This window comes from Lissotriton helveticus, chromosome 1_1, assembly GCF_964261635.1.
Source record: "Lissotriton helveticus chromosome 1_1, aLisHel1.1, whole genome shotgun sequence".
NCBI classification, from domain to species: domain Eukaryota; kingdom Metazoa; phylum Chordata; class Amphibia; order Caudata; family Salamandridae; genus Lissotriton; species Lissotriton helveticus.
The window spans coordinates 975,417,312-975,705,669 of NC_136057.1; the positions used below are offsets into that span (position 1 = coordinate 975,417,312).

Genomic DNA, 288,358 nt, shown 5'->3' on the forward strand with positions numbered 1-288,358 from the left:
TTCTTGGCAAAACTAAACTATAGCTAAGACAGCACCTACATCATCCCTCGTACTAAACCTAGGTTAGGTACACTGGGGTAAGCGTATTTTAGAAGCACCAGTTGAGTATTTTAGCCTTTGTTATTTATGTTTGTATTTTTATATATGTCATAGCAACCGACAATGCTATTACAGTATTATTTCATATTACTGTTTCCCTGTACGCATTATACTTTGCATTCTGTCTAATGATTGAAGCAGTTCATATCTCTTGCATGAGAAATAAGACTGTTCAATAAACCCATTTATTGAAACGCCCGTCTCTCTATTTCTATGAAACTCTGTAGAAACGAAGCATGCACGATTGACTGAGTGAAATAGTTATCTATTGTTTTCACGACTCTGAAGATATTGTTCCGGTTCTAGGGGAAACAAAGTTGTCATGTTTATGCGGTTGTCAGAGACTAATTCCTTCTTGTTTATTCAAGGAAGTTTCTAGTGACCTTTGGGTTAGCTGGCACACACAATTAAGTTTAAAATACTCGATAGAGACATACTGACCTCAGTACTATGTCAAATCTATAGTGTATGTTATTCCAATGCGCAGAGCCTATTAGGTATATAGGAACTAAGCTACAACACACCTACTCACCATAAAATCTCTGAAAACAATACTATTTGCAACAACGAGTTAAAGGCAATCATAAATACAAACAGGTGTCTTCTTCTTTCCAAGAAGTACACAATTTGTTATTCATAAAAAGTTCCAATAAGGAAGGCAAAGGGATTCTTTGAGGCAACTGCCAAAAACAATTAGAGTTCCGGATAGTCGATAACAAAAAAGGCACATCTTCATCAGTGCACTGACCTTTGCTCTAGATGTGACGTTAGGGACCGTTTGGAACCGGTTACCAGAAGGGAGGAGAATACCATGTGAAGGGAAAAAAGGAAACTAATTACTGCCACTTTGTTTCCTTTAAAGGCAAGCGGCAAGACCAGCATGCCCAACTTATCTTGCAAGGAAACTCTTTGTCGAGTGTAGCAGAGTCAACCGACTCAAACGTTACACTCCGGAACAAGGAAGCGGAAGCAAAAACAGAATGCTGCAGCCTGCAACAAGACCGCTAGGAGAAAAGCCGGAAGCAGAGACGGGGAACAGGTTAGACAAAAAGGGGGCGTGGTCCATATCCCGATGGGAACGTTGAAACCAAGCACCATTTCATGGCTGAGGTGCTGCTTTTATACTGCCATCACTGGACTCATAATTGAGCACCAGGAATCACACAGGAGGGTATGGTGAGGACCTGGCTGAAACACAGAGCAAATGTATACAATAATAAAGGGTACTGAAAAAGAAACTGAGAGAAAAAAAAGAGACTACTCTATACTTGTGTGTCTCTTACCCATAAGACCAGGCATGATGCCCAATGTGTAACAGAGTTTTACAGGCTCACTCATTTACAGTTCCACTGCTTTGTGCTTAACTCACCCTTGGCCTACATTGGTTTGGTGTGTACTGCTGAGCAATATGAGGTGTTATACGAGTGCTGGGTGTATATGTGCCTGTGAAAGGTACAGTACAGGGATGCTGCAGTGCTATGCAGTGTGTGTGTGTGTGTGTGTGTGTGTGTGTTGTATAAATGTGCCAGGTGGATGTGTGCCTATAAATAGTACAATGCATTGAAGATTCTGGATGCCATTGTGATAGACTGAGGGATAACTAGAGGAGCATGAGAAGGTAAAGGAATCCTTCCAGACAGATTTTTGGATTGATGCCAACCTTTGACTTGAGTGGAACATACTGGAGGAAGTGAAAGCCAGTCTCTTCAATAGACATCAAATTATGCTCTTTGATTCAGGAAGAGGTCACTGGGAAAGGGCTTAGGTATATTTCAGAAAGATGGGGCTGATCAGAGAATCATAAAGAGTAGGTTAAAGGAATGGGGCTGAGGCACTGAGGTAACATTTTGATATACATAGCACACACTGACCCGCCATCTTGGTCGGCGGTCTAGTTGTCGTGCTGTTCAAAAGCCATAAATTTGCTGCTGGCCTCGTCCGTTATGCTTGATTTTCAGCTTATTGCCTGCTGCTTTTAGAAGGGAACAGAGCACTTCTCAGTGTGCAAAGTACTATTTGGGTGGGTGGAGGGCTCTTCTGTGTTTTTAGAGAAACGTTGTGGTTGCTTTTAAAATCGCGCCCTGAACACCTACCTGCTTAACTTTACACCCCAGCATTGTTACGCTCTAGGCCCCGTTCCACCGCAGTCTTGTGGCTGTTTGATGTGGAGGGCCGTTTCAGAGCAAGGACCGGAAAGAGCTACTTCTGGTAGCACACACTGACCCGCCATCTTGGTCGGCGGTCTAGTTGTCCGACGTCCCCCGACGTCCTATTTAGGTCGAGCATGACGCGAGAGCGCAGCAGACGGGCGCAGCGGGCGTGCCGATGGCGAGCCGAATATGCGCCAAAGGTAAGCCCGTCTTCACCCGTCCGCGCCAGTCCGCGCCAGTCCTTCGCCTCTCGCCAGGGATGCTGCACCTACCAATTTGGATGGACGTACCTACACAAGAGACGTCCTGTTGAGTGTGCGCCAGCAAGTCCATCAGTGCGAACGCCCTCCCCTCCATCCGCTGTGTGGCCCGTCCAAGTGCCCATGCGGGGATTTTTCACTTGACCAGCCTACCTCTATCAATGCACTCTCTGAGTCCCCGGCCATACGGTATCTTAAGATCTTACAACTTAATGTCAGATCGTTTGTCAAACATCATGCCGAAGTTTATGACCTCATCTTAGATGATTCCAAAAGGGGGTGGTGATGGACAGAGTATCTGAGTTAATCAGAACACTCCTACCCAGTCAACAGATCAGGGCTTGATCCATCACCGTTTTTTAGCTCACTGCACCATCCCAGTTCAGAACCTGGCTATATGCAAATTAGTCTGTCCCTGGCCCAGTGCATCATGGGAACAGGGCAGACCAAACTACCAAGCCAATTCTTCACTGGAAAGGAAACAAGCTTCCGGGGACCGGTTTCTGGCATTACAGCCGTCTTCGGCCCGGCTTGCTTGAATCCTGATGGTGCAGTGAGCAAGGGACTCACGTCTGAGCATACCCTTCCACACTCATGGTGGCCAAAATAATTCCAAAAGGGGGTGGTGATGGACAGAGTATCTGAGTTAATCAGAACACTCCTACCCAGTCAACAGATCAGGGCTTGATCCATCACCGTTTTTTAGCTCACTGCACCATCCCAGTTCAGAACCTGGCTATATGCAAATTAGTCTGTCCCTGGCCCAGTGCATCATGGGAACAGGGCAGACCAAACTACCAAGCCAATTCTTCACTGGAAAGGAAACAAGCTTCCGGGGACCGGTTTCTGGCATTACAGCCGTCTTCGGCCCGGCTTGCTTGAATCCTGATGGTGCAGTGAGCAAGGGACTCACGTCTGAGCATACCCTTCCACACTCATGGTGGCCAAAATAATTCCAAAAGGGGGTGGTGATGGACAGAGTATCTGAGTTAATCAGAACACTCCTACCCAGTCAACAGATCAGGGCTTGATCCATCACCGTTTTTTAGCTCACTGCACCATCCCAGTTCAGAACCTGGCTATATGCAAATTAGTCTGTCCCTGGCCCAGTGCATCATGGGAACAGGGCAGACCAAACTACCAAGCCAATTCTTCACTGGAAAGGAAACAAGCTTCCGGGGACCGGTTTCTGGCATTACAGCCATCTTCGGCCCGGCTTGCTTGAATCCTGATGGTGCAGTGAGCAAGGGACTCACGTCTGAGCATACCCTTCCACACTCATGGTTGCCAAAATAATTCCAAAAGGGGGTGGTGATGGACAGAGTATCTGAGTTAATCAGAACACTCCTACCCAGTCAACAGATCAGGGCTTGATCCATCACCGTTTTTTAGCTCACTGCACCATCCCAGTTCAGAACCTGGCTATATGCAAATTAGTCTGTCCCTGGCCCAGTGCATCATGGGAACAGGGCAGACCAAACTACCAAGCCAATTCTTCACTGGAAAGGAAACAAGCTTCCGGGGACCGGTTTCTGGCATTACAGCCGTCTTCGGCCCGGCTTGCTTGAATCCTGATGGTGCAGTGAGCAAGGGACTCACGTCTGAGCATACCCTTCCACACTCATGGTGGCCAAAATAATTCCAAAAGGGGGTGGTGAGGGACAGAGTATCTGAGTTAATCAGAACACTCCTACCCAGTCAACAGATCAGGGCTTGATCCATCACCGTTGTTTAGCTCACTGCACCATCCCAGTTCAGAACCTGGCTATATGCAAATTAGTCTGTCCCTGGCCCAGTGCATCATGGGAACAGGGCAGACCAAACTACCAAGCCAATTCTTCACTGGAAAGGAAACAAGCTTCCGGGGACTGGTTTCTGGCATTACAGCCGTCTTCGGCCCGGCTTGCTTGAATCCTGATGGTGCAGTGAGCAAGGGACTCACGTCTGAGCATACCCTTCCACACTCATGGTGGCCAAAATAATTCCAAAAGGGGGTGGTGATGGACAGAGTATCTGAGTTAATCAGAACACTCCTACCCAGTCAACAGATCAGGGCTTGATCCATCACCGTTTTTTAGCTCACTGCACCATCCCAGTTCAGAACCTGGCTATATGCAAATTAGTCTGTCCCTGGCCCAGTGCATCATGGGAACAGGGCAGACCAAACTACCAAGCCAATTCTTCACTGGAAAGGAAACAAGCTTCCGGGGACCGGTTTCTGGCATTACAGCCGTCTTCGGCCCGGCTTGCTTGAATCCTGATGGTGCAGTGAGCAAGGGACGGTGATGGATTAAAACCATGATCTCTTGACTTGGTAAGAGTATTCTGCATCATTCAGAAACTCTGTCCATCACCACCCCCCTTTTCCAAAATCGGTTTATCCACACTGTGTGGGAGGGTATGCTCAGACGTGAGTCCCTTGCTCATTGCACCATCAGGATTCAAGCAAGCCGGGCCGAAGAAGGCTGTGATGCCAGAAACCGGTCCCCGGAAGCTTGTTTCCTTACCAGTATAAGAATTGGCTTGGTAGTTTGGTTTGCCCTGTTCCCATCATGCACTGGGACAGGAACAGACTAATTTGCATATAGCCAGGTTCTGAGCTGGGATGGTGCATTGAGCTAAAAAACAGTGATGGATTAAAACCATGATCTCTTGACTTGGTAAGAGTATTCTGCATCATTCAGAAACTCTGTCCATCACCACCCCCCTTTTCCAAACTCATCTTAGATGAGGCACCTGATATTTTCTTCATGACAGAAACCTGGCTCCACGATGAGGTGACGGCTGAGCTTCATTTAGCTCCCCCCAGAGTACTCTATCTACACGAGTAATCGAAACACCAGGGGAGGGGGTATAGCTGTAGTTGTAAAATCCTGTTATCCGTGTGTGTGGAAGAAGATGGTGATAGATGGCTGTGAAAGTGAGCACTTTCGCATCTCGGTAAACCATCACTTCACCTTCTCTGGGCTATTGATCTACAGACCCCCAGGGAATGATGTCACATTCAGGAAAGCCCTTCCAGAGACAGTCGGCTCTCTTGCGATGGGAGCAGCTAACTTTAGTATCTTCGGCGATCTAAACCTTCATTTTGACCTATCCCAGACCTCGACCATCGGCAGCTTGCTCGCCGACTTAGCGGCGTTCCAGCTTTACCAGATGGTCACTAACCCTACTCATGTGGGTGGTCATATACTGGACCCTATATTCACCAACTTAGCAACGGCTAATGTCCAGTTGCCGACCCCGGTGGTATGGTCTGATCATCTACTGGTGGAGCTATCCCTCCCAGTCTCGGATCCACCATTTAAAATATAGACAGAGTCATTCTTAATTGTCCCTGGAGAAAGCTGAAGCTCGAGGACTTCCATCGCCTCCCTAGGGAAAACCCCCCTGGTCCATTCAACGAAGTAGAGTCTGGCTATGACCTTGTGATGTATTTCCTATGGGTACTGTATCGATCCCCCTATTCCTGACCCTTGTCTGGTTAATAAGTAACTAGCAGCCATCTAACGGCGCAAACACCCGTTATCTGATTAAGCCACACCATGGCACAGAAGCGCGTTATCTGATTAAGTCATAACGCATGCCATCTAATTAGGCAAGCGATATTCCTCCAGCCCCCTGATAGGCATACGGAGTTCTCAAAACAAATCAAACCTACAGCGACCTGGGAAATCCCCGCAGCCATTATTTTGATTTCACCGAGAACTTCAGTAAAGAATGTGCTAACGATCAGTTCGTATGACATCCTTATTGACGTATTTATGTCCATCCTTACGTCAATCTCGGCACCTTTCAGGTATAAATATTACCGACATTGCCTTAAGCAAACACACGTGGTGGTGATGAGATTGGAGCAGCGAGGCTTGCCGAGGAGCCCAGCTGAGAGCGAAGCCCACAGACGCTGCCACTCCTTCCTGACGCGCTGAGAGAGAGACGCTGCTTTTCTCCTGCCGAGAAATCCAGCTCCGGCGCTTCCAAGCCGCCCTCGCAGGCAGCTGGAATATCAAGACCTGGGATAAGAGATACCAGCCCTCAAACCTTCTACTTCCCAGGTACTGAACTGAATACCCCCTTGCAGAGAATTCTTGAGTCAGACCCTTGGCAAAACAAACTTAACTTAAACTGCTACTTATCTACTCCCGCCCACGTATTAGGCTTAGGTCAGGTACACTGGGGTAGGCGTGGTTAGAAGCACCAGTTGAGTACGATTAGTCAAATGTATATATGTATGTATCTATTTTATCCATTTTAAAGTATCATATGGCTCAGAAACCATATCAATGCTTTTACAGTATTATTTTATAATTCTGTCTTTACTGTATGCACTTTACTTGACTATAAGTATTGCAATAATAGCGATTCATTTCTCTTGTACGAGAAAAGAGACTGATCAATAAATAACATCTTTTATTGAACACGCCCATCTCTTCCTTTCTCTACAAACTGGTGAAACTAAGAATGCACTGAACTGACTGAGTAAAATAAGTTGTCTTTTGTTTTCACACGACTCTAGAGATACACTCTTGATTAGGGGAGAGCAAAGTTGTCATGTTCTATGGTTGTCAGAAACTAAATCCCTTCTTGTCTATCCAGGGAGGTTCAGATCCTCCTTGCCTATTCGAGAAAGTTTCTAGTGAACTCTGAGCTAGCTGGCAAACACAAAACTTTAAGTCTAATATCGTCAGTAGAAGACCTAGTTAACCTCTGCCCTAGGTCTATACTATTGAAGGTATTATTCCAATGCGCAGAGCCTATTGGGATAATAGGAACTACACTACATGGCGCCCAACCGTTTGGATAGGCGATAAAACTAACGCAAGACACTAGAGTAACTCAGTCGTGCTTTTTCACACAGACCCCCTTTTTCCCCATAATACTCCAAAGACGTCTGGAGTGGGTGAAAGGTCATATCCGCCAAACTTCGCAGGAGGAGACTCCTATGTATGGTTCTTGGTTTATTCAACGTTGAAGGATACACTGTTCCAAAATATTGTGCATCTAATCTTTGTTTCCATAGAAACCTGATCTGCAAACAAACAAAATAACCTTCCTAACAGTAAAATGTCAGACACTGAAGAAGGAAGAGAGACAGCTAGAATAGCAGCTGAACTCCTAGCAGCTGACAATAGTCTCCTACAACAAGACCCGGATGCAATTCTCATCCCGGTCAGCATAAGAAAATCTATAACCTTAAAACTTATAGAAAATGGACTGACACCAAGAGGTGGTACAGTCATATTCGTAATTGAGGCACACGAATATCGGCAGACAGAGGTATTCTATTCATGGATAAACTTTCCAGCAGCAAATGCTGTGACGAAGGAGTTCCACTATTACAAAACAGAGGAACCCCCGAATGAGTACACCCCTTTCGAGGAGGTGGAAATACCACTTAAATTCCAAGAGCACCTGCTCTTGTTTAATGGCGCCCTAAAACATAATAATCACATCACCAGGCTCGGTCCACTAGGTAGACCAGGAGCAACGTGGCCGGTCCTAGCTGGATACACACCACATCCAGATATTGAAGAAATGCCTGCACCAGATCTTTTAACACAGCTAAAACAGCTAATTAAAATACATAGACAATTAGTCCAATATGTAATGCGGACTTCAACAGTCCAACCAGCAATTAAAATTCCACAGCTGACCCCTCATCAGGGGAACACAAATAAAATTACACCACAGAACATACAGTCCTGTCTAGGTAAAGTACCCACAAAACGGGAACAAATTCCATTCTGGTTAGCACAAAAAATCACTCAAATTGAGGCGGTGTTTCCAGATACCACCCCTATTGAGAAACACAGGATTCTGACTATCTGTCTTCCAATGGGAATCGCACCACATGTGGAGGACTGTGACACTTGGGGAACAGTCTTTGCTTCCATTTACACAAAAACACATGGTGTACCATCCATGTCAGTAATACCAGATGTGCTAAAACAAATTCAAGATGAATACGGTCCAGAACCCGCTTTAACTCTCGGTATGAAATTACTGAAAGACATTAAGCAGGTCTCGGCAATATTATTAGCCAACATAAAGGGAGAAGCAGCAAATGTGGCGATCCGCCAGAGGTTAAAAGAGACAAATATAGCAGACCAACCATCTGAAATTGCCAAAATTATAGAAAAATCCTATGAAGAACTAGGAAGAGATAGTTTGGGTGGAATACCAGTGAAACCCCAACTAGTTGAAAGTCCTGAAAAGGTATTTATCAAAAATAATCTGAACACTCAAAAAAAGAGCTGGGATGGAAATAAACAATCCAATCCTAAAGAAAAAAGATTCCAGTCCAGAGGAAGGTCTCCTCGGCGGAGAGAAAAATCTGCTGACCAAGGACGCAAATCTCCCCAAAGGGAGCACTCTGTGAAAAGATACAACCTTAGAAATAGGGATAATATAAAAAAACCTGATAAATATCAAGATATTGATACACGTCCCTCTCAATCTTTTCAGACTTCCTCGCAGAAATCGGAAAGAAGAGGACGATCAGAACACAGGGAAGAGCACGTCAAGTCCAAAGACAAGGAACCTGCTCATCAAAATAAAAAATTACAATTTCCAAAGAAGAAGGTAGCCAGTATTAAAGTAATAAATCATGCCGAGAATACTGAGGACACAGCTGAAAAACGGAGAATGGGCTCAGACAATGCTAGACAGCGCAGCAGAAGTGAGCATAGCTCGCAAAGTCCTTATGAATCATCTGGAGACAGTGGACACGAATGAATACATTCAAGTGGAAACTGCAGATACCAGAGTTAGCAAACCTCATAAAATATATGAAATAACATTGCGTATAGAGGGGGATAAGACTAGAAAAATAAGGGGTCTATTTTGGGATAATCTCTCCAAGGGCTATGACATCCTTCTAGCTGAACGAGACTGGCCACCCGAGTTTGTCAGGGAGTGCCCACATGGCGAAGAAATAATTATGCCTGCCTTCTCAAATCATATTCCAATTCATAAAAAATATACACTTGCAAGAAAGTGGGCAGTAGCTCAAGCCCCTGCCTTATATAAAAATCATGTGGGATTGGATGAGGACTCTCCTCCTCACAAAATCCAGTTAAAATCACAACCTACTGCACAGAGGCAGTACCCAATTAAGCAAGAAGCTAAAAAACAGGTAAAAGAGATCCTAGATCAACTTGAATACCAGGGGGTGATTGAATCTTGCACCTCACAAATGAATAATCCTTTGTTTCCTGTCTCCAAACCAGACAATTCATATCGTCTTGTTTTGGATTACAGACATCTTAACTTATGTTGCAAAACCTTTGCAGTACAAAACTCGCATAGTGCTGCACTAATGAATAACATAGTGCGCAAAAAGTACAAAACAACGTTAGACATCTCTAATGGATTCTTTTGTCAAAATATAGCACCAGAGAGCAGATATTTGACGGCGTTCTCAGTAAATGGCTCGCAAAAAAATTTCTGTCGTTTGCCCCAGGGGTTCAAGAACAGCCCAGGATTATTCTCAGCGAGAGTAACAGAATTACTACAAACATATGATGACGAGGCATTATCTTATGTCGACGACATCTATCTAACAGATGATGACTTGGATACTCACTTGAAGCGAGTGAACACCATAATACTTGGGTTCGCAACAGAGGGTTACAAATTCAACTTCAAAAAGTCAAGAATTGCCCATCTAACAGTCCTGTTTTTAGGATATGAACTATCAAGTGAAGGCAAAAGCCTGGCTGACAATTTCCTAGAGAAATGTGCAGTAATCCAAGCACCTAAAACATTAAAAAACTTACAATCAATTCTAGGCTTCCTGAATTTCGGAAGAACTTACATTATAAATTATGCAGAGAGAGTTAAACCTCTCTATGATCTAATAAAACCAGATTTTAAAAGAATCAACTGGACTCAAAAACACACAGAAATTTTGAGATCTTTACAAACAGACATGTTAGTTAAAACAAAATTACAAACACGTGATAACACACGCAACCTTGTGATTCGAGTCATCCCAGGAAGATGCGGATTCACATACCTTACCTCTAATGAGGGAGAAAAGATACCAATTGCATACAAATCACACTTGTACACAGAAGCTGAAAAGAAGTTCAGTGTTAAAGAAAACATTGTTCTTGCAGTTCAAACAGCTATAGCAAGAGAAAAAGACAAAGCTGACGGTAGACGTATCACAGTCAGAACAGCCGAATCAGCCTTTGAGGCATTAACAACCCCATGTAATTTACCAACCACAGCATTGAATCCAGAGTGGATACAATGGGTAAACTCAATTACTACAGAGAAAGTATACTACTATTTTGATCCAGAATTGAAAGAATTAAAATATCTAGATTATGAAAAAACATACCCTCTGCCAATCGACATTCTGCCCTTACGACAGTACGCCTGTATAATTTATACAGACGGCCATGCTCAACCCTCAGTTTGGGGAGAACAAGCATACAACTCCACATGTGAAGTTACAAAAGAAGTGTGGCGCGGAGGTAAACTAAGACCTCTATTGACAAAAACACACTCAGTGGAGAATAATTCAGAACAACAAACTGAAATTATAGCGTTAAAAATGGCGCTAGATAATGACGATCGCGAATTCCCGACACTTATAGTGTGCGATTCGCATTACTGCGTCAAATCATACAATAACGATTTACAGAAATGGATTCAGAATGGTTACAAAGATGACACAGGTGCCACAATAAAGCAGAAAGCGCTTTGGGAACAAGTAGTTCTTTTAAAGAAAGAACTACCAAAAACTCACGTGATACATTCAGTGAGTCATCGGCGTGATGGCGTTCACGTTGCAGGGAATTCATTGGCTGAGACAGCCACAGCGGTTGCAACTAAATCGGCTTCCGTAGCTACAAAAAAGCGTACAGTAAAATACATTGACGGTGAAACAGTGCTGGCGGTGATAACATCATCAAAAGGCGACTGCTCAGCGCTACCGATCAATTACCCACTCAACTATACATACATAATCGATGCAAACTCCGTCCCTTTTGCTCGAATCCCTGGAGTGGGGGACAGAGTAATTCCAAACATGGACAGGAGAGGCTTATTAATCGCAGACGCACATATGGGCGAGGGTCTTAGACACCTCAAGCTAAAAGATTCCCTAGAAGAATTACAATCAGTGTACTGGTGGCCAGGCATGAGTCTGCATCATCACATTTTTGCAAAAAACTGCCCAGACTGTAACAGAGATCGCAGTGGCGAGCGAGGAGGACTATTGCCATGGCATTTCGCTCCAGATAAACAACAACAATAAGAAAGTACCCATCATGAAAAAAGCGTCATATTAACATAAAAAGACTAATTTTCACTTATAATATAGACGCCAGCGCTCGGCTGACGTCTGGACTGTTATAAAAAGATTTGCGAGTCTATAATGGCATATACGCTAGGAGCATGCTACGTTTTGACTAATATTTTCCCTTTAGCCCTGAAGCTTATGGGGAAGCATGGCCAAATGAGCATTGCATAGCGGGACTCTTCTCACTTCCTTCCCGACGGATACGGGATCGTGTAAAGAAAAACCAAGGCATAAAACTATCTATAACGGAAAAGGTATTAGGTTCGGGAGCTGGGTGGGTCAAACATTTAATAAGTGTCCAACGTAGTCTAAATAACCTGCCAAGAAATTCTCTGAAAGGATTCAGTCCGTACGAACTATTGTTCGGGACTAGAATGATGATCTAAGATCTTGATAGTCAGACTTCAGTGGTTAAAGATAAATGCTTTGATATCAAAGATCGTTTGGCTATTTTACAGGACTTAAATGAAACAAGGAAAGACCTGAGCAACATAAAGTTGAAACAGCAGCCAACAACCACTGAAGAGAAACCACCTGTCCCAGCAAGGCCTGTCTGGATTCCAAAAGTCGGGGATCTAGTCAGAGAGAAGATCGCGGTAAAGAAGGAATTTGGGCCTTCTTACAGAAAAGCAGTTCCTGTCTTGTCTGTCAACGGGACAAGATCAGTAGTACTACCGCCCCTTGCTGGTAAAAAGGAGAACCGAGTTGTATCAATCGACCTGGTAAAACCACAATCATGTGGCCGATAACAAACAGTAGGCCAAGTGGACTCCCAAGAAGTAGTAGAACACCAAAGTTTGCTACGAATACAGAGGTTCAAACTGAGAGACTAATCACATTCGAAAACTCTACAGAACATCAACAAGGACTATGCAACAAAGCAATGGAACTTAAACCTCTTAAAACCCAAATAAAAACATTTAGCCAAGACACACCGATCTACAATGAAGTAACAAATGACTATGCTGATGAAACAAAGCAAACTCCAAAAGCAAAAAGTAATCCAGAAGCAATTGGAACAATTGACAGAACAGCATCCGGCTACTTCATCAACTTCGATGATTTCTCTGAAGATCTGAGTGAATCTGAGAAACAGCCATCAACAAAATCTTTTAAAGATAAAGCTAAGGAACTTTTTCAACAACTGAAAGAAACCTATCTGATTTCTCCATGGATTGAAGTTTGGGTGGCATTAGGTGCATTTATCCTCCTACTTTGGCTCATCATGGTACTATGCTTGGGACATTTCATTGAGGGAGAATATGCAACAATGGACACAGCAAGCCAGAAAATCAACTTGGTCCTTAAACCACACACATCTTCACACGTCGAGAAAAGAGAACTTTCTTCAGTCAACTTCACAGCCAACCCTATACCCGGCGGGGTAGCATGGGACAATACTGATTATGAAATCTATGGTCCGGTTGAAATCCTGAAGTATCCACACCAATTCAAGATCTCATTGAGTGACTTTGTAAAACCAAGCACATTTGCTGATGATTGGGACTTTGAAAGTATTAATGATATGATGTCTGACCTAGTGATGTCTGCTAAATTTACAGAACATGATTATTTGCAGGGTTCATCTACTTATGATCAGATGTTTTGCTACAACCACTATGGTAACCATTATCTACATAAATCTGCACAACCTAGAAATGTTTTAAATTATAACCAATGGGAACATTGTGCTACTCCTCCAAAAGGTAGCTCGAAAACATTTTATGATAAATATTCATACTTTTCAGGTTTTAACACAAGTCAAGCGGAAACATTTTATTTCAAATTGTCAAATAAGACAGGTATGAAGACCATGCTTACAAACACTAAATTGATATATTCAGATTCGTTTTTTGAGCAAATGAATACATTTGGTTTTGATTTCTGAAACAATAATATTGAAGCAAAAACTGTTTGGGGTACAAGAGATTGGCAAGTACAAGGTATAGAATCATTGTTTAGAGCCTGCATGATCCCAGAACAAATTATATTTTTGAATGACACTATTCAACAAACTATATATAGTGTAAATAACAAGGACCCCCTGTGAGAGAAATCAATTCATATTCCAGGGAACAACACAGTGTAAAAAACTTTTTGGTATAATATCAACACAATGGAAAGGAGAAACTGCACAAAGGAACTAGAACTCAATAAATGTAAAAAGCCAAGTATCATTTAATAAATGTGTCAAAATTCGTATTAAAAACAATTAGTGAAAAACATAAATACAGCTCAATAATACAAAAAACAGGCTAAATAATATTTATATAGTACATACAAAATACATCTATTAAAAAGACTGTTGTGACGGTGGCAATCTATATTATTCAACAAACTACCTGTCTTGGCTTAGCCAAAATCAAAGATTTAAACAAACCGTCTATTCCAAAGCCAACAATGAACAGTAATAGCTCTATAGATGTTGAGATAGACGTAAACCATATATTAAACCAAAACAGAACACATCCTGAATGGAAACAATGGTTGATCTGGCCCACAGATACAAATAACTGTCAAGACAGATTCCTGAACAAAATACAGGGGTTCACATTGACCAGGCCAGACCCTAGATATTCCCAAAGACAACATCCAGGGATAGTAACCACCTACAGTGTGGGCAAGCTCTGCCTTCAATGGCTACAAACATCCACACTGGCAGAAATTAAGCAACACCTAACTTTACTTACAGAAGGTGCTGACTTGCGTGATTTCATTATGGGACCACGCAAACAGCGTCAAAAACGTTTCATAGCGGCCTCTATATATGCAGCATATAACGAAGCCTGGAAAGAAGCTCAAATTGAGACAGCAGAGAATATACGGGAAATTGACCGTATTAATTTGGAAAAATCACTTTCTGTTGTGGACAATGGGTTAATGACTCTGTCTTCCAGAATATATTCTTTGGACAGCATTGTGTCTTCAGCAATCGATATAATATCGCAAGACTTACTGATGTTACAACACGGTCAGTCCCAATTGCGTTCTATTGTACAGCTTGGCTGGACGTTACAAAATCTGCGTTCAGGCTATGTGCCTTGGCGTTTAATCAACACAACGTCATTATTTAATATCTTTAACCTTACTGATAAACAAATCAGTATGGCACAGAAGGGTGCTGATTATACAATTCTGAGCATTGAGAAACTCGAGAGATTACCATTAACAATGTCAGAACGACCTGTCATTGAATGGATAATACATGGGATAATTAATATTCCGATATCAACTTTCAGGTTTCATTACTGCCAAAAATATATACAGGCAGGCCAGTATGAAAGGTTGGGTAAAGGGTACATTAAGTCAACATGGAACTTGCCCTATACACACGCATGTGTCAGTAATAAAGGCCAGAAAGTGTTTCTTAGTGGCAATAATTGTGCAAGGTCACTAAGCGGTACACTTCTGTGTCAGGGTATTAGTTTGCATGGAGCCTGTGAAGGGACTTCAAATAACCTTTCATGTTACCAGCAAGGCACACCTGCAACACAAATAGAACCATTCTTTAGGAGGCTCTCGAACGGGAGTTACATTCTAATAGTAGATCGCAGATGTTGTAGTTTGCTGCCCGGAAAACCTTAACTCATAACCGTGACTAGGAAGGTCATGTGCTGTGAACGAGTATTGTTCCCTAACGATTCTCCAGACAGGGAGGCAAGGTTATGGCCCAGCCTGAAAATTGCTTCTATTCGAATTGATACTTTAAGCAGAATGAAGACAGTGCTCCTACAGACGCCGACCAGGCTAACGTCATCAAAAGAAACGTATGATCTCCAAGTTGCAAGGACAACGGCAGAGATTCATTCACTGTTATCAACTAATTCCCCCATACATTTCGCAGAAATACTGAACGAAATCTTAAATATTTCTGATACCAGTGGTGTCTCAAGTGTATTTAAGACAGTGTTTTCAGGAGCTTTAACACCATTCAAAGCCATCCTGGGTATTTTTCCTGATTTTGTCCATTCCATTTTTGGCGGACTTCCTCTCCTATTGGGACTAGTGCCAGGCATCCTATTTTTGATCCTGTTGCTTCGCTATGGCAAACCGTGTCACAGACAAGACACCAGCGATGATGGAAGAAACGATACTAGCCATGCGCTACAGGGACCGCATAACTAAAGTCCTTGGACTAGCCCGGCTGAGAGACCTCAACATGACCTGGTTTCTTTCATTTAGACCCTTGTGGCAACGTTGTGTTATGCCTGTATTAAGGTGCTTGCTATGTGGCGAAGAATGCGTGTTGGACACCTGTCTGGCACTACAATCGGATGTGCCAATGGACGCGGATACATTGTTGGGTCCGGTAACGGCTCATGCATTGTGCTGTCCCCAGCGGCTACCAATCCTGATGACGGCATTCGTGGAGGCTTCACCACTACGATTAAGGGGTAGTGAAGTACAAGATGAAAGCAGCATCGATCAGGTACAACCTTCTGTCAGCTATGCTGGTCATAACATCAATGAAGGCAATCATGCTCAAGAATGCATGGTAACAACTTTTTCCGAGTTAGTGGAACTTTCGCAAGAAACTGTTGACAGTTTTTTCAACAGTCTAAATGATATGATGTTTTCACCCGAGCAGGAAGAATGACTTTGAGCAAGCTAGCACACGGCGTTCCTCACATCCTGAATTTGGCCTTCAAACTTTAGAAAGCGATATGGGAATTTTTTCTCATCAGTTTTCAGACAGCGGGAACAATTTTTTTTTCCAATCCAAAATATTTACAACATTTGTGGGACACTTATCTTCTGCTTGAAGTAGAACTATTCTTAGAGAACTAAATTTCTATTCTTAGGTGCTCTCGAGACTTTAGTTACCCTCTAGCATGTTCATGAGTATTTTATGCTTTGTGATGGAATTTTATTTCAAATTGTCAAATAAGACAGGTATGAAGACCATGCTTACAAACACTAAATTGATATATTCAGATTCGTTTTTTGAGCAAATGAATACATTTGGTTTTGATTTCTGGAACAATAATATTGAAGCAAAAACTGTTTGGGGTACAAGAGATTGGCAAGTACAAGGTATAGAATCATTGTTTAGAGCCTGCATGATCCCAGAACAAATTATATTTTTGAATGACACTATTCAACAAACTATATATAGTGTAAATAACAAGGACCCCCTGTGAGAGAAATCAATTCATATTTCAGGGAACAACACAGTGTAAAAAACTTTTTGGTATAATATCAACACAATGGAAAGGAGAAACTGCACAAAGGAACTAGAACTCAATAAATGTAAAAAGCCAAGTATCATTTAATAAATGTGTCAAAATTCGTATTAAAAACAATTAGTGAAAAACATAAATACAGCTCAATAATACAAAAAACAGGCTAAATAATATTTATATAGTACATACAAAATACATCTATTAAAAAGACTGTTGTGACGGTGGCAATCTATATTATTCAACAAACTACCTGTCTTGGCTTAGCCAAAATCAAAGATTTAAACAAACCGTCTATTCCAAAGCCAACAATGAACAGTAATAGCTCTATAGATGTTGAGATAGACGTAAACCATATATTAAACCAAAACAGAACACATCCTGAATGGAAACAATGGTTGATCTGGCCCACAGATACAAATAACTGTCAAGACAGATTCCTGAACAAAATACAGGGGTTCACATTGACCAGGCCAGACCCTAGATATTCCCAAAGACAACATCCAGGGATAGTAACCACCTACAGTGTGGGCAAGCTCTGCCTTCAATGGCTACAAACATCCACACTGGCAGAAATTAAGCAACACCTAACTTTACTTACAGAAGGTGCTGACTTGCGTGATTTCATTATGGGACCACGCAAACAGCGTCAAAAACGTTTCATAGCGGCCTCTATATATGCAGCATATAACGAAGCCTGGAAAGAAGCTCAAATTGAGACAGCAGAGAAAATACGGGAAATTGACCGTATTAATTTGGAAAAATCACTTTCTGTTGTGGACAATGGGTTAATGGCTCTGTCTTCCAGAATATATTCTTTGGAAGCATTGTGTCTTCAGCAATCGATATAATATCGCAAGACTTACTGATGTTACAACACGGTCAGTCCCAATTGCGTTCTATTGTACAGCTTGGCTGGACGTTACAAAATCTGCGTTCAGGCTATGTGCCTTGGCGTTTAATCAACACAACGTCATTATTTAATATCTTTAACCTTACTGATAAACAAATCAGTATGGCACAGAAGGGTGCTGATTTTACAATTCTGAGCATTGAGAAACTCGAGAGATTACCATTAACAATGTCAGAACGACCTGTCATTGAATGGATAATACATGGGATAATTAATATTCCGATATCAACTTTCAGGTTTCATTACTGCCAAAAATATATACAGGCAGGCCAGTATGAAAGGTTGGGTAAAGGGTACATTAAGTCAACATGGAACTTGCCCTATACACACGCATGTGTCAGTAATAAAGGCCAGAAAGTGTTTCTTAGTGGCAATAATTGTGCAAGGTCACTAAGCGGTACACTTCTGTGTCAGGGTATTAGTTTGCATGGAGCCTGTGAAGGGACTTCAAATAACCTTTCATGTTACCAGCTAGGCACACCTGCAACACAAATAGAACCATTCTTTAGGAGGCTCTCGAACGGGAGTTACATTCTAATAGTAGATCGCAGATGTTGTAGTTTGCTGCCCGGAAAACCTTATCTCATAACCGTGACTAGGAAGGTCATGTGCTGTGAACGAGTATTGTTCCATAACGATTCTCCAGACAGGGAGGCAAGGTTATGGCCCAGCCTGAAAATTGCTTCTATTCGAATTGATACTTTAAGCAGAATGAAGACAGTGCTCCTACAGACGCCGACCAGGCTAACGTCATCAAAAGAAACGTATGATCTCCAAGTTGCAAGGACAACAGCAGAGATTCATTCACTGTTATCAACTTATCCCCCATACATTTCGCAGAAATACTGAACGAAATCTTAAATATTTCTGATACCAGTGGTGTCTCAAGTGTATTTAAGACAGTGTTTTCAGGAGCTTTAACACCATTCAAAGCCATCCTGGGTATTTTTCCTGATTTTGTCCATTCCATTTTTGGCGGACTTCCTCTCCTATTGGGACTAGTGCCAGGCATCCTATTTTTGATCCTGTTGCTTCGCTATGGCAAACCGTGTCACAGACAAGACACCAGCGATGATGGAAGAAACGATACTAGCCATGCGCTACAGGGACCGCATAACTAAAGTCCTTGGACTAGCCCGGCTGAGAGACCTCAACATGACCTGGTTTCTTTCATTTAGACCCTTGTGGCAACGTTGTGTTATGCCTGTATTAAGGTGCTTGCTATGTGGCGAAGAATGCGTGTTGGACACCTGTCTGGCACTACAATCGGATGTGCCAATGGACACGGATACATTGTTGGGTCCGGTAACGGCTCATGCATTGTGCTGTCCCCAGCGGCTACCAATCCTGATGACGGCATTCGTGGAGGCTTCACCACTACGATTAAGGGGTAGTGAAGTACAAGATGAAAGCAGCATCAATCAGGTACAACCTTCTGTCAGCTATGCTGGTCATAACATCAATGAAGGCAATCATGCTCAAGAATGCATGGTAACAACTTTTTCCGAGTTAGTGGAACTTTCGCAAGAAACTGTTGACAGTTTTTTCAACAGTCTAAATGATATGATGTTTTCACCCGAGCAGGAAGAATGACTTTGAGCAAGCTAGCACACGGCGTTCCCCACATCCTGAATTTGGCCTTCAAACTTTAGAAAGCGATATGGGAATTTTTTCTCATCAGTTTTCAGACAGCGGGAACAATTTTTTTTTCCAATCCAAAATATTTACAACATTTTTGGGACACTTATCTTCTGCTTAAAGTAGAACTATTCTTAGAGAACTAAATTTCTATTCTTAGGTGCTCTAGAGACTTTAGTTACCCTCTAGCATGTTCATGAGTATTTTATGCTTTGTGATGGAATTTTATTTCAAATTGTCAAATAAGACAGGTATGAAGACCATGCTTACAAACACTAAATTGATATATTCAGATTCGTTTTTTGAGCAAATGAATACATTTGGTTTTGATTTCTGGAACAATAATATTGAAGCAAAAACTGTTTGGGGTACAAGAGATTGGCAAGTACAAGGTATAGAATCATTGTTTAGAGCCTGCATGATCCCAGAACAAATTATATTTTTGAATGACACTATTCAACAAACTATATATAGTGTAAATAACAAGGACCCCCTGTGAGAGAAATCAATTCATATTCCAGGGAACAACACAGTGTAAAAAACGTTTTGGTATAATATCAACACAATGGAAAGGAGAAACTGCACAAAGGAACTAGAACTCAATAAATGTAAAAAGCCAAGTATCATTTAATAAATGTGTCAAAATTTGTATTAAAAACAATTAGTGAAAAACATAAATACAGCTCAATAATACAAAAAACAGGCTAAATAATATTTATATAGTACATACAAAATACATCTATTAAAAAGACTGTTGTGACGGTGGCAATCTATATTATTCAACAAACTACCTGTCTTGGCTTAGCCAAAATCAAAGATTTAAACAAACCGTCTATTCCAAAGCCAACAATGAACAGTAATAGCTCTATAGATGTTGAGATAGACGTAAACCATATATTAAACCAAAACAGAACACATCCTGAATGGAAACAATGGTTGATCTGGCCCACAGATACAAATAACTGTCAAGACAGATTCCTGAACAAAATACAGGGGTTCACATTGACCAGGCCAGACCCTAGATATTCCCAAAGACAACATCCAGGGATAGTAACCACCTACAGTGTGGGCAAGCTCTGCCTTCAATGGCTACAAACATCCACACTGGCAGAAATTAAGCAACACCTAACTTTACTTACAGAAGGTGCTGACTTGCGTGATTTCATTATGGGACCACGCAAACAGCGTCAAAAACGTTTCATAGCGGCCTCTATATATGCAGCATATAACGAAGCCTGGAAAGAAGCTCAAATTGAGACAGCAGAGAATATACGGGAAATTGACCGTATTAATTTGGAAAAATCACTTTCTGTTGTGGACAATGGGTTAATGACTCTGTCTTCCAGAATATATTCTTTGGACAGCATTGTGTCTTCAGCAATCGATATAATATCGCAAGACTTACTGATGTTACAACACGGTCAGTCCCAATTGCGTTCTATTGTACAGCTTGGCTGGACGTTACAAAATCTGCGTTCAGGCTATGTGCCTTGGCGTTTAATCAACACAACGTCATTATTTAATATCTTTAACCTTACTGATAAACAAATCAGTATGGCACAGAAGGGTGCTGATTATACAATTCTGAGCATTGAGAAACTCGAGAGATTACCATTAACAATGTCAGAACGACCTGTCATTGAATGGATAATACATGGGATAATTAATATTCCGATATCAACTTTCAGGTTTCATTACTGCCAAAAATATATACAGGCAGGCCAGTATGAAAGGTTGGGTAAAGGGTACATTAAGTCAACATGGAACTTGCCCTATACACACGCATGTGTCAGTAATAAAGGCCAGAAAGTGTTTCTTAGTGGCAATAATTGTGCAAGGTCACTAAGCGGTACACTTCTGTGTCAGGGTATTAGTTTGCATGGAGCCTGTGAAGGGACTTCAAATAACCTTTCATGTTACCAGCAAGGCACACCTGCAACACAAATAGAACCATTCTTTAGGAGGCTCTCGAACGGGAGTTACATTCTAATAGTAGATCGCAGATGTTGTAGTTTGCTGCCCGGAAAACCTTAACTCATAACCGTGACTAGGAAGGTCATGTGCTGTGAACGAGTATTGTTCCCTAACGATTCTCCAGACAGGGAGGCAAGGTTATGGCCCAGCCTGAAAATTGCTTCTATTCGAATTGATACTTTAAGCAGAATGAAGACAGTGCTCCTACAGACGCCGACCAGGCTAACGTCATCAAAAGAAACGTATGATCTCCAAGTTGCAAGGACAACGGCAGAGATTCATTCACTGTTATCAACTAATTCCCCCATACATTTCGCAGAAATACTGAACGAAATCTTAAATATTTCTGATACCAGTGGTGTCTCAAGTGTATTTAAGACAGTGTTTTCAGGAGCTTTAACACCATTCAAAGCCATCCTGGGTATTTTTCCTGATTTTGTCCATTCCATTTTTGGCGGACTTCCTCTCCTATTGGGACTAGTGCCAGGCATCCTATTTTTGATCCTGTTGCTTCGCTATGGCAAACCGTGTCACAGACAAGACACCAGCGATGATGGAAGAAACGATACTAGCCATGCGCTACAGGGACCGCATAACTAAAGTCCTTGGACTAGCCCGGCTGAGAGACCTCAACATGACCTGGTTTCTTTCATTTAGACCCTTGTGGCAACGTTGTGTTATGCCTGTATTAAGGTGCTTGCTATGTGGCGAAGAATGCGTGTTGGACACCTGTCTGGCACTACAATCGGATGTGCCAATGGACGCGGATACATTGTTGGGTCCGGTAACGGCTCATGCATTGTGCTGTCCCCAGCGGCTACCAATCCTGATGACGGCATTCGTGGAGGCTTCACCACTACGATTAAGGGGTAGTGAAGTACAAGATGAAAGCAGCATCGATCAGGTACAACCTTCTGTCAGCTATGCTGGTCATAACATCAATGAAGGCAATCATGCTCAAGAATGCATGGTAACAACTTTTTCCGAGTTAGTGGAACTTTCGCAAGAAACTGTTGACAGTTTTTTCAACAGTCTAAATGATATGATGTTTTCACCCGAGCAGGAAGAATGACTTTGAGCAAGCTAGCACACGGCGTTCCTCACATCCTGAATTTGGCCTTCAAACTTTAGAAAGCGATATGGGAATTTTTTCTCATCAGTTTTCAGACAGCGGGAACAATTTTTTTTTCCAATCCAAAATATTTACAACATTTGTGGGACACTTATCTTCTGCTTGAAGTAGAACTATTCTTAGAGAACTAAATTTCTATTCTTAGGTGCTCTCGAGACTTTAGTTACCCTCTAGCATGTTCATGAGTATTTTATGCTTTGTGATGGAATTTTATTTCAAATTGTCAAATAAGACAGGTATGAAGACCATGCTTACAAACACTAAATTGATATATTCAGATTCGTTTTTTGAGCAAATGAATACATTTGGTTTTGATTTCTGGAACAATAATATTGAAGCAAAAACTGTTTGGGGTACAAGAGATTGGCAAGTACAAGGTATAGAATCATTGTTTAGAGCCTGCATGATCCCAGAACAAATTATATTTTTGAATGACACTATTCAACAAACTATATATAGTGTAAATAACAAGGACCCCCTGTGAGAGAAATCAATTCATATTTCAGGGAACAACACAGTGTAAAAAACTTTTTGGTATAATATCAACACAATGGAAAGGAGAAACTGCACAAAGGAACTAGAACTCAATAAATGTAAAAAGCCAAGTATCATTTAATAAATGTGTCAAAATTCGTATTAAAAACAATTAGTGAAAAACATAAATACAGCTCAATAATACAAAAAACAGGCTAAATAATATTTATATAGTACATACAAAATACATCTATTAAAAAGACTGTTGTGACGGTGGCAATCTATATTATTCAACAAACTACCTGTCTTGGCTTAGCCAAAATCAAAGATTTAAACAAACCGTCTATTCCAAAGCCAACAATGAACAGTAATAGCTCTATAGATGTTGAGATAGACGTAAACCATATATTAAACCAAAACAGAACACATCCTGAATGGAAACAATGGTTGATCTGGCCCACAGATACAAATAACTGTCAAGACAGATTCCTGAACAAAATACAGGGGTTCACATTGACCAGGCCAGACCCTAGATATTCCCAAAGACAACATCCAGGGATAGTAACCACCTACAGTGTGGGCAAGCTCTGCCTTCAATGGCTACAAACATCCACACTGGCAGAAATTAAGCAACACCTAACTTTACTTACAGAAGGTGCTGACTTGCGTGATTTCATTATGGGACCACGCAAACAGCGTCAAAAACGTTTCATAGCGGCCTCTATATATGCAGCATATAACGAAGCCTGGAAAGAAGCTCAAATTGAGACAGCAGAGAAAATACGGGAAATTGACCGTATTAATTTGGAAAAATCACTTTCTGTTGTGGACAATGGGTTAATGGCTCTGTCTTCCAGAATATATTCTTTGGAAGCATTGTGTCTTCAGCAATCGATATAATATCGCAAGACTTACTGATGTTACAACACGGTCAGTCCCAATTGCGTTCTATTGTACAGCTTGGCTGGACGTTACAAAATCTGCGTTCAGGCTATGTGCCTTGGCGTTTAATCAACACAACGTCATTATTTAATATCTTTAACCTTACTGATAAACAAATCAGTATGGCACAGAAGGGTGCTGATTTTACAATTCTGAGCATTGAGAAACTCGAGAGATTACCATTAACAATGTCAGAACGACCTGTCATTGAATGGATAATACATGGGATAATTAATATTCCGATATCAACTTTCAGGTTTCATTACTGCCAAAAATATATACAGGCAGGCCAGTATGAAAGGTTGGGTAAAGGGTACATTAAGTCAACATGGAACTTGCCCTATACACACGCATGTGTCAGTAATAAAGGCCAGAAAGTGTTTCTTAGTGGCAATAATTGTGCAAGGTCACTAAGCGGTACACTTCTGTGTCAGGGTATTAGTTTGCATGGAGCCTGTGAAGGGACTTCAAATAACCTTTCATGTTACCAGCTAGGCACACCTGCAACACAAATAGAACCATTCTTTAGGAGGCTCTCGAACGGGAGTTACATTCTAATAGTAGATCGCAGATGTTGTAGTTTGCTGCCCGGAAAACCTTATCTCATAACCGTGACTAGGAAGGTCATGTGCTGTGAACGAGTATTGTTCCATAACGATTCTCCAGACAGGGAGGCAAGGTTATGGCCCAGCCTGAAAATTGCTTCTATTCGAATTGATACTTTAAGCAGAATGAAGACAGTGCTCCTACAGACGCCGACCAGGCTAACGTCATCAAAAGAAACGTATGATCTCCAAGTTGCAAGGACAACAGCAGAGATTCATTCACTGTTATCAACTTATCCCCCATACATTTCGCAGAAATACTGAACGAAATCTTAAATATTTCTGATACCAGTGGTGTCTCAAGTGTATTTAAGACAGTGTTTTCAGGAGCTTTAACACCATTCAAAGCCATCCTGGGTATTTTTCCTGATTTTGTCCATTCCATTTTTGGCGGACTTCCTCTCCTATTGGGACTAGTGCCAGGCATCCTATTTTTGATCCTGTTGCTTCGCTATGGCAAACCGTGTCACAGACAAGACACCAGCGATGATGGAAGAAACGATACTAGCCATGCGCTACAGGGACCGCATAACTAAAGTCCTTGGACTAGCCCGGCTGAGAGACCTCAACATGACCTGGTTTCTTTCATTTAGACCCTTGTGGCAACGTTGTGTTATGCCTGTATTAAGGTGCTTGCTATGTGGCGAAGAATGCGTGTTGGACACCTGTCTGGCACTACAATCGGATGTGCCAATGGACACGGATACATTGTTGGGTCCGGTAACGGCTCATGCATTGTGCTGTCCCCAGCGGCTACCAATCCTGATGACGGCATTCGTGGAGGCTTCACCACTACGATTAAGGGGTAGTGAAGTACAAGATGAAAGCAGCATCAATCAGGTACAACCTTCTGTCAGCTATGCTGGTCATAACATCAATGAAGGCAATCATGCTCAAGAATGCATGGTAACAACTTTTTCCGAGTTAGTGGAACTTTCGCAAGAAACTGTTGACAGTTTTTTCAACAGTCTAAATGATATGATGTTTTCACCCGAGCAGGAAGAATGACTTTGAGCAAGCTAGCACACGGCGTTCCCCACATCCTGAATTTGGCCTTCAAACTTTAGAAAGCGATATGGGAATTTTTTCTCATCAGTTTTCAGACAGCGGGAACAATTTTTTTTTCCAATCCAAAATATTTACAACATTTTTGGGACACTTATCTTCTGCTTAAAGTAGAACTATTCTTAGAGAACTAAATTTCTATTCTTAGGTGCTCTAGAGACTTTAGTTACCCTCTAGCATGTTCATGAGTATTTTATGCTTTGTGATGGAATTTTATTTCAAATTGTCAAATAAGACAGGTATGAAGACCATGCTTACAAACACTAAATTGATATATTCAGATTCGTTTTTTGAGCAAATGAATACATTTGGTTTTGATTTCTGGAACAATAATATTGAAGCAAAAACTGTTTGGGGTACAAGAGATTGGCAAGTACAAGGTATAGAATCATTGTTTAGAGCCTGCATGATCCCAGAACAAATTATATTTTTGAATGACACTATTCAACAAACTATATATAGTGTAAATAACAAGGACCCCCTGTGAGAGAAATCAATTCATATTCCAGGGAACAACACAGTGTAAAAAACGTTTTGGTATAATATCAACACAATGGAAAGGAGAAACTGCACAAAGGAACTAGAACTCAATAAATGTAAAAAGCCAAGTATCATTTAATAAATGTGTCAAAATTTGTATTAAAAACAATTAGTGAAAAACATAAATACAGCTCAATAATACAAAAAACAGGCTAAATAATATTTATATAGTACATACAAAATACATCTATTAAAAAGACTGTTGTGACGGTGGCAATCTATATTATTCAACAAACTACCTGTCTTGGCTTAGCCAAAATCAAAGATTTAAACAAACCGTCTATTCCAAAGCCAACAATGAACAGTAATAGCTCTATAGATGTTGAGATAGACGTAAACCATATATTAAACCAAAACAGAACACATCCTGAATGGAAACAATGGTTGATCTGGCCCACAGATACAAATAACTGTCAAGACAGATTCCTGAACAAAATACAGGGGTTCACATTGACCAGGCCACACCCTAGATATTCCCAAAGACAACATCCAGGGATAGTAACCACCTACAGTGTGGGCAAGCTCTGCCTTCAATGGCTACAAACATCCACACTGGCAGAAATTAAGCAACACCTAACTTTACTTACAGAAGGTGCTGACTTGCGTGATTTCATTATGGGACCACGCAAACAGCGTCAAAAACGTTTCATAGCGGCCTCTATATATGCAGCATATAACGAAGCCTGGAAAGAAGCTCAAATTGAGACAGCAGAGAAAATACGGGAAATTGACCGTATTAATTTGGAAAAATCACTTTCTGTTGTGGACAATGGGTTAATGACTCTGTCTTCCAGAATATATTCTTTGGAAGCATTGTGTCTTCAGCAATCGATATAATATCGCAAGACTTACTGATGTTACAACACGGTCAGTCCCAATTGCGTTCTATTGTACAGCTTGGCTGGACGTTACAAAATCTGCGTTCAGGCTATGTGCCTTGGCGTTTAATCAACACAACGTCATTATTTAATATCTTTAACCTTACTGATAAATAAATCAGTATGGCACAGAAGGGTGCTGATTATACAATTCTGAGCATTGAGAAACTCGAGAGATTACCATTAACAATGTCAGAACGACCTGTCATTGAATGGATAATACATGGGATAATTAATATTCCGATATCAACTTTCAGGTTTCATTACTGCCAAAAATATATACAGGCAGGCCAGTATGAAAGGTTGGGTAAAGGGTACATTAAGTCAACATGGAACTTGCCCTATACACACGCATGTGTCAGTAATAAAGGCCAGAAAGTGTTTCTTAGTGGCAATAATTGTGCAAGGTCACTAAGCGGTACACTTCTGTGTCAGGGTATTAGTTTGCATGGAGCCTGTGAAGGGACTTCAAATAACCTTTCATGTTACCAGCTAGGCACACCTGCAACACAAATAGAACCATTCTTTAGGAGGCTCTCGAACGGGAGTTACATTCTAATAGTAGATCGCAGATGTTGTAGTTTGCTGCCCGGAAAACCTTATCTCATAACCGTGACTAGGAAGGTCATGTGCTGTGAACGAGTATTGTTCCCTAACGATTCTCCAGACAGGGAGGCAAGGTTATGGCCCAGCCTGAAAATTGCTTCTATTCGAATTGATACTTTAAGCAGAATGAAGACAGTGCTCCTACAGACGCCGACCAGGCTAACGTCATCAAAAGAAACGTATGATCTCCAAGTTGCAAGGACAACAGCAGAGATTCATTCACTGTTATCAACTAATTCCCCCATACATTTCGCAGAAATACTGAACGAAATCTTAAATATTTCTGATACCAGTGGTGTCTCAAGTGTATTTAAGACAGTGTTTTCAGGAGCTTTAACACCATTCAAAGCCATCCTGGGTATTTTTCCTGATTTTGTCCATTCCATTTTTGGCGGACTTCCTCTCCTATTGGGACTAGTGCCAGGCATCCTATTTTTGATCCTGTTGCTTCGCTATGGCAAACCGTGTCACAGACAAGACACCAGCGATGATGGAAGAAACGATACTAGCCATGCGCTACAGGGACCGCATAACTAAAGTCCTTGGACTAGCCCGGCTGAGAGACCTCAACATGACCTGGTTTCTTTCATTTAGACCCTTGTGGCAACGTTGTGTTATGCCTGTATTAAGGTGCTTGCTATGTGGCGAAGAATGCGTGTTGGACACCTGTCTGGCACTACAATCGGATGTGCCAATGGACGCGGATACATTGTTGGGTCCGGTAACGGCTCATGCATTGTGCTGTCCCCAGCGGCTACCAATCCTGATGACGGCATTCGTGGAGGCTTCACCACTACGATTAAGGGGTAGTGAAGTACAAGATGAAAGCAGCATCAATCAGGTACAACCTTCTGTCAGCTATGCTGGTCATAACATCAATGAAGGCAATCATGCTCAAGAATGCATGGTAACAACTTTTTCTGAGTTAGTGGAACTTTCGCAAGAAACTGTTGACAGTTTTTTCAACAGTCTAAATGATATGATGTTTTCACCAGAGCAGGAAGAATGACTTTGAGCAAGCTAGCACACGGCGTTCCTCACATCCTGAATTTGGCCTTCAAACTTTAGAAAGCGATATGGGAATTTTTTCTCATCAGTTTTCAGACAGCGGGAACAAATTATTTTTCCAATCCAAAATATTTACAACATTTTTGGGACACTTATCTTCTGCTTAAAGTAGAACTATTCTTAGAGAACTAAATTTCTATTCTTAGGTGCTCTAGAGACTTTAGTTACCCTCTAGCATGTTCATGAGTATTTTATGCTTTGTGATGGAATGGTCTCGCAATTTTTTTCTTCTGTATTAAGAGCCATTTCATGTGTAAATTTCTCGTTTTCATTTATGCTGATTTAGAAATATGCGTCATTTATTATACTGCATGAGTGCATATAGTAACTATTCACATCTTTTCGTGTATTTCACATTTCCAGTTTTCGAAATACATGTAATTGTATTTTGGGGTGGTACGGTATACACATGCACTACTAGTTCTTTTTTTCTATGCCTAGATTTGTAAATATGGACATAGATTACGTGGAGTGGGTGTGATGTATTTCCTATGGGTACTGTATCGATCCCCCTATTCCTGACCCTTGTCTGGTTAATAAGTAACTAGCAGCCATCTAACGGCGCAAACACCCGTTATCTGATTAAGCCACACCACGGCACAGAAGCGCGTTATCTGATTAAGTCATAACGCATGCCATCTAATTAGGCAAGCGATATTCCTCCAGCCCCCTGATAGGCATACGGAGTTCTCAAAACAAATCAAACCTACAGCGACCTGGGAAATCCCCGCAGCCATTGTTTTGATTTCACCGAGAACTTCAGTAAAGAATGTGCTAACGATCAGTTCGTATGACATCCTTATTGACGTATTTATGTCCATCCTTACGTCAATCTCGGCACCTTTCAGGTATAAATATTACCGACATTGCCTTAAGCAAACACACGCGGTGGTGACGAGATTGGAGCAGCGAGACTTGCCGAGGAGCCCAGCTGAGAGCGAAGCCCACAGACGCTGCCCCTCCTTCCTGACGCGCTGAGAGAGAGACGCTGCTTTTCTCCTGCCGAGAAATCCAGCTCCGGCGCTTCCAAGCCGCCCTCGCAGGCAGCTGAAATATCAAGACCTGGGATAAGAGATACCAGCCCTCAAACCTTCTACTTCCCAGGTACTGAACTGAATACCCCCTTGCAGAGAATTCTTGAGTCAGACCCTTGGCAAAACAAACTTAACTTAAAATGCTACTTATCTACTCCCGCCCACGTATTAGGCTTAGGTCAGGTACACTGGGGTAGGCGTGGTTAGAAGCACCAGTTGAGTACGATTAGTCAAATGTATATATGTATGTATCTATTTTATCCATTTTAAAGTATCATATGGCTCAGAAACCATATCAATGCTTTTACATTATTCTTTTATAATTCTGTCTTTACTGTATGCACTTTACTTAACTATAAGTATTGCAATAATAGCGATTCATTTCTCTTGTACGAGAAAAGAGACTGATCAATAAATAACATCTTTTATTGAACACGCCCATCTCTTCCTTTCTCTACAAACTGGTGAAACTAAGAATGCACTGAACTGACTGAGTAAAATAAGTTGTCTATTGTTTTCACACAACTCTAGAGATACACTCTTGATTAGGGGAGAGCAAAGTTGTCATGTTCTATGGTTGTCAGAAACTAAATCCCTTCTTGTCTATCCAGGGAGGTTCAGATCCTCCTTGCCTATTCGAGAAAGTTTCTAGTGAACTCTGAGCTAGCTGGCAAACACAAAACTTTAAGTCTAATATCGTCAGTAGAACACCTAGTTAACCTCTGCCCTAGGTCTATACTATTGAAGGTATTATTCCAATGCGCAGAGCCTATTGGGATAATAGGAACTACACTACAACCTCTTCTGTGATTGGATCACCCAGGCTCTTGACTCCTTGATTCCAGTTACCTGGAGCAAATGCCGCACCCTTGAACCTAGTCCGTGGTATGATGACGCCTTAATGCTCTTGAAGAAATCCTGCAAAAAGGCGGAGAGAGACTGGCGAAAAAACTATGACTCTGGGAAGAAAACACTGTACCCAGCCAAAGTAAAAATCTATCATAGAGCCATTTGCAGGGCACGTGCTGCATACTACTCCAGTGAGATTAAACCTAGTTCTAATCCGACCAAGCTGGTCTTTAAGATCCTTAAAGATCTTACCGCTAAGAGAGTCCCAGTGTCAGAGGTTTCTTCAGAATCGCACTCTGAAGACCTCGCTGCCTTTTTCTTGGAAAAGGTACGCACCATCTATCGCTCATTTCCGAGCACAAGTCCCTCGAATGTATGGTCGATGCCTAGCCCCAGCACTAACTCCGATCTTACCATCCTCCCTGGTGTGTCGGAGGTTGAATTCGACAAACTAGCGGTTAAAGTTAAATCTGGTTCCCCCGCCGATCCGCTTAGGCCGGCACAGTTTTGAGACTCTGCCGCGCTGTGCCTGCCTCCTTTACGCCAACTTATCAATGTTTCATTTGCCTCGGGTACAGTACCAACTAAATGGAAGCAAGCTTCTGTAACCCCGATCCTTAAGAAACCTACATTGGACCTGAGCAAGCCCGAGGATTACCGGCTGATCTCTCTCCTCCCCTGGGCTGCTAAGGTGGCCGAAACACATGCCAACAGCATACTCACCAAACACATCCAGACTAACAACATTCTGGATACCTCCCAGAATGGGTTCCGGGCTGGCCATAGCACCGAGACCGCCCTCCTTGCGATGACGGAACATCTGCGATCCGTGCTTGACTCCGGTCAAACGGCGGCACTGGTTCTCCTCGATCTCAGTGGACACGGTCTTGCACGTGGTATTGCTTCATCGCCTGGAAGAGGCAGGGATCACTGGCCTGGCCCTCGAATGGTTCAGATCGTTCCTCTCTGGAAGATCGTTTCGGGTAGCCACTCCTCCTTTCCAATCCCAAGTCCATCCTATTGAGCAGGGAGTTCCTCAGGGGTCGGCATTGAGCCCTACCCTATTTAACCTTTATGTGCAGCCGCTAGCTGCTGTCGCCAAGCAGTGGGGCATGGTTATGGTATCATATGCTGACGACACGCAGCTGGCGGTGGCACTCTCAGAGGACTCAGACCACGAGGCCTCCAGGTTCAGGGATGGTCTGGCGGCAGTGGCAGGCTGGATGACAGCTAACTATCTCCAGCTGAATGCCAATAAAACGGAGGTCCTGATCGTCTGTAAGAACAGCGATCTGTGGGGCGATCAGTGGTGGCCTACGGTCCGGGGTAAGACACCCATACCGGTGACTGAGGTAAAAAATCTGGGGGTCTAGCTAGACCCCTCCCTCAGCTTCTCTGGCCACACCAAAAAAGTTGCAGCCACGTGTTTTGGCATTCTACGTGGTATCAGACCAATCCTGAAATTTTTTGATGCTCCCATCAGGCAACTTATAATTCAGGCCACCATACTGTCCCGGCTGGACTACGCCAGCTCTCTCCTGCTGGGGGCAAACCAGGCGGAAATCATCCGGATGCAGCGCATACAGAACGCTGCGGCTAGGGCCTTGGTTGGCCTACCTAGGTTTTGTTCAGCGAAGGAAACCATCCGGAAGCTGCACTGGCTCCCAATGGCCCAAAGGATACAATTCAAGACACTGTGCCTGTCCTTTAAAATCCTCAAACAGGACACTCCTAAAATCCTTGTGAACCTGTTGACCCCCTATGTCCCTTCACGCTCTTTAAGGTCTAAAGGACAAGGCCTGGTCACGGTACCGCGTTTTAAACGTTGTAGAGCTGGAGGGCGCTCCTTCCGCTATTTAGCGGCAAAACTCTGGAACTCATTACCAGTCCATATCCGTGCTCTTAATGACCTTCTGTTGTTTAGGAGGGTGCTCAAGACGCACCTTTTAACATCCAGGATCTAACTTCTGCTACTGCCCTTGCTACTGTTTTTTGCTGCCCTTTACCTTCGCTGGTAGCTGGCTTCTCTGCTGGTCAAATCGCCGGGACGCCCCTTTGCTGGGGCAGCTGCGCGCTATAGAAGTTTAATTAACATAACATAACATAACATATCACTGCGGCTGACATCCAGGTGTGAACATCTAGTCGCTCCCTTGACCTGTGTTGTGGGGCTATCAGATTTGTGACAGACTGCTTTCTGGAGGAAGTTCAGAGGAGAATGCATTTCAAGAGGAAGCAGACCCCTAACAAAGACTCAGACTCTAAATCACATTTGTTGGCTGGAAAACGACTACATGAAGGGGAGCTTGAGGCCCCCAAAATTGTCAACTGTCAAGCAGCACTAGTGTCTGTCTGCTTTCCAAGACCAGCGTGCCCAGTGATGATGACAAGAGCTTGGAGGGAGAAAGGTCCAGTGGGATATCCTGGCAATTGTATCCCTGTAATGGGGTGTGAGGAGATGGCTGTTGCACTGATCGGTTTGTTGCCCATGTGCAGATTAAAGTCAGAGACCCCCTTATGCCAGAGGATGGCTGCTGTGTAGTGAGCTGTGAACTTTGCTGCACCAATCGGGCCATTTCCCATGTGCAGGTTTGAGTCAGCAATCCTATATGCCAGATGGGGGCACCGTGAAGATTACTGCTATGCCAATCAGGCAATAGCCTGTGTGCAAAGTGCAGCTTCAACACTTGCGAATGGGTGCACTCGGAGATTCCGGTCATGCAGGTCCCATTGTTGGGGGTAAAACTAATTTACAGGCCAGACAGCTCCGGGGGAACTTGCCTGCCATGTAGCCCTTCTGTGCTGGACCACATTTGATTTTAATAAGAGTCGGAGTGGGACTCCTGAGACTCAGACTAGTAGTGGGGCATAATCTAAATGTTACCTCTAGTGAATGGAGAATAACCACCAGCGCTAGTGTGTGGGAGTGGGCACACAAGAGCCCTAGAGCCCTGACCTCATGTGACTGTGCATATTGTTTGTAAATGCCATATTTTAGTTTGTGCTGGTATACAAATACTCCTTTTTTCATACAGGCAAGTATTTAACTGGATCAATCAATCAATCATAACACTTGTATAGCGCACTACTCACCCGGAAGGGTCTCAAGGCGCTTGGGGGAAAGGGTCCGCTACTGCTCGAACAGCCAGGTCTTGAGTTGTCTCCTGAAGGCGAGATGGTCCTGGGTCAGCCGAAGGTGGATGGGGAGGGAGTTCCATGTCTTGGCCGCCAGGTAGGAGAAGGATCTTCCTCCGGCGGTGGCTCTTCGGATGCGTGGTATGGCGGCGAGGGCGAGGCTAGTAGACTGTAGCTGGTGGGTGGGCGTGTAGAAGGTCAGGTGGTCATTGAGGTACTTGGGGCCCAGGTCGTGGAGAGACTTGTGTGCGTGGGTGAGGAGCCGGAACGTGATCCTCTTGTTGACGGGGAGCCAGTGCAGGTCTCTCAGGTGGCCGGAGATGTGGCTGCGTCGGGGGATGTCCAGGATGAGTCGGGCGGAGGCGTTCTGGATGCGTTGGAGTCTTTTCTGTAGCTTGGCTGTGGTTCCGGCGTAGAGGGTGATTCCGTAGTCCAGTCGGCTGGTGACGAGTGCTTGGGTGACCGTCTTCCTGGTTTCGGTCGGGATCCATCGGAAGATCTTGCGAAGCATGCGTAGGGTGTGAAAGCATGATGAGGAGACGGCGTTGACTTGTCTGGTCATCGAGAGTGAGGCGTCCAGGATGAAGCCAGGTTGCGTGCGTGGTCTGTTGGCTTGGGAGTGGTTCCCAGGGCGGGGGGCCACCAGGAGTCGTCCCAGGCGGAGGGCGATGGTCCCAGGATGAGGACTTCCGTCTTGTCCGAGTTCAGTTTCAGGCGGCTGTTCTTCATCCACTCGGCGACGTCTTTCATCCCTTCGTGTAGGCTGGTTCTGGCGGTGTCGGGGTCTCTGGTCAGGGAGAGGATCAGCTGGGTGTCGTCGGCGTAGGAGATGATGTTGAGGTTGTGTTGGCGTGCGATGGCTGCAAGAGGTCTCATGTAGACGTTGAAGAGGGTGGGGCTGAGTGATGATCCTTGCGGTACACCGCAGATGACTTCGGTGGCCTCGGATCGAAACGGGGGGAGGCGGACTCTCTGTGTTCTTCCGGCGAGGAACGAGATGATCCACTCCAGTGCCTTCTCTTGGATGCCGATGTTGCTGAGGCGTTGAACTAGGGTGCGGTGGCAGACAGTGTCGAACGCTGCAGAGAGGTCCAGGAGGATGAGTGCCGCTGTTTCCCCGTTGTCGAGCAGGGCTCGGATGTCGTCGGTGGCTGCGATGAGGGCGGTCTCGGTGCTGTGGTTGGCTCTGAAACCGGACTGCGAGGGGTCGAGGGATCCGTTCGTCTCGATGAAGGCGGCAAGCTGTCTGTTGACGATATTCTCGATGACTTTAGCAGGAAAAGGGAGGAGCGAGATGGGGCGGAAGTTTTTGAGGTCGGTGGGGTCCGCTGTTGGTTTCTTCAGTAGGGCGCTGAGCTCGGCATGCTTCCAGCTCTCCGGCATGCTTCCAGCTCTCCGGGAAGGTGGTGGTGTTGAAGGAGGTGTTGATGATGTTCCGGAGTTGGGGTGCGATGGTGGAGTCGGCCTTGTTGAAGACGTGGTGGGGGCAGGGGTCGGTTGGAGATCCGGAGTGGATGGTGTTCATCGTGCGGGCTGTGTCTTCGGTGGTCACCGTGGTCCAGGTGCGGAGGGTGGTGGTGGGGGGCGTTGGTTCGACGGTTGGGTGCGTGGATGGTGCGCCGAAGCTGTTGTGGATGTCGGCGATCTTGTGTGGAAGAACGAGGTGAGGGAGTCGCAGAGATCTTGTGACGGAGTGATGTCGTTGTTGCCGGTGCTGGGGTTGGAGAACTCCTTGACGATGCTGAAGAGTTCCTTGCTGCCGTGGGCGTTGTTGTCCAGTCGTTCCTTCAGTGATTTCTTCTTGGTGGTGCGGATAAGCTGGTGGTGCTTGCGGGCATGGACAATCATTTGTTTGCTGCTGTTGAATGTACTTTGAGTTGGAAGCCTGTATTATTTGCCCCCCAGCCCGTCCACCACCCCCCAAGAAGCCTTGGACTGCCCGAACCACTGTAACACTGAGAGTCAAATACTGATGAGGTACTTGGCCAACTTGTTCGGGTTACATAGTAGGTCGGGCCTCACGACAACAGGAGTAAAAGGCCTATACCCCCATGGTTGGGCCCAGTACTTCAGTAATTCTTGCTTGTCCCGTGGCCCTCTGAACGGGGTTCGGACCGCACCATTATTTCATAATAATGGTAGTTAAATGGCATGGAAATGCCAAGTATATATATATATCATGAAATAATACATAGAGGCGCAAATTATATTCTGAAATGGGTTCCTTGTTGGAACCTGTTACTCTATAATTTGCTTAGCAGTCATCTTGGCTCCATGTCCCGAGGGTGAATTTTAGCTGGCAGTACAGCCAACTGCACTAAGCATCCCGTGATTCGTGCTTGCTTGTTTTTCATGCTTTTGATTGTTGAGTATGAGATACCATGCAGTGTGCTGATGTCTAAAAATCTAAGACTGGCTGAAAGTGACCTCGTGGTAAGGGAAGAGTTCCTCAACTATGGAGAAACAGAAGTTCCTGATCTCTCTTTTGTCACTGAAAGTAAAATGTGAGTACATTTCAATTCTGAACCGTCCCGGTACCCGCAGATGTCTCTTGCGATGTTCAGATATGCCGAGACCTCCGGTGGACCTGGATGGTGTAAAGGGAGTGGGCCCTATCCCTACTTTACAAATGCCACCTAAAAGGGCCAGTCTTGCAGAAATAGACACATGCATGGCTTGTCGCTGCAGAGAAATAATCATCATTGGTACTTTGTCGGTGGCCAAAGTATTCCAATATTTCATGAGTTTCCCTTCAAAATTCCCTGTAAAACCTATGGCTGGTTAGCCAATATATGTGGAGATTGTGCTGTAAAATGAATTTCTTAGCTCCTATTAAAATAATTGGGTCTGCCACAGGGACATTCTTGTCACCAGCTCTCCCCTCGCCCCATAAATCCGTCATTTCCAAACCTTCCTCTGTAGGACAGTCGTGATAGCTTAGTGCAATAAGGCTCTGGTACATTTCCCAGACAGGGGCGATTCTACAGCACTGCAGTTCTCAGGGCTCCCTCTCAGCCAGATGTGCGTGTAGCTCACCCAGTCCAGTTTTTTCCAGTGTATGTTGGGACCTGTAGTCCAGTTTAACCCACTTTAAAATCATGACCACGAGTCACAGAAGTGAAAGGAAATTCTTTAACTAGACGAACTAGTCGGCATGGAACTGTGAATACCGCTGGGGACCGAGGAGCCAGAATGTCCCTACAAACAGATAATGTGGTCGCCTTTCCGAGGAAGTGCTGAGAGGGGTGGAACAACAGAGACCCTAGAGGCCGGAGTTGCAGGAACGATTGTTGCAAGCTAAGGAGGGAGTGGCGACTGAGACGGAGAGATTGAGGTGTTTTGATTATAAATTGTATGCTGTCAGAGTGCATGAGGAGCGGGATAAAGTGGGTACGCTCCTTGCAAAGCTGGCTGATCCGAACCCTAGAGGGTGCCCGATCATGAGTGTGCGACAGGAGGACGGGGTAGTGGTCTACTCGCAGTCAGCGGTCCTGGGGCGCTTTCAGTCCTACTATACGGGACTGTATGCCAGCCACCTCGAAGCAGCTGCTACGGAGATAGATGATTACTTAGATCAGATCCCTTTACCGTTACTGGATGTGGAGGACGCCCGGGACCTGGGAGGCCCCATTACCCTAGCGGAAATAAGAGGGGCAATTAGTCATATGGCGCGGAATAAAACCCCAGGGGTGGATGGACTACCGATAGAGTTCTACGCTAAATTTATGGAAGAGTTAGCACCCAGGCTGCAGATTGTGTACGCGGAAGCGAGCCGATTGGGGCGATTGGGGCGGTTGCCTGACTCTATGAGGGAGGCGCTGGTAGTGCCGCTGCTGAAGCCGAGCAGGGATGTGTTGGATGTCTCTTCTTACCGTCCATTGTCTATGCTAACTGTAGACTACAAGATCTTGAGTCGTATCCTAGCTACCAGGCTCCTACCGCTGATGACCTCCTTGGTGCATAGGGATCAAGCGGGATTCATCCCCTCTAGGAGCACATCGATGAATATCCGTCGGTTGATCGGGGTCATTGATGATGCTGCTACGGCGGAACAGGGCCCGGTAGTGTTGACGGTTGATATCGAAAAGGCGTTTGACAGCTTAGAGTGGGATTATCTGGATGGCGTGCTGCTGAAGTTCAGAGTTGGGGAAGGGTTCCGGGGTTGGACGAGAGTGCTTTATTCCTCGGCTACGGCGCGGGTGCAGCTGGGGACCATGGTCTCTCCGGCTTATCCGGTTTGTAGGGACACGAGGCAGGGCTGTTCACTGTCCCCTCTGCTCTTTGCCTTAGCAATGGAGCCGCTAGCGGCGCAGGCAAGATCGGGCATTGTCTACGACGGTATTGCACAGGGACCTGAATCGCACTATATATCGTTATATGCCGACGACCTGTTATTGTACCTGGCGGATTCTGGGAGGGCTTTGGAAGGCGCGGTGGACATGTTGGGCAGGTTCGGTAGGCTATCAGGCCTCAGGGTGAACTGGTCTAAGACATGTGTGTTTCCGTTGCGGAAGACCACGCTCTGCCCACAACTCACGAGACCGGTAGTTTGGGAACCCTCTTGTTTTGTTTACCTAGGAGTGCGCTTCTACCACGACGCAGCGGACCTCCTTGAGGGGAATGTGGGGCGCTGCATCCGAGAGCTGAGGGGCAGTATGGACTTCTGGGCCTCTCTCCCACTGTCCGTGCTGGGTCGAGTAGCACTGTTGAAAATGGTGGCACTCCCGCGGCTACTTTATTATTTTAGAACGTTGCCGGTATGGATCCCGCAGGGAATCTTTAGGGAGCTGAGGACATTGGTGACTGGCTTTCTCTGGGGCCAGGGTCGCCGAAGGGTGGCATTGACCACCTTGACAAGACCCAAGTGTGAGGGGGGGATGGCAGTCCCCGACTTTGAATTATATTATCTGGCGGCGCAGCTCCAGGTCCTGACACAGAACGTGGCCAGAGAATTTAGGGGGCCTGATAACGCCCGAGGGGTCGGCGTTCGGAGACATGTCGTCTATCGTGATGCAACAGAGACTGGCGGGAAGGGATCTTACGATGGAGGAAAGGACACTGAGATTGTGTTGGAATAGGAACCTGAAGAGGGCTGGGAAGCGCCGGCCGTATGCGCCGGAGATTCCGCTGGGAATGCTGACCGCCTTGCCACACGGGGGGGATTGGTCCCCATTATTAACGTGGGAAGAACTGGGCTTGCAGATGGTGGGAGACCTCTATATGGACGGGACGCTGGCCCCATACCAGACTTTACAGGAACGATTCGGCCTGCCGGGTGGCACCTTCCTGTTGCATGCGGCGGTCGTAACGGCGATGCAGCGGCATTGGGGGGGTGGACTGGTGGAACCGGAGGTGACGATGGTGTGCCAATATGTGATGATGGCCGCGGGCACCGTCAATGCGGTGACGTGCCTCCACAACAGAATGTTACATGAAGGACTGGTGCCTTTGGTTGAGTTGAAATCGCGATGGGAGGCCAGTATAGGCAAACCAATCCCGGACACCGTGTGGGGTCAGGTGTTACACAGGACCTGGAAGGGAACGAGGAATGCAAGGTTTCAGCAGGTGCATTTTTTCGTTCTCCATCGTGCGTATCTGACCCCGGAGAGATTACGTCGACACTTCCAGGTGCTTGATGCCATGTGCCCGAGATGTCTAGAGCCTGAGGTAGATCTAGACCACATGCTGTGGGGGTGCCCGAAGTTAGGGGACTACTGGCCGGAGGTGGGAGAACTCCTGAACGCTGTCACGGATAGGGAGGTAGACTTTGACATGGCTGCATGTCTGCTTCTTTGGTTCCCGCACACTAAGAAGACCAAGGTGACGAGCAAATTCATTGGGATGGGATTAATACTGGCACAGCGCGAAATCACTTGGCATTGGAAATCTAAAGAGGGGCCGTCTGTGCGGAGATGGAGGAATGAATTGTTGAAGTGGTCGGGCTGTGAGAGTGTGCTTAGGATGCGTCAAGCGACCAGAACTGGCAACGAGAAAAGTTTGGAACTGGCGCGGTCCTGGGAGCTGGTAGTGCAGGCGTTAAGGGACTACATAACTGAAGGCGAGGAGCTCGATCAGGTATAGGAAGGGATTCAATGGGGACTACTTGTTTGTCTGAATCTCCTGGTAGATGTCCATCCTTAGAGCAGGAAGGGAATATTGGAACCCGCGTTAGCAGCAGTTGGTGGGGGGGGGTTATGGGAAGAAATCGACGGTGGGGGTGGTTGCCGCCATGCGGCAGCCTCCCGGAATCGGGTGGCCCTGGGAGGTTATCATAGCGAATGGTGAGAAGTGACAGTGGAGTGGCCTAGGGATAGATGGAGAGGGATGGGTTGGTTGTTATGGGGTAAAAGCAGATATGATGTGTTATAACTGACCTATGGCCCGAACAGGGCAGGCACTGAGGTACCTCCAGCGAACTGGTCAATTGAAGCGCCGCCCAGCCTCCGAGATGTGGGCTAATCGGCTGTGTATTGGTTTGCTGTCATACTGCATGTTGGGGGCCCTCAGTGTATAGGTTGGCCTATTGAACAGGTTTATTTCTGTTTCTGCAATAAAAAAATATTTCAAAAAATGTGGTCGCCTTTCCAGGAGAGAAGGTGGAAATACTGGTTTTGAAAAGTCTCTGGCTTAGCCACTATTTATTTTGCGTGTGTACTTAATACACACCTATACTTCTACTCATTGCGTACGAGCGTGGCAAGCTAGATAGAGCACATCCTTACCTACTCTGCATCATTGGGGACAAAATGTTTAATCGAGCAACATACCATGTAAATTAAGTTTTCTTTTTTAAAAGTTAACTTTGGTCTAAATCCACCTGCTTACCTGGTCTGAGATCTTGGAGTCTTTCTCTAATACACATGCTTTTAGGGAAATGTTTTTGGGAGTACTGTTGCTTTAACAGCAAGCAGTCAAAGAACTGCGCCTTTAAAACACAGCGGCTGCCTCTACTGTGAACAGCTGTGTCTGCGAGCTCTCATTCTGCTGAGCTGAAAACCCAGGGAAGGTCCTTTGCTTTCGAGGCCAGCTTCAAGCTCTTTCCCAACATGGTAAGAGTTCAAGGGGAAGTTTGTTCGGTAAACCGGGGCTGGGTGATTACAATTCTATTGAAGAAGTAAATACGTTATATCCGTGCTCTCTGTGCCAATCGGTCGCAATTTCATGTTAAAATGACCTTATTCGCAATTTTCAGCGGTCTGTGTTCCCTTGGTGCTGACTAGATTCGTCTTTTGGGGGGTATTTTGGCATTTGAGCTACTCTAAAGGGCGGAACGTGGGGCTGTTATCAACGCTTATCAGGATTGCATTGTGTGGGTGTCTGTATAGGACACATTTAAGGTAAAAAATGCATCTATTGCGTGTGTTTTTTTTTATTTTAATGAACGGTCGAAAATGTAATTTAACTACACGAGATGAGACGCTTTCAACTGAAATTTCGACAGTTAAAAGTGGGCATTTTGTGGTGAATAGAGGGCATTGTTTTTTGGGGGGACGTGGTGAGACCCTGACGCGGATGTTGACTGATTGAAGTCCGGTCTCTCTGATGCTCGTGAACCGCTGCGCATGAGACTGCAAAATGCCCGGCCCGGCCTCGAAAACCAGACTGGTAGCCGCTGTTCTCTCGATGAAATTAATAATTCATCTTTTCACCCGTAAAACGTGCCCTCTTCGTCTCTCTGGCGGCGGTTCCCGCTATTTTAAATTCACTTAAATCTGATCTCCAAAACTTTATTTTAGCAGGTAAATGCATTCAGAGGCGTCGACGTTTTTTGGTGGGAGGGTGCTTTAAGGGGCGGATTCTGTCGATTGTTTGAGGGCTCCTCACAGGTGTCTGTCTGGGTGTTGGTTCAACTGTTTGGGGCTTGCCGCGCCCCTGGTGTGTTGTAGAAACTCTACACTTGCGGAATTTGAACTATCTTCATATCTGGCACCGGGGGTTGGGGAGGGGCAACTCGTGTAGGCTTAGACGCGCGAATTCACAAGCATTGGCTAACGCCTGGTTTTTGCCCTCAAGTTTCCCTGTCTCTCTTTCGTTGCCTTTTAATTTAAACATCTCTGCCTTACTTACATGGGCGAAACTGCTCGCTTTGTGCTTCACCGTCTTATTTATTTTTGTTTTCAGGAAATGGTGTGGGGGGGTGGGGTGTATATGTATATTATGTGTATGTATATTGTGTGTGTGTGTGTGTGTGTGTGTATATATATATATATATATATATATATATATATATATATATATATATATATTTCTTTCTGTTCTCCTTCAAATAAAGCTATACTAATCGTGCATTTTAAAGGGGAGCTTGAAATTCCTGTCCCTCACATACGTATACCTCATGTTTCCCATGTTTGAGGAGTTTAGCTAATCCAGTGTTTAACCTTGCATTCTGGGACTTGTACTGCTTGTCAGATTTCTATAGCGCTTACTACCCCAGAAGAAGGTATAGAAGCGCTGCACAACACGTTACTCGGAACCCAAGGTTGGTGATTAATCCAGTGGTTGATTATTGTTGGCTATTATGATTAATCTTGTGCTCCAAAGGAAATCAATCAATGCTTCTTATCCTGTTTCTTTGTGTAACAATTAGTAGGGGCTATGTGAGGTCGTGCAAAAGGTGGGTGAGAGGAGCTTAGGTGTTTGGTTATGCCTTTAAAGAAGGGGTGGTTCTGATCTATGAAATGCGGTTAGGCAATTTGCAGAAGTACAATAACGACAAAACCACGCAACTCATTTTAGGCAACTTCAGCCTAGGCAGGCACTTGGAGAGGCATGCCCTCATAGTGGCCTGAGAATTTCTGTCCGGCTTCACTCAAAAGGTGATGGTGGCAGTATATCATGTTTACTAATCTCATATAATTTACCAAACATTATCTGAGTAGGTGAGTGTTCCTTACGGGCCCCTCTCGTGTATAGTTCCTGTGATGTGAAAATCCAGGATTTTGAACTGACATTCTGTGTGTTTGTGGAGTTCATATTTGTGTAGTAGGGCTCTGTGTCTCTGATACTGAAACCAGTGGGAGCCATTTTGGATGCCCATGGTTTGCCATTGCACAAGCTGCAGGAGGATGACCGCTTTCCAGACAGTTGAAGTCAGTTGAAGTGTATAGCCTGCGTTCCCGTAACTGGAGGGTGGCGGTCCAGAATCAGGAGTATTGTTTACACATTTATTAAATGAGGACTCTAATAGGCTGCAGAGAACAAATATGGACTTGTGAGATCTGCCTTAAGTTTATTTAAACCAAATACTGTTCTTTTTACCTTTTTAATACTGGAGGGTGCCTGTTTGATGATACAGACCCTTTATTTTCACACTTGTTGAACACTGGATTCATGGGTATAGGCTGGAGGGAGAGAACCTGTGGAGGAAGGTAATGTAATTCTAGTTACTTTTTAGTGGCCCTTGGTAAACTGTTATTTTCATGCCAGTTACGTTGTTTTGTGTGTGTTTCATCACATGCCCCTGTAAAACCCAATATATTGCCATGACCAGCAGGAAAGTGATGACCCGCATAATGGAACATAGAAGTACCATTAGGTGTCTAAAATGAAATACGAAACCGACTGCACGTTACCTGGAGAAACCTAGCATGGACGGTGTAGGAGAGTAGGGTCTGCTTCCTATGGTCACCCCCACTTTTTGCTGTTATTTTCTGGTTTTTTGACTTTAGTGTGGCTGTGGGCCTGCTAATCAGACCCACAGCCCAGCTGTTCTCTCTCTAAATTGATACCATGTACTTTAGGTACATACCTGATTGGGTACTGGGTCACCTTTTGTGAGCCCCTGTATAGTGCACCATAGGTACCCAGGGCATAGGTGCATCCAAGGCCTACCAGGGGCTGCAGCATGTATTATGCCACCCAAACTGACACCACAGGCTGATCACTCAGCTTGGGTAAGGTGGTGTAATCACCCCTTACTTAGATATAGTATATCTACCTTGTATATAGACACATAGTAACCTTGTATATAGACACATAGTAACCTATAAGTCACTCCTATGGCAGGCCTTAACAATCCTGGAGGCAGTGTGCTTGGTTTTATGTGAGATGGTGCTCTAGCATGAGCTGAGCCTGTCTGTAGAGGTCGGAACCATTTCCTTACTGTTGTTCCAGGGTATAGCCATACCATATACTCTTAAGTGCATTATAATCCTCGCGGTTAATGCTAACTTTGGTTTGGCTTTATCAAAACATGTCGTGTAAGGTGTCCAACACTTTGGAATACTACCTCCCCCCCCCCCCTGCCAATTCTGGCAGTGGGGGTAGCATTCCACCCTTCTAGAGGGAGAAGACATGTTGGTTACTGCTTTACCCGGTTAAAGTTAAACAGAGCCTCAGCATCACAAAATGGATGCTGCTGCCACAGACACGAGTCTGTCCTCCTGCTGCTGGACGAAACTCCGGCAGGGAAGGCCTGGAGAATAGGTTTTCTGCCTTGGGAGGTGCTAGCACCTCCCCAGACAGGCTTTTAGTGTATTGGGGCTGCAAAATGAGAGACTGCCTGGGGCACACAAGGTGCTCCATGCATAGCCCGGTTGAAACCAGTTTCTGGGGACTCCAACCCCTCTCTGGCGCAAAACTGGACAAAGAGAAAGGCATTTAACCACCCCCTTCTCAGTGTCCACCCATAGGAGGGACCTAGCAGGTAATCCAGCCCCTTAGATTAGTATAAAGATAGGAGCTGTGTCTAGAGACACTAGGTTATCCTGGACTGAAACTCTGAAACGAACTCTTGGACCTTTGACTTTCTACATCAACTAGAAGACTGAAGACATCTACCTTGTGGTCAAGGAGTGACCACCCTGTTCAAACAGGCACCACCAGTAACTTGCCGGTTTGCTTTGTCGACGCTCCCGACGGAACCCGAAGACTCAGCTACTCAGGACTTGACTTCCAGGCTTCTTGGATTCCGACCCACATTCACAGCAAAGCTGAGACCCGTGGCGGACACGAGAGACGTGGGACCAGACTCCCTGGACATCCTGCAAATTGCTAACTGCATAGACTCCTGAGATAACTCGCAGTTGTGCATTGGGGTACGAGAAGCCCCAGACCTGAGCACCATTTGCACCGAAGCTTAGCCCTCCACATTCCACGAGTGCCGCCTGGGGCCTGCTCCTGCATTTCAGCTCGACGCGTCTTCCTGGTTGTTAGCTCGTTGGCTAGTGAGCCCCCTGAAGGAGAACCTTTAAAATCATCTTGCTCTCCTGCTTGCTCCAGCTTCCCTGCAAAGAAGAAGCCCCTCTGACCTTGCTGGTCTGACCTGAAGCCAACCTTCACTTCCTGCGTGGGTTGCGATTGCCAAGGCTTGTTGGGTCCAATCCGGATACAGACACTGCAGTCAACTAGATCCTTTGTGGGACAGCTCGAATCCAGCTCCTGGTTGTCAACGCCTCCTGGTCCTCGTGGCTGCAGAGACCAGCTTCACCTGTTTGCATCGCGACATCACCTGGTTCCATCCTGGATCCTTCCTGGTCACTGGCTAGTAACCCAGACTCTGTCCCCTCTGCTTTCAGGTTTTTCAGGTTCTTCAGCTCCTCGATCCACCCGGACACTCTTCCTTCGGCCGCCTGCAGCACTTCTTTTGCAGGTCTCCATTGAAAGCATCGACGAAACCAGACCCGAAAAGACACCTATGCACCCGGCTTCCCTGGGTGAGGTAACTCGAGTACTCAGTGCTCCCGTGCGTATTGACTATCAAAGTGTCCTAGTTTAAAGGGGTTTCACCGTAGTCCACCCGGAAGTGTCCTTAATCAGTAACTTTGTGACTTCTTCGTTCTCCATTGTAAGTCAGTGGTAACTTGTGTCTGTGTTCCCACACTGCACGCTTCTTCCACGGGTCTTCTACTTCCAAACCTTTGGTGCTGTAGGGTAACCCCAGCGATTCCCTAGGCCTATTCACTATTACTGAAGTGGTTCTTATACCACTTACTTAGTATATGGTTCGTGAGGCCCCTAGGGCAGAATTGTATTTGTGTAACTTATAGTATGCTTAATGATAACTTGTAACGTATCTCAAACTCTGACCTCATAAAGAGTGCAGAGGGGTTGTGTTAGTAATAAATACATATATATTTGAGATATACCTTGTGTGGTGTCCTTTCATTTGGTATTCAAGGGATTATATATGGTAAAACAGCTGGCTTCACATGCTCTGAAGTTTTAGCCTAAGACTGCTGGTCCATGCTACCACTAGGATAGCTTGTCTATAAGGTTGACTTTACAACCACCATCTATAAGGGTCGTTTAGACTGGTGCAAGGTGCCCACTAGAATAGTGGACCTCATATGCCAGGCTAACTTCTCACATTGGTGGCAGCGGTGGGATAAGAGCTTGCTATCTTAAGATATCATTTGAAAGATCACATTAAGGTACCTAGAGTTACATATAAATCAAGTCTTATAATACTTAAGTTCTACTGAACTTAGTTGTTGTAGAGGAAAGGGCTTAGCACACCCTGACTACAACTCCTAGAGAGGTTCTAGTAGGTAACACTTAGGACTTACACACCACACCTCCACTAGAGAATGTCCTTGAGAGGAGAGCCTAGTGTGTCTCTCCCCAGGGTCCCTTCTAACTATGACACATTTACTTTTAATGAGCTTAGAAGTTTGTGTTCACTCAGGAGACTGAGACCAGACAGAGTCCAACCCGGAGACACCTGATAGATCTATTAGTGGAGTATGATGTAGAAAAGGCAGCAACCCCAGATCAGACAGGTAGTGGAAGGGGGGGCATCCCTCAACAGAGGACTCCCAGGGGGTTCTGATGATGAAGAGGATGATGATCAGGTCCAAGTTGGAGAACTGAACCAGGTCAACCTAGGACTACTTGGGACTGGACAGGAGAGAATCCAATCCAGGCCCCCAAGTAGGCCTAACACTGAGCACAGAAGGAGGTCACTTTCCAGTGACTCCCACCATTCTGGTGACTCAGTGGGGTCAGATACCTCAGCAATGGGGAGAGTGACTCCCCCCCCCCCCCCCCCCCCCCCTTCAGAGAAGAGAGCATAAGGCTAGAATGAGGGAAGTCAAGCTTAGGATCAAGAGGCAATAAATTGCCCTTGCCAAAGAGGCCCTGGCTCTCGCTAGAGAGCAAAAGGTGAGTGGATTAGATTCCACTGGTGGCGGCAACATCCCTAGAGATAGGGAAAGATCAAATGACCATAGAAACCGAAGTAAGATTGTCCTTCCCTACCAGAGTGGGGATGACATCCACAAGTGGATAACTGCTTTGGAGAGGGCTTGCAAAGTACAGCAGGTACCCCAAAGTCAGTGGGCAGCAATCTTATGGCTCTCCTTATCCGAAAAAGGTAGAGACAAGCTCCTCCCAGTTAGTGATGAGGATGCTAACAAATACACTGTCCTGAAGAGTACTCTGATAGATGGGTTTGGCTTAACCACTGAACAGTATAGGTTGTTGTTCAGAGACACCCAGAAGACACAGACTCAGGACTGGACTGACTTTGTAGATTGTGCCACTAAGGCTCTGGAAGGCTGGTTACTGGGCAGTAAGGTCAAAGACTGTACCGAATTGTATAATTTGATTATGAGAGAACCAATTCTTAATAATTGTCAGAACCAGTTATTGCATCAACACCTGATTGACTCTGATCTCTCCCCAAGAATTGGGAAAGAAGGCAGACAAGTGGGTCAGAACCAGGGTGAAGCAGAAGGTCCAGAACCAAGGTGGTGATCAGAAGAAGCAAGACCAAAAGGGTGGGGAGAGAGCAAAAGACCAGAAGTCTTCACAAGGTCCCCAAAAAGCTTCTAATGGTGGGGGTTCCCAACAATCTAAGAAAAAGGAAGGCCCAATGAAACCCTGGTGCAAAAAAATTGTAAGGTTAATACTCACTGATTGCACCAAAAAGGAGACCGCTCCAACCACTATTGCCTCTAAGGCACCTGCACCCCCTAGTACAGTTAATAGTGGTGGTGCTCAACCCAAGGCTATAGTGGGGTTAACCCTGAATACTGAGATGGATACTGGCCTATTCAGAATACCAACTCAAGCTGTTCTTGTCTGTGATGTGGACATGGCTATGTCCTCTACTGTGAGCCCCAATAACTTGGGCAAGTACAGACAGACACCTTTTAGTTAATAACAAAGTGGCTCAGGCCTACAGGGACACATGTGCCATTGTCACCATGGTGACACCGAACTTTGTGGACCCTGGTCAGATAATACTAGGTGACAATTACCTAGTGACCATGCAAGCAATGTCACTACCACCCATAGTATGGCAATTGGTAATTTCTCCTGGGGAGGGGTAACTGGCCTCAAAAAGAGTTGTTGTTAGTTCAGACCTCCCTGTAGAATGTCTGCTTGGCAATGATCTGGAATCTTCAGTCTGGTCTGAAGTAGAGTAAAGGACTCATGCAGAGATGTTCGGTATATCAGCACATATCCTTGCTGTGACCAGGTCACAGGCCAAAAAGTGCAAAACTGAACAGGCCCTGGATCCTGAAACTATGGACCAGTTGCCTACCAAGAGAAATAGCAGTAGGGTTAAGGCAGTGCCATCCCCCCTGCCTCAGAATGAGGATCAGCCTTCTGAGGAATTTGATTGTGAGACCCAAGAAGGAACTGTCCTAGAAGAGCTTGAGCCTGATCAGGTTGAGTTTCTTGGGACAGGAGGACCTTCAAGGGCAGATCTGAGGCAGGCGCAGTTGGACTGCCCCTCTCTTGAACCCCCTCAGACAGCAAGCTGCTGCTAAGAATGGTACAGGTACCCATAGAGTGTATTGGGATGAAGGGCTCCTTTAGTCAGAGGCTAGAGACCCCAAGCCTGGTGCTTCTAGGAGATTGGTCATACCTTTGGTATTCAGGGGCTTCCATCTTACCTTAGCCCATGATATTCCTTTAGCAGGACATCTTGGCCAGACCAAGACTTGGGACAGGCTTGTCCCTCACTTTCACTGGCCACACATGTCAGAAGATGCCAAGGAGTTTTGTCGCTCCTGTGTCACCTGCCAAGCCAGTGGCAAATCAGGTGGCACCACAAAGGCCCCCCTAATACCACTACCTGTGGTGGGGGTTCTCTTTGAAAGAGTTGGGATAGACATTGTTGGAACAATGGATCCCCAAACAGCATCTGGGCACAGGTTTAGTCTGGTGATAGTGGATCATGCCACCTGATACCCAGAAGCTATTCCCGTAAGGACCACAACAGCACCTGTTGTGGCAAGAGCCTTCCTGGGAGTTTTCTCAAGAGTGGGCTTTCCGGAAGAGATTGTCTCAGACAGAGGTGCAAACTTTCTGGATATTTGACTGCTATGTGGAAGGAGTGTGGAGTGAACTTTAAGTTCACCACACCCTATCATCCACAATGCGATGGTCTGGTGGAGAGATTCAACAAAACCTTAAAGGGCATGATCAAGGGTTTACCTGAAAAGCTTAGGCGAAGATGGGACATCCTTCTGCCCTGCCTTTTGTTTGCTTATAGAGAGGTCCCACAGAAGGGGCATGGCTACAGCCCTTTTGACCTTCTGTTTGGGCATCCTGTAAGAGGACCCCTGTGTCTGATGAAGGAAGGATGGGAGTTACCTCTCAAAAAGCCTAAGCCAGACATTGTGGACCATGTACTTGGTCTCCGCTCCAGGTTGGCTGAGTACATGAAAAAGGCATCCAAAAACCTTGAGGCCAGCCTTGAACCTCAAAAAGGCTGGCATGACCAAAAGGCTGTGCTGACTGTTAACCAGCCAGGACAGAAAGTGTGGGTGTTGGAGCCAGTGGCCCCAGCAGCACTCCAAGACAAATGGTCTGCACCCCACACTATTGTTGAGCAAAAGGGAGAGGTAACCTACTTGGTTGACCTTGGAACTCCCAGGAGCCCCCACAGGGTGCTTCATGTCAACAGATTGAAGGCATATGTTGACAGGGCAGACATGGGCTTGCTCATGGCTACAGATGAGGGACAGGAGGAGGAGAGTGACCCTCTACCAGACCTGCTTTCTCAGAACCCTGACGATGGGTCAGTTGATGGTGTAGCCTTGGCAGGCAGCCTCACTGATCAGCAACAGAGGGACTGCAGACAAGTTCTCCAGTCCTACAGACATGTTTTCACTGACTTCAAGTCAGACAAGTTGGTGCACCCATGAGGTGGACACTGGTGACAGTCTGCCTGTGAAGAGTAAAATCTACAGGCAATCTGACCATGTCCGGGACTGTATCAGGACAGAGGTCCAAAAGATGTTGGGAGTTATTGAGCCCTCAGAGAGCCCTTGGGCTAGTCCTGTAGTCCTAGTGCCTAAACCTCACACCCAAGATGGTAAGAGAGAGATGAGGTTTTGTGTGGACTACAGAGGTCTCAATGCTGTCACTAGGACAGATGCCCACCCAATACCAAGGGCAGATGAGCTCATTGACAGATTGGCTTCTGCCACGTTTTTGAGCACATTTGACTTGACAGCTGGCTACTGGCAAATCAGACTAGCTGAGGATGCAAAAGCCAAAACAGCATTTTCAACCCCAGGAGGACATTCTCAATTTGTGGTAATGGCCTTTGGTCTGAAGAATGCACCTGCCACATTCCAAAGGTTGGTGAACCAAGTCCTCTCAGGTCTGGATGACTACTGTGCAGCCTATCTTGATGATATTGCTGTCTTTAGCTCCACTTGGGAAGATCACCTGATAACCTGAAGAATGTTTTGGAGGCCCTGCAGAAGGCAGGCCTAACTATCAAGGCTACCAAGTGCCAGATTGGGCAGAGTAAGGTTGTGTACCTGGGCCACCTTGTAGGTGGAGGTCAGGTTCAACCACTGGAGAGGAAGATACAGACCATAAAGGACTGGACTCCTCCAACCACCCAGACACAGGTCAGAGCTTTCTTGGGCCTGTCTGGTTACTACAGGAAGTTTGTTAAGAACTATAGGTCCATTGTAACTCCTCCTAATGACCTCACCTCAAAGAAAATGCCAAAGAAAGTTCAGTGGACAGTAAGCTGTCAAAAGGCATTTGATGACCTGAAGCAGGCCATGTGCACTGCACCTATTCTGTAAAGTCCAGATTACTCCAAAGAATTCATTGTACAAACAGATGCTTCTGAGTTGGGTGTGGGAGCTGTTCTTTCACAATTTAATAAAGATGATCAAGACCAGCCAATAGCTTTTATTAGCAGAAGGCTGACCCCTAGAGAGAAACGTTGGTCAGCTATTGAGAGGGAGGCCTTTGCCGTGGTTTGGGCCCTGAAGAAGCGGAGGCCATACTTGTTTGGTACTCATTTCAAGATTCAGACAGACCATAAGCCCCTCTTGTGGCTAAATCAGATGAAGGGTGAAAATCCCAAACTGCTTAGGTGGTCCATTTCCCTACAGGGGATGGACTTTACAGTGGAACATAGACCTGGGACTGACCATGCCAATGCAGATGGACTCTCCAGATATTTCCACTTAGAACAGGAAGACTCAACTGGTCAAGGTTAGTTTAATGTCCCTGCGTTTGGGGGGGGGGTGTAGGAGAGTAGGGGTCTGCTTCCTATGGGCACCTCCACTTTTTGCTGTGATTTTCTGGTTTTTCGAATAGTGTGGCTGTGGGCCTGCTAATCAGACCCACAGCCCATCTGTTATCTCTCTAAATTGATACCATGTACTTAAGGTACATACCTGATTGGGCACTGGGTCACCTTTGTGAGCCCCTGTATAGTGCACCATAGGTACCCAGGGCATAGGTGCATCCAAGGCCTACCAGGGACTGCAGCATGTATTATGCCACTCCTGGCTGGCCATCCAAACTGACACCACAGACTGATCACTCAGCTTGGGTAAGGTGGTATAATCACCCCTTACTTAGATATAGTATATCTATATCTACCTTATATATAGACACATAGTAAGCTTTAAGTCACTCCTATGGCAGGCCTTAACAATCCTGGAGGCAGAGTGCATTTTTTAAAAATTCTTTTTATTGGGTTTCAGAATGAACATATAGGCAATAGCAACAAGATAAACCAATATGAACCATTACACTACTGCATTCATCATCCGAGTGATACAATCGATAGTTGCACTTAAGCATAAGGTCGCACCAATATACATGTTACATCAATGGGACAACAAGCAACAGCTGATGAGTACCATTATATATTAGTATGCTCACGTAAATAGTCCGTTAAATACACCCAGTAATCTTTCGGTCTTGATCGGGCAGGTAGTTCTTCCTCATAAGTGCGCAGTGTGTCTTGACAATGCGACATATCACAGATCCATTGCTTAGCATCCGGTACATTTTTGCTGTCCCAGCACATTAAAATTCGTCGTTTGGCTAATAGTAGAGCTATCACGCAAAACTTACCTTTCAGACCTCGTATATTGGGCAGTAGTCCCAACAAACACACTTTAATGCTGCAATCAATGTCCACTCCAATCATCGCTGCCAATATGGATGTGACCTTTTCCCAGTATGTATGTAATTTCTCACAATGCCATGCTAGGTGAATAAAATCAGCCTGGTCAAGCTTGCAGCTCGTGCAATGTGTCTCTCTGCGGAGACCACATCTGTAGAGTTTCTTTGGCCTGTAATATGCTTGGTGTAGATATTTAAAGTGGATAAGTCTGAGATTGCCATTAGGTGTCAGCATTTGAATCCGAGTGCATGACGTTTGCCATTCCACTTCTGTAATTGGATTGTCTAAAACAGCATTCCATCTTTCCATGGCCTTGTGGCTGTGACCGCCTATTTCATCCTATACCACGGCATAGTCTGCAAACCAAATGTGTGGTGTTAGCAGATGTCAAAATGAGTTGTAAAGTGTTTAATTGCGTTGGTTCCTTGGGATAACATGGATATAGCTTTTTAATTGCCCCTTGTAATCTACAGTAATTGAAGCGAAACAGTAACGTCTGGTTTTAGATGTAGGACAGGTCTTGTGGTGTTTTAAATGTCCCGTTCGCATATAAATCCCCTAAGGTATCTATTCCCGCCTGCCTCAACATCCCCATGCCCACCTCTTCATTGGTGACAGATATGTCCGGGTGATGGTGCAGAGGTAACGCCGGAGCGTACAGAGGGAGTTTATTAGCCATTCGGCCCAGTCGTTGCCATGCCATATTTGTAGTGTCAATGGTATTGATATCTCTGTCATGTAATGGTGGTCGGTGGTGTGTAATAATCGCGTTTAAAGGGATGGGTAGTGCGTCTCCCTCCTCCACCGCTGTGTGTGTCAGATAAGGAATCTCGTGATACCAGTATGCAGCATACTGTGCTTGAGCACATAGATAATATAATAGAAAATCGGGCACACAAAGCCCACCTCTTGAATATGGGAGGGTAAGAGTATGTAGGTTTACACGCGCCTGTTTACCCACCCATGTTGGCTTTAGGACTACCATTGAGATCCGTTTGAAGACCTCCCTAGTGGGAAAAATCGGACTATTGTTGAATGAATAAATAAAGTAGTTTTGGTAGTATTACCATTTTGACAATGGCTATGCGGTCAGCGAGGGACAGTGGCAGTTGTATCCATCTGTGTACTTTATCCTCTAATGAGGTGATCACCTTACCATAATTAGTTATGACTATTTCGGGGTCCCTATGGTACCATATGCCCAGATATTTTATAGGGTCAGTTTGCCATTCCAGTGGGAATTCAGTATCCTGCTTAGTGGTGAAATCAGTGAGTGGTATAGTGGAGAATTTTTCCCAATTAATGTGCAATCCAGATTTACCCCCAAACTTAATATATTCCCGCAGTAGAGGGGCAATATGTAGGTCAGGGTCACGGACATACAATAACATATCGTCCGCATATAACAAGCTATGTAGTGGTCTATTTGGGAATTGCAATGCCGATGGATGATGGAGCTGCCGGACCTTACAAGCGAGGGGTTCAAGGGCAAGAGCGGATAGTAAAGGGGACAACTGACATCCCTGTCGTGTCCCGCGCTCAATAGGTATTGCTTCAGACACATACCCATTAATTCGAACTGTAGCAACCGGGTCAGTATAAAAGTGTTTAATCCAGTGGACAAACATTGGAGGGAAGCCCATCCTATTAAGGACCGTTAGTAAGTATGACCACTCGATGGAGTCAAAGGCCTTGGAGGCATCTAACATGACCGCCACTGCCTTAGTATTGGGAATTAGATAATGGGAGAGGGCAAATAGCGTTCTAGTATTGTGCGTGGTGGCTCTTGAGGGTATAAAGCCTGATTGATCTGGGAGGACTAAGTTGGCCATAAGGGGCTGTAATGGTACTGCCAGTAGTTTAGCTAAAGTTTTAGAGTCTACATTAATCAGTGACAAGGGTCTATAAGAGTCGCATGTCTCGGGGTCCTTGCCAGGTTTTAGGAGCGTGATCACCACTGCTTTAACGTTGGTGGAAGGATGTTTCTCTCAAACGCATCCCCAAACATTGTGACCAGTCTGGGTGCCAGTAAATCTACGTGCGCTTTGTAAAATTCATATGTGAACCCATCAGGTCCCGGGGCTTTACCATTCGGTAAGGATTTAATAATTTCTGTGACCTCTTCTACAGTTATTGGAAGGGATAAGTAAGCTCTCTGCGTGTCAGAGCCATGCGATGGCTACATCCTCCAGATAGTCGAGTATTTCAGCAGGTGTCGCCACTGGCTGTGACCTATATAGCTTGCTGTAAGTTTTTACGAAACCGTGCAAAATTCCAAGTGAGTCAGTGCGTAAGGAGCCATCATCTTCACGTATTTGTATCACATTTTGCGTTTTGCGCCCTTCACAAATTTTGGACGCAAGTGTTTTTCCTGGTCTGCCCCCTTCCCCAAACTTCCTGGCTGTAGGACGTTTATGAATGTATTTGACCTCATCGTTAGCATAAGTTTGATATTCTGTTTGAGTCTGTCATATGTCTTCTAGTACAGTTGTGTCTTGTGTCCGTTCATATTTGGTTTCTAACATTTTCAGTCGTGTTTCACAACGCGTTAATTGTGCTCGTATATCCCGCAAGATCCCAACTGTGGTGCTCATGCAGACCCCACGTAAAGTGGCTTTGAAGGCTTCCCAAAGAAGGCATGGATCATCTGTGGACTCTACATTTAATAAAAAATATTCTTTGATGGCCTTTGTGATTGTGTCTGCAAAAATGGTATCTGTAAGTGCAGAGGCATTAAATCTCCAACTGTATGGAGGTGGTATATAGTGCGGTATTGCAAGACTGTATGATGGGGTTATGGTCGGAGAGCGTTTTAGGTAAATGCTGAATTCCCGTTGCCCACAGCAAAGCTGTCTCTGAACCTATCCAGTAATCCATACGGGACCAGCTGCCGTGTGCAGCCGAAGTGTGCGTTTCCTCCCTTACTCTCTGAACCTATCCAGTAATCCATACGGGACCAGCTGCCATGTGCAGCCGAAGTGTGCGTTGCCTCCCTTACTCCTGCATTGCGTGCTCTCCATATGTCGTGTAAATGCAGTTGAGTCCTAATATCTAATACCTTCGCTCGTGCCTTCCTATGAGGTTCCGTGGTCGTCCCCGATCTATCCATTTGGTCGTGTAACGCTAGATTCAGATCCCCTCACCATAGCAAAGTACTATCACTAACCCCATGTAGGTGCTGCCATACTTCATGGTAATACTCCGGTGCATCAGTGTTTGGACCATATGTGTTAATTATCGTCATCTGTTGCCCTCGTATTGTCCCTGTGACTATCACAAAGCGCCCTTGCCTATCCGTGATAGCATTTCCCACCTTGAAGTTCGTACCCTTTTTTACCAGTATCGAAACCCCTCAGAGTAAGAGTATGTGGAACTATGCATAGATTCGGCCAATATTAGTAGGGGTGTGTGGGGCCACATGTGTTTCCTGCAGCAAAATAATGTCAATTGGCCACCTGTCTACATGCGAACATTTGTCTTATTTTCTTGGGATTTGTGAAGCCTCTTATGTTCGAGGTGAGCAAATTTAACGTTGATTTACCAGGTATTCTGTTAGCCATTATCAATCATTACATGTACATAGGAGCCCATCGACCTCAAGTATTTGCAGCGTTTGGCTAAAGTGTAGTGCATACACAGAAAGATTACAGCATATGGATAGGTAACCCCTCGGCTTTCAGCAATGCGTCTCAAATGCAGTGGTTCATTAAACAGAACATTTCCCACTCCCTCGTCCCCCCCACCCACATAAGCAGCCCAAACTCGCTGAAGCCATTCCCTTACTTTTAACCCCCTATAACACAACCTGTGTGGGGTGTACCCATGTGGAGGGCCGCCTGGGGTACACATCACCATTCAATCTAATGGATGTGGACGGATCGTATCTTGCTCGTAGGCATCAACAAAATTAAACCTATGTAATCTCATTAGAGCAATAGTGGCATATGTATAATTGTAATGCACAATATATCAAAACCATATGGGTGGCACAGTGTCACAGTCCCAGACATAAAAGGAGTGCAGTTCATCCATCGCTATTCAGTCCACCGGTTCACTGTCTGTGGTCAGCAATATAACGTGTAAGCCTCCACCCTCTCTCATGGACAAGTCGGCACCTCTTATACATATAGATGTAGTCTGGCACAGAACCATATCAGGAGCCCAGGTTTAGTGTCTCTGTGCCCCCGTGGCTTGAATCACCCAAGCCGGTAAAGACATTTGGTATTATGCGTGTACTTTATCTTTGATATACATCCAGCCATTAATCATGTATGAGCATAGTCCGCAACACAATATATCACAACCTCAAGAACACTCCTCACAACCAGGAGAGCACTGTAACTTAAAGCGTTCGCATTGTCTCCATGTAACTGAGATAGACTTTGCACTCCCCATCATCCGAAGTTAGGGGCTTAATGTACAGCACAGCCCCAATTTACGATTATACGGCATCAGTCCACAGATCTATCGTCCGCCTAGCACGGCTGTGTGTTTTCAGTTCGTAGGACTATGCCAGTCAGCAGTTTATTTCAGTGCGTAATCTGTAGATAAATAATCAACTTACCACTGGATCAATAGCCGACATCCAACACGGGCAATGTACCTGCATGTGGTTTGATCGCGTTATGTCGTACAGTAGTACCTTTTGTAGACAGTGGCGTCAGAAGTGGCTGTGCAGTTGCAGATTGTCATTCTGAGTCAGGAGAGTGATTGGCCTGTCGCTGCTCTGTCCGACGGCTATGGATCTTCTTTATGAATTCTTGTGCTGCCTTGGGCGTGGATAGTATTGTTTTCCAGTCCCATGTCACTTTCAGTCTCGCTGGATACAGCATCGCATACTCCACCTGCATGCGTCGCAGTTTTTCTTTTGCGCTTGCAAATTCTTTACGGGCCTGTTGTACCGCCATTGTGAAGTTCGAGCGATTCTAGTCAGTTACCTTGGTATGATATATCCTTCTTGTCCCTTGCCATCCGCAATATACTATCCCGTCTCGATAGTTTAGAATGCGAGCCACTATGGGTCAGGGTGGAGTACCTGGCGGCGGTCGGGGTGCCAAAGAACGGTGGGCACGTTCAACGATGAAGATCGATGATAGCTGGTCAGCTCCAAAGATCTCCCGACAAAGGTCTTCTACATACGTCTCCAAGCGACCCACGTTGGTTGATTCCGAAACTCCCTCAATTCGGACGTTATTTCTCCGCGACCTGGCCTCCAAATCTTCGGCTTTATTCCTGAGCACCTCCATAACTTTCTCCATCCCGCTACATTTACCAGTGCGGTTATGTGCCTCGTCTTCTACGGCTTATATTAGAGTCTCCGTGTCATCCAGCCTTTCACCTTGTTTTTTTCCATCCTCGCTGCCATAGTATCCATTCGACAGGTAAGGTTATCGAGCTTACCATTGATGTCCTGAAGGCTGGTTTGAATTGCCTTCAGGATGCTTTCCATGCCAGTTTCCGCAGCCCCCTCCGTCTCCACGTCTGTTTCTGCCTGACTCATGGGGCCTCGAGTTGGAACGTCGTGTTTCAAACGTCAGCTTTGGCTGTTGCTTGTCCGGTTTCCCCATCGCATAGACGTGGGTTATCTTGATAAGAGCGCTGTAATGGAGTGTCTCTAGCTCGCAGGTGGTGTTCGCTAACCAGATCCTGTGATCCTCCCAGTTCTTTGATGAGTATGTCAGTTATGACGCTATAAGCTGTACTTGGGACATGCGCATTAAAACCACATGTGTAGCGGAACAAATGCAGCGATCTGTACGCTTTGAGCACAGCAGTCTAATGTACTATCATTCTTGTCTTCAGCGATAGAGCGTGGTAGTTGCAACGCGTCGTGCACCTGGTTGCGTTGCATAAGCGGGTGTGCCGCAGAGGTCTGCCTCTGTGGATATGCGGGAGTTCTCCTATGCCCTCAACATCTCAGAGAGCATCGCGGAGTGATCATAGCTCCAGTTCAGGCGGTGCAGTACAGCCGCACTAGTCTGTACTAGGCCTCGAAGAATACTAGCACTCCAGCACAAAATGGCCACTTGCAGCTCTCATCAGGCCGCCATCAGCTGGGGTAGCATTGCTGTGATATGGTTATATGTAGATCTCCAGGCAGTGTAATTAGCGGGGTGGGCCAGTGTTCACATTTGCTGCCGGGTACATGCCCCCTCAGTGTGGTGATAGACACCTTCTTTGATTACCCGCAGTGCAGCAGTATATGCGGGCTGGATATCCGTCTCACAGGGTTGGCGACTTTCATTCATGGACATCAGCGTTATATTAGTGGGCGAGTTCTCACTCATAATTGGGGAAGTAGTCTATGCATTGCGCAGGGTTCGCACTGTTGAGGTCCTAAGTAGAGCCTATATTGCGCGCTTTATAGTGGGAGTTATGCGCTGATGTAATGAGAGCCGCCATTTTGGGTTGTCTGTTTGTCCGAAGCTTAGTTGAGCATTATAGTGACATTGCAATTACACCAGTGTTTAATATCGTCCATACTGACACCCATGTTCAGGAGATTAACTCCGCATGATCAGTGGCGCTAGCGGTCGTGATCTCTGCTGAGGGCGCCTTGGTGTCGGATCGTCTATGACCGCATCGCGGGAGCCGCCATCTTACCGGACTTCTGCCGCTTCCCCAGTCCGTCTTGTATTAAAAGTTTTGCCGTGATTTTGCAGCAGATCAAGGTGCAGGTAACGTCCGCTGCTGCCTGGCATCCTCCAGTCACATATTCTGCCAATTTCGGGTGTAGTTGATGCCTATAATGCGAAGATTTAGTTAGCGCATCGATCCGTCCGGTGGAGCTGCCGTTTTAGCCAGCCATTCCACAGTGCACCCTCTAGCGCCTCCCTGGAGGCAGAGTGCTTGGTTTTATGTGAGAGGGTGCCCTAGCATGAGCTGAGCCCCTCTGCAGCTTTCGGAACCATGTCCTTATAGCTGTTCTATGATATAGCCATACCATATACTCTTAAGTACATTATAATCCTCGCGATTAATGCGAACTTTGGTTTGGCTTTATCAAAACATGTTGTGTAAGGTATCAATCGCTTTGGAATACTACCCCCCCCCCTGCCAATTCTGGCAGTGGGGGTAGCATTCCACCCTTCTAGAGGGAGAAGACATGTTGGTTACTGCTTTACCCGGTTAAAGTTAAACACAGCCTCAGCATCCCAAAATGGACGCTGCTGCCACAGACACGAGTCTGACCTCCTGCTGCTGGACGAAACTCCGGCAGGGGAGGCCTCGACAATAAGTTTCCTGCCTTGGGAGGTGCTAGCACCTCCCAGACAGGCTTTTAGTGTATTGGGGCAGGGAGGGCTGCAAAATGAGACTGCCTGGGGCACACAAGGTGCTCCATGCATAGCCAGGTTCAAACCAGTTGCTGGGGCACTCCAGCCCTGCTCTGGCGTGAAACTGGACAAAGAGAAAGGGGTGTAACCACCCACTTCTCAGGGTCCACCCATAGGAGGGACCTAGCAGGTAATCCAGCCCCTTAGATTAGTATAAAGATAGGAGCTGTGTCTAGAGACATTAGGTTATCCTGGACTGAAACTCTGAAACGAACTCTTGGACCTTCGACTTTCTACATCAAGTAGAAGACGGAAGACCTCTCCCTTGTGGACAAGGAGTGACCACCCTGTTCAAACAGGCACCACCAGTAACTTACCGGTTTGCTTGGGCGACGCTCCCGACGGAACCCGAAGACTCAGCTACTCAGGACTGGACTTCTTGGACTCCGACCCACAGCAAAGCTGAGACCCGTGGCGGACACGAGAGACGTGGGACCAGACTCCCTGGACATCCTGCAAATTGCTAACTGCATCGACTCCTGAGGTAACTCGCAGTTGTGCATTGGGGTACGAGAAGCCCCAGACCCGAGCGCCATTTGCACCGAAGCTCAGCCCTCCACACGTGCCGCGTGGGGCCTGCTCCTGCATTTCAGCTCGACGCGTCTTCCCGGTTGCTAGCCCGTTGGCTAGTGAGCCCCCTGAAGGCGCACCTTTGAAATCCTCTTGCTTTCCTTGTTACTCCAGGCTTGCTCCAGCTTCCCTGCAAAGGAGAAGCCCATGAGACCTTGCTGGTCTGACCTGAAGCCAATCTTCACTTCCTGTGTGGGTTGTGGTTGCCAAGGCTTGCTGGGTCCAATCCAGATACCGACACCGCAGTCAACTAGATCCTTTGTGGGACAGCTCGAATCCAGCTTCTGGTCATCGTCGACGCTTCCTGGTCCTCGTGGCTGCAGAGACAAGCTTCACCTCTTCACTTGTTTGTATCGAGACATCACCTGGTTCCTTCCTGGTCACTGGCTAGTGACCCCGACTCTGTCCCCTCTGCTTTCATGTTCTTCAGCTCCTCGATCCACCCGGACACTCTTCCTTCGGCCGCCTACAGCACTTCTTTTGCAGATCTCCATTGAAGGCATCGACTAAACCCGACACGAAAAGACACCTATGCACCCGGCTTCCCTGTGTGAGGTAACTCGAGTACTCTGGTGCTCCCGTGCATATTGACTATCCAAGTGTCCTGGTTTAAAGCGGTTTCACCGTAGTCCACCCGGAAGTGTCCTTAATCAGTAACTTTGTGACTTCTTCGTTCTCCATTGTAAGTCAGTGGTAACTTGCGTCTGTGTTCCCACACTGCACGCGTCTCCCGCGTGTCTCTTAATTCCAAACCTTTGGTTCTGTAGTGTAGCCCCAGCGATGCCCTAGGCCTATTCACTATTCCTGAAGTGGTTCTTATACCTCTTACTTAGTATATGGTTTGTGAGGCCCCTAGGGCAGAATTGTATTTGTGTAACTTATAGTATGCTTAATGAGTAACTTGTAACGTATCTCGAACTCTGACCTCATAAAGAGTGCAAAGGGGTTGTGTTAGTAATAAATACATATATATTTGATTATATACCTTGTGTGGTGTCCTTTCATTTGGTATTCAAGGGATTATATATGGTAAAACAGCTGGCTTCACATGCTCTCTGAAGTTTTAGCCTAAGACTGCTGGTCCATGCTACCACTAGGATGGCTTATCTATAAGGTTGACTTTACAGCCACCATCAATAAGGGTCGTTTAGACTGGTGCAAGGTGCCCACTAGAATAGTGGACCTCATATGCCAGGCTAACTTCTCACAGACGGTAGTGGAAAAACAACCAAGACTGAACCCCCAACGCAGGAGACAGAAAGAGGGACCTACTTCTGAGGGAAAAGAAATGGGTCTACAGACTCAAAATTCAGTTGGTGGTCCTAAATGATGATATTCCGTGGCAAACACTCAATAGGTAGGCATGCACACACGTGGGTATGTAACTTGTGGTATTATCCATAGGCATACCAACTGTTCTACACCAAGTCCATGTTCATACTATGATGTACACATCCTGTAATAGGATGTACATATTCTCCGTGAGTCAGATGATACCATCTACCTAGGCTGTTATATACCATTACAATATTGTAAAAAATCCCATCCATACCTATTCTGAGGTATTTACTAGACTAGTTCCTACATACTCCTTGCAACATGCTTTACTCCGCCTACTAAAAGGACAGACACGCCATGACTAGGCCCCTATTTAGCACCATGGCAATTCATTTTTATAGTAAATGTGGAGTGTTCAACTGCACATTTTCTCAGGCCGGAAGTGACCGCACTGTTTTTTTTTTTTTATAAAAGAGATCGTGATTCTATATCAGTATTTTTAATTCGGACGACAATGCAGTTTAACTATTACAGGCAGTACCTTATTTAAGGGCATTGCCCACGAAGAGGCAAATAGACCTGCGCTTATTAATGCGGCCATGTATGCAGTTTTATACTGGCAGCACACTTACAATGAGAGCCACAACTGTGTTTGTATAAAGTTCGAACAACAGTAAAAAAAAAGTACAGAACCGTCTGTAGCAACGCAGTGTAACCGTCTGTAGCAACGCAGTGTAAGCGTTCTTACGGACGCAATGCTGATAAACAGCATCGCGACTCCCACGTGACATGGAGCGGGGATGCAGCTTAAGAGTTCCGGCACATCAGATCCGTTCACCTTCACGGCGGGATTGGATAAGTGCCGAAAGGGAGGTGCACCCCCCTTGATGCAGTAAGGAGTGGGGGCGGTTGGGCCTGAGACTAACTGGAGCAATCTGAGCACAATGCAATGTTCGAAAGGAACAGGGGGCATACTTTTTAACCATTGCTATGTCCTATGTTAATTTATCTTTCCCCCCAGAGTGTGACTACAGGGGGGTCTCTCCTTGTCTCTCTCCAGTTATAACATTACTCTTTCGGAAACTCGGTGAGTTTTTAAGGTGCTATTTTAACAGTTTGAATGAGTTGTTATAAGCGGGAATTACATACATGTATCTGCGCATATACATTGATGAGGTGATTTTTCACCATTATGCCATATCTCGGTGTAGGTATGTAGACCAAAATGGAATGGCCATATCTGGGCATTATACCTATGGTGTGGTGGTTAAATAATGAGTGGTGAAGCATAGTGTGCTAAACGACGAAAGGGGACACATGCATCGGGCCCTTTCATGTTTGTTGTTTCTCTTTCCCCTTTAGTACTTCGGCATAGTGTTACTAGGGGATCCCTCGGTGCAGGAACAAGTTGTTCCTGGCCAACCTTTATTTCAGGTAACGAGGGTATTTTAACAATCTGGACCAGAGAGGTCCTGACGAATGCCGGTGTGACCCTATATTCCGGGCACAATTACGAAGGCAGAAACATTGCGAAATATTGGCAGTAAGGAGGGGTGAATTACTTTCTTCCTGTCACCACCATCCTTCCCGTTTTTATTCCTGGCTGGAGGGTCCAGGAATAAACTTACGCACAGACACCTCCGAGCTAGTTTTAATCTTCACTGCACTTTTTCTTTCGGTGATCCCAATATATTTTGACTTATTATTTCTGTATATTTCATGTTATGTCTTGCCTTCCCCGCCCTATTGCTGCACCCTAGGCATTGTCTGCGCAGAGGTGTACTGAAACAGCCCACTAAGTTTTCACCACTCTCTACTCCTGTGTTTGAGGTTTTTTTTCCTGCCTTTTTACAAAAGGCCGTAAAATCTTGAGTATTTTACAAGGCAAACAGTTTTGATCCACACATGGCAGACCCATTCTGAATGTGACATTTTTCTGCCTATGGCTTTCAAATATGCCAAAGGTGATTGTAAGAGTAGGGGATATTGCTTGCAAATGGTCTAACTAATGGCATAACTCTGGGTAGCATTTCAACCCATCGTTCTCCACTCACTTTACCACCAGTGGCGTAACAGAGGGCCCTCACACCACGGGGGCCTATCTCTAGGGAACCCATTAGTACAGTACCCTGACCACAGAGCTCCTGTTTAAGTCCGGAGGAATGCCCTATGTACCCTGCAGGGGTAAGGACCCTCAAGTTTCTTTATGCCACTGTTTACCACTCTGGGCAGAGGCATGCCTTAGGCAAATTCGTACGGACCCTGCTCCTCATAGGAACAGTCTATCCTTGACTGCCAGATGAGGCCCCCTCCAGAAGCGATCACAAGCAACTTCAGACTGGTTTCGGCATGTGGATGGCTTATTGCCTGATTTGGAATGATGCTTCACTTGTGTAGAAGGCCCAGCATTCTTCCTTTATCTTCCAGTATATGTTATTTTTGAGTTTGTTTCCCCTCTACTTTTTACAGGTATACTAAAATGTAAAAGATCTACTGGGGCCTTTTTTTCTGGTTTCTGGATACTATCATTTACCACAGAGGCCTAATCACTCTTGGTGACTTAACACTTCAATTTGATAACCAAGTTACACTCTTTAACATCTGGGTTTACTTTGCAAGTGTCCGCAAGACCTGTTGCTTAAAATATTTGATCTTTAGGTTAGCCTCTTTCATAGATTGGCTTATTCTGATCAGCATCTTTAGGCCACCTGCTTCAGCCTTGGTCTGTAGAATCTTGGGTTATCTGTCACCATCATCTTACAGCCTGTTTGCATCGTTCAGTCTTCTTGCTTTGTATTTATGCTGCTTATTTTTAAAAGGACTGTTGATTTTATGTATTAACATTTCCAGAATCGCAGTAAAAGAATGATCAAGGTTCTACATCACAGGAGATTGACATTGACAATGTCGGTACATTCCTTTCGAAAATATGACGTATTCTCAATATCAGGCTTGGATTATTGGAGTACATTACTGGTTCCGGACATAAACAGCATTTTTCTGAGTGCATAGATCATAACACTTAACATATTTCACCCCCCTTTTCTCCCCCCCCCCCCCCCCCCCATGCCACCAAGGTTGTGTTGGGTATACCCCACCCATACCGGGTACCAAGTCGGACTACTTCTTATGAGTGTTGTGTGTCTACTGCATTCCCGGGCCCCAGGAGACTCCTGTGTGCTGTTACCCCTGAACCAACTTTACCTGCCTGTGATCCCCGCCGTCTCCTCCGAGGGAAGGTCCCCTCTCATGGGTATGTCTGTTATCATGGCTTTCCAGGCCCTCGTGTCTTCTAGCTTTTCATCTCTACTAACACTCTTTATTCGGATTAGCTCCGCTGTTGCCCATTCCCTCAAATCTTTGGCCCAAATTTCCACCGTGGGGGGCGTCGGGCTCTTCCACCTAATTGCTATTCTTTGTTTGGCTAGTACTAACCCTAGCGGGAGAAATTTCCTTGTGTTTTTTTTTTTTTTTTCTTTCCCCTTTAGGTCTAGGGAGGAGGAGTCCCAATAATATCGCCTTAACAGAATAAGGTATCGTCCATCCTGTAACGTTTTGTAAGCAGTCTGTCACCTTCCCCCAATAAGATGTGAATTCTGGGCAATCCCAAGTCATGTGTATAAAATTGGTGTCAGTATAACCACATTTGGGTTAGTGGGCAGGGCAGTCCAGGTATATTTTGTGTAGCATCCGCGGGGTCAGATAGGTTTGATGTACAATATTATATTTTGATTTTGAAAGTAGTGTTGGAGCTAATTTGTTTGACCCCCCTCTTGCACTTATTTATGCTTCTTTGTAATACTTGAAGGACTATTACATTGGGAAGGTACGCTCATCAACCCCACTATCACAATTAGGGACTGTTGTACTATTCCTCTTCGTAAACCAGGAAAGTGCAGAGTGCATGGTAACTGGTTTAGTAAAAAGAAATGCAATTGTGTAACACCACCAATACCGCTTGTATTACCTTCACTGATACTTGCACTAGTTACACTCTACCAATACTCTCACAACTATGAAAGACTATTAATATTACAACCACAGATACCATAGAAACAATACAACTGTTATCAGTACAACTAACTATAACCCAAATACTACCACCATTAAACCTACCATCAGCCCCTTTACCGCCAAAGCCAATAGATCACACTAAACTGTGCTACACTTGTCAACATAATTTCTGATTGCCAGAGTTTGCATGCCTTATTTCATTAAACTGACCCCTATTGGAATTGCCAATGTGTGTTATTACACTTGCCTCTGCAAGTGTTGGGAGGTTGAGCATAAATAGCTTACTTCAGTAGGTGGTATTCGGTTTGAACATGGATTCTGTAAAAGCACACACTCTCACTGAATATTTAAAAGAAGCAAATTATATTTCCATATTGCATTTAAAATTACAAACAAAACAACCATCCAGAAGCTTCTGCGATCTTCTTGAGCTGAAATAACCCCAAAAGTTGTGTGTGTGTGTTTGTGTTTTTTTAAAAAAAAAAATTTTATTGAAAAAAAAAAGTTATCCTCTCATCATGAGGTGGCACATGGTCTTTTGTAGACAGTTCTGCTTTGGAGACCTGTTGCCTATCCTAAGTTATGTTCGAGTCTGTCTTCTTACTATGGGATTGTACATTTTGTCTGAAATTAAAAGTACAGGACCTAGTTCTGCAGAATAGCAAGTATACTAGAAGGTCTGTCTTTTTTTCCCGAAGATTCTGTGTCCCTGGTTCAAGGGCGGGGGGGCGGTGGCGGTTAGCAGTGGGCAGAGCAACTAATCGTGTTTGAGTATAGGCCCCTGAAAATCTAGCAAATCATGTCACAGTAGTCCAATAAGCAGACACCAGCACACCTTAGTGAATGGAAATTCCCTCCCAGAGAATAATGGTGTGTTTTTAGGTTTCGGCTACCGTCCCACTGCGTGAGCCGAAATCTTTTGTGTGTAGTATGGGGGCCTGAACACGCCCCTCTTCTCCATTGGCTGGCCTCGTAAATGCTGGCCAGCCATTGGAAGAGAGGAGCGCCACTGAGTTCAGGGCCCGCCTTGACGCGATTCGGGGGCGTTTCTGGGTCTTTTTTTAAGTCCCGCCCTCTCCTCTTCCCATTGGCTGGAATTTTACCTTCCAGCCAATGGGAAGGGGAGAGCACGCCCCCGAATCCCTACAGGACGCTGTGCTTTCCAAGCAGCGTCTACCGAGAGCCTCTGCCCCCCTGTTTGTTGTTTCTTGTTTCTTTTGTCTTATTCAGTCCGGGTGATAAGTAGCCATGATCGTGCCATGACTCTATCTCTCAATGGGAGTGGAGGTTTCTGCGTCAAGCAGGTTTATATAAATATATTTAAATGAGTGCTTTCTCTTTGCACTCTATTGTCACGCTTTAGTGCGGCAGCAGGAGTTCGCAGATGATTGTCTGGCACAATTGTTGCTACCGCTCAGAATGCGCCTTTCTAATATGCGCTTCTTTATGTATACTGGATGTTTTTAGGACGTTCCCCACATACGTATTGGACCTTTAGGAAAGGACCGTTCACACGCGACTCTCTGTTAAATGGGATTTCGAGGGCATAATGTATGGGGTATTTTTAATATGACATTTGTTCCCCCTTTTTTCACAGTCTCTTTTTCAAATTCTGTTTTCTCAGTTTTTTTCTTGTGATCGATCCTTTGATTGACAATTCGTTTTAGCCAGGTTAATATGGCCGCCGGGTCCTCGATAGTAGGAGGAGCTCCTTTGTTGAAATTTCGTTCTTCATTTATGTTCACGGTCACATTCTGTCTTGTCCCTTCCGCTTACGGAGTTGGACGTCGACGCGGGAAAAAAATGGCCTTTAAAAATGGGTTTGCATTCGGGTTCTTCGTTTGGACCCACCAACCCGTGTTACCATGCCGGGAGGTCGTTATCATTGACCGGGGTAAGTTCTATATGCACACCGCTACTTACGCTCGAGTAACGTCTAATTTAGAGTGTGGGGTCATCCTGTTTGTAACTTTCTGTAACTCCCAGCTTGTTTAAATTTAATTTCCGCCGTAAGGATAGCTTTGGGAACCACGGTTATTTGCCGTTGCATATAAGATAAGGATGCTTGTACTATATATTGCTGCAATAATTTCTTTTACGGCACCCCGTGTTTCTATGCCTAATATTTACAGGCTCATATGCTCTCCTCTGTGAGTGGCGCACAACATGCAATTACCTCTGACTGGGGCCATTGCATTAGTTTTAAATTAGCATTTACGACAATTTGGTTTTGTATGTTGTGCACGGACAGTATGCACACTTCAATCCAGTGTGTGGCTTGTATGTACAGCTGCTTGTTTTCCTGGCATATTATCCTATCGACATATCGGATTGCCTTCTTGACACCTATATGTATTTTAAATTCTCTAATAGAACTTTAAAGGTCCGCGTGGCTGCTGTTTGTATTTAGACGCAGGCCAAGGTCAGTGCTAGTTTAATGTGGGGGATAGGATATATGTCTCGACACTATCGGGGCTAACTAATACTGAAATGAGCTTGGGCAGAGGTGATTATCTAAAACTTTCATTGCACTATTAACTCGCAGCTGTCTTTTCTTTCAATCGCGTAATATTTGGTATTAGCAACACATGTTGGCTGCTTCTATTATAAATATAGATCAATTTAGGGTAGTAATGTTATCATCATGGCATATGTATTTCAGATGCCATATTTATGGGGCTTCTCTTTCCCCTGCAGCATCCTCTTTTATAGATAGGAGGCAATACATACTGATCAAAAACTTCACTTCGCAATCAATTATCTTGGCGTATATCGGAAGGGCCAGGTAAGACATTGGGGGCTTTTTATCTTCTATTGATGCACTCTGTTTTTGGCGTTTTTTTGTCGTCTGGCATTAAGTTTTTCTTTTCAATATAGGAGGTGATATATATCTCTAAGAAGTCACTTTTCATTGTTTGACTCAGAGTTCTTCTGTCTCAGGTAAAGTATCACGCTATTGCTATCGTTATGATCCTTTAAGCTCTATACATCTAGTGATTTGTGTTTTTGAATTCTGCTCGTTGATACAACTTGAGATGATACGCCGATCAAGCTGGCCTTCTTTGTGATTTAGATAATAGCTGCAACTAGAATATTATAATACGGCCCGCTTACTAATTTCACTATTTACTTTATATTACGTGTTTCACATTGTGGTCACAACCAAGAGCTCAGCCTGCCATGTTCTGTATTGTTCTTAATGTATTTCTTTTTGAACTTTGGATTTTTTGGATTTCAGTGCTTCCTTCATTGGTAGTGGACTGGGTTTTCTCCTCCTTCTTGCTCTCTCTCCTGCCATCCCTCTCTTTTCTGCCTTCTTACTCCCTCCTGCCCTCCCTTTCCACCTCTCTCTTCTGCTCTTTCACCTTCTTGTCCTCCATCTCTCTCCTGTTCCCTTTCCTGTCCTCTCCTCCTCTAGCCCTCCTTCTCCTTCTCGCCCTCCCTCTCCTACCTGCCGCCCTCTCCTTTCTGCCCTCTCTCACACACTCCTACCTTCCCTCCTGTCCTCTCACTCCTTCTTGCCCTCGCTCTCCCTTCTGCCTATTTTCCTTCTTGCCTTCCCTCTCTCCTGCCCTCTCTTCCTTTTGACCTCTCTTCCTTCTTACTCCTGCCCTCCCTTTCCCTTCTGTCCGCTCTCTTGCTCTCCCACTATTTTCTGACCTCCCACTCCTCCTTGCATTTTCGCCTTCCTACCCTACCTCTGTATCCTCCCCACTCTTCTTTGCATATGCCTTCTCAACATGCGCTATCACTGCACACAGCCTCTCAACACACGGCCTCTCTGCACATGCCTCTCTCCATATGATCTCTCTGCACAGGGCCGTGTGTAGAGAGGGCAAGTGAAGATAAGGCATGTGTAGAGAGGGCGTGTGCAGAGAGGGTGTTTTCCATAGAGGCACTCCATATTTCTGTGTAAAGTAAAACACATCAACGTTTTACACATAATTCAAAGAAGTTAGAAAAGACCATTTGTCAAAAGCAATACCAAAAGCACAAACTTTAACAAAGGCGAAACCATTGCATTGTAAATGCTTGTTTTATTTGGGTCTTATAAAAAACAAGGTGCAAGTTCCAGTATTACGACAATGGCTGTTGGGCTCCTGTGGTAGGTGATGAAGGGGCACTCACCAAAGGTCTGTAGTTTCCAATGTAATTGCCAAAGAGCGATATTACTAGTGCTGGCCAAGTACCTGCACTCATAGCAGCCCTTTTGCCTGTTAACATCCATGGGATACCCGTTTGGAATTACATAGTTAGTTAGTCAAGGGAAAAATGATCTGGTAGGGGCATCCAGAGTGTCCACTGGCCAATGTACATTTTCAAACCGTGAGATCTAGGGGGCAGTAATGGCTAGATAGTTCAAATGGTCAACACCGAAGACACCACCCGCACGATGAACACCATCCACTCCGGATCCCCAACCGACCCCTGCCCCCACCACGTCTTCAACAAGGCCGACACCATCATCGCACCCCAGCTTCGGGACATCATCAACACCTCCTTCCGCACCGCCACCTTCCCGGATAGCTGGAAGCACGCCGAGCTCAGCGCCCTCCTGAAAAAGCCAACAGCGGACCCCACGAACTTCCGCCCCATCTCGCTCCTCCCTTTTCCTGCCAAAGTCATCGAAGACCGTCCACAAACAGCTCGCCGCCTTCCTCGAGACGAACGGATTCTTCGACCCCTCGCAGTCCGGTTTCCGAGCCAACCACAGCACCGAGACCGCCCTGATCGCAGCCACCGATGACATCAGATCCCTGCTCGACAACGGGGAAACAGCGGCCCTCATCCTCCTGGACCTCTCTGCAGCGTTCAACACTGTCTGCCACCGCACCCTAGTGCAGCGCCTCAGCAACATCGGAGTCCAAGAGAAGACACTGGAGTGGATCATCTCTTTCCTCACCGGAAGAACCCAGAGAGTCCGCCTCCCCCCGTTCAGATCCGAGGCCACCGAAGTCATCTGCGGCGTACCGCAAGGATCATCACTCGGCCCAACCCTCTTCAACGTCTACATGAGCCCCCTTGCAGCCATCGCACGCCAGCACAACCTCAACATCATCTCCTACGCGGACAATACCCAGCTGATCCTCTCCCTCACCAGCGACCCCGCCACCGCCAGAGCCAGCCTACACGAAGGGATGAAAGACGTCGCCGAGTGGATGAAGAACAGCCGCCTGAAACTGAACTCAGACAAGACGGAAGTCCTCATCCTGGGATCATCGGCCTCCGCCTGGGACGACTCCTGGTGGCCCCCTGCCCTGGGCACCACTCCCAAGCCAACGGACCACGCACGCAACCTGGGCTAAATCCTGGACTCCTCCCTCGATGACCAGACAAGTCAACGCCGTCTCCTCATCGTGCTTCAACACCCTGCGCATGCTCTGCAAGATCTTCCGATGGATCCCCACCGAAACCAGGAAGACCGTCACCCAGGCACTCGTCACCAGCCGACTGGACTACGGGAACACCCTCTACGCCGGAACCACAGCCAAACTTCAAAAAAGACTCCCAACGCATCCGCCCGACTCATCCTGGACATCTCCCGACTCATCCTGGACATCTCCCGACTCATCCTGGACATCTCCCGACTCATCCTGGACATCTCCCGACTCATCCTGGACATCTCCCGACTCATCCTGGACATCTCCCGACTCATCCTGGACATCTCCCGACTCATCCTGGACATCTCCCGCCACCTAAGAGACCTGCACTGGCTCCCCGTCAGCAAGAGAATCACGTTCAGGCTCCTCACCCACGCACACAAGGCTCTCCACGACCTGGGCCCCAAGTACCTCAACGACCGCTTGACCTTCTACACACCCACCCGCCAGCTACGATCGACCAGCCACTCCCTCGCCGCCGTACCACGCATCCGCCGAGCCACTGCCGGAGGAAGATCCTTCTCCTACCTGGCAGCAAAGACTTGAAACTCCCTCCCCATCCACCTTTGGCTGACCCAAGACCATCTCTCCTTCAGGAAGCAGCTCCAGACCTGGCTGTTCGAGCAGTGACGCACCCCCCCCCCCCCCCCCCCCGCCAGCGCCTTGAGACCCTTCCGGGTGAGTAGCGCGCTATACAAATGCCTTGATTGATTTCATGGTGACTAGCCATGGACACCAGCCTTGGGCCAAAGAGGAAAATAACGTGCTTTTTTTTTTTTTTCTCCTCCTAAACTGTAAAATAATCAATTGTGGCACCCATAATTCATTGCATGGGTGTGCTGAGGCAGGGTGATGCAGGGTCAGCACACTTGTCCAGTAGGTCCTTTTTTACAAAGCTAATTTAAGTATTCTTCTGTGTGTCTTGGGTTGCTTCTCTGAGATGACTATTTCCGGGCATGCTGCATGTCCTTCAGTTAATGGATTATTCCTCATAAAGCATCGAACCCTATTGTTTCCTCTTCAAAGTCAGTCCCTATGTTAATTCAGCCTACTGTTTTAAGAGGCAGTGTCAATGAAAGGGGGCCGTCTATTTGAAATGCCAGTTCAATGCTTCTTAGCTCAGCCAGGTTGTGGGAAACCTCTTTGTAGGCTTTCATAGGGCAGGACTGGCACAAACTGGCTAAACAAATTTGCGATCCCAGGGCGACAATTAGGGCTCGTGGTATAGAGTTTGTCTTTTATAGCCAGTCCTTAATGGAGTACAAAGGAGTTTTCCCTGGCGGCCTAAGGTATGTAGCTGGAACTCCACAGAAGTCAAATACCAAAAATAGACCTAAACTCTATGCCGACAGATCGGAAAATTGGTCTGCTGAAGAGGTAATGCTGGTAGGACCGCATGCTAGAATGAAATCCAACATTTCTGACCTTCTGTCCAGAGGTTGCTCCATTGCAAGTAATCAATTTCAATAACCTGTGCAGGAAGCCACCATCTTCTGCCGAATGCAAAACGTCCTCGTAGAGGACCCGCTTCATAATGCACATGGTTTCCAAGAGCACCATGTGCAAGCTCCAACTCCCAGCAAACGTCCATAGGAAGGAGGATACCAGTTAAGGGTGGCAGACTTTCGTTCTAAGGGCCCTGGCAAAAGACCGGCATACATGCCAAATATATATAATTTTATTTTTCTGTGTGGGGTTCCATCCCTAGATTAACATAAGAGCATCTTCTCCCCCCCCCCCCCCCCCCCCCCCCCCCCCCCCAGGAACAGTTTGCGTACTCTAATGACTGGGATGCTTTTTCTAAACCTCATAGCTGACATCGGCTCGTCATGACCCCAGGTGGGCAGGAATCTTGCTTAGTGTAGTGGTTTCAAGGTATCCGGCCCACCGCCATCATATTGGTTCTTCACTGGATGACCATGTGAAGAGCCCATTTCCTGTTACTCATAGTAGCACCATGTGAGCTGCAGGTCTGGACATGGGATCTTCACTAGGATGGCAACTGCTGCCAACCCTGAGCCTCTCCGTTACCTGCTGAGGGGGTCAGTGGCAGCTCTTCAATATGGGGGAACAAAGCGCCAATTCAGGACAGCCTTGTGCTCAGCTGGTGAAGCCCGGAGCATCTCCAATGGAGGGGAGTGCAAGAGATGCAGAGGCAGAAAGATGGACCAAAGGGCGGGACCACACAACTGTCTGCACCGTGCAGACTTTTGGCCTTACTGCTACTCGCAACTAGCCGGGGATGGTTTGTTTCTGGCGGCTGTGAGGATAGTTGTTTACCTTTTTTTTGTTATAAAAAAAGTTTTTATTCAGCTGTTCATTATCTTATTAACAGTATTCAGTCCACAGCACTACTACGTTGCCTGTGGTTGAGCTCCCACAGAACTAACATTTAAATGTAAATATTAGAGAAACTGTAAACCTGCATTGCAGGATATTTTTCTACTTATTTCTTGACATTACTGATAAAAGCCCACAATATTTTGTAGCAAAACACGAGTTACTCCTTCACAAAAGATAATTTGTGTGACGCATTTGGTGTCGTGTGGTTCTGTGCAGACAAGAAAAGAAGACCTGAGCTTGTTCCAAAAGTTTCTGTTCGAAACTGAGCACCATATTTGGGGGTGTATGGGAGGCCAGATCACAAGGCGCAGCGTGATGGACGACCTGGGCTCGCGCCGCGTGAAGGGGCCGCGCGTGCCGCTTCTTCAATGAGCAGCTCTGAGGGGGAGGGAGGCCTTTCCAGTAAAACGTTAATCTGTCTAGCTTTCTTTGCACTGGCATTCACGCAAAGGGAACGCGTAGCTTCTAAAAAGATCCAGGGAATGTGTGTTCTACTGCACATTACAGGTCGTTTTGTTCCCCACGTCTCACTACATGTAATCACTTAAGACAAATTTATACAAAGGAAAACATCACTTTTTTTTAAGTCAGTCCGTCATTTGCTGTATACTCAGGCTCAGCTTGACGTCGATTTGGAAGGGAATTCAAGGCGCATGAGCATATAGCCTTCTAACCGTTGCTGTTTCCTGGGGGTGAAGCCTTTTCTGGGTCCCCCCTGCCATATTCGGATACATGAGGATTTCACTGGGGTACTCTCCGGAGGCACGAGGGTGTCACTGGGGCACATCACCTGCTAATATTGTTGAAGCCAATTTCTCTCTAACTAAAACAGCAAGGCCAGACCTTACATTGCCTGGGCAAATGGCGCCTGTGATTCTGGGGGTAGTTCTGTTGATGTCCTGTGATGGTCTACCCACGGCTGTCGTGGCCCTGTATATCCAAATCTTCCACTTCTTGCTGGGCGTATCTACACCATGTAAAATGATGGTCTTTTTAAGTCTAAGAACGTGTATCTCTTTAACATGTGTAAGCTTTGACATTATTAGTAGACATTATAGCACTGCAATGAAAAGTACTTATAAGTGGTAATTTTGTACAACTGATGGTCAGAACTCACATATTCGAAAGTGCTTTCATACACTATAATGAAGTTTTGGTTAAATTCAAATATTTGCCGGAGATCACACAATTTAATCCGAGACGCCCACGATTTATCAATGTTTCCTGGTTTCACTCCATACAAATCAGCTAGTAAATGGACATCTATTTGTCTTTTGTTATGTTAAGGCTTTCTTTTGACCTCTTAGCGCATTCTTCTGCAGCTTTTTAAATATAGCGCAAACTTGACCAGAAGGTATTGGAGCGCTTTACATGAGCACCTGTTACATCACACAAGCTCGCATGCATTGTTTATAGGCCTGGGGAGATTAAGTGATTTGCCCAGAATCCCATGATGTTGAGCCGAGTCCATATTCAGAAGTACTGACCATAACCTACTAGGTAGAGTGAGGGAGGCAGAAGCCACATGAAAGCTCGGTTCGAGTTTTCAACAGGACCTTGAGCGGAGTTAGAACCAGATCTCAGACTTGATCCTGGCTTGCACTTTTAGTGACTCTCCCTCCTCTAGATAGTTTAATAGACACGTATGGTAAGTGGGTATGGCAGATAAGGAGCTACAGTAACTAGGTATGCAAGGTTAGATATGTTGGGTTCAGTACAGTAGGTATGTGGGAAGGTGCATCTGAATATAACAAAATGATTACTTGATGTAACCAACCTCATGACCTTTATGTACAACCTATCTAAGTAATGGAAAAACATGGCTGAAGAGGGCCGACCCAAAACTGGGGGTTGATGGAACTCGTGGAATTGCACTCCGCTGAGTTGCATGAAAACTGAGTTTCTGTGGGAGGAGTCGGTACGTCCTGCTGATTTTTAGTGCTAGGAACTTGGTCTGCGCTGCATAATCAGTGTGAACAGCACCATGTGGTGCGCAAGAGGGCACAGCTTCTTTGCTGCCCCTTGAGTGGATTTTCTACTCGAGCTACAGCTTTCTTGCCACCAAAGGTTGTCACCTTACATGCTGAGAATCTCACCAGGTGCTGTCCTAGAACCTGAAAATTGCGCTAGGGGACACCAATTTTCCTCTCCAACTTACCGGTGGTGAGCCATGTGTGAGGAAATGAACTCCACCACATGGCGGAGTTTTGCTGGAACTCCAGTGGGCAGAACTCCACCTGTGGAGCTGAATATATCACCCACCCCTACCCAAAACCCACTGTATTCATCTTTACACGGATGTATGACGTTACAACGCATACTTTTACCACGCATACCTTTACAACGAATACTGTTACAACGCATAGTGCTTTGAGGTGCTGGATAGTGGTAAGTATAATTTTCTATTCCAACTCCAGTCCCCGTGGACACTAGGTGTTGGATAGAAAATTAAACTTATTCCCTATCCTAGAGCGCCCCCCAGTGCAATGCGTTGTAATGGTATGCGTGGTAATGCCTGCGTTGTAATGGTAGTGCGTTGTAAAAATTTCGTTGTAAACTTTACATACCTCTTTACACCTTTTGGAGCAGTTGCAACAGATCTCTAATGCTATCCGTCATGAGACCTAAAAACGATGTTTTGAGGAAGACTTTAACTGGCTGATTTTGTTTTTGTAGAAAGCGCGTGGCATACGTATGCATATACATATGATCCAAGGACAATCCACGTTATCCTTTGATTGTGAGTCCCTGTAATGAAGACCAGAGGTAGATAATTGCACAGACTTGTTTAGTTTGCTTGGTCAACAGGTAAGGTTTATTTCAGAGCTAGTTTTTGGTCCATGTGTATTGTTGCTCTGGGTTAGACACTGAATGCATGTCAGAAAGAAGCCCTTCCTGCACACCATTTTCAGAACAAACTATTTTGATTACCTGGTCAAAGATTTGAGGCCTAATGTACAATTTAGCAGATGGAGTGAAGGCAGTCGCGGTGGTTTAAGACTTTACATCTGCCATCCTATTTTCCTCATCTCACCAAATTTAGTGTTCCCTGCGGTGAACTCTAAGGGTCTATGTGAACCACCATCGCAGCAGTTCATACAAAGTCATTTAAAAGTTTCGTGGGTGTGTGTCGCCAATTACTAACGCACACCAAACTTAAGTGTTCTCCCCCCCCTCCCCCAAATACAACTGCACTAACGCCACGAGTTTTTCCATGTTGTGGCGGTTTATTTTTTGGGGGGAAAAAATACAAAAAAAAGCCACCCATTCTAATGAGGGCAGATGGTCTGATGGCCCATACTCTGTGCAGGTGAACCAAGGTTTACACAGATGGAGTAAATTTGTTTTCCAGCGTCTACATGGTGGATAGAGTAAGTTTTAGGGTCAGGGTACTCTGTCACTGAGGGAACAGAGTACCCTGTCCTCCAAACTCTAAATTGGGACCTTGGTGCCCCCAAATATGCACTTATTTTCTATTTATTTTCGTGGGAAGTCTTGTCCAAAGACATCTTGGATACCACTCTTCTGAGATCCCTTATGCGCACTTTCATAAACTGAAGGCAAAACACGGATTCAAAATGTAGCAAATCCACATAGTCAACTGCTTCTTCCTCTTCCGTAAATCATTTCAGCAGTTATGACTACGCTGGCCACAAGGTGCTTCCCCTTTGGTAGGAGGCCGAACTGACATTTGCATAATGCCTGATGGAAGCTTGTGACAGATGCTTGGGTAGACGTCTGTAGGAAGTTGGATCTGTATATGATATTGCCACTAGGTGGTAATACAGAGCAGAGAGTCCAGGGTTCCCTAAAAGTGTACGAGGCTCAATGCAAAATCCGAAGTGCTCTATTAGTGGTAGTGCGGGCGAGCAGCCTTGGGCCTAACACAGAGTCTTGTAAGACATTTATTGCACACACATGATCAATAATGGACACACGACTCAAAGAGATCCAGACCAGTTTTTATAAAATTATACTTTGTTTGTACTTGATTTTAAGACCCAGCCCTTGGTAATAAGGTAAGTTTTTAATTAAAAATACTTTTCACTTTCAAGAATCGACACTTAGAAACTTTTTCCAACTGCTCAATGTTTTCCTATGGGGAAAACCTTATTGTGGTTAAACAGGTAAGTATTGAACCTAAAGTTTCAGCCTTCAGAGCCAAAAGTCGGCAAGGGTCCATGGGTCAAGTAAGTACCAAAACTGCACCACACGCGGTACAGGGGCTGCTGTGTTCAGAGGTCAAAATTGGAGTTTGACCCAATGCTTTCCAGTGGAGTCAGGGGTTGCAGGGACCCTGTGCACTACATTTGAAACTACATCCAAGTCAGGCAAAAAGTGGGTGATGGGCTAACCATGCAAAAAAAGGCACTTTCTCACAACGTCTGCATGCCAAAGCGGGTACTGGATAAAATTAACCTCTCAACTGTTGTCTACAGACTTATTGATAAACCTATGACTGAGTAGGAGAGAGTTAAGACTGGGATTGAGCAAATAAGCATTTGTATCAGTCCCAAGCCTGTATAAGGTAGTGCGTTTTTTAACTCCTCAATCTTAGTGGTTGAAAAGTCATCAGTTTCTCCTTTCTGTTGTACTGGAAAATAAACACACGTCGACAAGAGACTGATCTGATTTCATGGAGTCCTTGAAGCTGAGAATTTCTTTAGATTGATCATAAGCAGTTACTTTGGTTCAACCAGGGCTAGTCTTCTCTTTTTTTTTTTTTTTTTGTACACTGCCATCGAGTCATTCTTCCAACCACCAACAGTACTGCCGGTTTGCCAGGTTTCCCGTTCATAGTTTACCCATCTGCTTTGAACAACCGCCAGGGTCTTTAAGACAGTCATGGCTCAACAGGCCAGCCTCCTGCACGAATTTGATATTCTTCTGTGCCCTACTCAAAGGTAGATAATTTATGCCATCTCTTCTAGCGAGTGTTTACCTCTATATCTTCTTTGTTCTAATAATTCATTTTGATGATGGATCAATTCTTTTAAATATGTCCAAGCTAAAAATGCAAGTGTCACTGCCAACTGGAGATTCTTTGAAGACACCAGCATTCAGTTTCCTCGCACCTTTTATTTCTGGTCTTCTATCATTGGCCTTAAGGGCACAAAACCTAACTCTCAGAATTATAACACTCCACTTCTGGCTCTTGGATTATTTGTAGGTGACATTGTAGTCGTGTAGACCTGAAACTCCCAAGTTCTTGAGAGGCCTCAATGTTTTACCAAATGGAGGCAAACAAAACCAAATGCAACTAACGTAACTTGCCCAATTACCTGCACCCTTGGGAAATCATGGCACCTTTTACTTTCTGGTCTGTAACATAGGCTGAGCTTTTCCTCTCCCTGTTTGTTGCTATGACGCTTCTCCTATGGGACGTGAGCTGAGCTGTGCAGGACTTTATGTGCACGCCAATCTTTTGTTGATGTTTACTGCAGCAAGATGTTTTGGGTGTACTCCTGTAAAAGTGCCCCTCCTTGATGATGCGGTTTATGGCATGAGCATGACTCCTTCTTTGGATGGCTATGAAAATCTCTTTTGGAAAAGTAAACAGGAAATCGATTTGTGATCTTTATCATTAACCCATTACTGCAAACAGGTGGAATTATGGTGAGTCTGTGACTCTCAAGGTGGCTGTTGAGCCCCTACACAATAAGGGATGATGCTGGATCCTTCTGTCTCATTCCTCTGCCTCGCAGTGGCTTTCGGTGTGATGAAGCAGGGAAGAGGAGCAGCACTGTGTATGCGTTCAAAAGATAACTTGTCTTGGGAAGGAATTGTTGCCATGTGTTTTTGGTATAAAAAGCAGTACCATGTTCTTACAGTTTGTCTATCCATCCGACATTATGAGAGATGCCTCCTACCCAGAAATACAGAGCTCCTAGGAGGGTTAAGGTGCCTTGATGTATGGACTACAGGTACTGATTTTAATCAGTATTGGCCGTTCTGCTAATGTTCTGTCCCCCTTCATTAAATGTAAAGAACATTTCAATGCCGTTCAAGTGCTTCTAGTATGATTTTTTTTCTTCTTCTTCATTTATCATCCTAGACTGGACCAGCCTGGCGACCTCACAACCAGGATATACCGTGCCACATGCTATAAAATCCACCCCTCGCACAATAGTGGGTTGGGGTAGAAAGATTGTAGTGCATTACAATACTGTGCATATTACATTAAAAACATGGTTTTGCTAATTGTGGTGAAAATAATTCCCTTAAAACTACATAATCACCATAGGTCTAAAATTGGGAGTGAGGGGCTCTTCTGGACTTGAAAGTACTGGTTGCCAGTTCTTAAGGTGGTTTAGATTATCCCTTGTGTGTTCTTTGTGGTGAGCCTGCCTTGATGGCCTGTGTTTTTCACTTCCTATAATAGATCGGCTCAGGTACTTGGTGATGAGATTGAGCAGGACCGGTCACACCACCACCAGGATTTGCTTCACTCTTCAAACATACAGTGCTGCATGTATATCTTTTGAGTTATGGTGTTCCTAGTATACGCAATCCGTCTTGTCTTTATATTTACCGGCAAAAACGTATATGGTATTAGGTTATGTCTCTATTGAAAGCAGTTGGGTGATGTAACCAAATGAAAACCGGCATTGTAACATACTCCAAGGAATAGTTAAAATGCTTGCGCAAACTTCACTCCAACTCCTATTATGCACTGTTAATGACTTCAAGTATGATGTAATCTGTCACCCATTTAAAGTTGTGATGGAGAAAGTGGAGCGAGCAAGAAGTCTGGATGATGGCCAGACCCATACATCAGTGTCTACTGGGTATAGGAAAGGGCCTCCTAAGTGAACTCTAACTGAAAACGAGCCACAACACCTTGCTGTTCACGCCCAGTCCATTGATCACATACCCTAACCACTTGGGAAAGGCTGAAGCCAGTGCCCTGTGGAATATGTATATCCTGATGAGTTTATGAAACCTTTCAATTCACATAGGATTCCTCTACTTCTATTGTGAATGCTTTTGCACATAGTTTAAGCTGCATTGCACCATTTTGCAAGTTTTCCCGAAATCGGATTGAATAGAAAGGAAAGCATTTACCTAATGTTGCCCTGGGGGGGCTTTCTTCGCAAGTGTATCAGTGCTCAAGGGTATTCTTCTGGGAAGGTTGTCTTCCTGGCCATATTCGATGGAAATTAGACTCCGTTAAGCCCCAGTCAGATTATGTTGGCCTTGAGACCAGCTAGCTCAGTGCCACCATAAGTCCCCCAACCCTACCCAGGGAGCGAATGGTTTCTGGCAACAACTGAACATGTCGACCCTCACCCCTTGGATCATAACAGATCCGAACCTCTCACTCAGTCACTTGTGCTCTCGGAGGAATATGCAGAGAATACACAGTGGGAAGTTTTCAATATAGTTATTGAACCAACGTTATTCTTTTATAAAATACATGTGCTGCGATGAGCCGAAAGTAATTACATGCACCAAAAGAGTAAATAGTAGATCTCGTTCTACCTTGGTGCTAAAAGTGTATATATGCAGGCATATGAACAAGGTAGTATTGGGTGTACTCCTACTATGCAACCTTGCTCTGTGTGTACCTAGAGTGTAGGTGTGAAGCCATGAATTCCTCCCTGCACCCCCCCCACCAACGTATGATCTAACCCCATTACCTGGTGGGAGAGAATGTAGGACCCTGTCCTGGTCACAAACTGGACACCCCTCGCAGAGATAAGTAGCGGGACAAGCGGGAGACATAAAAAAAAACGCTTCCCAACACGGAGTATATGAAAGATGTATAACTCCGAAAAATCATCGACTGACTGGTGCTAACCAGTTCAGAGCTAATATATTAAAAAAAGGAACTATTCTGTTCGTATCAGACCTGTTAAAGATGTGGTGGACCAGCTCCCCAAAATGTAGCGGGAAGTTAGTATGGAGTAGTGTCTCTCTTTTGAATGAGTACCTTGCAACCTGGACATCAAACATCTGAGGTTAAAGGCCACATCTTTTTGAAAAAACATAGCTTTCTGATTGCTCAGATAATCAAAGCATATGTTGGAAACATTTATTGAAGGCCATAGCGTTGCCTCCCTAACTGTGCAGGCAGCTGTAAACAGTACTTGTGTGCCACAAGTGGCTATGGAATTAACCATTACCAGATAAGCAATGCCTGGTTCCATTGCACAGCCACCTTGATCATTCAGCATCACATGGCTCCCCGTAGAGAGCAGCTTGAAAACTGGAGGAATCGCAGTAGCCGGAGAACCCTTTAAATAACAAGTTCACAACTGAAGCATTGCATGCCCCTTGACGTGAAATGTCCTTGTATACTAAGGACCCGCTCAAAGCATCCTCTCATGGAACCACTCAGGAAAACATCTGTGTCCCCATTCATGCATCTAAACCTCAATGATGATTCCCAATATTCTTGCACATAACCTTCCCCTAGTGCTTCATATCTGCCTTCTTGGTGGTATTGTGGAACTGGAAAGTCGTGACCGGTAGGGTAATGTAACCAAGGATTATCCAATATGTGGATGGTGTCTGAGCTACAGTGAAAGGTAATTGGTCTAATTTTGCAATGTGCAACATGGTATAATTTGCATCTCTTCGTGCCATATCTGTCTTTCAGTCAGCTCGAATGCAGAAAACAGACTCGTGCTGTTGATATAATGCCACGGCACGTGACCAGGACGAAATGTTTGCAGTGTCCAGCTTAATAATACAATGGACCTATCCCGTTGTATTATATCAATTGCAGAAGATACTTTTTTGCCCAGTGAATATATTCTGAATGTTAATGTGGTCATACAGCTGTCAGCCAAAGCCTTTTCAAAGTATCCCTATTTTGTGCAGTCTCTCAGCAGCTTCCTGTTGAGAAACTTTCCATAGCTCATTGTATATTGCATACAAGAAGTGCTTTTGATGTGGGTTTCGGGGACCTAACCAGAACTCCCTGAGATCCATTTCGCCAGAAAAAGGGGCAAGTGTTTCACCTGAGAAAGTGTTGAGGTTTTTAGCCAAACAAGGCCCAACTTCCCAACACTATATGATGTCACCACCCGATTGTTCTGATTGTACATATCGCTAGTTGGGTCTATTTATTTTAAACCCCTTGGCAGTGCCCAGGAATCTAAATTGACGCCCATTTGTGTCCACAGACCAAACCCGCCATCCATTCCAACTGGGGTCTAATGAATTGTAAGGCTCATTGTGTATCATGGCATCTTGTGTATCCTCGCTGTATTGTGTAAAATGCTGCCAGCTCTCAAAATGTGAGAAAGCGGGAATATGCGATGTGTTCAAATCCTTCATCTTGGCCATTCCAAAATAGGAAGTTTGTTGCACTGTTTTATTCAGGAAAATAATTTGTGGTGTGAGGCATGCTCTAAACCAGGCCTTAGTTCCCTGAACCGGACAGTCTTTTGTCCCACAGACCGATTTTGTCTATAGTGTCTTTGCAAAAGTCGAAACCCTGTACAGACACCTGGTAAAGACCGGAATCAAAGTATATCAGTTTGGTGTTTGTTAGCATATTTTTCTTTGCAGGTGTAGGTGCAAGCCTATTGTAGTAAAAGGCTTAGTCTGACTTGTCAAAACTAGAAAAATAAGCAAACGTTTGTGCAAATGTTTTTGAACTACCTTTCGGTGATGTTGGGCAGTGTTGCCATTGGGTGAAATTATAAACCGTATGTGAGATACTAGCTCTGTGTAAACAAAAAAAAACAATGTTGATTACCAAACATAATCGCCAAAACTGGATTTACCATCCCCCAATTCATCAGAAGAAAATGCAGCCGATTGTTCTAAATCTGCAAGCAAATTATGAATAATTTCAATGTTACAAACATCAGAGAAAGTCCTACAGGTGATATCATCATTTTTAAGGAAATCTTAAACAAATACAGTATTTGTAAAAGTTCGGTAGGGCCATTCATATCATGATACCTTGTCCCATACTGTTCCTTCCAGAACTGCAACTGCTGTAATGGTCGCCAGGGACAGGCCCCTTTGTTCACGGTGCCATGATGCACGTAGTTTTAGTACCAAGTTGCATTGCAGAGAGTTCTGAGAGATGGTGTCTATTCAGAAGCAGAAAAAAAAACTGTGTCCAAACCAATCCAACGGGCCAGGAATAGTAATCCAGTTATAATCCAGGAGTAACACAATGTCTTTTTCAGCCAAAGCTAGAGAACATGCATTTGTAGCTTGAAAGGAAGAGGCGGTGGCGATGGTATGTCACGTTCAGTTAAATCTACTAAAAAGTCGTCATAGCCAGACACCGTTCGGTCTGTGTTTGGCAGCTCGGCAGTTTTTGTAGAACTAGGAGAGAACTCAATCTGTGCCCTGTTTACATAGACCACGTCAATTTTTTTTTAATTGAAATTTATGATTCTGTACTCCACCGTAGAGTTGTAGTTTCCACAGGAAGGAGAAACACTTCATAGTTTACTGTGTTCTCTTTGAAGAGCAGAATATTCTTTAGTTAAAGCTTCCATCTGAACTTCCTGAACGGTAGCGAGAGGAGTGCGGTGGCTACCCAGGAGCCAATGAGGCCTACTGTGAGAATCGGCCACATAGTGTGGTTTGATCAGATCATTTTAGACAAACTTTTTGCCTTGGTAGCTGGCAAGAGGCGGGAGAAGTACAGTTCTGGTACCTTCGACAGACGGGTACAGGCCTCTGCAAGGTGGCCCAAATTCTTTCTTGTCCCCCCCCCCCCCCCTTTTTTTTTTTTTTTTTTTAATTCCCTTCCCTGACCAGATTCCTCAATTTTCGGAACCCAGCCAGAGCAACATTCACTTCTCCAGTGGTGATGTTTTACTTGGACGTTGCTTTGTATGCCCTCGAATTCATTTAGGTCCTGTAAAAGATTCAAACGTTCATGATGTCAAATGGTGTTTCCGATGGCACTGTTGCGACATTGAGGTCTGGGACCCAAATTCTTACTACAAGCAGGATGTCATATGGAGTATGACCACCCAGGGATTTTTGCCATGTTGTTGAGTGCCCTCTGGATCCCACATAGGTGATTGCAGTTGTTAATCAGAGCCTAATACCCTTGCTGTTAAGGACTGCTTTAAGTCACGGTTTTTATTCTCCACTATCGAATCTCCCTTTGGATGATAGGAGTACCGCAAGGCCACACCCAAACTTCCCATGGCTTCTTTTTAAGCCCGAGAGCTAAACGCCGGACCCTGGTTGCAATGCAGTATGCCAATTGCGTTCTCTCCCGATGAAGACTTGCAAATCCTTTAACAGTTCAGGCGTCAGCCGACCGCTGTGGCCAAACCCACCGGAATCTAGAGCATGAATCCACTGCCACCAAGATGTACTTGTAAGCCCCTCATGAGTGTAAAAGGCCACAGTGATCTACATAAACTGCCAGAGGCTTGTCTGAAATCAACAGAAGTGTCTGTGGAGGAAGTGCTATGGTGGAACCCTTCATCTGCTGGCAGATGTCGCATTGGAGGACGGAGTCCTTAGTATGTTTAGTTAGACCACGCACCAATAGCGCTGCTTCAATAATGAAATTGTAGTAGTAACCTTGTGTTGGCTGAATCCAGACCCTCGTTCAGCTAGTATTAAACCCAGTCTGCGATCAGTGTTTGGTCAACTATATCCCCCATTACTTGAATCGGAGTATACAGAATGCTTTGTGCATCTAACTTGTAGTAGTACTTGAATGGACAACCTTTCGGCAAGTATGTGTAGTTGCGAGCAGCATTGACAGCCACCATGATGTCTCGGTCTAATCTTGTACTAGAATGAGTTCAGCAGTGTGAACAGTTGTCATAGCGGCTTCATCAGTGCTGGAATTCCCTGCAACGTGAACGCCAACACGTTGATGACTCGATGGGTGGATAGCATGAGCTAGTGTCAAGCATTCATACAGCTCTGCCACCTGTTCCAGAAGCAGCTTGTGCTTGATTGTGTAAGCCTTTCGAATTTCACAATCCATTCTTGCCCCAATAATGAAGGCATTCGTTATAGGACTGGGCGCAGTTATACAAATCATACACTAAAATTGTGGGGAATCCATGATCTGTATTTTGTAGTGTCAGTATTAGGAATTTGAGTTCTGCCGGCTGTGCTGTCCGTCCCCTAGGGACGGAGTATGTGTTTTTCCAGGACCAAAATTTCCATTGTGCATGTGTCCATTATGCATGCCATGGAATATTTGTGTTTTGTCCCTACAGCAGGCTGAGCAGACCCATCAGTATAGATGATACATTCATATCAAACTAGAAGCCTTATTTCATTCAGCAGGGGATATTCTTGGTCATATTGCAAAAATGCTATTTCGTAATATAGAATCAAATCGTAATCTAAATCTGTTGGTGAGTTAGCCCACTGAATCCATTGTGGATATAATGCTTTGGCATTTGGAAAGCTGTTTTGTAATTGCCTTGATGGTCGGTACTAGGGTACCCCATTTATGCGTTTCTCCAGTCCTAGTGCTCTCTCGCAACAGCAGTCTGTACCGCTGTGAATTTTCTCCGTGGGTCCAAAACACATTCCAGCTTTTGTGTACAAATGTGATTTGTTTGCTGTAGGTACTGCATCACCTTCGTTGAAAGTGATATAGGTATACCCAGATGGTCCAGCAACTACATGGATCGCCAGGTGTGTAGATGTTTGGATGCTTTCATATCCGCTTGTACAGAACGTAAAATGTTAGTATGTTCCTGTGTTCATTGATTGAAAAATCAGGTCTAATTAAATCGTAGAAGGGTTTTACCCGTTCTGCGTCATACAAAATGTATGCTCTGCCAAAATTAAAAAAAAAAAATCCTAAAATGGATTGTAGTATTTCTGTCGTCGGAGCAATGCAAGTTTTTTTTTTCTAAAAAAATGTTTTTTTTTAAATGGCTTGCCAGGCTTTTGCCTTCACTTGACAACTTGAATCCCAGAAACAGAACATTGAGATGGCAATTTTTCAAATGTTTTTTTTTTGTTTTTTTTTAGTTTTTTTTTTATTTGCAGCGCAGGTGAGCAAACCCTAGAATTATACGGTCTACTCTGTCTAGGTGATCCATTAATTCATAGTCCGTCGGTTAGATATCATCTACATAGGACAATACCTCATCAAGATTTTGACTAACTGTCACTCTGGCTAAGGCTATTCTTATAACTTTTGAGGGAAACAGCAAATTTGTTTCTGTGACCTTAGCGCTGAAAATGCTGTTGTATATCTGCTTTCAGGTTCTATGTTCTGGCAGAAGAATTCATTTGAAGGAGCTAGTGGTGTTTTGTATTTCTTCTGCTCAGTGTTGTTCATTAGTGCGGTACTGTGAGCATTTTGTACTGCCAAAGTGTGAGTAGATGTGTTTTTCATGCTGGTAGTCTAAAACTAGACGCATGAATTGTCCGGTTTTATAACAGGAAATAAGGGATTCTTCATTGAGGGGCAATTTTCTATTACACTCTGGTATTCAAGATATTCTAGGATTTCCCTAATTTATTTTTAAGCTTCATGTTTTATTGGGTATTGTCTCTGGGGTTGAGGAATATATTTTAATGGGACCTCATGATGTGACATCATCCCACCCAACATGATTGCGATAGAATGCAGGAGCTCATGTTAACCCCCACTCCTTGGTGTAAGAATATTTAACTGATTCTGGGATGAAGTCCGAAAGCAGGTAAAATGACAGTTTCCCCATTTGGGCATTCCATTATGAACTCAGGTGGCCAGTCTTTTTCAGCAAAAAACACCATAGCCATATGTCAAGTTCTCGCAAAAGAGAACTTTGATGTACCTGGGTATGTACCACTCCGTATAAAAGATGGGGAACACTTACCCTAGTATCTGGTGTTTCCACCCTGATATGTTATGCTCACTTGGCGCTACTGCCACCAGAGTATCCAACAGCGAGCTATTTACTTCTGCTGCGCTGTCCAGCATCATCACTGCCCATTCAGAAGCGGAGTTCTCAGCAGCCTGGGAATGCCTTATTTTAATCCCAGCTACCTTCTTTTTAAATTTGAGGTTTAGGAGTCTTTTGTTTTGTTGTCTTTTTTTTAATGATGTAATCTGAGCGTTGGGATTCCTTCTTTGGTTTCACAAACTCTTCTGATCTGCGCTCTGAACGTCCACCTTTCTCCAAATGTGTATCAGTAGCCTGATACCGGTCAGGCTCTCTAATATCACGGTTTCACATATTCTATTTCTTTTCAGTGGTCGCCTGTTGAGACCCACCCCGTGATTGTGGGTGGGTGGGTGTTTTCTTTTTTTTTTTTTTGATTTATTTACTATTCCACCTCTTCGAAGAATCGGGTGCTTGCTTAGTTATCCCTTTCAGAATTACTCTTTAGTTGTGTTTTCCCAGGTGTGGCTCCCCAATTATCTCTACCTAGCGTAGCATAGTCTTCTTCACTCCTTTTAGTCACTTCTCACTCATGCGGTGCAGGATTGAACTTCCTTAGTCATTGGTGTATTGCCAAGACTGCTGCCTCCCCCTTATGCTACTTAACATAATGGCTGATACTGCAGCATGTTTGGCCTACTTGGGAGGCTTTGGGTGAGGTGCTTGAGTTCCAAAAATCTGCTTCAAGCATGCTGAGGCTAATATAGATGGGTTTGAGAATTAAGTGTTGCAGTGAGTGTAAGAATACATAGTTGTGCATACTGTTTTGGTGCTCTCAGAATTTTGTTAATTCTTATTCTTGCAGATGTCCATTCCCAGAGATTAGTCGCCTGAATAAAGCACGAGCATCTGATAGTTCGGCAAAATATAGCAGCGTGGATGGCCAAAAGATGGGTCCACCTAGAGTATATTGGTCTGCTTTTTTAGATTTCGCCTGCACAGCACTTGCGCTGTGCTTGTGAAATCAACTGTGTTTAATAAAGCGTTCTTATCACTTCCTGTTGTTGAAGTCCTGTGTTCATCCACTTTTGGGTCGACTTTTTTTTTTTTTTTTAATGCGAGACTGCTAGTCTGTTGCATGTTTTTCTCATCTCCTTCACCCCAGCCCTCCCCTTGCTGTTACTCCTACTGTGAGCCCTGCTGTAGCTTTAACTTGGGTGAGGTCTTCTAGTTTAATTACCTACTGCTTCTGACATAAACTTGGCAGCACAGTGAGATTATTAGGTAAAGGCTGGGATACGACTGACTTTACAGAATGGTCGCGTACTTTCGTCATTTTTTTAAAATGTTGTCTTTACTTAACTTTCTCTGGCTGCACACATTTGTCCATGGGGATCAGCTTTCAGAATCTCTGCTTCTGTGTTTTTTTTTTTTTCTTTGCGCTTTTTAAAAACTTTTAATTTGCATTTTGTTTTCTTTTCATACATTTACAGCTCACATAATATTGATCATTAGCAGTCATTGTTCATTACACCCGACTATACCTTCCCTTCATTAAGAAAAGAACAAGGAGGATTTTCTGATGAACCATATTGTGTGTAGCCAAAGTCTACGAAGGTGGTTGCGCGTTTAGCGCCCAGGACGGTCTCACATTTCAAGTATTTATAATGTAGCTTTCATCATCCACATCTTGATTTTATACAAAAATTTGGTTCTTAACATTACAACAAATCTACAACATTGTAAAGCGCTGCGTTTGAGACTATTGCGATGACTTGCCCTGGGTTCGCGCCCCCCGTCCTGCCAACAAGACCTTATTTTGTTTGTAAATCTTGCCTACACAAATGTGCCTCTACACCTTGCTCATTCCACCGGTGCCCCCACCCACCTCACTCTTGGTGTATTCGAGCTTGGCTGATTGCATGTGTCCATTACTATGGACTTAATCTCCAGTATGTTTCCTATACAGGAGTTTGTATTTCTTTCTTAGCACATCATTTTCAATATAGTTGGAAGAGAGCGTAAGTGGAGTGTGGCAGGATAAGATTTTCATTGCTTTATAATTTCTCAGAGAAGTCCCCACCTTAACATTGGTTTCTGCCCACAAAAATGCCGGTGGTAACAACATACAGTAAAAGTGAAATTGCCTACAATAACGGAGTTACCTCATTTTTTCTCTGTAACCAAGGGAGGCGAGGCGGAGTACTAATATTAACCCGCTTCTAGCTTTAGCGCACTAGTCTCACAAACCCCCTACTGTTTTCATTGCATTACTTTGTTACCGCTTCGCCAGCTGCTGCCATTTGGTCACGTAATGCACCATTACTTTTCCGTATATTGCCGGAGTTTGTCACTATGAAGCTTCTCCCAGTGGCACCAGTAACATCCGGGGGGAAAAAACTGCTGAAAAAGTTGCAGACCTATTGGCATTCATGATATGTTCTTGTAGGACCTTGTTCACTGTACTGTACTTTATTTCTCTTTAACAATTTTAGGACCGCTAATTTTAATTGTTTGCACACTGCACAGCCGTTTTCATCAGGCCAGTCCTTCTGTGCTAGGTAGTTAGTTTACATTTTGTTGGGAGCCTTCAGAACTCTTATTTACATAATCCACAAAGCAAGTCCTAAGTTAAAAAAGTAAAAGAACGAAGCACAAATTTTCCGTTGCACCTATGTTTTCTTCTGCGTAATGTTAGAAAACTTGAAATGAGTTGTCTTGGCGTGGAATGTACGAATTTCAGTCAAAATATTTTTCACACTTGTGCCTTTTTAGGTGGAGCCTAGAGCCAGCACGCATGCCCTACTCTGCAAGACTTGTGGTGGAGTAGCAAATAGAAGCCCCACCCACTCTCAGCCCTTATTTGCTATTGGCCTGTGTCATTGTCTGTCCTAAATGCTGGCTTCTGATTCGAAAATAGGTTTGTTAGCCCCTCCTTAATACCGCCTCCTCTTCATTTGTTACCTCCCTGGCAACTGGCCCCTTTACTTCGGTTGTTGCATGGTACTGTTCTTTAGACTGTCAGCACTATTTTCTTTATTCACTTTCTTTAACTGCAGGAACCACGTGCTTTGGTATCTTCTTAACCCCCCACTCCTTCTGTTGTCTGTGCCTTCGCGCCGCCCCAACCCTCCATCGTCTTTGATGCCTTGCATTTGCAATGCACTAGGTCCCACATTTACATGAGTTTGAGCTATTGGGTTTGTAAATGACAATTCCTTTTAATTGTATGTTTAAAACCTAAATAAAACGCATTTTCATTTACAATGCCAATAGCTTAAACTCCCATAAATGCAAGACCTATTCCATTGCAAATGCTTGTTATACTTTGTGTTGACTAGGTGCTTTCCCGGGCACGTTGTGCTACTTTCTGGATGTAAAGACGTTCTCAATGCAGTGAGCTCAGACCAGTGCAGCAACCTTCACAGGAGGTGCAAGTGGTTCTGCTTTGAAGATCTCATGTAAAATGAGTAACAGACGCAGCATGTTTCTTTCTTGGCAGGATAATTTACCATTAACTGGCTACAGAGCCGGCAAGCCTAGGAGTTAAAAAGGAACGCAGCATGCCCAAGACAAAATGGGAAGGCCATTGTGAGACTTGATGGTTTCTTTGTGCCTGCTATTCCAAATAAACCTGAACACATGACTTGGTGCGTAATAGTTGGCCAGTCGGCCAATCTAGATCGAAGATTAATCTGCACATTAGGTCGCCTCTCCTGGGAATCACATAAGGGCAAACTACTTTACAACAGAAAGGTGGCACAAAGGCAGGACTGGGGAGAGTAAAGTCCATCCCTTCATTATATGACCAGTTAAAAGGGTTAGGAAAATGTTACTTTTGTTCTTTAACTTCCTTCCTTTTTTCACTTTTTAGCACAGCACTTGCACTGTGCTTGTGAAATCATTTGTATTTTAAATCTTAAAAGTGGTTTCAGTAACTTAAATTGCACAACTGCTCACCAAGCTACAATAAAAAATTATAATTGTAGGCTTAATCTATTGCATTTACCAATGCTTGTTTTGGTTTACCAATGCTTGTTTTGGATAAGTACAGAGTTTACATTGAAACAAGAGTAGTCCAGTTTCACAGATTGATAAATGTGCTATGTACATTCTTTTAAAGATGATATAAGTGACCAACAGTGAGTGCAGGGGTATGAGGGCTGATTGATAAGACCCCCACTGGGTAGATTGTAAGAGCTGTCTGGGGACTTCGTTCTGTTGAAAACTTGAGCTGTGTGTTAAAGATTTCAAGTTCATACTCTGCCCTAACTTCCTGACTTGCGCTGAATGGACTGGTGGCCCAAGTTCTTTGTGGGCAGATAGTTCAAGCATGGTATTTAGGCAGTTTGCAGTGTTTTAATTTGAGGTAGTTCATTAGCATCCTGTTCAGTTTAAAAAAACATTGATTTCAAGTCCTGCACCACTGAACTCCAGTTTGATGTGCATGTAACCAACGTAGTAACATTTTATACAATTTGAGGAAAAGGAGTGCAGAGCCAACGCTGAACAGGAAATAGGCAACAGGTGAGCTTTGATTGGAAACGACCATGGAGTTTAAATGTGCAGATGCGAGAGTGAAATTCTGGGTCAGCCTGTGGGGAAAGAGGCAATATAGATCAAGACCGTTCCTTCGTTCCCATGTTATGAAGTCTCTTAACAACATAGGGTGGTGATTGATTGGTACCAGAGGTAAAGTTAAGTAAGGGAAATCGCGTTACACTATTGAAGTTAATCGCAGTTTTAATATACTTCTCAAGCTGTGGTGCTTCAGTGCAGTGGCCAGGACGGAATAGTTTAGTAGTACCACATTAGGCTAATTTCTCATGAATACTGATCTTTCAATAGGTTTACCAAGAAAGAGCTGTTGGCTAATCACTGATAGTTGGTCCATGTGCTCATGGTTATAGGTGTAGGTAACCATTTCTTTGTCCCATTTGAAAAGATTTAGAGTTTACTTGTGAACGTTTGTTGCTATGGCGTGGTTAATGATATAGCTCTGGCCAGGGAAGCTGCACAGCATTTATGGAACATGTTTTTGACTATATGAACCCGACACCGGGTTGCACGTGATCTTGCTGAGCCACAAGCTTTTGTAGTGTTGGTGAAAGTGTTGGAGGTTAGTGGATTTAAAAAGTGTAGCCTCGTAGTTTTCCTGTGTGTGGGGGGGTGTTAATTTGTTTGTCTTGTCTGCGAAGGCTTGGATTTCCCTCCTCGGATATTTATCACAAATGTGACCATGAGAGTTGCACAAGTAAAGTCTCATTCTGGTGCAGTTTATTCTTGGACCTATTTTGTTGGGGTAGTTTGTTGACCATGGCAAAATCTTCTCCAATCTTAGATATGTCACATAGAAGTAGTCAATGACTTGGGCTTCTTGCAGCTTACTTGGGTCTTTATGCCAAGAGGGGGAGACGCTTGGAAGATTTGGGTGCAATTCGGGCCACTATCTCTTCCATCCTTCCATAGTTAATGGGCATCACACGTGTTTGCTACAGAATGGGAAATAACAAGCCACACTCAAAAATACCAGGTGCCTTTGTCTGAAGTTTCTGATTCTGGGCCTTTTTCCAGGGTTATTTTCCTCTTGCTAGTAATTATACGTTTGGTAGTACTGGGTGTGTTCATTTTCGTCCACAGCCCCAGCAATACCCCTCTGCCTCACTTTTACTGAGGGACTGAGTCTAGATAGTTTTAAAGAATTAACTTTTTCCATACGTTCATGATAACGTCCAAAGATTGAATTTCCTTATCCTTCCATTTGAACTGTAAATGCTCATATTCTAATTTATTCTAGAAATGGGCATTTGGCAGGACTGGGGTCAAGTGATCAGGTATTTTGAATTATTTCCAAATTGATAGGCTAATGTTGGAAGCGTATATTCAAACAGTACTTAATCTCTTAACTACTGTCTTTTTGAAGACTTTCTCCACCACCCTTGACCACTGCTCTACCTCCGTGCCTATCTTTTCTCTAGGGTGACTATGCATAATTGCTCCTTTACACTGGACAATTTGTATTTGCCAACAAACCTATAATTTCAAGGTGGGAAAAGTGACATAATGTTGTTTTTTCCTCCTGTAATTCTAGTAATGTGTTGAATCGTTTAAGCTCCCAGCTCCCACAATTGCATCAGGTAAGCAATCTGTGCACAGGATGATAGAAAATAGTAAATATTTGCTCAATCACAAAGTGTGGCCAAGTATGTGAAGATCTTCTCTGGTCTTGTAGTTCAAGTCGCCAACTTGAACATCAAACCACATCAACTCTATCTTGACCTGCTTCCTGTTCAACATACTGTAAAAATTGCTCAGATCTGCTCATTGAACTGAACGGATGATCAAAATTTGCAATACTTTTTCTCTTTGATGTTCCAGAGAGAATGCATATCTATCCATGTTGGCCAAGCTGGAGTGCAGATGGGAAATGCCTGCTGGGAACTGTACTGTTTGGAGCATGGAATCAGTCCTGCTGGAGTTATTGATTCCGACAAAGGGACGGACCAGGGCGATAGCTCGTTTCAGACCTTTTTCAGTGACACCGGCACAGGGAGGCATGTTCCAAGAGCACTCTTCATAGACCTGGAACCAACAGTCATTGGTAATGTATGTTTGAACGCTCAAGTGTTGTCTATTCACATTTGTGGTGTTCTCTTGCATGTAATGAATAACAGATTCCAATCATATAACCCATTTTGAATTATTTTTTTGACATTTGATACTGCTTTGAAGTTGTCCTTTCTGTGTGAGTGAGCTGTACAGATTTTTTTTGCTGATCTTTAGAACGAATGCAATTTCCAAAGCTAACTAGATGGGAGCCAGTGAGCTGCTCTACTGGTGGGCATCAGTGTGTAGTTCTCACCAGTAGCATGATTAGGTAGAAATAAGGTCTTATGGTTCACTCTTATCTGTTTAATGTGTCCATCTTTCCCACCACCTCCCCGCGTGTTGGTCTTAAGTGGTCGTCCTCCCACACTGAGCTGTGCAGCTGTTTCTATATGTTGCAGAGCCTTAAGTGTGATTGTGCACACAATGCCAAACTGGTGGGTGCATAGCTACTGTATGAACGCCTTGTGAGTTGCATGGTCGTTCAGCCCAGGAAGAAGAGGGGTTGTCACCTGCTGGTTGCTCTGATGCGAGTTGGAGAGGTTCTACACCTGCTAGTCTGTAAACAGAGTAGTTCTGTTGGGTCTGAACTAATAGTACAGATCACAAAATTGGAGGGAGGAAGAAGCAGAGGTTCATTCGGCTTCCAAGAGGTACTGGTTATCTATCAGAAAGGGGACAATGAACCATATAAGTCTCAGTACCAGAGTCTCAGAGCTTTTTGTCTCTGAGACCCTCAACCACACGTTCAGACTGTGGTGCACATGAACTCTGCTTAGTGTAGTTTGGTGGATAGCATCATCAAGTCTGGTCACTTGAGTGTCCTGTTCTACAAGTGACATCAAAACCTCCACCAGGAGGGAGTGTCTGGATGTTGACATTGGTAAGTGGATTAAAATGATATCCTATCCTTTAGGTAAATCATTATTGGGGTAAATGATTAGGATAGTGACCAGTCTTAAAAACAAAGCGGTGTTTAGTGGATGAGTCACTGGTCCGTGACACCTAGTGGTTGGGTCGACATGTATTGGCCTGGAACAGCCCATACGGGTCGATGGCAATATATATGGAGGCATAATACTTCAGGGCTTCCCAGATAGTGTTATAAGTGAGTGGAAGCACTCGCCTGTCTTCGTCAGTGAGCACACTTTGCTCCAGACAGAACATGGTTATAGGTACAGTCTTTAGACCTATAATTTAAATATCCATTTCTTTTGCAACATGGTGTGGAAAAATGTAGGACAGGGGGTTCAAACTTGGCTTTAGACTCTGCTGCGCAGTGCTTCTGCATGCATCTCTCCCCAACATTCGGTTGGCTCACTGACTTAAGATGGGCAAGTGCTTCCACTTGCTTATAACCTACTATCCGGGAAGTCCTGAAGTATATGGCCTCCATTTTGAGGCACTACTTTGAGCACATCATTCCAAATATTAGGTAACTCAATAAGGGCTATCCAGTACCTTCCATGCATCCAAGAAAGGTCTCAGCTGCTGAACACTATTCAGACCCTCCAGCTTATCGCGATTTCGCGATTTGCAAAAAAATCGCGAAATCGGCCGATCTCGGGAAATGCCGCGATATTTGGCATAAAGCCCGCGAAATTTGCCGTTTCCGCCCGTCGCCCGTTTCCGCCTTAAAAGAAGGCGCGAGGCACCCATTTTCCCATTCCCCCCCAGGATTCATTTGCGGCGAGAGAAAGGACGGCGGCCGAGTGAAGGGAGAAGACCAGCACCACACCAAGAGGGGGAGAGAGCACACGAAGCGGCAGCGACACGAAGACTCTTCCTCAGAGACCGAGACCGGGGCTCGGAGCAGGAGGAAAGCCGGCCGGCAAACAGAAGACCGGTACGTCCGTCCTATGCTGGTGGGGGCCCGCCGCACACATAGGGGAGAGCGCTGCCCTGGTGGGAGGGGGGCAGTGGAGATGTGGCCGACCGGCCCCCGGCCTGGGCTGCGTGTTTGTGGGAGAGCGCTGGCCGGGTGGGAGGGGGGCAGTGGAGATGTGGCCGACCGGCCCCCGGCCTGGGCTGTAAGCACCTCCTTGATGGAGGGAAGGCAAAGCATAAAATAACACATACAAACCAAAACACTGTCAACACCCACAATACTATGATTCCTTGAGTTTGTAACCAAGTGCACTACTGGAGTGCATGTGTAGGTATCAGGGTTGCGAAGGGATTTTCTTGCCAGGGAAAGCTCGGAGCATTTGCGATTTTCACCCTTTCAATGATTAGCAATTACTTACCGGTTTACCTCTGCCTTCCCCCAAACAAGGTTTTTACTCAAATTGCAAGGTAATTCACAATGCAAAATGAGAATTTTCACTCTCAGCAATCCCTGCCATGCTAGGAAAGATACCAAGAATATTTCTCTGTAATTTTACGTGTGGGAAATTTTGTATGCACCTGGGAAAATGTTTGCGGATTTTTTAAATTTTCGTTTATCTTTATTGGCTGAGCTCTTCTGTGCACACTGCCAGAAGAACACCTTGGCCCGATCACAAAATAGCAAAAAATCCCGATTTGGGGAAAACTCCTTTTTGCGTTGTAAAGGCACTCCAGGGTCCAGGGGAGACACAAATATTGGGAGGAAAGAATGATGCGCTATTTGTGCACCCTGGTATACTCTACAATACCTGCTTGTTTATCCCCATTCCAAACTGTACAGCCCCACATTGTGATGTATGTCATTCCATTATTTGTTGTAACTGTTCTCTATGCAGGGGATGGTGTTGGGGTGGGGGAGTGTATGTGTGTGTTTGCGCGCGCACCCTGCTGCTGCCTGTGCTGTACCGGTTATGCAAGGGATGCTTGCACTGATGCTGCCTGTGCTATATCTGTGCGTGTGCGTGTGTGTGTGTGTGTGTGTGTGTAGAAACAAGTAGAACTTCTGTCTGAGCTTTACATGTTTTATATGTGAGGGAAGCTTGCACTGCTGCGGCCTGTGCTGTACCTGTTCCATGTGTGAGGGAAGCTTGCACTGCTGCTGCTTGTGCTGTACCTGCTGTGTGTGAGGGAAGCTTGCACTGCTCCTCCCTGTGCTGTAACTGCTCTGTGTGTGAGGGAAGCTTGCACTGCTGCTGCCTGTGCTGTACGTGTTCTATGTGTGAGGGAAGCTTGCACTGCTGCTGCCTGTGTTCTATGTGTGAGGGAAGCTTGCACTGCTGCTGCCTGTGCTCTACCTACTCTGTGTGTGAGGGAAGCTTGCACTGCTCCTCCCTGTGCTGTAACTGCTCTGTGTGTGAGGGAAGCTTGCACTGCTGTTCCCTGTGCTGTACCTGTTCTATGTGTGAGGGAAGCTTGCACTGTTGCTGCCTGTGCTGTACCTGTTCTATGTGTGTTGGAAGCTTGCACTGCTGCTGCCTGTGCTGTACCTGCTCTGTGTGTGAGGGAAGCTTGCACTGCTGCTGCCTGTGCTGTACGTGTTCTATGTGTGAGGGAAGCTTGCACTGCTGTTCCCTGTGCTGTACCTGCTCTGTGTGTGAGGGAAGCTTGCACTGCTGCTGCCTGTGCTGTACCTGTTCTATGTGTGAGGGAAGCTTGCACTGCTGTTCCCTGTGCTGTACCTGCTCCCTGGGGGCAGAGCCTTTCTCTGGGGTCAAGAATGTAATAGTGCAGGTTTTCCTCTCTCCAGGATATTATGACTCTTTCATTGCCTTTAAATTGCCACAGAATGCCTGGATAGCTTGATTCCAGTGCCATGGAGAGCACGGAACTCACGTCTGAGCATACCCGTCCCACTCGCTCAGAGACCTGTCTCTGCCTCCAGCATGCCTAGTCTGAAACCTGTGGGGGCCGGGGGGGCCGTACATAGTTTTGTTTAATGCTTTTTGTCACAGGGTTGACCACAGATGAATGCACTATTTTACCTGTGCAGGTTTTATCTGCATTCTCCACCACTTGGAAAGTCTTGTCCTGAATCTTGACCCTTTTTCCTGATTTTTTTACTTGCGCTGTACTTCAGTTTCAAGAGCCATTTGGCCCAGCTGCCGCAGCGCACTGGTAAGTTTGGTGTCCTGGGCACCTGGCGAGTATCCTAACTCTTTACTTGGTTTCTTTTACAGAGCATCACTGGGAAGAATCTGCTGTTGCAAGAGCCAGAATTGGGTCAGCTGCCGCAGCGCACTGGTAAGTTTGGGGTTGTGGGCACCTCTGGGGAATTTCATAATTGTTTGTTTTGGTTCTGGGGAATTGTTGTGTTCTCTGGACTGTACTGCATTTTTGTCCTGAATCCTGACCCTTTGGCATTAATTTTTACTTGCTATTGGGCCAGATGCCGCTGCGCACTGGTACGTTTGGGGTTGTGGGCACCTGGTGAGTTTCCTAACTCTTTACTTGGTTTCTTTTACAGAGCATCACAGGGGAGAATCCGCTGTTGCAAGAGCCAGAATTGGGTCAGCTGCCGCAGCGCACTGGTAAGTTTGGGGTTGTGGGCACCTCTGGGGAATTTCATAATTGTTTGTTTTGGTTTGGGGCAATGGGGAATTTCATATTTGTTTATTTTGGGGCAATTCTTTCACTTTCTTTGCACGTGGCTTTGACATTTTACATTTTCAGGCACTTGGAGCTTTTCAACAATTTGCATGGCTTTTTCCCCCTGCGCTTTTCTCTCTGTCTGTTTGCTCAACACCGTTCGGGGACTGGCATTTACCATTGCAGTTATGGCCCAACACGTTTGTCACTTTACTTGTGCTTCAGGGTTGCATGCATTTCTGATCGTTGAGCATCGGCGCTTTATGAACTTTCCATTCAACAATTGCCTTTCCCCCCTTCCCTATCTTTGTAGGTGAGGTAACTGACAGCGCCACAACAGCGAGATCTTCTGTCTTACAAGGGAGCAACAAGCCACCACAAGAAAAGCAGAATGGATAAGTTTGTGCTGCACCCTGCAAAGGGTGTGAAGCACAGAGCACATCTGCCCACCCAGATAACCGCAGCAGACCGGGCCAGAGACTACAGCACCGTGATGCACGCTGACGGTGGGGTGCTGTTTTGCAGTGTGTGCAATGTGGCGGTGGACCACATCCGGAAACACACTGTGGATATGCATGTGCGGTCCCAAAAACATTTGAAGCGCTGTTCAGATGATCCTGACCTTCAATCGTCTCCAAAACGTGCACGGCAGATGACAGTGAACTCGCTATTCACAAAGAGTACAGCTGCCGGTGCCGCAAACCATGAAATGATAAGTGAGTGGGTTAACGTCTGCACTGCGTTGAACATTCCGCTCAGCAAAACCGACCACCCTGTGTTACGCAAGTTCCTACACGAGCGAGTACGGAATGGTGGAGCGATACCTGGGAGTCATCAGCTGCAAGAACGTTATCTCCCTGAGAGATATAAAAGTGCCAAGAACGAGCTGAAAGAGCTATTGAAAGATCAGAAGATCAGCGTTATCTTTGACGAAACACCAGATGTCGAAGGGCGGTGTGTTTTGAATGTGCTAGTTGCAGTAGTCTCTCCGCAGGGTGCCCGTCAGATCCATATCTACCTGGTGGACACAGTCTTCCTATCCCAGTGCAACCATGGGACTGTTGCGCAAGCTGTTGTAAAGGTGCTCACAGAGTACAGCATAGACTTCCAGAACGTTGTTTCCTTCAACACTGACAACGCGGCATACATGCTCAAGGCATTCAACACAGTGTTGAGGAATCTGTACCCAAACTCCATCCACATCACCTGCTTGGCACACATCATGAATCTTGTTGGAGAGTCATTTAGGAAGCCTTTTGTGGAGCTGAATGCTTTCCTGCTGTACTTCTCCCGCATCTTTTATATGGCTGGCAGCAGAAAGAGAAGGTACCTGCACCATCTTGCAGAGAACCATGGGATGAAGGCACGGGTGGCACCTGACCCTTGCAGTACCCGCTGGAATTCTTGGTTTGCCGCAGTCCAGTACCACTGCAAGCACTTTGAGGCCTATGCTGGGTTTGTGGAGTCAGAGATGCAACTCAGCAAGTCTCCCCCAGATTCCCTTGAAAATCTACAGAAGATTTTTAACACCGACCAAAGGGAGTGCATTAAAGTCCAATTGGACATTGTGGCAGAAAAATGCCAAAGCATTTTAAACCTGATGGAGCTATTCCAGAGTCAGACACCAGTGACCATGAAGGTATACGATTATTTGGAGGACCTCCACATGAACTTAACCAACAATTCAGTCCTCACTGTGGAGTCACTACAGCCGTTTGTACAGACCACTGCAGGGGCAAAATTAAGCCTGGCACAGAAAAAAAAAATTACAGCCCAGCTTAATGAAGCTTTTGAACATTGACTATAAAAGGTGGCCAAATACATGGGGGAGGCCCAGCCAGGCATACAATTCTTGAAACCAGTGCGCCTCTTCAACCCTGCGCGACTCAGCATCCTGCCTAATGAGAAGAGTGCCTATTCAGCAATCCCTGGTTTCAGCGAAGTTCCCGATCAGGAGCTTCGCCTCTACTTTGACAATGTAGGGCCAGAAGCAGTGCAGGCGTCTGTTTCTGGACTTATTGACACCAACCTCTTTTGGCGTGGGCTGGCTGACCGCATTCCAGCTCTTTCCCAACTTGCAGCTGTGTATAAGGACTGCGTCACAAGCTCTGCAGATGCTGAAAGGAGCAACAGTATATACAAAATTATTCTCTCTTCCAGACGACGGTCCCTTTCTGAGCAATCAATCCGGGCATTATTGTTTTTACATTACAACCAGCAGCACAATACTGGTCTTGATTTGGAGTGCTCGGAAGAACTTACCGTACGTGGCCAAGACTAACATGCCTTTTAACTAAAACAAATGGGCTGAATTGTAAATAAACAAAATGTACATAGCTTCATGTTGTCAAATAACTCAAACAGTAAGATATCGGTGTTTGGTGTTGCAAAAACCACAAAATAAAATGCCGCTAAATTTCCATTTTTGTGCTGCTAAATTGTCATTTTTGTGCCGCTAAATTTGCCAATCCATGCCGCTATATCCTGGGGGGGTCTGACTATTGAACGAGACACACTTAACTATTCCTGTACATTATGTGGCTCCTATCTCCACAGAGCGAAGGGTGAGGGGTATAAATAGGATATACACATTAAATACAACCAGCAAGAGCTTGACCCTTCTCCTCACCCCCAACTTGTTGCATCACCGCTTGGCTGGCTTTTATCTGCAAGGGACTTCATTTTTGTATAAAATCATTCTACCAATCGGAACGGTTTAAGCCATAGCAACAAATGGCCTGAAATTGTCCAACAATGATTGAAGAACATGGTCACTGCTGCCTCTGTAGACCTTGGTTGTGTTACCAGATAGTTTGAGTAGTTATCCAGCATTAGGGTATCTTTCATAGATTCACATGCCTGAATCATTCCCCGTCGTCGTGATGGAGTCCCTGGTACATAAATAAAGTAATGTCACAGTAGACATCTAGAGTAATGGGCCAAAGGCCTCAGATTGGTAACCTATCCAGGTCCTTTTGTAATAAGGACCAAACTTTAGAGCAACCAATCACCCCCCCCCCACCCCCCCCCCTCTGGAACCTTCCTGGAAGGAGCTCTAGTCCCTCAGATTTTCTACCGCACGTCGTGCTAAGGTAGTCTCCACTGAGCTCTGCTCAGGGTTTTTTCCTTATCTTTGGATTTCAGGTATTTTTCTCGGATATTTCTCCATCTGAGTGAAGACTTAACTGTCTTCATGTCGGATACTCCTAAGAAAGGACTTGCAAAAAGAAGAGATTGCATGTTTATAACCAGCATAAAGACTGCCTCTACTGTCTTTATCCAGACTATACTCCTAAAGTCTGCAAGGTATGTCGTACCTTTTCTACTAAGAATTTAAAAGATCGTGAGGGAAGGCTTTTAACTTGGCTGCAGAGACTTGAGGACAAAGACTCCTCCTTGTCCTCTGAGGGGAGTGAAACTTCATCGAAATCCTCTTCAGAAACTCCTCAGAAAAGGCCCAGAGATGTTCCTCCAGGTCGTTCTATGCAGCAACCTCAAAAGAAGACGCAGGAGAAGTCTTCAGAGCCTCCAAAGAGTCTTCTCCCCTTCAAGGGTTGAAGAAACCAGCTCCAGACCCTCTAACTCCACCGCCGAGGGTGAAACACACTTTCAAAAAGTCTTCCTCAGCCCAGTTGACGACCAACTCGTTGACAACTAAATCTCCTCAGATTGCCATTGGAGTGACTTTGCCAATGACTACAATTTCAACACTCTCATCGGCATCTCTTTCGTCGACGACGTCTTCGTCGACAGCAGGTACCTCTTTGACGTAGACTATCGAGAAATCCTCGGCGACGACTCGCTCAACGACCACCTAGATGATCCGCACATCGACGAAGAGTGTACAGTCCACCATCCCATCAACTACTAGGTCCCTCGTCGACGGTAGTGTCTGTTATGATCGACGATTCCTCGTCAACGGTAGTGTCTGTTACGATCGATTCAACGTCTATACCGACCACTGCCTCATCGTGTCGACTACACCTACGTCAGGAATGAAAATGACATATTTTCATCACAAAATTACAAAACAGATGCGGTCACCCTCTTACATCACCCAGTAGGGTTCAACCATTACTTCCCTCGTACCTTTTGGATTAGGATGAGGACAGTATGTTTAGGGCAGCAATAAGTCCCTCTAAATTTAATGAATCCGGAAGACTCGGATTATGACGATCAAGACCTGGATGAGCAGGCGTACTATCATGACGACTGTAGGAAGGTGGAATCTTTCTGCATGGTTGCCCCATTTTTTTCCTGGTGTTTTGATGTTTTTTTACTTAGTTGGCTGGGATCCTGCTAATCAGATCCTCAGCCTAATCTGCTTTCCTCTCTAAATGAATTGATTGCTTGTACATTAGGTGCACTCCAGATTGGTTACTGGGTTACCCTTGTGAGTCCCTAGTATTATGCTACCCATAGGAAACCTTCCAAAATTGCACCACAGGTCTGCTACTGCAGCCTGGGTAAGGTGGTGCATGCACCCCTTACTAAGATATGTTACCTATATCTACCTTATATCACTGACCCATATAAACCTATGTCATTCCTATGGCAGGCCTTAACAATCATGAAGGCAGAGTGCTTGGTTTTGTGTGAGAGGGTGCCCATGCATGAGCAGGACCCCTCTGCAGATTTCCGAATCACTTCTCTCTAGCTGTTCTGTGATGCAGCCAGACCATGTACTCTTAAGAGCATTATAACCTCGCGGTTAATGTTAACTTTGGAAAGGCTGCATGGAAACATGTCGTGTTTGGTATCAAACACTTTGGAATCCTACCCCCCCCTGCCAGTCCTAGCGGCGGGGGTAGAATTTCTCCCTTCTAGAGGGAGAGACATGTACACACTGGTCTGACTGGTAATAGTTTTAAAGAGCCCTGGCATCACAAAATGGATGCCACATACACGGGTCTGACCTCCTGCTGATGAACGATACTCCGGCAGGGGAGGCCTGGACAATAGGTTTACTGTCACAGGGAGGTGTAGCCACCTCCCAGACAGACTTTAATGTATTGGGGCCGGGTGGGTGCATTCATAGGATGCTTTTTCAGACAGTGCTGGGGGCACACTTGGGTGTCCCTGTGCATACCCCAGTTCAAACCGGTTGCAGGGGCACTCAGCCCCTGCTCTGGCGTGAAACAGGACAAAGGGGTTTAACCACCCCCACCCTGGGTCCTCCCATAGGTGGGGACCCTAGAGTAAGTCCAACCCCTTAACTTAGTATAAGTATAGGAACCCAGTCCTTAGGACTGAAGATTACCCTGGACGAAACTCTGCAACATACATCCTTGAACTTCGACATTCTATTTCGATTAGAAGACTGAAGAATCTCCCTTGGGGTCAAGGAGTGACTCCCCTGTTTAAACAGGCACCAAAGAAGCATCTTGCCGGTCTACATTTCCAAGGCTCTCGCCAGATCCAGATGGATTTGCGACACAGGACCCAGACTTCCAGACTTCTCCGAGGCAGACACGAGATCCTAGCAAAGCTCAGACCCGCAGCCCTCACGAGTGACGTAGAACCGGGACCCCTGGACACCTTGCACATTTGCTAGTGCATCAACTTCCCGAGCTTTCCCGAAGTTGTGCATTGGGCTACTTGTAGTCCAAGCCCCGAGCATCATTTGCACTGAAGATTGTGGGCCTACACTCCACGAGTATTCCGGGGGCCCGCTTCTAGCATTTCTGCTCGAGGTTTTTTCGCGATCCCCGGTCCGTCGACTGGTGGGTCCACATGAAGGTAACTTCTGTTTCTTGGGCTTTCCTGGTTGCTCTTGACGTGCCCTGACTCTCCTCTAAAGGGTGAGTCCCTCAGACCTTGCTGGTCTGGACCGAAGCCAATCTGTACTTTCTGCGTGGGTTGCTGTTGCCAAAGCTTGTTTGGTCCAATCTGGAAACCGACACCACAACACTACATCCTTTGTGGGACAGCTCAAATCCAGCTCCTGGTTGTCCTCCACTCCTCCTGGTCCTCATGGCTGAAGAGTCCAGCTTCACCTTCTTCACCTGAAATCACCCGACATTGGTTGGCATCTTCTCATCGCCTTCCTGGTCCCTGGCTAGTGACCCAGACTTTGTCCCCTCTGCTTTCAGGTTCAGATCTTCAATCCACCCTTGGATCCCCCGGACGCTTTCAACTTGGTCGCCAGCAGCACTTTGCAGTGGATCAACATTTGAAAACTATGATGAAACCAGACACCAAAAGACACCTATGCACCCGGCTTCCCTGGGTGAGGTAACTCGAGTACTCCAGTGCTCCCGTGTGTATTGACTCTAGAACTGCCTAGTTCTAAAGGGGTTTGCTCCAAGTCCTCTAAGTGTCCTTTATCTGTAATTTTCCAACGCGACTTTCCCCATAGAAGTTAATGGTGATTCACGGATGTGCTTAGACACTGCCCTCGTCCCCTGAGGGTTCCCTGTGTCACTACCTTGGGTGGTTCCTGGTGTCCCCAGCTGTTCTAATGGCTCTAGGCCTTGTATCTCAGTCGTGGTTCTTATACCACTTTTCTTAGTATATGGTTTGTGACTCCCCTAGGGCTAATCATATATTGTGCAAATTTACTGTGTGCTAAATCCGTTTACTGAATGTACTTTTGCCTCTAGCCTCATAAAGAGACTAGAGGGATGTGTTTAGAAAAAATACATATTTTGTATATATACCTGGTGTGGTTCTCCTTTCATTTGGTTATTCATGAGATTATAGACTAGTAAAACAAGCTGCTTTACATTCCTTCAAGACTTAGCGTGAAGGCTGCTCTCCACAGCTACCACTAGGATAGCTTTCTATATAGGTTGTCTTTAAACCTACCATCAATAGGGGTCATTTGGACTGGTGCAAGGTGCCCACTAGAATAGTGACCGCATATGCAAGGCCAACTTCTCACAAAGACAGTCATCGGCAACAGCCACAAATGGTTTGTCTTCCTTCAGCCTTTGTCTCTGACCTGCAATTTATGATCTGACTACAAGAAGAGGCTTCCTACCTCTGCGCCATCTATTGCTCCAGTTTTATCGCCGCCACAGAGCGCAAGTCCCACCTCCGACATCACCTATTACCATTGAGGTGCCGGTGCCACCTCTTCCATCTACGGACGATGACGAACAACAAGGAGAGGGAGATTCAGGATACGTAGTCACACCATGACGAATAGAACGACTATGTTATCCCTCTTCCAGCATCTCCTTTGCTGCCTCAGGCGGACTTGCCTCCTGAAGATATAGGATGTTTCCATATTCTCCAGTATTAGGGTGTCTTTCATAGATTCACATGCCTGAATCATTCCCTGTCGTCGGAGTGGGAGTCCCACGGTATATAAAAAGCAGTAATATGCAATAATATCCTTAGAAAAACATGGTAATAACCAACCAGGAAGTAAAGTAGCCCAAGCTACAAGAGTAAAAACTTCCACACATGACTATCCTAGTCATTTTGTATAGACCAAACTGCAGCCAATCAGGCGACAGCACCCACCAGAATGTTCTCCCCAGAGGCTCAGGCTCTCAGATTTTCTACCGCACGTCGTGTGAAGTCTCCCTGAGCTCTGCTCAGTTTTCTTCAGTTTTCTTAAATTTTTTCCTCATAATATCACAGTTTTGTAATGTCTTCTTACATGAAGTCTACCTTCAGACCCTGCGTCACTTGTGGGGAGCTGAGACCTTTTCCTGTGAACCCTCATGAAGAGTATATGGACCAGCACTCTGCCTGTCTCTGACATGGTAGGAGGAGAAGGGGTTGTTCTTGTGCTTAGACTATACCCCCCTTCTGATGTGGGTGGATTTTTTTTGTTTGTCCTGCACATTAAGGCTTTAAGTGATGCTTCTCTACTTCACCAGCTGAAGTAACATCACAATTAAGGGGTCTCTGGCCTTCCTTGAGTCTGCCTCCCACATCTACACCCACGCGACTTACTCTCAGGCGTCTAGACTCACTCTGCGCACTTTTCTACGTGAAAATGTGCCAGCTTGTTGACGATATGGTCGATGTACTCTCTGACGACAATCTCTGCCGTCACTGGTGCTCTGCAATGACAACGCCTCCAGGCATTCGTTGACGACAGTGAGGACAGTTCCCTCTTGTCGACTGCAGGCTCGTCGACCACTGGGAGTTTCATTGATGGTAAATTTCTTTGACAGGTGGGCTCGTCGACAGGTGGGCTCGTCGACAGGTGGGCTCGATCAACATTCAGCTTAGACGCCAGTTGGCTTCGTTGACAGATAACCCTGTCAACTGTTGGATTCGTCGACGGTTGAGCCCGTTGACGGATGACCCTGTCAACTGTTGACTTTTATGCACAGTGCTTTTGTAGACTATTTATTTCGTCGACTGCAGCTTTCCGCTACATCCACATGATGGCGTGATGGCTTTTTACTTCCGCCATTATTCTTCTTGGGCAGCACATAGCCGTATGAGCATGTTTTTTCTTCAGATCAGAATTATGTATTTCTGACAGCAAGTCTGTCACGGCCTGTACCATGGCGGGATTACGTCTTCTCCTACAACTGGAGTTCTATTGCATTCACCTCTGGTGAATATTGGAGGTTTTCCCCTCCTTATGAAGAGAGCGGCGAATCGTTTTCCCCTTTCCCCTCGTCCTGGGGAAGCCATAGAAACAAGTTCGTTCAGTTCCTATCAGACTTTATTTAGCAAGAAGGTGTTAAACTCATGCAGAGGCCAAACTCTGTGACGGCGGTTTTTTTCCACGCCTCGACAAATGTGAAGCTCCCCACTATTCACCTGCTTTTCTAGTCTCTCAGCCTACCCGGACTCAGTCATTACTCAGGCTGCACAGCGATTATCTTGCAAGCCAGTTAGGCAGGTATGCCGCCAGATGTGCTCTGACATGTTGGCGCTAGTAGAACTTATTCCAGAATCCTCCAAGCCTCACGCTTTGAAGATCCTGCAAGAGAGAGAGAGAGAGACACATAGGAAAGTACCAACAGGTCCTACATAGAAAATCATCGTTCAGCCGAGGCAACTCTTCTAAGAAACAATGGATTACCTTGACCCCACCTTTATTCCCTCCAAAAACGTCGGGGGTCTAAGATCTCACTTTTATTCCAATTGGTCAAAGGTGACAGAGGACCGTTGGGTTTTTAAACGTCGTGCCCAAGGGTACACTCTAGAATTTGTCAAATTTCTCTTTCTACACCTCCAAAGGGACCTCCACCTTCTCATCTACGGGAGTCGTTTGCACAAGTGTCTATAGGGATACAAACCGGGACCGTCGGAGTGGTTCTGAATCTCCAACAGTGTTAGGGTTTACTCTCAGTTCCTCATCAACAAGCAAATCAGGAAAGTAGCGCATGATTTTAGATCTTTGTGCAAACTTTACAAATGTTTTACCTCCAAGTCCTAAAGTTCTTATGCCAGAACGACTTTATAACTACACTCAACCTCCAGGATATCTATTTTCATGTGCCAATCCTTCCTAAGCACAGGAAGTGGCCACGCTTTACAATAGGTACAAAACATTTTCAATTAGTCCTACCTTTTGCACTTGGGTCCGCTTCACGTGTCTTTACGTCGATCCTGGCATCAGTGGCAGCCTATCTACGTCTGCAAGGCATACAAATTCATCATTACTGAGACAACTGTATAATAAGGGCTCGCTCTTATTTACAAGCAGTCCAGCACACCCAGACTCGTCAGTCACTGTTTCAAAACCTGGTTTTCAATAAATCATGACAAGTCCCAACTAGTACTAGCTCCAATATGAACGTTTCTCGGAGCATCAATCCATACAAACCTAGCAAAGGTGTTTGTCTCTCACGAACGACGGGCCTGCAGCTCCCACTTGGTGGTTCTTCTTTGTACAAAAAAGTCAGTTTCAGTAGATCCTCAGTCATTCCTGGTCTCGGCCTCCACCTGCATCCCGTTGGTTCCCAACTACAGATTACACATGAGAAAATTGCTAGAGGAGCTAGACAAGCAGTGGTTGCAGGTCTCCAGTTCATTCGAAGATCTCATTCAAATCACTCCTCGGATGCAAGAGGCCTTTTTGTTTGGTGGGTCCAAGAAAGAAATTTGTAGGAGGGGTGTGCGTTTCCTTCAAGAAGCGCCACATTACACAATCACCACACACTCATCCCTCGAGGGTTGGGGAGCATATCTTCAAGGACTGAAGGTCAGCGGGAAATGGAACCCTCAACAAAAGGCTTGGCACATCAATCTGCTAGAGCTAAGTGCCATCTTCTTAGCCCTCAAATCCTTTTGTGCAATCATTCAAGGGGCCTGTGATGGTGGGTGGTCGGCTGGCCGGAAAAGCAGGCAAGGAGGCCGGATATAACGTGCAATTGTGAGGTTTATTGATGTGCAAAGAGTCCTGCGCAACAGAGTTCAAAGGGGGGGGGGGGGGGGAGTCCGAAGGGGAATTAGTGTTCTGAGAAGCTGGGGTGGTTCTTGGGATGTAGATCCGGGTCTTGGGTGTAGGGCCGGGTCTTCAGGATGTAGATCCGGGTCTTGGGTGTAGGGCCGGGTCTTCAGGATGTAGATCCGGGTCTTGGGTCGGGGAGTCCACCGGAGGGCAATGAGAGAAAAACAGGAAAAGGAGCCGTTAGTCCCACTGAATCGGACTCTAAGCGTCTCCACCAACACCGGGTCGTGAGGAGTGGAAGGGTATTGTGAGGGAAGGAGGGTATGGGGTTTCAGGATACGGTTACAAAGGCTAAGGACTGTGGAGGAGACGTGTTGGAAGGGGGGGGGCATCCACTCCAAGGGGGCATGGTCTGTATACAAGAGAAATTCACGGCCTTCCAGGTAATAGCGTAGACTTTCAATGGCCCACTTAATGGCAAGAGCCTCCTTCTCCACCACGGCATAGTTCTTCTCTCGTGGAAAAAGTTTCCTGCTGAGGTAGAGTATTGGCTTTTCCTCTCCCTGTCTGTCCGTCTGGGATAATACTGCTCCCAGACCCTGGTCGGAAGCGTCCGTTTGGAGGAGAAACGGCTGGGTATAGTCCGGGCTCACCAATACCGGACCGGACGTAAGGGCGTTCTTTAAGTCCGTGAAGGCCTGTTGCAGTGGGGGAGTGGGGTCTCTGAGGGCGGCCTCTGTTTTGGTGGTCTTCTTGAGGAGATCAGTAAGGGAGGCTGCTCTTTGGGAGAAGTTGGGTACGAACCGTCTATAGTAACCCAAGAATCCCAAAAAGGCTCTAAGGTCTTTCCGGGGAAAGGGAATAGACTGAATTGCGTCGATCTTGTTCCTCTGGGGTCTTATCAGGCCTTCGCCTAAGAGATAGCCTAGATATTTCACCGTTTGTGCGGCCAGGGTGGTCTTGGCGGGGTTAATGGTGAATCCGAAAGACCCTAGAGAGGTGACAACTTTCTGTAGGTGTTCCAAGTGTTGGGGCCAGCTGTTACTGTAGATGATAATGTCGTCCAAGTAGGCGCCCGCGTATTGGGAATGTGGCGTTAGGACGTGATTCATGGCTCGTTGAAACGTGGCGGGTGCTCTGTGTAATCCGAACGGTAGTACTAGGAACTGGAACAGCCCATCAGGGGTGGCGAAGGCGGTCTTTTTTCGATCTGCCGGTCGGAGGGGTATTTGCCAATACCCTTTGCAGAGGTCCAATGTGGAGATGTATTTCGCCTTCCCGATCCTCTCCACCATTTCGTCGACGCGGGGTAGCGGGTAGGTATCGAAGGTAGAGATTTTGTTGATCTCACGAAAGTAGATACAAAATCTGACCGACCCGTCAGGCTTCGGCACCAAGACGATAGGCGAGTTCCAGTCGCTTACTGACGGTTCAATGATACCCATTTTCAGCATCTGTTCCGTTTCCTTCCGTATCACCTCCCTACGGGCATCGGGTGCTCGGTAGGGTCGCTGACGAACAGTCTTTCCTGGTTCGGTTTGAATGACGTGTTCAGTGACAGTGGTCCTTCCGGGTGAAGAGGAGAACACCTGTCGTAGAGGGTATAGAACGTTTTAGATTTCTTGTCTTTGGGTACTGGTCAGGTCTGTGTCAAGGCAGGGGTCAAAGGAGAGAGAGAGAGAGAGAGAGACGAGGCAGAACCGGACATGACGAGGCCCTTCCCACTTTTTGAGAAGGTTTACGTGGTAAATCTGTGTCGTACCTCGAGTGGGATCCAATTCTAGTTCGTACGTGACTGGGGTCACCTGCTGCAGGATGGTATACAGCCCTTGCCATTGACCCAACAGCTTCTGGTCCGAAGATGGCATCATCAGGAGAACCTGATCGCCTACAAGGAACTCCCGGAGTTTCGTGCCCTTGTCGTATTGTCCTTTCTGCGCGAGTTGTGCGTTCTCCAGATTTTGTCGCACGATATCGCGTATTACCGACAGATGGGTTTTCAAGTTCTCGACGTATTCAGGAAGGGGACGGGTCCGATCTGGTTCCGCTTCCCAGGCCTCTTGAGCCATGTCCAACAAGGTGCGGGGGTGGGCGTCCGTACAAGAGCTCAAAAGGGGAATATCCTGTGCTACTTTGCGGTTTGCATCGGATGGCGAACAAGGCAAGCGGTAACATCTCCCATCTTCGAGCTTCAAGCCCCAACAACTTTTTCAACGTCTGCTTAAGGGTGGCATTGTACCTCTCGACTAAGCCGTCGGTTTGAGGGTGGTAAGCCGAGGTTCGGATTTGTTTAATGCCCAGCTGGGCGCAGACCTGTTTCATTAATGCAGAGACGAATGGAGTGCCCTGGTCTGTCAGGATTTCTCGTGGAAACCCTACCCTGGAAAATACAGACAGGAGTGCTTTAGCGATGTTATGTGTAGTAGGTTGACGCAGGGGTAGGGCTTCGGGAAAGCGCGTGGCATAGTCCACTATCACTAGTGCGTAACGGCAGCCGCTTTTCGACGGTAACAGAGGTCCGATTATGTCCATCCCTACGCGGCTGAAGGGGACGTCTATCACAGGGAGAGGGCGTAGTGGTACTCAGGGGGGTCGGTATCTACTGTTTTTCTGACAGACTGGACACTCTCGACAGAACGTTTTGATGTGCTGGTGGACGCCAGGCCAATAAAACTTCTCCAGAACCGATTGGCTGGTCTTCTCATCACCGAAATGGCCCCCCAGGAGGTGACTATGGGCCAGGTAGAGAACATTATCCTGGAAGGGTCCGGGGACCAGGAGTTGGGGATGTTGCCGGGCCCCTCCCTTACGGTACAATAACCCTTTTGTGTTTAAAAAAAAATAGGGACCTACTTGAAGGGGGTCCTCGCTCTCCAGGGCTCTGCCCCACGCCTCCTGCAGCTGGGGTTCCTCCTGTTGTGCCACCCTGAATTCCCTGTCCGTCTGCCAGGGGTGTTCTTCAGTAGTGGTGAGGTGGACCTCGGTGTAGTCCCTTTTTTCCTCCTTTTCTGGGACCGGGATTTGTGCACCTTGGATGCAAGAACAGGTGGGGTTTGTCCGTGTGGATACGGTGCTTTTCCCCACCACCAGGAAAGGGAATCGGTGGGGTCTTGGAGAAGCCGGGGTAGGCCGGAATAGTCTCTTCCGAGGATGGCTTGTTCGGGAAGAGCGGGAATAAGACCCACTTTGAGAGTGGAACCGGGATCCTTTGGGTGTTGTACATGTACCCGGGATCCTTTGGGTGTTGTACATGTACCCGGGTGGTGGGATAGCTCTTGGTGTCCCCGTGTACGCACTGTATGGCAACCATGCCCGAAGGGGTTTCCATTGCAGTGGTCACGTCTTGTGGTCTGAGTACGCTCTGACGGCACCCAGTGTCGGCTAGGGCGAGGACCTTCTGTCCGTTGATGGTCACTGGACATCGAAACGGGGCCGGTGCTGGGTCTGGTGGAGCACAAACGTAGTTATGCACTAAGCCGACTTCCATGGGCTCGTCCTTCTGTGGACAGTGACGTGCTATATGGCCAAATCCCCCGCAACTGTAGCACTGGGATCCTGGATTGGTTGGCCTAACCAGGAGCGGGGTTGGTACAAAGGGGGGCAGGTCATGGCGTCGTGGCAACGAGGGCCGTTGAGGGCGAGTGCCAGTAGGGACGTGGGGTTTACACGGGTGTTCATCCTTGTGCCGCTGTGGTTCCTGGGCTCGGCTGTAGGCACTCGCGATTTCGACGGCGGTCTCTAGGGCGAGTCGGGTGCTGTCTTACCCACCGCTGGGTCCCAGGGTGTAGGGAGGCCAGGAACTGCTCGAGTTATAGCTTCTCGAGAATATCTTCCTTGGTCGAGGTCTCAGGTCTAAGCCATCGGTTGGTTAAGTCTTTCACACGGAAAGATGGGGCTCTAGGTGTTTCCTGGGGTCCTTCCCTGATCTGCCTTAGTTTGACCCTGTAACGTTCGTCATCTATGCCGAGACGTTCCAGGATACACTTCTTAATGTCTGGGTAAGGTGTGTTGCCCTGAATGTTTGCCTGTTGGTAAGCCGCCTGGAGATCGCCTGTCAACAAGGGTCCCAGGTATTGACCCCAGCGGTCGTTCGGCCATGCTGCGGCCTGGGCCAACCTCTTGAAATTCGTAAAAAAGTAATCTGGGTCTTCCCCCGGTACATACTTTTGTAGAACAACTGAGGGGAGGGAGGTCATCGGTCTTTGTTGACCCAGAACGTCGGTGAGTTTGCCCATTGCTTGCTCATGTGAATCCCCTTGCCCCTTTAGGACGTCGTGTAGTTGGCCACGGTCATCTTCAGCGGTCTTCAGGAACTGCTCCATAAGCTTCCCTAGTTGTTCTTGGGACTCTGCCTTCTTCTTCACCGCGGCCTCCATGCTTCCAGGCAATCCCACTTCTGACACCAAATGTGATGGTGGGTGGTCGGCTGGCCGGAAAAGCAGGCAAGGAGGCCGCATATAACGTGCAATTGTGAGGTTTATTGATGTGCAAAGAGTCCTGCGCAACAGAGTTCAAAGGGGGGGGGGGGGGGAATCCGAAGGGGAATTAGTGTTCTGAGAAGCTGGGGTGATTCTTGGGATGTAGATCCGGGTCTTGGGTGTAGGGCCGGGTCTTCAGGATGTAGATCTGGGTCTTGGGTGTAGGGCCGGGTCTTCAGGATGTAGATCCGCGTCTTGGGTCGGGGAGTCCACCGGAGGGCAATGAGAGAAAACCAGGAAAAGGAGCCGTTAGTCCCACTGAATCGGACTCTAAGCGTCTCCACCAACACCGGGTCGTGAGGAGTGGAAGGGTATTGTGAGGGAAGGAGGGTATGGGGTTTCAGGATACGGTTACAAAGGCTAAGGACTGTGGAGGAGACGTGTTGGAAGGGGGGGGTCGATTAGTACACAAGGGCTATTTACATACAAGGTGCTATACAGGTATATACAGTGACCTGACAGGGTTAGAGTGCCTAAGTTGTGCTACTACTAGAAGAAAACACTACTCTAATTATTTACAAGCACCTAAGGTGCAACAGAGAAGCGAGGGGTTACTCACGGGCTCCGCCGCAACTCTCCAGGTGAGTTGCGGCCGCTCTTCAGCTTCCACCCGGGGGACTCCACCAGTCCTCGCACCACTCGTCTTCTTCTCCACAGTATTCTCCGCTCGATTCCTCCTCTCCGGTCACAAGCTCCTGCCACGATCTTCCGACGCCTTCAGTCTCTCTGCTTCCGTCTTTTCTTTCTCCGTCCGGCGTCGGGGAGTCTGGACTTCCGGGGTCAGAGGGTTGCACTTCCGGTTCCTGATTGGTCCCTGCAATACAGAGAGGGGAGGAGTTCTGGGTGTCAGGGACGCCGTGATGGTCGGATCCGATGTACAAGGTGAGAGCTTTAACGGGGGCATCTCTGATGGTGTACGGGACGGGGTCCTGGGGGTCGTCTCCCGAGGGGCCATTTCACAGGGCCATAGTATTGGTTCGCACAGACAATACTTCAAGTATGCATTACTTAAACAAACCGGGGGGAACGAGGTCGGTTCTTCTATCTCCGGAAGCCCATGAGATATGGGCTTGGGCGATACGACACAGGATCAATCTCTTGGCTGTTCATGTGCCGTGAGTTGCAAATGTGCTGGCGGACACCCTCAGCAGGTCAACAGTGTCCAACCACTAATAGGAACTGCATCCGCCAACGGCGGATCGAATCTTCAGCAGTAGGGTCATCCCGATCTGGACCTCTTTGCGACAAAAAAGAACAGTAAATGCCGGTTTCTTTGCAAGGTGGCATCCACACAGGGACTCGCAGGGGAAGGCGTTTTCGATAAACTGGTCTCAAATATATGCTTACGCCTTTCCTCCGATACCGTTGGTTCCGAGAGTTCTCCGTAAGATCAAGAAAGAGCCGTGTCGCTTGATTCTCATTGCCCCCAGGTGGCCTCGCCAATACTGGTTCACCAAACTTCTCCTCTCAGAGTGCGATCCAATACAGTTTCGACCAATACCGAATCTCCTCTCCATTCAGAATGGTCAAATTTGCCATCCGGCTTCTCTAAAATTAGCAGCTTGGCGCCTGAGCACCTTAAATTAGCTCATCTGAATATCTCGGCGGATTGTAAGGAGGTACTGGCTTACGCGAGAGCACCTACTAAAATAAAGACCTACAGACTTTAATGGAAAAGAATCTGCATTTGGTGTTAATCTGCTGGGGTTCACCCATTTCATGCAACGCAGGACCAGATATTACTTTTTTTTCTTGCACTTGGCAAGATCAGGCTTATCTCATGCAACGTTGAAGGTCTTTTTGGCAGCCATTTCAAGGTAACGTCAGGATGGGTCCACCTCTTTATTCTCCAAAAATACAACAGTTCTTTAAGGGACTATTCAGAATGTTTCCTCCTGTACGTCGTCCGCTTCCCATCATGGCATTTTAATGTAGTATTAGCGCAGCTCATGCGCCACCCATTTTAGCCAATTCTGAGGATGTATTTCAAATTCCTTACATGGAACGTTTCTCTCTTGCTAGCATTAACTTCATCAAGAAGAGTCTGTGATGTTCAAGCTTTCAGTCAATTCACCTTTCTTGCAATTCGCGTCCAATTCTGTGGTGCTATGTACAAACCCAAGGTTTATGTCTAAGGTGACTTCGGATTTTCACCCGAACGAACCAGTCATCTTAAATACGTTTTTTCCTAATCCGCAATCCCCTGCGGAGAGGGCATTACATACCCTTGACATCAGAAAATGTTTAAAATTCTATTTGCAAAGGACCTCTGCCATTCGCAAATCCAATCAACTGTTTATTGCCTATGGAAAGATATGGCAAGGACAAGCAGTGTCTAAACAAACCATAGCTAGATGGATTTCTGCAGCAATTTACTTTTGCCATCTTCAAGCTGGAAGACCTTTACAGACCATTCCAAGAGCTCACTCTGCAAAAGCTGTTTCTTCCTGGACTGCTCTTTTCGCTGGAGTTCCTCGTCCGCAAATCTGCAGAGCAGCGACTTGGTCCAGCAGACATACTTTCACCAGGCATTATTGTTTGGATGCTGCCAGCGAGGCCGATATCAGTGGGTCAAGCGGTTCTAATCAATCTTTTCAGATAAGATGAGCCTCTGTTTTCCCTCCTCCTCTGTACTGCTGTCTAGACGCTTATTCCATGCCTAATTTTGGGTGCATTCTCATGTGATTGCAAGTTTTTTCATGCATATATGAATGTTGGCATTTTATTATGTGAATGTATATACTTGCTATGTACAAACGTATGTTACAAATAGCGTCTTCCAAGCATTATTTCGGTACTGCTATCTACTCTGATTCAGGCATGTGAATCTATGAAATACACCCTAATACTGGAGAAGAACAATAGTTACTAACCTGTAATCTGTGGTTCTCCAGTATTGGTGTCTTTCATAGATTCACATGCAACCCGCCCACCTCCCCTCTGAGGCTCTTCAGGCTAGGATGTTTTTAGCTTCACTCCTGTGCGAGAAAATCTGAGAGCCTGAGCCTCTGGGGAGAACATTCTGGTGGGTGCTGTCGCCTGATTACTGCAGTTTGGTCTATACAAAATGACTAGGATAGTCATGAGTGTGGAAGTTTTTACTCTTGTAGCTTGGGCTACTTTACTTCCTGGTTGGTTATTACCAAGTTTTTCTAAGCATATTATTGCATATTACTGCTTTTTATATACTGTGGGACTCCCACTCCGACGACGGAGAATGATTCAGGCATGTGAATCTATGAAAGACACCAATACTGGAGAACCACAGATTACAGGGAAGTAACTATTGTTCATCTCCTGGAGAGAGCAGCACAACTGTTCGAATTACCAATGCCTTCTCACCAACTAGACTTTCCGTTACGATTTCAAGGAACCCTTCAAAAAATCTGGTAGGTCTATGCCTATCCTAGACTATATTTGGGATCAAGGCATCAAGATAATGCAAAATCGTTCTACAGTTACCCCAGTCCTGCCAAGATTGGACAAGAAATACAGGGCTCCAGACGATGCTCCAGCCTGCCTCGTTGGGCATCCACAGCCTGATTCAGTGATTACTTGTGCAGCTCAACGCAGATCAAAAAACCCTTCTGCCCCACTTTCAGCACCCCCGGATAAAGAGGGCAGACGCCTGTCCACGCTAACAGTACGAGCGTCTAACTCATTAGCGCTATTGGGGCGCTACAGGCAAATGTGTTCAGATATTGCACCATACTTGGAGTCCTTGCCGCAAGAATCTAAAGATGAAGCAAGAAAGTTGCTTCTGGAAGACGAAAGGTCGGCTTTTGAAATTATAGACTGTGCTATGGACATCGCATCCACTGGTTTCCGCCAACGGGCTGGAGCAGCAATCCTGCGGTGCCAAGGGTGGCTTAAGGCAATTACATTCCTGCCTGAAATTCAAACCAAAATCCTTGATATGCCTTATTATGGACAACTCTTTTTTGGTACCCATATTGATGAGGCCCTCCAAGGTATCAAAGATACGGATACGGCCAGAGCCCTGGCTACCCTTCAATATAAAAGCACCCCTTTTCGTGGCTCATGGGGTAGAGGGTAGTATTCTAATAGAGGAGGCTACCAACAATATAGGTCTTCATATTCCTCCTCTAACCAGCAATACAGACCGCAGTTTCTGCAGAGACAACAAGCGCAGACTTCGTGCAACAAGTCTTCTTTTTGCAGAAGAGCCAGACGGCAGAAGGATTCAGCGCAACGTCAATGACTTCTCTCTACCGCCAGTATCCGGTTCTTTTCCACCTTCCAGAGTGGGAGGAAAAATTTCCCACTATCTTCACAATTGGAGTCAAATCACAACGGATCGTTGGGTTCTTCCGCTGGTGCAGTTCGGACATTCTCTGGTATTTGTGCAAACCCCAACGCCTCCAACATATGAATCTCAAACATTTACACCTCTTACTCCTGGAAATATCATCAATGCTCCAGAAGGGTGCTATAGAGCGGGGTACCTGTCTGTCAAAGAAGACAAGGTTTTTACTCCCGATTCTTCTTGATGTACAAAAAGGAAAAGAAATGGAGACCGATCCTAGATTTAAGAAGTCTAAACAAATACTTGAAGAAAACAATCCTTTTGCATGGTCACTATCCAGGAAGTCCTACTGCTTTTCAATGCGAACGACTACATGGTATCCTTGGACTGCCAAGATGCCTACTTTCATATTCCTATCCATAGAAGGTACAAGAAGTTTCTGAGGTCATGCCTTTCGGGCTCAAATCAGCCCCACGCATCTTCCCAAAATTCCTTTCTCCAGTAGCTGCATACCTCAGACCCAAACATCACCAAATCTTTCCCTATCTTAACGACTGGCTCGTCAAGGCACCCTCTCTCGACAGCACAAGGTCTTCCGAAGCCTGTCTGCAGCTTTTCAGAAGATTAGGTATTACCCTCAACCCGGGCAAGTCAGTCCTACAGCCTTCTCAGCGGATAACATTTCTGGGTGCTGTCCTAGATACGGTCCTGAAAAAAGCTTGCCCATTGCTGGAGCGACAACAAACTCCTACGTTTGGCAGAACGCATGCGCAAAAGAAAGTCTCAGTGCTCCTATTCAAATCCCTCTACGGAATGATGTCTTCCTGCATCCTTCTAGTTCCATACTGTCTTCTCCGCATGCGTCCACTTCAATAGGCTCTCTGCTCAGTGGATTCAAATCAGCGGAACCTTCGACCTCATACAGGTGACTCCTCGGATGCTTGCCGCTCTCACTCAACTAGTGGATTCAGCCACAAAATCTCTCGGGCCTATCCTTCCTAACTCAATCCTCCCCTCAAGTTATAACCACTGATGCACCTCTGGTAGGTTGGGGAGCCTTCCTTCAGGAGCTTCAGATCAGATGGAAGTGGTTGTCTTCCGAGGAAACTGCACATAGACCTCCTAGAACTCAGAGCGGTCTACCTAGCCCTCCTGGCTTTCCTTCCCTGAATAAAAGGTTCACAAGTGCTTATCAGAACGGACAATACGACTATGCACTACCTGAACATCAGGGAGGGACTCGTTCACTCTCAATCTAAAAAAAAAATCGGGAACTGCTCTCTTCAGAACAAAGTTTCCCTGCGAGCTGAGTATGTTTCAGGAAAAGACAATGCGTTGAGACTCGCTGAGCAGAATGCAGACCACCTGCCACGAGTGGGAGTTAACCCAAGATACTCTCAACAGCATCTTCTCTCTGTGGGGCGAACCACTGTTGGGATCTCTTTGCCACGCGACAGAATGCCAAATGCCAACACTTCACAAGCGGACATCCCCAACAGATATCTCTGGGGAATGCATTTTCAATAGCGTCGTTCGGCGTATTCGCCTAAGTTTTTCCGCCGATTCCCTTGATTCCCAGGCTCGTCAGGAAGATTAAGGCAGAGCCTTGCACGCTGATTCTAATAGCCCCAGCATGGCCTCACCAACATTGGTTCACGGAACTTCATCTCCTCTCCCTGCAAACTCCAATTCCATTGCCACAGTTTCCATCCCTCCTCACAATGAACCAGGACCCAGCATCTCTCAAATTATCAGCCTGAGTTCCACGAGTTTCACAATTTGAACGTTCCTCCGGAATGCAGAGCTGTCCTATCGCGCGCCCAAGCGGATAGTAGAAACAGGACATACTCCTTTAAATGGAAAATATTCTGTATCTGGTGCAGGTCGGCTAAGGTGCATCCTTTCACATCCTCTCCAGAAGAAATATTGACATACCTCCTTCATTTAGATACTTCGGGCCTCGCCCACGCTTCCAAAAGTTCACCTGGTAGTAATATCCCGTTTCAGAAGACTTTCCCTCCAACATGGCAACTAAACACAGTACTTGCTCAGCTTATGAAGCACCCTTTTGAGCCAATGCACAGAGCTGACCTCCAGTTCCTTTCCTGGAAAACTGCGCTCCTTCTAGCCCTTGCATCCGCCAGACGAGTTAACCACCTTCACGCTTTCATGATACAAGATCCCTTTCTTCAATTCAAGAATGATAGGGTAATTCTTCAGACTAATCCAAAATGTATTCCAAAAATACCATCGACTTCCACCTAAATGAGCCTATTGTCTTAAAAACTTTCTTTCCAAGTCTCCAACAGCAGCTGAAAGAGCTCTACATTCACTGGATTTGAAACGCTGCCTTATTTTCTACCTTGACAGAACAAACTTTCCGCAAATCCAACCAACTTTTTGTGGCCTAAAGTTTACCCAGGAAGGGTTTCCGTGTCACAAAATAATGCATTTCCAGATGGATCTCTGGTGCTATTGTCACCTGTCACCAGCAGGCTTGTCAGCCTTTACAATCAAGAATTTGTGCCCATTCCACTAGGGCAGTTTCTACTTCTACAGCACTGTTTACAGGTGTGACCATCACAGAAATTTGCAGAGCGGCAACACGGAAGACTCCGCATACATTTACCAAACATTACTGTTTGGATACAGAACTAACGAAGGATGCTGCAATGGGGCAGGCGGTGTTGCGTCATCTGTTTCGATGGGTGAGCCTTCCTTTCTTCCCACCAACCTTTCTCTTATTTTTCCACGCACATTTGTCACTATTATACCTTTTGCCAGACTTGCAACGTATTGCTTTTCATTTTAATGTTGTGATATATGCATGTGTGTATGTGTGTGTATGTGTGTGTGTGTGTGTGTGTGTGTGTGTGTATAAGTATATGTATTATGCAAAAAGAAATGTGCTCATCATTGCTTTCTACTCTGATTCAGGCATGTGAATCTGAGAGATGTCCTAATACTGGATAAGAAATGAGTCACTAACCTTTAACTGCAGTTATCCAGTATTTGTATTTTTCATAGATTCACATGCAACCCACCCGCCTCCCTATGAAGGGCTCACCTAGTACTCTAAGTTATACCTCTATATAGCACTGTGCTTACGAAAATCTGAGGGACTAGAGCTCCTGCCAGGAAGGTTCCAGAGGGTGTTGGCAGCTGATTGGTCGCTCTCAAGTTTGGTCCTTAACACAAAATGACCTGGATATGTTACTAATGAGGCCTTTGGCCTATTACTCTATATGTCTAATGGGACATTACTTTATTTATGTACCGGGGACTCTCATCCCGACGAATGGGGATGATTCAGGCATGTGAATCTATGAAAGATAACAATACTGGATAACTGCAGTTACAGGTAAGTAACACATTTCTTCTAGTGAGTGCTTTCGGACACCTGTGAGTTAAGGTGTGTTCTAATGGTTGGAGAGTGGTAGGGAATGTTAATAGTTTTGGGCCTTTAAGCCTGGTTATCTTCCCCTTTGTTTTGGTCTTTTAACTCTAGAAGACAGACTTCCTCATTGTGTCTGCTTAGTTTGTGACACAATATCTGACCAGTTTCTGAAAATGTCATCCCCCCCCCCCCCCCACACCCCCTTAATCCGGATCCCATTGTGCTTCATGAATACATTTAAGCCTTATTGCCTGTGGTAGCTTGGCTTATTTTCCTCAGAGTTTACTTAAGGTTGCAAGGTATTTATGAAAAACTCCTAGCTTTTTACCTTTTGATGCTGTTCCAATATTTGGAGGCCAAGTAAACGAGATGGTGTATTTTTAGACAGTTACTACAATTTTGGTTAATCCGTGACAGATGGTGTTTGTGTTCGATGGTGTTGATCTGGACCCTAACTTCATTGAAGTCGTCGACCTCGTTAAAGCCTGTGCTATTCTGACAGACCAGAGAGTGGAGGCACTCAGGAGTCGGGCTCGAACAGAAGATAGTTCAGTGCACCAAAATAAAAGTGGACTACATTATTGAATTAGATGGGCCAAAAAGTGGCCTATCTTTGCAAATTGCGTCAGTTTTGTACTTGTACCTACATACTGTATAAGTGTTTTACAAGGGATACAAGACTGCATGGATGTGAGCTTGCTGCAGGCAATGTTTGCAGGGAACAAAACATCTAATAAAATGGGCCCACAAAGGACCAGATCGCCAGGATCTGCCTGATTGCCCTAAAGTCAAAACCGAACCTGGAGGCAATGCGAATCCTGCCAAATGTGACTGATCGCCATTTAAAACTAATTCACAAATGTAAACCTCTACTTAAATTGCTAAAACGTTGACCTTAAATATTCATGGCATTATGCAATAAACTGAACACATTGCACTCCCTCATATTACTGCATGTTTAAGCAGGCATATCAAAGAGGCATGTTCTCCAATGCCTTCTCTTCAGACTCATTATGTAAGATCTTTGTGGTTTTTTTTATTAACTTTATATTGGGTCTGCAGGTAGGATCTTTGCACGTAAATCTTGTTAGCTTCCTTTCAAACTACATTGCAATCTTTACCAGTCTCTGTCCTTGCATACATACCTGCTGCATTGATCAAATGTGCAGATGGCCACAAGGACATAGCCCTAGCTTTCTTCTATTGCCTATGATGGGGCAAGTGGCTGGCTGCTGTGGGCAGCGATTTATCTAAACATTTAAAGTGCAGGGGTCCACTGCCAGGCCACCCTTGTGGCTCACTAAGCTGACCTCATTGAATTAGTGTACCAAGCCAAAACCTAATCCATCTAAAATGGGTCAGGAACTACTCACCATGAAGTCCTAATGAACAGATTATTATAACTACTAATCGGAACCAACAACTCTGGAACCAGATTTTGGCTGTTCGAAGGAATCTTTCTTTAAGTGCCTTGCAAGACTGAGGTAGCACTGCTGGCAATTCCCCACACAGCAAAAGCCTGTGTATTGGTTTCATCCTGCAAGGTACCAACCTAGCCCAGCAGTGTATGCAGCACTTGGAAGAGGTCCTCCCATGGAAAACTGCTTATTGTATGCGGTTACAACTTTTTAAAAATATAATATTGTTGCACATCACAGGGCAGAAGGCGGTGATCAACATCCTGTCCACTCAATCCAATAAATTATTGAGAGATGGATAAAAATAGCACCCTTATTTAAAAAGGGGGAGGAGCCGCGCCAGCGACCAAGATGGCCGCTTGAGCATCAGTTCCGCCGGCCGCCACATCCTGCCTTGCCATCCGGCACAATATCCTGCGCCCCGTCCCTACTATCGGGTGGGGGACCTACACCTGAGACACTCTGTGAAATTCTGAACACTTTGGGCGATCTGATGACTTATATCGTCGCCTGGAAGTTTTGGGCCTACTGGAAACACCGGGTCCCCGCGTGTGGCACTGCCCGCTCTGGAGTTCAACAACAACGGCGAGTGGGACCGGAAGTGCTCGGTGGCACTCGACCCACGGAAGTCACGTTGTGTCGGTGATGTCTTCGGGTTCCCCCATTGTACTTGTTCCCACTGTGATCCCCCACCCCCCGGCTGAGATGGAGAAATCAGCGATCGACCGGTTTTGATCGACTTGGTGGCACATTGCCCTGACCGGTTCGATCGGAGGGGATATCCTGACAGGGGTCGAGAATGGCGGCGAAGTGGGACTCCGGGAGACCGCCGCCGAAAACATCTAGGACTACCAGACTGGTTCAGTCCAACAGACTGGAGAAATGCAGCTTTTCCAAGGGCTCCCCGGTGGACGAGGAGCACGCCCAGGCGGGCAGCCAAGAGGGCGAACCCTCCGGAGAGGACCCGCCGATGAAAGACCTGATGGCTGCGATCACCGGGATCCAGTCTTCCCTTGGTAGGATGGACACTAAACTGGACAGTGACGATTGAGGTGGGCCTCATTCGTGCGGCTCTAACAAAAACCACGGAAAAGGTTAAGTCACTGGAGATCAAAACGTCGAGCCTCGGTGATGTCTCGGAACTTCAGCGGGAGGTGAGAGACTTGAGGGCGTCGCGTACTATATCTGACCGAAAGCTGGATGAATATGAAGGCCTGGCGAGGCGCAATAATGTCCGCATCCTGGGCATACCGGAGGGATCAGAGGGCAGGCACCGGATCTCTTTGTGGAAGACCTTCTCCTGAACCACCTGAAACCCAAGGGCCTCAGTAACTTTCTTACAGTGGAGAGAGACCACAGAGTTCCCGGCAGACGGCCGAAGATAGGGACGCTTCCTCGTCCCATGATCGCATGCATATCGAATTTTTGAGACCGAGATGTCATCCTGTAGTCGGCGAGATCTTCCGGTCCTTTGGCATTTGAGAGTGCCTCCTTGCTCTTCTTCCCTGACTTCACCCAGACAGTCCAGAAACAATGGCAGGGTTTTATGGCAATTAAAAGACGGCTACGAGCTGCGGAAATCAAATACTCCATGTGGTTCCCAGCCAGCCTATGGATCGAGCGCGACGGAAAGACTTGTTTTTTTTTTGTGCATCCTGAGGCAGCTGTGGACTGGCTGGACCGTGTTTAGGTGCCGGATGCGGAGGGAGACACCCGGGCGGAAAATGAGGAACAGTGACTTTTTTCCTTCTTCTCGTGTCGGTTTCAGTGGTGGTGGGGTGCTGGTCTGATTGGGGCGACTTCTTTTTCCCCATCGACTTAATTACAATTCTGGTTATTGCTGAACATTCTTGATGGGTTTTGTATGCGGGTTGGGATTGTGGAGGATGGTGGCCTGTTGTAAGGTCCTCCTCAGTTTTCTACGTTTAGATTCAGTAGTTAGTATTGGGGAGACCGGCACACTGCTAGTTGGGGATGTGCATATGTTACATGCAGGGGTGCAGGGAGGGGGGTTGGCGAGTTGGGATTTGGGTTTTATTGTTTGTTGGTTTGTGTTCTGTTCATGACCTGTGTCTGCTATGGGTGTCAAGGAATGCATCAGAATTCTTGGGGGATGAGTATGCCGTCCAATAAGTCTGGCTTCGGCATATCCGTCCTCAGCTGGAATGTGAACGGCTGGGAGATAAGATCAAACGTGCTATGGTGGGACAGTTAATCAGACGACGTTCGCCAGGTGTGGTTTTGCTACAGGAGACCCATCTCATGGGTAATAGATGCATGGTGTTTCACCCGGGAGGGTACAAGCTGGTGGCTCACACTGGTTTTACCACAGGTTCTAGAGGGGTAGGGATCTTAATTAAGAACTCCTTCCCGTTCACTAAGCAAGCAACTTGTCTGATAATCGAGGCCGATATGTCGGCGTCTCGGGACTCTGGGAGGGTAGGACTGTTACGTTCCTCTCAATATGTCTCCCCTGCACTACAGACACTTTTCACGACTTGAGCAGGGTGTTTTTGACTTTGCCCATTGGTATCATGGTGTTGGGGGGCGTGGTGGACGGTGAGCTGGACAGGCACCCCTCCCGAGTGTTGTTGCCCTCTCGTAGATGGTTGTCGGATTTTGTCTCCACAACCGGCATGGCGGATGTGTGGAGGCTTCGTCATCCCGGCGGCTCGGAGTACACGCATGTGTCTGCGGCACATCATTCTTTCTCCAGGATTGATTATGTGTTGGTGCCTTCGTCGCAGGCAGTGTTTGTTCAGGAAGTGAGTCATTTAGCTAGAGGTATATCTGATCACTCGCCGATTTGGCTTCGTCTGAATATTGAGCAAAGCGATGTGGCCAGGATAGCTCCTATTAGCGCTTGGCGACTAAGATCCCACTACCAAAAAGGAGATTGTACGAGCTACATATAGTTACTTTCTAGAGAACGTGGGGACGGTTGACTCGGGTTGCTCTCTCTGGCAGGCCTATAAAACTGTTGTTAGGGGGGAGGCGCTCTCCCTAATCTCTGGGCAGAAAAAGAGGAGCAGAGCGGAAGTTGACAGGATTGAGGCGGAGCGGTCGGCCTTGGAAAGAGAGGTCTCTACTGAAGGGGATCCGGGGGCGGTACACTGTCTCGGTCTCCTTAGAGACGAGTATAAGCACCTGGCGCGTGATAGGGCAAAGGAACAGCATGCCAACACGCAGAGTAGAATTTATGAACATGGTGACAAGGCTGGGAAATTGATTGCGTGGCTGGAGAAGGGTGATTGGGGTTCGCGTCTGGTACCGGAGCTGCTGCTTGCGGGCTCGGGTGTCACGACGGATCCACAAAGTATAGTGGATGAGTTTGCCTGCTAATATGAAGAGGTCTATACTTCGATGGGGTCAATATACAGTTGAAGAGAACGCGGAGGTTATCAGGGATATTCCAATGCCCGTCCTGTCGTCTGAGAATAGGGAGTTTCTAGATTCCGCCATCTCGAATGATGAGGTCGCGATGGCTTTACGAGGGGTCCACTCCGGGAAAGCCTCGGGCCCGAATGGTATGCCCATAGAGCTGTATAAATTGCATGCAGACCGTCTGGCCCCGTTCCTGAAGGATATGTTTATTGAAAGTAGAGCATCCGGTGTTCTACCTTATGATCAACGCATCGCCAATATCATTGTAATTTATAATAATGGCACGCCTCGGTTGGAATGCTCCTCTTATCGACCAATTTCTCTCCTGAATGCTGAGCCTAAAGTCTTAGCCAAGTTACTTGCCAACCGACTGGTGAAAGTTGTTTCGGAACTGGTACATCCGGACCAGACCGGCTTCATGCCGTGCCGTAATACTGCACTTAACCTTTGTAGACTCCATGGAGTGTTGGCGAGTGCTTCCCACATTCACGAACCGGCGGTGCTCCTGTCGCTAGATGCTACTATGGCATTCGACAGGGTGGAATGGTCTTACTTGTTCGCGGTTTGGAAAAGCTAGGGTTCGGACCGGAATTTATCAGTTGGATCTGTCTTCTGTACTCGGCTCCATTGGCCCGAGTGGTGGTGAATAACCATAAATCCCGCGATTTTCAGCTGGGGAGGGGCACCCGCCAGGGGTGTCTCCTCTCTCCACTGTTGTTCGCCCTGGCCCTGGAGCCACTCTCGGCTTGGGTACGATGGGACAGGTCAATCAAGGGGCTGAGATGGACCCTGGAGTGGGAAGATAAAATCTCGCTTTATGCGGACGATATTCTTATGTACCTGACCTCCCCCCGCCAGTCCCTGATTGTTTTTCTGGACATCTTAGCAATTTATGGGAGGTACTATGGTTTCGCTATCAATTGGGCGAAGTCGGTCCTTTTTGTGTTGAGCGGTGACCCCCCCCCCCCCCCCTAGAGTGCCAGCATACTGTCCGGTAAAGGTCGAGCTGGTTGGCTTCCGCTACCTTGGAATTCACATCTCGACAGACCCTAAGGTGCGCTTTAGTGCTAATCTGGGTCCCCCCTTGGCTAGACTTCGCTGTGACATTGCAAAATGGAAGGAGTTGCCGCTTTCCCTGTTGGGTCGGGCGGTCTTGTTTAAAATGATGGCGCTGCCGCGGTTTCTATATGCTTTGCAGAACTCCTTTGACCCTGTCCCCCCCCCCCCCCCTCTTATTTTAATGAGAGAGAATCATTGCAGCGTCAACTTCTCTGGGCCGGAAAGCCATGAATCGCCCTACTCCAATTGATGCTACCCTGGTATGATGGTGGGATTGGATTGCCCAATATCAGGAAATAATATGGGCTTCCCAATTAGCCCCTATCAATCATGCGGTCTATGGCCCCCCGGCAGACCCCAGGTTTGCCATGGATCGTGGTCAGCTGCCCGGGGGTGAGTTTACCAGGGTCCTTAAACGCCAGATGCGGCAGGTTTCCTCTGCTGGGCCCGACGACTGTTTCGGTGCGGGTGTGGCATGAGGCCAATCGAGCCCTCAAGTGGGATGGGAAGATAACAATGGCCACTCCACTGTGGACTCGGAAGCTTTGGGTGCTCTGTGGAGATCAAAGGGTTTCGATCGCTGGGGCCTGATAGGTATCTCGCAGGTCCGAGACATGTGGGGGTAAGAAGGGGATCTTTACTTTTGAGGAACTGCAAGCCAGTCACCAACTGAATGAGAATGAGCGCTATCGCTATTTACAAATTAAGCATGCACTAGCGGCGGCGATCCCTCGTGATGTAAAGCCGCCGGTGGCCTCTCTGCTGGAGGATTGCATTTTGGATGGGTATTTCCCCACTAAGGCGATTTCTCTTACTTACAAGACATTGGTCAATCATACGGAGGATCCCCTGGTGAGGGTCCGGGAACAATGGGTTGCGGATGGCTTGGTTTTGAACGACGAAGACTGGAGGGAGGCTCTGTCCTCCCCTCAGGAAGGAGCGATTTCCATGAGACTCCGCTTGGTACAGCTCGGGATCCTTCACCGGTCCTACACCTCGGTTCCAGGGTTGTCGCATGGGGTTGGCCTCGAGTGCGGACTGTCGTAGAGGATGTGGTGTGGTATGGTTGGAACATTTATGCATATCTTGTGGGAATGTCCGGAGATACATACTTATTGGCTTAGGATTCACGAGAGGATGAGTGAGGTCTGGGGAGTACAGATTGCGCTAGAGGCAAGCCGCTGCCCATTCAATGTATGGGAGCCCTCCGACCTCTCTAGCCCTGGTAAACTTTGGGTTACTCTTGCATGCATGGTTGCCAAGCGTAACGTTGCACAATTATGGCGTGCAGGACGAGCTCCTCAGATTGGGAAGTGGGAGGAGGACCTTGATTGGTGTATGTTTCGAGAGAGATCCGTGTATGTGGCCAGAGGGAGACCACGCAAATGGGGGAAGATATGGGGGGCTTGGAATGCTTATCGTGGTGAGAGCTGTACACCGCCAGAAGTCGATTCAGTACGGGAGGATGTTGATGTAACCTGAGCCCATTTTTCACACCTGCATAATCCTGTAATGTTGGAATGTACATGCTCTGATCATGATTTGCGGACATCGATGGCACAAAGGTCATGTTATTTGTTATTGTTTGTTTAATAAAAAGATTAAACAAAAAAATATGTGTATATATATAAAGTTATGAATAACAGACTGATTATCAATGGCAAGTACACCCGACCTGCCCATTCTGGTCTATATCTGTGTCATGCAACTAGTTTGGGGGTGGTAAGTGTCACTCCTGGGCGTATCCCAGAGGATAAAACTGGAAATGCTGACACCAGGTTGAGAATTGGGTAATGCCAGTTTGTAAGCATTTCCCTGCATCCTTGAAGTCCCAAATCTGAGAATGTTTGTGGGCAACCCTGTACACCTCCCTCTCCAGGACTGCGCAAGGATCCATCTTCATCAAGATCTAGTGTCTTGCTTCGTGATTAGGCAGCACAGCCCAATCAGTGTCTAAGTGTATCTAGGCGCCATTAGCTCCTCCTATATTCCAAGACCAGCAATCTTGGGTGTGAGAATTATGGGGCATCCACTTGTAGCTGATAAGTTGTGCTGCACATAACTCAAAAACGTTTGGATGTGGGTGCACTCCCTTATGATGTGTAGCAATGTGTCAGTGAATGTACATTGCATGCAAGAGGGAGAGTCCCTCGACCCAATCCTCCATAACCTTTCAGGGGTATAAGTTCAATGGATGTATTCATGCTTGATTAAATAGTCTGCTGAATAAATATAAAGTGTCCCTCAATGATGTCTGGGTAATGGACAGCTCCCCTGCCTCCTCAGAAGTGTTTCAGCTTGGTCATCCATGTAGTGTATATGCCATGTGACCTATTTGCTTATACCATGGTGAAGGCTCCAGATGTGTTCCACGGCTTAGGGAAGTTCAAAGTCACCATAGATGTAGACTACTGTATAGAACTATACAGTACCCAGTCACCCAGAAATAGAAGGTTGAGGGAAAATTGAATAATCTTCTTGAACAATGCATCTTCGAACGTGTCCGAAGTCCAACGTCCCTAATATTTTTATTTTTTAAACTTTATTTATGGAAGCGACAATCAGTAGATACACAGTATATTCATAATGCATCAGTATTCTTCAATTATATACACTGAACAAACAGCCGCATTTCATACATAGAGATGATAAAAATTTGATAAAATACCACATACAGTAATCCATTCATAAAGAGGGGTGGCAGAATAATCAAGACCGAGGAGTATAACGATTCATTCAACTAGAGGAGACATCAGAGCAATCCATAACCAATGCTCACACATCAATATAGCGGGACTGCCACATCAAGTGCTCACTCCGGTACTTGTTCCGTTTGCGACCATAAATACTCTCTGAAAGGGCCCCATATGTCTTTGGGTCGAGAGGAGGATGGCAGTTCCTCAGCATACACCTCTAATTGTTCCTTGCAATAGGCCACGTCTTTAAGCCACAGATGTACATTTGGCTTCAATTTACTGTCCCACGTGAACAATGTTAGTCTTTTGGCTAACAGCAAGGCCACTCGTACGAACCTACCTTGGAGAGATTTATATTGAGGGGTATAGTTCAGTAAGCATTCCAATGGGGTGCAGGACAGCGTCTGATTAGTCATATTCTGTAATAAGGTAGTGACTTGTTCCCAATACCGAAGCACCGCCCCGCATTGCCATGCCAGGTGTACAAAGTCAGCCTCGGCCCATCCACACCGCCTACAGCAGGGCGAGTCACGAAGACCCATATTATACAGCTTCAAGGGAGTGATAAATCTGATGTATGTATTTAATGTGAATAATACGAAGGTTGCTGTTAGACGTCAATCTGCCCGTCAATGTGCAGATGTGTTCCCATACTTCGTCTGTTATGGGAGATGCCAATATAGTATTTCATCGATAACCAACAGAAGTACCATTTTCCCTCCTGAGGCGGAAAGCCGGGAGGTCTCTCTCTCTCACTTTTCCTTGGCACCCTAGAATTTGTGATTTTACTCTGCTTGTGTTTGTGCTTGACTAATAAGCACTTTTAAACTGTATAATTCGTTAGTGTTGTTCGTGCTTGATTAAAAAGCACTCTTAAACTGTGCATTTCCCTAGCGTGCCTGACAGCGCTTGACTAATAAGCGCTTCAGATTAGAGACCCCTTCAGCGCTCCTAAGAGCTCTGTGACCTCCCCTACCCCGGACCGCCCTCGGCTGAGCATTGACGCCGAGGGCTGGGATTAGATCTTGGCGGCCATATTGGGTGTGGGCCAGGCGAATCGCGCGCTCTAGCAGCGCTATAAAAAGAACGGTCATGACTCCGCGCGCCGGATCTGCGCCGGATCTGCGCCGGAGTCGTGCCAGAGTCATGCCCGTTTGCGCCCGTTCGCGACCAGTCGGGTCCACGGGCCAGGACCCCTGACATATCATCCCCATGCCCCCTATTATATTCCCGCTCGACACTCCTTTCGCTTAAAGGGGAACTTCCATTCCACTGTAGCCACTCGGTTAACATTGGACATGGCTGCCTCTCCTGCAAACATTGTTCCTTTAGGGCAACTGAGGCTACCATCAGCACCACACAAAGTATTAAAAACAGTAAAGTAGAGGTTGTTCTAAAGATGGCATTGGTCAATTGCCGTTCTTTACCAAAGCATGCCACTGAAATCGCTCTATTAATTGAAAACTCGAACTTGGACATTCTTTTTCTAACAAACGTGGCTCGGATTGTCACCCGGCCCCGATATTGTCCGAGCCCTACCATCTGGATATTTGATCCAACATAGGGACCGAGGACCTAAGGTTGGTGGAGGGATCGCCATTCTATATAGGGAACATTTAGTCTGTCGCTTGATCGACAGTACTATCCCAGATTGCGAGAGTACACAATTTTCCATTGCACAATCTTCAGAAGTATCACTCTCTGGTCTCTTAATCTATCGTCCACCTGGCCCGATAGGTCAATTTGTAGAAGGGCTAATTGAAACCACCCTGGAATTGGCCAGTAAGGTCTCTAATTTTATTGTGTTAGGAGACATGAACCTCCACTTTAACAATCCTTTGGACACCATCGCACAGGAATTAACCAAAGATCTAGCCACCTGCCAACTTAATCTGACTGTTCGGCATCCCACCCAGTCCAAAGGGAATCTTTTAGATCCTATATTTTCCAACGTTGCAGAACTGTCCACAGATGAACCATATCCAATCCCTTGGTCAGACCATATGGTCATTCCTTTCTCATGGAAAATAATCAGACCCAGCTCTATAAAATCCTCTCATAAAATCCTAAATAGGCGCTGGACAAAATTAGAACCTAGTGACTGGATAGAATCATTGAAGCAGAACGAACCTCTGGCCAATCAGACTATCGAGAGGGCTAATACAGATTTCAATCGTTGGATTGAGCAACCATTGGATAGTGTGCTCCCAAAAAAAAGCATTATAAACCAAAAAAACACCAATAAACAGCCCTGGTTCAACTCAGACCTAAGGTCACTTAAGCAGGAATGTAAACGAGACAAAAGGCTATGGCAAACACTTTGATGAGGAGAAGAAAATTAAGTATAGATCTTCCATAAAAAAATATAAATCTGCCCTCAACACAGCCAAATCCATCTTTTATGCTGAAAAAATTGAAAAATCCGCCAATGCCCCTAGAGAGATGTTCAGAATAGTAAAAACTCTGGTAAAAGCCCCTGATCCACCCTCTTCTGAACTATCACCAGAGTAATCTGGCGCTCGCTGCAATGAACTCGCAAGCTTCTTTGCCACAAAAATTGAAACAATTCTCCTCTCTCTTCCTCCTCTTCCCGTAACCGAATCGAACCTGCCGCTGATGGATGCTACCAACTCTATTCCACCCTGTCTTGCATTCTTCCATCCGCTCAATGCTGAACTTTTTCCTTCTCTTTTCAATTCCATAAAAAGCGGCTCCCCACTCGACCCTGCACCCATGACCGTCTTGAAACTGGCCCTACCCTAAGCTAGCAAACACATCATTAATCTTGTTAACACCTCACTGGAATCTGGTATAGTACCACAAGACTGGAAACTAGCCATGGTAAAGGCCCTGTTGAAAAAACCAAACCTCAATCCTGATGATTTCTCAAACTATCGTCCAATCTCCCTCCTTCCTGGCATCAGTAAGCTTACTGAAAAGTGGGTGAATAAACAGCTAGCATCGTATTTGGAGACCTATGATTTGCTACACCCCACTCAAACAGGATTCCGGAAGGGACAGGGGACAGAGACAGCCTTGCTGAGAGTGGTTGAGGCCTCCAGGAGGATTTTGGAGGCAGGTGGCAGCGCGGCCATCATCCTCCTGGACCTCAGCGCCGCATTTGACACGGTTAACCACCGTGTCCTTCTAGCTCGCCTCGAGAGGATCTGAGTCACAGGCAAGGCCCTCGAATGGCTCCGGTCCTTTCTTAGTGACAGAGTCTTTAAGGTTTTCTCTGAAACCAACTGCTCCCTCCCTGTGCCATTGCAGTGTGGGGTACCACAGGGTTCTTCCCTTAGCCCCACACTGTTTAATGTGTACATGGCACCTTTAACAGAGGTTGTAGCCCCCTTTGGAATCCAGCTGATAAGCTATGCTGACGACACTCAGCTAGTAGTCTCCCTAAACAGGGTGGAACCCCTTCCGACTAATCTTTGCAGCTGCCTGGAGGCGGTTGCGGAATGGATGGATGCGTCCCACCTGAAGTTGAACGGGGGAAAACTGAGCTGATGTTGCTGGGAAGGAAGGCCACCTTTAATAACACCATCATGTGGCCCCCCTGTATGGGTCCTGGGCCCATTCCAAAATCCGAGATAAAAAGCCTCGGCTTCTGGCTTGACATGGAATTGTCTTTCAAAATCCAGGCAAAGACAGTGGCTACCTGCTTCGGCCTAACCAAAACAATTCGAAAAATTCCCCCCCAGTTACCCGAAACCGCTAAGAAAACCATAGTCCAGTCTTATTCTATCAAGGCTGGACTATGGGAACGCACTCTATCTAGGCGCCCCCGTCTCAGTCACCCGACAACTTCAGATCGCCCAGAACTCCGCAGCAAGGCTACTCACTGGTACTCGTCACCGTATATCAGCCGCACCATCACTTAGGATCTTGCATTGGCTCCCTATAAAGGAGCGGGTACACTTTAAAACTCTGTTTGGTTCATAAAACTCTTCATGGGAATGGCCCTCCCATCCTAAACGATATGGTCAGACCATATACATCATCTAGGGACCTTCGTTCAAAACAGCAAAACCTTCTCATAATCCCTAGGACCAACAGCCCGAACAGGGGACCGCCTCTTCTCGCGAAATGCGGCCAGGCTGTGGAATGCTCTTCCTCTTCCACTCCGTCAAGAGCCCAGCCTGCTCGCCTTTCGGAAAAAGTTAAAAACTGCTCTGTTCCCTAAGATATAGATAAGCTGGTTCAGGATATTCTAGGTTTTTCATTTCTATTCCTTCTGTTTAATTATCAAGCGCTGGGATGCTTCCGAGTAGCCATGCGCTATAGAAGAACCTCTTCAATTCAATCGGGCTAAGCTTTTGTTGGGTCCCGCGTCCATGTCCTTTTGTATGACTCTGTATAGTTTCGTAATGAGTTTCCTACAGTTAGGAGCGACTATCAGGGTTTGTAATGCCTGGGACACCTGAGGCTCATTAGGGAATGTAGGGTAGTGAGCTTTCATTGCCTGACGTAAGCGGAAGCAGGTAAACTGAAAGTGGCGTTGGGTGTTGTCTATATATGCAAAATCATCAGCAGTCGCATATTGGCTGTCTACGTACAGGTCCCCCAGCTGTGTGATGCCCACCTCCTGTAGTGAGCCACGCTCTTGTGCTACTGAGAGGGCTGCATGTCCATGCAGCGGCAAAGCAGGGGCGTACAGTGGGAGAGTTGGTTTTCTTGCCAATCTCCTGCCAGGCTCTCACGGTTATATCAATCGTGTTAATCTCGTGTTTTGGCGTGTGTCGCTGTGTATGTGTGAGTATACCCTTGAGCGGCACAGGGTAGGCATTGCCCTCCTCTACAGCAACATGGGGAGAAAGTCCTGTGGCTTAAACCAGTAAAAGGTGTATTGAGCTTGACTGCACAGATCATACAAGTAGAAGTATGGGGTGCCAACTGAGTCTGGGCTGTTTATTACCCCATACTAGACGCAGTAGCTGGCCCCGGAGCTGCTTGAAGAAATGGGTCGTTAATCGAATGGGAACATTGTTGAATAAATATAAAAATTTCGGGAGAACGATCATCCTAAGGAGAGCTATACGGTCCGATAAAGAAAAAGGCATTCCCACCCATTTATCAAGCTGCTCCGTGAGAGTGGTGTTAGCCCGGCCAAAGTTTTCACTATCTACCACTCCCGGATCACGGTGGACCCACACCCCAAGATACTTCACGGGGTCAGCCGACCAGATGAGCGGATACTCCAACTGCAGTGGAGCGGTGAGCTGAGTCGGGGGGATTATGACGGACTTTTCCCAGTTGATTTGAAGGCCAAGGAAGAAACCAAATTTTACGTACTCCCGTATCAACAGGGCCTGCCGCCTTAACCGTAGGCATGAGCTACATGTCATTTGGAGAGGTATTTAATTTCGGCTTCAGCCAATTTGTTATATTCTTCCGACGACTCACGGAGCTGTGCTAATATCTCTACGTGGGGATCTCGATTGTATTGGGCCTCTAAGTCTCGCAGCCGATTTTCTTAGTGTGATAGTTGTGTTCTAAGGTCCTTAAGTATCCCTGCTGTCCCGATGCACACCCCCCGAATCGTCGCCTTAAAAGGCTTCCCACAGTGTACCCTGACTGCTTACAAAGCCTGCATTCGTCTCAAAGAATTGTATAATGTTAGTACGGATTGTCTGCATATACCGGGTCTAGCAGTGCCGATGCGCAAAATCTCCATGTGAAGGGCTGATGTGGAGTGTCGGGTATTTTCAATTCTAGTGTCACAGGGCTATGATCAGAAAGCGTTTGGGGAAGGATATCCGTGTATGTCACCCAGGCGTCCACTTCCTCACTAAGGAGCCAGTAATCTAAACGTGACCAGCTATTGAAGGCAGGTGCCACGTGCGTGCCAGCCAGCACCGCCGTATGGTGCAGCCTCCAAGAATCCACCAATCCCAGTTCCGACATCGCCCCCCTGATGCATTGGGCATCTAATCATGCGAGCGCCTGTCGGGTCAGATTTGTCCAGCGTCTGGTCCAGCTGAGTTTTGAAGTCCCCCCCCCCCCCCCCCCCCCACCCCCCCCCCCCATAGAATAACCGATTCTGGCCAGGAGGGTGTGGCGTCATCCACCACAGGGCCGTACATGTTGACAATCGTCACGACACGTGTGCCCAGCTTCCCCTGCACTGCGGCCCACCTACCCTCCGGGTCCGTACTAGTGCGAAGGGCCTCAAAGGGAGTACCTTTTTTGATACCAGAGAGTACCCCTCTGGCGTAAGTGGAGTATGAGGCAGCCAGTTTAACAGCGGCCCATCTACCCGCAATGTTACCCTCTGACCGCTTACTAAGGTGAGTCTCCTGCAATAGTGCGATTTTTTTTTTTTTTTTTTTTTTTTTTTTTTAAACATTTTAAAAAAAAAATTTTGGGGGGGTGTTCAAACCTCAGACGTTCCAAGTTATACATTTAATCGTGCTACCCTTCATTGGAAAGAATGGAACTCGACACAGCTACTATTCGTAAAGCGGAAGTGTATGTGGAATTGTAGTGATGTCGCATGGTTACCTCCATTGTATCAGCCACTATTGATGCAGCATTTAACTTTTGAACTATCCCCCCCTCTCCTCACCCACTTCGGCTGCCCCAAGTAGCCAAATATACCATCCCCCTATAACCCCAAGTGCCCTTACACCACCCGTTAACATATAACCATGGACACCATTGGGTGATGTCTAACCAAGGCAATAGTAGAAAACAAAACATAAGGGGAACTCCATGGGGGACGTGGCTGCGCAAATGCCTCCCAATCTCCACGGGAGGGGCCGCAGGGTCAGTGTAATAACCTCCAACCTACCATTATGTCAATATACCAGCTGGTATGAGATGGGGCATCACCACATCAATCAGCTATAATGTATACACTCAGAGTCTGCACACGTTGTCATGAACCTCAGATGTGCGCAGCATGGTGCCCACGATACCATACCAAACCAACATTGCATGAGACCGCATGTGACAGGGTAGGACAGACATAGAACATATCGAATAGGAGGACAGGAAGGGTCACACTGCCCACAGAGCATAGAGCAAGCATGAGAGAGCAAACGGCTGTCAGCGCCGTACAACTCGCAATCCTTTAGGAAATACCACTGCAGAGATGCGAGCCAGGAGAGGAAAAGAGAAAAGAGAGCATTAGACGACCATCAGAGTAGTGTCAGTCCACCATCTGAGTCATTGTCCTCCAACCTGTGCGCTGGAGACTCCCGGCGACGGCTGAGGGATTTGGCGTGATCCATGGCTAGCTTAGGGTTGGTGAATATCTTCGCCTTGTTCCCTTCTCCAATGCGCAACCGCGCAGAATAAAGCATAGCGTAGGGAACATGTTCCTGAATTATTAGCCGCTTTACCCCTAGAAATTCTTTCCTTGCAGCTTGGACGTTGCCCTGATGAGTGATACTACCTTTTTGGCGTGTGATACGTAACACTGTGTCACTGTCTCTATAATTAAGGAGTCTAGCAATTATCTGCCGCGCCGGGGGAGGACGCGCAGCAAGTGAACGGTGAACACGTTCCACAGCGAACATGGCTGACAGATTATCAGTGCCACAAATCTCGCGCAGGTGGTTTTCCACACAGTCCTCAAGCCTACCAACATTTGTAGATTCCGGAAGGCCGGGTATGCGCACATTATTGCGCCTCGAGCGCGCTTCCATGTCCTTGTTTTTAGCCTGTATGACAGCCAGAAGTTTAGCCATATCAGAGGTCTTAGAGGTGATTTGCTGTATACCATCCTCCGCGTCCGAAATACGTTCCGCCTCCCCCAGGCGCACAGCCTGCTTGTCAAGTTTAGAAGAAAAAAGGTCCATTCAGTGCTTCTATCTTGCCGTCAATGGCTTGCAGACTAGCCTGTATGGCTGCGAGAGATTTTTCCAGAGCCGTGGCCGATGGCGCTGCGACGTCTAATTCAAAATCAGACGCCACATTCTGCGTTGATTTTGGGGTTCTCAAGTCAGCCGTGGCCGAGAGGTCGGAGGTCCGACTCTGGGTCGCAGTTCCAGGTCTACGAAGAGACCGCAGCACAGTCCACAATGCTAGTCACAGCAGGAAGATCAGGCTCCGCTCACTGTTGCGCCGGCACAAAGGCCCACCGCTCACGCGGCCGCCATGTCGTCAAGGCTAGCTCCGCCAACTCTCCCGCACCTGGAGCCACCCTGACGGCGTAACAGGCAATTTCAGGGAGCGCTATGTGTCGGCAATGTGCTTGCCTCCGCCTCTTCTTTGGATGGCAATGGTTGGAGGAGGATTCTGTAAGGATAGTCGCTGCGGCCGGCGGGGCTACACTACCGTGCGGCCATCTTGCTCAGCACCAAGCCACGCCCCCCAATGTCTCTAATATTAAATCTATTGTTGGTGCACAAGAAACACCAAGCCAAATTTCCATGTAGGGATTTGTCTGCCCAAGAGAGCCAGTCCGTATGAAAGCTTCCAGGCTGCACATGGATATGATCAGGCTCGTGAATAAAGCATGTTCTCCAAACAGGATTTCTATAAAGCCATTACTAGAACTTGGACTTTGTTCATGATTTATCACCAATATATAGCAAGCGTGGCTTTATCTCAATACAAGCACCTGAACTTTGCCGTCCCAGTCGCCAAGGTTTTGCAGGAAATACTTCAGAGAGCAATTTGTTTAGTATACAAATATCTCCATAACCTAGAAGGTTTTTTGTTTGGCAAGTCAACTGAGGTGCATGACACAGCCCTGCACTTCATTGGTTAGGCTCCAGAGTGTTTCACCTGCACTTAACTAAACCAGTGGATCCATAATGACCCTCCGCTTGAATTGTTTGACCATGTGCTAAACATCCTTGGTCTTTCAAAGAATCCAGGAAAAATTGCACCAGATTTAGTTCAACCCAACCATATGCTACAAACTCACTGGATGGTATCCAGGGAAACTGAGCCATTGTTCTGTAGCAAAGGTCAGCTAGGCCCTTTACCAGGCATGTTGTGCCCTAGTCCAACAGCCGTATGAAAGGGAGAGAGCCCAGTTGTTTACAACCAATGAAAGCTTGACAGTAACATGGGCCTGTGAATACATTGCAGATTACTGTGCAGCAAACCCTTCTGGGGTTATAGTGATGGATCATGAAGCTCAACACCTGATCTATGGTAATCCCATGGCTACAAAACCTCGCTTGAGTGGCAGATGGTGTATACAACATCTGTAATAGGAGTTCACAATAACTAGGAAAGAAAAAAACAAATGTTTAGGTTCCAGGTCAAGACAAAGATGGTTGTGGAGGAATACATCCGCTCCATGATGAACCTTTCTGCACCAAACACATGCTCTACGCACCAAGACCTGTATAGGAATAACATGAACCTGTCAAATACACTAGTACCGAGCTATGGAAAAATTGAGGGCCTAATTCTTTAGGAGACGCACATTGTCCTACCAAAGAGCCTACAACAACACATTTTAGCTTTAGCTTGTGAGCCAGAGGTATAGTAATAACTCTCTAGGGCAGAAGGTGTAGTTCCAATCACTGGATGCAATGGCTGTAATCACGCTGAAGACATGGCGCTTCTCAGGTAAACTAGCACATGTGACACTTGAACTACCCGATTCCATATGTTTTCCTTTGGAGGAGGTTTCTTGTTACTTTACTTTCCCCATCCCTTGCTGGCTTCAGGAATCTAACTGCTGGTCATCAAGGTAACTCATTGGCACAGATGGCCTACTCTGCCCTGCCAGCTCCTCCTGGCCATCTCATGTATATAAAATGACTTTTTTTTTCCACAGGCTGCCACATTTTCTCTAAGTGATGATGTTTCTTTATTAACTCTATCCTTTGGTTGTGTCACTCATTATAACTGACATTTTCTAATGAGTTTGCCTTGTTGCTCTTGTTACCAAAGCTCAGCAATGAAACCATTAGGGAAACTTCTTTACCTTTGTGCACAGTATGATTAGATGTAGCAGGCTTGCTTTCCCAGTGGGTGTTGCACCGACTAATGCTACAAATTTCAGATGCTGCTGGTAGTAAGTAGTTTTGCTCACCTTGTGACTTGCCGTAGGCAACCTATTCGTATGTGTGATTTTTGCAGACCAATTAATTTATGTAGTTTAAGCCAAACTCTAGAAGCTACAACATTTCTTGCATTTGCTCCTCCACAGATGAGATTAAAACTGGGATTTACCGCTCACTGTTTCATCCAGAGCAGCTCATAAGTGGCAAGGAAGACGCTGCCAATAACTATGCACGAGGTCACTACACCATTGGGAAGGAGATTATTGATTCTGTGGTTGACCGGATCCGAAAAATGGCAAGTCTGCTTCTTCCTCCGTATCAAGGTTGTTTGATCCAAAGTGTTCGTCAGTGGGTGCAAGATGTACGAGTATATGTTGACTCCCTCCACTCAGCCATTTGAAAAATATTGATTATTTAGCTTGGAACCTGTATATATGAAGCCTGTTCAGTACACTGTCTTGTTCTTGCATGCATTTAATACCCACTCATATTTTTCAATAGAACAATAGTTGTACTCTTCTGTTACTAACAAGATGACGTTTTCACTAAGCTAAGAATGGTGTACTTCACCTGAAGCCTGGGGTACCTAAGCCATCATCAGATTTAAACAAATTGTGCCAGGCTCAATCCCCGCAGGAAGTAGTTTGTTCCTAAGCGCGGTGAAAAGATCTCCTTACTTTATTTACATGGAGCCCTGGGGAATGCAGAACTGGGCCTGAGTTACCGGAGGCCAGGAATTATCGAGGAAGCTGCTGTAACACCGGTACCTTGAGGAGGACAATTGGTGGCTGGCACGTGCAGTGAGGATGGAGAATTTGACCATTGCCTTATCGAGATGCAAGTTATCGTGGACCCACTTGACACTGGGACTGCTGATTAAGGAAGGTCTACTGTTGCTACCAAGTGGAGGTCTTGGCCCAGATTATTTGCCCAGGGACTCCATGGTCCTGATGAATTGCCTGGAGACTGGCTGCTGGCAGTGGGCCAGACTTCTCCGCGCCATCTACTGGGGTAATCTGCGGCAGCAAGAACCAATGTGACTGAATTCAAGACTGTGGTTCAGTGCACTGTAAGTGGCAGAGATTTGTAGGTGTATGTCTCTACTGCAAGGCATTGCAAAAAGCCCTAGGTAAACCCAAAGCTCTGATCTGAATGGGGTCGGAGCGCACTTTGATACTGGCTACTGAATTGCTTGTAAATAATTCAGGATACCAGTTGGAAAGAGACCCACTTGGCATATGTAGAGAAATCCGTGACTCCCCAGAGATGTACGGAGGATCACTACCAAATGATGTATGCGTCATCCTCTTTAGGTGCCTATTAGAAAATAAAAATTACCAACTACACACTTCTCTAGATCCTCAAATTTAAGGAGAACAAACCGGTAATACTCCTAGGTTTGTTGGGTATATTACATTCGTACCCTTTTATTCCATTGTTTTCATCTTTTTCAATATTTCATGTGTGAAAAGAACACTAAACATTTTGACAGTTAACACATACAATACATTTCTGCAACATATATAATATACAAAATTTTACCATTATATACAAAAAGCAATTCGTATTTGTACAGTGTATTTACTACTCACACTCCCTTCAAGACAGTCACGTTTGGACTAAAGGTTTAAATAAACAACAACTGAATCTCAGAAAAGTTTTTCGATAGACCATAAATCAATTCCTTGGTCAATTAAGCATTAGAGGTCTATTCCCTTTATGTGCCGAAGTGTTTCGAACCTGATGATGTCACTTCTCAGGTTCTCCTCAGGGCTCGCTTTTAAATTTGTCTAAAAATGTATATAAAGCAAAAATATTATTTGTTTTAGTTGACTATACTTAATTCTCTCTCCTCCATTGAATCATACTGTCGCTATTTTTACCTGTTTTCCAGCTGTCGCCGGTCTGCAGGTTTGTTTTTCACTCAACTAATTGTCTTGGCCTTTGTTCCTATAATCAAAATGGGACATATTGTCATCTCTGTGGCTCATGACAGTCAGCCCGCATCCAAGCGCGAGCTACATCTGGACATACCTTGGTGTGTCTCTTTCTCTGTCCTGACACTCTTCCCTTTTTCCTATTTTTTAAAAGGCACTCGTCCTTGCATGTTCGTATTCACGACCTGAAAATGATAAAACACTCCTGTAGTTCTCATGTGTATTTACCTCTAACTCTATTCCTAGCGTTCACCATACGGAAGGCATAACTGTTTAATTCTGATTCTCCCTCGTGTGCAGCAAAAACTATGCGTTCCTGATTCCAAAGCAGATCTATGCTTTTGAGCAGATTATGCTGTCATCAATAGACAAATTGGAAAAGAACAAAAAATACATTCAACAAAACCTAAGTAAAGGACAAAGAACCGCGTTAAAAAACCTGAAAAAAGATCACTCAATAGTCACCAAGCAGGCCGATAAAGGTGGTGCGGTTGTCCTCTGGCCAAGAGACCAATATTTAGCTGAAGCACGGTCACAGGTCGACAATCAAGTTTGGTATAGAATACTCCACGAAGATCCTGTAAAAAGCATACAAGGAACAATAGCAGATATTGTTCAACTAGGGATAGAGAGTGGCTTTGTGGGCCCAAAAGAAGGCGAATATTTAATCAAAAAATTCCCAAGGACCCCGATCCTATATTTCCTCCCAAAAAATTCATAAAAATCTGAACGAACCCCCAGGACGGCCCATCGTCTCTGGGTGTCATTCCTGCTTGGAACCGCTCGCCAAGTACGTAGATTTTTTTTCTAAAACCATTTGTGAGCACAGTGAAATCTTACTTGAAAGACACTATGGACTTTCTGGTAAAAGTAGAGGGAACTGAATTCAATCCAACCTCGCAACTACTAGTGACAATGGACGTTACGTCCTTGTATACCCAGATCCCCCACAACGAGGCACTGGAGGTAATAGAACTGTATCTGGAAGCTCGAGAGCGACCACACAGAGTTCCCACAGTATTCATTTTAAAGCTAGCAGATGTTGCCCTGAAGAATTATTTCAGATTTACTGAGCAATTCTTTATGCAAACAAAAGGTACAGCTATGGGATGTCCTTATGCCCCAGAGATGGCCATACTGTACATGGCCGAGTATGAAAGAAGGTTTATTGATAACAACAACCCATACAGTGAGCACATAACAGTGGCTACGCTACATCGACGTGTGGCTCCTGTGGCAGGAGAGCCACACTGAGTTGATGGAGTTTCATTTATGGCTCCATGCAAAACATCAAGATATAAAATTTTCCATGGAATCTAGTGATGCTAAAATGACGTTCCTAGATGTGGAAATTACGTGTATAGAGGGGCGGCTAAAATCTTCCCTCTACAGGAAAAAGACTGATAAGAATACGATGTTGCACCATCAAAGTGCCCACCCAAGAAACCTCCAGGCCAATTTACCATATGGCCACTGCTCTGTATAAGAAGAAATTGTGCGGAGGTGTCTGACTACAAGCAACATGCTGAAGCATTCTGTGAAGAAATGAAAGATAGAGGGTATCCCCGTAAACTGTTAAAACACTCATACAAGAGGGCACTCATACCGGAGGGCTTGATTGTGAGACTGCTTATACGTGCCTGAAGAATTGTGTCCAAACTGCCCTAGATAAGACTGCTCCGATTCGTAGGTCACGTGTCAACAAAAAAATGAGAAAATCCTCCCCTTGGTTCACGTCAGAACTTCAGACTACTAAGACAGTCTGTAAAAAATTGGAACGCGAATGGCGCACCAAATTCTGCCCTATAGCTAAAAATCACTATAAAGAAGCCCAAGCGCGCTACTACAAACTCATTCGCTCCGCTAAAGCCCTCCACTATAAAATCCGTATTGGAGAAGCGGAAAACTCTTCAAAGGAGCTCTTTAAAATTTTTAAGGAAATATCTGTGGTATCCAACGAGAGTACTGCTCTGAATGACTCAGTTGATACGTGTAATAACATCGCCAAATACTTTGCCAGTAAAATTACCAACATCTACGCCAACTTCTCAACTGAGCCACCCTCTGGTTCTGACTTCATGGAGGACGTTGAGATTACCCATGCTAGAACTTGCCTAAACTGCTTCTCGGTCCCTCCGACTCCTAATTTAACCAGTATCTGCAAAAGCATTAATTCTGGCTCTCCCAGGGACCCTGCCCCCCCGAAGATTCTGGCAGCCAGCCTTGAAGTCTTAGAACCTCATTTCAGGCATATCCTTCAGTTATCCTTTGCCTCGGCCACTCTCCCTGTGGAATGGAAGAAAGCTATTGTTCTTCCAATAAAGAAAAAACCTAAAATCAGTCAAGACACCCTCGAGAACCTACGGCCCATCTCGCTGCTACCTTACCTGGCGAAAGTAGCCGAGAAAATAGCGAATAAACAACTTATGGCTCACCTTGAGTCTAATGACGCCTTCCATATTTCTCAATCTGGTTTTAGGGCTGGATACTCCACAGAAACTGCCCTGCTGAGAGCAACAGAAACCCTACGGGCGGGTGCTGATCAGGGCCAGACTATGGCACTAATTATGCTGGACCTCAGTGCCGCGTTCGACACTGTAGCACATTCCATCTTGCTGCAGTGTCTGAACAAAGCCGGGGTCACCCAGGAAGCACTGGGCTGGTTGAAAGCATTCCTCAACGGCCGCTGCTTCCAGGTTCAGAGAGGCGTACACCTCTCTGATAGCATACCTCTGGAACAGGGGGTTCCTCAGGGCTCTGCCCTGAGCCCTACCCTGTTCAATCTTTACTTGGCTCCTCTGGCTGCTGTGGTCCAATCGTTCGGCATTGAACTAGTTTCATATGCCGACGATACCCAACTTCTCATCTCCTTGACCCAATCATCCTGCAGGGCAGCCGACAACTTTAAAACTTGCATGCAGGCATTGGCAGGCTGGATGAACCAACACTGCCTGAAACTTAATGGCTCCAAAACGGAGGTTCTGGTGATTGGTGGCAGGGACACGAGTTGGACCAAGGAGTGGTGGCCATCTTGTCTAGGGCCATTACCCACCCCATGCCAATCAGCCAAAAATCTGGGGATCTGGATTGATCCCAGACTTTCCTTCGACAGCCATGTGCACAAAATGGTGGGGAAGTGCTTTGGTGTTATGAAGACCTTAAATCGCACCCTTGACCTCCTTCCTCTTGAAGCAAGGCGCACTATGACCCAAGCTCTTGTGACCTCGAGGATGGACTATGGCAATGTGCTTCTGCTCGGAACAACGCAGAAAAACATCAGGAGACTTCAAGTGCTCCAGAATACCGCTGCACGCCTAGTCCTTAGACTTCCTAGAAGAGCGGCATCTAAACCTGCCCTTGCCACCTTGCACTGGCTGTCTATAAAGAAGAGAGTCCTATTTAAAGCCCTCCTTATGTGCTATAGGATCCTCGCACACTCTGCCCCTCCCTACATGACCGACCTAGCTATCCCCTATGAACCCACTAGAACTCTCCGGTCTGGGGGAACAGGTCTGCTGAAAATTCCCCGTGTAAAAAAAGCCAGAATGGGAGGCCGCTCCTTTCGTGTAATGGCAGCCAAAGAGTGGAACCAGCTCCCGATGAGCATCAGACTAGCTGACTCTGAAGCCACCTTTAGAAAGCTTCTGAAAACTCATCTGTTTTCCCTGTAATCTCCTTCCGGTTTCTTGACTCTTTTCCACAGCGCGGGGACACGCCGGGATGGCGTCACCAGGCGCTTTACAAGCCCCTTTATTATTATTATTACGATTTACACCTCGGGAATGCCTACGGCAGACTAAAACAAAACCTGAATTAGACAGACTAGTTTGTGTGACCACATTTGAGCCAGATACTAATAAGATCAGGCAGGCGGTCCTAAAAAACTGGCACCTACTAGGAAATCTGGACTGTCCATTTCCTCGTCCGCATTTTGCATACAAAAAAAATAGAAGCATAGGCCAACAAATTGTGCGGGCAGACATAGCATTACCAAAGCCTAAAAGTGATTTATTGTCCCAGTGGGGGATGAAACCCATTGAGGGACATCACAAATGTGGCAGTTGTGCGGCATGTGGAAATACAATGGAAGGAAATTAATTTCAACACGGAACTGTGAGGTGGAAACATTCGTGTTTTTCAAATTGTAAAACACGTAATGTCGTGTAAGTGATTGTTTGTCCATGCTCCAAAATTTATATTGGTAAAACAACTCCGCAAGCCAACATACGCATAACCCAACACAAATCGGTGATAAAGAACAAAGTCTTAACTGCCCCTATGGTAGAATACTTTGTTGAAAACAGCCACAACGAAAATGACTTTAAGTGGTCTATTTTGTTCAGTCTGTAACCATCAAAAACTAGGATGGACCCCGACAAGACCCTGCTACAGAAAGAGGCGTACTTGATTTTAAAATTTAACAGTGCGCTCACTGGTCTAAATTCGCGATCTGAAATATCAAGGCTGTAAAATTACACTAACTGAGAATCTACACACAAACTCAGAGGGGTAGCGATTACATAAGGCAACAGGAACACACTAAAAGATGGCCACCACAGCCCCAGAGTGATTGATCACACACACACACACACACACACAACAGTTCGAGAATTAATTTGTGTGTAACCGGTTTTTCACCAAATGGACTCCAAAAAGAGAATTACGAGTATAATACTGTTAAATCCCGGAAAAAATGCTTAATCGAATACAGGATGAAACCCTCTTAATAATTATCCACTAAAAGATGGAAGCCATAGATCGCGCATGTGAGGGCTACGCGCGGCGTAGTTTAAAAACACATCACAAGATGGCTGAGGCATCCATGGATTGATGCAGCAGCCACCGGATCGCCGCAGAAGCAGGTACGATGCGGCACGAGTGGGGAAGTAAAAAGATTACCATGCTTAATCTTTAAAACCTTTAAACTAAAAACGATCTTCCACACACAGGAAAACTCAGACGGCTTGAAGCATATACAGCCGCTCGAGGACAGAAACGCATAGTTTTTGCTGCACACGAGGGAGAATCAGAATTAAACAGGTATGCCTTCCGTATGGTGAACGCTAGGAATAGTTAGAGGTAAATACACCTGAGAACTACAGGAGTGTTTTATCATTTTCAGGTCGTGAATACGAACAACATGCATGGACGAGTGCCTTTAAAAAAAAAAAAAAAAAAAAAAAAATAGGAAAAAGGGAAGCGTGGCAGGACAGAGAGAGAGAGGCACACCAAGGTATGTCCAGATGTAGCTTGCGCTTGGATGCTGTCTGTCATGAGCCACAGATGACTATGTCCCATTTTTGTTATAGGAACAAAGGTCAAGACAATTAGTTGAGTGAAAAACAAACCTGCAGACCGGCGACAGCTGGAAAACAGGTAAAAATAGCGACAGTATGATTCAATGGAGGAGAGAGAATAAAGTATAGTCAACTAAAACAAAAATTCTTTTTGCGTTATATACATTTTTAGACAAATTTAAAAGACAGAGCCCTGAGGAGAACCTGAGAAGTGACATCATCGGGTTCGAAACGCGCCGGCACATAAAGGGAATAGACCTCTAATGCTTAATAGACCAAGGAATTGATGTATGGTCTATCGAAAAACTTTTCTGAGATTCAGTTGTTTATTTAAACCTTTAGTCCAAACGTGACTTTGTCTTTAAGGGAGTGTGAGTAGTAAATACACTGTACAAATACGAATTGCTTTTTGTATATAATGGTAAAATTTTGTATATTATATATGTTGTAGAAATGTATTGTATGTATGTGTAAACTGTCAAAATGTTTAATGTTTAATGTTCTTTTCACACATGAAATACTGAAAAAGATGAAAACAGAATAAAAGGGTACAAATGAAATATACCCAACAAACCTAGGAGTATTACTGGTTTGTTCTCCTTAAATTTGAGGATCTAGAGAAGTGTGTGTTGGTAATTTTCATTTTCTAATAGTTACCCACGGTCCAACCGACTACATGTCCCAGGACCTGACTCCTTGTTTTTCCAAATCCTCTTTAGGTGAGGCACACATACCAGCACTGTGGACTGCTGAACTATGTACTGGCCCTTTTAACTCCAGTAGAAGTCTTTGGTGGGCTTTTTGAAATATTTCAACCAGTGGCACGTGTTTATTTCTGTAAACCAGGAGGAGACATAGCACTCCTGTTAGTCCACCCCTTTTGAGGGCTACCCCAAGAGTGGTGATTTTCAAACTTATCACATGAATGGATAGGGAAGCCATTCTGTTGGCCAGCAGGAGACTGAGCCCCATTAAGTTAGGAAGTGCTAATATGCTGCGGTTTCCTGATTGCACGAAAACTGGGACCCTTCAATACACGTAGTTCTAACGAAGGGATATCAAACTTCAACATGCTGCTATTCTGTGATTAATTAAGAATGGTCCATGGAAATTTCTTGTGCTTTTCAGAGTGGAAAAGAATGTAACAAGGCTCAAATAAATGAGTGACCGGAGTAGAAAGGACGGTAACAGATTCCATACCAGAAGCTTGCTGGCTCGAAGCACATGTTCTGATTTTATTTCTTTTCCCCGCATCCTCGTTTCGTTAGTCCTTTCCGGCACTAATAGTGTCCAAGATGACTGCATGCAGACACAGTATGATTGTCAATGATCACAGAAGATAATATGCTCTTTGCTGAGCTAAGGTTTCTGATGTACTCTGTGGAGGCATCGCAACTCTACGTTGCGACTGATCTTGACTCCTACATGAACCCAGCTATTCGCATCAAGTGCCCAATTAGTTTCCAGCCGGTTGGGCAATAGTAAATACTTAATTTGCAACCCAATCATGGGTTTGGATACTTTCACACCTTTTCTTGTGAAGTTGGCGGGGTGACCGGAAGAGTGCAATCAGGGTGACCTTTGAATGACCACTCTGAGAATTGAACTGCCTGATCCATTGGCCCTCACTTGAACACGGTTTTCATGCTCTTTCCTGACGAGACTTGATGCGTCACTGTCTCTGTAGGTGTTTGGGAAGTCTGTGAGTAGAAAAGTCACCTGGCTCTACTGAAATGTTCCCATTTTGTTAATAGATTGCAGCATGTTAGTAGTTTGTTACGATACAGATTAAGCGAAGTTAGTTTATAGGAGTAGGGGTATACATTTAGGTTTCCTTTTAGTCACCAAGAAGTGGAGGTTGAGAGTGAGCGCCCAGCAGGGGCTTAACCAGATTGCTTTAAGGGCTAGCTGTAGTGCTGCCATCTGCCTGATGCCCAGACTGAATCCTGGTTATGATACTTTTCCCAACTTTGGCCTGCTCTTTGGCTCCTGATACTTTGGTCTGCAGTCGTCCAGGGTATGTGAATGTTGCAGGACTGCCCAGTGGTGTAACGTTGCAAAGCTGGGGAAGGTGCAGTCCTTGAGCAGCACTAGGACGGGTTGGTTGAACAAGTCTTTTGTATTGGAAGTAAGGGTGGTTTGTGTAGTCCTTCAGGGATGCTGCAGTACCTGATATCACGCTCTAAAGCGAGGGCTGGCCTGTGTCATACCTGCATTTTTTTTTTTTTATTGATTTTCGCAATATTACAAATTGTCGGATATACCATCATAAAAGTTGCATCCTTGCATGAACAAAGAAATCGAAAAACACCAGCCCACCCACCACCACACCCTAGGGCTCAAACCAGCAGTTTCATACAGGTCTTGTGTTCATCCCTCATGGTGTCACTGTGGGACATATCGTCACATATAACGTGTATGACATGAGCAATAACACAGATAGGTAGACTGTTCCGTACCTTTACGACCTGACAAAACTTGCATCCATAGGCTATACACTCCATTTCTATATTTGTAAGTTCTTTGCTACAAATTCCTCCAACAGGCATTCCAGTCTAGCGAGATGGGTATCTTTCGCCTCCTTTTCTGTTCCTCTCTTTGAAGTTCAGCTCCCTCTGCCCTTTCCCAATTGAACCACCTCATTATACCAATCTAATAATGGGGGCGGTCTGGTAGCTTTCCACCTCCATAGTTCTATTTCTTTTTGCCAATATCAGTACAAGGTTTATAAACTTGTGGGCCCGGCTACCCCTCTTCCCTTTGGGACCAGGCCTAGTATGCAACATTCCAATGACCAAATGTTTCTAGTCGGTGCTACACTACTCACCAGGTCCTGTACTGATGACCAATAATGAATGAGTCTCGGGCAGTCCCGTAACATGTGCAGTAAACCGGCATTTGGGGAGATGTCCTACCTGCATTATGGTCTATTAAAGTATTCTAATGGTGATCACAACTGTTGGTCCCCATCAGTTGCCCGATATTGAAAGCCTGATGGGCCGTCTCAAGCTTTTATTTTTCCTCTGCAGTTCAGCACCCCCTGCCCGGCCCCATCTAACCATTTAGCTGTGCCATTCCTGTAGTGATGGCGGTTTAGCGGTCTTCCACTTCATGGGAATATTCCACTTTGCTAGTATTAATGCCAGATTAGCACATTTATTGATAGGGGTTCCCTTCTTCCCTCTTGGACCCAGCCCCTCTCGTGCCCAGCAGGCAGTGCTCCAGCGAGTCATTATTCCGTACCGGGGGGACAACTTTCATTATCTTACATAATGATGCCCAATACTGTCTTAATCTTGGGCAACTCCACGGCATATGTATTCCGCTTCCGCTGAGGGACTGCATGGACAGCTATTCACTGTGTCTGGAAACATAGAATTCCACCTGTGCGGAGTCAAATGGGCCCCATGTACGATCATGAGCTGGATAAATTCAGGGTTCCTGGATACTTTCTTTGGATATTCCAGAATAGTGTCCTATTCTTTGTCAGAGTGCATGGCCCACATCCCCTTCCCATTTGATATAGAGGGACTGGAGCGACACTGCCGCTACCGTGCGAATCCCTCGATAAAGCCTTTCGTCAAATGGCTTACCTTTCCCATCAAATACTACATAGTAAGTAGTGTGTGGTGTGCCCGTTCTATCCCCTCCGGTGCCCAAGTGGTGCGTATGTAGCGAGAAATGTCAGTATGCAGGAGAAACAATGTATTTGGTACCTCATGTTCTCGGACGAAGGCGTAATTTGGCATCCGGGCACCGTCTGAGAAGAACATGCCCACCGTGTTTCCTCCCGCATCCCCCCCAGACTAATATTCTCCAACCAGTAACAGTTCCCATCTGCGAGGGGATTCCTAAGAGGGATAGTAGGGGCGTATGGAGCTACTGCCTTCGTGTATCTCAAAGCACTCTTCCAGTATAGTAACACAACTCACATTAAGTGGGGCGCCGTTTGAGGAATCTTGCTAGTGGGTAATGAGTGTATGTATGTCCCCTCTTTCCCATGACTGACGAGTCATATCCATCTCCTGTAGATTCCGGCCACCCACCCAGTAAGTATGCCAGCTATTGTAGCTGGCTCGCATAGCAATAAGCTTTCAGATCTGGTGCCCCCATTCCTCCATGTTTTGTGTCGAATTGTAGCTTCGCTAGTCCAATTCGCCTGCGGCCTGTGCCCCATATCAGGTCAATTAATAGGGATTTTAATAACTTAAATACCTGCACTGGGGGGGCATGGCTTAGCCGCCGATCATGGCGGTCGTTTAGAGCGCGAGCTCCGGCCAGCCTGAATATATCCGGTCTCACTATCCTGGCCATGGGCATCAGAGGGGGCTTCCTGCGGGCGGAATCGGCAGCTGAGACATTGAGCTAAGATCGGTGGTGATTTTATCCTGATAGCTGCCCTGGAGACGACGAGGGGACCCGAAGAAGTTGCGAGTTCTAGAGGGTCCGGTGGGGCCTAATCAGCCGGGACCTTGATTTTTGAGACGACCCGGTCCGGACGTCCTGCAGGAGCCGGCAAAGAGTGGAAAGCGTCGCCTCTACCTTGTGCTGGGCTGTAGTCTACTGCGGCGCGGACAGGGAGGCGGCCCTGGTGACTGCGATCCGACTGGGCGGCACGATTGGTCCTGCGGGAAGCGGCGGGGCCTACGACGCCGGGACCTCTATTTTGGTGCCGCCCGGACAGTGACCCTGCCGGTCCTGATGGTTCCGGGGTCGTGGCGCCCATATCCTCTGAGGGGGAATCGAGTGGTTGGTGACCCCCTGCGCCTCATTACACCCCTGCCATTGGCCACAGAGGCGGCGCCTGGCTGGGGGACCCGAGGAGGGACATCGGAGGAGGCCGCGGCGGGTGAGGGCCGCCATCTTGCGTTCACCTGCGCCTGAGAGACGGCCGGACAATAGCTGCGGGCTGAGTGGGACACCAACTGACGAAGAGAGAGCGGCTGTCCCGTATTAGTCTTCCGGAGTTGGGACTCCGGCCTTGGCCGTGTGGTGGCGACCCCCATGGTGAAGCTGCAGGGTCCCCTGCGGAGCACGAAGTGAGCGGCACAGATCCTGGCAGTTGCGGTGAGTGCTCGGGGGCTAGATCGGGCCCCGGTGGGGTGGACCAGTGGTGCCGGGAACAGTTCACGGCGGGGGGAGGACTGATAGTGCCCGGAGCGGCTGGCAGCTGCAGACGAGGGGTCCTAGAGGAAATATTGCTTGGTATAACCCCGGAAGATGCGGTATGGTCCGACGGACCGCTGCCTTGACTAAAAGAGCGTTGGTGGCTTGGTGTGTGTCTGCTTCCATTGAGGATCTGCTGTGCTGACTTCACCATTATACCCCAAGCCGATCTCATTACCCTTGCTAAGAAGTAGGTCACATACCGGCCTAAAGGGATTCTGGATCTTGAGGCATTCCTGAGAGCCATGACGCGAGGTGGAGCCGGTGGGGGCCAGGGCAAGCAGGGGCCTATGGATAAATATACGGAATCAACGGGCGCTGGCGGCTCCAATCATCGGCGCCCGACAACGCTACACTACTGGCTGCGATCACGCAGTCGCGGGACATGTTGGATGCCAAAATAGTCGCTTTGGGGGCCGATGTTACCCTTATCAGACAAGACCTGCGGAACGCGGTTGAACGTATTACGGGAGCAGATACCCGCATCTCTGAAGTAGAGGATGATGTCGTGGTCTTGAAAAAGAAAGTTGCGGCCATGGAAAAGATTCAGAAAGGCCTGGCTATGAGGGTGGATGATGCGGAAGGGCGCGCTCTAAGAAATAACCTTCGCTTTGTGGGATTTCCGGAGGGTTGCGAAAAGGACAACACAGAACTTTTCTTCACCCGGTGGCTGGAGGACTGGATCCCGGCGGACACACTGTCTCGCTGTTTTGTGGTTGAAAGGGCCCACCGGGCGCTAGTGCAGAAACCCCCGGAGGGAGCGCGCCCGAGGCCGATCATAGCAAAATTCTTGAATTATTCGGATCGAGACACCATCCTGAGGCAAGCACGACTCAAGGGCGCACTCGCATACGACAATTCCAATATCCTCATATTTCCGGACTACACGAAGATGGTGCAACAGCGCCAGTCGTTTCAGGTGGCCAAGGCCCGACTTCGGGGCCTCAAGCTTCAGTATGCCCTGCTCTACCCGGCGTGGCTGCGGGTGGTCTTTCAGTCCCGCACCCTGTTCTTTGACACTCCGGAGGAGGTTTTCCAATGGACAGACGAAACAGTAAAGCTTCGGGTCAACGGAGCCAGGGATGGGGAATCCGACTCCGCCGGCGGTGCCGCCCGGGGGGGCCCTCAGGGGTCCGCACGGGCGCAGCAGAGGATCGCGCTCGGGCAGGAGCTCGCGTGCCGGGTCTGTCGCCCGGCAGGAGGATCCCATACAGATACCGCAGACAGATGCCCCTGAATAATGTGGGACTTTGACTACAATGCTGTGCAGAAGCCGTGAATGGATGCTCAGGTTCTCTGCTAGAACGGGCTGGGACCTTGCCCCAGACAGGGTGGGAGGGAGGGAGTGACCGACTAGTTCCTATGGGTGGTCACAAAGGGATTTGTTGGAGGATGCGGCTCGGGCTCTCTGTTGGAAGCCAGGCTGGGTTCCGACCGCGACAGGTGCTTCCATGTTTAGGAGGTACGGGGTGGGGGGTGGATGGGGGAGTTGGGGGCTTGGGAGTTTGGGGGGGAAGATTTGCTGGAGATGGGGTACGAAATCCTGGGGTTGGGGGGGGTCCGTTGCAATGCATAGTGTTGCAGACATTGTTTACTCAGGTGTGTGCTTGCCTACCGGTCGCGTCTCTAAGCCACAATGTGTGTTTGCGGTTGGATGGCGGTTAAGAGTCCGGAATCTCGGCCGTCTGTGACCTGCACGCGGGTTGTGTGCTGGAATGTACGGGGCATGCTAGACAAAATTAAGAGAGGAGCAGTGATGCGCTTTGGGAAAAGGGAGGGAGCAGACATCTTATTGCTGCAAGAGACACACTTATTGGGCACCAAAGTGCTTAGTTTGAGAAGATATTGGTATGACCAGGTTTATCACGCTGGGTTTGTGCGGGGCTCCAGGGGAGTGGCCATCCTAGTGCACCGAAGGCTGTCCTATGTTCATGAATCACAGTGGGCTGATCCACAGGGTAGGTACTTATTTATTAAGGGTACGATTGGTGCTGAATCGTGGGTGATCGGAAGTGTCTATGCTATCGCTGTGCGCTTGCGCTTTATCTAATTCAAATATTTACATAGAGCTTATTACACCCGGGAGAGACTATGGAAGGCAGGTTTGATTGCGTCTCCTGAATGCCTGAGATGTGGTCAAGCGGTTGGCGATTTCCTGCACACTGTATGGAGCTGTGACCGGTTGACACAATGGTGGATGGGTATATAGGACTGCCTGTCGGAGGGGCTGGGGTGGGAACTTCCGCGCACCCCCAAATTAGGGCTTCTTCAGGTTCTTGAGGGAGTGGGGGGCAATAGTTACAAGAGACATTTGTTGTTGCTGGGCCTAACGATTGCGAAGAGGGATGTAGCTCAAGCTTGGAAAGACCCTCGGGCTCCCAGAGTGACAGTATGGAAACAGGGCCTTGACTTTTGCATGGGTCTGCAACAACCGATTTATGAAGCCAGAGCATGCCCTAAGAAACAATACAAAATATGGAAACGATGGGCAGATTACCGGGGGATATGGCTGGAGCCGCCGTCAATACCTAGAGACAATGAGGGGCCAGCATGATGGGGGGGGGGGGGGGCAAAATAGCACACAGTTTTGTGTATGTATACTACTTCTGCATTATACGAGGACATGGCAACACTGTGTGGGGGGGGGGAGGACCCAGGGCCGGGGGGATTGTTGGGTGGAGGGATGTTGGAGGACTGGGGGGTATAATTTTATGCTTTACAGATCATAATTGATGGAATGACTTGATTGCAGTGCCTCCGGGGCTCGGAGTGCTGCGGTGATATTGTGATCTTTCAATAAAAAGTTGTTAAAAAAAAAAAGGCCTGCACTGGGACAATGATGGGCAAATTAGTGACGTACTATAACAACCTGGGGAGCATCACCATTTTGGAAATAGCCACTCTACCCGCTACCGATAGGGGCAGGGAAGTCCAGAATTTTATTTGGGGTTTGAGCGCAGCTATAGTACGGTTTAAGTTCCCGTCTAGGATATCCACTGTGTCCCTGTATACCGGAATTCCTAGATATTTGAAGGTAATAGGTGCTGTCTGAAATGTCCACCTCCCAAAGCATATGGGACAGTTGCGTGTTAGGTCAGTGAAAAAATATACATAGGACTTGGTCTCGTTTATAGAGAGACCTGAGAAGAAAGTATCAAAGATAGTAGGCATGGGTTCATAGTCCTCGTCCAGATGTTTGAGATGTAAAATTAAATCATCTGCATGTGCAGAGATATGTATATTGGTTCCCATTTTGATCCTTCTGTGACAAGTCATAGTTTGAGGTTTATTCAAGAGATGCTCTAAAGCCAAAATAAATAATACGGGTGACAGTGGGCAACCATGTCTGGTACTCGGCGCTGCACTGTATTCCTGTGAAATATGTTGTCCCGTACGTGCGCCCGCTGTGAGGTTCATGTATAGCAGCCTCACCCAATTTATATATTCCTCTAGTATGCCTAATCTCGAGAGGGTATAGAACATATATTGTCAGTGTAGGGAATCAAAGGCTTGACGGAGATCGAGCGAAATGCATCCCATTGCAGTAACAGCTGCCGGCGTAGAAGTCATTATTTGGTGCACTCTCCTGATATTGCGCACCCTGCTTCTGCCCGGGACCAAGCTGCATTGATCAATGTGTATCAACTGCGGGATAAACTGACAGTCTATTCGGCAATAACATACTCAGTATTTTATAGTCCGTATTTAGAAATGAGAGGGGTTTGTTTATACCCTGCCAAATCCACACTATCTCAGCCCAGTTTCAGGAGCGAGACCACTGTTGCTTGTAACGTGGTAAGGGGAAGTGTACCAGTATCTAATGAGGCCTGATACAACCGTTGTGAGGTACCAATAAGTCAGAGTATGCTGTATAAAATTCAGCGGGCTGTCCATCACTCCCTGGTGCTTTTATTATGAGGAAGAGCTACAATCGTCTGTTTCATTTCCATGCTAGTCACCGGCTGTCTCAGCTCCTTCTTGTGGTTATGTAATTGTCGGAGCTGAAGACCTTCAAAGAAGGGCTCAAAGTCTGTCGGTTTCTCATATACCTGCTCATAATTTTTAAAGTCCGTGTTTATTTCTAGGTTGATATAGACTGGGTCGCCTTCCATATTTCGGCTCTCAAGAATAGGGGAGACCGACAGGGCGTCTTTAATAATTCTAGCGAAGTGGGCCTGCTCTATCCGCTGTTGTGGGTTTCGGAGTATAAAGCCGATAGTCTAAAATGTGCAGGTCTTCCAAAGTTCCGCTTGTTTTATATGTGCTCCTGTTGTGGTACGTTCAGTATGGCATCCTGCTCTAACTTACCCAGGTGATTTTCGACCTCCGTAAGCAGTTCGATGAGAGCTCGCAGTGCACCCACCTTCGTGCTAATTGCTACCCCCCGTATCACGGTTTTAAAGGCGTCCCATTCAATTTGACGCGTGCTCGCTGTATCTGCATTAATAAAATAATTGTGTATTGCCGTGGATAGTGCACTGTGAAAGTCAGGGTCTCTAATAGCATGGGCTATAATTTCCAAGTCTGTATCGGTGCAGGAACCCTGCCCCACTGGAGTGAGTTATATGGGATTATGGTCTGATAAGGTTTTGCCCAAATGTGTCGTATCCCTGACGAGGCCTAGTATGTTCATGTAGCAAAATATTTTGTCAATGCGGGTATGTAACCCATGTGTTGGTGAGTAGGAGTATTCCCTGCTAGCTGGGTGTGTCATTCCCCATCCGTTGCCTTTCCCCCACCCATCGCCTTTCCCCCACCCATCTGCCCATCCCTTGAATGCTTCCGCCAACTTTCTACATCTTGTCTTGCTACCGGTCCAGATCAACATCTAACACCGTGTTAAAATCGCCCCCCAACACCCAGGGGTATTCTTCCCATCCCACCACTACCATGCTAAGAATCTCCAGGAATTTGTCTGGATCTGTGTTCGGAGCGTATATGCTTCCTACCACAATGTGTTCCCCATCTAGCAAACCATGTACTTAGACATATCTACCATTCGAATCACTCTTCTGCTCTAATAACTTGAATGGAGTACCACTCCTTATCCATATCGCAGCCCCACGTGCAAATGCCGAGTAGGACGTAAAGAACAGTTGACCCCCGCCATTTCTTTTGCATCTTTACTGCTTCATCATGCTTCATCATGCTTCTAGTGGGTTTCTTGGAGAAGGGCTATATTCGTTTTCAGTCTGTTTTAGCTGCGCCAGTAACCTATGCCCTTTTATGGATGGAGCCCAGCCCCTTGCACTCCAAGAGCTGTACTTATATTTGCTAGGAAGTGTCATAAGGTCTCGAGTAGGGCGATCTGCCTATAACTTAGAGAACAAAAGGGCAATCTGGTACAACATAACCTGTAGCGGCGTCTGTGCATCTATAAAAACTCCCCAATACTAGGTTCCCTCATCGAACATTAGAGGACCAAACCATGAACAAAAGTTCAACAGGAACTTCGAGTAAGAGATAACATAGTGCAGTCACCAAAGGGAGGGGGGGGCAACCACCACATTCCTGACATACATTACCCTGTATGCAATTACATTGTTCCCCTCGCTCCAGCACAAGCCCCATCATCGTAAAATAAATATGGATAATAGGACTATCAAGTATCATTGTATACAGCGATTCATACTTACCTATACAGTATATGACACCAACGTCTGGAGGGCCCTGCATACAATTTTAGTAGTCATTTGCAGTCTGCAGAGTAACTAATGGAAACCATACCACACTGGTTTCAGAGTCTGAGTGACAAGTGTCATAGTCCGAAGAGTGGACAGACACAGCGGGGGACTTGGCATCATGCTACGCCAGTGCTGCCACAGTCAGGATAGCGTCTTTTTGGCTTTCCGAGATCTGCTCCAGTTCTAAGACTCCGATTTTTATCCCCCTGTCTTCATCCTCCCGCTGTGACCAGGATCGCATAGATTGACTCGGCGGGAGCGAGTTCTGGGACACAGGAGGTCTTAAAGGGATTTCCATCCAGTCCGCTACTTCCCAGGGTTGTAAAAAAAAAAATGAGTTTTTAGCGAGTTGGGAAGTGTAGAACATATTTCAAATTGTGCGCCTGTAGTTTCTTTTTAACGTCCTGGAAGGTGGCTCTCACTTTCTTAACCACCAGTGTAAAATCCAAGTACAGGACATGGATGGATATATATATATATAATATATATATATATATATATATATATATATATATATATATATATATATATATATATATATATAATCACAAATTGGATGGGAGCGTTCTCCCTCGCAGCACTAAGTATCGTGTCCCGGTCTCTATAGTTCAGCATACGTGTTTGGGCGGAACCCCCAGAGGGGCAGGTCTAGGTGGCACCCTGTGCGCCCTCTCTACACTATAGAGCTCTGTGAGCCCTTCCCTTGCCACATGCTCTTGCAGCCATTTTCCCACAAATTAAGTGGGATTAGATCCCTCACTTCTCTCCGGTATACCCAGTATTCAGACCTTATTTCAGCAGGATATCCCTTTGGCATTATCCACCCTCTCTTGCAATCCTTGTAGCTGTCGTTGTAGTTCCACTTGGGAAGTGTGCATTGTTTGCTGCGGTATCCAATCATCTAGGGCAATTTTATTCGATCTTACTTTGTCCGCCAACTTTTTATGATCCGCTTGCAACAGGTTGAGGCTAGTAGATAGCATACCTATTTGGGTTTCAATCACCACTCTAGTTTCTGATTTTCTTTCAAAATCTGGTCCAGTTTAGCCGCGTGGTGTTCATACCCCGTGGGGGTCACAACGTCCATTTCAGGACTTTGCAAGAAGTCCCTTACACGTTGCAGTATGCGTGTCATCAAAGGCAGGGGGGGTCGGCTGCCGAGCCTTGGTGCGACCCATTATGCAGAGGAGTGGAGTCCCAGCACCACAATCCTTTCCAAGATATTTGGGTTAAAGAAAACTAACCAACCCGCCCTCGCGCTATTCGCTGTAGATTTTGACTGGGTACAATCAGGCTAAATCCGCCCTCTTAGGAGCGCACGCAGCAGGACAGGCTGTTGTAGCCGTATCTTCTGGGCCAGCGTGCCAGGGAGGCGCCAGAGGTTCCGTGGTAGTGTGTGTGTAGAGTTCGTGCCACGTCTCTGCACATACACACAGCTCAATATAGCTTCCTCAGTGTCACTACCGTGGCAGGCACTCAGAACGACAGGGCAGTCCATCGCTCTCCAATCAGCTATGTCTATCCACTCTTGTTACCTGCAGGCTCACTAGGTCACCTCTGCTACCGTTGAGCAGGCGCCTTACTTCGTCTTTTAAGGAAACACTAGTTGCGAGTCATGCCTAGATAGTAATGCGGTGGTAGTCTCCCCTTAGATCTCCAACTTAGGGGTCCGTGGCATATGTCCTTGATCTCTCCACCCCACTGAGTCACGCTTATCCCAGCTGTCCAGCAGCATACCACGCAGCCGACGTGGCGTATTTGTCCGGTTGATGCGCAATATGCTAGTGTGGTGGCTCTGTGCAAATTGACCTCCATTGCAGTCTCGGCAGCCCCGCTTCAGTCTCGGCAGCCCCGCTTCAGTCTCGGCAGCCCCGCTTCAGTCTCGGCAGCCCCGCTTCAGTCTCGGCAGCCCCGCTTCAGTCTCGGCAGCCCCGCTTCAGTCTCGGCAGCCCCGCTTCTCTGTATCTGCACATTAAGCTCTCAAGCCCATGACGTAGTAGGAATCTGTGCTGCCGCCCGTCTTCAATGCTCACCGATGCATGGCTATACTCACTGTGGTAGGCGGCACAAAGCACCCTTGATAGTACTTCAGCTGAGGGGGGGCCTTGTACGATTTCGTCAGTACTCCAGAGTCAGGCAGCAGTCCGCTGTTCTCAAGCGCTGCCCTCCGCAATTGTGTTAATCACTAGCTTTACAGTCATCTACAAATCCAATCCTGTCACGCCCAACGCTCCATGTTGCACATGCACAGGCAGGGAGAGAAGGTCTGTCCAACCAACCTCTCCGTGGGTATGCCGACTTTTTTACACTCCAGAAGTAGTGAGGCTCGATCCGGCGCCCTGTCCACTCCTCCCCCACCGGCTTTCAATTCCCAGGATCCGCGGCGTGTATACTGCTTAAACTGGCATCATGACCCTCAGACGCTGTTGGCCTCCGGGTCTCAGCTGCACAAGGCGTTTGTTTAAAGCCCAGATGGTCCCAGATCTTACAGGATTATTGGCATAGTATCGGGGCTCGGCACGGAGTGTCTTCAGCTCACGTCCACTATACTTGACAGTTGGCCACGCCCCCCTGCCAATATCCCTGCCGCCCTAGGCCTGCTAAAAATAAGATTTTCAAAATGTTGGCACGATTCGTGTTGTGTCCATGAATCTGGGCTTAGTTTACTTGAAGCCCCCGGGTGGGCCAAATCTAGGGGGCAATTAAAAAATTAGATGCGGGGGGCTACGTGCCCCACCCACGCAGCCCCAGGTACTACCACCTCCCGGGGCTAATTCTCTTCAATGAGCGGGCACATACCGCCCCCACACAGCCCCAGGGACCAATACCTCCCTGGTGCTAAACTTGGAAAGATGCGCGAGGAGGCTCCAGCCTCACCACGCAGTCCCGGAGACTGCCATCTCCATGGGGCTATTTTAAAGATGGGAGGGGGGTTTGCCCATCCCCCCTTCAGCTTTAAATTACCGTGGGGACCGCCACCTCCCAGAGCTGGCTCCAGCAATTTCACAGGGTGCCCACCCCAGGGACATGGGTGCCCACCCCAGCATTGCAGTTTATGGCATGGCGGGAGCACTGCTCCCCATGCCATGGCACACCGATTCGCTTCATGGCAACGAGAGCATGGAAAATGCTCTCTTCAATGAAGTGAAGCAGAATTTCTTTTGGGCAGAGGGAGCTGCATGTTAGCAGCTCCCATTGCTCAAAAGCAATGACCGCTCCTGCATGAGGCGGGGTGCCGGCAGGGACCGCGGAAGCGTGTAGGACCCCCCTGTGGTCCCCAAGAACATGGCCATGCCCTGGGGATGGGGTCAAAAATGTCCGTTAGGGGACCGCGCAGGCCACCATACCCATTTATGTTCCAGAAAAATAAAGGATGTGGCCAAGCCCCGAGGGATCGGGTCCCCTGGGCCTCCGCTTTTTTTTGTAATAAAACAGGTCAGGCCCAGGGATGGGGTCCTGGGGCCCAAAAGCATAAAGGAAGCGGGCCACACAGCCCCCCTACTTAGAACCAAAAATCAAATAAATGGAAGCCGGGAACTTACCGAGGGCCCACGCCCCTTTTTCCATTACTCTGCCAACGCGCCTCTTGCCCGCTCTTGGTTGGGGGATGAAGCCCCCTTCATTGCTGAGGTTTCTTAGGAGCCAAATATCCCACCTGTTACCAACAGTAAGCCCCACACAACTGGATTGCTGAGAGGCGGTCTGAGGCCACGCCTCTTTTTCCACCACACTGCAAACGTTCCTCTATGCACTGCTGGTGGGGTGATGAGGTCGCCTTGCATCCTGAGGGACTCTAGAGTAAAGAAGACTTAATCCCTCAAGCAGCAGTGCATCAGGAGGCATGTTTGCAGAGTGGTGGAGAAAGGGTGTGTGGCCTCTGACCAATTCTCAGCAATCCAGCTGTATGGGGAATGAGAGGTAACGGGGTTAGGTGGCCCCCAGGGACCCTCACGACATAAAGGGAATTTATCCCCCAAACGAGCACGCCAGGAGGCATGTTTGCAAACTGGTGGAGAAAGAGGATGGGAAGGTAACACCCCTCATTAGCCAGGCTAGCTTGAATCCAGGGGCAAAATGATGATGGATTCAACCCAGATCTGTGACTGGGGGTGAGTGTTTAAAAATGTTCTGCACTCCGTCCAACTTCACCTTGTGCTTGCTTTATTCTAAGTTAGCAGGGTATGCCCAAACGTGAGTCCCTTGCTCACTTTGCCACTGGATTCAAGCTTGCCGTACTGAGGGGTGTTACCCCGAAACCGGTCCCAGGATGCTTATTTCCGGTTCGGGGAAGACCTGGCTTGGCAGTTCAGGCTGGACTGTTCCCATGAGGCACAGGGTCAAGTCGGATTTAAATATAGCTGGATCTGAACTGAGGTGGTGAAGTGAGCTAAAGAACGATGATGGATTCAACTCGGATCTGTGTCTGTAAATTTTTCAGCACTCTGCCCATCACCTTGTGTTTTTTACATATGGGCCAGGAGAGCTCTAACTCCCAATATACTCCCTTTTGCAATGGTGAACAGATGCACTTTTTTTAGGTTTGGGTAGCCGTCCATCTGGAAAAACCTTCCAGCCCTAGATAGTTCTGAAAACTAGACATCTGGGGGAGTCTAGGGTGGTGTGCTTCACATGCATCATACACCACTTTCTTACCTACTATGCCGTGCAAACATCATATGTTGACTAAACACACATTTTCCTCACATTTCTGTGAGGCTGACCTCTGCAATCTGTGGGTAGACACATAATTAACTTTAATTAACCAAAATTGTTTGGGTGGGTTAAGACCTTGACACAAGTCTTTATATTGTTATGTGAGAGATCATAGTTGAGGTAGCTGCAGGATTTGGGGCCACGCGCAGCTGCCAGCCCTAGAAACCTACCAACCACAGACCTTTTTGAAAACTAGACAAATGGGTAATTTTAGGGTGGTGTGCCTTGTGTGAATCCCATGAGGTTTTCTTACCCACAATGCCCTGTAAACCTCACACTTTTGTCTAAAATCATGCATTTTTCCTTACATTTCTGTGATATAAACTACTAGAATTGGCAGGAATCCACAAAATTCCTAATACCCAGCATTGGTTCACTTGTGCTGATAAACGCTGCATCACTTGTGTGGTAGGCCCCAGTGCCTGCGACATGTACAGATTAAACTGAGGCCAATAGGACTTCCGGCACTAAGGCTCCCATTGACCTTGGTTTGATTTGTTCCAGTCACGGGCACTAGGTCCAGCCTTACAAGTGGGGCAGAGTTTGAATCGGCGCAAGTGGGTAATGTTGGGTGGTAGGAATTTTGTGAATTCCGGAAGCTTCCATCACAAATGCAAGAAAAATGTGTGATTTCAGACAGTTTGAGGTTTGCAAGCGGTTTGGATTCCCCTAGGGGTCTATTTTTCAAAACTGTACAGGGTTGCTATGTTTTCCTAGGTGCAGGCTGAGCTAGCACCCAAAATCCACAGAGTAAAAAAGTTCAGTTTAGAGTGGAAAAGTGTGATGCATCAATGTTGCATTTTTGGTCCGTTTCCTGTCATAGGCTCTAGGCGAGGTACCATTTGTATCACAAGACTTGGGGGTGGAGGAGGATGCTGGCTGGAAGGTAGGTTGTGGAGCCCAGCAGATTCCAGAAATGTGAGAAATTGTTTTTTAGTCTGTTTGTTTGCAAAGGATTATGGGAAATCAACCTGGTGATGGCCACGTAAGTCACCCCATCATGGATTCCTCTTGATTATAGTTTTTAAAACTGTACAGATTTGCTAGGTTTCCGTAGGTGCCAGCTGAGCGAGGGCCAAAAATCCACAACTACCCACTCTGGAAAAATTTGATGTATCCATGTTGCGTTTTGGGCACTCAAACCAGACTTTTTTTGCAGTCTCCTTTCGAAGTCTCTAAGCCTACCTGCACAAATGAGGGACCACTTTTGTCAGAAGACATGTGGGGGCATAGAATAGTAGAATATTTGCTATTAGCAATTAGAGTTTTACGCATTTATGCCTTCAAAGTGTAATTCAGTCTGTGCGAAAGACCTATTGACAAAATATACTCTACATCATATCTTACGACTGGTACCCACAAATTTAGAGATGTACAAATAACCACTACTCCTATGAAGATGGAGTGCCTTACTTATTAGGTGGTGCTTTAGACTGCAGTCTGAGAGATAATGACTGAGGTCTGTTCCCCCGCAATTAAGTGAGTTTTTTTGTCTGACCGGTCTATCCACACTGCCATGTGTGAATAGTATGAATTCACTATCCCTGTAATTTGAGTGTTGTCTTGAGAACCACATCTGCAACCTTTGCTTTCATTTGTTAGAAACGACTGTAGTATGGCTCCCTGTCAGCAGAGTCTTTAATGGGGCACTCCATAGTAGAGATGTGTGGCTCAATGGTTAGAGCTGCAGACCCTGATGCAGTAGTCTGGCCGGGACCAGGGTTCAATTCCCGCCTCGGCAGGTCTTGGGCTCAATTTCCTCGGACCTGATAATTCTCGCTTCGGTGCCTATTCTAATCAGGAGTCCCACTCTGCACCTCTGGGCAATAGCTTGCTTAATCTCTACAACGGCCCCAACAACGCTGAGGATGCCTGACTTCACCTTGGGGGTGCCCAGGAGTGGGCTCCTCACAGGGAAAGGCCAGGAAGGGTTCCTCAGCGATATTCGTACAAGCGCCGAGATGCCTACGGGTAGTCGTACGCTATACAAGTGCGTAATCATTTCATTTCATACATTACTTGTATTCCAGATGCGAAGAGCTAAGTGATGTAACAGTTTGTATTGAGTTAGGCTCTGTACACTTGCCCTGTGTGTGCAAAAAGGTGATCCGGGCTGTGAACCTTAATTTTTATGTTGGAAATTGGGACTTTTGTGTATGTTGTTGTCAACACAGACATAGAGGCAGGTGTTTAAGTGAAGGAAATCGGGACCACTTAGCTAAACAACGAAGAGTTGATCCACAAATCCAACTTGGATTCTTCTTGTTTTAAAGACTGGCAGATGAGCTTGAGGATCATCCCAAGCTACTGAAGGTTCTGCTCATTAGAGGTTGGTGTGGGTCAATAGGCATTCGGTGCTAGAGACGTTCTTCTTGTTGACCAGCATCTCTCTTGTCCCCTGACACGGTCAGAGTGATTCTTCTGGTAGACAAATCCCTTGTGGATCATCCCAGCGACTAAACTTTTCACACTAGATCTACTCTTCTGCGCTCTGGACCAATGCCACGTATGCTGAATGTGGCACAAGACTACAGCAGAGGTACACTATTCAGGGTGCTTGTACCCCCTCTGGATGTTGTTGGCAATACACTGACCTAAGCATCATCTTAATAGTTAATTGACATCAATCCTAATGTAAGCAATAAAGGTTAGCATTCAATCTACAAACACAACTCTTGTCCTGCCTCCTTGTGCTATATGATTTCAGCTGCACCCTTTTATCAGAGGAAACCATTCATCAGACTTAAACATTGCAACTTAAGTATTATGCTGCACAGTTATTTCTGATGGACATTGCTCCTGGAAACTGTGAAGGACTTTAGAATTTTGGGTCACTTGAGGAACGTTTGTACAAAAACCTGGCAAGATTTATTTCTTTTCAATTTGGAGTTCATTATAAAGTATAGTGGATATCAACTATTATGCTTTGGGACACATAGGGTTTCATCCTTGTTTCAGGTGCCCTATGAGGGAAAAACAACTATTTTGCAAAAAATGGAAGCACCGGGCTCAGTGCTGATTGGCAATAAGGTAGTGTGCAAACTCTAGACACTTAAGCACATAACAAACAATATATCAACCAATTTAGATCAATATTCTTAATTTTATTCTTTTTGTATTTTTTGTTGGTAGCAAAATATATATAGATACAATTTACTTCAACACTTAATTACACATTGCTACCTGCAATACACTGGTAAATTCAACCGCAAAATCTTTAGAAGTTCACAGTTAAGTAGCATATTATTTATCACATTTTATGTTAAAAACACAATATGCAGCAAAATTAACATTATAGTGAGGACATATATTCAAGGACGTATAAAGGGAACCATCAGAAGATAATAAATTGGTCTATCTCAGTACATTACCGTTCAAGCGAGGAAGGGCCGACTTAGATAAAATCTCTAAAGAGAAAAATACAGTATTCACTGGTAAAAGAAAAATCCTGAAGAAGGCATTTGCTGAAATGCGTTGGTGGTATTCTGCAAATCACTAGCAGTGTCTTTGTTTATATAATGTTAATTTTGCTGCATATCTTGTTTTTAACAGAAAATGTGATCAATATGCTACTTAACTGTGAACTTCTAAAGAGTTTGCGGTTGAATTTACCAGTGTAATGCAGGTAGCAATGTGTAATTATTTATGTGTTAAAGTAAATTGTGTACGTGTGTGTGTATGTACATATATATGTATGTGTTTTTATATATATTTTTTTCTACCAACAAAAAATACAAAGATTAATAAAATTAAGAATATTTTTCTAAATTGGTTGATATATTGTTTGTGCTTCAGTGTCTAGAGTTTGTGTACTACCTTATAGGGACAAGCTGTACTAGTACTCAACATATTCACAAGTCCTAGCACTTTTTATATGTTGTATCCATGCATCCATAACATACAGCTTGTCATTGGATAATAACATTCCCATGTATTAAATTAGGGATCCTATTTCGTCCCTGTCGTGTGAAGTCCAATCAATCATATCATTTGTAAAGCGCACTACTCACCCGTGAGGGTCTCAAGGCGCTGGGGTCGGGAATGCTGCTACTGCTCAAAGCCAGGTCTTGAGGAGTTTTCTGAAGGTCAGCAGGTCTTGGGTCTGCCGTAGGTGGATGAGGAGGGTGTTCCAGGTCTTGGCGGCGAGGTGGAACAACGATCTGCCACCTGAGGTCGCTCTTCGGAAGCAGGGGACTATAGCGAGGTCGGCGGGTGGGGATGTAGAAGCTGAGTCGTCTGAGGTACGTTGATCTGGTGTTGTGGAGTGCCTTGTGTGCATGGGTGAGGAGCTTGAAGGTTATCTTGTTGACCGGGAGCCAGTGCAGGTCTCTCAGGTGGGGTGTGATGTGGCGAGGGATGTCGAGGATCAGGCGTGCAGAGGCATTCTGGATGTGTTGGAGCCGTCTCAGGAGTTTGGCCGAGGCTCCTGCATAGAGGGCATTTCCATAGTCCACCCTGCTGCTGACAAGGGCCTGGGTGACTGTTCTTCTCGTTTCAGTGGGGATCCACTTGTAGATCCTACGGAGCATGTGGAGGGTGTTGAGGCAGGAGGAGGAGATGGCGTTGACCTGTTTAGTCATGGAGAGGGTGCAGTCGAGGATGACCCATAGGTTGCGTGCGTGGTCGAGGGGTTTTGGAGCCGTTCTCAGTGCGGTCGGCCACCAGTTGTCCCAGTCCGAAGGGTTGGATCCGAGGATAAGGACCTCCGTCTTGTCAGAGTTCAGCTTCAGTCGGCTGTTCTCATCCATTCAGCAACTGCCTTCAGTCCTTCGTGAAATTTGGTTTTGCGCTGTTTGGGGGTCCTTGGTGAGGGAGAGTATCAGCTCGGTGTCATCGGCGTAGGAGAGGATGTTGAGGTTGTGCCGACGGGCGACGTGGGCAAGCGGTGCCTTGTAGATGTTAAACGGAGTTGGGCTGAGGGATGAGCCCTGGGGTACGCCGCAGATGATCTCCGTGGCTTCGGAGAGGAAGGGGGGAAGGCGGACGCTCTGTGTTTTGCCGGAGAGGAAGGAGGTGGTCCAGTCCAGGACCTTCTCTTGGATCCCAGCGTTGTGGAGGCGTGTTCGTAGTGTGTGGTGACAGACCGTGTCGAAGGCGGCTGACAGGTCCAGGAGGATGAAGGCCGCCGTTTTTCTGTTGTCCAGCAGGGACTTCATGTTTTCGGTGGCGGCGATGAGGGCAGTCTCGGTGCTGTGGTTGCTGTGGAACCCAGACTGGGAAGGGTCCAGGATGTTCTCCTAGAGGTAGCGAGTCAGTTGTTCGTTGACGGTCTTCTCAATAAAGTCCAATAAAGTGTGGGTTTGTTTTTAAAAAACAGTAGGACGACGTACTAGCATTGGTGAGGGAGACTGTTTTAGAGACCTGCATAATCGTAGTGGTTGGAATATGGCGATGCCATAATTGGCAATATATTGTGAAACACATTCCAATGTAGGAGACTAATCATTTGTAAAGTAGCGTTTCGAGGGTGCTGAAAGGCGTGACTTGAGTGTAGCACTTTGACGCAACATTAACACATGATTGAGTGAAGTTGAAAAGAAAAGAAATAGTTTAAATTTTTAATTGATAAAAAAGGATGGTTTACATTTCCAAGGTATTTACTCTTATGGTATACTGTAACACTCCAACATGGCCCTCCCGTTCTCAGCATTGCATGCTGGGATAGCCCCCACGTGAGCGAGTAACTGATGAGGATTAAAACTGGCGTGGAGCCTCGATAGAACACCGAGATGAGCCAACGCGCTTCGTGAGGCTTTAGGTGGTAAGGAGGGGGAGTGGAAGTGATTGTCCTCTGCTTGTATGTTGGTTTGCTCTGTAATAGAAACGATTTGGTAATGCAGACATTAAATAGAAGTGGTGTTTTCCACGCGAGAGGGGAATAGTATACTTTACATTGTGCCATTAATACGGCAGGAGAGTAAGCATAGTATATTCCCATGGGTGAACAGTCGAGTGGGTCCCACCGTTTTTATGATCTATAACTGAGAAGAAAATTTATAGCGTATGCTGAAACCTAATTGGATTGAAAGTGAGAAAAAGTGAAAAGCATTTTCATGACCACGATAAATAATTGAGAACGCTCGAAAATGAAAGAATATATTCTCAGGTGCTAGCTAAGTTTTGTTTCTCTTGTGGGGTCAGTTTGACATTTTAGGTGAATGTTTAACTCACGAGGAGGACTCGCATAAGGAGTTTCCTAAAGTCCTTTGAATTTTGAATGTACGAGCCGGTATGCGAAACAGGAGCTTGTAAAGGGTAAATATGAGAGCCAGGATGTAGATAACACTTTCTGATGAATACCCAGGTTAAGAATACAAACAATGGGGTTGTGTTATGATGAAATGAGAGAGACCGGAGGTGATTTCAGGTCATTTATTGTAGAGAGAAGAAACTGGCAATCAAGACCCCCCGACGATCAGACAGGAACTGCCAAAGGTCGAGTCTTGTTAACCTTACATTCTAGATCACAGAAGGCAAGGCATTCTACAAATGAGGTAAGAGGAATGGCACGAGAACAAACAGGTAAGTGTAGAAAAGAACTACATATCACATCCTCTTCCGTAATGAAAGAAAAAGATAACAAAACAATAAAAAGGCACAAAAGTTAAAAACGGAACTTGTTTCTAAGAAGTAATGTAATCCTGCAAGTAAGAAGGTGGTCTGCGAACCCTGCGGACCAAGTCAGCCGAACCCACAGGTTCCTCAGACCCTAAACTCTCTGGTGGAACTCCAGGGGAGGAACAAGAACCAGAATCCTGAGGGACCACCTCTTGTGGAGCGATACTCTGTGGAACAGAACCAGAAAACCCACTCATCTCCTTCCCTACAGCAACATTGTTTTTATCAGGAATAAACAAAGCTCCTGAACATTCCTCATCAGAAAAAGAATCTTCACAATGACCCTTCTTAACCAAATCGCCCTTTCTCTGATAAAGCGCAATCCTACGCAGATTCCACCTGTGACCACCCTCAACCACCTCATAATGTTTAGCCACTTTGATAATACGGCAAGGAGCAGAAAATTTACTCAAACCAGCTCTGACCCTACCAGATTTAATCTTAATCCAGTCACCAACTTGAAATTTTGAAACAAAGTAGTCTTCAGGAGAAGAGCCATCCGAAGCGACCCAATCTTTAAGCCAGGAAGGAACCAATTTGGAACCAGGTACCCGACCTCGCATGCTGACAAAAGGGGAAACATGAGTAACACAATGTTCAGTGGACCGATAGGCCCACAACATTTCATCAATCAACTGAATGGGGGACTGTTTGTTAGCAACAGCTAATTGTAAGGTACCCTTGATCAACTTATTGACCCTCTCAACAATGCCATTACCCATAGGGTTGTACAAAGAAGTGCATGAGTGTTTCACAACCCAACGTTCAAGAAAACAACGCATCTCACCAGACGTCAACTGAGTCCCATTGTCCGTCAACAAGGAATGAGGAACACCCTCTTCAAAGAAAATTTTCTCAAACATCAATTGTGGACGAGGTGGTAATTTCCCTGACAAATTTGACAATTAGCCAACGAGAATGTACATCTACAACAGCAAAGCGAAAATCCAAAGTGAGGTCTGACAAAGGTCCAATAAAATCCAGGCAAATAAGATGGCAGGGTTTACCAGGATCAGGGATATGGCCAAAATTCTTCTGAGCACCAATTCTTAATCTTTTTTTCACTATCTTTACACAACAAACACCCTTCAACCCAGCCACGGATTTGGTTGTCCATAGCAGGCCACCAAAAGTCTTGTTTGATTCTTTTTATAGTCATACCCTGACCAAGATGCCCCTCATGAGCGATCTTGAAGATTTGAAAACGCAAACCAGAAGGGGGAACAAACCTCTCTCCACGCACTATAACCTCCTGACCACATAGAGAGAGTTCATCCAGTAGCTTCCAAAACGGTCTAAGAGGGATAGAAACCAAACTTTCCCGAACAGCACCATTCCTGATCAGAACAACTTGTTTTAGAACTTTTCATTTTGCATCGCCTTGATACATTGTTCCATAGAAAAGGTACTGACAGTAGTCTCACTGATCTCATTCACACAGGCAACAGCTTCCTCAGAGGAAAGTTTATCCACTAAAGCTTTATCGACAACCTCCCAATCCAAAGACAATCTGGATAAACAATCGGCCTGTGAATTCCTCCATCCTTGAATAAAAACCACATCATAAGAAAATTCCTGCAACCTAGCTGCAAATCGAGCTAAACGGGCAGACCCTTTGCCCGCACCACCAGCTGATAGAATCTTCATCAGAGGTTTATGATCTGTTTTCAAACAAAAGCGTAAACCCCACAAAAATACTCTAAAGTGCTCAGTACCCCATGCAGCCGCCAGAGCTTCTTTTTCAATGACTGAATAGTTCCTTTTAGTCTGAGTCAAAGTCCTTGAAGAGAATGCAATAGTTCTCTCCACACCCTTTTGAATTTGAGAGAGCACTGCACCCACACCTGTGAGACTAGCATCAACAGTCAAAATAGTTTTGCAGTTAGAAGTAAAAGGAGCTAAAATCCCAGCATGACAAATCTTTTCCTTTATATTTGAAAACGCTAATTGTTGATCCTTGGACCAACAAAATGTAGCACCTTTGCGCAACAAACATCTCAAAGGTTCCACCACATCAGCAAAGGATCTTACAAATTTTGAATAGTATTCAACTAATCCTAAGAGAGCGCAATTGCTCCTTGTCCTTAGGATGAGGTGCATCTCTAATAGCCAACAACAAATCATGTTTGGGAGTAAAACCTCCACAAGAAACAGTGTAACCAAGATATTCGACTTTCTCAGTCAAAAACTTGCACTTATCCTTGTTGACTGTTAGACCAATGTGTTCCAAAGTGCTTGTTTCAACACCACATTATGTTCTTCCACAGTGTTACCTGAAATTAAAACATCATCTTGAAAGAATATGACCCCTTTGGTGTCTTTAAACAACCCACTCATCATCCTCTGAAAAACACTTGCTGCCGAGGCTAAGCCAAACGGCATGCGAGTGAATTGGAAAGTGCCTTCAGAAGTGATGAACGCTGTAAGTGCTTTGGAAGAGGGATGGAGTTTAATTTGATGGTATGCACTCCTTAAGTCGATCTTTGAGAAAAATTTGGCATTTCCAATAGACTGCAATAGTTCGTTGATGTTGGGCAACGGAAAAGTGTCCATTAAAATATCCTTATTAAGAGATCTTAAATCAATGCAAAATCTCAAACGGCCGTCCGCCTTAAGGGTCAAAACAACCGGAGAAATCCAGCATGATGTTTCAATGGGTTCTATTACACCAGACTTCAGAAGGTCACTCAACAAATCCTTGAGTTTGCTTCTAACAGCAAAAGGAACTCTTCTGAGTTTATGTTGAATAGGACATGCATTGGGTTTAAGAATGATTTTATGCATATACCCTTTTACACAACCCAATCTATTTTCAAAAATCCTGTGGGAATTTTGAAGAATTTGATCAAGTTGAACATCATCGTCAACAACCATTATTTGGTTAGGTGCCCTGGGATTGATAATATTTAGGTCAAACTGGTGCATCCACCCAAGAATGGGAGGACCATCCCTGGATACATACACCTTACCTTCAACACACCTAGAACCACATTTTATGAGACCTTTCATGAAGCCTAGAATATCAATTGGTTGGCCCTGATAACTTACAGGATTAATATCCTTTATACACAAGATAATGTCATGCCACAATGAGTTAAAAATAGATTCAGGTATGATAGTGAACATAGAACCTGAATCTACCATCAAGGATACATCCTTGCCACACACATTAAAGTTGGCAGAAGGTCTAATAAGTCTACGAGAGTCGACCTCAGAGACCAAACTGAGATCTAAATCTTCACCTAAAGCTAGGATTCCTTTGTTCATATGAAGTTCTTGAACAATATTAACTTTTGATTTATACTTATCAGAGGTCTCTGAACTTTTGCACATACGCGAGTAATGGCCCTTACGTCCACACTTGTTGCAATTCTGGTCTAAAGCATAACATTTTTTTAAATCCGAGGAATTAAACGGACTGCCACAATGAGAACATTCCTTGTTTCTAGGTTTGACCATATTCCCAGAAAAAAAACCATTCTTCTTTTAGCAACTACATTACCTTCGTAGTCATCTTCAACACTGGTGCTGGCAATTTAATTTGAAGACTTGTCTTTTTTGCTTATTTCTTTAATACAAATTTGTGACTCTTCGATGACTTTAGCTAAGTCTATGGCTTCTTTTAGTGTGGGATTCTTGGCAGCCCAAAGTCTCTCCTGAATCTTTTTGTTCTTGCATTGTACAACCAACTGGTCCCGGATTAACTCCTCACACGTTTCCAAACCTACATTTCACAGAAAGTTCTCTTAATCTGGAAATAAATTCATCAATACTTTCGTTCTCCAGTTGAGGTTGGGTATAAAATTTGTATCTAGCCATGACAACATTGACTTCTTTAGCGAAACGAACTTCCAATCTCTTAATAGCCTCAAAATATTCATTGTCCATAGGATGTCCATTGGGACCCATAGCAACAGGCAGATATTTGAATATACGTTGACCTTCGCTCCCTAAAGCGCTTAAAAGAAGTGCTTTTTTCCTTGCGGAAGAAAAATTACCTCCATCTAAAGCTATAATATAATTTTCTAACATATTAAACCAATCTTCCCAGATTTTAGGAGGACCAGGATTAGGAAGGAACAAAGGAGGCATGATAACATTAGAATTGGACTCCGCCATCACTGTAAATGTGTTGTATAAGGGTAATATTCAAGTCACAATGCAAAAAGTGTTTGAACTGAAAATAAGAGAGAAACCAAAGTGAAAACTGCAAAGCGTCTCTGAGATTGTAGGTGAATCTCGATTAAATAAACAAATTCAGGCTGAAGGTGTGCAGATCACCGTGTAAGTGCTGCACAAGATAATCAAAAATAGAAATTACCTTGTAGTTTAAAGCCAAATACACAAATGTAGAAGAGTTACAAACGTCGATCCATGAGGAAACAGTTCCGACACTCGAGGGAAACTGACCAGGCAAATCCAAGATGGCCGCACGTGACGTGTGATGTTACACGTTCAAGTACGTAGGCAATGCACGCAAACACTGCACTGTGCGTTTCACGCTGAAAGAAAGCGTTCCAGCGACGTAAGTGATGATGACGTGGACAGCAGTGGTTGGCTTGTGCTCGAGCATTTAGGCTTACACTATGAATCTCACGACACAACTTTCCATAGGTCAAATTGAAACGAAAAAAAAGTACCTTATGGAGAAGGAACGGAGATCTAAGCCAAACCAAAGCTGGAGTGCATTTTAAGCCAGAATCTTGTTCATCACAAAAGCTGGAACTTAGCGTGCAGCGCAGGGACACAAAATTCTCTCTGTCTCTCCAAGATGCGTCGAGGAAAACAAAGCGTCGCCAAAATTGTTATGATGAAATGAGAGAGACCGGAGGTGATTTCAGGTCATTTATTGTAGAGAGAAGAAACTGGCATCCATGACCCTCGACGATCAGACAGGAACGGCCAAAGGTCGAGTCTTGTTAACCTTGCATTCTAGATCACAGAAGGCAAGGCATTCTACAAATGAGGTAAGAGGAATGGCACGAGAACAAACAGGTAAGTGTAGAAAAGAACTACATAACAGGTTCACTTGAAATGGTGTATTTTTTTAATTGACAGTATTCCATAACAATGTATGGAGTTTTCAATTTTGGAGTCCCGGCTAAGTGATTTGCCCTGAAGAAATTGCCTCCAATCAACTTGACAATTAAACATGTTGGCGCTTGTAATGGTATGCATGTTTAGCTACCGTTTTTAATCAGTAGACAAACTATACTCAGTAAGTGGTTGCTATTGGAGTATATTGTCTATCTTAATTGCACTGGGTCACACCGTGGGGTGTGGCCTTCACTGCGTCTTTTCTTTTTTCTTGGACACCTCTTTATATTTCGGCAAAATGGCCACCAATGATGACAAAAGTGGGCACAACTGGCGAGTACCAACCAGTGGGCCTGTTGGTGGTGCACACGTGAGGGGTCATTTTGGCACTCACATTTTTTTGCAGCACTATAACTTGTGAATGATTGGGTTTTAGAGTTAAAAGGAGCAACTTAACCCTTTCCTGTTTTTGAGACTGTCTTTTATACAGATGTATGTTGTGTTTAGTAAAGGTGTTAAACGTGTTGCAGCTACCTATGAGTTGTTTGAATGCTATATGTGATAGCATATCGCACACGGCTAAGAAAGTAATTAAGAGGTATGCACCTCAGAGACCAAGTCTTGTTGTAAAGATTATCTTTGTCACAGATGCACCTGATACAGCGAGATCTTGCTTGAAGCCATATGAAGAATACTATGTTTTGAATGTAACCTCGAAGCACCCAGGTCAGTGAAGAAGTAGGTAGTTGGCCCCTTGTGACTGGTTTTGGATGTTCCAAAGTCAGGCAGGTCTGTAGAGTGTGGATTCTTGTAGAAATGTCTGTTTGCACTTCATCCCTGCCTATGCAAAAGCAATGGCTCGGTTGCTCATGCCAATGTTGCACTCTGTGCTCTGCATTTTGTGGACTTCACTGCATGTTAGGATTTTACCCTCCAGGGTTGTTTTTTTTTTGGTCACTCATCCAGGAAAACAGTGTGCATGGGAAGCAAGGTGTCAGCTCTTCGGATCTGTTGATATAGGCAGAGAAAGAAAACAAGTTACTTACCTGTAACTACAGTTATCCAGTATTGGTATCTTTCATAGATTCACATGCCTGAATCATTCCCCGTCGTCGAGGCGTGAGTCCCACGGTAAGAATATATACCATAGCAGTGCCTAAAAATCCTTTGTAGTAGGCTGGAAAAGACTAAAAGTCCTAACTAGGCCCAAAACATAGCCGCCTATCTACCTCATTATGTAAAAAGACCTGAAAATAATCTCAGCCAATCAGCTGTCCTCACCCTCTAGAACCTTCCCAGGCAGTTCTCCTCGGATTTTCCCAGCACAAGTGAGCAGTATCCATAAGAAGAACTGCCCTGCCGGGGAGGAGGGTGGGTGCATATGAATCTATGAAAGATACCAATACTGGATAACTGTAGTTACAGGTAAGTAACTTGTTTTCTTATCCAGGATTGGGGTATCTTTCATAGATTCACATGCCTGAATCAGAGTAGCAAGCAGTGACATCATGTCTGTCGTTAGAGGAAGGTGGGAGACAAAATAAAACGTAACTATCCCCACACAACCTGGAAGGTTATAGAGCACAAACATGTTCAAATAACATGTGCATTAAAAAACCTTCATATAGTACAATATAGAAAAGGACAGCATTTGAAAATAGTATAACCGTGCAATGAAATACATATATAAGAAATCTAACCTTAGTGAAGGAGATGCCGCAGCACCGCCTCTCCAACCGCTGTCATCATGAGTTGCCGACTGCAGACAGTAGTGCTTCGTAAAAGTGTGTACACTTTTCCACGTAGCAGCGCGGCAAATGTTCTCCAGCGTCACTCCAGCGATAAGGGCAGTCGACGCTGACATCGTTCTGGTGGAATGCGCTTTAACCTTTCTTGTTAAAGGTTTGTTAGCTTTTTGGTGACAGAAGAGAATTGTAGATGACAACCATCTAGCTATAGTCGCCTTAGTTACAGCTTGACCCATAGTGGCTTGGCCATAAGCAACAAAAAGCTGGTTAGATTTGCGTATGTCCTTTGTTTTTTGAAGATAAAACTTAGAGCAACGTTTCACATCTAAGGAATGCAATACCTTTTCCGCCGGAGTTTTAGAATCCGGGAAAAAAGTTTTGAGCTTGACAGGCTGATTGATGTGGAATTGGGTCGGTACCTTCGGGAAGAACTTTGGATTAGTTCTAAGCGTCACAAAGTCCTTAAATTGTAAGAAAGGATGTGTAATTGCGAAGGCTTGCATCTCACTGACTCTGCGGGCGGAAGTAAGAGCTAGTAAAATAGCCACTTTCCAAGTTAAGAACTTCAGCTCTGCCCTGTGAATGGGTTCAAAAGGCCTCTTTAACAGTTGAGATAGAACAATATTGAGGTCCCACTCCGGAGGGGGGGGCCGAACTGGAGGAAAAGCTCTGAATAATCCTCTAAGGAATTATTTGACCAATGAAGATGAACACAATGATGGTTTGTTGGAACTCTTTCTGAATCTGGAGATCGTCGCCAAATGTACCTTAATGGACGAGAAAACCAAACCTGCTTTAGCTAAAGACAGTAAATAAGGAAGGATGGCCTCAGGTGGCGCCTGAAGTGGATGGACATTATTTTCTTCACACCAGGAACAGAAACGCTTCCACTTAAAACGATATGTCCTGGTGGTACTTTGCGCATGGGCTTGTGATAGAATCGCCCTGCAATCTGGGGAAATGTTAAGATCCTTGAACTCTAGGAAGTCAGAAGCCAGGCGTGCAATTGCAGCGATTGAGGGTCCGGGTGTCGGATCTGGCCTCCCTCTCTCGTTAACATCGACACTGTTGGCTTGAGACGAAGTGGAGGCTGCTGGGAGAGCTGAAGAAGTTCCTGAAACCAATACTGTCTTGGCCAACGGGGAGCAATGAGGATGAGTGCAATGTTCCCTCCATCTTCTGCAGTATCCTCGGAATGAGTGGGATCGGAGGATAAGTGTATGCAAATATTCCAGACCATCTCATTAAAGTTGAGGAAACCTGCTGGCGTAAAACAGGCATTTGCGGTTCTGCTGCGTAGCAAACAGATCCAGAGTTGGCGTGCCCCATGTTTGAAAGATTCTCGCCATTTGCTGTTGTTCGTGTTCCCATTCGTGACCGCTTGTGAAAGTCCTGCTGAGGTTGTCGGCTAGAGAGTTGCACATGTTCTGCTCTGAGGGATATGCCGTGTTGTAGGACCCACTCCCACATTTCCTGAGCTTCCAGCGAGAGGGATAGAGATTTTGTTCCCCCCTGCTTGTTTATATAGTACATGCTGGTGGTGGTGTCTATGCGCACCAGGACTGACTAATTCACAATCCGTGGAAGGAAGGCTTGAAGGGACAGAAAAATGGCTCTCAGCTCCAGGCTGTTGATATGTTTCTGCTGATACTGATGAGACCATCGCCCTTGAATCTGAAGGTCCTGGAGGTGACCTCCCCAACCTTCCATGGAAGCATCCGTTGTCAGGGTGAACTCCGGTGTGTCGTGGAGAAATGTGAGACCTGGTGATAAGTGGAGAGGGGTTGGCCTAACGGCTAAGGCGCTCGACCTCGGACCTGGGGAACTTGGTTCGAGCCTCGGTAAAGACGCCAAAAAACCACTGTGATTCTGGGCAAATCACTTAATCTCCCCGTGCCTAAAATGAAAGTGTGTCCTCGTGTAACGTAACTGGTGCTATGTAAAGCGCTCTGATAACGGATTCGGTTCGGTTCTAGTTCACGCTATATAAAACTCTGCAACAAAAAAAAAGTTGTGTTTCTGGGACCACGAAAGAAGGGCTTGCTTCATCTTGGTTGTAACTTTTATGCGGTCGTCGAACGACCCGTCCGCTTGCTTCCACTGCCGATGCAATTCCTCCTGAAGTGGCCTCATTCTGAGTCTTGCCATGGGGATAAGACTGATTGCAGATGAGCACATCCCTAGAAGGGAAGACAATGTTCGGACCGAAAGAGACCGTCTTGCAAATATCTGTTTTGCCAGGTTTAACAGGTTAATTCCTGCCGGGGTTGGAGTTTTGATTTGTTTGCATTGAGAGTCAGTCCCTGATTGGAGAACAGAGAAAGGGTACTCTTGACTGCTTCTTTTGTGGAGTTCTTTGATGGTCCTTTCAGGAGCCAGTCGTCGAGGTACGGGAATACCTGCATTCCCTGAGACCTCAGCATGGCCGCCACTGGGGCTAAACACTTGGTAAAAATCCTCGGTGCTGATTTCAGGCCGAATGGTAGCACCTTGAATTGAAAATGGACGCCAGCCACTGCAAACCTCCGGTATTTGCGGTGTTTTGGATGGATAGGGATGTGGAAGTAGACTTCTTCCAGGTCCAGAGAAGCCATAAAGTCCCCTTTGTTGAGACAATTCAGAATATCTGTTAGGGTTACCATGCGAAAACTCTGTTTCTTCAGATATTTGTTGAGCCTGCGCAGATCCAAAATTGGACGCCACTCTCCTGAACTTTTCTCTACGAGGAAGAAGCGATAATAGAACCCTTTCTGAGTAGAGGGAAATCATTCTATCGCGTTCTTGTGTAGCATCTTTAAGGCCTCTTTGAACAATAAGTGAAGACGAGGGGGAGGGCGGACCCCTGGGCGGCACTGTTGATGGCTTTTGCAAAAACTCCAGTGTGTCCATTTCTGACAAGATCCAGGACCCACTGATCCGAAGTTATGCTCCACCATTGTTGAAAAAAGGCGGAAATCTTGGCGCCCACGTGTAGGGGAGAATGAATGACTGATGTCCGGCAAAGCTCATTGGTGCTTGTTGGCATCACGCCGTTGATTGTTCGAGCGCCGTTTGCCTCCCTGGCGAGAGAAACCACCCGAAGGAAGCTGCCTGTAGGATGACTGATAGTACGGCTGCTTATACTGTGACTGGTACTGTCGATTTTTGCTGGTTGGAATAGTTCCCTCTGGAAGAATAACCACGGCCCTGCGCTCCTCTAAAGGATCCCCTTCAGTACTTCAGGGTACCTAATGACTTGGCAGTGTCCGTATTGGTTTTGATAGCCAGCAAAGCATCATCAATATGTTTGCCAAAGAGTGAATCCCCATCATACGCCATGTTCAAGATCTTTGTTTGGACCTCAGGTCTGAAGGAGGTAGCCTTGAGCCAACCTTGACGTCTGAGGACTGCTGCTCCTGCTAATTGTCGGAAATTGGTGTTAGATATATCAAGGGCACAATCCATGATCTCCTATGCTGCCCTTTCCCCCTCCAGTACAATTTTACGTGCTTCCTGTTGGCGATCTTCCGGAATCAGATCGCGGCATTCTGACAGATCTGACCACATTTGTCTGTCATAACGGGCCAGAATTGTTAACGAATTAGCTGCCTTAATGGAGGCTGCTGCATTTGCAGGGAACTTCTTTCCTATTGCATCCAGTCTCCTGCCTTCTTTGTCAGTTGGCGTGGAAATTGGAGCTGAAGGGCTCTTGGACCTTTTGCTGCGCCGCTTGAGAAATGACAGAGTCCGGCCGAGGGTGTCCTATTAAACAGGCTGGAGTATCAAGGGGCGCGCGATACTTCTCAATTCTTGGAAGGACTGCCGGAATGGAGGCGGGTGTCTTCATGATGTTGATGCCCTCCTTCCATATGTAGTCAATTATCGGGATAGCCCTGGTCATTTCCGATATCCCTCTTTAAAGTCGTGTAAAAAGCAGTCAGACTGCTCCACCTTGACCGGTAATTCAAACCTGGTAGCCACACGTTGCATAATGTTCTAAAATCCGCCAATATCCTCCGGCGGAGAATCTGATGGGTGCGGTGTGGGCGGTGAAGGCATGGGAATGACATAATCATCCCACGGATCAGTAGGTGTAACATCTGGCAACTCGCCCTCTTCCCTGCCATCCGCCTCGTCAGAAGTGGTATCTGTGTCACCTTGGGGAATGGGATTAGTGTCCTGCCTTGGTGATAAAGAGGCTTGCGGTGTAGGGGGCCTTGGCATCTCAACTGGCACAGGCGGCACAACAGGTGTTACTGGAGTTGGAGGAAATCTCTGGCGATAATCTGCCAGCATGGCTTGTAAATCCTGTATTAAAGTAGGTGGCAGATGACTAGAGTCCTCCGAACGTGGAGGTCTTGAGGCATGCGAATGATGTTGCGTTGAGAAGTCTACATGGCCGTAAGGCTCTTGCTCATCGTCCTCCTCCTCTTCTTGATATTTAATGCGCATTTGTGAAGGGTGACGGGCAACCCCAAAAGGGCCTTCATCTTCCTCTTCGTCATCAGAATCATCCTCCACATATGCCTCCAAAATGTGAGAAGGTAAACGCGGAGAAATGTGAGTAGTCCAGACTCTGATAAGTTTTCATTTGGAAACTGGTGTACTGCACTCTCGTTGGCGGTGTATGAAGCAAAGGTGGAGCTGATGTTAGAGCTTTTGCAGAGGACGATGACTACGAGCTTGTTATTGAATGCGTCGTCGTCTCAGCAATTGCCGTCGATGGATGCCAATGTCATCGTCGACGGGGCCGCCGATGGTGTCTTCGTCGACGAGCCTCTCGACGACGGGGCCGTCGATGGGGTCTTCGTCGACGAATCCCGCGTCGACGGGGCAGTCGATGGGGTCTTCGTCGACGGAACAGTTGTCGACGGGCTAGTCGAGGATGTCAACGGCAAGAGGCTTTTCGTCGACGTCTATAAAGACGACAATTTTTGCAGACACCAAAGAAGAAGTCGTAGCCGAAGTGGTGACCGTAACAGAAGAGTGTGAAGAAGCAGAAGTGAAAGTCGTAGTAGTTCTAGTCTGAGTTGTTCTCACAGTGGATGGTCTTGATGGTGAAGAGGTACTCCTTGAGGGTTCTGAGGGTCTCTAAGAGGGTTTAGATTTTTTCTTTCTCTCAGAAGAGCCCTCTCTGGATCTGGCTCTCTTGCTGGAGGTAGAGGCCTTGTCCTCATCTGTTGAAGATGATTACAACCATAAAAGAACCCTTGCCTCGCTATCCCTGATTGTTTTAGTAGGGAAGGTGCCGCAAATTCTACAGTCCTTCACCACATGTGAGGGGTGTAGACAATAGATCCAGTCTGAGTGCTGGTCGTCCACATGGACCCTCTTATTACAGGTTCCACAAGCCTTGAAAAGAGCCTTCTATTCAGACATTTTTGAAGAAAGAGACAAAACTGAGAAGGCACTCGGGGAGACTCCCTTACACACGAAGTGCGGTGAAAATCTGATGAGAACTGCCTGGGCTGGGAAGGTTCTAGAGTGTGAGGACAGCTGATTGGCTCAGACTATTTTCAGGTCTTTTTACATAATGAGGTATCTAGGCTGCTATGTTTTGGGCCTAGTTAGGCCTTTTAGTCTTTTCCAGCCTACTACAAAGGATTTTTAGGCACTGCTATGGTATATATTTTTACCGTGGGACTCCCGCCTCGACGACGGGGAATGATTCAGGCATGTGAATCTATGAAAGATACCCCAATACTGGATAAGTAGCAGGTCCACTTTCCAAGTGCACTGGCATTTCTTCTTTGGATAGAGTTGGAAATCTGCATACAATTCCAAATTTCAGGTGGAGAGCTAATGTTCCAGACAGGTTCTCAGCTCAGGAATATAAATCACTTCCTCCAGGATTGACCTGCTCCTGGTCCTTGAAGGTGGCACCTGCTCTGCCCCTACATACACAAAGCTATTGGCTAGATGGTGAGCACTTAAGCTTATCCGAAATTCTCTGAAGGAATCTCACAAAAATAGGTAATATTTTTGGAGTGCTAGATTAGGACGTAGGTGCCATCATATACTTGTACAAAGTATTCAGTGAGGGGATGTAGTTTTCCCCCTCATAGACCAGGACTAAAAGTTAGCATTGAGGGATATCGTATAAAGCAAAAATGTAGAGTGGAAAGCTCCCAATCTTGTGGCAAAGCATCCATAACAAAGACCATACAGGAGTGGATTGTCCCAATTTTTTTAACTCCTCCTCCCTCTTGCCAGATCTGTTCCCAAACAGTGGTCACCCTATTACAGGAAGATCTTCAATGCTCACCTCTGTAAGGCTCCATCGCCAGCTTTGAATTTTTTCATGTCAATGAGCCGTGTGGGCCTTCTGGCTTTCCAGAGCGCATTGCACTGTACAAAACTGAGCACCTCAAACATGCGCTTAGCAAAGCGTTATATCAAGCTGAGAATTTGTGCTGCATGATGAATCTGGGTACTGTTAGGACCTGCAGCTCGAAATGCTACCATGCAATAATTAAATTAATAGGAGGACCTGACCACATTTTTAAAATCTTTTTTTTTTTTGGCCTTTGTTGTTTTGCAAAACAAACATTCCACAATCCATAGACAAACCTACATGCAGTAAACCTTTTACCGTGAATACATCTGGTTTTAGTAATGGAAATCATAAGCATTGAAGGCAGATAACATGTTATACGTTCATCTCTACCTTAGACATCTGAAACTCAGAAGGTATCCCATAACATCTTGTACTGTCTCTAGTTATACACTCGCCTCTACCACATTACACCAGAAAAAATGGTTGAAACATCAAACCGTAAGGAAGACCAAGCTGTTTCTTTCGTAGAGGCTTTGTGCATGTGGGAATAGCCATATTATATGTCTAGACATCCAAAAGGTGCTATACTGATAATCCCACAATTTCCAGTTGCATATGAGATAGAGAAAAAAAAAGTCGTATGATGGAGGAGAAATAATCGCCAAAATGATCCAGCAAGAAAGTAATGAAACACCAGTGTATATGGCCTGTGTCTCTTATTTTAAGAACCCCACCATTAAAAATTAACTACCAGGGGTCGTACTCTGTATACTTTGTATGATTAGTTGTACTCTATGGGGCAATGAGGGAGAACTGGGCGGTGAGGGGCTACCAACCTCTCTCCCATGGTAGAATATCACCGTGGAAATCTATCTTCCCCCGCGCTCTGAAGTATCCTAAATATCCATGTCCAGGGTAGGTCTAATACCCGCTAGGACAGAGCTGTATCTAGATCTGGTTATCTGAATCAGTCAGGTCGATATCAGAAGACTGTAATGGGGCATACCGCTAATCCCAAGCTTTCACTAGATCAGCCCAGGTTTCTGCAAGTGGTTTGTGTCTTTTAGTCACTCTAGCTCCTGTAAGCAGCGCCCGTTCCTCGGCTCTCGCCCAGCACGTCACATCCTCCTCACATTTGGACATTAATGGCTCCTGCTTTGCTTTCCACCCAAGTGCTATATGCCGTCGGGCCAAGAGCAAGGCCAATTCTAGAAAGCGAAACCGCATCCGTTTGGCTTTGGTTCTTGGAAATAGACCAAAGAGGCAAGCTGCAGGTGCACGCACAATACCCAGTGACATTACTTTGTTGATCAGTTCCACCACTTTCTTCCAGTAGTCGGAGCTTAGGGCAGGACCAGACCATGTGGTCAAAGTCAGCTTCAACAAGAAAACAGCGTGGACATGCCTGGTCGGTATCCCCAAATACCACATTCAACCGGTGTGGTGTGATGTTCTATGCAACCAGTTAAATTGCAAGTATTTAAAGGCAGCGTTTCGAGATACCTTCCAAGGCACTTTCCCACTCTTTATCTGTGAATTGCTTGGCAAGGGTCTCCTCCCATCGCTCCCTTAACCAATGAAGCGAGCAGCTCGATCTCCATGACGGCCTGTTAAAGCCACTTCACCAGGTGTCCGGCCGATCCCAGTATCACCATCTGCCCTCTCTCCTCCCCATATATCCACTAGGGCGCCCCTAATTTTATGGTAATTCAAGAACTGCCCGGAAGGTAACTTGTCATACTCCAAGAAGTCCCTAGAGCAGTCTCCCACTGTCTGAACCCCTGCATCGTCCCAACCCTGTAATTGACGGCAGCTATGGGGCGGGCCTCCCCCTGGTTGAGGCAAACCATCATGGGAACGCAAGGGGAATAAAGTCTCATGTCTCTAGCCCCTCGCCACACATCTATCCCAACACGCCATGGCCACAGAAAGTAGCACTCCCGTAGTTATAACTTTCCTACGCCTATCAAGCAGCCTAGGCAGAAGGAAGCGATAGATAAAGTATTCAGCTTTCTCCCATCAAGGCACCGGGCCAACCACTGCAATTGGGCCGTAAGGTAATAGGCCTCGAAATCTGGGACCCCAAAACCACCACTAACGAGCGGGATCCGCAGGGCCTGTAGTGACTCCATTTCGGCCAACATCCCACACCAGATCCTAGTCTGGAATCCACCTTCTTAAACCAACTGCGCGGTATCACAACTGGAAGGTTGACAAAGTAATATAAAAGGCGGGGTAGCATCACCATCTTGGACTGCGCCACCTGGGCTATTACAGGACGTTTCAAGGAGCGACAAAACGTAACATTCTGTTGAAGCCCCCGTAAAGGCACCTCCCAAAATTACCCTCCAACAGGTCATCCTGTACATGATAAACTCGGATACCCAGATATTTAAAGGCAGTCGGGGACCAGTCTAAGTCCACCGGAAGAGTTGGAGGTCTCGGGAGGGAAGTGCTCAATGGGAAGATATGATACGAGTCATCTGTCTATTGAGGCGTAAACCTGATGGCTCTGCAAATTCTCACAGGAGTCGCAGAATCTCAGGTACCCCCACAGCACCATCTCTTAAATAGACCAACACATAGTCGGTGTAGAGTGATAGTGATATAGTATGGGTAGCCCCATCTAATTTGATCCCCATACGCTCACCCTCCTGTCGGACGCGTTCCGCCAGGGGCTTCATAGCTAGAGTGAACAGTGGTCATGGGGGGTAACCACGTCGAGTCCCCCCTATAAATATTCTAAGATGTGGATATAATAGCACCTGTGCGAACCTGTGCACTAGGTTCTGCGTACAGTAGACAAACCCATTGTAGACAGCCCTCGCCCATCTTAATCTTCTCCATTGTTGCCAGGAGGTTGCATATAAGGCAGCAGCCTAGGAGCCAACACCTTGCTGAGAATCTTAAAATCCGTATTTAGCATGGATAAGGGCCGGAAATCCATCACTCGGGTGGTCCGTCTTCGTTTTAGGTAGTGGGATCACCAGAGCCTCCCTAATGGAGGACGAAAGCCTACCCTCCTCAAGCGCAGCCGCAAATAGACGTTTCAATTGTGGGGCTAGAATATCAAAGAATGTTAAATAAAAATCTGATGGTAGGCCATCTGGCCCGGGTGTCTTCCCTCTCGCCAATCCCCTTATTGCTTCCCTAATTTCAGCCACTGGGAGTACAGAATCAACAGTGTCGCTAATAGCTGCTTCTAACCCTGGCAACCCCAGTGCAGCAAGATACATCTAGATCTCCTCGGGTAGAACGCTCCCTGGCTGTTACAGGTTCTCATAGTATCTCCGAAACGCCCCATAGATATCACTTGGAGAGCAAAGCACTTGTCCCATATCATCAGTGATACTCTGGAAGGGCACCTCCCCACCCCCCGTCTTTCAGGTCTAACCAGCCAGATATCCTTCAACCATATAGTATGTGTACAGCCGATAAAACCACAAATAATAAAAGCTGAAGTCTTGTTGCGCCAACAGCATGGAGGGAGCCAAGTTATCAAATCTTGCATTCATAAAATAATGGAAAAATTCGAGAACTGGCTAGAAGACGTTTGGTTGATTCTCACGCTTCAAAAAAATTGACACCTTTATTTTGGTATTAGACTTTGAAGTTATGTGAGTGATTTGCTCTGTTCCAACTTTAGCATTTTAATGCGTTAATGCAAGAAAAGAGCTGACTAAATTCCAAGAAGTCGTGTTTTATAATATTGCAAAGATTAGATCTTTAATAATTAAACTCTTTCCTCTCGTGAGTGATATTAAGAGAACATGGTTTTATTCTGGATTGGTGGACTAGTGGATTTGTAAGTCAGCTCTTGGTCTCTGGTGTGGTTTTGCTAGAATGTGTATTTTTGTGCACTTCAAAAACATTGTGTGCCCTACATTCAATTCTACATAATTTGAAGCTAATCGCTTTTCCTTATTTGTAGGTCTGTGGAAATTCAATTTCATCTCTTGTCCTAGATGAGGGTACTGTGCAAATGTGCATCTGACTTCTTTGGCATACTCATACATTGAAAAGTAGATTTCTTTCGAATTTAAACGCCCTGTCAAACGTGTTGTCTGTAATCTGTAAAGAGCTAGCCATATTCCTACTATTTTGTGTCTGCAGGCTGGCTGATGTTTCATTCAGATGGTTTGTGTTTTCTACAGGCTGACCAGTGTGGCGGTCTCCTGGGATTCCTGGTCTTCCACAGCTTCGGAGGAGGGACCGGTTCTGGATTTACTTCCTTGCTGATGGAGCGGCTTTCCGTGGATTACAGCAAGAAAGCTGTTCTGGAATTTTCCATCTACCCATCGCCAAGGGTGTCTACTGCGGTGGTCGAACCCTATAACTCGATTCTAACCACCCACACAACGCTGGAACATTCCAACTGCTCATTCATGATGGACAATGAGGCCATCTTTGAAATCTGCAAGAACAGTCTAAATGTAGAGCATCCATCCTACTGCAACTTAAACCGATTGATTGGACAGGTGGTGTCTTCCATTACAGCGTCCCTCCGATTTGATGGAGTATTGAATGTTGACCTTGTTGAGTTCCAAACAAACTTGGTGCCATACCCTAGAATCCATTTCCCACTGGTCACCTATGCACCCATTATATCTGCAGAAAGGGCTTACCATGAGCAGCTCTCAGTGCCAGAAATAACTAACTCTTGCTTTGAGTGCTCAAACCAAATGGTAAAGTGTGATCCTCGTCGTGGCAAGTATATGGCCTGCTGCTTGCTGTACCGTGGGGATGTGGTGTCCAAAGATGTCAATGCATCAATAGCTTCAATTAAGACCAGGAGATCCATACAGTTTGTAGACTGGTGTCCCACTGGGTTCAAGGTGGGAATAAATTACCAACCTCCAACGGTAGTCCCAGGGGGAGACTTGGCTAAAGTTTACCGGGCAGTCTGTATGTTAAGTAACACTACAGCTATTGCTGAAGCCTGGGCCCGGCTTGACCACAAGTTTGACTTGATGTTTGCAAAGAGGGCTTTTGTGCACTGGTATGTTGGTGAGGGAATGGAGGAGGGGGAGTTTTCTGAAGCCCGGGAGGATATGGCTGCCCTTGAAAAAGATTATGAGGAAGTGGGAGCAGATTCTTCTGCTAATGCGGATAGTGAGGAGGATGAGTACTGAGTTTAACCCCAAAGCTAGCTGAAACAATCTGCCAATGTTTGTATGGGATGCTCTCTGTGCTATTTATGTCTATAGTTGTTTTAGAAACAGACTATTTCAGTCCTGTCAATATCCAGTGTTAAATTATGTTTAATGGCGGGTTAATGCCCATTGAGTCTAAATCACTTAACTTTTGTACATGCTGCATAAAAAAGTGCTAAAATATGAATTTATGTTTGTTAAATAAAATTTGAACAACCATTTTTACTTTTTAAATATTTTTTATGCACTATTGCCATTGAGAGGGTAGTTTGCATTAAAAAACGGTTTCAGTGATGTGAGCATGAGGCATTATTGCCAAACAAAATCTGGTTTGAGGTTCCGTTTTACTTTTACTTTCTTTTAGGACCATAATACTTGATTTCATTTTCCAGCTGCTGGGAACTTTTAATCAGAAAATTGCCAAATTTGTGAAACCATGTAGGAGGATGCCTGCGTTTCCACAGCTGCAAGAGTTGTGTTGGCCTACTTGTGTGAATATGTAGAAAAGAACAGGGATGCAGTCAAACCCCGGAGAGATGGGAGCTCTTGCCTTCTAGACAATTCTACAAGTGCTGGTTTCTTCAGAAGGGTTCTGTTGACTAGATCATTACTGTTCAAGAAGTTATCAGGAGCTAGTGTTTTCCCTGCTGTAGCCCACAGTTTGCACATCTGGACTAGAGCATCTCAAAGGGAGCATGTGTGCTTGGTTAGACAGAGCTTGAACGCCATTAGAGGTCAAAAACTAGAAGATTATCTTGAAGGTCTACAGCCCTGGACCGTCTGGACTGACAGATCTGGTGCTGCATAAAAAAATGGTTAATGCTGTGGGTCGTGAACTACCAATTTATGAATGGATTATTGAAAATAAGGATGATTTTAATTCCATACCACCTGGCACTAACACTGGAGTCATCTGGTGTTTAAGGATGCACCTGTTGAGATTTCTTTTTTTTGGGGGGTGGGCACAGTTAATTTCCTGGTAGCGAAGAAGGTGCAGAAGGATCCAGATGTATACCCTTACTCACCATGTCTTTGTACTTGGGCTTTACCTCACTGATACCTAATGAGGCAGGAGCGTGTCCGCAGGGGGGGGGGGCAAGGAGGGGTGCTTGCCCTCCCCTGGAGCGACCCTCCTTGCCCCCCATGTGGACGCCCATGAAAACTGTGACTTTACGGCGGGGTTCTCACTCTTTCCTCTCCTTTCTTTTATTTGCTTCCCTGTGAAATGGATCCAAAAAAGAAAGACGCTTTTGCTGGAAATGCCGTATTTTTTTGACATTTTGATTCCAAAGTGCAGCAATGGGAATAAAAGGCTAAAAATAGATAAATAACTAAATAAAGTAAGACAGAGTGGTAGCAAACTGGCCAAACTGATTTTATTCACACTGAAACACAGTAGTGCCACTTTTACAGAGTTTGCCAGTGAAGCTCTATTTTTGTTTTCTTGTCTGTTTTCCCTGGACTTGGAACTAGTGCACCAATCCTGGAGGTACTGCAATGTGTGGATTGGAAAACAAAATGTGTGCTGCGGCTCCGCGTCCAGGGAATGTGGTCTTTTTACCATACTACTTACGTTTTGTAAGGATATAAGCAACGGCCATTGAAATGGGTCCATTCAGGGCCCTGTAGTCGTGTACTTAACTTTTCAGGCAAAAGCACTCACTGATTTCTGAATACTGAGTGTAAAGCATTAAGGTAACCATGTTGTTCCTGCTTACATTTGCCATGGTTTGCTAAAATTTGCATTCCCTTCAAAGTGTTTGCTTTTTCCAGGATGTTGTTACTTTTTTTTTTTTTTGGTAGGCCGCATATTGCTCTTGTCTAGTGCGTAATTTAAATTGAGCCGCATCCAGGTGTTTATAGCGGGCAACAATTGGGTTGTAGTTAAAGACCGTGGGAGTTTATCTCAGTGGGGCAGTATGGTGTTCAGTGGGGGAGAGGATGTGGCACTATGGTCAGAGCTGCTGAATTTGGAACTGGGAACCAGACCACTCTCCTGCGAGAGCACAATGACATGCTAGACCTTAGAAGGCTTCGCAACACCTTAGAAGTCCTGGTGTCTTCGCACCAGCAGGTGGACCCTAGCATGACCAGTGTAGGTTAACCTTGAAGGCCTGCCCACCACTATCCATTCTGAAGTTCACCTCCAGTCCTGCGGGTAGGCCTATGAAGCAGCACACCCTAGAACAGTCACAGGACCCTTGAGAAGGGCCAGCTCTAGGGCGGTGCAACCAGTGTGACCACACCGGGTGCTGACTTTAGGTGGAGGCATCATGTTTGCATGTATATTATGGTTTTAAAAATGCTTGCTGCCTCCTTCCTGGCCTCCAGCAATTTTCGGCAACACCCAAATGTCATGATGACTCTGGTGATTAATGTTCTTCCTAGAGAGCGATCAGAATTTTGTCTAGTGGAAGTTTTGACTCATGGAAAGGTAGCTCCGAGGGTTAATGTACCGGCTGCAAAGAACATGCGCCATGCAGAACACAAAGTGCACATAATGTAAATAGGTCAGGGGGCTACTGCTTTTATCAGAGATCCTTTTGTTACTTGCAGTTTATAAGTTAAAATCCTAACTTAGATGACAGTTCATAGCTCACTGACTGTTCTAAGAGCTGCATACAAACTGCAAGGTATAAATTAGAGCGTTATGCTTCCCCCCCACACACACACATCTTTGTTTATCCTAATGTCCCAAAAAGTGTTCTTTTGGACAGAAATCAATTCTGATTATTAAGGAGAACCCCCAACCATGGTATTGCGTTTTAAATTCCGGGTATTGTTTCTCCAGACCAATCAGTGTAAAACTATACTAGTATGGTTGTCATGTGACTCCTACACCTTGTAGTCTTTAGTCTTATGTAACATTTTCTATACAATGATTTACACACATTGATTGTCTCTGTGTAATGTGTGTGATGTAAAGTACTCTGACACTCTACAATGGTAGGAGTGGAGCTGTAAATCAAATTAAATGCACCTGAGCGAGAGTGGTTATGGAAACTTGGGGGGCGGGGGGGGAGGGGCACAGTTGAAGGGTGGTAGTGAGGGAATCCATGGCAGAGGTGGTCATTGGGGGGCACTGACAAACATTAATGCACAGGACACCACCAGTGCTATGCCTGGCTCTGCCCTTGAGGCCAGTCTGCCTCACCCATAGGTACCTCCATTGGCCTTGTTTCAGCAGTAGTAGCTGCAACTCACCAGGGATTGGCAATGCAGGATTTGCATGCACACCAAACTAAGTTCGCAAACTTCAGTCTCCCTGCTTCATTCACAAGCACTTTTAACATGTGCTGCCTGCTGTGGGGGCCACTGGAATTAATTATGCAGCAAAGGATGACATTATGCCGTAGTGTTGAATAAATTATGCATTAAAAAAAGGCTGCAGTATATTTTCAGATATTTTATTTTTTTGATGTGTGTACATATGCTAACAGTCTCTGGAAAGATTTTGCCTTATTAGTACCAGTGTAACATACAAACACAGCAGTGAGAAAGGTGACCAGTCAACCTTTAGAATAGGCCATCCACTCCGCAGCAACACAAGTCACATTTTATATTAACTGTTGATATGTTTGAGCTACAAACAATTTATTAGTTTAAATGGTCAGATCATGCAGCAGATCTTGCTTTATCAGGCAAATATGGCAGAGCCATCATTTTAGAGAAAACATTTGCAAACTAGGATATTTTGCCATTCATGTTTGAACTGCTGTTGTGGGAAAATGGAGTAGTGCTGATGACCAACTCCATTGCTCGGAGACAAATTGCTTGTGTTTCCACATTTTATCGTATTTGGTATATTCTGTGATTAGAAGCATATCCCACTTTGTGAATATATTTTAATGTCAATAACTCATTATAACCTTAAATAATCATGTGTATTCATTGGTTGATTAAACTGGGCAGTGAAATGCCAAACAAATACTCAAAATTGGGATGTCTGTGCATTCTGGCCACACCTCTGGCTCCACCCACAGATCCAATCCTTGGGTTATTCCCGCCCTTTGATTCACCGCCCACTGTTCCCCTACTTTTTCCCCCCACTTTGACCACTGTGATGTGCCGCATGTGCCACACATTTACGGTGCCGCACTTCCGCATAAGGGAGCTGGCCATTATTGTATCCCTAAACGTGCGCACATTGTCAGGTTGTCATTGACTACACTTAGTGGGACTCTAAGTTTCTTTTCAAATATATAACTAACATTTGGACCTATACATTTTATTTTGTATAAATTAATTGAATGTGTGTAAAATTTAGCAATGCCCGGGGTATTCTAGTAAAGGGAGCACCCATTGGCGTATCACTAGCGTGTGTGATTGCTACATTATTTATTACTAAATTTGACGTTGTGCTTTAACTTTGGATAAAAGATATCATGAATTCTAGCACCAAGAAGCCAATATTGGTAAATATGTGTGCTACAAATAATCCCTAACATACACTGTGCATACAGTATATTTAATCTGGTGCTTTAGTCATAGGCTGTTGTAAAGTATTCTGATAAAAATCGAATTGTGCTGAAGACAGCCTTGATTGGTGTTGGATCGAGGACCCGGCAGTCTGCACACCTAGCAGACAGAGATAAAGCACCTTGTCAGAAAGTTTAGCGTTTTCCCTACAGGTGGTGTTAGTTGGCCTGTGGCAGGGTCAGTCACATGTCCTGGATTCCTCGCATTTAATTGAGTCTATCCCAGTTATGCGCCCCAGTGTTTCTTGTGCCCACCTGATGTCGGAGGATGGTGATGTTGTTAACATTTTGGCGCCCCCCCCCCCCCCTTGGAAAAATGTCTGCAGACGCCCGGGGGTGTTGGCTGTGCCAGACACTGTTTACGTAGCAGTTCGGGCTTCACTGATTTATGTATGTCATGAAGACCACTCCCTTATATAAGGCATTTACTTCTGCTGCATAGCCAGGTCTTTAGCTATACATGCACTTAAGAAAATAAGGCAACTTGATGCAAATAACTGAAACCTCACTAGCAAGGTAATTTAATTTGGAGGTGAACCAAGAACGGCCAATGGCAAAACTACCTCAGCTGAATATTCACCTAATAATACAACAATCACCAGGGATAACTATCATCTAGTATTTAAATATTTAGCATTTGCCTCCTTTTCGCTCCTTATTTCACTCCTATCGAGCTAAAAAGTGGTTCTTGCAGAGTGTAGTGTTAAACTAGACTAACACTGCTGGTCCGGGGGTGGAGTGGCTTGCCAACATCGAAGATGGCCATGTGAGCCAAAAGCTCAAGTGCATCAGACCAGTGTTGCAGCTATCCTTCAAGCCTTGGATTCTCCACCGGCCAGGCAGAGACTGGGCCGCCCTAGGGCAAACAAAGGAGCTGGTCATGAGTGCCATGGATGGCCTGGGACTGGGCAAAGCAACATAGAAGACGTTTGCACAGGGCTGACCTAATGAGGGTCAATACGGCTTCAAACTGAAGGTCCGGCTCCTGAGAGCCAACGACGGTGATGCTGCAGCCCTGAGAAGGCAGCTTCCACCCCACAGGCCCAGAGAGCAAAGCTGGACAAAGGCTTGGTGAAGCAGGCCACAGAAAGGTGGCATCAAGCATAGATTAATACGATGGAGCAAGGCAGGCTCTCAGTGGATGCCACACATCCAGTGAAGCTGGTGGAGGTACCTCACCCACTCCCCTGAAGCTGAGAGGGGGAAGGTGCCTTTGTCGGGCCCAAAGTGGACCACAGACCGCGATACACATGAAGCTCCACTGTACCACAGGGAGCAAGAGATGCTGAGGTGAAGGATAGTCTTCCAGAGCTGGAACAGCAGATTGTTGGTTGGAGGAGGTTCCTCCAGTAATATCTGCATCAAGGTGATGCCCAGCAAAGGGTGGGTCACACAACAGAGTTGGACCCTCCATGCTGAGATCCAGAGGTGGGCAAAAGGTGCTCGTGTGGGGCGGTTGGGTTGACTGCTTGAGAGGGTTTGGCAGCCGACACCACTTACCATGCTGGTGTGGGCAGGGTAGCTGACCTGCCAGGGAGGAGGGTTTTGCTGGCTTAAATTGGAATGCCCAGTGTGCCCCCACCTCTGTAGCATACCCAAAGATAATGTGCAATCGATACATCTGAGGAGTGCCGGACAGGGCTGCTTAATGGCAGAAAGCGCTCGAAATGCCTTAAAACAATACAAAAAACCCTCCCCCTCCTTACCCCCCCCCCCCCCCCCCCCCCCCTGTCCACCAAGAAAACCGTCAGCTCCAGCATAATCTATAGGAAGAGGTAAGTAAACACTCATTTGGGCTTGTGTGTCCGCGCTCTCTTGGGTGCCTGTGGGTCTGATAGCGGTGTATCAGCCAACCGTAAAAGGCGGAGATATCTAGGGCAACTTAATTCACTGAATTCCCCAGTGAGTAGTGTCAAAAAGGGGCGCCACAGCTCCGGGATTTCTTTCCCCTCCCGGCCTGCACCAGCGATGACTTTTCCGTTCCAAGCACCATCCACAACCTATGCAACCAACCCACGTGGGGGGGCTATGCAGTGATCTCCAGTGTGCTACAATATTTTGGGTGGCTGCCCCTAGGGCTATAGCAATGAGACGTCCCCTTCGGGACTTCAATGGGTACATTAGGGCGTTGGGGAGGCCTAGTAGAATGTAAGCAGGGAACCGGGGCAGTTGTGTGTCCAAGTGAGAGTCTACCGCATCTGTAATAGTGTCCCAGTATTCTCGAATGTGTTTGCAACTCCAGAGTAGATGTTCCAGTGTGCCTAGTTCCCCACACCCTCTCCAACAGCGGTCGCTGACGTGGGGGTCTGCTCGGTGTAGCCGCTCAGGCGTATAATACCAGTATGTGGTTACTTTGGTCAGTGTTTCAGTGAGGCCAGAGTGGTATGCGGAGTGCCGTGCCCTGTGGTAGATTCCTCTCCACTCCTTGTGTGTGAGCACCCTTCCCAGGTCCCGTTCCCATCGGCATCTACCTGCATTGTACGTGTACACGTTCGTAGGAAGCAAATGTTGATACAGGTCCGATATTAGCTTTTTCTCTGATGTGCGGGTGACCAGCCACTTCTCATATGCGGTGGAGGCGCTGTGCTCCGGGTTTCACATCAGGGTGAAGGGCCCAGTGTCGCACTTGCAGATACGCTAACCTGTCCTTCTCCGCGATGGCGTAGTCCTCTCTCAGCTGCTGGAAGGAAAGGATACAAAAGGGGATGATGGACGGAGCGTTTGAGAAAATCAAACACTTACCCCCAGTCAACTGATCTGGGTTTAATCCATCACCATTCTTTAGCTCACCCAGCCACCCCAGTTCAGACATGGCTATATGCAAATCAGTCTGACCCTGTGCCGCTTTTGGCCGCCATAAGTGTGGCGGGGTATGCTCAGATGTGAGTCCCTTGCTCACTTTGCCACTGGATTCAAGCAAGCCGGACTGAAGACGGCTGGAATACCAGAAACCGGTCCTCTGAAGCTTGTTTCCGGTCCAGGGAAGACGTGGCTTGGCAGTTCGGGCTGGACTGTTCCCATGAGGCACAGGGTCAGACTGATTTGCATATAGCCATGTCTGAACTGGGGTGGCAGAGTGGGCTAAAGAACGGTGATGGATTAAACCCAGATCTTTTGACTGGGTGTGAGTGTTTGATTGATTCAGATGCTCCGTCCATCACCACCCCCTTTTGTGCCGAAGGAAAGGATGCCTTCCAAGTTCAAAAGATGGCCAAGTGCTTTGCAGGGAGAACATCTCCAACTCGCAAAGGCTGTCGGGTCAAGACCTGGGGTAAAATCCGGATTGGCGAATAGGGGCGTCAAGGGGGACGGGAAGGTCGTTAATTCATGCTTGATAGCCACTTTATCCTATACCTCCATAACTGTGCCAGTGATCTGGGATGCGTATAGGTTAGGCCCCCTGTGTCGCCGCGGGAGGAAGGGAACACCTTGTAGAGGCATCCCTGCTACCGCCTGATCCTGGAAGAGCCAGTTCTTGCTTGATTCCTACTGGTGCCATTCCACTAGGCTCTGCAGTTGCGTCGACTAAAAGTAGAGCTGGCGGTCTGGGAAATTGCCGAGATAACCTCCTCCAAAGTGATAGGCCTATCTAGGAACTCCGTTTGGGCTGTGTTTAGGGATGGTAACCGCGCTTCACCCAGGTATGCCTGACCCATCTGGAGATCGAGGGTGTCCCCCGCATAAAGGGATTGATAAAACGCCTGAAGGTCTCCACTTTGTCGACGTTATCAGTGACCAACTCCACCCTCTCTGATTGCAGAGTTTGTACTCCCTGTCTCACGCGTTGCTCCCGTAGTTTGGGCGCTAGGAGCCGCCCACAGTGATTCTCCCCCCCCCCGTGTAATATGCGTGTCGGAGGCGGAGTGCTGCATACTCCGCCACATCTTGGTCGAGAGCGGCCAGCATTTTCCGTTCGGCAAAAAGCTGACGCCAGGCTCTGCGTGCTCCGGTGCGCTGGTGCAGTTGCTCCAATTCCTCCACTCGCTGGGTGAGCTCTTCTCTTTTCTGTTCCCACTCCTTATTGTTGGCCGTGGCCACAGAGATGAACTCACCTCGTAGGACCGCCTTCAGGGCCGACCACTGAGTCGCTCGTGTGGTATCTGTATTATCATTGTGGATCAAAAATTGCGTGATGGCGTTTTTGATCCGTTCTACCGTCACTGGAGTTAGAAGAAGGGACTCTTGGAGGCGCCAGTGCCGACGTAGGGCCGGTTTTGCCTGCAGAAGGAAGGTGGCCACCACCGGTGAATGATCGGATAGCGAGGCCGGGAGTATCTCAACATCTTGCGCCAACGCGACCATGGGGGATGCGCCGAGAAAGTAATCCAGCCTGGCATAGGTTCTATGGGCCCCGGAATGGTAGGTGTATGCCGTGTCCCGTGGGTGAAAGTGTTGCCATAGATCAGTGAGACCGAGTTCCCGCAGGTATGCGTATCCCGACTCGGAAAGGACTCCCACTTGTCCCGTGCGCTGAGCGGAGCGGCTGCTATATTGTGGAAAACTAAATTGAGGTCACCTCCAATCAGCAGGTGTTGGCTGTCGCTGTTGCTAGCGCTGTGCGAAGGAATGCTTCTTGTTTCTCATTGGGGGGAGTAGACTGAGCCTATCAGTAATGTCATGCCTGCTATCAGAAAGCGGTACACTAACAGTCGCCCCTTCAATTCTGTCTCCCGCTGAAGCACTTTCCCTCTAAATGATTTGGATACCAGTATCGCCACCCCGGCTGTTTTTTTTAGATGCGGAGGAGAAAAGCTGTATAGGGAAGGCCCGAGATTTCAACCTGTGGTGGTCCCTGGGTAGGAGGTGCGTCTCTTGGAGAAGACAGATTTCAGCCGCGGAGTGTTCTAGCTGGGACAGGACTGCCCTGCGCTTGATGGGGTTGTTCAGTCCCCGCACATTTAAGGAAAGCACTGTAAGTTTATGGTGTGTCATCGATCAACAGGATGGGTTTCCAGGCTCTGAAGCGCGCTTGTGAGGGCTGGCATGCAATAAAAGAAACCAAAAGCCCGTATGGACAGAGGGAACCCTCCCTGAACATTCCTCCCCCCTCCCCCCCCCAAACTGCAACCCCTCCCCCCCTTCTGCCTCCCCCCCCCCTTCTGCCTCCCCCCCCTTCTGCCTCCCCCCCCCTCCTGCCTCCCCCCCCTCCCTTCTGCCTCCCCCCCCTCCCTTCTGCCTCCCCCCCCCTCCCTTCTGCCTCCCCCCCTCCCTTCTGCCTCCCCCCCTCCCTTCTGCCTCCACCCCCCCCTTCTGCTTCCCCCCCCCTTCTGCTTCCCCCCCCCCCCCCCCCCCCTCTCCTTCTGCCTCCCCGACTGTCCCACCCGGATCCCTCCCTAACCCCAACAGGCCCATGGGAGAAGTCAGTAGTGGGAAACGTGGCACCGACAACCCTCGCAGCCCCGGGCAGACCCGGTGAAAAAGTAGAGCTATAAAAGGGAAATCCCCTCCCCGTGTATGTAGTTTGCTGATAAGTCTCACTCTGAAGCTGCAGTGTCTCTGGATACCTCTTGAATGGCAGCCGCTTGCTCCTGTGCTACCGTGGCCGGGTCTGGGCTGCTCTGGGCAATCGCCTGCGTCGTATACATTGCCATCTGTCCCTGTGGAGCGGGAGGATCTGCCTTGTGATGGGCCATTCAGGCCGGCGCTGCTTGCAGGGTCCTCCTCCAGGTCAATTCCTAGAAGAGCACACGTGTCTTTAAGGGATCGGAGCTGCTGTAAGACACCATTCCACTTGAAGACAAGGCGAAAGGGATGGCCCCAGGAGTACGGAATCCCCTTGTCCTGTAAGAAAGCTGTGACGGTCTTGAAGGTTCTCCTTTTCCGTAGGTTGATCGCCGAGAGGTCTTGAAACAATGCTACCGGTTGTCCTTGGTAGCGGAGCGGCTGCTTCTGGCGCGCCGCCTTCATGATGCGTTCCTTCAGCAGGAAGTCGGGGAGAAACGCCAAAATGTTGGGGGGGGCAGGTGCCCTGCAAGCAAGGCCCACTCTGCGTGCTCTATCAATGCTAATGGTGAAGTCCTCACTTCCCCCAAAACATTCCTGAAGAGGCCTTGTAGGTATCCAGTAATGTCTTCCCCCTCCGCCTTGGACGGCACTCCTCGAACCCTTATGTTATTGTGCTGGGCGCGGTTTTCGAGGTCTTCCGCGTGGGCCTGTAAGTCCAGTTGTTGTTCCTGGAGTTGGAGCACCTCCTGCTGTAAATGTTCCACCTCTTTACTGCGTGATTGCTCTGCTTCCTCGACTGCTGCCACTCTTTCCCCCAGGCCGTCCACATCTCGCCGCAGTTCTTGATGTTCACCCGCCATGTCCTGCCTCAGAGTCTGGATGTCCTCTCGCAGCGAGTGGAAGAGGGCCTCCATGAAGTCTTTGGTGACTGGTGTACTCTCGTCCTCGCGCTCTGTGGGGCCCATGGCTGTTGCTGTTCCTGACGGGCTCCTCTCCCCCTTGGCGGGCCCCTATGCTGGCATCTCCGGGATGGTGCGGCCAGCCCGCCTCTGGGATCCCGATGTAGTTGTGTGGCAGACCCTTGGAATGAATGAGGCTTCCTCACCAGCTTTAGGATTGGGTGTACCAAGAGGCCACAGACCCCCGCCTCTCCTCGGGACCACTCCGGTCTGCGTTGGATCCCACCAGAGGGTTGTGCTCGCATTCAGCCGTAGCTCCCCGGCTATTCGCTCCTCTATGTTTCCGCACCCCTGGATTCACGATGTCCGAGGGGGCAGGTGACTGGTCTCACCGGGCCGGCGCCTCCAGGCTGGGGCCCTCCGGGCTATGCAGTCATCTTTAGGCCGCCGCTGCTCTTCTGCGTCCCTTTCCACCCCCGCTGGCCCCAGAGCCCAGGGTCTCTCTTCTAGGGGCTAAGGTATTGATGCTGCAGCAGGCCGTCTTCCAGGTCGCAGCAGGCCTCCCGCGCTTGCAGGCACGGGCACTGTGAGGCCCCTCCGCAGTGCGGCTCAGGCATTTGCATGGTTAACACTTGTTTGGTTGAGACCATGTTGAACCGGCATGTGTAATAAACTGATCTATGGTTCCATCACACAACAGCGGCTGAGATGCAGGCTGTGCAGATGCTCAACTAATGCCATGACTAGAGTCCTGGCAGAAACTGCAAGAGCCAATGTAGTGGTGAATATTCAACAATACTGCTCCTGGAACATTAGAAACAAATGGGCAACCTTGGTGAGGGATGCAGATGAGGCAGCTAGCAGGTCTAAGAACTCCAGGGTAGAGTTGGAAGAGGCCACCCTGCAGGTGGTCACCTCCATGATGGCTGGCAATAGTGTAGGGAGCTGACACCGCAACAGTGGCTAACATGGACCTGGTGTTCTGCATAGGGTGTCACTGACTATGATTTGCACTAATTACAAAATGGGCCTCACAGGGCTGCACCCGACCCCTCCGCTTTTGTCAAAGGCAGTTATCACTGTTTGCTTACTATGATGATGGTGCTAAAGGATTTGGGGGCGACCGTCACCTTGGGCATTGGGTAGATGTAGACCACACGCTTGGGGAGATAGGGAGGAGGCGAACGGATCAGGGGTATACTTAGAGGCATTCAGGGTCATCGCATTAGATAACATAGCGTGCAGACGCACTTACATGGAGGTGGCTGCAGCACGCTCTAATCCCTCCTAGAATAGCATTTATGGTTTTAATCTGGAATATAAATGGCCTAGGTAGCAAATTGAAGAAAGGGGTGATGTGGAAATATTTAACACCGCACAACCCTGATATAATCCTACGACAAGAAACGCCGCTTGCAGGCAACAAACATGGGGCTTTGAATCACAGCAGATGCCGTATGCTAGTGCACACAGATTCTCGTTGAGATCCAGTGAAGTGGGGGTATTGGTATCTAATTCCCTTTCGTTGAGAGTGTACCAAATATGGGCAAACAAGCGGGGATGACGAGTGGCACGGGGTGAACATATTTGTCTCTTGATACTGTTCACCCCTGGGTTCCAGACAGAAGGCCTGGACGAAATGGATGGCAGAGATGCCAGAATGCCTATTTCCTATGGAAGGAGACCTCAATCTAACTCTACATTGTGGCCTAGATCGGATGACTATCTCCAGAAACCGACTTAGAACTGACTTAAGCCTGTCCACCTTTCTCGACCTAATGGTGTTGGCAGACCTGTGGTGGGAAGAGCACCCAGGAACATGGCAATACACGTACAATTAAAACATTTTGCCCTCTGTCTAGGCTTCCCCCCCCCCCTTTCTTTCCCCCCGACACCAGTTGGGTAGGTTCAGACAAACCACCATCCTTCCATGGGGCTTCTGTGATCACTCGCCCCTGATGACACACTTGCAGATACCCTAGGGACAAGAGGGGGGGAAGGAAGATAGACCGCCTGATGGATAGCTGATTGAAATACCAGAACCATCTGCAATTAAGCTCTTCCGCAACTGTATGCTCACACCTGCAGACTCCAAGAAACTAGAGACATCAGCATGACCTTCCCTTCTCAAGTGCTTCTACAGAGGGAATTGCCCCGCGGCCCAAGCGTGACGAGAACCCAGGAGAAGATACACCTCCGTGTAATGCACGTTCTCCTGCAAGATCACCAGAAAAAAAGGTTCATGCACAGGGCCACCCTTCGTGAATACACCCAAAGGGAATGTCTTCGAAGGACAAGACTCTGCAAAGACATCAACAACCACCTGTTACACCTGGATATGCCACTCATGACATAGTATTGGCATAGCCAATAGGTCTCGCTTTTGGGACCTTATAAGTATTTATGCTGCACAATATTCTTGGTGCAACAACAACTATTGCATTGCTAAACACTTAAAAGGTTCCACAGGCTAGACCTATTGGCTATGCCAATGCTTGTTTTTAATATATTTTGATTTAATAAACATCTTTTTTGTTTTTGTTTTGCTCATCTCTAAATTTGAGACAATTAAGTGCTGGGGCCGAGCATCAAAAACCACCAGCTCAAAATAAGCTATGAAGGAGTGAGGAGCACACAGCTAAGGGTTTGTGTGGGGTGGGGGGGGGGGGGGGAGAAGAAAAAGGGGAGAAGCACAACACAGGACAGAACGCAGCATGGAGCACAGACACAGGAGAGGTTGATTTTCAAGGTAAGAAAACCAACCGAGGGAGAAATCTGCAAGGTGTTTCGCAGGGGAACGAAAAGTTCACATGGGTGAGACCTGGAAAATTGTAAGCAGTGGATTGGCTGTAAACAGAATAAGTTCTAAATAGGTTTCTTGCAACCTGACAGCTTGCACTATCTGGTAGGTTCGACTTAAAGAAAACCTTTAATAGCCAAAGTCCCTCAGACACTGGTATGCCATTACTCATATTACAGTTCAACACAACCCGAGTCCAGTAAAACTCTGGTTTCATCTTAAATGTACCATTCTGCAGTGTGCTGCATTCATTATTGGTACACTCGAAAGTTATGATATAGTACATGTTGGTTCTGCCTTGTAGAAACACATATTTAAATAGAGAGTAGGTGATGGGCAACCATGAGTTTGTGACCCCCTACATTCTATCACAAACCAGCTCTCCAGGACACTTACCCATGACACTCATAATGCTACTTTATTAGACCAGAGTTCTATGTATGCTATTGAACACTGTAGGGATAATGTCATTGTGAGATACAGTAATGTAGTTACTAAGCTGTCCTACTCCGAGGTGGATGACTCACTAAAATCTCAAGCTAGGCTCGATGCAAGCTCCTGGCTCTGTATCAGCTCAAGGTCGCCTGGGAACATCGAGCCCAAAACAAGCCGAGCTTTCATGGCAGGCGATGTGGTCTAGTGGCTAGAGCTACCAACCATGTATTATCGGGAGTCCGGTTCAATCCTGTCGCCATTCAGCATCTTAAGAATCCTTGCAAATCTTTGTGAGTCGAAAAAGAATAATGGGTAAAATAGTCTGTATTTGTTTGGAAGCAGCTCTTTTGTCCTTTGGCAAGGATTGTGCTATGTAAAACTTCCTTAAATGAAATCTAGTTTCTGCCAATCTCCCACACTCTAATCTCGTCCTCCAAGAATTCAGCACAAACCATGAAACCTTTGATGCCAGAAAGAGATACCCATCTAGTGGCTGAATTGCACTATTTGGAAATGGAAAATCTGGGATCAATCCCAGGTTCCCTGCTTGATCAACTTGTGTGACTCGTGGAAAATACTTGATATTACCGAGTATCATTTTTATTAATTATTACATATGAGAGTGCCTTCAAATACTTGAGTTCAGGATGTGTGCTGTACAAAAAAAACCTCTTGTGTTTGATTTTATAACGTGTAAAGTTGCACCATCTATATTAAGAAAACAGACAACGGGCTATGCCTCTTAGTTCACAAATAGCATTGTCATCAGGGTGGGGGCAGGAATGTTACTCAGTTCAAGTTTTACAAATTTCCAATTAAAAAAAACAAAACTTTGCAAATCCCAAATTCTAATGCGAAAAGCGACTGAATGTTAAAGAAATACACCTTCTTATATTTGGAGACAACTGTTTGTTGCATGATTTACATGTCCCAATATTTTCAGGACTCCGCTCTTGCACGTGCTCTTCGAGCCACGGCCGACCCTGGCTGGCTCGGTTCTCTTAATTTGCTGTTCTACCCATCTCTCTCTACTGTTGCTGTGACTCGGACAGCCGTGAACCATTCGCAACTTGCCAGAGCTCATGTCCAGCATTGAGACATCCAATGGCTAGGTGTGTGTCCCCGAAACAAAGCATAGCCTTTTATCAGAGTACAAGGGGCTTTTTTTGTTTTTTTCTGTTTGTGTTTTCTTCTGTTGCTAGTTAGAACCAGTTTGGAAGTTCTGTTGATGGAGAGCTGTGGTCGAGGCGGAATGTGCAAGAGGAGGGCAGGGCTGGATTATGCATGCCTCCCTCCAACGCATGCAACCTCCCCCCTCATATTCCCGCAGCAGTTGTAGGGTTTAAAGCTTTTACGGAGGACAGCGGGGTCAGCTGGGTGAACAAACATTCTTCTGCCGCCTGTTGTCTCTGAGCAGCTGTCAGGGGGATGAACATGGACAGCAGAAAGTGTGGATGGAGGGTGTGAGCAGAGAGCCAGGGCCAAGAAGCTGCCTATGGTTGTCAACAGGAATAGGCCAATTCCAGTGAAGCAAAGTCACACGGGTGTTGGGATTGGAAGATTTATTTTACTATGATTTTCTAAAACGTGACCCATTAACGGACTTGAGGCCTGGTGTCTTGTTCAGCCAGACCCCAATGTCAAGTGGAACTTCATAGCAATAAAAATGCTGCTCAGTTAATGGTGGTCAGGCTGCTTATTTTTTATTTATTTCCAGCATACACCATAAAACATTCCACCGCATAAACTTGTTTGCCTGATGCCGTGTAAAATGTAAGTTTAAAATTACATTAACCATGACACAGTTATAAAAAAAAAACAAAAAACTGTAGCAAACAGGTGTGCATGGTACAGTGGCAGAACCCTTTTAAAAAAAAACTTTATTGCACACTCTTATTGGTGCAAAGAAAAATGTACTTTAGGCTTTTAGTTACTGTAGCCAGAAGGCATAGCTTAAACACACAATATAACAAAAAAAATGGAAAGTGCATAAAGAAGGGAGAGAAAAAAGGCATTGACAAAGTGAAGTATTGGCCCCCTAGCAAGGCATTGAAGTCCACTTCTTTTTAGACTGAGGTGCATATGTGACCAGACACAATATTGTATTTCTCAGAGCAGGGCAGCTGACAGTTGAAGCGGGCTGGCCTCTCAATATAAGTGACATTGTGGTGTTTTTGGCAATCTGGTTTAAGATTGTGTAAATCGGAGCTTTTTACCTTTATATTCATGGGCTTAACCTTACCATTGGACCCAAAACTGAACCCCAAGCACAGAACTCTAGCCATCGAAACGCCCGGGTAGCGAAGTCTAGCAGGCCAAGACTTACTCAGGAAGATGAGGTGGGTTTTACACAAGTGGAGCTTAACACAAACTTTCACAAACTAATAACTCAATTTCTAATCATTGCTTAGTCTTTGAAAAATAAGCACTTTACGTAAAACACATACAACTTAATAATGCACATTATGGTTCCAGAAGCAAGCAAGTTAAATTGGACACTAATAGTTCACTTCAGAGATTATTAAGGGGCCTAGCCTTTGGCTACACCTTGTTAGGCATTCATTGTACTATACTATTCCAGTGAGTAAATGGGCACCCATTCAGGTAGACCATGGGCATCCAGAAGATTTGTTCTAGAAATTCCCTACTCCACGAATAGGAAAGGCTTCATCCCCCACATCCCTGGTGAGTATGCAGATGCCCCTGCAGGCCCCTCAGTCAATGCAGTGCTCATCTAGCACTCTGATCACCTGCTTCAATCACAAGAAGAAGCCAAAGGACTTTCAGCACAGGGTTTCTCATTGCCAATGGCGTGGAGATATTGAACTCCAGTAGAGAAATCTTGGCACCTTGGCTGGAAGTTTCAGGCACATTTATATATTAAAGTTGCAGGCAGTAGTTGTCAGTTCAGAGACCGGTTCTATGCTGTACCCCTTTTCTTATTTCACTCCGACTTGCCCAGCCACATTTTTCACAATGTGGAAGCAGAAAGATTGGGGAAATTGGGAGTCTCCAGGCTGGAGATCAAAGGGGTGGGAGGCTGTCCCACTTAACTAACGAGTGATCTTTGAGGATCAGCCAGCCAGTGGAGATCACCAGCACTCATTTTTGGGGACCAGCACTTATTTTTTCCCCTTGATCAGACATTTCCTCCGAGCAAGAGAGCAAAAAACACACACATAGGAAAGGAGCATGGAAAGAGACAGAAAATGTCACCAAGAGAGAAAGCCGGAATCTTCAAGAGTGAGGAAAGGGGCAGGGAATGTTTGGCAGGGGATAAAGAGCAGGCACAAAACAATAATTACTCCTTTTGAACAGGAAAGCATGCCCCTGAACGTCCTGTGAAAACTGCAAATAATTAAATATATAACGCACATACAAAATATTTATTAAAATATACTGACATACTATGAAAAGACATAATATCAAAGAAGAAGATTTCATTGATAGAATTATAAAAACCAGACCTCAAACAAATTGAGCCTTTGTCAGTGTATTTTAATAAATATAATTTTAAATGTTTGTTGTATATTTCATTCTCTATACAGTTTGTATATGAACTATAGGGGCACGTTTTTTCTTTTCCAAGGGGAGTTCTTTTATGTATGCTTGACCCTGTCCCATTAGTTTTGAGGAGTATTTCTCTTTTGTGCTTCAAAGAGGCCTGAGCCAGTTTCAGTACTATGCAGCCTTGGTACTGAGCTCACTGACATTTAATAGTTTCGACCAAGGGCTTCTGAGCAGCACTTAGGGCACCAGCACTCATTATTTTATAAATCAAGCCCTGGGGTCAGTCATTCCAGTGGACAATACGATTGGAAGGGGCAGAGGGAAACTCCCTACCTTCAAATGGACCCTCTGTCACCTCTCTTTCACACCTTGGCAGTTATGACGACCATTGAAATGGAACCATACTTAACCTATGTTGTCTCGCAGTTCGAGCGATTCTTACTAACGAGATTCAGATTGAACATTTTTCACAGGATAGTAGCATTCCCAATTAGAAACAGTTGGGAAGAGAGTTTAATCCCCTGTCCTTGTGATGGAATATCTGAACAATCAACAATGCATACGGTTTTGTTTTGTAAATATTATTCTGTCCACCGAAGACTTTTTTGAACCCCATTGTTGAAAATTTTTGGACTTCGTAAATGTCGTCCTGCAATGTTGAGGTTACAATTTTTAAGCTCAGAATATACCTGTAAAGTCGTCAGTACCTTCCTAAAATGTATTTTTAAGTCAAGGGTCAATTTCCAGAACTACAATAGCTAAATTGTCTTACTTAAGCAATTTTATGATAAATTGTAATGATTAGAAAATACTTTCTTTTTAAAATGTTTGTAAATTAAATGTAAAAATGCTTTTATGGTAATTCATGGAAAATGAATCCCGAATAAAGATTTTACTACTACTACTACCTCTCTTTCACACTCAGTAGCCTTATGCTCTAAAGAGTGTCCCTGGAATGTCCTGGTGGAGCACTGAAATTCACATCATTTGTCCCCACCCTTTCATCTTTGGTGCCTGTCAGAACCCCTTTCGGAGGACCACTGGCATGAAGGGGCTCGTGAGCCTAACAGTGGTGGTTGCGGCCTTTCGCTCCTGATGTCTCTTGGCACAACTTACTATGGATCCAACTCAACTGGGCAAAGTAACTCTTCTGCATTTGACTCTCAGTGTTAGCTGTATTGGAGCAGTTAAGGCTCCCTTGGGGGTGATGTAGAAACAGGTCAGTGAACATGAATTAGAACTCAAAATGCAGGTAGTATGAACAATACATCAATGTTCAGCCAAATACTTGCTTTTATAAGCAAAAGTAGTATTTTATATCTAACTTTACATAGAAAAAGGAATACAACCTTCAGAAGCAACCCCCTTGTAGTCATGCATCTAGCAGTTGTCAGGCAAATTCCTAACCCACCCTCTTTCATGAAACATGTTCGGGGTTATTCTCCATTCACTGGGGGCCGCATAAGGAAATGTTAACTATTAGACAGTACTCGAGTTTCCTTTGACTCTTCCAGATTTCATTCAAAAGTGTCTATAATGCTGCAGCACCTTAAGAAGTGAATATCCTGGGGACTCAAAGGCCATAGTTCAAGTCTTACCCAACCCTGCAGCACAGAAGCATGCAGCATCACAGCAGGTGCCCTCAGTGTGGGTGTTTACAAGATCTGATCCGCCTAGATGTCTTGCAGCTCCTGGTACATGCGGCAGCATCAGGCATGCGCGGCCTCACTCTAGAGTGCTGTGGCAAGGCTGCTCGTTCCAGCAATCAGGAGTTCTAGCCATGCCGTAATGGATATGGAGTTAAGCAGCATGAGCACGGTGGTGGCAGCATGCCATGTAGTGATCAGTAGTAGTGAACACATTGATATAAAGTGCAGACATTGGGTGGAGCAAGCAATGGCATCTTGAACCACTGTCTCCCCCACTCAAGACAGTCCGCCACGATTCCTAAAGGGGAAGTTGTGCCATAGTGAACTCTTTTTGCAGTTGCACAACCTGTGATTTTAGGAATCACAGGCCTTACAACTGTAAAAATATTTTGTACCGTAGGTCGTTAATTTTAAATGCAGAGACTGAAAACAGCCTAGAATGTGGCCATGTGAATTTGTCGACTGATGGGGGTGCCCTGGATTTACAGAACTTTAAGACTCTGGATACCTAGAAATGTTTCTAAATCCTGCCCCTACCTTTTGAAAAAGTGCATGCATATGATTTTGGCTTTGAATGCCTTGCCTGCCATGCCCATTGTGTGCTTTGTTTTGGAACTGCATGAATGCAGGAATCGAGGTCATGCGAGTGACCTACGCTGCTTCTCATGCTGGAGCTAGTTTCAGTTTAGCAGGAGCTGATGTGAGGCAGAAGATGGATTGAGAGATTGTCAGAAATCAAAGGCCAGAGTTCAGGGATTCTTGAGTAGGTAGGCTTAGAGGAGCCCACCAGAGTAACAATGTGCAACTCTAAATGGATGTATGATGGAAGAATGCATTCCGTTGCGACGCATGCCTTTACCACGCATGTGTTACAACGCAAATACCTTTACACACATAACCTTTACCACTCATTTTTCTACAACAAATATGCCTTTACCACCCGTGCCTTTACAACAAATATTGTTGTAAAGGCATGTATGTTAAAGGCATATGCGTGGTAAAGGCTTTCTCTGACCCATGCCCTTTGCCCTCAAACTGGTCCCTGGTGCCCCCTAGCCCTTTTTACAAATACCCAACTACTGCTCTGAGCCCTAAAATCAGACCCCAGTGTGACCCCCGTAATGCCCCCCAGCCCTTGTTACAAATACCCGACCCCTGCCCTGTGCCCAAAACTAGACTGCAGCTCAACTCCCCTGGCCCCAAGTCTTGTGAAAAGTAGCCACCCACTGAGGCCAAAAACAAGACCCCTGCATGACCAGCCCTCTGGCCTGCAGCCCTATTTTCACCCAGCGATCCCCTCCATGCCCAATCCCCTTACTTCACAACAGCAAGGCAGCTCTTCTGAGGCCTGGTGCAGGTCATAAAGAGGAAGCAGAAGGCTGTCTCCCTTTCTTCTAATGATGCTGATAGCCTTTACCGCGCCAGTGCCTTTGGCACAACACATATGCCCTTACCACCAGAATCCCGCTTATGCCCTTACCGTTTATACTTTTGCAAAGTTAATTCGTTATAAAGGCATGCATGGTAAAAGCATATGCGTTGTAATAAAATGCATGGTACAGGCAATGCGTGGTAACAGTGCATGCATTGTTACACATGCGTGGTAAAAGCTCTGGATGGTAAGAGCCGTGTTGTAATGGCAGATTCCCCTCTAAACCTGTGGATGAGGTGTCCTCCTCTTTTAATAGCTTTTTCACTTTCCCCATTGTTACAACAGGGACTCAGCTAGGCAAAGAAAGAAGTGAACCTATGAAAGCAGTAGGACTTGCTATTCTCTCAATTCAAAAAAAACTCTGAGGTAATATTTTAGGGGGAGTCTATCTTTAAAAGCCAGTTAGGGGAATTAACAATAGGTGTACTTACCCATCCTTCGGCTTTTTAATACCTATGCAAACCGCAAGATAGGTGACTTTCCTAAAAACCAATCCGTGAGCAATCATGGTTGGACTGGCCTAGAGGGCAATCTTGGAATGCCATATGGGTCATATTGGTAGGTCAGTGTATCGGCTGGTTTTAAGGCTGCGTGTATGACGATTTTGTGTTGTAATGGGCCTGTGTTGTGAATATCTATATATAGACTAGGATGCAGTAGAAGGCAGCCCTAGGTTGCACTGATGCTAATAGTACTGCGGGATGGGTGTCTCACATGGTAAGGAAGGAGCTGCATCATGTCCTATCAGGCATGCCATGGCAGATGGTGCAATTCTAATTTGAAAATAAATGAAGTGTGAACATAGCTGCTCCACAGGAAAAATCTTCCAAGATTTCCTGCTGTCCAACTCTATCCTGTTCCTACTAGGGCAGGTGCTGAATGAGCCATTGAATGCCTTTTGGCATATCTCACCTGAGACCACAGAGCCGTTAATTGGTTAGATGTCGATGGGTAGGGCCAGTTGGCATGTGGAATGGGGTTTCATGCCAGTGCAGCATGAACTCTGCAAAGGTATGAGGACCGAGTGACTCACAGGCAGGTTCTGTCATGCGGATTTGCATGAGATCACCTGATACAGCTGTGAAGGAGTTGCTAAGACGGGCAGACAAACCTACTGTCTGAGATCTAATTCCCTTTCTTACCCAAAGTCTTAACTTATTTGGAAAACACGCTCTGTAATGTTTAGTGGAAGGAAAACATAGCATCGTTCTTCATTAACCATTTTCTCACTCAAATAGACTTTGTAGTATCCTCCCAGCCATGATGCCCACCAATGACTATGCCACACACGGAGCTTAGTATTACATGTCCTTATTCGGCTGCATGTAACGGCGAACGCAACATTCTAAAACAAGCTTTCCCGGCATTGCGCTCTGACACCTACATCACAGCTCTACATAGACTGTTAGGAGTCGAAAGGGTTCTGTCCGAAAATATCACAACCCACTACATCTGTCCCTTTAGTAAATAACAAATTACACATTTTTACAATCAACAACATGACCTGTTCTGGTTGCTGGGAGCTGACATCTTCCCTGTCAGATTTTCAAAGTCTGTGAAGAAGCAACAGTAGTCACTGATTTTTCAGGTTCTGTATTCTTTCACCAGATCTCCCGAGGCTTCGCCGGGAGCAACTGTGCTATTTTAATTTCCCCTGCTGACTTTTAGAGACTTGTGCTCACCTGCTGAGTCCACAACGCCAGCGCCAGGAACCAGCGCTCAGCGCTCAGCTAATCTTCGGCTGCCCCTTCGCCTGCTACCACGACCCAGACCGCCCCCGTTGATCGCCCCCTCCTTGCCTCGCGTGGGGAGTGGGACGGGCGGCCAGTACACCTTGGGCGGGTCTGGGCTGGGCGTGCAGTCCTCTGGCTCCTCCCCCCCTGGCAAAGTGCTTAAAGGACCCACAGCTGATTCCTGCATTGACTGCAGATCTCTCGAGGCTTCGCCGGGAGCAACGGTGCTATTTTAATTTCCCCTGCTGACTTTTAGAGACTTGTGCTCACCTGCACGCATTACACAACACCGATCCCGGATAAAAAAACGAGTAATGACCGCACCCATGGTTGAACACTTTGTAAATAACCAGCACACAGAAAACGATTTCAAATGGACACCACTTGTCTGGCTGGACTCTAAACGCTACCCCAATGTAGAAACTATGCTTTTGCGTAAGGAGGCATACCGCCCCCGTTGATCGCCCCCTCCTTGCCTCGCATGGGGAGTGGGACGGGCGGCCAGTACACCTTGGGCGGGTCTGGGCGGGTCTGGGCTGGGCGTGCAGTCCTCTGGCTCCTCCCCCCCTGGCAAAGTGCTTAAAGGACCCACAGCTGATTCCTGCATTGACTGCAGATCTCCTGAGGCTTCGCCGGGAGCAACGGTGCTATTTTAATTTCCCCTGCTGACTTTTAGAGACTTGTGCTCACCTGCTGAGTCCACAACGCCAGCGCCAGGAACCAGCGCTCAGCGCTCAGCTAATCTTCGGCTGCCCCTTCGCCTGCTACCACGACCCAGACCGCCAGACCGCCCCCGTTGATCGCCCCCTCCTTGCCTCGCGTGGGGAGTGGGACGGGCGGCCAGTACACCTTGGGTGGGTCTGGGCTGGGCGTGCAGTCCTCTGGCTCCTCCCCCTGGCAAAGTTCTTAAAGGACCCACAGCTGATTCCTGCATTGACTGCAGATCTCCCGAGGCTTCGCCGGGAGCAACGGTGCTATTTTAATTTCCCTTGCTGACTTTTAGAGACTTGTGCTCACCTGCTGAGTGCACAACGCCAGCGCCAGGAACCAGCGCTCAGCGCTCAGCTAATCTTCGGCTGCCCCTTCGCCTGCTACCACGACCCAGACCGCCAGACCGCCCCCGTTGATCGCCCCCTCCTTGCCTCGCGTGGGGAGTGGCACGGGCGGCCAGTACACCTTGGGCGGGTCTGGGCTGGGCGTGCAGTCCTCTGGCTCCTCCACCCCCTGCCACGCCCCATTTGAAACTCCCCCCACATGTGTCCCTATATAATCACTTCCCCTTACCGACGGCGCAGCGGGCGGGCGTGACGAAGGCGCGCCGAAGTTGCGCCTAAGTTAAGCCTGTCTGCGCCCGTCCGCGGCCGACCGGGGCTAGGGGCACATCACCCTGCCCAAATTACCTCCTACACTTCTTCCCAGCTTCACAGTTTACAGGGCCCATGGTTTCTATCTCCTTTGACACATTCACGTATATCCCTGCTTGATTTATCCTCTGCTTCTCACTGCCCTTGTCCATCTGCCTCCTTCACCCCTGCTCCTCCTCCCAAAGAGGATGCCATCGTAGCCCCAGTTAAAACTCTCAAGGCTTATTATTTGAATACCAGATCGGCGGTGGCTCATTCACATGAACTATCAGTGCTGTTAGACCTCCATGCCCCGAATCTTCTCTTTTTAACCGAGACATGGTTCTGCGATGACTCTCTACCTACCTTGCTAGCCACTCTGCCCGCTCCTTACTACGCCCTTAGAGCAGATCGTTCATCTGGCAGAGTGGGGGGTGGCGTTGCAGTCATTGCCCGTGCTGATCTGCCATTTCAAGTGCTTTCTCTTCCCAACATCGCCACCACCGAGTACCTTGCCATCCGTACCACGTCGATATCCCCCCCTCTCACCTGTGTTCTTATTTATCGCCCCCCCAGTCACCTTTACGCTTCCTCCCTGATTTTCAGGAGGTGCTAGCCACCCTCTCTGTTAATAACTCTTCTGTGTTATTGCTGGGCGATTTCAACTTTTGGCCCGCTGACCCAGCTGAGTGTTTATCTTCAAGAGAGTTCTCAGATACACTTCTATCCCTTAAATTTGTTTCTCATGTATCCTTTCCCACTCACGTTAAGGGGCATATCTTGGACCAGATTTGGTCCTTGAACTGCCCTGTTGACTCCCTCTTCATCTCTCCCTGCACTTGGTCTGATCACCATTTGATTTCTTTTGTTCTTCCTATTAGTTCTACACCGAGGGTCCCACTTCCTAAAAATGTCTGGGTCCGCTCGTGGAGCAGAGTTGACCCAGCAAACTTATCAGCCCTTTTAATTGCTTCCTTTCCTGCTCTACACGGTCTTTCCACCTTGGCTCAGGCTAACGCGATTGAACAATGGCTCTCCTCAGCTAGTGAGTCCATTGCCCCTTTGAAGCGATTGACTTCCAAACGGGAGAAAGATGCCAATTTGTGGTTTACCGATGACCTTAAAACCATCAAACTATCGGTACGCCGCGCTGAGCGGGCCTGGAGGAGAAACTATTGTCCCATCTTAAGAGCTGACTTTACTACTCTATTAGCCCAATATAAGAATGCTATCTTGGCTGCTAAAACTGCCTATTTCTCCTCCAAGATCCTCACAGCCCAGAACCAATCAAAGGAAATCTTTTCGATTGTCCAGAACCTAGCCTTTTCAGACCGTACTTCCCTTAAGCCTTCCCCCTCCCAGGCCCTCTGTCACTCTTTGAATAGTTTTTTCTTTGATAAAATCGCCGCTTTTAAAGCCAATCTCCCTTCACCCTCCCCGCTTTTTGTTGATCCTCAGGGTCCTCCTCCGCAAGGACAACTAAATACTTTCCCCCTTCTGACCAAGGAGTCCTTCACATCATTAATTCCCCTGGTAAAATCTGGTTCTCCCCTTGATACTTGTCCCGCTCACATACTTCGTCACATTTACACTTCTTGTCCTGATCCTCCCCTTCACTTTCTCAACAGCTCCCTCTCTCAGGGGGTTGTCCCTAGCCCTTTGAAGTCTGCTATCATCTTACCTATCTTAAAGAAGCCTGGCGTGGACCCTTCAATCCCAGCCAACTATCGCCCCATTTCTCTCCTACCATTTCTGGCCAAGGTGCTCGAGCGCCATGTCACCAGGTCTCTGAGCACCTTTGTGGAAGAGAATGGGGTATTGGCTTCCCGTCAGGCTGGTTTCCGCCCCGCACACTCTACGGAGTCCGTAGTCCTTTCAGTCCTTGACAACCTCAGGGAGGGGAGGGATACCAATCAATCCCAGGCATTGGTCCTCCTTGATCTCTCTGCCGCCTTCGACACGGTGGACCACACCATCTTACTCTCCCGTGTCGCGGCGGCGGGGATCGGGGGCTCGGCCCTGGTATGGTTATCCTCCTTCCTGAGGGACCGCACCCAGGCAGTTCGCCTGGGTGACTTCTCTGCGGACTTCCGGAAAGCTCAGTGCGGGGTCCTCCAAGGTTCCTCCCTCTCCCCTCTCCTGTTCAACCTTTACATTTCTCCCCTCATTTTTTCTTTAGAACACATGGAGGTCTCCGTATATAATTATGCGGATGACCTCCAACTTGTGTTCAATCTATCTTCTTCTTCTGCTTCTATTTCTAATTTCCAGTCTATTATGATTTTTATCCGGGACTGGATGGATTTCAACCACCTGAAACTCAACCCCGATAAGACCGAGTTGGTGTTGACGGGTGGTTGCTCCAGTCCCTGGTCTTCACTTTTTTGGCCCCCTTCCCTTGGTCTCCCTCCGGTCCCCTCTACCTCTGTCAAGACTCTAGGCATCAAACTTAACCCTCACCTTACCCTTCACTCCCAGGTTAGTTCTGTGGTTTCCTCTTCCTTTTTTTCCCTCCGTACCATCCGCAAGGTCTCTCGATTTTTCACCTTCGAGGCTTTGAAGTTGATTGTCCTTGCGATGATCATTTCCCGCCTGGATTACGGCAACGCCCTATATGCAGGTATACCTGCATATAGTCTTAGGCGGTTGCAGATGATTCAAAACCAGGCGGCTCGGTTGGTCTTTAACCTTCCTAAATCCTCACATGTCACTCCCCTCCTGAAAACCTTACATTGGCTTCCGGTCCGGGAACGTGTCCAGTTCAAGCTTGCGACCATCACCTACCAGGCTCGACTGGGCACGTCCCCTGCTTTCATTTCTTCGGCAATTATCCCTTACCTTCCAGCTAGGGAGCTTCGATCCTCGTCTCAATTTCTGTTGACAGTTCCCCGGTTTCGCCGGAAAAAGTGGGGGGGTTAAAAATTTGCGACCCTTGCCCCAGCCCTCTGGAATTCATTACCCTTAGAGCTCAGATCCCTAACTTCATATTCACTGTTTCGAAAGAAACTTAAAACTTATTTTTTCAGCAAAACCTTTATTTAGTTTCCGGTCACCTGTCCTCCCTCCATTTTCCCCTGTGGAGATTTGCTAGTTACAGCGCCATGAAACCGCTGGTGAAAGAGCGCTATATAAAAACTTTTAAACTAAAACTCAAACTCAAACCATCTTGATCAGAAGGCCAATTAATCAAATGCTGAAAATAGGAGTCTCTGGTAACAGACTTTCCAGGATGCTGTGCGGGCACCATACGTCCCTTGGTGGACACAGAGTAGAAAGGTGCAGCATCATATGGAGCATCAGATTCTCTTGTTGGCATAGGCTTTTATTTTTTCCTTATTAGCCAAGTCCTTCATCCGAGTTGTATTTTCATTTTCTTCTCTTTTGTTGGTCCAATGAGGTAACTTGGTTGTCAATGCTCTTCCAAACATTAAAGTTGCAGGACTTTTGCCTATGGTGCAGTCAGATGTTGTACGACAGGCTCGTAGGGTGGAATTGAGCCTCTCAAGATTTGCACGCTGTACTGCTTCCTTCCGCATACTCATAAAACAAGTCAGTTTACCTTTGGCTACAAAGATGTACTCTGCTGATGCTTTATGTTCAGATACTCAAGGAATTCCATGAATTCTCGAATGTTGAACTGCAGCCCATTATCAGACTTCAAAATGGCTGGATCGCCCCATGTTGCAAAATGCCATTGATTCTCTCAATTACTTGCTCATGAGTTGTGGATGAGACCTCCTCTATTAATGGAAAACGGGAGTACTCATCCACAATTACCATCAGATGATGACCATTAAGAAGTGGACCAAAGAAAGGCATGGCTATTCTCTCCCATGCATGCTTAAGGAGTTCTGACATGGTAAGAGCATGTTGAGTAGGTTTTATAGAAATGCATCTAAATTGATGATAGGCCTTGAGTTCCTTTTTTACCCTCTCATCTAAATATGGAAAACAAACTCGATCTGAGAGAGCTCCTCTGGTGGCAACAATAACACGATTGTCCTTCGTGAGCCACATCAAATATTTTCTGTCTCAAACTCTCAGGAATTAGGATTCAAAACCCTCTCAGAATATCTCTTTCCTGAGTTATAGACAGTTCATCTTTAACATTTATGTACTTTTGGTATCCACCATTACTGATGAGAGGTCAAGCGTCAGCATGTTACTATCATGGCTTGTGGAAGTGATGATCTGGGCTAATGATATGGCTGCTGGCATATCTGACTTTTTTTTCTCGAAATCGGACATATTGCAGTAAAATATTTACAAAAGGGAAAAGAAGAAGCAGAACATGAAAGCATAGAACACAAAAAAAGGAAAGAAAAGCATAGCACAGCTATAGAGCTCATCCATGTCAATCATATAGCTTAGTATTAAATTGGTATTTAAGCAATCTTTCCCCTTTTTTCTCCGAGACTTTCATCAAATTTCAGCAATTGTTCCAAAATCACGAATTAGCAGCACATTATAATCTATTCCTTTAGCCAACACCTTGTCTGTTTTGTTCCTCCATCCAAACAATTAGCGGCTTCTAAATATTCATACCTTTTTTCATAGTTTTTAACCCTTTACATTTGTAAAGGGCAATTTCCTGCCGCCCTATGAATATTAATCTATACAGCCACTGATGAAATGTAGGGGGTTCCTGATCCTTCCATACTGTGGCAATCAAAAGACGTGCAATTGATATAATCACAAACACAAAATCCCTCTTTACTGAGTCAACCTGCAACCTGCCATCATAACCCAATAACATCAGTGTTGAGGAGATCTTTATATTTCTCCCCAAAGTCTGAAGCATAAAAGATTCAATCCATTCTTTTTACCTATCTAGCTTTACACATGAATAAAACATATGTACCATATCAGCTGGTCCGGTTTGACATCTAGGGCAATCATCGGATTGCCTTTTCCCCCACTTAAAAAGTTTTGATGGTGTGTAGTAGAGACTGTAAACCGCTTTGTATTGTTGAGCCTTTAAACTAGATGACATAAAGACTTTCTTTCCCACCTCCAACACCTTGTCTATATCAACCTCCCCATCACTAAATTTACTCATCCAGTTTAGCTCTATTTTTTCAATATCGTCCGGTATCGATTTTTGCAGCTCTTGATAGAAATCTTTGATTCTATTCTTAGAATTACCCATAATCTGCAAGATTGGTATTGACCCCAAATTGATGCTCTCTTTAGAAATTCCTCTTATACAATTACGTATTTGCAAGTATTTAAAGCACAAGTCCCGCTGTAGGCCAAATCTCTGAGCTAATTCAATAAATGCCATCAATTCCTGATTCGAATAGGCATCTGCCAATATAACAATCCCCACTTCTTCCATTTTCTAGCCATACCGTCATATATAATGAGGCGTAGAAAATCGGAATGCTAGAGTGATGTGTATTTAGTAAACCTGCTTATTTTCCAAATTTTCTCTGACCTTTTCAAAATTTTCACGGCACATTCTATACATTTATAGCCTTTCTTTTGATATTTATTAAAATCGTCTTGACGTTGAAATATTCCTCCTGTAGCTTCCCCTATTGCCAGTTGATAAATAGTTGATATTTTTAGCGTATCAATTTTCCCATTTTCCCAGTGATAGAGAGTACCTAATTTTTGAAGAGCCGTAGCCCAATAATACAGCTGAATATTAAGGGCATTCCAGCCCGCCGGTCGACTGGATCAGTCAAATATTTATAAGCGCAGCAAATTTTATGGTAGCTCCAAATAAAATTAGAAAACATCCCCTCCATTTTGCGTATTTTGCTTGCTTCTAGCTCTACTGGGATGGCCCGGATTAAATATAAAATCTTAGCAAATATTTACATTTTGATAACATTAATCCTTCCAATTATTGTAAGGTGTAAATGATCTATCCGTTTCAGCTCCCTGTTAATTGAACCCATCACTGGATCTATATTTAGCACCCATAGGTTAGTGATTTTAGATGTTAATATGACCCCTAAGTATGTTGCTGACTCCGTTACTCGAGAATCTTGTAATAAACAATGAGAAGAACAAATAATTTGCGTCTTTGATTTATTTAGAAGATATCCCGACCTCCTCCCAAATTTTTCTGCCAATTTTTCTATTTCCGTAATTGCCTCCTTTCGACCTGATGTTAGCAAGGCAATATCAGCATATGCCAAAATGTTTGTCTCATATCTGTGAGAAACTACCTATTTAAATAATGGATTGTTCAAAGTTAGTGAGATAAATGTGTCTAAATAAAACGCAAACAAGATTGGGGAGCAGGGGCAGCCTTGAAGGGTATCCCTTTCTAGCGCCAACCTCCTAGATGTGTGCCCCATTATTTGAATCTTTGCATGAGGTTTGTGATACATAGCCTGTATTGCCCGAATAAATCCTGGGCCAAAAACTCTCTTAGCCAATTTATCCCACAAATAACGCCTGGTCACCTGATCAAAGGCATTCTCTGCGTCCAGGAGGACAACAGCCACCTCTCTTTTCTCTACCTCCGCGATGTCCAATATTGATGTTACTCGCTGTGTTCCCGGCTTGTCCCCCAGCCGGGAACAAAGCCATGTTGCCATGGTGAAATAATTGCAACTATGTTCTTTTGTAATCGGGTAGCCATAATTTTGGAGTATAGTTTGGCGTCCGCGTTCATAGGAGAAATTGGCCGATATGACGAGGGAAGTTCTGGGGATTTACCTTTCTTTAGAAAAACTATGACGTGTCTATCCTGCCATGACAATGGGGGTATTCCACGATATTGAATAAGTCTTGCATAAGAGGTACTATTTGTGCTGCAAGCATTTTATACACCTCAATAGGGATTTTGTCTGGCCCAGCCGCCTTGCCTGATGAGAGAGACGCCAGTGTCTCCTGTGCCTCTCCTACTGTAATTCCCAGCTCTAATTCTTGATAAGTTTCATCATTTGCCCTTGGAAGTGGTGGGGCATTATTATCAACAACTGCTAAGTCCTCTTGATCCTCTTGGTCCTCTGTCAGGACATCTGCTTGATATAGTTTAGTAAAGAATTCCTCAAAGATTTCAATAATCTTTTCCAGAATTGATACCAATACACCATTTATATCCTGCATTTTTGATATATTATTTCTAACATTTTTTTGTCTAGTTCTCAGGGCCAATAATCTCCCGGTTGCCTCTCTGTATTCATACAATTCTTTACAGTACGTCTGAAATTTCTGAGCCACCTTCTCTTGAAAATACTGGTTGATTTAAGCTTTAGCCAGTGTTATTTTACAGAAATGCTGTGACAATACATTTTATAAAGCTCCATTGCTGATTATTTGGATAAGTTCCATTTCAAGTTTAACAAGTTTATTAATTAATTGATCCATCTGTATTTTACGCTTCTTCCGTATATGAGCTATAAACCCTATCACTTCCCCCCTCAAGGCAGCCTTATATGAATCCCACACCACTGTTCGGGATGCACTATATCTATCAAGATCAAAAAATGCCTGAGTCGAATACTTGATTTAGGTACAGAACTCTTTATCCAATAGTAGTTTTTTATCAAAGGTCCAAGAAGTTTGTCTGTTCAACCCCTGAACCTCCTTAATTCCCCAAACTAGCGGATTGTGATCCGAGTATAACTGTGGGAGTTTTTTTATATCCAAATTATCCAACATTTGCAAAAGATCAAAAAAATAGTCTAAGCGAGCAAATTTTTTATGGGGAGACGTCGGCTAGCCCAAGGCTATTTTTAAGAGAAAAAAGTGCTTTAAATACTTTAGGCTTCCTTCCAACATAGAAACTTGCAGCTCTATCTCCATCCAAATGCAAATTAAAATCACCACATTTAATCGGTGAGCGTGACCAGTGGGCTAACTCAACCTCCAGCTCTTCCCAAATATATAGATTATCCAAGTTTGACCAGTATATATTTACCACAGTAAAGCCCAGGGATAGCTCCATTATAGCCCATTGGCCCCATCTTTCCGACTTTGTTCGAAGGGCCGTGCCACTACGATGCTTGATATATATAGCCACTCCTCTCGTTGTAGACGTTTGGGCAGAGCACACAGCTAGATTATACCTTCTGAGCTCAATTGAGGATTTATTACCCCATGCAATGTGCATCTCTTGTAAGCATAAGACGTCCGGGTTCAACATAGTAATTATCTCGAAGACCTTGGCCCGTTTTGCCTTATCATTTAAACCCCCCAACGTTTCATGAGCAGATCGTATATTTACCCATAATTTACCAGTATAGATATCTTAGATAGCCAATGCCAATACTTTTGAGATCTCTTCATAGTAGAGTGTATTCCATTATAAGTACAAATACATACATCTGATTTCTGTTTTTTTATTTTTACTAACCGCCCACCCCCTACCCAGGCTTCCCCTATTACTTTCCCTCGCTTCCCCCCCATCCATGATCCCATCACTCACAACCCCCTCCACCTCCTGTGGCACCCCCCCCTTATTCCACTTCCCTACATCTATGGAAAAAGGGCTTATGGCTCTTGCGATGGGGAGAGACTTCGCTCCAGTGTCCTCTCAGTTCGCATGCCAACATTTTCCTCCTTAACTGTCTCTTTTTAGTTGTCACTTTACTATTATTCCATCTTCTACCTTTGCTCATTGCTTTATCTATACTTGCATATATACACAGCCCTCACCTAAAATGTATTCTGATCTCATATTTTTAACTATATTGTTTAAATAAATTGAATGTCCACAATGTTCCCAAGTGGTTTCAAAGACTGTTCAGATATTCCTGGGCTTGTATTTCCGATATAAAGAAGCGTGTTCGTCCCTTATGTAGCACTTTCAGAGTTGCTTGGTTCAGCAGAAAGGCCTGCGCGCCTTCGTTCTGAAAGGGGCTGATTAATTGTCTCAGGTACCATCTCCTCTCTACTGTGCAGTGGCAATAGTCAGGCCGCACAAAAAATTGAAATCCTTTACTCTGCTGTTTTCTATCCGGTCTTGTGAGGTCGTAGAACCCCTCTCTCTCCCCCCCTCCCCCCCCCTTCCTCCCCTCCAGCCAGGAAGTTTTTTCAAATTAATCAAAATTGCTCTAGGGCAACTTCCTGTTTGACCCTTTTTTCCCTCAGAATGTTTAAATGGAAATCTACGGGCTCTCTGTATCTCGTTAGCCCAATTCCACATTGTTAGCTCCGGGAAAGCTTCAAGGAAAAGTTCCTGTACAAACTTGCGGACATCTGTCCCTTCCATTCCCTCTGGTATTCCTAGTATCCTAAGGTTATTACGCCAAAGCCAATTTTCTAAATCAACTATCTTTAGTTGCATATCTTCCCGATGGGATGTGATCATATCCATATCAGCTCTTTGTACCACCACTTCGTCCTCTAGAGCTGATATTCTCCCTTCTGCTGCATTTATTCTTTCGTAATATTCGCTGCAGGTCTTTGCGATTCTCCTGACCAAATTTTGCAGTTTACGGCAGGCGGTGTGCGTCTTCTGGCTTTCCGAGTGGGCCTCTGCTCCATATTCCACCATTAACTGATAAATTGAGGTCAATGATATCTCATCGCTAATATTGAGTGACGCTGTAGCTCCTGATGGAAGTTCCTCATCACCTTGTTTTTCAGGTGCGGGCTGCGGGGAGAGAGATATTTCCCACATTAAGCTCTTGCCTGCCCTACCTTCAGGTACATCTATAGTTGGAGACATTTGTACCACAGATTTATTACAGACCATAGTAGCATTTGGAGTTCTATCCTCAGATGTGGAATCCATTATCGAGTCATTATGCTCACTTCCCAGGCTAATTATAGACCCTTCTAAGGACTCCTCTTTCAATCATTCATCCTGCTCCTCATCAGACATGTCTGATGGGTCTGACAATGAAAGGAAGGGTTCGCTTGAGTCGCTCTCGCCATTGGGTATCGTCACCTTTGCTGAGTTCAGACCTAGCTCTGAGGCCTGATTGATAGGAGAATCCAGAGCCTGATCTTCCGTAGTCTACCCCAAAATGTGCACTATTGGTTGTCTGACCCCCAGTTCCAGCTTGATCACCTGATCGATCCTGCCCTACTGAATATACATATTATACATTTTGGGGTTGGACCCATATAGTCAGTGGGACCTGGGTAATTGCTCGGTATATACAAAAAAAGGGGTCCCAGACAGAACACAACAAATTACTAAATTCACAGTATTTGAGTTGGATTATTTCAAAAAAGATCGAATCAAGGTGCAAGGTGTTTTTATTTTCACCACACCTGTCCTAAACATTCATTAGCTCATTACTCAGAACATAAATATATACACAATACACACAAATTCAATATGCCCACAGGGGAAAGGGGAAAGTGCAGGGGAAAGAGATATACATTTCTTGATAGTTCAACATCACTAGTCAAAAATTTCTTCAATTGTGTATGTCCATATTTTAGAATCACAGGAAAAAGTTAAATAGATCCCCGGACGTGGGGTCAAAAACAGTGTGTAAACATCAACATCATATTTTTCAAACAGAATCTCCTATTTAGCTATATACATTAAACTGTTCTGTAGGAGTTCAAGTTAGTAGAGAAAGTCTACGTTTCGACCCATAGGATGTAGGACAGTAGATCCTTACTACGCGGGTCTTCGTCAGGACGTGAGGGAAGGGGAGGAAGGAGGGGCTGTTCCTAGAGGCAAGACAATAAAGAAACGACTTTAAAAAGGTCTCCAAACAGAGTCCCTAAAGGATAAGTCAAAGCAGAAAATTAAAGAAAATTCAAAAGGTAGTGACTGACAAGGAGGTATGTAGACAAAGTTACCTGCTCAGGAGTCAGATAGTGGCCTGATAACACATAGTCCTGGCCTTTGCCGTGTGAAATAGTGGAATTGGCTGTACCTATGGACCAATTGGTAAAGGCGCCAATCAATGGATATGTTCGCCAAAAACGTTTGTTACGTAAGAAATCACTTAGCCAAATAGCCTACCTCTGCTGTAGTGCTATGTAGGATCATGTAGCGGTTTTGTCGTAATTAGGTCCAAACAGCGTCAAAATTCCATCAATAAATCTGTAGGTTAATAGGGAGCCGAGTTAGTGATAGCGTTAGGTCGTGGCAAGGCCAAGAGGGGGGTGTGGGGGGATGGAGGATAGTCACAGACGTCATAAACCGACGCCACTTAATTTTCACTCACCCGATATAAAATTGTATAGGGAGCGTGCGAGCCAGCGTCTGCCCCGGTCAAAGAACAATCAGGAATTGCTGATAAAACGTAGTCCTGGCCATTGCCGTGTGAAATATTGGAAGTAGCTGTATCTATGGACCAAATAGTAAAGGCGCCAATCAATGGATGTGTCCGCCAGAAAAAACGTTTGTTTTATACATTACAAAACACTTAGCCAGATAGCATACCTCTGCTGTAGTATTATGTGGGATCATTCAGTGAGGTGTCATTGTAGCGGGAGGGTTTAGTCGTAATTGGGTCCAAACAGCGTCAATGATCCATCAGTTACTCTGTAAGTTAATACGGAACCGAGTTAGTGATAGCGTTAGTTGACGGCTGGGCCAAAAAAGGGAGGAAAGTCAACAGACGCCGCTCGGTTTTAACTCACCCGAAGTGATTTTGGTTAGCGAGCGTGCGAGCCAGCGTCTCGCCCGGTCACAGGACAATCAGGAAGTGCTGCCTTGGAAACCCGAGGTCATTTGTAACCTCGCATGCAACGAGACTCGTGTTACCATGGTAACACAGAGCGCAAGCAGGCGTCGGGACTAGTGTTACTTGGATTACACGGAGCGTATCCGAAGGACACGAACGTTAAAAGAAAGCTTATGTTATTGCTATAGCTAGTGGAACGATTATCTGATACGGTGGCAAACTTCCATGATTTACATAACGGCTTTTTAACAAAAAGGGGGTTTGCCCAGGTAATGCGCGGACCTGCCGAATACAAGGTAGTCAAGGCGCATATTGGAGCACAGAAACTGTTGTATACACGATATTTGCACATGACATGAAATTTGGGAAAAGGAATTATATTTCAAAACAGGGGACTAAACCAAGTTCCTGCATTGGGTCAGTTCTCTATAAGTTAATCAAACCGGCTTTTAACAAAACAAGGGTTACACATGTAATACACGGGCAAAAGCGCACATTGTGGTCCAAGGCATTATGTGTGCGGACCTACCATGCAAGGTGGTCTAGAGCACAGTTTCTTAACACATTGATATGTCCAATAAAGATTGACACGTGACCAAATGGAATATGATTATCATTATTAGGCGTGAACCTACCTCATGGTGGTTAAGACGCACAATTGATTTATAGGGTGGCCATCTGAGCAAAACTGCTTTCGGATTCATTCAGGCCCATGCGCACTGAATCAAAAAACCTGATCCATTTTATCTCTCTAACGTTGAGGATTGGTTCTATACTCCCACCCCTAGGACCCAATCTCACTTGTTCCAGAATTGTCCACTTGAGGCTTTCCGGGGGGTGATCAAAGTTTTTGCAATGGTCTACCAAAGGAGCTCCCTCAACCTTACACCTTACACGGCTGCAGTGTTGCAAGAAACGCACTTTGGCTCGTTGCTGTGTCTGGCCAATGTATATTAAATTACAGGGGCAAACTATGCAGTAAATTACATTGGATGAATTACAATTGGTATGTGACTTTAATGTCACTTGATGTTGCAAGAGCCGCAACGGTAGTGACCCACAATGGGGGGTAAGTTCCACATTGATGTTAGGGATTGTTCCTTTGAGGTACTCAAAAAAGAGCACACCACGTGGTCTCGAATATTCTTCGCTTTTTTAAAAGCGTGAAGTGGTGGGTGGCTGCAGTTGAGATCCTCAGTGATCAAATGCCAATACTTATTGATAGTTTTCTTTATTGCATTACTTTTTGTGGAAAAAGTGGTTACACAGATAATGCGTTGATCATTGTTATTCCGTTGGGGCCCCGATTGCAGTAGTGGACAATTCTGGAACAAGTGAGATTGGGTCCTAGGGGTGGGAGTATAGAACCAATCCTCAACGTTAGAGAGATAAAATGGATCAGGTTTTTTGATTCAGTGCGCATGGGCCTGAATGAATCAGAAAGCAGTTTTGCTCAGATGGCCACCCTATAAATCAATTGTGCGTCTTAACCACCATGAGGTAGGTTCACGCCTAATAATGATAATCATATTCCATTTGGTCACGTGTCAATCTTTATTGGACATATCAATGTGTTAAGAAACTGTGCTCTAGACCACCTTGCATGGTAGGTCCGCACACATAATGCCTTGGACCACAATGTGCGCTTTTGCCCGTGTATTACATGTGTAACCCTTGTTTTGTTAAAAGCCGGTTTGATTAACTTATAGAGAACTGACCCAATGCAGGAACTTGGTTTAGTCCCCTGTTTTGAAATATAATTCCTTTTCCCAAATTTCATGTCATGTGCAAATATCGTGTATACAACAGTTTCTGTGCTCCAATATGCGCCTTGACTACCTTGTATTCGGCAGGTCCGCGCATTACCTGGGCAAACCCCCTTTTTGTTAAAAAGCCGTTATGTAAATCATGGAAGTTTGCCACCGTATCAGATAATCGTTCCACTAGCTATAGCAATAACATAAGCTTTCTTTTAACGTTTGTGTCCTTCGGATACGCTCCGTGTAATCCAAGTAACACTAGTCCCGACGCCTGCTTGCGCTCTGTGTTACCATGGTAACACGAGTCTCGTTGCATGCGAGGTTACAAATGACCTCGGGTTTCCAAGGCAGCACTTCCTGATTGTCCTGTGACCGGGCGAGACGCTGGCTCGCACGCTCGCTAACCAAAATTACTTCGGGTGAGTTAAAACCGAGCGGCGTCTGTTGACTTTCCTCCCTTTTTTGGCCCAGCCGTCAACTAACGCTATCACTAACTCGGTTCCGTATTAACTTACAGAGTAACTGATGGATCATTGACGCTGTTTGGACCCAATTACGACTAAACCCTCCCGCTACAATGACACCTCACTGAATGATCCCACATAATACTACAGCAGAGGTATGCTATCTGGCTAAGTGTTTTGTAATGTATAAAACAAACGTTTTTTCTGGCGGACACATCCATTGATTGGCGCCTTTACTATTTGGTCCATAGATACAGCTACTTCCAATATTTCACACGGCAATGGCCAGGACTACGTTTTATCAGCAATTCCTGATTGTTTTTTGACCGGGGCAGACGCTGGCTCGCACGCTCCCTATACAATTTTATATCGGGTGAGTGAAAATTAAGTGGCGTCGGTTTATGACGTCTGTGACTATCCTCCATCCCCCCACACCCCCCTCTTGGCCTTGCCACGACCTAACGCTATCACTAACTCGGCTCCCTATTAACCTACAGATTTATTGATGGAATTTTGACGCTGTTTGGACCTAATTACGACAAAACCGCTACATGATCCTACATAGCACTACAGCAGAGGTAGGCTATTTGGCTAAGTGATTTCTTACGTAACAAACGTTTTTGGCGAACATATCCATTGATTGGCGCCTTTACCAATTGGTCCATAGGTACAGCCAATTCCACTATTTCACACGGCAAAGGCCAGGACTATGTGTTATCAGGCCACTATCTGACTCCTGAGCAGGTAACTTTGTCTACATACCTCCTTGTCAGTCACTACCTTTTGAATTTTCTTTAATTTTCTGCTTTGACTTATCCTTTAGGGACTCTGTTTGGAGACCTTTTTAAAGTCGTTTCTTTATTGTCTTGCCTCTAGGAACAGCCCCTCCTTCCTCCCCTTCCCTCACGTCCTGACGAAGACCCGCGTAGTAAGGATCTACTGTCCTACATCCTATGGGTCGAAACGTAGACTTTCTCTACTAACTTGAACTCCTACAGAACAGTTTAATGTATACAGCTAAATAGGAGATTCTGTTTGAAAAATATGATGTTGATGTTTACACACTGTTTTTGACCCCACGTCCGGGGATCTATTTAACTTTTTCCTGTGATTCTAAAATATGGACATACACAATTGAAGAAATTTTTGACTAGTGATGTTGAACTATCAAGAAATGTATATCTCTTTCCCCTGCACTTTCCCCTTTCCCCTGTGGGCATATTGAATTTGTGTGTATTGTGTATATATTTATGTTCTGAGTAATGAGCTAATGAATGTTTAGGACAGGTGTGGTGAAAATAAAAACACCTTGCACCTTGATTCGATCTTTTTTGAAATAATCCAACTCAAATACTGTGAATTTAGTAATTTGTTGTGTTCTGTCTGGGACCCCTTTTTTTGTATATACCTACTGAATATACAGCATTTATCTGTTTTGCTGGGTCACAATATTTTGAGTCGCTTTGGTTTTTTCTTTCCTAGATGAGAACATTTGTGGAACTTTCTTATTTCTTCCCTCACTCAAATGTTCATCCTTATAGTTAGTGCAATTCATCTCTCCGACTGCTCCCTCCAGGGCTTTTTTTTTTAAATACAGCCTCCTGTCTAGGGATCCTGAAGTCGACTGCCCAGCGGAGTATCTGACATCCCTCTGCTTTTGCCGCCATGCTGATTTTGGTGGTATCTTGAAGAATGTAGCAACTCCAATATTTACAACTTTTATTGGTACGTGCCAGTTTAGAGTGGGGCCGTGATGTGTCTAATCATTCAATAGCTGTATCAATAGCGGTGTCTGTTACAGTTCACAAGGGGAGGGGAGCAGTCAGTGTGCTCCCCCTATACACTCAGTCCTGCTGCTCCTCTCCTCGCCGCCACCCAGTTTCTCTCTGTACACCGGTCTCTGCCGGTAAATGTTATAATCCTCAATACAGCGATGGAGAAGCAAAGAAGAAGAAAAAAAACAGCTACCCACTGCGACGTCCTCTGCAGCTCCAATATTTCACTCTGCCTGCCGCTTCCTCCGTTTTGGACCCTGTGCATCCTCTGACGATTCCGATCCCACAACGTGGCTCATGACACAGCCCCCAGCGCTGCAGCAAGGTTACACTGTAGAGCAGAGCAGCTCACCACGGCATCCTCCGTCCTTTTCCCGCAACTCATTCCAGCTGACGCGTCAATCACCTCCGTGAGACCACAATGCAGCAGATGGAGCCTGCCTCAGTGTTCTGTCGGTTCCGTCGGTTTTAGCCCGAATGCCTTCAACTTGCCGCTTCGATCAAAACAAGCAAATGGTGATAGCCCAATGCCTTCCGTTACGACTCTTTTTGGTTCGTCATCTCTGTGTTTGAATTTCTCACGAGCAGAGAAGAGTTGCTGCGGAGCTCACCTCTCATACGTCCGTCACGGACGCCATCTTTTTCCTACTGCGTATTTGACTTTACAAGGAAATAAATGTAGGCTTCAGCCGTCTTAGAGGGAGTACCTTGACCTTGTATAGGCATTCTAGAAAAGTAGACATCAGGATTTTGATCTTTCCCTGGACTATGCACAATGATATAATTATACTCTTGTAATCGTAGTCCACTGTTCAATGCGAGGAAGCAACTTGGCTTTTGTATTGCTAAAGATGGTCAATAAAGCTTGATGACATATTACTAAAAGGCTTTCCATGCAGGATTACATGGAAATGTTCACAAGCCTACACCATGAGCAAACTTTCTTTCTCAGGTTGTTAGTAAGTACATTCTGTCTGGGACAAACTTCTACTGGCATATGCCACAATATACCTTCAAGCCTGAGGGTGTCCGTTGTGCTGTTCCAGGATTGCGCCAAACCCGAATGGGCTAGCGTCAACAACAACCTCTGTCTGAAGCTTTGGATTGAAGTACCCCATTCCAGTAATGGTTTTAATGGCTTGTTTGATTTTCTTGTAATTTCTCTGACATTCCTTTGACCAATGAAATGAAACATTTTTCTTAGTTAGCTCTCATAGGGGAGCACTTCTGGTAGCAAAGCCTTGTATGTATTGTGAATAGTAACTGGCCATGCCAAGAAATTAACATATCATAGAAACATCTAATGCGGTAATAGGCATTTGACAGGGTTTGAACTTTGGCAGGATCCAGTGTCATACCCCCATCTGAAAAGATATGGCCACAGAATTTTTGCTTTGTCTTGTGGAATTCACAATTGTCTGCTTATAAAGTCAGGCCAGCATCTGTCATGCTTTATTATGCTCCTTCTCTGTTGCGAATGGCGTCTTGTAAATGTTCTGCAGCCAATGACACCAATATTGTCTTTTAAATGAAAACCGACCAACATGTATAGAAAAGTTGAAATATACCTGCAATCTTCTTCGATGATAGCCTTTATTTAAATCCGGATGAGAGAAGACCTTTGCATCCATTATTTTACGTTATCATGTAAACCAGTAAGCATATTTAAGCAGAAAAAGTCTACTCAAGATAAGGAGAGTAATTAAACCCTCGTCACAGTATTTACCAAGAAGAGGGCACTGCAAATAACAACCATCACCTTAAACAAATATGGAGGAAAACTACCTGGGACCAGTAAGTAGGAACGCCCATATCATAAAATACCCAGAGAAACTATCCAAGAACGCAACAAAAAAATTCAAGCACAACCTATTGAGGAAAAACCCTGACACGCTGATATCGGACACCACGTTCTGCATAGACAAAGGCATTATCGTGACTGACATGATATTCTTCACCAGGAAAATGGCGCAATGCCATTACAAATATGCTGAACATAAAATCCATCACCAATACCCCTCATGGCACAAAAATGATGACCACAGCATCTCCAAGATACAGAGCGGACCTTTGCATAACTATCTTCAAGAACGGAATAGTGATGATTCAAGCTTCTAACTACGAATTGGAAAAATTTGACATGTTCTTAACCCTAAAAAGATGTGTAGAGAACTCAAGTTCTCAACAACATCGGAGACCACAAGAAACCACTCTTAACTCATCTGACACTAACTCCACTATCAGCATAGTATCTAGAGTCCCCAGGAACCTGAACAATCTACACAACTAAGGGACACAATCGGAATAGGAGACACACCGTCTGGCTATGATAGAGACTCGCCCTCACGACATGCGAAAAACAACACAGAGCTTCATCAGAGGGAAAAATCGACCTCAGACAGCACAATACCCAGAAACCCTCAGAAACTACAACAGTCAATGCATATAGGAGACACAAACAAAATAGGAGGCCCAACGTTTGGGAATGGTTCAGCGAGTACAGAAATGTCCACACATCATGTGAAGGTCGTTACAGAACCTCCTCAGAAAAAAGAAGCCACGCCTCCTCACAAAGAAGAATCTTCTCTACTGAACAAAACACCCAATGAAAACTAGACAACGAATGGTGGAATAGACAATCGATCGAATGGCAAAAAGAGTTTGAAGTTGGCCAAATACAGTCCAACCCACTAGAATCATGCGAATACCTAGGTCTCAATATAAGAGCGGCTAACAATCAAATATGCAACCTGCATGCCCTTTATCACTCACCAGGTACTCATAATATGACCTTCAAAGGCCAGCTAATGGAGATCATCACAGCTAACGCTAACACTGAAGCAAATAACATATATCTAGGGGATTTTAATCTACACTGGAACGACAACAACGACAAACAGGTCAACGCTCTTAAAGACTTTTTATCAGAACTAAACCTCTTCCAAGCATGCACACAACCAACTCACTCGAAAGGCGCTACGTTGGACTGGATAATTTCTAAAAAAGACAATACGTCAGTCCTATCAATAGAGCCGTGTGACGGGTCAGATCACCATGCCATAACCTTCCTGACACCCATAGGGAAGTAGATAAAGACCACACAACCCCTGAAAATCAAAAGATGGATGCGAGATACAAAAGATGCAAATATGGAACTACTAATTGAAAGCTGCGAGAACGGCCTTAATCTACCTCACAACTTGCAGAATGTGAAGGATCTAACCAATCACTACACTACTACAGTGACAGAAATAGTCAACGCCACCTTACCATTAAAACTGAAAAGAGTTACAGAGAAGGTTAAAAACCCATGGTTCAATGGGTCATTGAATGAAGACAGGCGGAATTTGAGACTTGCGGAAAGAAAATGGAGATAACACCCATCTTCCCCTGAACTGAAATCACTCAGAAAAATCAGAAATGAATACAACAAAAAGATACTCAACTTCAAGAAGGAATTTATTCGATCAAAACTGGATAACGCCAAAAACAGACCACGGAAACTATTTGAGATCATTAAACAACAATCAAATAAGCTGGCCAAATCTGCCCAAGAAGTCACAAAAACGCAACTAAGCTGCGAAAAATTTGCAACCTTTTTCAACGACAAAGCTGACACGCTGGAAAGAGAACTAAGGAATGCAGCAGACAACATTGAACACCATACACCATCAGTGAACATTACCACAGCGAAAAATGTTGATATCGTGAAAAAAAACAAGGCACATTGGGACACTTTCAAACTACTGGATCAGAATAGCATTGCCAGAACACTATCAGACATCAAACCCAACAATCACTACAACGACCCACTACCATCAAAATGCCTGAAAGAAATCAACCATATCGTGATCCCAATATGGACAGAAATTATAAACGCCTCTCTATCTCAGGGGAGCCTTCCAGAATGCCTAAAAACAGGCCAAGTAATCCCGATCATCAAAAAACCTACAGAGAACGAAGCATATCCAAATAAGTATCACCCAGTGACCAACATCCCTCTTCTTGTCAAACTAATAGAGAAATTTGTGCAAAACCAACTGAGCCAGCACATCGACAATTTCTCACTACTAGATGACTGCCAATCGGGATTCAGAACAGGACACAGCACAGAAACGGCGATCTTACACATAGTCGATGATGCACTTAAGGCACTAGATCACAATCAAACCTGTCTGCTTATCCTCCCCGACCTGTCATCTGCATTCAACACGGTTAATCATGAAAAACTACTGAACAGACTCCATGAAAGGATGGGAATATCTGGTATGGTGCTGAAATGGTTTGAATCCTTCCTACAGAATAGAACTCAAAGATTCCTGGTCAACCAAGCACTATCACCGTCATGCCCTAACGCAATTGGAGTACCACAGGATCTACATTATCTCCGTCACTGTTTAACCTGTATATCGAACCCCTTACAGAAATTCTCCGAAATTCCAAAATATCCTACCACATGTACGCGGATGACACGCAGATATACATCAAGATCACATCCCTGGAAGACATAAACGTAAAGAAGGAGGCCTTAAAAATGACACTAAAATGGTTAACTATCAATCATCGGAAGCTAAACGCACAGAAAACATAATTTTTACTAATCTCACCTAAAAAGAAACACGCAGAAGTGAAGGAATGGTCCAAATTGATCACAGCGTTAAACTGCACCCCCACCCTAGTTGACTCAGCGAAATCACTAGGAATCACACTGGACGAGAACCTTGACATGAAAGCCCACATCAAAGCAATGGCAAAAAGCACCCGCTTCCATCTGAGCTACTGAAGAAAAATGAAACCATTTTTATCTGAAGCGGATCTAAAACTAGCAGTACAATCACTGGTTATCTCGAGGATTGAATATGGCAGCACAACGCTGGCAGGGCTACCAAAAATTTCAATGGCACCATTAAAAGCATGCCTCAATGCAGTGGCAAGACTTATCACAGGAACGAGGAAATTCAACCATATCTCCCCTCAACTGAAAGCTTTAAACTGGCTACCTTACGAAGCCAGAATTCAGCTAAAGATGGCATGTATCACCCACAAAGCGATTCATTACAATAAACCTAGATACCTTGCCCATAAAATTGAAATATCTGGAGGAAATAGACCAACAAGGAGTGCCAAGGAACTGGTGCTCAGGCCACCCATCTTCAGGAAGAAAAAAACCTATGATAGAGCATTCTCAGGAGCGGCCCCTAGAATATGGAACTTACTTCCCCCGAATATCAGAAAAATTCCAAATTCAGCAATGTTTAAGAGGGAAACAAAGATATTTCTAATGAGTAAGTTCCTTCCATAGTCAAGATAGATCGACATTAACTCCTTGAGTCAGAGTTGACCAAAATATACCCGAACTGGAGAATATAGAAGGCTCAGGAAAGGACACTTAAAAACAATCGTATACAGAATGACCCTTTACAAAACATATATAGTATTACCAACCTACCTCAGGACATTGTGTTTTGGGTGTAACCTTGTAACCCTCGTTAACCCGTTGTGGTAGCATACCTAACCAAAATTGTCTACTGTAATCTCGTTATGTGTTTTACAAGATTGTCTCTATTATAACCCATGTAATGTTAAGCGCTCTGATACCCAAGGGTCTTGTTCGCGCTATAGAAAACTTTTTAATAAATAAATGTGTGAACCTGAATGTAGTTCTTGTTCATTTGCCTCATTTGCTTGACGCATATCAAGGCATAAGATTACAGCTCTTTCATTGTCCTTTTTGGGCACTGACAGCCGCGGGCCGTGGAGAGAGTTACGGTGGGGCGGGAGGGGGAGGGGCAGGGTGGAGGGACCTAAAAACTGGCATATGGATAATTGCAGGTAAGTACACAATTTAATTAATAAAACAAAATTCGTAGCGCGCACAGCATCGCATTTTGCGACGCAGTGCGCGCTACGAAATTCGTTTTAATAATTAAATTGTGTGCTTACCTGCAATTATCCATATGCCAGTTTTTAGGTCCCTCCATCCTGACCCTCCCCGCCTCCCTGGCCCACCGTAACCCCCTCCATGGCACGAGGTGAGGATATAATTCATTGTATTTCTCTTCAGGCATTATGTTTATCGATGCACCACTGTCCATGATGAAAGTTATCGAGCAATCATTTATTTTCAATGTAATTTTCAGACAATGTTTGTATGACCTTGGTAGTTTGGCATGTCACCTTTTCTATGACTGACATTTTTCTTCACATGCAGCCAGTCCGACATACACACAATTCTTTAAAGTAAACATCGACATGGCGAACCGTCCTACTCACTTTCACTTGATATTGAGGCATACTAACTGTTTGACGATGATTTAGATGACAATCGTCTACGTTCAGTGTCAATTTGCCTCAATTAATTTTGCTGCTGAGCCTTGTGGGAGTGCATTGAATGTTGCCTCTGGAATGTTCTGCCAGCCATTTTGTCTTTGCCGTATGACTTTTTCCTTTGCTTTACAAACCGTCACAAAATGGTTCTCATTCTCACAGCCTTTACATATATGTCAAATGGCAGGACATTTACCTTCATGTGGAAATGAAAAAGCACAGCTAAAACAGAACTTATTTCTTACATGTAGACATCACTTTGTGTCCATTAGTCTTTTGCTTTGGTTTACTTTTCATACTCCTTACTGATTCACTGCGCACCTTTGGCCTCTATGTCAGTGACTTGTCTTTCAGCATGCTCCCCAGTTCTGGCAGACATCAATGCTCACTCCAGACTAAAGGCCTGATTATGATGCCAGTCAGAATGGCTTCCATGGTACTGTTACAGGGGTCCGACCACCTCGGTCTCATCTGAAGCAGTTAGTCCAACCGCCGGATTGCGATGCATGTATCCTGTATTCCGACCGACCGCTAAACAGACTGCCAACTATGACAGCCTTTCTCCGACCACCGAGATGGTGGTCGGGGATCTCTGTACTGCCCTATGGATGCTGTTTTTTCAGACTGTCATGTCTGGACTATGATGTGTGTTTCCGACGACCCGACCGTGGCGGTCCGATCGCCTGCCTCGCGTTGTCGGAAACTATCCATTTAGGCTGCATACTCACCCAAACCAACTTCCCCTTGACAGTCTCCGGCGTGGATAGCTTTCTTCAGGTTCCCCCTACACCATGGCAGCTGAACCCCAAAGACTACGACCCTATGGGTGCCGGAATGCAGATAAGTCTGTAGGTTGCATGTATCCCCAATGCCTGGACTTTGCACAGATCACCACACTCCAGTAATGAGGTACATAGTGCACAAGGCATATCCCCACATATGTCATGCCTTTGTGCACATATCACATTTACTGTGATTTTACACACACTTGCAGCAACATATTTGGGGGTATATGCATCACCATAGATGAGACAGCAGCAGTAGCAGCGGGTGCATCCTAATACTGCGGGAGGAACTTTCTCTGCCTCAGGTGGTTGGACTGTCAGACAGCATTTGTCGTCTGAATTAATAAATTACTCTAAGTTGCATAGCTTCCTCAACACTAAATAATTTAACTTGCAGTGTTTGATGAGCGTAATGAGTCTCTCCACAAATTCATCAATCGTTTCACCAACATTTTGGCATTCTTGAATGAAAACGCATATTTCATAATCAACTTTTGGTACTGGATTTATATATTGACTATGTAATTTCTTGGTCAGTCACAGCCTTTTCTATATGACTTCTTTCACCCCATCCCCAGCAAACGTTTTGAGATACTTTATAATCTTCTTGTTATCGTTCTCTTCAAGTGCATCAATGAAATCATCAAATGTCTCTCTATCCATGGAGTCCATCTATCACCAATATTTAGCTTTTTGACAGTATCAAAAGGTGGCAGTGGTTTAAAAAAACACAGCAACATTATAGACTAGTGTGGAATGCTGTCTGCAACTCATCTGTGAGACCTTGTGACAAGTTGGCCTCGGACTCATCTTCAGTGAGAGCTGGAAACATGAATTTCTTCACAGCCATCTGAGAAAATGTCACTATTCCGTGAGTCGCTCTTGATTGCTTTTTGTTCAAAAACCTGTAAAGTTGTTCTGAACCCCACTTGGCAACTTTGTGACTTTTAGGTATGAACCGCTCCATAAGCCCAACTCCGAACACTCCTTCATGAGCCAACTTCACTGGGTGCTCTAGTACGATGACTCTCTTTGGTGTATTCAGTAAGTCATTTATTTCTCTTATTCTAAATGTCACTTTGCATTTTCTAACACCTGGTTGATCACCACTTAGCCGTGCTTCTGTTTGCAGCATTATCTTGAAAAAGATGCTAATCAGCAGCTGTGCTTCTTAAACCAGGTTGAATCCACTTTCAGCATTAACACTCCATATGATGTACAAATGTTATATTGCGTGGCAGCGCGGTATCTATAAATATGGTTTGATCAGCAGGTTCTCGACCAACAACTTCTAGATTCTTTGCAACTATTCGGTTGTCTTCACTTGCTTTACAGCGGCTGGAGTTGTGCTTTTACTCAATGTGCATGAAGTGTCTATTCTATTATTCAAAAGCAACGCACGTGGCATGCATGTGCAGTTTGCTTGGACCATGGCAAACTCTCTGGGAGAGCACAGTCAATCTTTGGGTTACTTATCCTCTATCTCATCACCATTTGCAGCATCTTCGTCGCCTGAGTATTTGCCAATGACTAGGCCATACTGAGCTTAGTAGAATTACACGTCTTTTTTCTGCTGCGTGTTACTGCGAACCCAACATTCTAAAACAATCCTTCCTGGCATTGTGCTCTGACACCTATATCACAGCTCTACATAGTCCATTAGGAGCCACAAGGATTCTATCATAAAATATCGCAAAACACTTCAGCCTCTACACTATATTCCCTTACAAATCAATATAAAAATTCCAGTCCAGAAGTGACCAGCCTGCCTTCTGCTCAGCCTGATACTCATAAAGGGAAGAGAAATTTCAAATTCATCAGACACTTTTACAAAACCTTGCACGACCGAGCTTTGAATTTGAACTTTGAATTACCTGTTGAAGTTGCTTTGCCCAACGTCCTTTCATATGTCTTATGTCTTTCAATCTTCACTTCCATCCCTCCGACCTGTTAGAAGAAATTCAGAGACGTGCTTGGGTCAACCCTGTGGAGCTCGCTACCTCTGTCTCTACACATGGAATCTAATTCTCTCAAATTCAGATTATTACTAAAAACTTGTTTCTTCAAGCAGACTTCTGGCTAGCCCTCCCCCTGCCTGCCTCTACTCTCCATCTTTCCTCAGGCCTTTTGGTCAGATGCCTAAAACTTTGTTTCAGTCCCTCTAACTGCAGACGCTTTAGCAGGTCCTGAAGACCTTTCAATAGGCATGCATGGTTGATAGATTCCTTCATTTAATACCATTCCAAAGCATGTTCTATTTTCCAGGTGGGTGATGGTGTCAAAAGTCAGGAGAGATCCAATAAAGTCAAGAAGCAGAGCATGCCTTGGTTCCGTTTATTGAGTTGTTCTTCCATCATAATTAGCACTGTTGACTTGGTGCCCCTGAGAGGCCTGAAACTCAATTAAAGGTAATTGAGAAAGCCAGTGATTATGTTGGCAGAGAACGCCAATCAGTTACAGCACAGTTCATTTGAGGGTTCTGGAAGGCGTGTCATTTGCCCATGGTTTAGCAGCTCCTTATCGATATGAAATAGTTATTCTGCTGATTTATCTGCCTGAGTAATCAGGGCCTCAGGGGTATTCTTTATTTTAAGTATCACTGCAAGCTGATTAGTTTTACCTAACATGCACTCTGCAAGTGGTAACATGAAATAGTGGCTTTTGTTTATTCCAAAGTCTTTCCAGCGCTCTGCCTTGACATTTTCATTGGCAATGGTTATCTATGAACCACTGATTGGTCTTCATAGGATTAGGCTTTCAGGTGGACAAGAAGGCAAGCGTATCTAATGCACAGGGGCTTCCTTTTAGATGTACTATAATTTCCCCAGGTTCCTCCAAATGGGGCCTGGTGAGCCCAGAAACATTTGAATAATATCAGACGATTAAAGTTTCTGTTGAATAAAAATTTGCGGGGTGAAAGAATGATTTTTTTTTAATAGAAATTGCTTTCATTGGAGAAGTTGATTATACTAGGGTCTGACTAGGACCAGTGGGAAACAATAAGGAGGAGTTCAGTAATCATGGAAAATACATCACGAAAATGTCCTTGTGACTGAGTTGTGCACTGATGAGTTGAGACAACCTAAGTGTGTCCATTTCTTCAATGATGTTTTGACTGAACAAGTTGTAATGATCTCCTACTCGCCTACTCTGTAATAATCAGACTATGATAGTCTACGGCTGTAATGCCAGGCTTCGCTGGTAGTGAAATGCACAGTGGTATAGCAGAGGTGTCATGGGCTCTAGTGAAAGTAAAGGATTCATTCCCACATTCTCTAATGCCTTACCTCACTCCTCTTATTTATATCCCACCCCTTTTATGTCTCCTATTCCTTCTATCCCCCAGTTTCTCCCCATCTTCCTTTTTCTTTCACCGCCTCTTTCCCCATGTCTTCTTTCTTTCATCTTCCTTTGCCATACTCTCGTTTAGGCAAAAAAAAGTGCTTGTCTACAGATAAGTGATAGAAAAGGAAGGAGAGGACATGTAAAATGCTCCACTACCAAATGGCACTTTCTAGGTAGTTTAAGAGTATGGTGCTCATGTCTTTGATGTGGGAATCTATATACATGGGAAACATACTGGAAAAAGCCACATTGGGTGTTCTCCCAAATAACCCTATCAGCAATAAACAGTGAAGAAGACATATATACGGCTCCCCACACCTATACTTGGCAGAGAACTTACTTGTACGGACACCTGCCAACAGGTCTCAGGCAGTCACCCACTTCCCCTGAATTGTTTTGCTTTGTCCTCGTTTTGTTGTACCCCTCTCTCACAGTTCAAATGCGTGATGCATCAGGTACAGAACTTAGGCACGTTTTATACCACAAAGCGTCTTCGGGTCCTTATGATCAGCGTAGTGCAACCTTATAAGGGATATTCGGCACTTCAGCATATGCAATACGTGAACTCACAATGGAACATTGTATCATCAATCTAAGACCCCTAATGTGGCTAAATATGTATGATGTCATTGCACTATGGATATTGTTTGAAAAACAAATTTCAATAAAAAGATTTAAACAAAGAAACAGTGAAGAAGACGTATGGAAATCATATCACTACCAGCAGCGCAATACATGAAGTGCCAGATGTATGTTTTTTGCGTTTGCAAACGGGAAATCAGCCCGCTTGCGAACGCAAAATTGGTCTGCCCCATGTGCAAACCCTATTTTGCGATTCGGTAACCTATTACTGACTCGCAAAATAGGGTTTGCGACTCGCTATTAGGAAGGGGTGTGCCGAGGGCATCCCTTCCTAATAGCTACTCCACTTCAATGTACAATGGTTTTGCAACCGCAATTGCAGTTGCAAAACACTTGCAGTTTACCACCTACTTCAAGTAGGTGGTAAGCCACTCGCAAACGGGAAGTGGTCTCCAAGAGACCCCTTCCCCTTTGTGAATCAATGGTTTCACGGACTACTGTCTACACTTAAAAAATGAAACCGAAACGTTTCATTATTGTTTTTTAAATGCATCCTGTTATCCTTTAGGGAAAACGGGCTGCATCTTAAAAAAACCCGCTTTATTTAAAAAGCAAAACAAACAAGATGATGAACGGAATGTTGCACAATGGCAAAACATTCACCCCCAGTCACAGATCTGGGTTTAATCCATCGTTATTTTGCTCACCAAGCCACCCCAGTTCAGACATGGCCATATGCAAATCAGTCTTGACCCTGTGCCTCATGGGAACAGTCCAGCCCGAACTGCCAAGCCATGTCTTTAATGGACCGGAATCAAGCATCCTAAGACCGGTTTCTGGCTATCAGCCATCTTCAGCCAGGATAGCTTGACTCCAGAGGGTCAGTGAGCACGGGGCCCACGTCTGGGCATACCCTTCCCACATAGGGTGAATAGCAAAACAAACAAGATGATGGACGGAATGTTGCACGATGCAAAACATTCACTATGTGGGAAGGGGATGCCCAGACGTGGGTCCCATGCTCACTACGTCACTGGAGAATACTAGCCTATGAAAAAGTTGTGATGACAGAGGTCATGAACCTTCTACAGAACACGAAATACATCAAGCACAATATCACTAAAGAAGAGAGAGAGGCATTACGAACACTGAAGGACAACAAATCTATCGTTATAAAGACTGCAGACAAGGGCGGGGCAGTAGTAATCCAGAATACAAAAGACTACATTACAGAGATCACACAACAACTAAACTGTGAGAACAGCTACATCCGCATACCAAGGGACCCAACAAAGGAGATTGCCAAACTTATAAAGTAACTTACCAAACAAGGTGTAGAAGAAGGCTTCCTCTCAGAACCAGAATCCAAATTCCTGAATAATGAGACCCCGAGGATCCCAACGATCTACACAATTCCCAAAGTCCATAAAAACTTACAGAGACCACCAGGGAGACCGATAGTCTCAGGTTGCGGTTCTATCCTAGAACCAGTCAACCAATACCTGGACAACTTCCTTCAGCCGTTTGTATGGGAAACCAGATCATTCATACACAACACTATGCACACCATTCAAATTTTGGAGGATCAGCCGTTTGACAAATCGAAACAACTCTTTGCCATACTTGATGTGTGCTCATTATATACGAGCATACCGCAGGAGGAAGCCATTACAGTCTTGAGGAAAATTCTAGACACTCGCCCCTCACCACATTGGATTCCTATTGAATTCCTGAACCAATTGCTAACCATCGCCATGACAAAAAATTATTTCATATTCCAATAGATGTTTTTCTATTAATGTAAAGGAGTACCTATGGGGTCCGGATTTGCCCCCAGTCTAGCGAATTTATACATGGACAATTTCGAAAACTAGTACATATATCCAGACCAAAATCCATATAAAGACAATATAACATCTTGGAATAGATATATCGATGGTATTGTGATGATCTGGACAGGAACAGAAGAAACACTCCAGCTGTTCCTAATATGGTTGAATGCCCGCTCAACAGACATTCAGTTCACAATGACACACAGTAAAGAGTCCATTCCATTCCTAGACCTCACCTTGGAAGTAGAGGATGGGAAAATTATAATGAACCTATTCAAGAAACCCACGGATTGCAACACACTATTAAGATACAACTCACACTACCCCAGGAACTTGAAGGACAATCTGTCGTACGGACAATTCCTGTGGGTGCGCATGAACTGCACAAGAAGAAAAGATTATTTCAATTAAAGTGATCTACTCACCTCCAAACTAAGAGAAAGAGGATACCCTAAAGGGCTCCTCAACAGAGCCAGGAAAGGGCCTGGTACAGACCATGAGAGACCTTACTTGAAATACAACCAAAAAACAGAGAAATGGACAGGCTAATCTGTGTAACTACCTTTTATACAAGAAGCCATGAAATAAACAAAATAATCAGAAAATACTGGAACCTGGTAGGCACAGAGATCGGAATACCGGAAGTCCCCATGTTCTCGTTCAAGCGGGCAAAGAGTGTCAAGGACCACGTTCTGTCCTCTTTTTTGGAACCAATACTGCCACCGGATACCAGATCCCAGCTATGTCTTCCGCTCATCACCGGACACCAAAGATGTGGCAGCTGTAAAGCATGCAAATACGCTATAACAGGCAAAACGGTCATGCACTGTGGGAAGACAAATACACTTAACCATTTCACTAATTGCAACAGCCAAAACGCCATATATGCGATAAGATGCCCATGCCAACTGATCTACATTGGCCATACCACCCAAAAAATAAAGAACAGAATTCTACAGCACCAAAGCAGAATCAGATGCAAAGAACCGGGGGCACCATTGGTAGAGCACTACTCTACATCGGGACACACACACGAACAAATTGAATGGATAGTACTGGAAAAAGTGACCCTTCACCAAAGAGGCGGCAACATCGCAAATCAACTCCATTTCAAGGAATGTCATTGGATACACACCACTGAGGCCACAATCCATGGCCTGAACGAACAGGAGGAAACTTATGTACAAATGAGTAGACTGTAACTCTACCATCACCTGGTCTTGCAATTCACTCCACCCAGCAACCAGGCACATACACGGGCAACAGAACAAGTCCCCTAGTGTGTTAGTCTAGCTAGGCCAGCTAGCTAATATATACAAATGAGGTCAGGCACTGTTGAAATGACTATATCCCTGAGTTTCTCCCTTCCTGTATGATCACTACGTAATCCACAGAATATGTCTATAGTACTGATATATATGACTATTTATATGACTGTAATCCTACAATCAATGTATATGCCAAATCGCATATGACTGATGTGCCTTGAAACCTACAATCATCATGTGTCCGCAGAACATGTATATATATGACTGTTTATATGACTGTAATCGTACAATCTATGTATATGCCAAATCGCATATGACTGATGTGCCTTGGAACATACAATCATAATGTGTCAACATATGTAATTCCGTATGATCATGTAACTACCTACACCCCAAAGCCCATACTATTCATAGTCGGTTGGTACCATAGCTAGGATCTAATGTATAAAAGTAATCACTCGCACACTGATGTTCCAGAGTAGCTACACACACATAATCATACCATTATGCCAATAGGACTAATGCTCATTATCATAGAATAATCTTGAACCCACGCTAATTAAAAATACCTTCATCAAACGCTACATGAATACTTTAGATTAAAAGTACATGCGCGCTCACGGAGCGCATCCCAGAAGCACGGTATGGTCAGACTCAGGGAGTGCATCTGCCGTCCTGAAACTCACATTTGACACGCACCCCATCTACAGCGCATGTCAAATAGGACACGCACGAGAGCCCGGGTCGGCATTCAACAAATCGATCCGAGTGAGACAGACGTCCTTCCTTTCCCGCTCGAGTAAGTACACAATCGCAACCATTCACCCTCGTTAAATTGGCACTGAAGGTTTGAACGAACGAGCAGGGATTATCACCATTGCGCGTTGGTTACGATTATAATTTGATGACTATTGAAATTGGGCTTTTAATTTGTCTCTTGTTGTATTTTTAATCGGAGCAACCTACAGAAAATATATTTCTCAATTCCGCTTCTGCACCATTTCTATCCCCTTCGTTCTGCTTTCTGGGGTCAATATGACTAGAGCGCTAACGCGGTGCCAGAAACGTTATCCCAACCCGCCTGAAGATTAGCGCTCTAGTGGTCAGAGGGGTTGGTGATTTCTTGCTCCCCCCTCCACTTCCTGTCTCCGATTTAGGCAGGTATGTGGCGAGCGCGCCGACTGTAGCGTGAGTCTTGTGTCGTGTTTTTAATGCTTATAATTCTGTGACTATTGAAATTGGGCATTTAATTTGTCTCTTGTTATATTTTTAATCGGATCAACCTACAGAAAATATATTTCTCAATTCCGCTTCTGCACCATTTCTATCCCCTTCATTCTGCTTTCTGGGGTCAATATTACTAGAGCGCTAACGCGGTGCCAGGAACGTTATCCCGACCCGCCTGAAGATTAGCGCTCTAGTGGTCAGAGGGGTTGGTGACTTCTGGCTCCCCCCCTCCACTTCCTGTCTCCTATTTAGGCAGGGATGTGGCGAACGCGCAGTTGGCGAGCGCAGCAGGCACGACCGCGACAGGTGCTGGTCATGCTGGCCAAAACTCCCTGCACACTGTCTATCAAGCGAGCGCCCTTAAAGAGCTTAATATCCAAAATAAGTGTTTGTGCTTCATCCCTATGGAGAAGATATGGGGCCCAATCTCTTGTAGAACCTGCTCATGGACTACACCATTGCTCACATCTGACGTCTCGTCCCATACACATATCACTTCTACAATTCTATCTAGTTTTAAAGGTGGGCTCATTAACGCACGGTCCATGTGTAGTCACAGCCAGGACATCAAGGAATTAATCCTCGACCACAATTTAGATTTCCTCTTTATAACTGAGACGTAGCTTAATGACTGGAGCGACCCTGACCTGTCGGTCGCTCTCCCGCCCAGCTATGTCATATTTAGACTGGACAGGCTGAGCAGAAGAGGAGGAGGAGTTAATATATAATATTATTTTTGGGATTGACCTGTTAATGTAGTGAACTCAAGAGTTTTTCGGTACTCTACGGTATACACAAAGCATCATAAGGATTGACATTTTTGTTTAACATGGTCAATAAACATGGCTGCGCATAATAGATCCACAAACATAAAACTGTACATAAATCTACATTTATTCGCATCAATGTTCTTTTCTATCAGCTCTTCGTTCCTTTTTTCTTCGTTTTTTCGCGCACCACTGCAGCATATGATAGCTCCACCCAGTATTTCTTCTTTGTCTATAGTTCACCACCTAGTACTCACTCCGTTCTTTATTTTATTTTATTACAACGCAGTCAGTATTCATTTTACCTAGCAATAAAATAGAGAGAGTATATTTAGACTATTCAACAAGATATGATTCCGCTAGAACCCCTTCATAGACAATTTTTTCTCTTTCTATCATTGTATCGTTCGTGAAGAAAGTTTGGACACTTCCGCAGTCCGTCCGTTATCTTTAAACTCGCACACCCAGGCGATACCCCGGAGGAACTGAGGTTCCGTAAAAAATTATTACGGCGTTCTGGGCATTACCGAATATGGACGAGTTTGGTATCTACGAACCGTAAATGGCGAGTTCGGCAAGAGTGTGTATTTTCGCTATACTACCTGCCAGGGTTCGTCTAATATTACGGGTTCTTCATCTGAACCCTTGGGTTCCATTTTAGATACGGCATCCATTTTGTTTCTTGCCCTCACGTAGTCAGCGAGCAGGTAACTGTTCGCCCCCTGACCCTCTAGTTCCCAAGCCTTGCGGAAGACGCATATTCCTTTCATGCATCTTTATGGCCGGAGGAATGACACAGCGAAGGCAGATGGCCCAGCTTGAGGGTGATCTGGTTGTACCGGCCTATTGTGACAGCCGTGCAGGCGATGGATCCAGCTCTTTGATCCTACGATCATGCTTCCGATATTACCCTCACCCTCTTTTCTCTACACGTGTCTGACTTCCTTGCAGCTGCCCTTGGCTTTTCTTCTTTGTCATTTACAACTCTCATGGGTGTGCCTAGTGGTGGGAAGATGTACTTTTACAGTTGGGAACCGACATTGCTACTGTAATTATGTTCCGGGATTCTGAACACATGAAAGCGACCCTTTTGAAGTTTTACTGTGGGAACTGAATTGTAACCTTTTGTTCACATGTTGTGCAATGGCAGCATTTTGTATAAAAGAGAGCGACCTACATATGCAATTCGAAGCAGACTCGCAGAACCTACATGCCTATGTACTTCTAATGACTCTTGTTTCCCTGCAGTAATAAACGCTGATCTTTGACGCCGAAGGAAGTGTCCCGTGTCTCTGTAGTTGTGCGCCGAAACAGGTATCCCATGAAGGTTATAGGTGTTGTTCCCTGGCACCGCTGGTTCTGTTAAAAGTCCAGTCCTTCAGTTGGCGCCCAACGTGGGGCGACTTCAGCGGTACCGGTCCAAAGCCTGATGATCGTGCGGAACTTCGTGTGAAATCTCCGAGGGAAGGTGCACCCCGCTTCATCGATCCTGTTGTCGAAATAAGTGGCCCGAAGATTTTCCCTGCGAAGATTCCCGCCTCCTGACGGCTGCGACGGACCGATGCCCTGACTGTCGACCTGTCTTCGACGCCTTACGTACAAGCGAGACGATAGACAGGCCTTCCTGGTGACGCCATTGAAGTTCTGAGTTAAGTATTTGTGGGTCGCTCCCAGTCCTTAGTGGTTGTTCTAGCTTCTCGAAAGCTTTGTTGTAGCCTTTAAGGCTTTGTTGTAATAGCTCACTGAGCTTTGTTATAGCCTCTTCAGGCTTTGTTGTTAGCTCTCCGAGCTTTGTGGTAGCCTTAAGGCTTTGTTGTATTGCATGGTTCCATTGCATTTGTGGCTCTTAGTATTGGTTCTTAGTATTATTTGACAGTTGCAATTGCCAAAAACCGAGGGTTTTGACTTACACGAGGTTTAACTACTTCGGTAATCCTTGAAGTTTGATACTAGGTTAGTGTGCACGATGCCTAGCCATAGTGGTTTGTTTCGTATTTTCAAATGTTGCGCAATGGATTCCCGGTTGGAGGACTCGTGTCCGATACCTCCAGTTGGAACTCCGATACATGATCTTTATAGTCGACATGGGGTGGGTCCTATAATATATAATGATTACTGGGTCCGCTATACAAAGAAAGACGGTGACCTTAGATGGCCACCACATGGAACTTTTGAACTTTCGATTTTAGACAATCTTGAGGCTAAATTATTTTTAAAGAAAGCTAGGCCAGCTATGTTTGATTCCTTTCGGATATGGCGTAAAGAGGCCAAGCAGAAAGAAATCAAACAACTTAAAAAGGATCAAAAACAAGGGTTTGTTCCGATAATGCAAACTATACGAGAATGTAAACAGGAAAAAGAAGAAAAGGAAATGGAAATTTCTACTAGATTGCATCACATGAAAATAGATAAATGTTATCCGGTTTTACCGACTAGTCTGGATAAGAAAGGAGAAGATTCGAAGGAGGATTCCTTGTTATCGTATTTAATGAAATCACCACCTCCTTATGTACAGGGTGCTACTGCCCCTGTACCTCCTCCTGTTGTTCCTCCTGTTGTTCCACTTATTGCTCCAGCGGCTGCGGGTCAGCCCGTTGTTAACCCTACGTTTGTTCCACCACCTGTCCTTGTTCCTACTGCCCCTGTACCTGTACCTTCGCAGACTGTTGTTTCTGCTACTCCGACTACCTTGTCCGTTCCTACTATGCCTTCCTTCACCTCCAGTGTTGTTGCCCCTGTTTTTCTTTCTCCTTCTGTTCGTAAGCGTGTTCCTAACTCTGTTGCTACCCTTTATTCACCACTTTCTGGTCCGTTATTCCCGTCTGATTTATCTGAAACTCCTCAGAGACGGAGTCAGATCCCTAGTGGTAGGGAGAAAGAGACGTTAGTAACCATGGCACATAGGTGGATAAGACATCCTGCTAACTACACTCCTCGTGTGGTCTTTGACACGTTTTCTCAGTTTAATGAGCCTACGCAGAGATTCGTGTTTGAAGAGATGTGTAACTTTTTGAGGGAAGAATGGTATAACGATGATGTGGATAATGTACCGCCCGACATAATTGAACTCCAGAGTCACTTTTCGAACGGTATGATCGTAGGTGAAGATGTACGACGTGCCGTGGAACGCTTGTTAGCAGTCAGATCCACAGCGCATTCTCGGGTATCATTAGATGATACCACTGAGAATTGGAAAGCGGCTCCTGGTCAGTATCCTATGAGAGAGGTTCCGCCACTTTGGGTGCCTGGTGACCCTGGTGCTGCCCCTCCGGTTTTACCGCATTTTCGAAGAGTGTGGATACACCTACCATGGAAACGATCGGAAGTTTTGCAAGTGAAGCAATCCTTGCCCGATCCGCGTAAAAATCCGGCTGGTTATTATAAGGAGTTATCCCAACTGGTGGTAGCTTCTGTTATGAACCTTGCCGACATCGACATGTTGTTCGGTAATGTTGTACCGCAACCAGTTTGGGCGAAAATTCGTCAAGCCAACCACGCAATTGAGCTAGGGGGTGATTGGGCTGCACTGATAGCGGCTGATGCATTACAAGTTGGAGGGGCTAAGCCTGAACAGCTGATCTTGGATTTGCCTCAGAAAATCATTACGCTCATGAAAACTCTCATGCCAGCGATGAAGGTGAACTGGGATAAGTTATCAGCTTGTAAGCAAAAGAAAGACGAGAGTGTCTCGGATTTCTTCACAAGGTTTGAGGAAGCATTTGTCGACCACAGCGGCCAGGACATGGGCGCTGAGGGAGGCCAGCGGTTATTTGTTGACAAGTTCGTGTCGAATTTGTTGCCTGAGCTAAGCAACAAATTGAAGAATTCAGAAAGTGCGTGGGCGGTTTCAACCACTGCACAGATATTAGCAACAGCCCAATATTATGAGAATAGGGAAAAGGAGGAAAGTGATCGTGTAGAAAAGAAAACGAAGGAGCTCAAAACGAAGGTTTTGTTGCAGCAAGCATATCCTCCACGATCAAACCAAAATGATTCGCAACAGCAGTATCGACCACGGGCACAGCCCGATAGGATGCAGCCGCGCTCTGATAACTTTGATTATAGACCTTCACTTGGGTATAATCAGTGCGCATATTGTAGGAGAGAGGGACACATAAAATATGATTGTCCTGCCTTACGGGACCGTTTGAATGGTGTGTCAACACGAGGAAACCGTGGTGGTGGTCCTCAACAGGCATCACGAGGTAGAGGTCGTGGTTCATCCCAAAATCAGATTGATCGCCATCAAAATCAATCGGATGCGATTAATTGCTTTGACCAGCGAAATGCGGGGTCAGTTCGATCTGCACAATATAATGTGGACGATTATTACATAGAACATGAGACTGATGCAAACGACCATTACTAGGACAGCCAACGGCAAAGAGAGGGAGTAGTATCAGTTCCGGTTGATCAGAGTGGGCCTTACGTTGCAGTGGCTACATCGGGCGTAGTTGAGCCTTTTCTGTTAGACACTGGTGCGACGAAAAGTTCCATCATGCATTCGAAACTCCCTGGCGCACCTTTGTCTGGCTTAACAAATGTTTCCGTTGGATTCTCCGGCGCCCCTGTTAGCAACCCAGTCTCTAGTCCTTTGTCCCTTATGATTGGACCTCGTGAGCTAACGGCTCCACTGATTCTATCTACAGGTTGTGGTGAGAATCTTTTGGGCCTGGATTTGTTGAAACGACTATATGCAACATTGTATTGTTCCCCCGAAGGAGTGGAGCTTACATTGGGACGGAAAGTGATCTCTCCCATGTATTTGTCGGTCGATAAATTCCCAACGGAATTAAGTTCCCTCCCTGCGTCCCTATGGGCCACAGGTCCCAATGATGTGGGCCTGTTAGACATTCCACCTTATGTGATTCAATTGAAACCGAACGTGCGATTACCACGTTTACCTCAATATCGTATCTCTCTTGATGGCGAACGAGCGCTGTTAGCGATTGTTCATGATCTAATTGGAAAAGGTGTTGTTGAAGAAACTCGTGGAAACGTGTGTAATAGCCCTGTATTGCCTATTCTGAAACGAACTGACCCAACTAAACCTCCTGTGTATAGTTTTGTAATAGATTTGAGAGAGGTAAATAAAATAGTGGTTCCACAATTGCCTGTGGTTCCCGATATCACGGCCTTACTAACAATGATTCGGCATCTGCCTCCTGGTTCACAGTGATCGATCTAAAGAATGCTTTCTTTAGCATCCCGATTGCAGAGGAAAGCAGAGACCTATTCGGATTCTCAATAGGTGGTCGCAGTTTTAGGCTAAAACGCGCTCCACAGGGCTACTGTGAGAGTCCGTCAATCTACAGCCAAGCACTTAAAGGTCAGCTTGATGCCTTTGTTTTACCAACGGGTGCGGCTTTGATTCAATACGTTGACGATCTTTTAGTGGCAGCTGATACAGAAGCTATTTGCAAAACGGCTACGGTATCATTATTACACTATCTACATGACTTACACCACAAGGTATCGCCTTCAAAGCTACAGTATTGTTGTCAAGAAGTTACCTATCTAGGTCACTTATTGTCAAAAGAGGGGAGAAGGTTGACCCCAGAAAGAATCGCAGCGATTTCCCGAATGACTGTGCCTAAGAGCCAGAGAGATGTTCGTGCCTTTTTAGGTATTACGTCCTATTGCAGACAATGGATTCCAAATTTTTCATTGTTGGCGAAACCATTGATAGCCCTTACGTGCAAGGATGTTCCATCCCCATTGCCTTGGTCTGAAGAGTGTCAGAAAAGTTTTTCTGAATTGCGTGATGCGTTGTGTTCGGCTCCTGTGTTGGGCACTCCTGACTACAGTAAGCCGTTTACGCTATACGTTCACGAGAGGGATGGTTGTGCGTTGAGTGTTCTGACACAACCTTTTGGCGGCAAGCAACGCCCATGCGCCTATTTTTCTTCGACTTTAGACCCAGTAGCTAGAGCCTTGCCGAGTTGTTTGAGGGCAACAGCGGCAGCTGCGGCGTCCATTCGACAGTCCGCAGGTCTAGTCATGGATAATATGCTTACGGTGATGGTTCCGCATGCAGTTGACACTCTATTGAATCGAACGAAAACTCAACATTTGACGAGCGCAAGATTGTCTGGATATGAGTTGACGTTACTGGCCAGTCATATACGGATAAAACGATGTAATGTGTTGAATCCAGCAACATTGCTGCCGATCGACACGGAGTCAAGTGGTGAAGCACTACATGATTGTTATCTCAGAACTGAAGAAGAAACTAAGGGTCGTATTGACCTAAAAGATACTCCATTGGCAGATCCCGATGGTACTTTATATGTGGATGGTTCCTGTTTCAAGTTGCCGAATGGTGATGTGACGACTGCGTATGCTGTAGTAACATTGAGTACGATTGTGGAAAGCGCAAGATTGAGTCAGAATTCGGCTCAGGCTGCTGAGCTGATCGCATTGACGAGAGCGTGTGTATTGTCTAAAGATAAACGGGTGAATGTATTTACAGATAGCCAGTATGCGTTTGGTGTGGCACATAGTTTTGGGCGACTGTGGAGAGAGAGAGGATTCCTTACGTCGCATGGCACGAAGATTCAGCATGGTCAGCTTGTAAATGATCTTTTAGATGCACTCACATTGCCTAAACAGGTGGCCGTAGTCAAATGTAGTGCGCATCAGAAAGTAACGGACGATGTGGGTCGTGGTAATGCGTTTGCGGATGAAACGGCTAAAGAGACAGCTAAAGATTTGACGAACAGAATGTATGTTACGAGCTCAGTGAGATGGCCAACAGAGACTGGTATGTGTGAAGACACAATTGAGAGTGTGAAGGGAATACAGAATGAAGCCACTGAGACAGAAAGGACTAAATGGAAAGAGAGCACGGGAAGATTGGATGGGAATGGATGTTGGGTTGATTTATCAGAGAAGCAGAGATGGATGTTACCGGATGCGTATGTGCTCGCTGTTGTTACAATGGCTCATGGTATGGCGCACATCAACACGAAAGGCATATGCAAGTTGTTGTCTCATGTATGGAAGAATGATGGGATCACTAAGTGTGCAGAGAGAGTGGTTAAAAATTGTATGGTGTGTTTGATGCACAATCCTGGTAAGGGCACCCCCACTCCTCCTGGCCATTTTGCCCCTCCTACGTAACCTTTCGAAGTCATCCAGTTGGACTTTATCCACATGGACCGATGTAACAACTTGAAGTACGTTTTGGTTGTGGTGTGTGCATTCTCTAGGTGGATTGAGGCCTACCCCCTTAAGGATAATACGGCCTTATCCACGGCAAAAATTTTGCTCAAAGAGTATTTTCCCCGCTACGGAATGCCTCGGGTCGTATGGTCGGACAACGGAAGTGAGTTTGTTGGGAGTGTGATGAAGAGTGTGTGTCGTGGTTTAGGGATAGTGCAAAAGTTTCATAGTGCAAACCATCCACAATCAGCAGGCTTGGTGGAAGGATATAATGGCACCCTAAAACTAAAATTGGCTAAAATTCAGGCAACAACTGGTCTATCATGGCCCGACGCTCTGCCTCTAGCTCTCCTGTCGACCAGGGCAACTGTACACTCTCGAGTAGGGCTCAGCCCATACGAGATTGTGTTCGGCCGTCCTGCTAATGTATGGGGAGTCCCAAGGCCTAAGGAGTTTGATAGAGTCGAATATCCTATGTTGATTGATTATCTCTATGATCTGACTGCTAAATTGAGTTTGATTCATCAACAGGTCTTTGAGGCTCTGCCGTCACAAACAGAGGGTCCTGGTCATCGGCTCCAACCCAGAGATTGGCTTCTCGTCCGAAACGAAAACGGAATCTTGAACCGAGATTTGTGGGTCCGTTCCAAGTACAGCTAGCTACGAGGACGGCGGTTCGACTGCAGGGACGCAAAAATTGGGTACATGCTACCCACACCAAAAAAGTCCCGCTTCCTTTGCCGTCGGACACCTGGATAAGAAGAGGTTTTTCTTCATGTGAAACAGACACTCCACAACACTTTGTTCCGTTCAGCGAAGCTCAGTCCATAGCTGACACCCCTCGAACAATTTCTTTGCCATCGCCATTGGAGAACTCTGAAAAATTGCCTGAACAATTAAACACTCATTTGCCATCCAATCCACTGTTTGAAGATCAGACTCGCCCTGGGAGCAGCCGATACTTTCTCCGTTCACGTACGAGCCACAAATAAAAAAGATTTTTTTTTGTTTTTAGGTTCTACATTTGCTCTGAACATAGTGGACATTGTATATTGTGTATCTTTTTCCTTTTTCGTACAGCCAAGAACATTATTTAGCCAGAACCTACCATCCAGGTGGGCCGTAGGGCCGTGCGGGTACTTCCTTCTGTTTAGCAGCTATCGACACAAGGTCGGTTTCTTTTATCGATTTCTGGGAACTCCTGGGAATTGGTAATCGCTATTCAGAACGAAGTGCGTCAAGAACGTCGCGGACGGTCGTTAGGGGATGGAATCATCATTGTCAGAGCTGTCGAAAAGAGAGGAAATGTTGGCGCAAAGATCTGCATTGCATAAAATGTTTCATACGAAATGGGTTTTCTTACAGGTGATCATACTGTTCCTCACTATATCTATGTTACTGGTAGGGGGAGTATATTATGGGTCCCAATTCTTATTGTCTTCTGCTACACCTACTCTTGCATCTCGTGATCTATATTCCGTTTCAACTGTCTCTCCACATTCCTTTTATCTTCTGCCTCAACACGAACAAGTCAGACGTGCGGAATTCAGAAACAACTCTTTTATTCAACTCTTGCATCAGCATCAGTTAGTGGTAAACACCACCAATTGTTGGGTGTGTGGGTTAATGCCACATACCATGGATAAGGGTATTCCGTACTTAGTTCTGCCTTATAGTGCCCAAGGGTCAGCTCGAGCATTGCAAACCATGTTCCGTAGCGCACTAGATTCCTATCCCCATCGAGAACCACGATCAGCAAACTTTGGTCCTGGCCCGTACCACAAGACTCTGGCGAGAGCCATTGCAGACTTAGATAGAGATATTTTTGACGCATCGCTCATCCCAGAGGAAGAGGTGCGAGCATATAAGGAACTAAGTGAGGCTGAGTACAGCTTATCAGTGGGTGAGAGGCAGCTTAAAAGCTTGTTACCGATATGGATTGTACCTCACCTCGGTGATTTCTGCTTGAAAGGTCTTGGTCGAAATCCGAGAGCTCAGTTTGGGGAGAGCGCGTGTACTGAGACATATGTCTTACCAACGCTCTCCTCCCCTGTCTTCCTGCCTGCCAAGGGTACCTACTTTGTATGTTATGATCGAGCCTATACGTGGTTACCTCATGACTTCTCGGGTACCTGCTATATTGCGAATCTTTTGCCCCCGACTTTCACTGTGGCCTCTGATTATCACAGAACTAGAATTGTGAGAGGTGTGGTTAGCAAAGAAGATACTGCCGGACAAGAAGCGGGAGACTTCTTTAAGGGTTTCCTACCGTTCTGGGGACCGATGGTTAATAGCAGGAACCTGAGGCAGTTAACTTGTGTAGTAGAATCAACTGCCAATATAACTGCAAGTGCCCTTGGTAATTTGACAGCCGAACTTCAGGCGGATAGACTAATGACGTTGCAGAACCGTATGGTTCTAGATATCGTTCTAGCAGATAGAGGTGGGGTTTGTAAAGTCATCCATTCGAGCTGCTGCGTATTCATACCTGATAACGCTCCAACGGTTTATCAAGCCATCTCTAAGTTGCACAAAATTTCGGAGTCCATACACGTGGACGAAGGAAATTGGACGCTTCTGGGATGGTTTTGGGGTCTGATATCGACTTGGGGTTGGAAGATTCTGATGATCATAGGGGTTGTCGTGACATTTCTGTTCTCATGTTGTCTTTGTGTGCAATGTGGTCCTGCCTTATGTGGCCTTTGTGCTACGACGTGTATAAGACAGTCCGTTGTCACCAAAGAGGCATTGAAGGATAGAATAATGCATCAGCAACATCTAAATGATCTGATGAGTATCGAAATCGATTATGATTCCGACTAGTGCTTGCCTACATGAGGGCAAAAGGACCGTCTGAGGTTCCGTAAAAAATATTACGGCGTTCTGGGCATTACCGAATATGGACGAGTTTGGTATCTACGAACCGTAAATGGCGAGTTCGGCAAGAGTGTGTATTTTCGCTACACTACCTGCCAGGGTTCGTCTAATATTACGGGTTCTTCATCTGAACCCTTGGGTTCCATTTTAGATACGGCATCCATTTTGTTTCTTGCCCTCACGTAGTCAGCGAGCAGGTAACTGTTCGCCCCCTGACCCTCTAGTTCCCAAGCCTTGCGGAAGACGCATATTCCTTTCATGCATCTTTATGGCCGGAGGAATGACACAGCGAAGGGAGATGGCCCAGCTTGAGGGTGATCTGGTTGTACCGGCCTATTGTGACAGCCGTGCAGGCGATGGATCCAGCTCTTTGATCCTACGATCATGCTTCCGATATTACCCTCACCCTCTTTTCTCTACACGTGTCTGACTTCCTTGCAGCTGCCCTTGGCTTTTCTTCTTTGTCATTTACAACTCTCATGGGTGTGCCTAGTGGTGGGAAGATGTACTTTTACAGTTGGGAACCGACATTGCTACTGTAATTATGTTCCGGGATTCTGAACACATGAAAGCGACCCTTTTGAAGTTTTACTGTGGGAACTGAATTGTAACCTTTTGTTCACATGTTGTGCAATGGCAGCATTTTGTATAAAAGAGAGCGACCTACATATGCAATTCGAAGCAGACTCGCAGAACCTACATGCCTATGTACTTCTAATGACTCTTGTTTCCCTGCAGTAATAAACGCTGATCTTTGACGCCGAAGGAAGTGTCCCGTGTCTCTGTAGTTGTGCGCCGAAACAGGTATCCCATGAAGGTTATAGGTGTTGTTCCCTGGCACCGCTGGTTCTGTTAAAAGTCCAGTCCTTCAGAACACCCTTCTACTTCATGCCTTAGACGCGGACCGTTAAACGTGAACTCCCGATGCTCAGGTATTTACGTTTTCAAGCGGATCTTTTTTACCAAGCTCCCTGTGATTTCAACTTACGGGATACATTTCTTTACTTCAGACCAGGCATTGTGACTTCGAAAATAACTGCATGCACGGTTGACGCCTTAAAAAGTATATGGAGCACCCGCCGATTGAGTCTCACCTCGCAACTATAGGTATTTACCTATTTTCATTAAGCTATTCAGCTTAGCAATATCTAGTGGCAATCTAATCATAACGATCTTATTTTGGTTCTTTTATAAGAATGACACCGTCACATTAGCGGAAATTCCAGTTTCCAAGCGAGAAGACGCCATGTAATTACGAAATGATATCGAAATAGGTAAACTTTAGTTCATATGCCTCATTATGCATTCATTTTTTCAAGCTTAGTAAAACATAGCAGAACATTAATATATTTACGTGTATTTCATAGAAACCACAAACGTGTTAAATGATAATCTACATGAGCCACGAGGGACCGCCCCAGAAACCCACGTTCTAACGCCTGTGAACGCACAGGTAACTTTTCACTTCACTAATTAGTGAAACCATCAAGAATCATGCTCTTATCTACCTTTCATAGTAATTTCTTCATCCACTATCTTGTTAACTTTTTCAGCAGTCCCACCCACGAAGATCGGTTCAACTTTTTACCGAAGATATAAATTTTGGCCATAACGGACACTTAAAACACGGTATGAAATTGAGTATGGCAGCTCACCTTGAATTTTCAATAATAAAATCATTTTATAATCACAGCATTATTATTCCATTTCAAGGTTAAAAGTGAAACATTCGCTGATCTTTGAGTTTGCATAAATATCAAGCACCATATGGCAGTAGAGCATTAATGGTGAGTTTTTTCATTCGTGTTACTTTTTTCATTCTGATAACCGCTTTTCCCACCTTTTTTATCTTTTCACTAATGGAACAACACGGTTTACATTTCCCAAACCACACAATCCAGCAATACTTTTCTGAATTTTGGGCAATCATGGAATGTCATTATTTAAAATTATGCACAGCAATGTTATATGTTGATGTATGAGTATGTACAACAGAGTCAACTTCATGTTTTTCCCTAGAAAATGTCAATGTTTGACGAATTTTGTTCATCATGAATCTAAGTTTGTTAATTAATCAGCTAACCACCCTGTGTGCTGTCGGTCGCAGGCTAAACATGTTTATTATATTATGTTTTTCAGTGCCCCTGACGAAGGGATAGCATCCCGAAATGCATTGGTACAGGATAATTTTTTCTGTACTTATTTTTGTAACTTTGTTCAGTTTATCAAATCAGTGAACTGAATATTTGAGCAAAAAAGAATCAACAAGGATCATTCCTGATATATGCAAACGCATTAATTTTGAAAAAAATAAAAAAATATTAACATTAATAAACTTTTTGAAAATCTCAAGCATTGTCTTTCAATTAAGATTACAAAGGCAGATGGATCTCTGCCAAAGGTAGTGTGGAAAGGGTCTAATTACGATTGTCACTAGTATATATTCATTCTTCAACTGTGGAGATTGGCCGCTCCTCCCCTCCCAGCACACCCTCGCAAAAGTACGATACAATTGTGTCCAAAAGCACAAAACGGAGTAACAAAGGAGTGCACTTCACAACCCCACTCATTTGTACTTGTCTCAGCCAACGGTGAAGTAGCACCCAACAAAGAGAAAAATTTCTTTCGACTCAATTTCAAACATAACTGACAACAAGGCAAAAACTAAAACATATACATCAGCACAAGCCTCAGATATATATTCACTAATATCAGATATTCCGACCTTCAGCACACGAAGAGGCTCAGTAACTCAATCACTACGACAACTAGAATTCATCTCAAGGAGAGTACTTAACCAAAAACTTCATGCCTCGACGCTAATACAATACCATAAAGTTCAAAGAATTCCTCGCGGATTAAGGCTATCAATTAAACCTATGTTGTATAAATTCAAATATAACAAACACTTCATGGATAAATGGTATTCTATACTAAACAAGTGTTCTTTGGATTTAATACTATTACTGGTAGAAGAATTAGCGAAAACCATCAATGAATTAGAAGAAGAGATTGAAGTTTTAAAGCAGGAAATTTCAAAACAAATTGTGATGTATTCCTATAGGTTCTGTATCGATCCCCCTATTCCTGACCCTATTCTGGTTAACAAACTAACAAGTTAACTAGCAGCCATCCCATGAGGCAGAAAACCCCCATGATGCAGGAACCGTTATCTGATAAAGCCACACTACGGCACAGGAGCGTGTTATCTGATTAGGTCATAACGCTTGCCATCTAATTAGACAAGCGATATTCCTCCAGCCCCTGATAAGGCATACGGAGTTCTCAAAACAAATCAAACCTATGACACCTTGGGAAAAACCCTGCGGCCATTGTTTTGATTTCACCGAGAACTTCAGCAAAAGAATGTGCTAACGACCTGGTCGTATGACATCCTTATTGACGTATCTATGTCCATCCTTACGTCAATCTCGGCACCTTAAAGGTATAAATATTACCGATATTGCCCTATGCAAACACACGCGGTGGTGACGAGGACGGAGCAGCCAGACTTGCCGAAGCCCAGAGCAGAGCAGACCCCGCTGGCGCAGCCCCGCCTTCCTGACGCGCTGAGAACGAGAAGCCGTTTTTCTCCTGCCGAGAAATCCAGCTCCGGCGCTTCCGGGTAGCCCTCGCAGGCAGCCTGGAATATCGAGACCAGAGACGAGAGATACCATCCCTCATCCATCCTAGATTCCAGGTACAGAACTGAATAACCCCTTGCAGAGAATTCTTTAGTCAGTCACTTGGCAAAACAAACTTAACTTAAACGGTAACTTTCTATTCCCGCCCACGCATTAGACTTAGGTCAGGTACACGGGGTAGGCGTAGTTAGAAACACCAGTTGAGTACGATTAGTCAAATGTATATGTGTATGTAATATATCTTATTCATTTTAAACCTTCATATGGCCTAGAAACCATATCAATGTTTTTACAGTATTATTTTATACTTCTGCTTTTAATGTATGCACTTTACTTAACCATAAGTATTGCAATAATATTGATCCATTTCTCTTGTATGAGAAAAGAGACTGATCAATAAATAACATCTTTTATTGAACACGCCCGTCTCTTCCTTTTCTCTACAATCTGATGAGACTAAGAATGCACGTACTGACTGAGTAAAATAAATTGCCTTTTGTTTTCACACGACTCTCGAGATACACTCTTGATTAGGGGAGAGCAAAGTTGTCATGTTCTATGGTTGTCAGAAACTAAATCCCTTCTTGTCTATCCAGGGAGGTTCAACTCCTCCTTGCCTATTCGAGAAAGTTTCTAGTGAACTCTGAGCTAGCTGGCAAACCCAAAACTTTAAGTCTAATATCGACAGTAGTAGACCTAGTTAACGTCTGGTCTAGGCCTATACTATTGAAGGTATTATTCCAATGCGCAGAGCCTATTGGGATAATAGGAACTACACTACATGGCGCCCAACGCGTTTGGAAGGGCGATAAAATTAACGTAAGACATTTAGAGTAACTCAGTCGTGCTTTCTCACTCAGACCCCTTTTCCCATAATACTCCAAAGATGTCTGGAGTGGGTGAAAGGTAATATCCGCCAAACCTCGCAGGAGGAAACTCCTATGTATGGTACTTGGTCTAGTCAACGTTGAAGGATAAACCGTTCCAAAATATTGTGCATCTAATCTTTGTTTCCATAAGAAACCTGATCTGCAAACAAACAAAATAACCTTCTGGACAGTACAATGTCAGACAGTGAAGGAGAAAGAGAGGCAGTTAGATTAGCAACTGAACTCGCAGCAGCTGATGCTGCACTGCTAGACGCAGACCAGGATATAATACTCATCCCGGTCATTAAGAGGAAATCTATAACTTTAAAACTTATAGAAAATGGACTGACACCTAGAGGTGGTACAGTCATATTCGTAATTGAGGCACACGAATATCGGCAGACAGAGGTATACTATTCATGGATACATTTTCCAGCAGCAAATGCTGTAACAAAGTACTTCCACTATTACAAAGTAGAGGAACCTCCTGGAGAGTACACTCCTTTCGAGGAGGTGGAAGTACCACTTAAATTTCAAGAGCATTTGCTCTTATTTAATGGCGCCCTAAAACACAATAATCACATCACCAGGCTCGGTCCTTTAGGTAGACCAGGAGCAACGTGGCCGGTCCTAGCCGGATACACACCACATCCAGACATCAATGGGATGTCTGCAGCAGAGCTGTTAACACAGTTGAAACAATTAATAAAATTACATAGACAATTAGTCCAATATGTGATGCGGACTTCAACAATTCAACCAGCAATTAAAATTCCACAGCTGACCCCTCACCAGGGGAACACAAATAAAATTACACCACAGAACATACAATCCTGCCTAGGTAAAGTACCAGCTAAACGGGAACAAATACCATTCTGGTTAGCACACAAAAATCCCCCAAATAGAGGCGGTGTTTCCAGACACCACCCGTTAGAAAAACACAGGATTCTGACTATCTGTCTTCCAATGGGAATCGCACCACACATTGAGGACTGTGACACCTAGGGTACAGTCTTTGCTTCCATCTACACAAAAACGCACGGTGTTCCATCCATTTCGGTAATACCAGATGTGCTAAAACAAATTCAAGACGAATATGGTCCAGAGCCCGCTTTAACTCTTGGTATGAAATTACTAAAAGACTTCAAGCAGGTCTCGGCTATATTATTAGCCAACATAAAGGGAGAAGCAGCAAACGTGGCGATCCGCCAGAGGTTAAAGGAGACAGATATAGCAGACCAACCAGCTGAAATAGCCAGAATCATAGAAAAATCCTATGAGGAACTAGGTAGAGATAGTTTAGGTGGAATACCAGTAAAACCACAACTGATTGAAAGTCCTGAAAAAATATTTTTTAATAATAATTCAACATCACAAAAAAAGAGCTGGGATGGAAACAAACAATCCAATCCTAAAGAAAAGAAATTCCAGTCCAGAGGAAGGTCTCCTCGGCGGAGAGAAAAATCTCCGAACCAAAGACACAGGTCACCCCAAAGTGACCCCTCTGGGAAAAGATATAACCTTAGAAATAGGGATAATATAAGGAAACCTGATAGATATCAAGACATTGATACACGTCCCTCTCAATCTTTTCAGACTTCCTCACAGAAATCGGAAAGAAGAGGACGATCAGAACAAAGAGAAGAGCACACCAAGTCCAAAGACAAGGAACCTGCTCAGCTAAAAAAGAAATTACAATTTCCAAAAAAGAAGGTAGCTAGTATCAAGGTAGTCAACAATGCCGAGAATACTGAGGACACAACTGAAAAACGGAGAATGGGCTCAGACAATGCTAGACAGCGCAGCAGAAGTGAGCATAGCTCGCAAAGTCCTTATGAATCATCTGGAGACAGTGGACACGAATGAATATCTTCAAGTGGAAACTGCAGACACCAGAGTTAGCAAACCTCACAAAATATATGAAATAACTTTACGTATAGAGGGGGATAAGACTAGAAAAATAAGGGGACTATTTTGGGATAATCTCTCCAAGGGCTATGACATCCTTCTAGCTGAAAAAGACTGGCCACCAGAGTTTGTCAGGGAGTGCCCTCATGGCGAAGAAATAATGATGCCTGCCTTCTCAAATCACATCCCAATTCATAAAAAATACACACTTGCTAGAAAGTGGGCAGTAGCCCTAGCTCCTGCTTTATATAAAAATCACGTAGGATGGGATGAGGACTCTCCTCCTCACAAAATCCAGTTAAAATCACAACCTACTGCACAGAGGCAGTACCCAATTAAGCAAGAAGCTAAAAAACAGGTAAAAGAAATCCTAGATCAGCTCGAATACCAGGGGGTGATTGAAACTTGCACCTCACAAATGAACAACCCTTTGTTTCCGGTCTCCAAACCAGACAATTCATATCGTCTAGTTTTGGATTACCGACACCTTAACTCATGTTGCAAAAGGTTTGCAGTACAAAACTCGCATAGTGCTGCACTAATGAATAACATAGTGCGCAAAAAATACAAAACAACATTAGACATCTCTAATGGATTCTTTTGTCAAAACATAGCACCAGAGAGCAGATATTTGTCTGCATTCTCAATAAATGGCACTCAAAAACAATTCTGTCGGTTAGCCCAGGGGTACAAGAACAGCCCGGGAGTATTCTCAGCGAGAGTAACAGAATTACTACAAACATATGACGACGAAGCATTATCATATGTCGACGACATATACTTAACAGATGATGACTTGGAGACTCACTTGAAGAGAGTGAACACCATAATACTTGGGTTCGCAGCAGAGGGTTACAAATTCAACTTTAAAAAATCCAGAATTGCCCATCTGACAGTCCTGTTCTTAGGATATGAATTATCAAGTGAAGGCAAAAGCCTGGCTGACAATTTCCTAGAGAAATGTGCCGTACTCCAAGCACCTAGAACACTAAAAAACCTACAGTCAATTCTAGGCTTCCTAAATTTCGGAAGAACATACATTGCAAATTACGCAGAAAGGGTCAAACCCCTTTATGATCTAATAAAACCAGATTTTAAAAGAACCAATTGGACTCAAATACACACAGAAATTCTGAGATCCTTACAAACAGACATGTTAATTAAAACAAAATTAGAAACACGTGATAACACACGCAATCTTGTGATTCGAGTCATCCCAGGAAGATGCGGATTCACATACCTGACCTGTAATGAGGGAGAAAAGGTACCAATTGCATTCAAATCACACTTGTACACTAAGGCTGAAATGAAATTCAGCCCAACGGAAAAAATTCTAACTGCAACACAGACAGCTATAGCAAAAGAACGAGCCCTGGCACAAGGTAAACGAATAATAATCGTAACACCGATACCAGCCCTAGAGGCGGTAACTAAGGCAAGCATTCCAAATGCTAAAGCGCTCCATCCGAGATGGATACAATGGGCTAATTCTCTTGCTGCAACAGACGTGGCATACGAATTTGATCCTAACTTAAAAACACAAGAATTTCTCCAATATGAATTTGAATGTCCTCCGCCGACCGAAATTCTGCCTCTAGACCATTACGGCTGTATAATATACACAGACGGATCAGCACAACCCGCAGTAGGGGGTAAACAAGCCTACAGTGCTGCGTGCGCGATCGTTAAAGGTCGCTGGCACGAAGGGAAATTGAAACCAGCTATCACTAAAACACAATCTCTAGGAGATTGTACAGCTCAGCGAGCTGAATTACTGGCGTTCAAGATGGCGCTTGAAAATACCGATCGAGAATTCCTCACACTCATAGTGTGCGATTCGTATTATTGCGTTCAATCTTACAATGAATACTTGCAGATCTGGCTTCAGAATGGTTTCAAGGATGCGAAAGGTGGCACAATCAAGCATAAAATGCTCTGGGAACAAGTAGTTCTTTTACAGAAAGAACTACCAAAGACTCACGTGATACATACGCTGAGTCATCAACGTGATGGCGTTCACGTTGCAGGGAATTCATTGGCTGATGAGGCAGCGAAGGCAGCTGTGCAAAAGGCTTCCGTAGCTGCCATCACACGGTCAAAAACAAAAATAGACAGCGAAATATTACAGGCTGTCAGCGCTACAGAAAAGGATTCGATAGAAACACTCCCGAAAGGCTTTCCAGTAAAATACTCATACATAACTGATGCAAACAATGTTCCTTTTGCTCGAATCCCTGGAGTGGGGGATAGGGCAATTCCAAACATGGAACATAGGTTAGGACTAATAATAGCGGCACACGAAGGGCTTGCTTCTATACATGCTGGCGTCTCAGCCACAGTATCATTATTAAAACAGAGATACTGGTGGCCACAAATGAGAAGACAAACAAGGAACTATGGGGCATATTACCAACGTTAAGCGATATTTATCGCTAACGATGCTTAGCAACGAATTTTTTACCGCTAAGCATCGTCAGAAATTATCGCAGATAAACCTTGCTATTATCAAGGTTTATCGCAAATGCGATAAAAAACGGCCGCAATGCATGAATATCGCTGAAAAGTCAGTGATATTCATGCATTACCGAGCTAATGCTCTTAGCCATGTTATCCACCTCCCATTGGATAACATGGCTAAGAACTGCTCAGGGCAGGTGTTAGTTTTTGGAGATATTCGCGCTTAGCGCGAATATCTCCAAAAGTTGGTAATAGGAGATAGCGATGTTAGCGACTGTTTCCAGTCGCTAACATCTTGGCACGCCCACTTTGCATGTCATTAGTGATAAATATCACTGACATGCAAAGTGGGGCCCAAGATGGTCGCTATCTCCTACTAGCTGTCGCTAACTGGTGTTAGCGACAGCTAGGTAATAGGGAGATAATTTTATCTCCGCTTTCTTGGCTTTTAAAGCCAAAAAAGCAGAGATAAACCCCCTTGATAATATGCCCCTATGTTTTAGAATGTGAAATATGTCAAGAAATGAAAGTATCAACGGTGAGACGTCCAGCACAAACGCCCCTTCTAATCTCGGATAAACCATTAGCCTGTGTTTACCTAGACCACTGTGGTCCCTTACAAAGGGATGGCAACTATAAATATATCTTGGTTGCAGTGGACTCATGCACGAGATTCATATGGATGTGGCCCCAGCGAACGGCTGACGCCAGGACTGTTATAAAAGATTTGCGAGTCTTTATCGGCACATACGCAATTGGCATGCTACATTCGGACCACGGTCCTGCTTTTAGCTCTAGAGCTTATAAGGAGGCCATGGTCAGCATGGGCGTGACATTGCGGTACTCTTGTCCATTTCACCCTGAGGGGAACGGAATTGTTGAAAGAAAAAACCGTGACATAAAGCAATCTATAACGGCAAAGGTATTAGGTTCGGGAGCTGGGTGGGTCAAACATCTAATAAGTGTCCAACGTAGTCTAAATAACCTGCCAAGAAATTCTCTGAAGGGATTCAGTCCGTACGAATTATTATTTGGAACTAGGATGTTAATCTCTGACCTTGACAGTCAGACTTCAGTGGTAAAGGAAAAAAGCTTTGATATCAAAGATCGTTTGGCTATTTTACAGGACTTAAACGAAACAAGAAAAGACCTGAGCAACATAAAGTTGAAACAGCAGCCAACAACCACTGAAGAACCACCACCTGTCCCAGCAAGACCTGTCTGGATTCCAAAAGTCGGGGATCTAGTCAGAGAAAAGATTGCGGTAAAGAAGGAATTTGGGCCTTCTTACAGAAAATCAGTTCCTGTCTTGTCTGTCAACGGGACAAGATCAGTTGTACTACCGCCGCTTGCTGGTAAAAAGGAGAACCGAGTTGTATCCATCGACCTGGTAAAACCACAATCATGTGGCCGATAACAAACAGTAGGCCAAGTGGACTCCCCATGAGTAGCAGAACACCAAGGTTTGCTACCAGTACAGAGGTCCTAACAAAGAGGCTAATCACATTCGAAACGCCTACAGAAGAACAACAAGGACTATGCAACAATGCAATGGAACTTAGACCTCTGAACACCCAAATAAAAACATTTAGCAGAGACACACCAACCTATAATGAAGTAACAAACGACTATGCAAGAAACAGTCATCCTGAAACAATTGGAACAATAGACAGAACTGCATCCGGCTACTTCATAAACTTCGATGATTCCTCTGAAGGCTTCACTGAATCAAAAACACAGCCATCATCAAAAACCTTTATAGATACAGCTAAAGAACTTTTGAAACAACTGAAAGAAACATATCTGATTTCTCCATGGATTGAATTTTGGGTGGGTTTTGGTGCATTTATCCTCATACTGTGGCTCATCATGATACTAACATTGGGACGCTTCATTGAGGGAAAATATGCTAAAATGGACACAGCAAGTCAGAAAATCAACTTGATCCTCAAACCACACACATCTTCACACGTCGAGAAAAGAGAACTTTCTTCAGTCAACTTCACAGCCAATCCTATACCGGGTGGGGTAGCATGGGACAACACTGACTACGAAATCTATGGTCCGGTTGAAATCCTGAAATATCCACACCAAATTAAAATCTCATTGAGTGACTTCGTAAAACCAAGCACATTTGCTGATGATTGGGACTTTGAAAGTATAAACAATATGATGTCTGACTTAGTGATGTCTGCTAAATTTACCAAACATGATTATTTGCAGGGTTCGACAAATTATGATAGTATGTACTGTTATAACCACTATGGTAACCATTTTCTACATAGATCTGCACAACCTAGAAATGTTTTAAATTTTAATCAATGGGAACATTGTGCAACCCCTCCAAAAGGAAGCTCAAGAACCGTTTACGACAAATATTCATACTTTTCAGGGTTTAACATAAGTAATGCTGAAACATTTTATTTCAAATTGTCAAATAAGACAGGGACAGAGACCATGATAACCAACACAAAATTGATATATTCAGACTCTTTCTTTGAACAAATGAATACTTTTGGTTTTGATTATTGGGACAAAAATGTTGAATTGAAAAGTGTTTGGGGCACAAAAGAATGGCAAGTACAGGGTATAGAATCTTTGTTTAGAGCCTGCATGATCCCAGAACAAATTATATTTTTAAATGACACTGTTCAACAAACTACCTGTCTTGGCTTAGCCAAAATCAAAGATTTAAACAAACCGTCTATTCCAAAACCAACATTGAACAGCAATAGCTCCACAGACGAAGAGATAGACGTAAATTATGTATTAAACCAAAACAGAACACATCCTGATTGGAAACAGTGGTTGATCTGGCCCACAGATACTAATAACTGTCAAGACAGATTACTGAACAAAACACAGGGGTTCAAAATGACCAGGCCAGACCCTAGATATTCCCAAAGACAACACCCAGGAATAATAACCACCTACAGTGTGGGCAAATTATGCCTTCAATGGCTACAGACTTCCACACTGGCAGAAATTAAGCAACACCTAACTTTACTTACTGATGGTGCTGACTTGCGTGATTTCATTATGGGACCGCGCAAACAGCGTCAGAAACGTTTCATAGCAGCCTCTGTATATGCAGCATACAACGAGGCCTGGAAGGTTACTCAAATTGAGACAGCAGAAAGAATACGGGAAATTGACCGTATTAATTTGGAAAAATCACTTTCTGTAGTGGACAATGGGTTAATGACTCTGTCCTCCAGAATTTTTTCTCTGGACAGCATTGTGTCTTCAGCAATCGACATAATATCGCAAGACTTACTGTTGTTACAACACGGTCAGTCTCAATTGCGTTCTATTGTACAGCTTGGCTGGACGTTACAAAATCTGCGTTCAGGCTATGTGCCTTGGCGTTTAATCAACACAACGTCACTTTTCAATATCTTTAACCTTACTGATAAACAAATCAGTATGGCCCAGAAGGGTGCTGATTATACAATCCTGAGCATTGAAAAACTCAAAAGATTACCAGTGACAATGTCAGAACGACCTGTCAGTGAATGGATAATACATGGGATAATTAATATTCCAATCTCAACCTTCAGGTTTCAATACTGCCAGAAATATATACAGGCTGGCATGTACGAAAAATTGGGAAAAGGGTACATTAAAACAACATGGAACCTGCCCTATTCGCATGCATGTGTCAGTAATAAAGGACAGAAAGTGTTTCTTAGTGGCGATAATTGTGCGATGTCACTAAGCGGTACACTTCTGTGTAACGGAATTAGTTTGCATGGAGCCTGTGAAGGGAACTCAAATAACCTTTATGTCACCAGCTAGGCACACCTGCTACAGAGATAGAACCATTCTTTCAAAGACTCTATAATGGGAGTTACATTCTAATTGTAGACCGCAGATGCTGTAGTCTTATGCCCGGGACTCCTTATCTCGTAACTACGACTGCGAAGGTCAAGTGCTGTGGACGCTTATTGTTCCCCAGCTCCTTTCCAGACAGGGAGGCAAGGGCATGGCCCAACTTGAAAATTACTTCTATTCGAATAGATACTTTAAGCAGAATGAAAACAGTGCTTCTTCAGACGCCGACAAGGCTCACGTCATCAAAAGAAACGTATGATCTCCTAGTCGCAAGGACGACTGCAGAGATACATTCATTGTTATCGACTAATTCCCCCATACATTTCGCAGAAATCCTGAATGAAATCTTAAATATTTCTGATACCAGTGGAGTCTCAAAAGTATTTAAGACAGTATTTTCGATGGCATTAACACCATTCAAAGCCATACTGGGTATTTTTCCAGATTTCGTCCATTCGATTTTTGGCGGACTTCCCCTCATTTTAGGACTAATTGCAGGAATCCTATTCTTAGTCCTTATATTTCGTCATGGCAAACCATGTCACAGACAAAACACCTGCGACAAGGGAAGAAACAATCCTAGCCATTGGATACCGGGACCGGATATCAAAAATCCTGGGACTATCCCGGCTTAGAGACCTGAACATGACTTGGTTTCTATCATTTCGACCAATGTGGCAACGATGTGTTTTACCTGTATTAAGGTGCCTGCTATGCGGAGAAGAATGCGTGTTAGACACCTGTCTGACGCTACAATCGGATGCGCCAATGGATGCAGAAACATTGTTGAGTCCAACAAAGGCTCATGCTTTGTGCTGCCCTCAACGGCTACCAATCCTGATGACGGCATTCGTGGAAGCTTCACCACTACGATTAAGGGGTAGTGAGGTTCAAAATGAAAGCAGCATCGATCAGGTACGACCTTCTGTCAGCAATCCAAATCGGAATGTCAATGGAGACAATCATGCGCACGAATGCATGGTTACACCTATTTCCGAGTTAGTGGAACTCTCCCAGGAAGCTGTTGACAACTTTTTCGAGAGTCTAAAGGATATGATGTTCTCACCAGAGCAGAAATAGAGACTTTTGAGCAAGCTCGTACACGGCGTTCCCTGATTTTGACCTTCAACTAGAAAAGCAAAATACCATGAACAATTTTCCCTCCAGTTCACGGACAGCAATTTTTTTCAACAGCCCCAAAATATTTTTGCATATTTTTCGGGACACTATCTTCTGCTTAAAGTAAGAACTATTCTTAGAGAACTAAGATTTCTACTTTTAGATAGCTTATAGACATTAGCTGCCCGCTGGTATGTTCATAATTATTTTATTCTGTGATGGAATGGTCTCGAAACTTTTTTTCTGTATTAAGAGCCATTTCATGTGTAAATTCTCATATACCATTTAGCAATATTGTATACAAATGCGTGATTACTTTAGCATTATTTCACAGCTTGAGTGCATACAATACATATAAATGCTTTTTTTTTCTCGTATATTTGATAATTTCGAAATGCATTTATGTATTTTGGGGTGGTACGGTATACACGATACTCTACAGTATGTTTTACTATGCATAGATTAGTAAATATGTCCATAGTTAGCGTGGAGTGGGTGTGATGTATTCCTATAGGTTCTGTATCGATCCCCCTATTCCTGACCCTATTCTGGTTAACAAACTAACAAGTTAACTAGCAGCCATCCCATGAGGCAGAAAACCCCCATGATGCAGGAACCGTTATCTGATAAAGCCACACTACGGCACAGGAGCGTGTTATCTGATTAGGTCATAACGCTTGCCATCTAATTAGACAAGCGATATTCCTCCAGCCCCTGATAAGGCATACGGAGTTCTCAAAACAAATCAAACCTATGACACCTTGGGAAAAACCCTGCGGCCATTGTTTTGATTTCACCGAGAACTTCAGCAAAAGAATGTGCTAACGACCTGGTCGTATGACATCCTTATTGACGTATCTATGTCCATCCTTACGTCAATCTCGGCACCTTAAAGGTATAAATATTACCGATATTGCCCTATGCAAACACACGCGGTGGTGACGAGGACGGAGCAGCCAGACTTGCCGAAGCCCAGAGCAGAGCAGACCCCGCTGGCGCAGCCCCGCCTTCCTGACGCGCTGAGAACGAGAAGCCGTTTTTCTCCTGCCGAGAAATCCAGCTCCGGCGCTTCCGGGTAGCCCTCGCAGGCAGCCTGGAATATTGAGACCAGAGACGAGAGATACCATCCCTCATCCATCCTAGATTCCAGGTACAGAACTGAATAACCCCTTGCAGAGAATTCTTTAGTCAGTCACTTGGCAAAACAAACGTAACTTAAACGGTAACTTTCTATTCCCGCCCACGCATTAGACTTAGGTCAGGTACACGGGGTAGGCGTAGTTAGAAACACCAGTTGAGTACGATTAGTCAAATGTATATGTGTATGTAATATATCTTATTCATTTTAAACCTTCATATGGCCTAGAAACCATATCAATGTTTTTACAGTATTATTTTATACTTCTGCTTTTAATGTATGCACTTTACTTAACCATAAGTATTGCAATAATATCGATCCATTTCTCTTGTACGAGAAAAGAGACTGATCAATAAATAACATCTTTTATTGAACACGCCCGTCTCTTCCTTTTCTCTACAATCTGATGAGACTAAGAATGCACGTACTGACTGAGTAAAATAAATTGCCTTTTGTTTTCACACGACTCTCGAGATACACTCTTGATTAGGGGAGAGCAAAGTTGTCATGTTCTATGGTTGTCAGAAACTAAATCCCTTCTTGTCTATCCAGGGAGGTTCAACTCCTCCTTGCCTATTCGAGAAAGTTTCTAGTGAACTCTGAGCTAGCTGGCAAACCCAAAACTTTAAGTCTAATATCGACAGTAGTAGACCTAGTTAACGTCTGGTCTAGGCCTATACTATTGAAGGTATTATTCCAATGCGCAGAGCCTATTGGGATAATAGGAACTACACTACAAAATGGAACAGGATGAATTAACAGTCACTTTAAAAGACCTCAATGACAAATTAGACAAATATGAAAAAGACACGCAAGAAATGAAATTACGCAAATTCAAGAGAGATACGATAGATTATAAACTCAACAAAGTTTACACTTGGGCAGAAGTGTATGCCAGAAGGAAACCAGCACCTAAATTCGAATCATCTTCACAGTAAAGTGTAGTCTCAGACAAAGACCTATCTACAACTCGTCAACCACTAGCCGTGATGGCTCCAGGAACTTCGTCACAAGTCGATTCTGCTTCTACCAGCACAACTAGCGCAACATCTAAACAACAACGTTTTTTAGACCAGGGACCTTCCACAGGAAGACCCCCGGAAACATTAGAAAGCTTAAGACCTGTCGTGGAAAAGGACACAATCAGTCAGAACTTGAGAAGCAAAAACAGAGTCTAGCAATAAACATCTCATCAAAAAAACTCAACAAACAACAATTAAATGTTCTAGAAAAAGGCACTGGATTTGTTCCAACTTACCAAAGTAACAAACTAGAAACTGAAATTGCCTTTTTTAAATTCATGAGGGTACTCAGACTAAGACATTTTTTTGAAAATATAGTGCCCACTATGCCTGAATTCACACAACCAAAAACAGATGCTGAATACAAAGAATTTAAAGAACCAAGTACATATATGGCGCCGATTTCACATAAAGTTTTGGATATTTTTGAGATCTTAGTCAAACAGGATTTACAACAAATCAATTGGCACCAACATCAGAGAACCAATTTAAACAAACATGAAATTAACACTCTTAAAAAATTGGCTGAATCACATTGAAAAGAGCAGATAAAGGAGGAGCTTTAATCATCATGGATACCTCTTTTTACAATGCCAAAGTTGAAACTCATATTCAAGACAAAACCACGTACTTAAAACTATCACACAACCCCATTCAAGAAATTACCAAAACATTGGAAGGAATCCTAAACCGAGCTCTGGAAATGGAATGGATCAATGACAATACGAAAAGATACCTGACAGTTAAACATCCTCGTTGTCCTGAAATTTACATGCTCCCCAAAATTCACAAAAATTCCACCGATCCACCAATGAGACCCATAGTCAGCGGCTGTGGGTCGTTGTTTGAACCCTTGGGAGTATACATTGATGAATTTCTTCAAATTTTTGTACAAGGATGGAAAACATACATAAAAGACACAGGTCATTTTCTTCAATCTCTGGATGAAATCACAATAGAAGACAATGATATTTTGCTATGCACGATAGATGTAACATCGTTGTACACTTCAATTCCCTTAGCTGAAGGCTTGGAAGCATGCGAATGGGCACTTTTACAATTACCAAACTTGAAAGCAAACAAAGTATTCATTCTCGAACTACTCCAATTTTGCCTACAACATTCATACTTCAAATGGAATAATGAGTACTATTTACAGATCAGCGGTACCTCAATGGGTTTTTCAGGAGCCCCGTCTTTTGCCAATACCTTTATGGCTAAGTTCGAGAACGACTTCATCATAACTGAAAACATTTGGAAAAGGCATACCGTTTTTTATAAACGGTTTATAGATGACATGTTTCTATTATGGAAAGGCCCAGAAACCCTTTTGATTGAAAAAATTCAAGAATTGAATCAAAGAAACCCAAGAATACAATTTACTTTCACAATCAGCAAAAGAGAAATACCGTACTTAGATGTACTCGTACAAATGCAAAACAGCAGAATAGAAACCTCGGTTTATCACAAACCCACAGACAGAAACAACACCTTGGCTTATAACAGTTTTCACCCCAGGAATCTTTTGCGAAATCTACCATACTCGCAACTCATACGTTGCAAAAGAATAGCATCCACTCCACAAGCTTTAGAAAGAGAAATTATCAGCCAAAGACAAAGATTTGAAGCTAAAGGATCTCCTAATGACGTGATACAAACAGCAGAAAACAAAATCACAGAAATCTCAAGAGAACAATTGTTACAAACTAAAATCAAACCGAGAATGGACCGCCAAGTTTTTGTAACCAAATATTCTACTCAAGCTAATTCAATTAAAAAGATCATCAACTCAAGATGGGAATTGTTACAAAAGGAGGAAGATTTTCACGGCATTTTTGCCAATAAACCTTTGTTTGCACATACAAGACATTTCAACTTGCATGAAACAGTGACTCGAGTTAAGAGGGATACAGAACTTACAAGCACCTCTAAAGGGATGAAAAAATGCTACAATTGTACCCACTGCAATAATGTAATGGAAGGGCCATACATACAGCATCCTCAAACTGGGAAGAAAATCAAACTGAGACAACAAACAAATTGCAACTCAATGTATGTGATTTACAGCATAAAATGTCCTTGTGGAAAATTGTACATAGGCAAAAGATAAAAGTCAGAATTACAGAACATAAGAGTCGAATACGAAACAAGACTTTAACATCAAGTCTAGTGTCTCATTGGACAGAAATGAAACATACGATTCCTCAATTAAGATTTCAAGTCTTGGAACAGATTCAACTGAAACCAGATCGAAACAATGAAACTTGGTTATCACGAAGAGAAATTTGGTGGATTGACTTTTTACAAACCCAAACACCAAAAGGTCTTAATGACAAAATAGACATGTCATGTTTTCTGTAAACTTACGGACTAGAAACTTCTCTTTTTAAACAGAGACTCTTTCCTTCTGATTTATGAAGTTGAATTCATATTATCTGGAACAGCATTTACTTTCTTACACCAATTTCCTATATTTAAGATATAGTATAGCCTTGTGTCTATTTCTCAATATATATAATATTATTTTTGGGATTGACCTGTTAATGTAGTGAACTCAAGAGTTTTTCGGTACTCTACGGTATACACAAAGCATCATAAGGATTGACATTTTTGTTTAACATGGTCAATAAACATGGCTGCGCATAAGAGATCCACAAACATAAAACTGTACATAAATCTACATTTATTCGCATCAATGTTCTTTTCTATCAGCTCTTCGTTCCTTTTTTCTTCGTTTTTTCGCGCACCACTGCAGCATATGATAGCTCCACCCAGTATTTCTTCTTTGTCTATAGTTCACCACCTAGTACTCACTCCGTTCTTTATTTTATTTTATTACAACGCAGTCAGTATTCATTTTACCTAGCAATAAAATAGAGAGAGTATATTTAGACTATTCAACAAGATATGATTCCGCTAGAACGCCTTCATAGACAATTTTTTCTCTTTCTATCATTGTATCGTTCGTGAAGAAAGTTTGGACACTTCCGCAGTCCGTCCTTTATCTTTAAACTCGCACACCCAGGCGATACCCCGGAGGAACACCCTTCTACTTCATGCCTTAGACGCGGACCGTTAAACGTGAACTCCCGATGCTCAGGTATTTACGTTTTCAAGCGGATCTTTTTTACCAAGCTCCCTGTGATTTCAACTTACGGGATACATTTCTTTACTTCAGACCGGGCATTGTGACTTCGAAAATAACTGCATGCACGGTTGACGCCTTAAAAAGTATATGGAGCACCCGCCGATTGAGTCTCACCTCGCAACTATAGGTATTTACCTATTTTCATTAAGCTATTCAGCTTAGCAATATCTAGTGGCAATCTAATCATAACGATCTTATTTTGGTTCTTTTATAAGAATGACACCGTCACATTAGCGGAAATTCCAGTTTCCAAGCGAGAAGACGCCATGTAATTACGAAATTATATCGAAATAGGTAAACTTTAGTTCATATGCCTTATTATGCATTCATTTTTTCAAGCTTAGTAAAACATAGCAGAACATTAATATATTTACGTGTATTTCATAGAAACCACAAACGTGTTAAATGATAATCTAGATGAGCCACGAGGGACCGCCCCAGAAACCCACGTTCTAACGCCTGTGAACGCACAGGTAACTTTTCACTTCACTAATTAGTGAAACCATCAAGAATCATGCTCTTATCTATCTTTCATAGTAATTTCTTCATCCACTATCTTGTTAACTTTTTCAGCAGTCCCACCCACGAAGATCGGTTCAACTTTTTACCGAAGATATAAATTTTGGCCATAACGGACACTTAAAACACGGTATGAAATTGAGTATGGCAGCTCACCTTGAATTTTCAATAATAAAATCATTTTATAATCACAGCATTATTATTCCATTTCAAGGTTAAAAGTGAAACATTCGCTGATCTTTGAGTTTGCATAAATATCAAGCACCATATGGCAGTAGAGCATTAATGGTGAGTTTTTTCATTCGTGTTACTTTTTTCATTCTGATAACCGCTTTTTCCACCTTTTTTATCTTTTCACTAATGGAACAACATGGTTTACATTTCCCAAACCACACAATCCAGCAATACTTTTCTGAATTTTGGGCAATCATGGAATGTCATTATTTAAAATTATGCACAGCAATGTTATATGTTGATGTATGAGTATGTACAACAGAGTCAACTTCATGTTTTTCCCTAGAAAATGTCAATGTTTGACGAATTTTGTTCATCATGAATCTAAGTTTGTTAATTAATCAGCTAACCACCCTGTGTGCTGTCGGTCGCAGGCTAAACATGTTTATTATATTATGTTTTTCAGTGCCCCTGACGAAGGGATAGCATCCCGAAATGCATTGGGACAGGATAATTTTTTCTGTACTTATTTTTGTAACTTTGTTCAGTTTATCAAATCAGTGAACTGAATATTTGAGCAAAAAAGAATCAACAAGGATCATTCCTGATATATGCAAACGCATTCATTTTGAAAAAAATAAAAAAATATTAACATTAATAAACTTTTTGAAACACTCAAGCATTGTCTTTCAATTAAGATTACAAAGGCAGATGGATCTCTGCCAAAGGTAGTGCGGAAAGGGTCTAATGACGATTGTCACTAGTATATATTCATTCTTCAACTGTGGAGATTGGCCGCTCCTCCCCTCCCAGCACACCCTCGCAAAAGTACGATACAATTGTGTCCAAAAGCACAAAACGGAGTAACAAAGGAGTGCACTTCACAACCCCACTCATTTATACATTTAATCTTAGCCATCTCAAAGGTGTCGAAAGCATTGGCTTTTCCATTATGCTCAATGCCTCCACGTCCTTTATGGGAGGGTTAATATATCGTCCCCCTGGTAGTTCCACTGTGTTTCTGGATTCCCTGGGTGAATCCTTAGAACAGCAGCTAATTCGCTACCCATACTTTACTCTTCTGGGTGATTTCAATTTACAGCTTGAATCTAAAACAGACTCCCAGGCCACTAATTTTCACCAGACACTTGATATATTTGGACTCTCCCAAAAAGTGGTAAAGGCTACTCACCGAGCAGGACATACACTTGATGGGGTCTTTTCAAACTTCCCCTCTCTAGTGACTCACACTCCAATCCCGCAAATTTGGATGGATCATTGTTTTGTCCCTTTCAATATAAATGTGCACCTCCCCTCTAAAACGGTAAAAACAACCCTGCAGTCTTCGTCCAATCAGAATTGGGCACTTATTGCGGAAAATACCAAGCTTAAGTACTCAGCCCAGTCTCAGGCTCCTAGCCTGTCTCGGGATGTCGATCGAGATTCTAAAACTTTCCACATTTGGATGCAGCGAGCTACCAAAGATCTTGTCCCTCCAACGCGCCCTTCAAAAAAGGAGAAAACTAAAAAGATAAGTGCCCCAAGGTACACGCAGTCCCTTGCAGAAGTACACCTTCAGTGTAAAAAAAGTGAACGTAAATGGAGGAAAGACCATGACCCGATAGCGAAAGCTCTCTACGTAAAATATAGGAATGCATACTTCTCCAACATAAAATTTGCTAAGAGGATTACTATACAAAAGTAATTAAGGATGCCCAACAAAGACAAAAAACTGTCTTTTCCATAGTTAAATCCTTCACCCACCCGAAAGCGCTCCAACTGAAAATTCCTCTCTCAAAGTTTCTACAATCAAATCGCTGATTACTTTGAGGAGAAAATCAAACTTTTACAGGAAGAATTCCCACCTATCTCTCAACCCATCACTAAGGACACAAATGACACCACTTTAACAGCGGCAAATACTCTTAGAATGTTTAAACCAGTGACCCTTGTGCAAACCCGCGAAGCCATCATATCCTGTAAATCAGGATCTCCATCTGATTCTTGTCCCCCGTTGATCCTTCATCAGATAATTGACATTGTGAATCCCATCATAAACGCAATAGTTAATGCCTCACTTAGTTCAGGCACTGTCCCATCTGATTGGAAAAAAGCAATTGTGAAACCTCTAATGAAAAAACAAAATAAAAGTACCACAGACCTCTCTAATCTACGACCTATATCCCTTCTCCCAGTCCTTGGGAAAATAACCGAACACATAGTCCATCAAGAACTGAAGAATTTTGTGGAAACGCATAACATCTTACACCACCAACAATCTGGTTTTCGATCAAAATATTCCACTGAAACAGCTCTTATCGAACTTACTGATTCCATCAAAAATTTACAGGATGAAGGAAAAAACGCCGTCCTGATATTATTCGACCTATCGGCGGCGTTCAATACCATTTCCCACAAAATACTTATTGGTAGATTGAGAGAAAAAGGAATAACAGAAGGGGCTCTTGACTGGATAAGTTATTTCCTATCTGAGAGAACTCAAACCATCTCATTGGGACCTTTTCTCTCGAGCGAAAAAAATAATCACTTCTGGAGTTCCCCAGGGCTCCATCTTGAGTCCGTTACTTTTTAATATTTACATGGCGCCCCTCATCACTTTAATTGAATCTTACAGGATACTAGTAACATCGTATGCCGATGATACTCAATTGATTCCATCCTTAGATAAAAATTCCACAAATGCTGAACAGAATTTTCAGAACTGCCTGACCGACGTCTTTTGTGGATTAATACCAACCATCTGAAATGTAATTCAAGTAAATATTGCCTTTGGGGGAAAATGTCAACTTTAGGCCCAGTAAATGGTGGCCTAAGGGCACTACTCCGCCTCCCAGTTCGGTTGAAGTGGCCAGAAATCTGGGTGTACTTTTTGATTCGTCATTGTCCTCTGACCACCATGTAAGGAGTGTTGCAGGAAGCTGTTCTAATATCATAAAATCATTGAAGAAATTCTTTGATTTTCTCCCCATCGAATCGAGAAAGTCTGTGGCAGTTGCTCTCATACTTTCCCGCCTCGATTATTGCAATGCTCTTATGGCAGGGGTAAAAAAACTCACGCTAAAAAAACTACAAAGCGTTCAACACGCGGCTGCAAGACTGGTACTAAAACTGCCTAGAAAATCTTCTGCATCTACAGCCCTCAGGACATTGCACTGGCTTCCTCTCCACAAAAGGATTCTGTTCAAAATCCTACTGACCACCTTCAGGGCTCTAAACAACATTGGCCCAAAGTATCTTTCGAGAAGATATACCCGTTACAACCCTACTAGAATTTTAAGATCAGTAGGCTGTAATCTAATCAGTATTCCTAAATTTAATTACAAAACTAAAGGTGGAAAAACTCTTAGTGTCCTGGCTTCTAGGGCATGGAATTCCATGCCCAAAGAACTAAGACTACTGGATTTAGAGACCCCATTTAGGAAACAACTTAAGTCCTGGATTTTCAATCTGACAGATGCATACGTATTGGCCGCCATTTAGATCTCACCTCCGTTTACTCCCACTTTCCTCAGCGCCAGGATGCTTCTTCCGGAGCGACAGTTTGCACTTTACAAATATTAAATAACAAATAACAAACAAATAACAAGTCCTTTAAACTTCAACACGGTTCATCCGGCATGATCATCGGTACACCGCAACATGGGTTGTTTGTATAAACTGACACTACAAGCGTAACCCTCTACCGTAACACTAGGCACATGCGGCACTGAGTGATTTCTATCCCGCACTAACGGACGCCACAATGGCCAGCTCACCGCATAGGCATACTACGGCTTAGACTCCTTTTAATCAGATCACATCCCCAGTTATTCCCACAAGTATGGCAACTTCGTCGCAATACCGATACTACCGAGCGCACGTGTTGTAATTGCATAGCCCATCACTGGACGCTACCGGCAGCAGTTTAATTAACCAAAACGATTTAGGTACAATAATGGGCACCAAACGAACTGGGAGAATGCTTGTGTTCATCGCCACCACCATCTAATCCACAAACAGTCACTAAATAGAAACCATGCAACACGTACCAATTAACTGAGACCTGAACCCTCAATTCCTTAGGCAATCGCCAAGGCGGCCCAGACTCACAAAATCTTCTGACCGGCTGATGTAGAAGATACAACATGAAGTAAAAAGGTAGGATGAGATCCAATCATCGTGGGCTAAATTAACAGTAACACACTTCTCTTAATCTGAGTTCTAAGGTCTCTCTCATATATTAATTATAGAACAAGTACGTCAATCATGCCACGTGTGCTTGTCGGCTGACAAGCCCCCGCCACAAGTTGAAGATCAGACACATCATACACCTAACAATAAGGTGAGCCTAGAAAGGGTGTCCCCCTTCTTTGTTTTTCAACACTGTCACACATAAGGCCCTCACCTAATTTCATTTACATTCATAGGCTGTCCTACCATATTCCAGTCCTGATGAAGACCTGCTCTAGATGCACATAAATCAGCGGATCCTACCTAGGGTCGAAACGTCGACGTTCTTTGTATATATCCGTCTGCACAGAGTCCCAACGAACAGAAGAAATAATTTAACTTCCTGAGACTATTGTGATTCACAGTAGATATTTTGAATGTATTATTTTTATCCAATGTATATATGTTCAATCACGTATAACACTCAGTCACCAGTCATGACTCACTCACTTTATGTATTCGCAGTCCATGTGTTTGTTTGTATTGGACAGCATGCCTAATGCATTTTGGATTCAAATCTCTAAAAGGTTGAATACTAAAGATTTACCTCCTTTCCTATTGTGGTCAGTGTCCGTTGTTCAGACAAAATCCAAGCATTGTAATTTTCAAAACATATCAAATATCGATTGTTTGTGGAAATTTATGTTTTCAGGAGTCTTGTGTGCAAGTTCAAAATCCAACTTTATTCATTATTTCAAAACACTTTTTCCAATCAGCCCAGCCAACGAGTTTCATCCCTTTCGTCTGAAAATATAGCAAAAAATATTTGTTCATATTTTACGCTCCTTTTCAGTTGCTAAGTTTGTTTATTTAAGGAATGTGGCTTCTAAGCAGTGGGTCTATGAAAAGCAGAGCTTATTAGAATCTGTGATATTAATAACAACACACTAGTGCGACATCAAGGCCCACAATGCTGATGCTAAAATTGTTCTTGAATTATTATAAAACAAGGTTTAAGAACAAATCATCTGTTGATGGGTTGATTTCTCTTTAGAGTGACAAACTAGTGATGGTTTAATTCTGTGTAGGATTTATTGCTTTGCTTTTTTTATTGACTTTTAAATGTAAAGAGTTTTTAACTTCAGCATGTCTTTCTGGTTCTCTGAAGATATTCTTGCCATGTTTTTGATGTTAGAGTGGTTTATGTCTTTTTGGGTCTCGTTTAGCTATCCATGTCTTAAAATGAATAAAGATCATATTAAAATTATGATCGTTCATTTTTGTCTTCACTCGTGTTTGCATTTTGCTGTGTATTTCCCTTTTAAAAAATGTATATTAGTTTGTTCTTGCAGTACTGGTTCTGCAATAATTTGGTTTGAATTTTCACCTGAATGTAAAGTCGAAAAAGAAAAAAAGTAATGTATAATTGCTCTGATATATATTTTGTTTTTCAAATGTTTCAATGATACCTTTTCTGCTCTTCCAGTGTCCAGCGCCTTCCCTGATTTGGCCCTCAGTGGAGTTAACAATAGTAAATCTAACCACCTATCATTGCCCGGCACTTTGGCAGGGTTAGACCACACTAGTGTTTAGAATAGTAAATCTGATCCCTTTTCAGTGTCCAGCACCTTCCCCAAGGTGTCTTTCACTGGAGTTTACAATAATAAGTCTGACTGCCTTTCAGTGTCCAGCACCTTCCCTGTGTTGGCCCTCACAGGAGTTTAGAATAGTAAATTTGACCCTCTTCCAAAATCCAATTTAAAAAAAATAAAAAAAGCACAGTAAGGTCATGAATGATAAATGCGTGCATGGTACTGGCTTGCATGAAAAATTATTTGTTAATGCTATGCATGGTAAAAAGTCATGCGTGGTAATATGCTACAATTGAGTTTGCAGGGATCCACTTGGGAAACTTCCCTATAATGATCACTGCTCACAGGGCAGAGTTATGTACCCTAACACTGATCAAAAGTGGAAGCAAACCACACTAATCGCATGGTCTTCTTTCACTTTTGAAATGTTTTATTTTGCTATGATGCCAGCACACTGTGCCCTACATCAAACCAAAAAAGAAAACATCAAATTCAGCCCATAAGTAAAGCACTTCTTTTCCATTCCATTTGTGTTCCAACTTTGACTTTTCAAAATGAAAATGGTTTTACTTTTAAAATCAGATGTATTTTTTGGGGGAGTACGGATGATAACCCATTGACGTCCTCCACGCTAGAGAGGTTAAGGTACCTTGGGGCATGATGTACCAAGCCATTTTGTGGTCCCTAACCCTGCAATCTGCAAAATCACAGGGTTTGAGACAGAATATGTTTTTAAAAAAATTATAATTCTAAGTGTACATATATAGCTCTTTCTACCCCTAACGAGACAATGAAGTGCTTTACGCAGGGTGGCATGCTGCTCCAATGTTAGTGGTTAGTCCAGTGCTTATTGGTTATAGTTGATCATTGGAATTAATCTTGTGCTCTCAAAGAATCCATTCCATGCATTGACTTACATTTTGTTGTGGTAGATGAAATTAATAGGACTTAGGTGTGATCATTCTTAGGGGTATGTGAGTTCATGCTGGTGAATGGTGGGATTGATGAATGAGCTACAGGGGATGCAGGGGTATAAAGTGCTAGAAGCTTGTTATGGTCTATGGAAGGAAGAGTGGGCAATTTGAATAGATGCAATAATATAAATGAAGGCAAAAGCACATGTGACCGAGCAGGCTGTCCTTGGTGAAAGAAGGCGTGGAGGGATGGAAGTAGGAAAGTTTCACTGAAGGAAAAGGGTAAGGTGGCAATCAGAAGTTTTAATTTAAGGTCAGTTTTCCTGCAGGGTGTTAGCAATATAGAGAAGGCTTTTTGAGATAGCATTTAATCTGCAGTTGCAACACTGTAGAAAGAAACGACATTGTTTGCATGTGATATAGTGCTCTACAAGATACTTTTAACAAGCAACAGATTCAAGAAGAACAGTATATCCACTGCTCACATACCACTAGCCCGCCACTTCAACAAGAACAGCTGATAAGCTCAGGGGTTGAAATGTAAAGTGATGACTATTTTTTTTTAAAATATATTTTTATTGCAGAATCAGGAAGAAACACAACCAACAAAGCAACCCATGCCCCAGCAGGTCCCATCATACAGCACTTATAGCAATGCAATACACAGCCGATTAGCCCACATCCCGGAGGCTGGGCGGCGCGTCAATGAAACAGTTCGCTGGAGGTACCTCGGTGCACACCCTATGCGGGACACGGGTCAAGTGTAGTACTTCTTTTCTGCTTTTATCCCAAAACAACCAACCATCCCTTCCCCACCCAATCCCAGGTCACTTCAACGTCATATCATAAAATCAACACGACTATGTTCCTGGGCTAACCGGTTCCCGGAAGTCGCTGGCAACCCACCCCTTCTCACAACTCCTACTCTAAGCCCCCCCCCCCCAACTGCTGCTAACGCGGGTATCCTCAATCCCCTCCTGCTCTAGGTTGACAACTATCAGGAAGTTTAAACAAACAAGCGGTCACATGGAATCCCTGTTCATAACTGTTCTGTTTCCTCGCCTTCAATTAAGTGATCCCTCAGTGCCTGCACCACCCTCTCCCATGACCGTGCCAGATCCAAGCTCTTTTCATTACCCGTCCTAGTCGCCAGGCGCATTCGTGACACACTCTCACAGCCCGACCACTTCACCAATTCGTTCCTCCACCTCCGTGCAGACGGCCCCTCTTTAGACTTCCAATGCCAAGTGAGTTCTCGCTGCGCCAGTATCAGACCCAACCCAATGAATTTACTCGTCACCTTGGTCTTTTTGGTATGCGGGAACCAAAGAAGCAGGCACGCAGCCATATCAAAATCCACCTCCCGATCCGTGACAACATTCAAGAGGTCTCCCACTTCGGCCCAGTAGTCCCCCAACCTCGGGCAACCCCACAGCATGTGATCAAAATCTGCCTCGGGCTCCAAACATCTCGGGCACATGGCGTCAAGCACTTGGAAGTGTCTACGTAGCCTCTCCGGGGTCAAATATGCCCTATGGAGCACAAAATAATGCACTTGTTGGAATCTCGCATTCCTTGTCTCTTTCCATGCCCTGTGTAGCACCTGACCCCAAACAGAGTCCGGAATTGGTCTACCGATGCTGGCCTCCCAACGCGACTTCAACTCGACCAACGGAGCCAGACCCTCGTTCAGCATCCTATTGTGGAGGCAGGTCACCGCCTTGACAGTGCCCGCGGCCATCACCACATATTGGCCCACCGCCGACACCTCCGGTTCAGCTAATCCGCCCCCCCAGTGCTTCCGCAGAGCCGCGACCACCGCCGCATGCAGCAAGAAGGAGCCACCCGGCAGGCCGAACTGCTCCTGCAAGGTCTGGAACGGGGCCAGCACCCCATCCACATACAGGTCACCTACCATCTGCAAGCCCAGGTCCTCCCGTTCCAACAATTGGGACCAATCACCCCCGTGTGGCAAGGCAGTGAGCATTCCCAACGGAATCTCCGGGGCGTACGGTCGGCGCTTCCCAGCCCTTTTCATATATCTGTTCCAGCACAATCTGAGTGTCCACTCCTCCATCGTGACTTCCCTACTGGTCAGTCTCTGTTGCATCACGATAGACGATAAAACATGCCTCTGAACGCCGATCCCCCGGCCAACCTCGGGCCCCCTGAATTCTCTAGCCACGTTCTGCGTCAGGACCTGGAGCTGCGCTGCCAAATAGTATAACTCGTAATCGGGGACGGCCATCCCTCCCTCACACTTGGGTCTCAGCAGGGTGGTCAGTGCCACCCGTCTGCGACCGTGGCCCCAGAGAAAACCGGTCACCATCATCCTCAGCTCCCGAAAGATGCCCTGCGGGATCCAGACCGGCAGCGTTCTAAAATAGTAGAGCAGTCTCGGGAGTGCCACCATTTTCAACAGCGCCACTCGGCCCAGCACAGACAGCGGGAGGGAGGCCCAGAAGTCCATACTGCCTCTCAACGCCCTAATACAGCGCCCCACATTCCCCTCAAGGAGGTCCGTCGTGTCATGGTAGATGCGCACCCCTAAGTACAGAAAACAAGACGGTTCCCACACCACCGGCCTCGTGAGCTGTGGGCAGAGCGTGGCCTTCCGCAGCGGAAACACACAAGTCTTAGTCCAGTTCACCCTGAGACCCGAAAGCCTCCCAAACCTGCCCAGCATATCCACCGCGCCTTCCAGAGCCCTCCCGGCATCCGCCAAGTACAGTAACAAGTCGTCAGCGTACAACGATATATAATGCGAGTCAGGTCCCTGCACAATCCCGTCGTAAACAACTCCCAGCCTTGCCTGCGCCGCCAATGGTTCCATCGCCAGAGCAAAGAGCAGAGGGGATAGCGAGCAGCCCTGCCTCGTGCCCCTACATACCGGATAAACCGCGGAGACCAGTGTCCCTAGCCGCACCCGAGCCTTAGCCGATGAATAGAGCACTCTTGTCCAGCCTCGGAACCCCTCCCCAACCCCGAACTTCAACAGCACACCATCTAGAAAATCCCATTCCAAACTATCAAATGCCTTTTCAATATCAACCGCCAGCACCGCCGGGCCCGGATCCGACAAGGCAGCACTATCAATGACCCCAATCAGCCGACGGATATTCATCGAGGTACTCCTGGAGGGGATGAATCCCGCCTGATCCCTATGTACCAGAGAGGTCATCAATGGCAGGAGCCGGGTGGCCAGGATTCGGCTCAGAATCTTATAATCCACAGTCAACATAGACAACGGACGAAAAGAAGCGACATCTAAAGCATCCCTGCCCGGTTTCAGCAGGGGCACAACCAGCGCCTCCGTCATAGAATCAGGCAGTCGCCCCAGTTCTTTCGCCTCCGCATACACAACCTGCAGTCTTGGCGCCAGCACTTCAATAAATTCGGCGTAGAACTCAATCGGCAGCCCATCCACCCCAGGGGTCTTATTCCGCGCCATATGGTTAATCGCTCCTTTAATTTCGGCCAGGGAGACAGGGCCCCCCAAATCCCGAGCCTCGTCCTCATCCAATACCGGCAAAGGAATTTGATCTAAATAATCGCTAATGTCCGCGGCTTCCACCTCGAGGTGGCTGGTATAGAGGCCCGCGTAGTAGGATTGAAAGCGCTCCAGGACGGCGGACTGTGAGCAAACCACCACCCCATCCCCCTTTCGTACACTCAGCACCGGACAACCCCTAGGGTTTGGATCAGCCAGCTTCGCAAGGAGCGTGCCCACCTTATCACGTTCCTCATGCACTTTCACCGCATACAACTTATAATCATAGCACCGCAGTCTCTCTGTCTCAGTCGCCACCGCTTCCTTAGCACGCAACAGGCTGTCCTGCAGCTCCGGCTTCTCTGGACGCTGCTGTTCCACCCCTCTCAGCACCGTCTCCGCTTTCGCGAGGTCAGACAGCACGGTTCCCCTCACAGTCAGAAACCGGCCCATACATACCCCCCTCACCACCACTTTCATCGCATCCCATTCATTAGCTCTGGTCGCCGTCGACCCAGCATTGTTCGTGAAGTAGTCGTCAACGCTTTGACGGACCGTATCGCAGAACGCTGGGTCCTCCAACGTCTCCGGACGGAGTCGCCATGTGGGGACCGCCGATCTCGCCAGCTGCCATTGTATTGAAATCAACAGCGGGTTATGGTCCGAGATGGTCCTAGACAAGTACTCAGTGTGCCGCACCACCTTCGCCAGTGACTCACAACACAGCACCGAATCCAAACGAACATGCAAATCATGCAGCGCCGAGAAATAGGAGTAGTCCCGAGTGTCGGGGTGCTGCGCTCTCCAGACATCCACTAAGCCCCACTTCTCCTGCCAGTCCCGTCTACGGGTCGCAAGTCTGCGCACTGGGGAGTCCACCAAAGGCGGGTGTGACCTGTCCAACAGCACATCCGAAATGGAGTTAAAATCCCCCGCCAGGAGGATAGGGCCTGCCAAGTAGTACGCCAGTGAGCGCGACAAGCTCTCAAAGAAGTGGGCCTGCTCAGCATTGGGTGCATAGATGCTGCACAGCACCACTTCCCTTCCGCACAGCCGTCCCTCCACCACTACATAACGACCCTCCGGATCTATCTTCTGACTCGTTACTTGGAACGGCGTGCCCGCTCTGATCCATATCAACACTCCCCTGGCAAATGCTGAGTAAGTCGTGCCAAACACCTGACCCCGCCACCTCCTCTGCAATGCCCCACATTCCTGCTGTGTCAAGTGAGTTTCTTGAAGCATTGCTATCTGAACGCCCCGCCTCACCAAGTAGGCATGCACCTTGTGGCGCTTAATCATAGTACGAATACCCCGGACATTCCATGTGATGCATTTCAAATTAGGTAACGTCCCCATAGAGCATCAATCCCACCAGTGGCGCATGCCAATAAATGTGACCCGCATCGCAGCAATTGAACAACCCCTTCAAAACATACCCTGCAACTCCCACCCTCCCCCTCCCCAGGACAGGGCCTAGTAACCCAGCTTCAGCCCCGTTCCAAACCTCAAACACCCCACACATCACACTAATCTGTGGTCGACACCACAGAAGACCTTAAGGGTCTGATGGGGACTATGGAGCCCCGAACCAGGACGACAGAGCAACCACCCCGCACCCATAGCCCCGTACTGCCGATGCAGCCCCATACCTGGCAGTCCAATAGAAGTCAGGAGCGTCCAGGCCATGCCAAAGTCCAGCCGCCCCAAGCCTCATCCATTAAAGATACCATCGGATGTCTGTGGAGTAACCTCCGGCCCCTGCGCTCCCCCCACCTCCGAGTCCTCATCACCAGTCTTCAAACCTTCACTCTCCGAAGCCGAACCCCTGGAGGCGTCCTCTTGCTGCGATCCCGTTATGCTCGCTGTGGCCTCCAACGCACTCCGTCTATCGGCCAGCATTTGCGCCTCTCGCTCGGCCCGCTGGCGTCGATTCCGGGAGCGGATGCGCTGCGACTTCCTGACCCTGACCGGTTGTTCCCGATCTCTGGCTGGCCTGTGCGCCCGGTCCGTCCCCGCTCGATACAGTTCCAGCCAGGACCAAGCTGCATCGGCCGTTTGGAAAAATTGAGTCTTGCCGTCAACGATAATCCGCAGCTTGGCCGGAAAAAGCAAGGAGTATTGAATCCCCTCATCTCTCAGCTCCTTTTTCACCGACAGGAAAGAAGCCCTGGTCCGCTGCACCTCCTGTGTATAGTCCGGGAATATCGTCACCTTGCTGTTGTCCACTTGAAAGGGCCCATTATCTCTTGCCTTTTGGATCAGCAGATCCCTATCTTTGTAGTGCAGCAGTCTGGCCACCACCGGCCGGGGCGGTCGGCCCTCCAGGGGAGGCTTCGCGGGCACCCTATGCGCTCTTTCCAGGGAGAAGAAGGGGGACAGGCCCTCAGGCGCCACTACAGTGCGGAACCAGTCTTCCAAATAGGCCACTGCATCATCCTTCTCAATTTTCTCCGGAAGCCCCACCACCCTCACGTTGTTCCGGCGGTTACGACCTTCCGCGTCCTCCACCCTACGCTCCAAAGTCGCCAGGCGATGGACAACGTCATCAAGTTTATGTTCCGCCGTGACTACCGCCGGTTTCAGCTCCTGGAGCAGTTGTTCATGGGACTTCACCCGGTCCGAGAGCTTGGCATACTCCGCCCTCAGCAGGCCGAGCCCGGACGCCACCTGCGCAATATCCTGGCGCAGCTCCTCCTTCGTAGCGGTTATCGCGGCTAAGATTGCGTCAAGGCGGAGGTTGAGCCTCTGTTCTTGCGGCGAGGACTCCGTCGGGAAGCCGCCAGTCACATCCTCCGGCCTCCGGCTCCCCTGTCCAGATGGCTCGGCGTCGCCATTCCCCTGCGCGGCCATCTTGGATGCAGATATTCGGCCACTCGAGCCGCCCCTCCGGACAAAGGCAAGGCCCACCAGAAACGCCCAGCGGAGCGCCCCCACGAGCGCGGCTCACCAGTCCTCAAGACAAGCGGGGCACGCGGCGTCAACTGCACCCCACGCACAATCCGCCAACCAGAGCTAGTCTGTGAGTGCGCTCCACGATGCCCCCCAGAAACTCAGGGAACCCCAGGGCCAGGAGGGCAGAGTCCATGAGAAGGGCGGCCAGCAAATCAGGCGAGGCCCCGGGCAACACCGGCCCCCGCGAGACACCACGCGCCACGGGGCCCAGCACCACTCCACCAGCCCGGCTCTTCCCCACTGTCCAGCGGGCGGGGCCCCCTCCTTTGATCGGGCCGACAGCCACCTCCAATGCACCGGACCCTTGGACGGTGAGGCGCCGTGGGCAGCCGCCCTCCCCAGCGCCCCACCAGCTCACCGTCCAATGCTGTGTCTTGATGGCCCTTATGGCGGTTCAGCCAGTGGGCAGGCGGCCTCCCAGGCCAGCTGTGCCGCCGCCGGCACAGCGCAGGTACAGGCTCCGCTCCTCAGCCTTCTCAGGATCCAGTGGGGGAGGGGCGCCACACACGCCGTATACGCCGGCAATTCTCCGCCGGTCTTCCCCGCGGCGCGGGGTCCGCTCCGATGGGCCCCCGCTCTGCACACAGCTGCAGAAGTGCTCCGCCGGAGCCTATGTCCGCACCGGTGCCCCAAACCGCTCCGCTCCCGGAGCTCCTAGGCAGTCGGCGCCGCCATCTTGGCTTTGTTTGCTCGCCGAGCGAGCCGAGCACCAGGTCCGCCCGCGGCCACCGGCCAGGGTCCCGACGGAGCCAAACGCTCCCCAACAGGTCGCCAGCCCCCCTGGACCACGATTCTGTCCGCCAGGTAGCTCAGGGCATTGGTCGTCAGGAGAAAAGACGGGGCATGGCGCGGAGCAACTCGCTCACGCAGCCATCCCGGTCGGCGCTGTAGCCACGCCCCCATGTAAAGTGATGACTAGATATGTGTATTGGGAAATATCAAGAGATTTAGGCAGCGTTTGAAAGAAGCAGTAACCTTGTGATCGTAAAAATTGCAGAAATTATAGTGGTGCATAATGCAAACATTGATAAGAGATTCTGAACATGCTGAAGCAAAAGTCTTTGATTTGGTGTGTATTAACCCCATTTAGTGAATCAGAAAGCATTCTCAACTTGAAGATGGGTTTACTGATCCATGCTGAATCGCAATTAGAAAGGGGCCTGGAATTTGGGTCCCCTCCTAATTGGGATTCAGTCTGCTGTGTACCAATGATTGGCGCCTGCAATTTTAGTTGCAAGCTATTATTGCAAAGCACTGTATGTAACCTGTGTATTACATTTTCATCTAAAGCACTGTGTGCAATAGTTGAGGTGGAAAAGTGAGATCAGGAGAAAGAAAACAAGGGGGGCACAGATGATGGAGGTGCAGTGTGGTTACTATTATCTCATCAAAGGCTTTGTCATTGGACTAGTACCTTTTTACAGGAAGAAGAGCAGTGATGTGTCAATGTTTTTATCTTTTTCACAATCAATAAACATAGCAAATTTTACTGCACCATTTCTCTAATATCGCCTGCACGGAACACAAATGCCTGTGGTTCCTCACCCTTTAAAGCCAGAGAGCATGCCTGTTTTTTTTACTCGCCAGTCAACAAATGGGGCCACTTTTATTTAGAGGCTTGGGACCATTTTCAGTCCCAGTCCAAACTGGCAGCAAGTTTAGAAAACTGAATAAAAGCAATGAGGAGAAACACAAAAAGTGGAGTTAGGAGTGAGATACAGCTCCATGGCAAATCTGACATTTCAAAAGGATGTTCTATCTGAGGATGATACAATAAGACAACAACTTCTGTGTGTTAAATACGTAAATACAATAAGACAACAACTTCTGTGTGTTAAATAAGTATATTACAGTGTTAAATCACGTTTTGTGTAAAACCTACTGCTTTTGAACAATATTGTAAGGACAAGGGAGTAGCCGCATAATTAAAATACCCCCCACTTAGAACCAAAGGTCTTGTGGCACCATGCAAGCAAAGCAAGTCATTGTTACCCTCCCAAGAAGAGCTCATATTTGTTCAATCCAATCATCTATACATTCATACTTTCATCTTTCCGGCGACCCGTTCATATCCACAATTTCACCTTTATATTTAGTTATCCATTCATTCTTTAATCCATCAGTCTTTCACCCTTCCATCCATCCACCTATCCATATTCAAACCTATCTTGTCTCCTAACCTATCCATGCGTCTATCTATCCTTTCACTCATCCATACATCTATCTATCAATTCAACACTTCACTCATCCATCTATTCACCTTTTTAACTTACCCATCTATCCATCCTGTCACTCATCCTTCCTTTCACTTACCCATCTATCCACGTTTTCAGTCATTGATCCATCTCTCCACCCTTCCACTCCAGCCATCCATTCTTTCACTTTATTCATCCATCCTCCCCTTTATTCATCCATCCTCCATTTCATTCATCCTTTCACATATCCATCAATCCTGACCAGTTTATCCGTCTAGCCACTCATCTATCCATTTAATCTTTTACTCACCCATCCATTTTCCCTTTCAATCATCTACTCATCCTTTCTCACCTATCCATTCATCCTTTCACCCATCCATCCACCCTTTCATCGATCCATCAACCCTCCCTTTCACTTATCCACCCATTCTTTCACTCATTCATCCATCCATCTATCCATCAACCTTTTCACTCACCCATCCATCCACACTTTCACTCGCACACACATATTCATCCATCCACTCACCCACTCTTTCATGTTAATTAGGAACCTTTGTCTGCTGAGTTGCAGACAGAAGAGACCCATCAAGAACTCCACTCCTGCTGTAGCTGCTAAAGCTGGAGCAATGAGGTCTCACAATGCCCCTGGGGAACCACATCATTTCGGGTGCTTGCCAATGAAAACAATACATGAAAGTCCATCCTCCACATCCCCCAATCCCTCTGGTATCTCGAGGGTGAGGACACTTACCAGGGACCCTATTCACCCATGTTGAGTGTGTGTCTTTTCACAAAAACCAAGGTCGAACCGGGCATCGGACATCTCACCGGGACGCTGGAAGGGTGGGGGCCTCGTTTGTTACCAGGGGTGGCTTTTGTAAGCAGTGCAGCAGTTTTAAAAGCACTGCAGAGTTCCTTGTATATCCTACACTTTTCAGCTAACAATGAAAGTGCCAACATTACTCTGGTGATTAATATACCTGCTGGAGAGAGATTGGAGTTTTGCTTAGTGGCAGTTTTGACTTCTCTAAGGTAGCGCAGAGGGTTAATATGGCTGCTACGTGTACTATGCAGATAAGAGAACAGTATTTTATGTGCATTGCTAACTGGGTTACTGCTTTTGTCACAGAGATCATTTTGTCACGGTGCAGTTCATAAATTAAAATCGTAATCTAGGTTA

General features: G+C 45.5%; 1 protein-coding gene across 2 annotated transcripts; it reads left to right on the plus strand.

Annotated features, from left to right (window-relative positions):
- The first annotated feature begins 40,750 nt into the window (after positions 1–40,750).
- On the plus strand, positions 40,751–186,791 carry LOC144819518 (tubulin alpha-1C chain-like). Of its 2 annotated transcripts, none has more exons than XM_078677371.1 (4): positions 40,751–40,904; positions 93,278–93,500; positions 139,110–139,258; positions 185,574–186,791. In XM_078677371.1, the coding sequence occupies exons 1-4, from the start codon at positions 40,902–40,904 to the stop codon at positions 186,549–186,551; spliced, it is 1,353 nt and encodes a 450-aa protein (XP_078533497.1). In that variant the 5' UTR covers positions 40,751–40,901; the 3' UTR covers positions 186,552–186,791. The 2 variants fall into 2 exon arrangements, with proteins under 2 accessions (XP_078533497.1, XP_078533503.1); XM_078677377.1 differs by lacking the exon at positions 40,751–40,904 and adding an exon at positions 68,092–68,179.
- The last annotated feature ends 101,567 nt before the right edge of the window (positions 186,792–288,358 follow it).

What these genes read in the sequence shown, in the direction of transcription:
- LOC144819518 (XM_078677371.1), top strand. An exon ending in CCTGGAACCAACAGTCATTG is followed by an intron (nt 93,501 to 139,109) that starts GTAATGTATGTT and finishes GCTCCTCCACAG; the next exon opens with ATGAGATTAAAACTGGGATT. An exon ending in TTGACCGGATCCGAAAAATG is followed by an intron (nt 139,259 to 185,573) that starts GCAAGTCTGCTT and finishes TGTTTTCTACAG; the next exon opens with GCTGACCAGTGTGGCGGTCT.